Source organism: Maniola hyperantus, chromosome 4 (genome assembly GCF_902806685.2).
Source record: "Maniola hyperantus chromosome 4, iAphHyp1.2, whole genome shotgun sequence".
NCBI lineage: Eukaryota > Metazoa > Arthropoda > Insecta > Lepidoptera > Nymphalidae > Maniola > Maniola hyperantus.
The window spans coordinates 13,906,251-14,151,760 of NC_048539.1; the positions used below are offsets into that span (position 1 = coordinate 13,906,251).

Below are 245,510 nucleotides of genomic sequence, written 5' to 3' on the forward strand. Positions count from 1 at the left end.
ACTTGCTTGATATCAGCCAAAACCACGATGATCCAAACTTCATAGTCGCTGATCGTTCCTCCCCGAGTTGGGGACAATGTGCAGATAAACTTTTGGCTTTTATAAAATAACGAAGGTCTGACCCTCACGGGCTCTTGATTGGATTCTTTCATCGGTGACCGAATTAATTAGCTACTCATAATTTTCCCGGTACTCCGAGGTAAATAGGGAAAACATATTTTTTTGCGACACGTGTCAATGACATCCCAAAAGAAGAGAATGTTTCGCCTGAATGTTGATTTAGGCTAAAACAAGGAAAGGTCTTTGTAACTAACGACAACAGTTAATTCATCATTCATTTATTCTATGAGGGATGTTTGTTTATTCCAAAAGCCTGGCACAATTAATCCTGTTAACCGACTGCTATTCATTCATTCGATAGAGGAATCTCCCAGGAATGAACCACTCCAGAGCGCTAGTTAGAGCCTTCAACAAGAAGGCTGCCTCTATTTCTCTAATTATGCACTCTAGTTGAACAGATCTGTAGTTCTTTTTTGTGAAAACAATTTTGGCATAGTCAATTTCTTGGTCAAGTGTGAGTTGTCCATAAAAATCAACGAAATTGACAATTTTTTTTTTAAATGCCGATCGACTCAGTTTCATGTAAGAATCATTTCATTGTACTTACCGAATAAAATAATCAGGACAGCAGAAGTTGGTCAAATTTAAGTAAATGTATTTTCATACAATAGCAATGTACTAAAATGTCAGAGTCGAACTACCTATACTTACTCGAGCACAAATCATTCAAAAACACCTTCCGACAGTATTTTTCTTAAATGCTCGCCGTATATTATACACAATTATTACTTAGGGCATCATGATCTTTTCCCGTTGACCTCAGAGAAGTGTCAGGCACTTCCGGTGTTTGTAGGCATTATGAATAAAGTAAAATATACCCACGACGATACAAGGATGCTGCAATATTGAACCTTGAACTCTTATGAATGTTGGGCATAAATTCTTGTTTTCTAAATGGTGACTTAATAGGTATAATTAATCGTAAGTATAAGTTTAATAAGCTGTGATAGCCTAGTGGTTAGGACGTCCGCCTTCTAATCGGAGGTCGGGGGTTCGATCCCGGGCACGCACCTCTAACTTTTCGGAGTTATGTGCGTTTTAATTAATTAAATATCACTTGCTTTAATGGTGAAGGAAAACATCGTGAGGAAACCTGATGCATGCCTGAGAATTCTCCATAATGTTCTCAAAGGTGTGTGAAGTTTAGGTACCAATCCGCACTTGGCCAGCGTGGCAGACTATGGCTTAGACTCTTCTCATTCTGAGAGGAGACCCGTGTTCAGTAGTGGGCATTAGGTTAAATAGGGTTCCGTTGGCACTCTTCGGGTAGGTACGGAACCGTAAAAACCCTAAAAACTGTGTCATGGAGATCCGATAGAAATATTTGTTACTACTTGTTTATACTGTAAATAAGTTTAATAAGCTGTTAATCTAACCTTTTATAGCCTCTTGACTGAACTATAAATCCTCTATTGTAAATGTCAAATGATTAAATTCAGGATCTCCGTGGATGTTCCACGCGTATACATACGAACTATCACTAGCAATTTTATAAATGCGAAAGTGTGTTTGTTTGTTGGTTTGTCCTTCAATCACGTCGCAGCATTGATTGATCTGAATTTTTTACATAGATATAGTTGAAGATAGAGGTATAGATAAAGCCGTCTGGTCCGTGCTTTAATATTCCTTATATTCATGTACCTACGGAGTAGAAACATGCACTATCAAGGCGAGAGAAAGACTGAGATAGAATGCGTTTGGGATGTGGTGCTGGAGGCGCATTTTGAGGACTCAAAAGTGTCTACTGTCTATCCTGTCATAGCTACGAGTAAAAACGCAACTTTCCCCCGTGTGTTAGTTACCAACGCCTGCTCTCCTATTTGTGGCACATCATGCGACTGGGGAGTGATAGTTTGGAAAAACTTATTGTGAGGGACAACACAGAGGGCAAAAGATCGAGAGGCCGCTCACCAATCGGATGGGCTGGGAGACTTGAAAACATACAACTGCAAGACTGATCTCTGATAGAAGCTGATGGAAGCAATTAATTCGCACGAGGTTGCAACGATATTTAGAAATGAAGGGACGACTGGAGTGAAAGAGTTGAAGACCTGGAGAGCGACCTGGGCGCGTTTGGAACCCTCGTAGCTTTAATTTTAAGTTCGCATAAAAATATCACCACTATAAATATCATCTTACAAAATGCAACATGCACATCAAAAAGTGTAATTTATTACCATTTTTGAATAAACCATATTTTGATTTGATTTGATTGTTTTGACATATTCTACTTTTTGGTTAGGAAAATCAAAGAGTTCCCACGGGATTTTTGAAAATCTAAATCCACGCGAGAGGAGTTGGAGGCATCAGCTAGTCGTTAATAAATAACATGCAAATAGGAAGTACTTTGACTTTGATAAAAATATTATAATGCAAGGTGCGCACGCGCATTCTCTGGGGACATCTCTGAGCTCGACGCCGGATGAATACCGAAGCGCTTACTTACCTTGCTTATGACATTGTTTATCACTTTTAATGTGTCATTAAGAGACATTATATACCACATTATACTCTATTCAACTATTGCAATTATTTATGCTTGCTGGAGTCCATCTTGGTCTAATGATCACGGAACATTTTGCTAGTTTAAAAAATATGCGACATAAAAACAATCTTTAAAAAAAAAAATAGAGATAGCGACGAGCCGGTGGGTCACATGATGTTAAGTGATTACCGCCGCCCATGAACATTTGCAGCACCAGAGGAACTGCTGATACGTTGCCGGCCTTTTAGGAATTTGTTGATCCGCCCCTTGAATGTTGTAATCTAGTGGGAACACCGCCGATGGGAGTTGGTTCCACAATTTGCATGTGCGCCGAAAGAAGGATCTGGCGCAGCGGACGGTCGAAGTGCGCCCGACACCCAGGTGGTGAGGTGGTGGGAATCTATGAGAGTGTCATCTACAAATAGATCTTAACTCTTATTATGGCCTTCTTATTAAACCCTTCTCATTCTAAGAGTAGACTCGTGCTCAGTAGTGGACTGGAGATGAATTGAGATGATGATGATGATGATTATGATGAATTCATAACAATAATGTGTTTGTAAAAATCATGGAAAAATTATATGGGTGACAAACACCCATTTAGATAACCCCATGATAACCCCAATTTTATTAACTTCAATTTTTCAATAACATGTCTCAAATAAAAACCCGTGTATAGGCATACCTATATTACAAGACAGGTCAAGATGGCAATCGGGGTGGGGACGGCCTGCACACCCGCACAGCCCCCGCGCTAACCCGGTGCGGGATAGCGCGGGTGACGTGCGGGTGTGCGAGGCGTCCCTCCGCCTCATACCCCGATTGCCATCTCGACCTATCGCGTGCTATACTTAGTGACAAGAATGTTATCTCACGAAACGGTACAGTAGTTACAGCTCATTGTTGATTGTTTACCGAACACGAGCCAAATTAAAGCTGTTCAAGCATCCAGTAAGTGATTAGATCTTAGATTATTGTGTTCAATTACTGTTTATTGGAATGTTTAACTGCCTCGTCAAGTCCGGTGACAATTTATTCGGGCTAAAAAGTTTCTTAATTTCTGGCAACAAATTCTCTCCAGCAGTCCGGCGTTGGGCAGTTAGCGGTATTATCCCCTGTCACAGTTCACTACAGTTAGGGAACTTTAGGCGTCTAATGTTTACATTTGACGCTAGGTAGTCAATGAATCGCCTATTTTTCTTTGATTTCACGTCACCCATGGCATACTTGACATATCGCCGATTCAGGATCAAACCCAGAGTTCTCTTGCTCTGGTTCCCTCTGCCCTTGAGCTTCGCAAAGCCATTAGTTCTGTGCCTGATCTTTCTAAGGATGTCGGATTGCCGTCCTGTCTATGAGAGTGAGGGAATAGAGGGTGGACCTGGATTTGCACACTCACTTGTGCACTATAATATCTCTATCGCAAATGCACGACTGCTCGGAGCAGTTGCGACCCTTGGATCGGTTGCAACTGCTCGAGTGGTCTCTTAATATGAGAGGAAGATTGTAGTTCGATATGCAGTCGCAGTTCGTAAAACCGATGAGAGTTGGGGTCTCAAGGTGCTGGAATGGCGACCTCGCATCGGTAGACAGAGCGTTGGAAGACCCCCCACTAGGTGGACGGACGACATCAGACGAGTCGCCTGTATGGCTGCGCAAGACCGTGGCGTGTGGAAGTCTCTACAAGAGGCCTATGTCCAGCAGTAGGCGTCTATCGGTTGATGATGCAGTCGCAGCTTGAAGCGGCCAGTTATGAGTTCATGACTGCTTTAAACTGTCCTGTATGACCGCTCTTAAGTATGTTATCCTATCTCTCGCGGAACAGAAAGAGTGTCTGATTCCAGTACAAATTGAAATAATTAGAATACAATGTCACACACATGTCATGCATGTATTTTGTGTAATTGATAAGTTTACAATGAGCTCCAGTGTTGTAACTACGATATTTCATTAAAAAAATAGTTTTGTGAATATCTATAGAGATTATGATAATTAGAGATTAGGATTGTCAGGATTATATGAGCTTCGATTATTGCGTTAATATAATACAAAATATTGTGATAGTAAATTCAACAAATTAACTTAAGCTACGGTAATTAAATAGTCAACATTTCACTGCGATTAATTGCTTCATCTGGTGACAGAAGGGCTGGCTCATTTTTTGCGCAACGGATCAGTCTAGCTGTCCAGCGCGGAAATGCAGCCAGTATTCTACCATACCTCGCGGTACCATTCCTCGCGGGCATGATTTGTACAGTAAATAGAAAAGGCTAGCTTTAAGTTTTATTATAATATTTTCATATAAAAAATATTTAACTAATTCACTAAGTTAAAGTCAAGTGAGACTACGCTCGGATGACGTCACTTCGTTTTAATTGCAAAAATAAATAAAAATAGTGTTTGTCGAATATTATTGAATATAGATTCATTTATTGACTGGTTAATAGTTAAACTTTAAAAAAGCAAATTATTAATTAATTACAGAAGGCGTATTCCGCTCGGGTCTCAAGTTTACCTTGAAGGGATATAGAAATCTATTATTTTCCTGTATTCTAATGTCCTGATTTATTCCAGCATGAATCGCCTTACTTCCTCATTCCTGTATACAACCTAGGTCCTAGACTATCGCGATAGCCTAAGGTATATCTATCAATTATCAAGGAGCTAGTGTTTATTAAATTTATCTTCTTCTTCCTATATTTTGGGCTAGTAATCTAACTATCATGTGCCAATGATTTTAGTCTAGCCCAGTTGAATTCCATTTACGACTACGTAGCTGTAAATAGATTATTAGGTATCATCTCTTTATAACAGCAGTCTTAACAGATAGTCCAGTCTCAACTCTTTTTGATATTCCAGTGACGAGTACCTACCTAGTCTTAAATATATAAAAGAAATATGTGACTGACTGACTGATTGACTGACTGACTGATCTATCAACGCGTAGCTGAAACTACTGGACGGATCGGGCTGAAATTTGGCACGCAGATAGCTATTATGGCGTAGGCATCCGCTAAGAAAGTATTTTTGAAAATTCAACCCCTAAGGGGATGAAATAGGGGCTCGCAATTTGTGTAGTCCACGCGGACGAAGTCGCTAGCATAAGCTAGTAATATATAAAACTAGATGATGCCCACGACTTTGTCCGCGTGGATTTAGGATTTTAAAAATCCCATGGCAACTCTTTGATTTTCCGAATAAACATCAGTAGCCTTTGGTCCTTTCCCGAATTGCAACTATCTCTGTACTAAATTTCGTCAAAATCGGTTAAAAGGTTGGGCCCTGAAAGGCTAGCAGACAGACAGACAGGCAGACAGACACACTTTCGCGCTTATAATATTAGTATGGATATCCTAATCAACCACAATTTCTAGCCGCGCAGAGACAAATCAGAATCTGCATCGACGTACCCTACCTATCAATAATTGAGATCACAATAATTAAGTTCTAATTCTTATCAACGACAGCTAATAGATGGGTCAATCAAATTATTCTGGAAGTTGGCCCTCCATAGGGTCAATATACCATTTGACATTAGGGACAATTTGGGAATTCATAATTTCTAAATTGTCTAGAGTCTAGTCTGGTGGGAGGGCTAATGGCCGTGGCTAGTTACACCCTACCGGCAAAGTCATGCCGCCAAGCGATTTAGCGTTCCGGTACTTGCCATGAAATCGGTAAGATGTAGAGGGTGACACAAAAACTGTCACCCCCCCCCCCCCCCCCCCCCCCCCCCCCCCCCGACCCCCCCCCCCCCCCCCCCCCCCTAAGTTAGCCCCCTACTATCTTAGACTGCATCATCACTTTCTACCAGGAATGATCGCAGTCATGGGCATTCTCGTAATGGAATAAAAACCCTTCGTGTATGAGTTCGACTCGCATTTTTTTTCACCAAATACAAGACTTTCGTAACGTAAAAATTACTTAGGAATCCCGGACACATGCGCTCACCTGGTGGTTTACCGCTCGCTCACTATTAGCTACAATGCATTGCTGCTACAAGAATAGCACAAATTCAGTCAATCACAACAATTGAGACTGTAATAATGATTGATGTAGGTTTTACGAAATCGACCTACTGATCTTCGGTTATCTCACACAGGAAACAAAAATTTAGATCTATATTTACTAATACCTACGATCCTCTGCAAACCGTAGGCAGATAAATATTTAGTAATGCGGATGTTGCATTATGTCCATAGAACGCCTACATTGAAATAGTTTTCAAATTGAGTTACATTGGATACTAGACTTATAATTCGTCCAGTGGCCTAGTTTGTACGAATATAAGTATAGGACCTCTAAAAATCTCACAAAAATGGAATAAAAAAGACACAGAAAATGATTTAGACCTAGATGATGATTTAGGTTTTCAAAAATCTCGTGGGAACTCTTTGATTTTCCGGGACAAAAAGTTAGGTATGGCCGTCTTCTGATGACTTCTTCAGATGTACCTTTACTCAAATTTGGCTTAGCGGAAAATGTAACAGATAGACAAACGGACAGACAGACACACCCTTTCCCATTTATTATATACTAGCTTATGCTCGCGACTTCGTCCGCGTGGACTACACAAATTACAAACCCTTATTTCACCCCCTTAGAGGTTGAATTTTCAAAAATCCTTTCTTAGCGGATGCCTACGTCATAATAGCTATCTGCATGTCAAATTTCAGCCTTACCCGTCCAGTAGTTTAACCTGTGCGTTGCTGGTCAGTCAGTCAACTTTTCCTTTTATATATTTGAGATTTTGATGATAGTATGGATATCCTTTGAAAGTCAAATATAATATTTTTCGTGGAAGTGAGTTGATGTTGATATTATCATTTTAGTCAATTTAACAAGGCTTGAACGAACTCAGCCGGGTAGGTATTATTTTTGCAATCCTCATTCTATGCAATGTCACAAGCTAATTAACAAGCTAAATTATGTCCTTCGTTGTACCTGTGTTGTATAACTAATTGTCAGATATCATAATTCACAGGTCATCATTTATTTTATTATCGATTTGTTATCAAAACATTCTGTAATTATGATAAAACATAATATACAATGAACATAAGATTTTATAGTGGAACTGGCGACCGCTCTCGGCTTCAATCGGTGAATATTTAAATCCTTTTTATTCTCTATCCCGTGGGAATTTCGAATAGTTTAGTCTTATTCCTCAAAATTTCAGCTTTCTAGGTCCAAGAGTAGGTTGTACGTTGTTGAGTCAGTCAGTGAGCCAGGACTTTCTTTTTATACCATACTAGTTGATCCACCCCGGTTTCATTCGAGTGGAATTTTTGAAAAACAGTGAGGGGTGGAATTCCCAAAAATCCTGAAACACGTACCTACTTACTTCTTGATTTTGGGCCAAAAGTCAAAATAAGAATTTTATAGGTATATGTAGCTAGAAAAATTACGGACTTATATACAAACTTTCATCCCATATTTAACCCCCTTAGGAGTGAAGTTTCAAAAAATTCTTTTTTGGGTGCTTACTACGCAATAAAGGGTACCTGCCGTCAATATTCCAAGTTTCTAACCCCAGCGGCTTAGGCTATGCGTTCATAGAGCAGTCAGTGTGTCAGTGCTATAGCTAATTACAATTTCCGCCCTTTATTTTCCTTCTCAACTCGCGCACATTGACCGAGCAAAAAATTACCTGCATAATCACCCAGACGAAAATACCCAAACGTCTGGCTGTCATTTATGCTTTGTTTTATTGCTATTTTGAGAGGTTCACCAAGTTATTAATTTTTTACTGCATTGTATCTTTAGGTAATATTTTTCGAAAAGTTATATTGTTATAACATCCATCAAACATAGTATCAACCTATAAAAGTTGAAAAAAATAGTCTTAAAAAACGCTGAATGAGTTTTATTTTCATCATCATCAACAACCCTTCGTCAGCTCACTACTGAGAACGGGTCTCCTCTGAGAAAGACAAGGGTTTGACCATAGTCCATGACGCTGGCCAAGTGCGGATTGGCAGATTTCACATACATTTGAGAACAATATGGAGAACTCTCTTGTTTTATTTTTATTTTAGTTTTCATCAATGAATAATAATATGTCTCGAAATATGCAAAGTATCTGTAGAGTAAAAATTAAGCATTGCAAGCAAAGAAACGACGTTTATATCTATACTAGTTTAAGCTCGCGACTTCGTGCGCGTGGACCACTCAAGTTTCAAACCCCGATTTTAACCCTTTAGGGATTAAATTTTCAAAAATCCTGTCTTAGCGGATGTCTATGTCATAATTGCTATATACATGCCAAATTTCAGCCCGATATGTCCAGTAGTTTAAGCTGTGCGTTCAGCGTTACTAGATCAGTCAGTCAGTCAATCCGTCAGTAAGTCAGCTTTTTCTTTTATATATGTACTATATAGAAATAAATAGAGGAGTAACAACGTAGGAGATCCGTCTACGAAATTTCACCGTAGACCAAATGTTTCTTTAAAACTTTTACGTTTGATTTAGGTAAATCATTCCTATACTTATCTTACAGTAATTAGGACTTACTTAGTTTATTAAAAAATATTACTTACATAATATTATAAAATATGCAAGAAGAGCTGTCTGTCTGCACATTTTCACGGCTCATATTATGTTTAACCGATTCTGACAAAAGGTACAGAGTTAGCTTATATCCCGGGCACGGACATAGTGACATACGCTATTTTTTGTCCCGGAAAATCAAATAATTCACACGTAACCATGTGGACAAAGTTGCGGATGGATCTTTTCGGTACACAGATAGCTTGCATCCTAGAGATAGGCGTAAGCTAGTTTTTGACGCGAAAGTTAAAGAGTTATTCATCTTTCAGTTATATCCTCTTATTACTGATGTCAGTTATTTATCTGAACATACAGTCATCTGAATGAGCGGCCACTTAAACCGGTAAGACCGCAAACCGGCTTCCTATGCAGAGTTACACTACAAATACAACAAACAAACAAAAGTAAGACTACAACTGGATTTCTAATAAACAAATGAAGTCACGGCATCATCTAGTTTAAAAAATGACACAGTAAAAAAGTGTTTTTTTTTTAAATTAACATTATAATTATCCAACAGAATATACTTAATAAATTATATATCAGATATAATATCGTATCAAAGTTGCACTAAAGATTATTTTATCAATAAATGCTACTGTGGTTACGACGAATCTGATTTTTTCGATCGCGCGTAGTAGGTACTATCACGGATATAGTGTAGACTAGTACTAGGTCGTAGTACGAACGCAACCTGTGGCTGGATTAGCGTTATTCCAGGCAGTGAACTAAGCGATTTAGATCAACCGAACGACCGATCGCGTCGTTATTTTGTTCCACAATTTACCACTTTATCAAGCCCAACGAAAACAGGGCGGGATGTCATTCTCAGTTTGATCATTGCGCGGTCCGGACGCGTTTTAAAAATAATATTATTATTTCGATTACATTATAACAGTGTAATTACGATACAAGAATATCGGTTATTAATAGTCCCGTAGCAAAACACGTAGCGCTCGTCTACGAGTTGCAAAGTTGCGTGCGCGTACGCAGTGTTATCCGTTAGTGCTCGAAATTCGAAACAAATTCTGAAAAATGACCACCAAAGACGTACAAAGTAAGTGTACTTTCATTTTTTTTCCCCTAAATAATACGAGTACTTTATAGGATTCTTTTTTATTCGGTGATGTACAATATACGAATAAATGGCGGATTAATTCACAACTTCAAGTACCTTTACCAAAAGTTTCTAATAAGTTCTAGAAGAGATCCATACAAATTATAATAATTCAAACTGGTTTTTTTAAACCTCGATTCAAACAGAGGGGTTTTATGTTAGGGGCGGTCTGATGCTTTGTGCGTGTTGCCTGTGTTTTCGTAGCACTCAAACGGATGAACCGATTTGAATGCGTTTTTTTATTCGCAAGCCTGTTTAATAGAGATGGTTTTTAGTTTGATGGAAATCTTTTGAGTCGTTTGAGGATTATCAACTCTTTTTTCAGTCGGTGTAAGAATCTGTTTTATAGTACAAATTACTTGTACTTGTTACACTTGTCTTATCGACTCGATCCCGACCACAAGTCCAACAATATGGTAACTTTGATGTCTGATGTTGCAATTAGGGTCGAGGAACAGTCTGCAAACTCTTTGAAAATTTACGGCAGATGTTATGTTGGAGCAAAAAGGTGGTCACTGCAGTCCCGTCCAAAAAGGCGAACTATAAGCAACCGAAGACACACACGAAGAGTTCCGTACAATCGCACAAAATATGAAATATGTTTTTTTTTCTAAAAATTTGCATGACAGCCATTTTGAAATTTTTATTATTTGTTGTTATAGGGGAAATAAAAATACACACTCTCTGACAACTTACCTATTAGGATTCATGAGATACAGCCCCCTGACAGTCTGACTTAGTAATAGGGTCCCACCTTTAATATAATACCTGTAATAGGGGCACCTTTCGGGCACGGATGACGGAACCCTAAAAACTTGTATGGGTTTTAACAACGTCTTAATTGAATTATATCTGCCGCGCTGAGTACCTAACAATCGTTTCTGTACTTAGGATGACCTAAATACGAGAGGCCCGGGCATGGAATTAGGAAGTTCCTACTTTGTAGGTACAATATCCATAGGCCCGGGAGGCTGCGTAGGGCAACGGTGCGTCGAATCGATGGAATTAGGAAGTACTTACTGCGTAGTACAACATCCATGGGGCCGGGAGGCTGCGTAGGGCAAGGATGCGGCGAATCGATGTGTTGCCATGGCGACTGCGACTTCTGCCGAGGAGCCTGCGCTTTACTAGCCCTTTATTATGACGCCATGGATTTAGGAAGTAATAATTCTTACGCCTCGATATCATAATCACGCGGCCCTTGCAAGAAAAGCTACTGAAAATATTACCGTAACATCATGAAAACCAACTTTAACAAGTAAGCTTTAAAGTTGATATTGAAATGATGAGGAAAACTATAACGGTCTTAATGGATATACAATAATCGTCCTTGCTCAAGACCTTATTCAGTATCTGGATCTGATTTTCTGTCCGCTTTCTTTAGAAGTAAACATTAATTTTCTCTATCTACGTGAGTACGCATCGTTTCTGTAAAATTCATGAAAAATTTCACGCGTGCTTCGAAAACTACAAAAATACAAATGCCATCAAAATCGACGTAACCAAAACGCGTAAACAAAACTAAGTAAGTATTTCTTGTAATAAAAATTACCTCAACTCATAAGAACTGACTTAATTCCTTACTAGCTGAGGCCCGCAGCTTCGCCGGCGTGGATTTAGCCTTTTAAAAATCCCGTAGGTACTTTGATTTTCCAGGACAAAAGTAGCCTATCCGTATAACCCGTCCGTCCGTCCGTTAATCTGTAAGATGATATAGGGGTGATAATTAATTACACACACTTAAAACTGAAGCTTCGAACATTTTTAAATTATTTGAAAGATCATTTTCATTGCGAATTTTTTATCTCTAGGTAACTCCAGTAAATAATGGAGAAGTTCCATGATTTTGTTAATATCATACGCAATGGAATTAACATATAGATCACAGCCACATAAACTAAGCTGATTCATATTTCATAGCTCCATGATCAAAACTAAAAATCAGTGAAAGATTGTTTGAACTCCATCAATTTATGACTCAAAAATGAACTACATATTTAAGTTTTTTTACTTACTTTTTTTTTTTTCTTTTTAATACAATAAAACTTAAAGCTAGCCTTATCTAATTACTATATAAATCATGACCGCGTTATATTTAAGTTGAAGTATGAAGTATTATACGATTGCGGGAGTGTGACTTCATTTTAGCCGCGATCGCGCACTACAAATCTCTCAATCGCTCAACATGAGCTCTCCGGCTGTTCCTAGTTATTTTTTACGAACAACAGCTTGTTTTTTGTTTACCTATTGGTATGTTATTTTTAATTCACCATGGTAGAGCCGCGTCGCTCGTGACGTCATACTGGAGCGCCGCGCGTATAAACGAAATTATTAGCAAGCGCGACTTTAAAGTTTCATAACTTTATCATGTGTAGATACATTTTGATGATTCTTTTATATTTTTGGCCGGTATATTTTACTTAAATTTTACAATTAATTCGTTAAAAAAGTGGAAACATCTCCATTCGCCTAGAGCGCCGAGTTAGCTTGGGCGGGCGCTGAACGTGTTCAACCGTAGACCTACAATTTACTGGTGATCTAAATTTTTCATTTAAGTACACGTGTTATTTTATCTACGTATACTTATATAAATGTAAGAAAAAGGTGACTGACTGACTGACTGACTGATCTATTAACGCACAGCTTAAACTACTGGACGAATCGGGCTGCAATTGGACATGTAGATAGCTTATATGACGTAGACATCAGCTAAGGAAGGATTTTTGGAAATTCAACCCCTAAAGGGGTACAATAGGGATTTGAAATTTGTGTAGTCCACGATACGAAGTCGCGAGCTTAAGCTAGTGTAAAAATAGACATTAATCGAATGCCTAAAAATTTGTTACCTTCATGGATAAATGACTCCAGTTCATTAGTTACTTATGCACGATAATATGGTAATAATGCTCCAGATAATACCTAATTACTAATTACAACGCAATTGTACCTACCTGTGTAAGCAACCCGAAGCAAAGATTATAAAACTCGTTTGTAAAGTAGGTAGGTAAATTTCCACTGCTTTCTTCAAACCAAATTTTAAAATAGTATCGATGAAACATACCTTACTTGTTGAAAGAGCCTATCGAGACTCTGTGAATCAGTCTGCCAAAATAGAACCCAGGAGGAAATTAACAATTTAAGAGTTTAGGTATTCGTAGTTCGCTCTCAACAAATGTAGTTTGGCTCTCATTTGAATATAATTAACCAATCAAACTCAATGATTAAAAAAAAATACGTAACTAATACCTATAATATGCTAGCTTATGCCCGCGACTTCATCCGCGTGGACTACACAAATTTCAAATCCCTGTTTTAGGGATTGAATTTTCAAAGATCCTTTCTCAGTGGAAGTGTAAGTCATAATAGCTATCTGCATGCCAAATATCAGCCCGATCCGTCTAGTAGTTTGAGCTGTGCGTTGATAGATCAGTCAATCAGTAAAAAACAAAAATCACACATAAATAATAATACTAACGAAACAAAGAAGATTAATCGAAGATTTAATACTGATGGCATAGAATCACATGAGTAGATAGAATTACCAAATTGTTTAATTATATTTTTCCTCATTTAAGTAGGTACCTAATATGTAGATAAATTACTTAAGCGATAAACTTTAATACTCCTAAATTGATACTACATATAGGATATCCTATTTAGCTATAATACCTTATATAATACCTAATGCGGACAAAAATTTGATGACAGTACCTATTAAGCACGTGAAACGTTTTTGATAGATAAACCTATATCGTAACACCTAATTCACATCTGTTATAGTTTATCAGACATATCCATGACATTATCTATTACGATGACCGTCGAAACAATTTTCGATAATCATCGCAAGGGACAATATTTTAGTAAGTAATTATTCAAAGTCAAAGTCAAATCATTTATTCAAATTATTATTCACCATTGTACACATTTTGATGGTCAATTGTTGAATTTGTAAGTTCTTATTAATTATGTAAACTTAAAACTAAAACTATGAGGGTTCCAAACGCGCCCAGGTCTGAGAAGAGCCCACAACAAACTCAGCCGGGTATTCTTTTTACTATCACCACTTTACAAAATAACTTAAACTTATCAACGATCAAAGTATATTGTAATTGGAGATATGTTTTCCGGTAGGTTTCGAGTCGGAGTCGCACTTGGCCGGTTTTTATTTTTCGTTATTTATTACAATTATTGCAATCGCCATTAATACTACTGTAACCTACCTACCTACTTTTCACACACACAATTTTGTAAGGCGTACTGCCAACGAAGATAAAAATAGATGGATTTTGAAAACTCAATCAACAATCAACGTTTAATTTTAATTTCTTCATATCAGTAACAATATTCTGTTGAATTTCTATACGATGAGCCTTGTGTATATAGTGGTGTATAGGCATTTATATAAACGTAAACTCACACTAAGAAGAGATTTTGAGAAATTTCGACGGAATCTTTAAAAACCTAAATTCACGCGGATGAAGTCGTGGGAAAAAGCTTGTTTATATAGTAATAAATACATGCTAACCAGTTTCAGTGTTAATTAAACCATAAACCATAATAATTATATTTCCCAAACTTTCTCAGAAGTGACGCCAAAAGTCGTTTCAATTTTGCCTCTGGCAACGCTATATTATTTCTCAGAAGTTTAAATCTCAATCCTTAGCATTTATACTGTGCCAGGTTTCGAATAGGAGCAAGAGGGCCTGATTTTCCATTGAAATCATAAACATGCACGAAATACTACGTCTGGTCATATCTAATAACGACCTTGTGTTATCAAATATGTAATAAGTAAATAATTATATTGTAATGGATTAAAAATGTATATATATACGATCTAAAGAATTCTGCTCCAAATTACCTAAGATAAGAGGTAAGTAGGTGTGTTCTCTGATAAGGTAATTGATTCAAAACGATGTGTGTATGAATGCAGTTTTTCACTGCCTATATAGGTTCTATGTAGGTTATATTTTTATTATGTTTTTTTTAGTAAATTGCAGATTCTCACACAGTAGAAAGAAAAGTCCTGACTCACTCAATGACCGACTCATCAACGTCTAGCTCTTGGACCTAGAACACTCAAAATTTGCACAGATGTTCCCTTTATAATGTCGAATAAGGAATTAGGCCGGATTTTCGATATTATATTTATTTAAGGTAAATACATACTCGTAGCGACAGGCCATGTCGCTACGAGTATGTATTTACATACTACGCTGGAGAGAACAATATTAACCAAACCTCAGAAGGCGTAATTTAATTTGGACACAATATCGTTTTCCTTTTGTACGAATGTGTTAATTTAAAAAGTGTCTTTGAAAGATTTGTGGTCAGACAGCAAATATTTTCAAAATTCCTAGAAATAATATTATAAATGTGAAATGTGTCTTGTTGTGCTTGTGAGGTTTGATGGTTTGTCCTGCAATCACACCGATTTAATATAATAGCTAAAGTCCTGGATAACGAAAATATAGGCTACTTTTTATCCCGGAAAATCATCATAATCAAACCCCAAGTTCACACAAGAATTTTATATCTAAATCCATGCGGATAGTGTCACTATTCTCCTATTCTCACTTATCTATATATATAAAAGGAGAAGGTGACTGACTGACTGACTGACTGACTGATCTATCAACGCACAGCTCAAACTACTTGACGGATCGGGCTGAAATTTGGCATGCAGATAGCTATTATGACGAAGGCATCCGCTAAGAAAGGGTTTTTGAAAATTCAACTCCTAAGGGGGTTAAATAGGGGTTTGAAATTTTGTAGTCCACGCGGACGAAGTCACGAGCATAAGCTAGTTTGCCTATATAGAAAACTTGCTCACTTTTTAATATAATTACTTTTACTTTACTTTTATTCTTGTTGCATATGTAATAAATGCAGGCATCTGCTGATTGCGCCAATCGGACATCTTATGTTATTTAATCACTGTGGCTAAAATTATCTCTATGTATATGCGCTCTTGAACCGTAATGGTTCGTTGACCACATCATGCTAAGTCTACACTCTCGTACAGCCCGCTCTTTTACCTCTTACCCGCTTCATTCGCACGCGAATCGTAGCCGAGAATTTTTCCGTTGCGCCTTAGCTCGCTAGTTAAACTCTGCGTAGGTTCTTGCAGCCAGTTCCTTTGTCGAGGCGCGAATGAGAAACCGCGAAATCATCTACACTATTGTTTCGAGGCGCAGGCTGTAAAGAAATAAATGTAAATAAATATTAAAATGTTTTCTAACAAAAAACTATCTAATCGTAATTTTATAGTCTTAAACGGCAAATAAAAAAGTGATTTTATAATTTCTGAACAAACAAACATTAACTAAATAAAACAATAAAACTATTTAGTATATTGCAGAATTGGACCTGTTACAGTTTTATTATAAGTATAGATTACAACAATCAACGCACGTCTGTCCCGCACCGAGTCAATGCCAGTTCCAGGCTCCATGCTCCTGCCATACTGCTGAAATGTAAAGTTAGCTTAGTTAGGGTTGGGACCCGCTCCTTTCTCTTACCTGTGTCTACTCCGCTTTATGTCAAATTGACGATCGAGCGTTGCACCAATTATTTGTTATTTTGGCTGCGGTTTTACATTCCACTGTCGTTTTAGCACTATTACGTGCTAACGAAACGTGATCGCGTAGACTGGGTTGCGTTTAGTAAATATATTTAAGTTTTTTATTTATTTATTTTATTTATTAGGAACACACAAAATACATTAATTTAACACAAACTACGACACTTATAAACAAACACAGGCTGATAAATGTATCTATAAAATGTGTACACAGCATTTGCAAAATATCTTGACAAATAAAAAGAACTTAACTAACTACTTAACTAAACAAAATATAACTAAGTTACTCAGGAGATGAACCCACCGTAAAAATATAAGAGCTTTTTTTTTGAATGCAGTAGCTGAGTCATGAAATATGTCGTAAATAAGTTTTGACTGGATTAAGCCCGCGTCCGCGTGGATTCTGGTTTTTTAAAATTCCGGAGGAACTATTTGATTTTCCGGGATAAAAAGTACCTAGCTTACGTCCGTCTCCTGGATGCAAGCTATCTCTGTACCGAAAAGATGATGTCTGCAACTTCATCTCAAAATATCTGTGGAAGCTCTTTGATTTTCCGGGACAAAAAGCCTATGTCCGTCCCTGGGATACAATCTATCTCTGTGATTTCGTCAAACTCAGTTAAATGAATAGAACCTGAAAATGTAGCAGACAGATGGACAGACACACTTTTACATTTATAGTATTAAATAGGAATTAATATGATATTATGTGAATTTTATTATTACAATAGATACTTACGTTTTCCTTTATTAACAAGAACTTAATATCTGGTGGAAAGTCAAAAGTGAGAGCGCTAATCTGGGACTAGCGCGAAAGTTATAATCATCACATTACGATCATTGCAATAGTTGTAATTGGCTGTACCTATTTACACTTGAACAGAATAAACTCGGGTAAAAAAACTGCGTAACTAACGCAGTTTTTTTTGAAAATTATTTTCAAAAACCTGCATTTTGTTGCTTGCGATACGATTAAAGTAAAATTAAAAAAAATACGAAGTTCGTATCGTACATCTCAATCGAATATTATTTAGATAGTTACTTCCAAAAATCTGTGTTTACTTTAAAGTAACTTAAAAGACAGTAAAAATATTATGTTATTCTTGTAAAATCCGTATTTACTACGAACGTTACTCGAATACACAAATACTAGAAGAAGGATTAAGCGATCACGAAGCTACAGAAAACATATAATTAAAATGTAAATATATTGAGTGCATTAGTAAATAATGCATGATATGAGCAACACGCAAATTGTATCTTATCTGTATGCCGTTCGGATACGGGTGATTTGTCCAAACTACGTGTACATAGTCAAAGTCAAAGTCAAATGATTTATTCAAAATAGGTAATAAATTACTCTTATTGAGTGTCTGGTATAGTGTTAGATTTGTAAGATAATATAGTGGTGATAATTATAACGCAAACTTAAAACTAAAGCTACGAGGGTTCCAAACGCGCCCAGGTCTGAGAAGAGCCCACAACAAACTCAGCCGGGTATTCTTTTTATTATCACCACTTTACAAATTTATTGAAACTTATTAGAACTATCACAAAGTCGTTAAGCAACTCATTCCCAAGCTTGCTTATCATTTAAATAATCCTTTACATTGTAATAGGATTTTTCAATTAGTTTACGTTTTATGAAAACTTTGAACTTGTTGAGAGACATCTCCAATATGTCTTCTGGAAGCTTATTATAGAAACGTATGGAATTACGAGCAAATGAATTGCTAACTTTACTGAGCCTAGAGGCGGGAATTACAAGTTTATTTTTATTTCTAGTATTTATATTATGACAGTCACTTTTTTTTTTAAATTTATTTATGTTTTTATGTACGTACAGTAAATTTTCAAAAATATATTGATTATGCACTGTCATAATTTTAACTTCCCTAAATTTAGTTCTCAGCGACTCTCGTGGCCCCATACTGTATATGGCTCGAACAGCCCTTTTCTGCAGCACAAAAATAGAATTAATATCAGCAGCATTACCCCATAATAATATACCATATGACATAATGCTGTGAAAGTAACTAAAATATACTAGTCTCGCAGTTTCTATGTCTGTCAACTGGCGAATCTTTTTTACCGCATATGCGGCAGAACTAAGTCTGTTCGATAAGTTATATATTATGTTTATAAACTATACGTGTATATTCATAGTTAAAGGATGAAACAAACAGTACAACGTTTACTAAATAAACATATGGGGCATGCGGACAGCAGCGCGGCGCGATAGCAACTTTTCCAACGTTCAGGCGCAATACAGGTACACCGACTTCAAAAAAGGAGGAGGTTCTCAATTCTTCGGAATCTTTTTTTTTGATAACAACTCAAATTACGCTTTATTTATTTTGGCACAGCCCTAGCCCTAGCAATAGGTCGCTATTTTTAGAAACACGCATGAAGGTGTCAAAGGGTGCGTAAACCCCTCGCAAACATATTATGTACACTTAGTCTATGTCGTCTATATAACGACCAACTTTCCAGGGTGTGTTGCTGTTCATGCCCTTCTAAGGCGGTAGGGAAAGGATGTTTATTTTTATTCCTAAAATTAAACAGTTCCCACGGGATTTTTAAAAGCCTTAATAGCCAAACATTTTTAAAGCCCTCCGTTTTGGGGTCGCTCATCGCAGCCGTAGACAAGCATATTCCGCATATTTGACTTCACCTACTTCATACGTTAATAATATGACAATCACTATTTCTTATAACTTTTTTATATAAAGAAAATTTAGAGAAGAGATATTATATAACCGTCAACAATTATCATTATTCAATATCGTATCGTTATAGCGTTGATAACAATATTCGTAGTGGTCGTAATTTGTTTTTTATTTGACAGTTGACGTACTACTTACTATTAATTAACTTTATGACTTTGTGCTAGTTTAAGATCAATTGGAAGACAGCTTTTTCATTTAAAGTTTCCACTGTTATTGGAGTCCAATGAGTGGTTACTCAATTTGTGTAATTGCAAAAATCTATGAGGAATAACATTTATAAGTAGAACAAAACGATAAAGAAATGATTGATGCTTGATTGATGCTTGAGTTTACTAAAGTGGCATTTTGAGTTTTTTAGACGTACCTATATATAGCGGGTTTTGCTTGTCTATCTGTGGCATCGTAGCGGCAGCGATCGAAAGGATGCACAAATATCACATGGCTTGTTTTGTTCTAAAATAATATTTATTATACTTTTCGTATCTAATCAATTCAAAATTCGCTACATTATGTAAACCTAATGACATACCTATTGTATATATGCAATGGGTGAGAGAGTTTGTTTGTCGTGGAGTGCAAAAAAATATTTACGAAACATTTCACCGCGATTAATAGCCTCATCTGGTGACAGAAGGGAGCAACGGATTAGCCTGGTTGCCCAGCGCAGAAATGCAGCCAGTATTCTTGGCACCATTCCACGCGGGCATGATTTGTATAGTAATTATATAAGGCTAGCTTTAAGATTAATAAATAATTTATTGTAATATTTTCATGGAAAAATATATATATATATGCAAAAACGTGGCAACCTTAACCAAATGCTGCAGCTTGCACCTGTCTATATAGACTCCTAACTCATAGACAACTAAAATTAGATTACAGTCTTGTAAATATTTTCTTATGCTGATAAAAAAAAAAGAACTGGAACGCATGGACGACACAAGAGCCTCGAAAAAGTTGTTGGACAGCAAACCAGAGGGCCTTAGAGGCCGAGGAAGACCTAGACGTCGATGGATAGATAGAGTGGATACGGAGATGAGGCCAAAACCCTCATGTCCTTATTAGGTTCGGAGCTGGAAGGAAGCTGTCCTTGGGAATTCATCCTTGGGCTCAGTCTCAATAAGTATAGGTATTATAGTTGGCTTACAGAAAGTTAACAGGTTCTAAAAGAGAAAAAGAAAGTCGGGTAGAGCAGAAAGTTGGTGATTACAGGATCTCAAGTGTATCTAACGTGGATCCAAACCTTGCTCATTTTTAAAGTGTATTAACTTGTAAGTTTACCTTGTTATCAGGATTAAATGACTCAGTAGTGAATGTGGTTGCAGATCTAGAGACGGGCAATTCGAACTCCGCGCCAGAGCCCGTGGCGCAAGGCGGCGTAGTTTCACGCCTGTTCGGTAAGGATGCATGGGGTACAGCATTACTGGCATGCAACGTTGCTCAACTATATAGCTACATATGGCACCATGGTACTGATTCTGATGGCGACTAAATTTTAGAGTATTGGCATCCTTCTCTTACCAATGTAATAAATAAGAAAAGGACAGACAAACTTATTTTAATTTAAAACTGTCAAACCTCGTGATTTTAGGCACCAGTCTAGTTTATATTTGTAGAGTATCACTATTAAGACTCTTTAATTAAAAATTCATTTACTCCTTTTTTAACAATATTAAAAATAAAAAGACGCAAATACTCTAAAATTAGTTTAGAGAAAGATATCAGAATTGACACCAATACGTATGCTCTTTATATTACTGGGTATGCTTACAGTAATGCTAATTCTGTTGTACACAAATCTAAGCTTTTTTAAATTCGATGTCAAATCTATACCTAGATCGTAGTTCGACTTGGTTCAAACTTAAGAGTTGAATTAAAACGAGACCGATTCATGTAGAGATATATAAGTCTCAAAAATCTAATTTTGTACTCTATAGATTTCAGCCTCAGATAGACGTGGGTTTATTTGGAAGGGTAGCTTAATGAACCTAAAATATTATTTTGAATCTTGGCTTCGACTTGGCTCTAGTCGATAATTTAGTAATAACTAGTCGATGCCCGCGACTTCGTTAGCGTGTATTTATGTTTTTAAAATTCCGAACTCTTTAATTCTCCGGGATAAAAAGTAGCCTATGTCCTTCCCCGCGATGCAAACTACATATATCTAACGAAGTTTTATTAAAATCGGTTCAACGCATGGGCCGTGAAAAGCTAGCAGACAAACTTTCGCATTTATAATATTAGTATGGACAAGTAATAGGTAAGTATATATATAGGTATGAATGGATAGAGATTTTGTGTACATCCGAATTAGCACGAAATATTTCGTTTGCTTGGGTTTAGTTCTTTTAATTTTTTTTATGAATATTATTATGCACATCACCTAGAATTCCATGCTCATGAAGAGTGGCTTTGTCGAGCACTTTGATATCGTAGACTGGTACACTTGTTTTTTTGTATTTTGTATTGTTTTTTTGTATGGCACATTTGTTTTTATGTGTTTGTTTCTTTGAGCACCGATTTTGATGTAAATCTACCTATAGGTATTCGTTTGGATTGAAGTCATAGACTTGTGTGTTTTATAATAAGATGTTTTGTATTAGCACCAAATATTTATTGCTTGAGTTTTGTTTGCTTCTGACGTTCCAGCTTCGTATTAGATTTGGTCGCGCAGGTTTGGATGATTACTTACTATGTATTTAGATACCTATTCGTGTAAATATATGAATACACCGCATATGAAACCGAACCGAACCGAACCGAATATATGAATGCAGTAAGCACTGAAAGCAGTGCATTTTTCAGTTGGTGAAAATGTCACGCTTGTGGGCTTACTTGTCAGTACATGTGAGTATGTTTATACTGACTGATGCATTGTTCTTTGGCACTGTAGGTAGCTTTTTTTTTTTTTTTAATTCTTTATAGGCAAACGCTTGACCACAATCACACCTGATAGAAAGTTATGATGTGGCCTTAGATGGGACGCGTTTACCTAGAAGATGCCTATTCACTCTTGATTTAAAGACACCCGGGTAGTGATTGGTAGGAAACACATATCGTGGAAGAGTATTTCAAAGCTTTACCATGCGTATGAGGAATGATGATTCAACTAGTTGTACTAAAACTGACTGCATTTATTCTTCCGCACTGTAGTCATACGCCTGTGTAAGTCACTTTTAGTAGTGAAAAATGCGTTGTTCGCAGTACGTGATGTAATGCTCATAGCAGACGGGCTACGTACCACAACTAAATGTAGGATGAGGTGATGCAGGGTGCTCTTACTTGCATTATCGTATAATTTAGGTGCGATGGGAGAGATGAGGTAAGGCAATAATAAGGGTGTAGCGTGTCACCATTTATTCGGTGCGGCAGCACCATACAAAGTTTATCAAAAATGTAGTTCGCGGTAATTGTTGCTCATTGTAGGTAGCTTTGTGACCAGTGGCACGTTTGCGAAGGCTCTAATAAGCGCTTCTTGTATATCATGAAGTAGAACTTCGTGCATTAAACCTATCTTTTACTTCAATACAATTAAACATTAGCATTATCAAATAAATCTTCAGCTGATCGACAGTTTGACGTGTGAAATATATATTGCACAGACACTTTATCATTCCAAAATCATGTCTAAAAGCTTCCAGCAATAAATCTTGTGGGTACATAATATTTCCATACATAATCATCTCTAAATGTTTATGCACGCCGTTTATGTGAATCGGCCGAGTAAGGGCCTCTGCACAGTGCACATACAATTCTTCGAACATCGGACTGCCGATCGCTATATGCGAACTCGAAGCTCTTTGCACAAAAAGCTACCTACTACCTACTAACTAAACGAACTACTTACCAATGTATTTCAATGTTTGTAAATATAAATAAACCATTAAAAAGTTTAGATTTGACATCTATCGACGCTCCAAACACTTCTAACCTTAGATTAAGGATCACATTAGTAGAACTACTGATTCTAAGCACACCCTATTTTTAGAGTGTTCGCATCCACTTCTTACTATTGTAATATGAAAAGGACAGACGCAGTTTGACTGTTTTAAATGTAATTTTAAGATGGTAAAACCCGTGATTTTAGCGCACAGTCGCGAGCCTTCTGTTTAAATTTGTAGCGTGCACTAAAATTTAGAGTCTTTAAATGTAAAGTTTATGTTCTGTCCCCTTTTTAGTATTGTTAAAAAGAAAAGGATGCAGATACTCTAAATTTAGTTTAGAGAAAGACAATGGAATCGGTGCCATTATCACATCAGAAGTTTTTCCCATCCCAAAATCGCCCAAAGCGCCTAAAGAAATTTTCACTTCAAATGTCCTCGCTTCAAGACTCTGGCTTTCTTCTAAAATTGGAACCCCTTAATTTGAATTGGATTTCGTTTAATCTACATCCTCCATTCCTTGTAAACTGCAATGGGAACTTGGCAGTGGTGCGACGGGTATCGACTATAGATCATGACGGGGGACGTGCCGCAGATTCACTGATAGCAAGCACACTTTCAATGCGTAAGCGCATTTACATTTCTATTTACACGTAGATACATTCCATAAAACATCTGTATCCGACATTGCAAGTGATATGCATGTAGACACAGGGAAAAATAGGTTTTTAAAATATAAATAGCAAGCAAAGTCCCAAAGTACCTACTTATTGTACAACAGGGTTCCAGAGAAATGAACTGTACTGAGTTATTAAATAAATAATTATCATTATCATTATCATTATCATTGGTCCTCAATCCCAATAATTTACTAACCGGCTCGTTGGAAAGCCTAGAGCACCGCAGAGACGTAAGCTCTCTTTGCGTGTTCAATCGCCTTTATAATGGGGAGTGCTCTGAAGAGGTTCTTGACCTCATTGCACCCTCCTTTTTCTACAACCGCACCACGCGCCACCGTGAGCAATTTCACCCTCACTACCTGGGTGCCTGGTGCACTTCGACCGTCCATTGTGCCAGATCCTTCTTTCCACGCCCATGCAAACTCTGGAATCAACTCCCATCGGCGGTGTTCCCACTAGATAACAACATGGGGTTATTCTAGGGGCGGACCAACAAATTCCTGAAAGGCCAGCAACGCATCGGCAGTTCTTCTGGTGCTGCAAATGTTCATGGGCGGTGGTAATCACTTGTCACTTGATCAGGTGACCCCCCCTGCTCGTTTGCCAGCTATCTCTATTAAAAGCACCTGTCCTTTGAAATTTAGGTAGACACTTCAGTTTTATTATTTTTATGTCTAGACTCTAGGTAGTTATATCAGAACAAACACACACAAAACAACAAATTCCTAAAAGGCCGGCAACGCATCGGCGGCTCCTCTGGTGCTGCAAATGTTCATGGGCGGCGGTAATCACTTAACATCAGGTGACCCGCCTGCTCGCTTGCTCGCTATATCTATTAAAAAAAAAAAAAAAAAAAACAACAAAATGACATTGCATTTTGCACAATAATTATTATAACATAATTACACAACGGCCCCAAGTCCCACGATACAATAAAAGGAAACAATGTGACTAATTGTAGCTAAGAATCCTGCTGTCCACGTGTTTGTAACTACCTAGTACCTTCCAATCTATTTGATAATTGCACCTATAACTACTCTTTGAGTGAGCAATTAAATTGGCATGAATTGAATGTAACATTGCTCATAAATCAAAAATACAATAAAATAACTTAATTAAGTTGTTAACAAGAAAAACAATATTATTTGAATTCCTACCAATACAAAGGCTGGATGCACTGACTCTTATAGACTAACAGTCTTATTCATAAAAGTTTAAATTAAGAAGATCAGCCATGAAATCCTCTAAAAGCTTTCGAATGCCCGAACCGAACTACCGGCTTCCAGCCTAATAATCAGCCGCTTTAATTCTGAAAATCATCATCATGGCTCATTAGGCGATAATATCCACCGTACAGTCTAAGAAAATATCCTTCCATACCTTGGATCAGTCTGTGATCCACAATAGGTACTTACTTGATATGGTATGGTGAATTAAACTAGTTGACGATTCAAAAGCACTTGTAAAAGTTTACTTGAATAAAAATATGTTCTGTGTTATATCAAATGAGTGACATGTTTTAACAACAGCACAACAATCTTTAGGAAATTCAACACAGAGATAGATAGAGACACAGATAAGAGAAGGGCCACTACGGAGCAACGGATCGTGTGGTTTTTTTCGTGTGGTGGTCTCATTTTATTTCGGAAATCATAGAGAATCATAGGGTTTAGGTTTCAAAAAACCTTTATGAACTAGATTAAAAACCCTTCATTTTCTTAGTAAGCAGTAGACACGGTATGTATCCTAATAATATCTGCCCTCAGAATGCGGTGTGATTGAAGGACAACCATTAATCTCGCATTTTTAGGGTTCTGTACCCAAAGAGTTTTACCCTTTGGGTACAGAACCGTATTACTAAGACTCCGCTGTCCGTCCGTTTGTCTGTCCGTCTGTCACCAGGCTGTATCTCATGAACCGTGATAGTTAGACAGTTGAAATTTTCACAGATTATGTTATTTATGTTCTGTTGCCGCTATAACAACAAACACTAAAAAACAGAATAAAATAAACATTTAACGGGGCTCCCATACAACAAACGTGATTTTTTTACTCGTTTTTATAGATAGATAATGGTACGGAAAACTTCATGCACGAGTCCGACTCGCACTTGGCTGGTATTTATAATGTTAATAGTGATTCCACCCAAACGTCGGCCTATCCCATCCTATTCTATCGGCCACATAATTGCGGACACCTTATATTCGAATAAAATTATTTTTCTAAAGTTTTTTACATGAATGTCTCCGTACTAAAAAAAGAGGAGTTATTATTCTAATACCAATCGACATGTCAACACTCGACACCCATTGTATTCTAATAAGCTTCTATTTGAACAAAAGATCGTTATAAATAATATACTACCGCTATTAGTCGGTACAGCCAATTCATCCGTCACCATAATGAAACAGGCTAGTGTATTGGAAATGGTCGGATAAGTAGTGAAAGGATTTAAAAGCGTGAATGCAATTCCCTTTACTTTCCCTTGATGTATGTGAGAGCTGCCTGTTATTATGCCCGCAACACACCATCACTACTTACCCATAATATAATTAAAATGCGAAAGTATGTTTGTTGGTTTGTCCTTCAGTCACGCCGCAACGGAGCATCGGATCGACGTGATTTTTTGCATGGGTATAGTTCAAGAACTGAAAAATGACATAGGTCACTTTTAGTCCCGGGAAATCAAAGTTTTCTCACAGGATTTTGAAACCTAAAAACGGATTAAGTCGCGAGCAATTATCTAGTTTAGCTATATTATTTTGTCCCTACTCATTTTATGATCGTGGTCATCTCTTGCAATCAAAGAGTTACCACGTTCTTCAAAATTCAAGAAACCTAGAAGTCGCGGGCATCTTTAGTTTTATCATAGCTTACTAGCTGATGCTCGCTACTTTATGCGCGTAAGTAGGTACTTAGATTTAAGTTTCTAAAAATCCCGTGAGAACTCTTTGTTTTCTCGAAATCAAAAGTATCCTATGTTAGTCTCCAGGATTTAAATTATTTCAGTGGCTGTCAAGACTTGTTCAGCGTTTGAATAGTAAAACGATACGAAATTAGACAGGCAAAGTTTCGCATTTATAATATTAGTTTGGATGGATATTTACCCACCTACGGATAATATAATTAATATGTTGCATGTTTCGATGGTTAACTGCCAAATGTTTTGACGGCTAACTCAACGTCGAACACAGCGATGTTTAGAATAACAAGGCTGCACTCCATTACGCTAATGAGAGAACACGAAAGGCAAACGAGATTCAATTAAAATGATTAATTAATGCAGAAGCTCCTTTTATCGTATTTATTTACTGCACTTATCCTTGCGTTAATTAATGAGAGTAAGCATCATCCATCCCATATGATTAATTTGTTGATGTCATTAATTTTAATTTGATTTCTTAAAAGGTTACGCCAAATTCTCATGACCGTGGTAAAGCTATCTGGCATAGATAACATTATAATAGTTTTTAGATCCACTCATAAAGTTCCATTTACGACAGAACATGACTTCCCGGGCAGTTGGCACCGACTTATGGTGTTATAAGTGGGAGGTCCCCGGTTCGATACCCGGCAGGGGCAATTTTTCTAATAATTTCTAATAATGATTTCTTATAATTTGTCTTAGTCTTGTCTTTTGGGACGCTTTAGTACCTAACAGTGATCTAATTCTTATAACTTTTACTAGATCATTATGAAACCTCTAAATAAAATTGATGGTCAGACTGATTATTTTTATTTTCTCATTAGATAGGTAGGTACTTACCAACTTACCTGTATTGACCTACATCATACTTTTTTCTCATAACGAAATAAAACAAACCACCTGTAATTTTGTTCACATAACTTTACTGCTAAGTCGTAAATTCTATACACTATACTCTATACTCGCCATGTGAAAGTTCTATTAAAATAAGATAGAATGTTTTTTCGTTCCTATAAAAGCTGGGCCCACATAAAACGCGGCATCCTCGCTAGTTTGATTTGATGAGAGCGATGTGCATTTGCCTCGGGCGAGGCACGATCCTGTCTGTGGCCTGCACTGCCGCGCAGAGCTAACTGCCGATTGCTGAACTTGTTTAACTTTTAATACGTCATTAATATTAAGGCGCACTTGCACAAGGACAGTTAAATAAAATCAGTAAAATTTTATGATGCTGTCACTTTTTGGCAAGAGCTAAATCCGGTTGCCAATATGTGACACCATTAACAAATGTAACAGTTAAGTCGACGTTAGCCCGACTAGTTTCGAACCCTACCGGGGTCCTTTTTCACAGGGATTCGGGGAAGGTGCCGCGCTTGGTTTAGGCTATTAAAAACAAAAGGTTGAATAACTTTACATAATTTCAACATGAATAGCTCATAGCTCACTCTGACCATGGGCAATTTGGATCGTGATCAGTTATTTAGATTAAATAACACCTCAATGTGATATTTACTTTCTATCGTCCGAGAATTTGATATTTAAGGTTCCTCTCTTCGCATTGAACTCCTTATTAAAACACTAATAAAATGTGTCTGTCTTTGAAACCGCTGAAACAATTTCGACGGGACTTTCACAGTCATATATCTAGAGCAACGTTCAAGCAGTGAACTGGGAACTTTTGATCCCAAAAAAGATCTCATAAGGCTTCCTATGAGATTTTCAACAATCTGAATCCACGCGAACGCATATGCTCAAGAAAGAGTTAGCAAATAATAGGTAGATATAATAAAATAGATAATGTCCACGATTTCGGTCGCGTAGATTTAGGTTTTGAAAAATCTTTGATTTTCCGTGTCCAACTCCAAAAGTAGCCTATGTCCTTCCTCGGGATGCAAGCTATCTCTGTACCTACCTCTTATTCAAATCGGTTAAACGGATATCTCGTGAAGAGTTAGCAAACAGACAAACACATTTTCGCATTTATCTAAATATATATAATAGGAAAAGGTGACTGACTGACTGAGTGACTGATCTATCAACGCACAGCTCAAACTACTGGACGGATCGGGCCGAAATCATGCAGATAGCTATTATGACGTAGCAATCCGCTAAGAGAGGATTTTTGAAACTTCAACCGTTAAGAGAGTGAAATAGGGGTTTGAAATTTATCTAGTCCACGCGGAAGAAGTAGCGAGCATTTAGCTAGTAATATTAATATGGATATACCTATCTGATCTCCCACTAAATAAAGTATGCCTCCCTACATCAGAGGACCTCCCAACTCAATTTTCATATCCATCACAATAATTTACAAATCACATACGATTATTCTGTCACAAGATTGCTTTTGTAGGATCACTTCAGTAAATTTCCGTTTAGTTGTTATGAATATAGCCGTCTATTTTGGTCTGCTGCAATCAGTCAAATTGTCCAGGTCATGAGACTCTCGAAGCGAAGGAAGCTGCGGGCGAGGCCCACGCATTGCTGACAATTCCAACCAATTGTAGTATAGTTAACATTTTATATGGACGCCTACAAGTCAATAGTCTAATATGTCTGTGTAGGTATATGACATTGATAAATAATCTACATAATAGGTATATAGAAGGAAAAGGTGACAGACTGAACGCAGAAACTACTGGACGGATTGGGCTGAAATTAGGCATGCAGATAGCTATTTTAACGTCAGGCATCCGCTAGGAAGGGATTTTTGAAAATTCAAAGACGTAGTCGCAGGAATTAGCTAGTGGTATTATAGGCTTATCACTTGATTAAGACAACTTTACCATAGTGTAGGGTGCTTGTTGCATCGGGTGCGGGCTTCGGCCGTGGCTACATACCACCCTACTGGCAAAGCCGTGCCATCAAGTGATTTAACGTTCCGGTACGATGCCGTGTAGGTATAAACCAAAGTGGTATGGGTTTAATAAAAACTGTCAGACCCCTTCAAGGTTAGCCCGCTTCCATCTTAGACAGCATCATCACTTCTCATCAGATGAGGTTGCAGTCAAGGGCTAAATTGTATCGGAATAATTATAAAAAAAATTGCCAACTGCCACCCTTCTGCAATCTGCACACTGCCTGCCTCGGTAGCCGTCTTGGGAAAAAATTATTAAATTCTTCTTCACTTCGGTATAAAAATTAAACTAGAAACGTGATTTTTACAGCAGTATAGATAAATAAACAGTTTGTCATGCTACTAGCAGCTTTCGAGAAAAAGAGCCATGACATGACACACAGACGGATAGACTAAAACGCTTTCGTTAGCTAAAGCTATCTATATATAGTAATTTAACTTATTAAAACGTAATAACCCACGTAAACATATTATATATCCACTCCAAAATAAACAATTTAATTTAAAAGTTATGATATTTCTAAATAGCGATTAGTTTATCTATGACAAATAGTCCATACTAAGATTTCATCATAACTTTTTAGAATCCGTTCAGTAGATCTTCCTACATCATTACGTAAATCTATTGAAGCAAGTCAATGACCCCTAAAACGCAATTTGTTTCAATAACTGATATAATATGTAGGTATAATGATAGGCTACTTAGGTGTAGAATTAGGGTAACCAAATGTAATGTGAACAGTTAAGATATGTCCGGATTTAAATTTAGGTCTTGAGGGATATGCTAGACGCTAGAACTAGACATAGACTGCAATTACATCAAGTAGTAGGTGACAGCCGACAGGCAGATGTACCGCTGCGAAACGTTACATGAAAAGATGTCTACATAAAATAAATGATTTGTTTTCCATAATATGATCACACTGATATTAAAAAGGCGAAAGTTTGTGTGTATGTGTGTGTGTGTGTGGGAGAGTGTGTGTATGTTTGTTACTCTTTTACACAAAAACTACTGGATGGATTTGGCTGAAATTTGGAATGTAGATAGATTTTACCCTGCATTAACACTAATATTATAAAGGTGAAAGTTTGTGTGTATATGTATGTGTGTATGTTTGTTACTCTTTCACGCAAAAACTACTGGATGGATTTGACTGAGAATGTAGATAGATTATACCCTGCATTAACTTATAGGCTACTTTCTATCCCGAAAAATCAAAGAGTCGCCGAGAGATTTTGAAATATGAAAATCCACGCGGACAAAGTCCGGGCATCAGCTAGTAATATTATAAATGTGAAAGTAGCTGTCTGTTCGTCACCTTTTCAAGTCTAAACAGCTGAAACGATTTCGACATTTGACAAGGAATTACTTGAGTCCTGGGGAAGGACACAGAATACTTTTAATCACAGAGAATCTAAGAGTTTCCACGAGATTTTAAGAAGTCCTTATTCCGCGCGGACGATGTCTCAGGCATTAGCTAGTTATCTATGTATAGCTGCCTGAATTTAATGAGTTGATATGGTAACCCTATGGCAGAGTTCGAAACTGTGCCGATGCCCTCTAGTGGGTGTTCTCCATACTTACCCATCGAAACGCTATTTTAGCAATCGTTCAACGTTTCTGCCAACTATCGTATCTGGAGATAATAATTTTACTATTGTATGGTGGGTAGGTTAAAAGCTTTCTTCGAGCCATGTACTTGTAGTGCTTGCAGCTCTGTATGTTATTTAATTTTCGCCGGTATAAAAGTAAGACAGAACGTGTTTTTTAAAATTTATACTAGTAAGTAATTTCATTTAGATTATGTGGGTAGGCACAAGGGTTGTTGCGGATGCCAATATTTTGACATCCGCGGATGCGTATGCGGATTATTAGAAGTTCACAAACGTGGATGCGGATGTATGAATTAATGTGAGCAAACAAGCAGCCGCATCCGCATAAGCATCAATTAATGTGGAGCTTTTACGGATGCGGATTCATATTTGCAACAAGAAACGGCTTACAAAAAAAGTGGACGAGGCCTGAGTGGCGCGTGACTCGCACTTGTTTGCTAGCTGATATCTTTGTTCGCAAACTGACAAAAAAGAGTACAATGGTACCCAACAGGGATGTTACTGATATTTGCATCCGCATCCGCAATTGCGGATCATTCGCATTAATTCAGACATCCGCGTGCGAATCCGTGGATGTGAACTTCTAATAATTCGCATCTGCATCCGCATTCGCGGATGTCAAAATATTGGCAACCGCAACAAATCTGTTATGGATATCTACGATCCCATGTACATATTTCTTAAATACTTAGAATATATAAAGCTATTATGTGGAAGTACAATCAATCACTACCCAATACCTATATTATAAATGCAAAAGTATGTTTGTTTGTTGGTTTCAATCACACCACAGTGGAGCAACGGATTGACCTGATGTTTTACATGGATTAAGTTGAAGACCGAGAGTGGACCAGGTAACTTTATATCCCGGTAAAAAGAAGAGTTCCTATAGAACTTTCGAAAATCTTAATCCAAGCGGATGAAGTCGCGGGCATCAGCTAGAAAAGTAATATAGGTAAATCCGAAAGTCCGATTGAAATCTTTAAAAAAAAGGAGTGAGCAATTGCTTACACGCATTACTACGAGATTTCGCGGTCGATTTACATTCTTTTTTAATCGAGAGAAAATACTCTCGCATTGATTGACGGATGGTTTTGTTTTTGTTCGATCTTTTATAAAAAATTATTACATTTCCAAAAGATTTGTATAACGTAACAAGTTACGGAGTGTTATTGAAAGGAGTTAGATCACGTCCGATATACGTAATATTGATGGATTGAACATCAAGATGTTTAGAGTTTATCTTAACTGCCCATTGTTTTGTGTTGCAATATAATGGTGTGTCCACACTCCACAGTAAACCATTGCTGCTAGCACGCTAGTGAAAGGGTACCTAATTGGAAAGTGTTTTGTAACTATTTAATTGCTGCGTCTAGTATGTAAGTATAGGGTTCAATTTCTTTTTTTAATTCATTAAAAAGTTCTCACGAGCGATTTTACCTGATTATAAACAGTGTAAACCATTCTGATTCTGAGAGGAGACCCGTGCTTAGTATAGTCAGCAACGGGTTGCTCATGATGATGATGAAACATTGTAATCTTAACAGCTCAACAGTGAAAAGGAGGGTTGAAATCCGAATGTTCGAAGATTCAAATTCATGGTGAATTTAAACTCGACCCGTTGTACAGTAATCGACAATCTTTATAATATATGGCATGTATGTACTATAAACCATATGGCTAGTTCAATTGACCTATAAAAGAGCTCTTTGCGCATAGTACTACTACCTACCCAAGCGCCAGGTGTGTCTAAATCTAATAGCGCCCTATGCAGTATGCATCCAAGCGCGACTTTGATCGGAGGGGCCATAGAGATTGTCGATCGTAGATAGAATATGATTTTACTACTACAGGACAAATACTAAAGGGACTACGGCACCCTACCTGTTTGTACCTATTTGTAAATTTGGCTGAATAAAAGGTTTTTATTATTATTATCATATATTATTTGCTCTCACGCCCGTGTACAAAATAGATACATATAAAAGCCAAAAGAGTTATAATATACTTACATACATAAAAATAAATAAACCTACATAAACATTACATATTTGTACCGGGCGGAGGATTACACCCCGGCAGGGGAAACCAAACGGCCGAGGGTCAGGGCGACAGGTGAAGAAATCGGCGGACTATCCTAGCCGAGTCCAGCAAGACCGCTTTTTGCATCCTGGCTGCGAGCGAACTGCCACGGAACCCCAGTCGACTCAGATGGTGAGCGAGGCTGACTGGGATCAACCCATTCGCAGATATGACGATTGGGTTGATTTCAGTGGACTCCACATGCCACATGTCGGAAACCTCGTGAGCCAGATCGAGATACTTGCGCTTTTTCTCCGTCTCAGCTCCCACGAGGTTCTCGTCATACGGAATAGTGATGTCCACCAAAAACACCCTCGACTGTGCCCAGTCCACCACCACCGGTTATTATTATTATTTTCTGACTACGGTGCAGATACACGCTAATGTGACCTTTGCATACGTCATCAGTATCAATTCTTTGGCGACTCTAGCGCATTCTTATAGGTCTTGTGGATCGATTCTTCTTATACGATCACGCATTTAAATACACATAGGTACGTCAGACACCCCACACAATTGTGCCAAAGAGATCGTCAATATTTTTATGTTGTTTATTTGGCTAAGTAGATACAGAAATACCTACTTAGAGCCATTGCAAAACACTTTGCCTATGCCTTATTGGAAACTTTAAAAGCAAACAAAAACCTCTTTAAAATGTTTACTTTGCGTAATACCATTCATAAAATCTTGACTAAAATAATTACGATTTAGCTGTAACATTATAGTTAGCAGCACATGTTTCCAGTACTAAATACGGTTTGTTTACGGCTGTGTGCAATCTCCTTAAAGCTAGGCGTACATTAACTACACTGAGTTAATTAATATAATATTGGCTACTATTACCTGAGTGTATAGCCTAACTATCAAAGGCCCAAATTGGCAACAAATGAAATCTTCATATTCCTATTGTCTTAAAATAAGTGTTGCCTTGCCCCCGAGTGTTTCGATGAATGAATGCTTTCAGCTTCTAAAAATCTGATGGTTTTTTCCTAAGAAGTTCAAATCGCTCAGGCAGTAGTAGCTAAATGGTAGCTAATGTGTATTTAGCCTTAGAAAGCTTTTTTTCGTAGAGGCGATTACCGTCGGTGCTGAAGTCTTGGTGTGGTCACGGCGTACTAGTAAGCTAAGCATGTATCCAGTAGGAAAGACTGACGATATTTAAAGAGGACGACTGTGGAAAGCTGAGGACATGGTGTAGTGGACCTCACTAAGGAAGGCCTACGTTCAGCAGTGAACATCCGTACGATGAACAGGCTGATGTGATGATGTTGATGATGAGTTTTTTCTTCAAAATAGTAATGAGTAGTAGCTTTACGATAAAGTCACATTTGTATTTTCTTCTGGCTCACAAAAACATTATTATGTGTCTAACAGGAACCGCCAATAGTTCGTGCCAACTTTTTGTATCATTAAAATCACTAGAAAGTAATTTAATAATACGTCAACAAATTTATTTAAAAATGAATCTTAAAACGTTTAGAAATAACGTACTAAATGCATGTAGATAAGTAATATAAGAATTCATAAAATAGTAGCCCTGGAAACCTACAAAAACTGTTGGTCATGGGCAAGGTTAAAGGAAGAGGCCAAGAGAACGTAGGTCATGCGCAGCTCAGATCAACAGCACCACTCTTGGTACATCTGTCTATGAGAGCAATGGCTATCCAAAACACTGAGGATCAGGGTTGGAGTAATTTGAAACGAATGTTTAAAACAAGTTAAACATTAAAAAATAGATACAAACATGTTTTTAATCCTACTTAAAACATAATGTTTAAAAATAAAAGATTTTTTTTTCAACCCTGCCGAGGAGCCCAGATGGAACGCTCTTCAAAATTCAAATGGATGAGAATATTGATTTGCGGCAAGGATCACGATCCTTAGCGATGAGGAAAACGATGCAGAGAGAGATATACCTAAGAATATTATGTTGCAAAACGTGGTTTTCCAAAAAGTGTCAATAAGAAAGGTTCTGAGAAGTTGTGTAGAAGCGCGCGCCGAACGCAAGGCATTTTTCCAGTAGGTACTGAAAACGTGGACCAAAAAAATATTATGTACAAACGTACTTAGGTACTTAAGTACCAACCGATGTACATTACTTTCTGCCGTGTACTGTACTAATTCCTCAAAGATAAGAACCATAGTCACCGCACATCAAACACTTCGTACCTATATCAATGCATAATTTTGACTCAACAGTGGCTTTGGCTGTAATCTGCAATCGGTTTTTTAAAGGTTCTGAGAAGTGCACTTTGACGACTTAATATTTAGACGACATGCGAAACCTTAGCTATGTAGGTACTATGACACTAACGTTTCGCAGAACTAATTTTTTTGCCAATCTTTATATCAAATCGCCCTGAGTAACTAGAGTCTAAAATGAGTACTGGGAATCGGGTAGAGGCCTTGTTGTTTTATTTTCGGCAAATGTAATATTAAACGTGACTCGAATCGAAATATGTACGTAAAACATATTATTATTGTCAACGAGGTAGATAGTTATTCTGATATTATCTACTGCTACAATAAGGGCAATGAATCATCAAAAGCTTTTAAATAGCCGACATTTTTTAAGTTTCATAATAAAAGATTTATCTGCCCACGATGTAGGTACCTACTTATGATATCTGTACTGTAGGTAGGTAGATATTGGTTAGATAAGTAAGAGGGGCAAAATCTCCTCGATGAGTTGTTCGAAACAAATTCATTTTAAGTGAGGATAACTAATTTAATCACCAGAATTTTATGGAGTCTCGTAATTAAATTAGTTTAATCTCCACTTAATTTTTTTAATTTGTTTCGGACCACTCATAGGGGGATATTGTTAAGGCGTTCCCAATGCTCCTATTTCATACCCATTCAAACGTGTTGTAAGGAATGCGCCCCTGCTCCCAGCTCCCTTGATAAATAATAATATTATTATGTTCTTTTCAAATGACATGCCAAGGACAAGTTTCTTTTCAATTTTTTATTAGTTATGAATAAAATTTGTGTCGTTGTATGCTGGTTTCGAACTTGGCCGGTCTTCGGGGTCCTATAATAATATTCATGACTCATGAGCTCGTCGGTGCGGATTCGGAACAAACCGTCGCATTGGGTCTATAGGAACTTAAGTTTTGTGTTTAGTTTTTCTTTATAGATGTAGGTGATAGCCAAACTATTTTGATTTCGCAAAAGGGAGCCATTTAATTGTTTTATTATTTATCAATTTATTCACGCTACCTTCGTGAATAATTTATAGAGATTGGTATTGCAACTTCTAGTTTTGCGATCACTATTATGAATGAGATAAACGATATCAAACTAGAGCGAGCCACTGAACTTGAAACAATAAAGTTGTGATGAGAGATATCTAACGATTCACGGTACTTATTTATCAGGTAGTAAGGATAATATTTTTATGAATATTTACACAGATGAATATTTTTCTCTGTTGGATGTTTTTAAACTTGATTCATCTAAAAACCATTCATACCAACCGCAATGTCATTGTTTAGTGCTGTCGTAGCTTGTGTCGTAGAAGATGTTCCATTGTTTGTTAGTACACAACCGAGAATAGCAATCATATGTAAATGCGCTCGCGTCTTCGGTAATTTAATAAGATGTCTGTATTGTTTCTAAACTGCCAGTGTTATATAAAAAATTGCTAGTTAACATAATAACGTCTTGTTTTCGTATACAATTTTGATGTTTTGATGCAATATGGTTATATCTACTATTCAGCACGCGGTAATAAAAAATTAATAGGTACCTACTTTTTGTTTCTGGGTTAGTATTAAACTTTGTACGGAATTAACGATTTCTCTAGTAACGCAATAGTGTAAATCATCTGGCATACAAGAGCTTCCGGGTTTATTCTGCTGATAGGTCAAATGATCTTTCCAAACCTGGTTTCTAATGACAAGTTTTGGACTCGACCGCTCTATATATGATTCCGTGTAGCTTAAATTAATTACTTTTTTGTGTATTATTAGTATTTGTCAGCGGCTTTGTCATTTGTAAAGCACAAAGACTGGCACCAAAAACCTGACAGCCAGAATGTGAAGGTCAAAACCACTTCTGATTGGCTGACTTGTACCACAACTTTGGTGCTAGGCTTACCTACTAATTTGCTAAGCATATTCGTAGGTGATAGACTCCAGTAACAGTTTTATTCAATCGAGGTTCACCTGGGGTTCGATTATAGTAAAATGATGGCTACATCTACACTGTCACGATTGCAGTCATCTCTGATCGACCGACGCGTGACGCCGACGCTCACTCACTATTGGCTACAATGCATTGTTGCAACATGCATACCATAAATTCAGCCAATCAATTTAACGATTGCGAATTGTAATAAGATTGATGCAGGTTTTCCGGAATATCTTTCTCAAAAACAATGTCACATGTCTCGTGCGGTTATCTATCCGTTTTTAAGTCTGCAAAAGTTTTGTCGATGGAAAAATCGCTAGAAAAGATTGTAGTACTAGAAAACTGGACGGAGTCGTGTTTGTAGGCTTGTTTCACATAATTTCAGTAAAAATAACATATGATTGTAGGAAATGCGAGAGGGAATCATACTCACGTCACGTTCGCCTCGCACATGACTTGACGTGAGTATGATTCTCTACGCATATTGTGTCGTTGTCGCTAATGTGATGCTCCGGCAATCATAGTACTGTAATAACGGGCGTAATGTAAAATCTAAATAATAAAAAAAAACACGACTGCCTGCTATATTGCTTTTTTCTCTATCAAAAATGTAAGATTATGTAAGGATTTTAACATTCTAACGATCCAAGTCTGCTCAGGCATTTTTAGAAGCTATGGTGAAATAGAGAAACTCCTCACATACATAGTTACATATTATATGAACCCTGAAAAAATTACACTTCTTTTTTTGGCAGTTGTGTAATAAAATCGGATCCATGAAAAAATAATTGTTCAATAATTTACAAAAAAAACGCTCTTCTTTTCCACTATCATTTTTTTATCGGGGCCTCCAACTCAAAACTTGCTCTTTACTGAAAATATTTGACATTTTACTAAAGGACTTAAAGTTTGGAGGTCCCTCAGATCCGAGGTTGGGAGCAAATTGCCCTACGCCTCATTCTTTACGTGCCTAGCTGTTATGAAGTGCTTGCCCCAAAAAGCACTTCATAACAGCTAGGCACGTAAAGATTAAAACCCGTGCACGTTCAGCAGGGGTTTTAATCTTTAGCAAAGACAAGGAGTATATTTTCAATAATAATTTCAAATCGCGAGCGCAAAGCCGGAGAAGCCAATCGCCTCAGCTCATGGCTTGGCCGGATATGACACGATTCAAGGTTGTGCATTGTACATTTCACACGCACAGACACCTCCTTCTGAAGGTTTAGGTTACGTCTTAGTTCTTGGCATACTTAGGCATATCCATATTGTGGTTGAAAAATATAATATTAAAGAAAAAGCGCATTTAAATCGGTCCATCAATCACGTCGTTGCAGCAGTCACAGGAACAGGACATGTATTCGGCGACGGTTTGTCATCTATGTAGGTAGGTATATAGGTATAGGCTTTGAAGCGTCCATGCTCTGTGAAGATTTGTGCTTTGAGATTTTGTAACCTAAGTCTTTAAGGTCTCTAAGGTCTTGTTGGCTTGCCTCGCCTTGGGAAAAAAATTCTTGTGGTGGCTCTGGTGATCGGGGCTGAGTTCGGTCCTACCATTTGGCTAGTGTGCTCCTGCTGAGCTGCTGAGGTGTTTGGCGAGGGACAGAGGGAATCGGTCGTAAAATTTGAATAACTGGGTCGAGGGATAAAAATACGCACATGTTATTTACGCTTCGCAGTGCGTGCGCGCTTTTTTACGATTCTTTGTATTAACTTGTATGAGCTGCGTGCGACACGTTTGGCTGTCGCAGCGCGCTGTGGTTCCACGTTGTCGTCGTCATCTCAACTCATCGCCAGCCTACTGCTGAGCACGAGTCTCCTCTCAGAATTTCAACCTCACCACCTGGGTGCCTGGTGCACTTCGACCGTCCGTTGTGCCAGATCCTTTTTCTCACGCACATGCAAACTGTGGAATCAACTCCTATTGCAGTGTTCCCTCTAGATTACAACATGGGGTTATTTAAAGGGCGGACCAACAAATTCCTGAAAGGCCGGTAACGCATCGGTGGTTCCTCTGCTGGCAGATTCATGGGCGGCCGCCTGCTCGTTTGCTCGCTATTTTTATTTATAAAAAAGAGAATGCGTTCATGTTATAGTTCACCACGCTGGCGAAGAGCGGATAGGCAGAGTTCGCATACCTTTGAGAGCATTATTGAGAACAAGATGGAATTTCTCCGAAATCCTTCTTAAGGGATACGTACCTACTCAGTAATCTCTCTATCAACAGATTTGGTAGATCCACTGGTTTCGGCTGTGTATTATTCTGTCAGTCAATCACTGTTTAGGGTTCCGTACCGGGTTTTCAATAGGAAAAACGGAACCCTTATAGGATCACTTTGTTGTCTGTTTGTCTGTCTGTCTGTATGTAGCAACATAGCCTATATAAATTCTGGATAAAGAAGTGAATAGAGTATGGTGAAAGAATTGATAAATACGATTTAGTAGTTTTAAAAGTTCATGAATTACAAACAAACAGACAAACAAAGTATAAATAAAATATTTACATATGATTTATTTTTTGTAGCCTTGTGTGTCCAAGCCATAAAAAGTTCTTGTTTGTAATTAAAATCTCTGGAATAAATTATTATCTTTTTTGTGATTATAAATGAAAAACTCGACTTTTTATTGCACACCGTGTTTATGAATTCTATTCTAGAAATATTAGCTTGACTCGACTATCGTGAACTCCATATTTTAATAATAGAACAAAGATAAAAACAGGAAAACATCTTATAAATCATACGTATGATCTAGATTGTATCACGTAACTCTACTAGCTAGTTTGTTCTCTTTATTTTGCTGTTTAAACTCGTTATAGCAATCAATCAGTAGGTATAGTACCTACGCGGCAGAAAATAATGTATATCGACCTTTAGAAAGAGGTATCGGCTTTGTAGAGTGTAGTCTCTGTCACTCATACCTATGTGACGTTTTGTCGGTCTCAACGACAGAGACAATGCTCTACATAACCGATACCTCTTTCTAAAGGTCGATGTACATTATTTTTTGCCGCGTACTGTATACCTGTTTTTAAAATATGTTTTCGGCAATCAATCTACCGGGTGGCCTAAAGAACAACTGCGTCGTGTCGCGTCGGCCTGTATGGTCCTCCCCACTGAGTAGAAATTTCTGTTATAGGCATATGGTCCTCCATCTGGGTCTAACTGGTAGGTAATGAGAGGCGAAGCGATGTATTAGGTAGGTACTATGTACATCAAATTAGCAGTGTCGCGACGGCATGGTCACGGCCGGTGATAATTTCCACGGCTTATTTGCTTAACTCCTTTACGCTTCGCATTTTTCAGCTGAAACAGTCTACATAATTGATTACTTTATACATTTTCTTAAGAAAAACGAGGACAAAATAACTATTTATAAATGTTACATCTGCTTACTTACGGTCAAATTTTAATCATCAGTCTGTCGGCAAGTTACAGACCGTAAATCGTAATACCCCGTTGCCACTAATTGTCGTCTGTCGGCCTGGATTTTAATCGGATGTTCCAGTGGCAGAACATTTTGGTTTCCGACAAGTGTGTGGTTTCCGACAAGTGTGAATAGCTTCATATAAAATGTTCTGCCACTGGAACATCCGATTAAAATCTGGGCCCGACAAGCGGGAAGGGGGGGTAAAACTGTGGTAGTACTTACTGCCAAAACGGTAGGTACTTTACCGCGGTGAAGAGACTATAGAGACTTACTTCTGTCGAAGCCTTTTTTGACCGACTTTCAAAAAGTAGGTGGTTCTCAATTCGGCTCGTTTTTTTTTTACTTTATTTTTTATTCAGATTCAAGTAGCCCTTGACTGCAATCTCACCTGGTGCTGAGTAACCAAGATAACAGAAGTAAGTGACGATGAAGTCTAAGATAAAAGCGGGCTAACCTGGAAGGGGTAGGTACCTATGGCAGTTTAATTTAATAAACCCATGCCCCTTTGGTTTCTACACGGCATCGCACCAAACACAACATAAAATTATAATGTTAAGTATTTAGTGGAATACTTTTGGAATATAATAATGTAACATTCTCAAGGGACTTTAGTAGTAGTAAGTTGGTTCCTGGATTCATTTTCTACAGAACTCGATTTATGTAAAAAAATACGAACTACTTAATTATACTGAACGTATTTCCACAAATTACGTGAGAATTATTTATTGCCATCTATTTGTTTGCTAAACTAGCGGCACGCTATGATGGCCGGTTTGACGTTTGTCCGCTCATGAAGTTCCGTATTAATTGATAACGACTTTGAAGGAAATAATTGTATTACTTTATTGACGATAGTGATGTGCAGAGATTCATAAATTTTATCGAATGTAGTTTTAGGTTTAGGACTCAAAATTTATTTATTAAATTGATTTCTTAAATGTATACAAGTGTAGAAAAATCAGTTTGCACCATTTAAGGGGTGAATGTACTTGTGAATATGAAACAATTTTCACTATGTGGACAAACCTCTGAAATCGCAAAAAAATATCAATAAATTTTTAAAAATGGAATCTAATACGATCGTCACATAGGATCGCTGGCTAGCACAACTACTACCTCCGGCAAACTCGCGTCAATGCTCAATGCAAAACAAAGCAGTTTCGAATTGACGTTGCTTCGAAAAGTATAAACTGTCAGTGCAATGCGATTGTGATATAGTTTTGACCTGGCTTTGGATTTCAAATATTGATACTGCATTACTGTTGACCCTTGCTCGTTAATTTGGACTCTGTTCAAGCCCTTTGTTGTGGATTTCGTCGATATGACCGAACGTACGCAGAGAACTGTTCTAAATAGTCAGACACGTGAGTTCCTAATACGCCTTCGTAACTATTTCGATCGTGAAGCTCAAAATGGAGGGCCAATTTTACCTATAACGTCAGTGGTTGAACGCGTAGCTGATGCGCTTAATATTGGACAACGAACTGTTAGACGGATAACTAAAAAAAAATATGGCGAGACTGGCACAGAAGAAAATAAACTTCACACACCAAAAAAGAGGAAAACGAGCAAAACCAGTCGTAGGCATCGATAGCTTTGATGCCGATGCTATCCGAAGACATGTTTACGGCTACTATTTACAGAAGGAGTATCCAACAAGAAAAAAGTTGGTGCATTCACTGAAGGAAGCTGGATTATTCTTCGGTGGGGAAAGTTCTTTAACGAAGATTTTGAAGACCATTGGATTTCGATACAAAAAATGTAACAAACGCAAAATATTGATGGAAAGATTTGATATAGCGATGGCAAGGTATACTTTTTTACGGCAAGTGAAAGAAATCAAAAATTGGCAAAATGTTGTGTTCTTGGATGAAACATGGCTTAATGCTAACCATACTGTAGGCCGTTCTTGGAACGATGACACAGCAGCATCTACTTCCAAAGTTCCTGTAGGAAAAGGATCGCGACTTATAATTTGTCACGCCGGAACCATCAACGGGTTTGTCGAAGGTTCTCTCATGGCTTTTGCGTCAAAAACCACTGGAGACTATCATGAAGACATGAATGGAGAAAAGTTTACTGAATGGTTTACCTCAATGTTGTGTAGCCTCCCTGAACCATCTATTATAATTATGGACAACGCCCCATACCACTCGATGCAAATTGACAAGCCACCTGCCCAATCCCAAAAGAAAGCTGATATCGTCGCATGGCTTCGTAAAAATGGCGTAGATGCAAACATGAATATGTTAAAAGCGGAATTAGTACGTCTTTTAAAAGAAAACAAACCAACCAAGATCCGATACGTCATTGACGAAATAGCATTAGAACATGGGCACAGAGTTATACGGTTACCGCCTTACCATTGTGAGTATAATGCGATTGAGTTGGTGTGGGCTCAAATTAAGGGATATGCTGCAAGACACAATACAGAACCCCCATTTACCACAAAAAAAATGCTAAAATTATTAGAAGAAGCTTGTGAACATGTGACTAAAGGAGACTGGGAAAGGTTGTGAATAGAACTGTTAAATTAATAAGGGAAGATTATGAAAGAGATGTGAAAATAGATAATATTATAGAAAACGAACATATAATTATTAATGTATGTGATGATAGCAGTGACGACAGTGAAAATAGTAGTATGGACGAATCTGATTAATTATGGCCTTTTGTGGCACCTTTTTCGGTATCTTTTGTATTCATATGTTTCTTGTGTGCATATAAAGTATGTATATTCATTTTCGTTCAAATATTCAGTTCGTTCAAATAAATTAAATAAACATATACATTTTTGTTTTATTAAACCTATTTAATCAGGTACAAAAACAAAACTTAATTGTTTTTTGTTCGAGAATAAATTGACATTCCACATCACTATTGTAATGTGTCAAACCGGCCATCATAGCGTGCCGCTAGTGTAGATATGGGCAGGACAATGGTAAATATATGCAATTTAAATAATTTATAACGCGTTAACTGAGACATGGGTAAGCGCCCGGTTTAGTTTAGCACGTAAACAATAAAATGACGCATCTAAATAAATAGATAAGGTAGCAATTTGCTCCATCATGTTCTGAACTTGGCATTGCCAAGGTGCAATGTCAGGGTGCCCTCAGACATGCAGCACGATAGTCTAATGGCCATTGCAAACTGACGAAATGTAGTATTAGATAGAGTAGAGTCGAATCTTTTTGATAAGTGTAAAATTTTACCAATTCTGAATAAATAATTTGAGTTTGAGTTTGAGTTTGAGTAACAAATTTACGGTTTTATCCATTTTGATATAGTTTTTGAATTTCACGAAGACACGAAGACGAGTGGCTCATGATTGTGTTTAAGTCGTATCGGTATAAGTAGGGTACATTAAATGACAGAGTTTGCAGCGCTTGCTCGCGACTGATTGGTCCAACATGCACGTACACTTACGCAATGTCCATGTAAACGACATAACCACAAGTAAAGTTCATTCTCGTCTTCGTGAATTGCAAGAACTGTACCGTTAAAAGTATTGGTAAGCATACTGAAAATAAAAATACAAAAGTTGCGCGCCTGGATTTGTTTCGCGCCACCGCGCGTCCTGTTAGTTAGATATAGGCACTAGGCAGCGTATTTGTTATATCATATAAACATGTCATTAATGAGGTATGAAGTACCAAATAGTTCAAACGATCCTTCGCGATGACAAAATTAATACGAGTTCATTTCCGTGACCAGTTTGCAAAACTCCAATGTGACAAACATAATCAACAAAAAGTAAAAAAATCCTTTATGTCCTCATGTCTTCCACGGGCCTAGAATAAGATAATAAACCTCTTCCAATATCAATGGTGCCAAGAATAGTGGCTACATTTCCGCACTAGACAGCCATGCTGATCCTTTGCGCAAAAAAGAGCCAGCCCTTCTGTCACCAAGTTATCAATTTAGTGTCTGTTTTTGTGTCAAAAACACGTGTAGGCTATCTCTAAGCTGATTATTACACTATACCTACACCTTCTTCCCTATATTTCTATTTTCTAAGACAATTTTGTCTACAATCTGCGTACTTAGACATTATTTTATTATTAACTTGAGAGGATGTGTAATACAATATCTAACTTGATTCTAAGATACTTAAATGATGTAAGGCCATATTATGGAAAATAATTAACCGCTTAGTTCTTGGTAATGAATCTAGAAATTATTTCCATTTACTGAACTTGAAAGCGCCTCATTCATGTATTTTCCATAAGTCATACAAATTATAATGGTTGGTGCAAGTTTCCTCACGATGTTTTTCTTCTATTAATTGCTTAAAGACCCCCCCAAATAGGTGGACGGACGACATCAGACGAGTCGCAGGGAGCCGCTGGATTCAGGCAGCGCAAGAGCGTGGTGTGCGGGAGTCCGACCTGTGTCCAGCAGTGGACGTCTATCGGTTATGATGATGATGATGATGAATTGCTTAAAACGCAAACAAATCCTATAAGTTAGTGGTGCGTGCCCGGGTTCGAACCCCTGATCTCCTGAATAGGAAGCTGACGTGTTAACCACTAAGCTATCACCGCTCTTACCTTTCTCTTTCTGAGAGAGAGAGTAATGAACCTGCTTGGGTTGACTTGATGATGATGATGATTAATTTACTTCGATTTTTGTAGAACCATTTCTTATGAACATGCTGCGCGATTGCGGTAGAATGACAGCTACAAAGTCACGATTGCAATCACCTTTGATTGGTTGACGCTCGCTCACTAATGGCTACAATGCATTGTTGCAACAAGAATAGCACATATTCAGCCTATCATAACAATTGAGATTGTAATAATGATTGATGCAGGCTTTACGAAATCGACCTACAGGTTGTTTTGTGTCTGCAATGTGGGACTCAAAGTCAAAGACTACAGACAAAGCCGGGGTTTTTAGTTACCTGAGTAGTTATTTACCACAAAGGTTAACCGCCTAAATTAATTTATTCCATCCCGCATATTAGGGTCTCATAAACTTGACATACTTCAATCCATCAGACTGCTGTTAATGATTATGGTAGCAAATTGCTGTTATCACAACCTTTTACAGCTTGTAGATAACGGTTACATGTTTTCGGTAAGTAGATAGGTAGGTAGGTATAGTTAATGTCATGTGGAGAGACATATTTAGATAAGAAAGACATTTTTTTGGAAATGACCCGTCATTAGGGATTTGTAAGGAAGTGTCTAGACATCCAAAAATGGTCGTCTGATTAAAAGAAAACCGATCAAGTGCGAGTCAGGCTCGCGCACCAAGGGTTCCGTGCTACAGTCGTATTTTATCGACATTTTGGACGATAATTTAAAAACTGTGAGGCATAAAAATCTGTTTAAGAATGCACAGGTAAAGCCCTTTCATATGATACCCTACTTGATATAGTTATCTTACTTCGAAAATTGAAAATACTAATTATTGATTAATGACCACAATTTTTTTGTGTCATGTAACCCTAAATTCACAGTTTTCAGATTTTTTCCCCTAATGTCTGCTATAGGACCTACCTACCTGCCACATGATTCTAAAGCAACGGGAAGTACTCTGTAGGTTTCTTGACAGACCGACAGATGACAGACAGTCAAACAACAAAGTGATCCTATAAGGGTTCCGTTTTGCCTTTTGAGGTATGGAACCCTAAAAAATATACACCACAAGTGAATTTATTCCATGAAAAATTCGTTATTAAAGTTCGATCCCGACCTATGACTTTTCGGAGTTATGAGCGTTTTAAATATCATTTGCTTTAAGGGTGAAGGAAAACATCGGATAGGTGTTTTTATGTAAACGGGAAAATTCTTATGAAAATTCATGAAACTACAGCAAGGAAATCAGATACAAATCCCATACCGATTTGATTCAATTATAATGTGAGAAAAATAAACAATGGCTAAATTACTTATGAATGGACTGAAAAAAACTTGGTCAATTAAAAGTGAATTAAAACATAATAACTACCTAATTTAAGACTTCATAATATCCTGATGATTAACGGAATGTGGTGTGAAGGTCTTAAATCTTTAAGGCTTCCCTCATTAGTATTTTGTGGTATTTATAATGCATTTATTTAGTTATGGTCAGTTATAAGTAAATGATTCGTGGATAATTTAATGCGAATCATTAGGTAAGTATTAAGGACTAGTTTGAAGGCTTTCCTGGCACAGTGGCAATCGGTGTGAGGCGGAGGGACGCCCCGCACACCCGCACGTCTACCGCGCTCGCCCGCATCGGGCTAGTCATCCTCCCCGATTGCCATCTCGACCTGTCGGGATACATACGTCATTTTGATTGACAATGCAAATGATGAGGCTAATAAACTTGTATTACAAGAAAGAAATTGAGGCTGATTACTCGCTACGGTCGGCGCTTACAACAATTTAAAAACCTGTTTTCATTATTCGAGCTACGCACTTGCTTGCGTCTTACATTTTTTCATTTTCATGACTACTTAAGTACTAGCTGATGTCCGCGACTTCGTCAGCATGGATTTAGTTTTTTTTTAAATTGCGTGGAAGCTCTTTGATATTCCGGGTTAAGAAGTAGCCTATGCCACCAGGTCCAGCCCCCCAATTGTGAAAGAAAAACGTATTCATCGTTATCGTAATCGTCAATAAATTTTGCCCTTTGATTGGCTGTGAAAAAATGTAAACAGCGAATTAACCAATCAAAGGTTCGAATTTTTTGACGATTACGATAACGATGAATATGTTTTTCTTACATAAGGGGGGGGGGGGGGCAGGTCTGTAACTAAGCAGGCATTATTATATCCATGAAAATATCACACCAATCCGTTGCTTGCTCCGGCTTAATGCCAGAGCTTTACATAATCAGGCCAAGACCTCGAAATGAAAACTACTTACATTTAAATGAATTTACTACATATATCAAAATTCATATATTTATACTTCAAATGTGTGTAAAAGTGTGTGAAGTCTACCAATTCACATTTGGTTGGTGTGGTGAACTTATGGCCTTGTCCTTCTCATTCTGAGAAGAGACTCGTGCTCGTTAGTGACGCGGAGATGGGTTGAGATGATGATGATCGTTTAGGAGTTCTTAATGTAAGAATGCATTTGAGTTTTGCTGGGTTTGTTCTTTTTTTCATGTCACGCCGAAAATCAGCGGGAAGGTTGTACTTAATTATCACATTCTGCTCGCGACTTTGTCCGCGTGGACTACAAAAATTTCAAACCCCTATTTCACCCTAAGAGGTTGAATTTTCAAAAATCATTTCTTAGCGGATGCCTACGTCATAATAGCTATCTGCATGCCAAATTCCAGCCCGATCAGTCCAGTAGTTTGAGCTGTGCGTTGATATATCAGTCAGTCAGTCACCTTTTCCTTTTATATATTTAGATTGGGCTACTCTCACTCTCTCACTTTTAGCTAAAATAAACATGATTTTAGCTAAACATTAGAGTTTCGGTCAGTCAGAAGTGATTAGGATCATATCAGAATTTAGCTTGCAAACTACGGCGCTAGGCCTGATGATATAAAAAAATTATTTGAGAGCTCTTGTTGACCCTTTACATTGTGAAATAAAAAAGGTAGATATTACACCCGATATTCTGTATATTCTAACCAAACATTTGGCAAACAGTTAACGATAAAGTGTGTCAGACAAACACAGTCTCCAAACACGAGGTTGAAACAATGCCTGGAGGCTTATCTTGTGTTACAACTACTGTATTTTTACAACCGATAAGAGCAGAATAAATTATTCAGTCACTTTACGGCGCGTTCGTAAATATGCACGAACCTTCACGCCTTAATAATTTATAAGCTTGCTTTTGTTAGTCATTTAATTGTATTTTAACAGGTGTCCGTTATTTCTTTCACCTTTTGACCAACTTCGTAACAGGAGGTTTTATTTTGCGATGTACCTACCTCAATGGCGCTACAGCCACATGAGTAGATATGCAGCCATTTGTGGACCTGGGTCTGCTCCATGGTACTCTTATTATGTGTTTATGTCCTATGTATATTTATGCTCCTATATTCATTAATCTGATTGCTTTTCCATAACGGTTAACGTATGTATGACCAGCACAGTTTTATTACACATATACCTACCTACCTCTGCATCATATTATCGCATAAACGCACATTGAAATCAAAACTGCAGACCAAAAAAAACTCATGTTTTCAATGAAAAATTCAAATTTAACATAAGTCATCGGAACAAGAAACTTTGTGTTTTTTCTCGCAGAATTTACATTGATGGAGTTGTAACTCAGAATTGCCAATTTCTGGATAGTGCATTTTTGTTTTCGATGTGCGATATTTTAAACCGAAAGGGGCTATTAAATATTATAACAAATAAAAAAATTAAGAGAGCCACTAACATGCTTATTTATTTCATCGTCAAGATTAAAAGTAGTAAACTTAACGAAGGTAAAAGTAACATCAAAAGAAATAAATTAATGCCCTTCATAATGCAACACAGACATTTTTTATTTTTATTTTATTTTTATTGAACCACTAACAGAATCTTGAAAAAAAATAACATTATTCAAATCATAGGTGCTAAGTTATTGTATAATTCAAATTATAGGCGGCAAATTTAGATGGATAAGTCGTGCTAAAGAATTTCAAACTAACAGCTTTTCTCACCCATGTAAGAAAAAAAAAACAAAAAAAAGATTATGTGTAAAAAAACATAAATTCAAACATAAATAATTATTGCGTGACATACATACATCTCCCATTTGAGAGTTATTTTTTTCATCATTTTTCATCAGACATCATTTTAATTGGCATTCAAGTCTTTTGCTGTTACAAAACGTATAGAAACATTTTCTTTCAGTTCTTGATTGATGTTTGTTAAACGGTATTAATTTTTTATTTGAATCAGTAAATGTTTATTATCAAATCAAATAACAGATAATAGACATGATTGCGATATGAATCGCGCTAATATTTAGCAATCGTAAAAAATGGGACAATGTTACAAATCAAACAGATAGGATAAGATACGCTCATTAAACATGTTTTATATTTAGATAAATATTATTCTGCGGAAGCAATTGCTTATGGCTCTTTGAGTTCACTTTTTTAGTCTTTTTTAGGGATCCGTACCTCAAAAGGAAAAAAGGAACCCTTATTGGATCACTTCGTTATCTCTGTCGTGTCTGTCAAGAAAACCTATAGGGTTTTTCCCGTTGACCTAGAATCACAATAGCACTGCAATATAGCACAAGTAAAGGAATAAATCCGTAAACTGTGGATTTGTGGTAACATCACACAAAAAAAAAATTAAATGCGAAAGTGTGTCTGTCGGTCTGCTAGCCTTGACGGCCAATCACTTAAATTTTTGACGAAATTTGGTACGAAATTGAAATTTGGTTAGTGGTTGGTTAGAGATAGCATCCCGGGGAAGGACAGGCAATTTTTATCCCGGAAAATCAAAGAGTTCCCACGGGATCCTTAAAAACCTAAATCCACGCGTACGAAGTCGCGGGCATCAGCTAGTAGAGAATATTTTACAATTTAATACCTACCTTAACTCTTCAAAAGTTAGGTACTTACATTAAAGCTTTCAAACAATAACTTTTTGTCTTCAATATAGTGCTTGCGGAAAACGTATAGAAGATGCGTTCGTTTGAATATTTACATAATTTCCTAATTTATTATTCTCTCCGCAAAAGTCTCATTTCAACTTCAAGAGATACATCGAGATTTAAGGCCCAGAGAAATCGTTTGGCACTGCATGCTACAGACGGTTGACCGTATGCCAATGGGGTTAGTCAGACAATTTGCACAGGTTTTACCCAGGTCCTACTTTACCTAGATCTACGTTACTTATTTTCTTGTTATTTTTAAAATAAAGGCAACCGATCGAGCTGTTTGACGTCATTATTGGCGCAACGGTGCATAAAAGTTTGATTTCCTTCCGGGTCAACTTAGAACAAATTCTCTATTTTTAACCGACTTCCAAAAAGGATGTGGTTCTCAATTCGGCCCGTTTTTTTAATGTATGTACACAGTGTTTTTCGTGGTTTCTGGACCGATTTGCAATTTTTAACAGTTAACAGAGAAAGTTTCCGTGGTCGTGCCATACATTTTTTGGATCCAACTCCTTAATACTTTAAGCTTTTTATCTAATAAAAAATTTAAGTACTTATATCAAGTTTATTCCAGTAATAGATCGTGCTTGAATTACATATTTCGGTTTTCCCAACAATGCAAAGTTCCTTATAAAACGTGATTCAGGCTTTATATAAAGTTTAGGTAGGTACCTATATTAAATTCTAAAGCAGAACGTTTCCACTATTCTTAGTAGGTAGTATGTTTATTTTCATTCATAACATTATAATGCCAATTCCTTTCTCTGCATCAGTGTTTATAACAGTTACGCATATTTCTCGGAATTACTCATTCATAGTTAGATGTATACTATATAAGATGTGTACTATACAAATTAAATATACGTCGAACGTCTACAAAAAATAGTCTACAAATTAGTTATGCGCCAATTTTTTCGTCTCATGTACAAGGAAAAAAATTGGCTCAAAATTCAAATAATTAGTAGGTACCTATTTCTGTTTCATCAAGAAAGTGATCGGTTTTGCCCTACTTTAATTATTTACGATTAATATAGATATATATTATACTACTCTATTAGGTATACAACTACTAACAACTCTATCCATACCCATGGTCTATTTTCACCGGTGATTCTCACTTATTATCATCGTCGTTGATGGATTTTTATCCCGATCTTAGTTACAAGGCTTTCGACTTGTGATGTCGTCTATAGAATCTCCAAGTCCAAAATACCTCCCCTGGTAAATGCTTCCGCTTAAGTTCTGTTAACGTTGGCCACTAGGCTAGTAACTGAAGTCAGTAGATAGGTATTTATTTCTCTGGCCATCCTTTGCCAATTATATAAACACCATCGTCAACCGATAGACATCCACTGCTGGCCTGAATCCAGCGGCTCCCTACGGCTCGTTTGATGTCGTCTGTCCACCTAGTGAGTGGTCTGCGAACGCTGCGAGTTCTGGTGCGAGGTCGCTATTCTAACACCTTAGGACCCCAACGTCTAACAGTTTTTCGAACTATGGATTCGCTCATTGCCACTTCAGCTTCGCAACCCGTTGAGCTATGACGATTACTCTGATTCTCCTAAAACTCCTCATTCCTGATTTGATCACGTAGAGAAACTCCAAGCATAGCTCTCTTTACTGCTCGCTGACTCTGAGATTTCTTATGACGTCCCTAGTTAGCGACCATGTCGCGGTGGTACATGCCATCACAATATGCAGCATCGCCACGTATAGGTACTGTTCGAAATTTTTGGTCCAGCAATGAGGAATTTTGGACGAGAAGACATCTCGAAGCTTCCGGAACGCTCATTTACCTACGTCAATTTAGACAATAACATTTTTTACACTACGTGGTATAAAAACAGATAGATGTGCTTAAATTAGCCTAAAGATGCGCTATACTTGGATAGACAACTTCGCCCATAAACCAGTAATAGAAACCTGTTTCAAAAAGCGAACACTATTGATAGGAAAGTTTTATTCCTGTATTCTATATTCAGGTTTAAGCAGGGTTGTTATTCTTATACTTAGAATAGGTAAGTGTATTTCTTTGTTAGTCATATTTCTTAGATATGCCTGCTTCCTAGAATTAAGATAGGGAATGCTCTTTGTGTAACGTCTTTTTCTCCTCATCTTTAGAGGGTCAAGGCTCTACGCACGATAATACTTTATTTATCAGTAACGTGATAGTAATCGTGGTGAAATATAAATTTATCATTAAAATTTTGTAGTAATTACCTAGGCACGTCACTAATATTGTGGATTTGTTACTAAATAGGCGATTTAGTATTTCTCGAATCATCATCATAGCCAATCCATCACCGGCCTACTTCTGAGCTCGGGTCTCCTCTCAGAATGAGAAGGGTAAGCCATAGTCTGCCACGCTGGTTCAGAGCGGATTGGCTGACTTTACATACTTTTGAGAACATTATGAAGAACTATCAGGCATGCAGGTTTCCTCACGATGTTTTTAAAGATACGTGCCCGGGATCGAACGTTCGACCTCCTGAATAGAAAGAGGACGTCTTTGCCACTAGGCTACTACCGCTCCTTAGTAAACTATAACATTATCAATAACGTGATGGTAATCGCTGTCAAATGCAAATCTGTCGTTAAAAAGTCATTAATTTGTAGTAGGTATAGATTAATAATTATCGGTCTCGCTACGCTGTAGTATAGGTTAATAAAATTGTGGATGTGTAACTAAATAGGCGATTTAGTATTTCCGTATAGTCGCAGGTATTCACTCGCGAATTCCGCAGATTTTCGGAGACATCGACGCCGGATGAATATCAAAACAAGAACAGCATTCAGAATAAAAAGTAAACTGCACCGAGTGGTCCGCTGTCATCCCCGACTGGCGCACACAACACTCAGGTGTACGAAGCGTAACAGAAAGGTAGTGCGTTACACAGTTCATACGACGATACTCGATAATTTCCTCTGAAGTACGACCGAGGAATTTTTCAATTAAAATTAAATAACTTGCGGTGATATCGCAACGGTGCGGTGCGGGTATTGTGATAGCGGACTGTACGCAGTGTAAACAAAATGAAGACGGATTACCCGATGGATGAAATGCATAAGAGTAAGTATTAATTGGAAATTACTGAAAAAGATATTATGACCGTCAAAGGAAAATATCTACGATTTATTTACGCTTCGTTCCGTCTATGGAATATTGTGATATGCTGATAAATAGCTGCGAGAAAAAAGTAATTTATGCAATTAAAACTAGTTCTAGTACCTACCATTTAAAAAAAATACAAAATCTTATAATAGTGATATCTTGTAAAATATTGTAAAAATGTTAATTGGAAATTACTGATAAGAGAACCATAAAAGTTTATAATTGAAAGCAAGATTTTCAAATGATAGTTTTCAGGTTTGAATCATTGAAGTAGGAGAAATATATTATCTCTGATTTGATTGATTTACTATGTTTTATACTTAATATACCATTTAAAATCTGTCGCGCGTACTTACATACGACTTTGGCAAAGTAAACTGTGCTTCACTGGCACAATACAAACCACTAATCAAACGAATGAGAAGTATTTAATAGCATTTTTTATGATACGGGCATGCATATGAGTTTAGAGCTAATAACAACAATAATAATTTATATCAAGTATCAATTAGTAAGTAAAGGTTACCTTAAGTATAACTCGAACTTTATCTAAGTTACTAAGTCAATAATCATGTAGAATGAGCAGATCAGTTTTCGTAGAAAGCAATGATTTCTAAATTCTAATGCAGTAAAATGCGCATTAATACCGCTTAAGATGCGAGTGAGAAGTAATTTTACTGATAATAGTTAATTTTACTGTTATATTCTATTAATTATTTTAACTGTATAAACGAATTGTTTATGTATTAACTTTTCTATATTTACATAATATTATAGTTATTTTATGTACATAACTTACCCATTGAAACAACTTTATATTACTTTATATTAATTTCCTTCAAGTGTAGGTAAAACACTATAAAAATTATAAAACTTTATATTACATTTTCAACTTAGGTACTTACCTAATTATATACAATTAATATGTTTTTACTATGTCTCTAATAAATATGTTTAATTTATAAATAAAAAACTACTTAGTTTTTAGAGTATACTTAGAGCGCAATTACGTAGTTATTAAATTAATATTAACTAAGTGCTGTAATTTATTGTGTAATAAAACTTTAATTGCTCGCTGTAACTTGAGATCGTTTTCTTATAAGTAAATAACGCCTTCTTGTTAATAATTACTCGGTCAGTAGGGTCATCTTTTTGTACCGGTTGTACAGTATAGATTAATATTATAATATCAACTTATAACTTTTATGTAGGTATATATTTGCATATTGCAAAACAACAATGTAGAATCTCTAGTAGGCACTGCATTTCTACGAATCACCATAATTGACCCTAGGACAACTCTACTTATTCTATTAATTAGGTATATATCATCGTTACTCATCTTACAAATTCGACAATTGACTATCAAAAAGTGTACAATGGTAGGTAGGTACCCATTTTAATTAATGCTTTGAGTTTGGATTTTGATATTTTGTGATTTTGTTTTCACAGTTGTCCTTACAGTATACCTATATTTTAATAAAATCGAGTAATCTACACGACAGCATCTTTTAAAATATAAATTATCGTACTAAGTATTTACCTAGGTACCCATAGTAGCTAAGTATATTTTAATTAATAAAATATTTAAAAGTATTAAAAATGCACATAAATATTCATATCTTTAAATTTCTTGAGGTAGAGTTCGGTAGTTAAACTATGTATTATAAGATGCTTTATATGCAGAAATCTGCTTGTGATTATAGTAACAATATAAAGTGTTATGTAATGTTTTTTTTTAAATTGAGGAAATGATAATTATAAAACAATTCCCTTGACGGATGGATACAAAACATAATAATAAAGAAGCGTTCATAGAGTTGTACGATTTTTTCAAATACTTTTTATGAAAATCATCATCATCATCATGTGCCATTTTCGAAGCGAAGTTTGGCCGTCAGAGTATAAAGTAACTTTTTCGATTTTGGGAAATTTATATTTATATTTTATTTTTATATTCATATAGGTACCAATACATATTCACTATTGGTTTGTTTGTTATCTATTAACACTTCATAATATAAATAAAGATATTCACCGAATTTTAAGGAAATTTGGCACAAAGCTTTATACAATTACGTGGGGAAGGACAATAAAATTTTTCCCCGACAAAAGAAAAGGATTTTGGTGCGTTTTTAAAAATCTAAATTCACGCGACGAAGTCGTGGACGTAAACTAGCAACGAATCCATTCGAATTTCGATTACTTAGTCATTTTTGTATACTTAAACAAAAACGGACAACATTTTTTTATCGTTTGTATCTGTGTCTTATAACAGTAGTTCTTTTTTTTGCACAATAATTACTTAGTCACTATTCGGTCAAGAATAATTATTTATTTATAGGCTATTTGTTTGACTAACAGTTTACCTACTCTAGATTAAATTCAGTGCAATAGGTCGGGACAATGCTCTAGGTACATCATTTTTTATATATAGAAAATACTTTAATTAGATTGTAAAATTATTTAAAAATTATATAGGTACATTTACGAGGATGTTATTTTCATTCAATACTCAAGAAATCTGTAAACAAATTAAGGCTTGTTCTAACAAAATACCGCATCATCAATACAATTCTTTACGATATAGGTAGTATCTGAAATGGTGATAGCCGAAGTAGTTAAGACGTTGGCCTCCTATTCGGGAGGTTGGGGGTTCGATCCTTGGCAACCTTTAACTTATCTCTCTACTCTAACTCGGAGCTATGTGCGTTTAACAATTTAAATCGTTATGCTTTAACGGTGAAGGAAAATATCGTAAGGAAACCTGCATGCCTGAGAGTGCCTTTTCTATAATGTTTTCAAAATATGTGTGAAGTCTGCCAATCCACACTGGGCCAGCGTGGCGGACTATGGCCTAAACCCTTCTCATTCTGAGAGAAGGTCCGGGCTCAGGTAGTGAGCCGGCGATGGGTTAATCATGATGATGCTGATGAGTAGGAATTCACCATAATCTTAAGGGATTGCGGTCAAGCGTGGGCAACAATATCATCTGATTTCTGTTTTCATACCTACTTTAGATTGTTTGATCTCAACGATCATCTATGCAAATATAAAACTCAATAACAATGTCAAGAATCGAATGTTTTGATAATAGAGACGATCTTCTGTGCCACTTTGATAACAAAATAACGTTGATGTGTATTCTTAGTATCTATATAATTGAATAGCACACTTTATAGGGTTCCGTACCTCAAAAGAAAAAAAGAAACCTTTGATCCTAGATCAAACCTATGATCACTTATTTGTCTGTCTGTCGTGTCTGTCAAAAAACCTATAGGGTAGTTCCCGTTAACCTAGAATCATGAAATTTGGCAGTTAGGTAAGTAGGTACGTCTTATAACACACGAGGGGATAATCCAAAAACCGTGAATTTGTGGTTATTGATTGAACACATTCAAAGTTATGACAATCAACATTTGATTTGATTGAACACATTCAAAGTAAGATAACTATGACAAGTGGGGTGTAATATGAAAGGGCTTTACCTGTACATTCTAATTTATTTTTATGCAGTTCTTGATTTATCGTGCAAAATATCGAAATAATACCCGAGTACGGGACCCCAGGTGCGCGAGTCTGACTCTCATTTGGCCGGTTTTTTTTAATTAGATATCACTAATATTTTCTCCATTTTTTCACAGGAACAAGCTCCATAATCGGGCTGTCCGATGTGACGGATAACAAGCTGCTCTGGAGGCAGCTGGTCGCGGAACTGCTCGGAACCTTTTTGCTGACGTCGATCGGTGTGGCCGCCTGCATTGCCATCGAGAATGCTGATGCACCCGTAGTCACCAGTATTGCTCTGTGTTTCGGTCTACTCGTCGGCTCTATCGTACAGGTATGTACCTAATCTAATATATAATATTATAAAAAAACGTCGCTTCCAAAAAGCTTCTCAAGTGCATGGGTAAAGCTACCTTAACGTAAATACCAACACTAGCACGAAGTCTATTGAAAGGAGTAGACGTCCACTGTTGGGCATATGTCTCTTGAAGGTCTTCGACACGCCACGGTCTTGCGCCGCTCAAATCCAGCGGCTCCCCCTCCCCATAATATTATTTACTATTTTATTTTTAGGACATAAATAATGGACAGATAAAGACCATTACGGATGTGTGATGGCTGATGATATTACCACGTGAAGGGCCTTTCTAGTCGTTAACTCACGAGATCACTGTCAATTATTGGTCTTGCAGTTTATTTATAATCTTTTGTTAGATTGCTCGTCTCGCAATTACCTCCTCAAGTGAAGGTTGCGGTTTTAGATTAGTCAATGTAATATGAACTTGTTTTAACGAAGCAAATACTTTCTTTATAAAGTACTAGATGATGTACGTAGGCCGCGTGGATTTAACTTTTTAAAATCCCTTGGGAATTCCTTGATTTTCCGGGATAGGCTTATATCAATATTCGGGATGCCAAATTTTTAAAAACGGATGGGCTTTTAAGAATCCCGCAGGAACGCTTTGATTTTCCGGTATAAAAAGTAGCCTATGTCACTTTCCAGGTCTTTATCTACACCCTTGCAAAAAATCACGTAAATCCGTTGCACCGTTGCGACGTGATTGAAGGCCAAACCAACAAACCAACACACCAAAAAACCAACAAACCAACAAACCAATAAACCAACCATCAAACAAACAAACCAATAAACAAACAAACAAACACACTTTCACATTTATAATAAGGGTAGGTACTGATAGAAGCTCAGTGGTTGTCGAACTTGCAGCGGCCTGTTATCACGTCTCTGTAACTAATGTACACTATGTTTATATGCAATCAATAAGTGCCAGTCGGATATTACTTGTGTATTTTGACAAACTCGCATCTAGCTTACCCTTGATACATGCAGAGGTCAATCGACAAATTAAAACTTGTGATTGTAATTAAGGTTAGATTTAAAAGCTAAGGAGAGGTCTACTTAATATGACGTAAATAAGTACAGCTATTATACATATCACGCGCGCACGCACGCACACACACACACGTCACACACACACACACACACACACACACACACACACACACACACACACACACACAAACACACATACATACACTTACTAACTCACACACGTTTGCTTGATATCGCTGATGATAAGACACAGTAGCAGTTCGCCTACTCCTTAAAGAAGGCTCCAACCTCCTACAGCTACTATAAACTTAAGTTATTTGAAATAAACTATTAATTAATAATTAATATTTCACACCCGGCTTTACCGTTGTTTAGTCGACGTTAGCCCGACTAGTGCGTAGACGCGTGCGCGAACATATTCCCTTTGAAAAAGGACCCCGGATGGGTTCGAGACTAGTCGGGCTAGCGTCGACTAAACACGTGAGTAAAGCTGGGTGTGAGATATGTGTAATGGAAATTACTTCCGATAGTTTAAACGCTAAAATAAGTACAGCTACCTGCGTAAATGAAAAATAATGGTGACCTATTGAGATATTTCTTTAAATCTAAGTTAACAACTTATTAAGTGTATAGCCTAGTATCCCCGCACACGACTTTTTGCAGATCTACGTTTTAAACAATAAAATATCACTTGCTTTAACGGTGAAGGAAAATATCGTGAGGAAGCCTGCATGCCTGAGAGTTTAACATAATGTAATGTTGTCAAAGGTGTGTGAAGTCTGCCAATCTGCACTTAGCCAGGCGTAGTGGACTATGACCAAACTCTTCTCTCTGAGAGGAGTCATTTTAGTTTAGTTTAGAGATTGTGTACAACAGAATTAGCCACAATGTATGGCTAAAAATAAAAAGCTAATGGCTAAAAGCTAATGTGTAGCTCTATCAAATTCCCAGTCAGGTTAACAAATTGATAAAATTATTAATATCATTGCAATAAAAATACTTAATCTTGTTCTTAATAAAATACGGTAACGTAAGTACGCGGCCTACATTTTTCCAATCGCAAAAGTGAATTCGCATCTACAATACGCAGCTTCCAATTCCACAGAATAGGACAATTTAATCAATGTCCGGCCTTTCCCACGAAGTCGCAGACCCGTAATCGCTCATGTGTTAAATGTATTACACATGTTCCGTTCAATATCATTAAGGTGACGCAGGACGCTCGACCGAAATTGGCAGCGCACGTGGGTAACATGTTTGCTTTTCACTTGACATTGTATGAGAAAGTTGAGAGGCACGATGATTTTCACTGAAATCAAGCGCGCGAAAAGGGTTTAGGAAAAGTATTTTTGAGAAAAAACTGCTGAATTTATGTTTGCAAAGTAAAGTTATTTCAAGTAATGAATAAATAAACCACGTCTAATGATAAATTGATTTAGAATTTTCATATCCCTAATCTTATTTATTTACATCCAAAGTTGTCATTAATTTAGTGTTAAAATAGGAATCTTTTGAGCCTCGTAACTTTTAAATCAATATTTTTTTCAATATTTTATATATCAATAAACCTAGATAATCACGAGATAAAGCGATATAATTCTTAGTTTTGTGCGTACAATATCGAATATTGTTGTAATTTCCCTCCTACGTTTGTATAAAGAAAGCACTGAACTGAGTCCCCTTAAAAGGCCAATATGAATTAGTGAACCTTGGCATACGATAATAGTAAGTACGATACCACTTTCCACTAATGGAGGTGAATATAATCGACTGGTATGGTTACAGTTTACTGACATTGTAATTATTACGTTTGTCAGAATAGTGTCATATGATAAAGTGTTTATTTTAATCTTATTATTTAAGTCGAACAAGAGGAACCAATAATTATAAGTACTATAGATACCTAGTTACGTGCTGACGCGTAATATTAGTATATAGGCACTATAGATTCGTGTATATAGGTCAGTAGTGTATAAAATTTTCCTTAGTCAATAAGTCATAATTTATATAATGAAAATAACTGCGAGCTATCGATATGTTATTGTTTTTTTTTGATATAGTAAATATGTAATTTTTTAATGTTTAATCTTAAAAATAAATAAAATAAATTAATTAAAAATTTTAAAACAATAAAATTATTATTTATTTATTTTTATTTCTCATGTACCGAAATTGTAGTTACATAGTAGTAATAAATTAAGTTACATTAGAATGTCTGGTATTAAGTAACTACAGGATTTTCCTCTTCACTGAAGACAGGACAATCATTGAATATCTCAATAAACTATTGTAACTTTTACAGGAGACTAGCTTGTCATCCATGTTGCTGTTCTTAATCATTATGTTGATACAGCATCTGTAACACAGATTTATTAACTAATCTTAAAAATATATAGGTACCTATAACATGAATAGTAGGCATAAAATATTTATAAGTGGTAAATGTAGCTGAATATTGAAAATTTCATATTTTTTATATCCAGAATATTACAATAACACTTAATATAGCTAGCCTATTCTAACTATTGTCTTAATCATACCTGTATAAGAGGTAGTTCACGTGTATTTTACATTTATAGTTATTCGTACTGAGTATTTGATCAAAACCAAATAAAAGCGAAACAATATTATTACAGTAAGACCCTTTAAATAATACAGTTGTCGAAAAATGATTTAGAGATAAGTGGTCACGAATAAAGCATCTGTATGTCACGCGTGCTTAGCCCTGGACGTTATGCAAATTGATCGAATGTAGATATAACTGCTACTCATAACATGCTTTTAAGTGTTATGTGTTATTATTATAGGGACATAAATAAAATAATATTCAATATTTATGTAACGCTACAATGCATTTCTTGAATTTCAAGATGCTAATAAATGTACCTACACCTACTTACTTTGAAGTTTAACTTTGACAAACTCATAAGCAAATGTTGCTCACGAATGTGGTATTTTTTTGATAAATATTTTGAAAAATTTCTACCATTTGTTCGGGCAATTACAGAACTAGAGTCAATAGAATTCCCGTTGGTCGATTGGCCACGAATACGTAGTTACCTATTTCATTCTTTTCCGTTGACTCCGGCGCGTTAGTTATATTATTGCAATTTGTAAAGGTTATTGTTGGCCCCTACCTAACTAAATAATTTCTATCCCGATCTCTGATCTTGCTTTCTGGGGGCCATTAAAAGTAAGCACAATAATATGCGGGGTCATTGTAACGGGGGAAGTTATGCGGGAGCCAACGGGAATAATCTGTTTTTTGGCTGTCCGGTCAACCGGTCAAGTGCGAGTCGCGCTAGCACACGGAGGGTTCCGTACCATCGTACAAGATATCTCAAACCAGTATTATCATAAAAATTCGCCAGCTAATGACGGACACATATCGGACAGTATCTTGATGTGATTTAGTAAAGTAAAATAATTATTTCGGGAACACAATTTTTTTTGTGATGGAGCCATAAATTCACGGGTTTCGGATTTTTTCTTTACTTGTGCTAAAGATATTGCTACCTGGTCAAATTTTATGATTCGTCAACGGGAAGTACCTACCCTTTAGGTTTCTTGACAGACACGACACACAGACAACCAGACAACGAGGTGATTCTGACAAGGGTTCCTTTTTCCTTTTGAGGTACGGAATCCTAAAAGAGATCGAAATAAGTGTAACAATTTATCGGTTCATAATATGGACGTACGTAAAATAAAGCATAACCGACAACCAGTTTTTCCTTATATTATATAAATGAATCGCTAAATGTGTTGCTGACCGCAAATCTCGAGAACAGCTGAACCGATTTCGCCAATTCTTTTTTTATAATTTTCCTTGAAGGACGAGGAAGGCTGGTTCTTACGGAGAGAAAATTTAAAAAATTTGAATCGACTGTTAGTTGGTACGAAGTTCGCCGGGGCAGCTAGTTAAGAATAAAAGCATGTAAAAATGACGTAACTTGTGTAGATATGTAAATAACTTAATTTTATTCATGTCCGACTTGCACTGGATATTGAGTAGGTAGCGATGATAAGGTCAAATAGGCCGGAATAAAAATAAAAAGCTCAACCGAGCTTTGATAAGAGAACACAAAGTTAGTGTTTTTCTGTCACATTGAAAAACAAGGATAAGAAATTTTTAAAGGGCTTATCTAATCTATACTAACCTACTAGGTATTGCTTATAAAGAAAGAGTGCGAATTTTGTAAGTTTGGGTTGGTATATGTGGCGGGTAATCTCCGGAACTAATCTATTTGGAAAATTCTTTCACCATAAATTACTTAATTCAAATTAAACAAACCAAAAAAAACATTACTCGTCCCAGATGTACCTACATAGGCAAGATATTATGCATTAACTTAAGACAGATAGGTACAACAAAACAACCCGGGCTAAGTCGGTATTAAATAATAAAAAACAAAAATTTTGTGACCTTGAAAATTGGTAGGTATAACTTAACAGTACGACACCACTAATTTTGGCCTCAATTTCTGAGGAAAAATTGAATTCACCGCCATAAATTAAATCTTACTAATAGATTCTAAGATAAACACATTCGCTTTTGTTTTTTTAAAGCGAAGAGGCAATGTTTATTTTAAAATACTGTTATTTGATTGGTATTTGACCCTGGGTGTAAAAGCTCGAGACATCACGGATCACCAACGACACGATGGTCTATGCAAATTGTTTTAGTACTTCATCGCCGTTTGTACTTCGATTTAGCAACTATGGGCGTCTTCGTGTTCCACTTTTTATCTTGTTAGTGTTTTTTTCTATTTAAAAGTCAAGGGAAGTACCTAAATGCATACAACACACATACAACATGAACACTCCTCGGGACGAGCTTTGTTGCGAAATAAGCGAACAAAATATTGATAAATATTAAGGACGTATTTGCAAATTACAAACGCTTGTCATACGGTGTGAAATTCTCTGCTGCAAATGTTATGTGCACGGATAGAATAGGCCACATGTACCTATATGAGTAGGTATTAAAAACTTTGTTTGGTGGATATTCCAATATTTAGCTTTGGCGATATCGATTCGTCTGTTTTATCACAACGTCGGATGACGACACTAAACCGTTGTCAAGCTCTACAAGAGACATAGTTTATTAGAAAACTTTTTGATGTCGTAATGTCAGTAAAAAAATATGGTCATGCCATCACAATGCTATGGGTGATTCTTTACCAACCTATAGGAACCCAAATCTATAGATTTTCGACTTCGAGACATCGTAGAACCATAACATTGTATTGAAATGTAGAGAATATTAATATTATTTGCTAAAAACGAGAAGGATACAGTCGCGTGATCTCCAACAATTATAATAAGGTTCATGTTAAATCCACAGAACACACGTTAACAAGTTGATTAGACCATTCACGACTTCTCATTAATCATATTCGGTGCAGGCAATCGACGTTTGGCATCTCGACGTTTTAATAATGTGCATTGAACCATCTTGTTCTCGGAAATCCCTTGATATCCTTCAAGTTTCTGTGTGCATTTTCGTGTTCTGATGATATTGACATTTTCCTTATTCACTTCTAACGTTCATAAATCTATTTCAAATATTGTGTGACATGTTGCACGCTTCTTATTAGGTTGCACAAGTCAGCAATTGTTAACTTTGGTTTTTTTTTTAACTTTAACCTTAATCATGGAGGCAGGTATCAGCGGTGGACTGTACGCCCGTCGGAACCTCCATGGCCCGTGGCGGCATTTATCTAAGTAGTAAAAGGAAAAGCTGATTGATTGACTGACTGACTAACTGACTGACTAATCTATCAACGCACAGCTCAAATTACTGGACGGATCGGGCTGAAATTAGGCATGCGGGTAGCCATTATGTTTTTAACATCTCAAAAGGTTCTCTAGATTTAGAGGCTACTTTGACCCAAGGCCCAGGACTGACAGCCTTGCCCTCCACCCTACCCTTAGTCCGCCGCTGGTATGAATGAACTCGTACAACCCACTTTGCTTTTTAATTTTTATTGACTGTCAAATTTTAACAGCAATCGTAACCAACTTTTACTGCGTGTCATGCAACTAGACCTCCTAAGCTATATATTACACCGGCTTCCCACGTTGCGTGATATTGCGGACGGACGCGGACCAGCCCACACCGACACACCATGGGAAGAATATCATCCTTGGAATCGCAGACACGTCGTCGTCGTCGTCCGAGCCTGGTGCGCGGTGCGTGGTTGTCCGTAGTCGTCGGCCGTTCGTTATAATCCGCAGAATCACACACCGTGGGAAGTCAGAATTTCGTTGAGTCAAGTTTGCACGTTCTTCGATACTAAACTTTCTTGTCATAGATAACACTATTATTCCTGGTTATTATCATTAACGTCTGTAGTCTGTACACTGTTGTACCTGACATTAAAAATACATAAAAGGTCACACGATTTTACATAAAACAGTCTGCAAACTTGAGATTCCGTTTTAAATGTTGAATCGTCAATAACCAATCATAATTTTTAGTTAGGCCTGTCAACATTTTAGATATTACCAATTTGACATTATTAGTTGCCGTCAAATTAATGGCTAAAACATTTATTAAAGGCGGATCAATCAAATGTTTGGCAGACTTTTAGCTAGTATTTTAATACGAGACATTCTATAATTGGTCATCTATTCATTTTGTAAAGACTAAAATGCTGCAGTTATTAGAAACGAAAAGGTTATGCTTATGTTAATTTATATTTTAACCATCAGCATACCTAATAGTCAATAACTCATAGGGCACATAGACAAAAATAAGTTTCGTTTTGATTTGGGCAGAAGATTTCAAATTCAATAAATTCAATTCATTTTTAAATATTTCTTGTTCAAATGGTTGGTAGGTACCTAGAGTACCTAGGTAGATATATCGATCCTATAAATAGATCATACTTAGTAACATATCTTATACAAATTAAGAAAAATAATATTTTACGTTCGAACAGTTGATGTAAATCTGTAGGGCGATTGTCTAAAACCTGCATCAATCATTATTACAATCTCAATTGTTCTGATTGGCTGAATTTGTGTGATTCTTGTTGCAACAATGCATTGTAGCCAATAGTGAGCGAGTGTTAACCAATCAGAGATGATTGCGATCGGACATTGTCGCTGTCATTCTCCCGCAATCGCGCTGCTGGCGTCGAGAGTCAGAGATGAGTCTCATCTATAATACCAATATTTTACATCTATAGTTTACGGGTAAAACCAACAGTTATTTAATCTTCAATATCTAAAGTGCAGGATCAGGAACATAAAAGAGATTGGAACACGTTGAAGACAATATGAATGAAGGATGGTATTTTGTTTGGAGAGGCTGTCCCTACACCAGAATGCTTTACAGTAAAATGTAACTTATTTCTCAACACGGTTGTAGTAGTCAATCAAGCCGTGAAAATACCGCAATGAAGCAATCAGTGTTATTAATGAACAAACAAATGCGACGTGACAATCAATATCTCACTATTAAGCTGAATACGCATGCCTAAGATACTATCAAATTAACGTTACACAGATACGAGATAGATACTAGAAAATACTTGCGACTTTGTTCATGTAGACAACTTATTATTAAAAGGTACGTTTCTTATCTACAACTTGCAGCTTTAAGGCAAAATTTAACCTATAGATACATATTTTATAACACTGAAGATTTGATAGTAGTTTTGTAGAAATATCCCGACAGCTATTTTTGCGTACGTTTGTTTTCCGCAAAATCTGTGAATTATAGAACTACATAGACGTGCGTGCACTGCGGATTTATTTCCGCAGCGGATTTTGATCGCCACGGTGCGGCGAGTTGCGGTGCGTTTTAAAATCCGTACACTAGCCCGCACAGCGAATAAAAATTTTTTTTTCGCAATTCTGTAACACTTGCAATCATATAGAGATGCCGGCACTTGCGATTTAAAATTCGCGCGAGAAAAAAATCTGCGATTTGCTACAAATTTCACGCGGTGCGGTGCGAATTAAGTTCGCGCGAATATTTTGTGCAGTATGGAGTTGTATGGCGCTCCCCGCATTGCGATTTGCGAAAAAAAAATCGCCAAGTTGTATCTTGATAAGTTATTTCAGGACCAACTACACGTAGCAAATTCTCAAATGATTCTTTCTCGTCGACCGGGGCCCGTCGACGGATCGGAGGAGGGGCTCCTTTTTTCTGGGTGGAAAGAGACCCCCCATTATAGTAAGCGGTCTCTTCCGTCGTCCGCGTCGGCCCGGTCGACATATAAAAGATTTGGTGAATTCTTAAAGTATTTATCAAACAGTTCATTTTATCAAACAATTCATTTTATCAAAAAAAAAGTGCGATATGTTGTTTTACTAATTAACACGATTAAAGAAATCAATTGTTTGTCAAATGATATTTTATGAAATAACAATTTGTCTGGTAATTTGTTTTATCAAATGAATTATTTGTAGAAACATAAGTTTTATAACGATCATAAAACGATTCATAATTTTGCCAAAATTTGTTTGGGAAATGAAACTTTGTCATTTGTTTTTTGTCAATTGATCGGTCACCAGAAAAATCCTTTCATAGGTCTCAAGGCCTCCAGTTTTCATGACATCTTTTGACATATCTCTTACGTCGTAGTAATAGATAGGTATATAAACTTTATTCTGTTGTCCATTTTAGACGTGCGTCTGCACCGAGAACTCCATAAAAACTGTCGGAAAACGCGAGGAAATTTATTCGCTGTGCTTAGCATACATAATATAGAAACAAAATTTTCACGTGAATAAAGTTACTGGCAATTGCAAGTTTTTATATGACATTCATAAATAATAACATTTATTATGTGCATATTTAAAATAGAAGTCGGTTCTTTTTAATTCGATTATTTAATCAGTGAACTTTACACAACAAACATCCTAACTAACCGTATATTTGGATATGAGTTTATGTAGATATCTTGTGTCATGTCGGAGCGATGCTATCTTGGTCGCGACGCAGCCGCTGGACCGTATCCCGATTAATCGCTTCAATCTCGTCGCTATCTCTATCAGATACGCTGACTCATTGGCAGGCCTTAGCTAGTTAATTTGACTGTTGTTTTATTTGCTCTAAAGCTTTGAATAGTTGTTTGATAGCTAGGTGTATAGTAATTTAAAAGAGAATAGCCAAATTTTCAAAACAGCTTAAAACCTCTCCAATTTAGGGTAAAACTTATGCTACGAATAAGTAACTAGGTCCATCGCGTGGGATTAAAACTTATTAACTATTGGATTTAATTTTCATCCCCAAAAAGATTGAGCTTTTAAGTTTTGAAGGTTCAAAACAAATGTTTATACAGTTTAATATCTTTGATTAAACACAACGCGCAGGGTTTGTCGGACGCGCTACGAAACGCGCTACGCGATTCAGGTTGCTTGGTTGGTAAACTAAGTATTGGACATTTTTATTTACTAAAATATAAATACTTAAGTTTTCAAACAGTAGATATTTAATATCTAAATAGTTGCTTTAACGGTGAATGAAAACGTCGTGATAAAACTGGCAGTTCTGAGTATTCTCAATAATGTTCTTAAAAGAGTGTGAAATCTGCTAATCCGCACTTAGCTAGCGTGGTAGACTGTTGCCTACATCCTTCTTATTTTATTCTTATTTTTATGTACTTACTAGCTGATGCCCGCGACTTCGTACGCGTGGATTTAGGTTTTTAAAAATCCCGAGGGAATTCTTTGATTTTCCGGGATAAAATGTAGCCTGTGTCCCTCTCCAGGTCTTAAACTATACCCATGCGAAAAACACGTGGATCCGTTGCTCCGTTACGATGTGATTGAAGGACAAACCAACAAATCAACAAACTAACAAACCAATAAACCAACAAACAAACACACTTTCACATTTATAATAGGGGTAGGGATTATATTTATTTACTTCCAACATGTTTTTATTTACACTTAGGTACATTTTGTCATTTAAAATCTCAAAAAAGAAAAGCGAGTCATCTTTTATTCATTCACTTATTTGATAAATGTTACACATCTCTAGTCTCTACTCGCTCCAATAGTAAAAGTTTTAATTCTCAGAACATAAATAAATATAATAACCAATTAAATCCATTTTGTAAGACGACCTTAAAAATAATGAAATAAAGGTACATCGTCGATATTAGTATGGAAATCAGTTTCGAGATATGGTTGCAAAACGAGACCAAAATTATCAAATGCATATAAATTGTAAGCGAACCCTTCATTATGAAAAGCTCTTGGCCCAAATAAGTACCTACTCGTGTTGGTTAGGAAAGTAATAATCGACGTCAAGGTTACTAGTTAGTTTAAGTTCAAAGACCATACTCGTGAAGATGGTCGAAAAAATTTTTAGGTTTCCGTACCTCAATAGGAAAAACGGAACCCTTATAGGATCACTTTGTTGTCTGTCTGTCTGTCTGTCGGTCTGTCAAGAAACCTACAGGGTACTTCCTACTACTTGCATGGATACAGTTAAAGACCTAGCAAGTGACATAGGATACTTTTTATACCTGAAAAATCAAAGAGTTTCCACGGGATTTTCGGAGTCCACACGAATGAAGTCGCGGACATCAACTAGTAAGTAAATATAAGCTATGAAGTCGTCAAAAAACATTTAAAAACATTAGATAACAATACAATTTACATGAACTAGAAACATAATAATTACAATGCTATGTTATTACAGCGCTACATCATCAAACAAAAAGCGGCCATCACGCGATTTCAAGCGTTTTATTCACTTTATTCTAGTTCAGTATATGTTTCCGAGACAAATCAAATTGCGTCAGTTATACTCTGTAAACTTGCGCAACAGAATAAGCTGTCAGTCAGGGATTAACATGACAATGGTACGATCCGAATAAATGGCATTTGTCGTGCGTGCTGCTCGCCCACGGTAGGGTTAGCGACTCCCACCTGAAGAATGCATATTATTATCCTGCTGCTCGGTTGCGGTAGAATGACAGCTACAATGTCACGATCGCAATCATCTCTCATTGGTCGACTTCAATGTATTGTTGCAACAAGAATGTCATAAATTCAGCCAATCACAACGATTGCGATTGTAATAATGTAATTTTTCCGCAATCGAGCAACTGACTACATCTTAAAAGTGTCGCAAGACAGCATGTTGGCAAAAATGAACTAATTTTATTACATATATAAATGTTTGGCGGTGGACCGCCCAGCTGGCGCTACCGAGCACTACCAACCGCTCGGTGGGAGATCTCTCTTTGGTACGGTCGAGCCTGCATCCCGCTCCCGTACATTGGTGACCCCGACGTGATCAAGAGTGGTCGCACACTACAACACCCGACGTAATTCAGAAATGGACGCAGTCCCCACAAATGATTGAATCACTGACTGAAAGACTGGCTTTCCGTTGCACAGGAGATCTTAGTTTGGAGGCCAAGAGGTTAGCTCAGAAATCCCACAGTATATACAAAAACTAGTATTTCAAAGTATTTTTTAAAATTAATGAAAAACCGGATTTTTTTTAAATTGACCAGTTATTGATTGTAATGGTATATTATTTTCTTCCGGAAAAATCAAAGTGTAGGAATTAAAGATACTTTCTTTATCCAAATTAAATTATATGTGTTGTCTGATTGAAAATGGCTATAACATTTGTTTAATATTTTTTAACAAGATAAATGGATATGAGTATGAAGCTGACAACCCTAGTCTTCGCAACCAATGTCACCGACTCCGACGAGTTTATTGTGTCACGCAGTACCTAATGCTAGGCATAGGTTTTAATTTAAATATCACAACACCTAAGATGAATTGGGTACCTTAGTTAATCGTGCCAAGACATCTAATCAGATGCTTTTATGCCTATAATATAAATAATAATATTATGTAGGTACTATATATATATTATGATGTTTGGAAGTTTCGTACTTACCAAAATTTTTAATTATTTGATGAAACTAAAAATAAAGTAATAAATAAAGCTAAGGTAAATTACTGTTAAAACAATATATAACTACCACATTTGATTTTCTGTTTACTAGGTGTTGCGAATTGATTGTCGATTGTACACAACAAGTGGAAAATTTTAATAGCCATTGCTAAATTTAAAACATGTTTAGGTATTCAAATTAATAAATCAATTTGGCTCATCTATATAATTATATAAAAGGAAAAGCTGACTGACTAACCGATCTATTAACGCACAGCTCAAACTACTGGACGGAACGGGCTGAAATTTGGCATGCAGATAGCTATTACGTAGACCGCTAAAAAGATTTTTTTTGGAAATACAACCCGAAACCCCCGTTCCCACTTGTCGTTTCTCGTTTGTCGCTTGATATTCCAGTGGCAGTACAATACATGTTGACACAAAATCGGTTTCCGACAAGTGTTAATAGCTTCATATAAAATGTTCTGCCACTGGAACATCCGATTTAAATCCGGGCCCGACAAACGACAAGTGGGAACGGGGGTTAGAGGGTAAAATAGGGGCTTAAAATTTGTTTAGTCAACGCGGACGAAGTTGCGGACATAATGTAGTCTTTAATATACTTAATTATTGATACAAAAGTTTTTAATTCCATGCCAATTTTTGCAACAGGAGTTTTACAACAAATAAACATACCTAAGTATAACTATCACTTATGCTTATGGCAAAAGTAGTCATTATTTAGGTCAATTAATTCGTTAAGAATAATTGTATAACATCAGACGTCTTACTTTCCATGTTTATGTAATTTATTCAAATTTATTTACGGAAGTCTAGTCCATCGCTACTTAAGATGAATACTTTGGCTTTAAGCTGTTGTTATTATACTCGCTTATGATAATAAAAAATATAATATGTACATAGATGTGGTCCCAAAATATTAAAAATTCGAGATCAAGTTGATCCGATGAACACAAAAATTCATAGCCAAAATCAAAATAATTTATTTTCAATGTAAGTAGGTATATATTAATATATTATGTACCTAACAAGGTTTGGAAAGTCTTTAGGGGAAATTAATGTAGGTGAGCGATAATTGGGTGATAATTGGGCTCCAAACGCGCCCTAGTCTGAGAAGAATCCTAAACCAAACTCTGCCGGGATTTGATTTTCAGCACATCTATTTTGTAATATCTAAATGGAAAACTTATGTTAAAAGGCGATTAAAATTGTTTTGAAATAATTGATTAATTAATATAACTTAATTCTCTTTTCCTATAAAAAGTTCGTGTAGATACAGATCATATTACTTAAGTATATGATTTAACGTCGAATTGGACACAATGCAATCGTTTCATTCATGTTTTCCTGTTCATTAATTTAAGTGTTTGCACTTTTTATTACGCCTACGTCGCATCGCCGTGACACCGAGCTGTCGTGTAACGGTGCCTTAAACAAATGAATGTGGGAAAAAAGCCAGAGGTCGTGTACCCGCGGACCGGGCAAATGCAAAGTCTAAACCTACTTAATGTAATATGTTTGAGTAACTAACTGTATCTATTTGTAAGCTCTTAATGAATACTATTTGCGTATGGCTACGAGCTTAGATGATGACTTCTACCGTCTACGCAGCATCGTGCCGTAACCTCTACATAGTTGTATACCTAGTATAATGAAGCTGTGATAGCCTAGTGGTTAGGACGTCCGCCTTCGAATCAGAGGTCGGGGGTTCGATCCCGAGCACGCACCTCTAACTTTTCGGAGTTATGTGCGTTTTAATTAATTATATATCACTTGCTTTATCGGTGAAAGAAAACATCGTGAGGAAACCTGCATGTCTGAGAGTTCTCCATAATGTTCTCAAAGGTGTGTGAAGTCTACCAATCCGCACATGGCCAGCGTGGTAGACTATGGCCAAAACCCTTTTCACTCTGAGAGGAGACCCGTGCTCTGTAGTGAGCCGGCGATGGGTTGATCATTATGATGATGACACCTAATGTTACACTTACTTATGTTAAACTAGCTGATGCCCGCGACTTCGTACGCGTGCATTTAGGTTTTCAAAAATCCCGTGGGAACTGGGAACTCTTTGATTTCCCTGGATAAAGGGTAGCCTATGTTACTCTCCAGGTCTTTAACAATACCCATGCAAAAAAATCACGTCGATCCGTTGCGTCGTGATTGAAAGACAAACACATTTCACATTTATAATATGGGCACTGATTTATAATATGGGTAGTGATAATCTGATGGATATACATAATAATAATATATATAAATAATAATTCTAAACAAGTTGGATCTATTTGTATATTATTTAGGTACGTACGTTAGGACAATAATACCTATAAATATGTTATGAATAAATCTAGTACAACTTGAGCAGTTTTCTATTATAAGACGCTACAATAATTATCGGTAACTCAACAACACATTCCTCGGGATTCTAAACATATACCTATTTGTACAATTAAATGTAATATATAGCTAGCTGATTAAATATATTTAATCAGCTTGCAATAAAACGTACGTGGAAACCCACGTATTATTTTAAAGATAAATTCTGTGAAAATGTTTGGGGTCATCTTATTTTTTTGTCTTATCGATGCGCAACAAGTGCCAACTAGGAGTATGTCAACGAAAGTCGGCTGCCTACTTTCCGACTATGCACGCAACCTACACCCGTCGCGCGTCGGAAGCTTTCGGGTTTTCCATGCAAAATCCGCGAGATGAGTTGAGTCATTCAGCGGGCGATGGAGAGAGCTATGCTTGGAGTTTATCAAATCAGAAATGAGGAGATCGATAGAAGAATCAAAGTAACCAACATAGATCAACTGATTGTAAAGCTAAACTGGCCATGGGCGGGCACATAGAAGAACCGGTAGACATTGGGGTCCCGAGATGCTGTAATTGCAATCAGGCTCCGGAAAGCATTGACAGACTTAAACTCCTCACTAAACGATATCAAACAAGTTGCAGGACCTGTGCATTCAAGCGGCACAACGCAAGACCGTGCCGTGTGGTAGTCCATACAAGAGACTTATGTCCAGCAGTGGATATATATCGTTTGACCACTATACAATATTTTTCATATAGTTACTTAGAGGTTAGTTACTGAAGAAATTCTTCACATCTGTTCGGTGCGATTGTTCTACATACGCATGAATAGATCGCTGTCGATAAGGTCTCAGATCATGGCGACCTTGACTCTGATTGCCTTCAGTCAGCCGTAACCCGTTCGACATAGTGTCGTGACTTTAAACGTGTGAATTATTTCGAAAATAAAAATTACCTTCCAAGATAATATATTGACGACCTTTGTCTTTCAGCTTGTATCGTTTTAATATCTAGCTAATTTTTATTTTTATTCAAAGTTACAAGTTTTCGCGACCCTAATAGCGTTTCGGTGCGGTGCCGCATAGAAACTGATTATGATGCTGATGATGCAATCATGAATTGGTTTCTAGTGTTTATAGTTTTAGTGGGACGCTTCGGCCGTGGCTAGTTACCACCCTGCCGGCAAAGCCGTGCCTCCAAGCGATTTTCAGCTTGTCACCATCCCGGCGAGTCACTCAGACATGTGCTTTCGGGATGCTCAGCGCTTGCCAACATTGAGTATCTGCACAGACACAACCAAGCAGCCAAAATCCTTCACCAAGAGCTTGCTCTGAAGTACGGTCTCCTGGATGAGAGGCTGCCGTATTACAAGTACACACCGGTGCCGGTACTCGAGCGCGACGGAGTCCGGCTCTATTGGGACCGGTCCATCATCACGGACAGGACTATTCTAGCGAATAAGCCTGACATCGTGGTGGTGGACCGGGCACAGTCGAGGGTGTTTTTGGTGGACATCACCATTCCGTATGACGAGAACCTCGTGAGAGCTGAGACGGAGAAAAAGCGCAAGTATCTCGATCTGGCTCACGAGGTTTCCGACATGTGGCATGTGGAGTCCACTGAAATCATCCCAATCGTCATATCTGCGAATGGGTTGATCCCAGTCAGCCTCGCTCACCATCTGAGGCGACTGGGGTTCCGTGGCAGTTCGCTCGCAGCCAGGATGCAAAAAGCGGTCTTGCTGGACTCGGCTAGGATAGTCCGCCGATTTCTTCACCTGTCGCCCTGACCCCCGGCCGTTTGGTCTCCCCTGCCGGGGTGTAATCCTCCGCCCGGTACAAATATGTATGTATGTAATGTTTATGTAGGTTTATTTATTTTTATGTATGTAAGTATATTATAAACTTTTTTGGCTTTTATATGTATCTATTTTGTACACGGGCGTGAGAGCAAATAATATATGATAATAATAATAATATGCAACAGTAGTTTTCTGGCTTGATATGGTTCCATGAGAGTCCTCTCAATGGACCTCCTAGGACTAGGGGTTGGTTTTTCGACTAGTTCTCTTCGAAACTTCAACCGAGAGGCTGCTATTGGAACGCCACTTGAACAGCGTTCAGTGGAAGATGGAAGATGGAAGTGGATTAAACGCTAATCCACAAAGCTAGGGTTTCCTACATAAATGTCTCAGTAATCCGAAAAAGATCTGAGTTACTCTGAGGCTCCAACTAAAGATGATTTACTTACCTAAATATTAACAACTTTTATTATCTGATGAAAGAGCGTGGATTTGATCTGCAGCTCGTTCCAGCAACGCACAAGACTGCAAATACTATTTTATACATGGCATAATCTTGTACCTATATCAAATATTTGAAAAGAGCAACCGCCGAGTTTCTTGCTGGTTCAGGGTTCTTCTCGGTAGGAAAGGCATTCCGAACCAGTGGTAGATGCATCCGACTATTTGAAAGTACTTGTAAAAGTCTATTTGAATAAAAAACATTTTTATTCTTATTTTATTAAACTGCTCGGTCACAATAAGTAGCAAACTAAATAGTTTATACTTATTTTGAATCGCTTACAGACCAGTTAATGGAATATGAAGTGGTTCATAAAGTTGCGCCACGGCGCATGTGCGGTGCGCACTCGAACGTGGAGGCTCCACGCCGTCTGTTAAAATAACAAACTTCATTCATAGAGAAGATATCAATCATATTAATTAACGATTCAGATATCTTAAAGATCTACGAGCGCCTTGAGTTTATTAGCTTAGAGATCGTGACACATAAATACCTCATTATGAATAGACATTTAAAAGATCCATAGGTATACATTATACATGCGAAAGTATATATGTCTGTCTGTTATCTTTTCACTCCAATTTTGACGTTTGGTAAAGAGATGGCTTGGATCCCGGAGACGGCCATAGTCTACTTTTATTGCGGAGAAACTGACTTCCTACGGGATTTTAAAAACCTAAATCCACGAGGGCGAAGTCGCGGATATCATCGAATATAATAATGTTGTCATATAATTTAGCCTAATAGAATTTAGACTTTATTTACTTACATAGATGCTAAGACGCTTACTTTGATCACTTTTTAATTATTTAGATATTTTATTTATTTATTTAGATAATTAATTTAATATTTCAAGTTCCCTTACCTACAGGCTAGAAATTGGCAACTTCTGTTTTCGATTTATGTTATTACTAGCTGATCCCCGCGGCTTCGCCCGCGTAGATTTAGGTTTTTAATGATCCCGTATAGCCTATGTCACTCAGGAATAATGTAGCTTTCTACTGGTGAAAGAATTTTTAAAATCGGTTCAGTAGTTCTAAAGATTACCCCCTACAAACAAACTTAACGACATTACCTCTTTATATAATATAATACAACGGGCCGTGCAGCAGAAATCGTAATATTTTAATTTCGCCATAACTTCAAAACCAAACGTCCAATTTTAATCATTCAAAGACCAAATATTATCTCCATAAACTGTTCTTAGTGATGAAATCATTTATTTTGATAAGGATTAATAGCATGAGTAAAATAAACGCGTTTAAATGTAGTCCAAAAAAAATTCAAGATTTTTAAATAAAAAAATGGTTGCTGTGCCTCACTCGACATAGATGGGTATAGTGTGTCGCGGACTTTTTTGTAGATATTTATAAGATCTACAATTAATTAGAACATTTTATGGTTCTATCTTTTATAGTTTAGGCAGCGTACGCAAATAAGTAACTTTTCTGGTTGATTTTTTACACCTTGTGTCCGAAAACCCAAATATCTTACGGAACCCTATTTTTTTCCAAAATAAAATATAGCCTATGTTACTCGTGGATAATGTAGCTTTCGAATGGTGAAAGAATTTTTAAAATCGGTCCAGTAGTTTTTGAGCCTATTCAGTACAAACAAACAAACAAACAAACAAACAAACAAACAAAGTTTTCCTCTTTATAATATTAGTGTAGACAACGGGCCGTGCAGCAGAAATCGTAATATTTTAATTTCGCCATAACTTCAAAACCAAACGTCCAATTTTAATCATTCAAAGACCAAATATTATCTCCATAAACTGTTCTTAGTGATGAAATCATTTATTTTGATAAGGATTAATAGCATGAGTAAAATAAACGCGTTTAAATGTAGTCCAAAAAAAATTCAAGATTTTTAAATAAAAAAATGGTTGCTGTGCCTCACTCGACATAGATGGGTATAGTGTGTCGCGGACTTTTTTGTAGATATTTATAAGATCTACAATTAATTAGAACATTTTATGGTTCTATCTTTTATAGTTTAGGCAGCGTACGCAAAATAAGTAACTTTTCTGGTTGATTTTTTACACCTTGTGTCCGAAAAACCCAAATATCTTACGGAACCCTATTTTTTCCAAAATAAAATATAGCCTATGTTACTCGTGGATAATGTAGCTTTCGAATGGTGAAAGAATTTTTAAAATCGGTCCAGTAGTTTTTGAGCCTATTCAGTACAAACAAACAAACAAACAAACAAACAAACAAACAAACAAACAAAGTTTTCCTCTTTATAATATTATATATATATATATATATATATATATATATATATATATATATATAATATATAATATATATATATATAGTGTAGAATAGTGTAGATAACACGTAACTAGGTCATGTAACATTCTCGAATGATCATAAAACTGCAGAAAAATCAAAAGGTAGATATTATCATAATTGCTTTCTAATATCGAGATATTATATCCTTTAATCATTATCGTTTTGTATTTTGTGTCTTGTTTCTTGTACCTTTATTTGTATTTAAATTTATTATTAATCATCTAGTTAGTGTAAGTGGCACTGCCGTTCTAATAAGATATAAAAATAAATAAAATAACCAATCTAAACTTAGGTAAGTAGGTAGGTATATCTAAACGTACTGTAGAGAGAGTTAAGTAATGCAGTTAATGGACAAAGCCAGAATCAGGAGTTAGTCATGCATGTGTATTGTGTATTCAAAATGCCCTTTAGTATGTGCCTGCCTACCGAATAATTTTGATAACTGGCCGTGACATTTTTCCACCTTTCGCAAGATTCCTTCGTAAACTTGAAGTTTAAAATTCGCATATTATTATTAAACCCTATAGCGCTCCGGTTTCGTCACTATCTTAATGATTGCTTGCAAATCAGGCCCTCTTTTATTCAGCGGCGTACCTATATCTTTAAATTAATAAGCCTTTGGACGTGTAAGATAAATAAATCGAAGCTTGCAAGTTGCAACACCAATGCACATGTACCTACCGTTGCGGATAAATATATTATTTATCTGTGTCGATTAGTAATTGCGGTTGACCAGAATCAAATAAAATAAATCTGCATCGTTTTAATTGAAACCCATATAAAAGTCTATGCTGACTAACTTTAGTCTGAGCAAAGTCTACGTTCTATAAATTTCAATCCTCAATCTAAGATACCTACATAACATTGGGCATAAACACCTCATACAATGAAAGTTCCGAAGGGTCTCCAATAATAGGTGCGCCATGGTGATCTGGGCAAAAAAACTACTGCTGAGATTTTTTCAATGTCATTACCTCAGAATACAACTTAAAACTACGTCGTCAAAACTATAAATCTCGTCTTAAAACTACAATAATAAACCTGACAGTGAATGAGTAGTTTCGAGTACATTGCATTTTACCATAAATATCTTTAGTTACGACCGTGGTACAACGTAAACATCGTCTTTGTCAACCGCGGTAATGTCTTGATTTGTCAACTTGCGGCGAGGTATGCGCTTGCGCACGTGTTTATTAAAGCTCCACTGACTGACTGGCGACCGGTTTATGTCCTGTGGGGTCGAGCTTTAAAATAAAATAAATAACCGACTCGCGTACGATTTTCTTTCATGTTGTTATTAATGTGACTATTGTAAACAGAAGCTTCCTATTTGAGAGTTCATAAAATGGTACCAAAGTATGTCTAAGCAAATGTACAGTTAATTAATCTTTTAATTTTGTCGGATTTTTCAGTCTGTAAATCCAAAAGATTAAGAATTCAAGTTCTACCAAATGGGCTAACTGTTCTTCTTAAGTAGCTGACCTAAAGGGGACGATTTCAGAAAAAATTGCTAAACTGGCGTTTATATGCATATTTATAGCAAATAGGGATGGTTTAAAGGTAGTATTAGAATGAAAACCACTTTGATCTACTTTAGAAGGCTTTTATTCACTGTTCACATAATAATTATTATTTATAAGAGCACAAGAGCAAACACCTCTTTCTACGCGCCATTTTAGATTGACGTTTTTCATAGATTCGCTACTTCGCAGTGCAACGCCACAGACTAATACAATCACCTAGTTTTTGCCGTCTAACAGTAGGTATATATTTTTTTGTCAATAGAACATTTGAAATAAACAATGATTACGTTATTAGATTAGATTAGCTATAAGTAAGTTTTATTATAACATTTTCATTACCTACCGACGTAATATCGTGCAACGATGCCAACCAAGGCCAAGATCAAAATGACCACATTTAACAATAGTTTACGCTGCACAATGCTACCAGCAAAAAATTTAACTTTAAAATGTCGACTAAAATGCAGGAAATAGGAAATAGCTATCAAATACCTACTTAACTATATCTCTAAATTAAAAGGATAAATTCTGAGTTAATGAAAAAAGGTTTCAATAGAACATTGGTTCAATGATCTCCAAACGTTTCCTGCTCGTCGTGAAACATTTATTTTTTTAACTGAGAATCTAAAGAACTTCTGAATAGGTAACCATGGTAAAAAATAATGCGAATTTCAAAATTTTTGAGCAACAATCAAGTCAAAATGTTAACGAGGCGATGAAATTAGTTGCACGTAACGAATGCACCAGACAGGCAGACAAATCGATTAGTGATAAAGTCTGCACCCGACAACTATTATGCAACACGATATTTCCGTGTGTGATCTAGGCTATACTAAAAATCGTATTTATCGTGAACATTTTATAGTGCGATCAACTGTGCAATCATAATAATATTATTTTAAAGCATAAAAAATAAGTGATTATGTACTAATTCGCAACAAGTCATCAATTATTTTTTATTCAAATATCATGAACCCCTAAAGTGTAAAATATACTTTCTAAACATTTGGGATCCTCCTGAAAAAAATTCTTAACGTTGGGAAACGGCCTGTTACGTTAAGCTGCGTCTACGCCAATAAAAAAATTGGGTTGTGTCATATTGTGTCGTGTTTAATAAAAATTGACTTTTCGAACCGCACATATTCGTCACTGTGAACGTTTACGTGGAAAATAAAATTCGAACTTGCACCGAAAATGTTTACGTACGCCTCCTGCAGTGTTTTAAGTTTTAGTAATAGGTACCTACACGATGCAATTATTTATACGAGTATGTGTGGACACGGTTTAACATGTAATTTTTGTACAAGAATGATTGTGACTCTATAGGTCGCGAGTTGCGACCCACAAGTTGAGAAACATTACAAATCAAACAAAAGATACCTACTTGCTATCTTTTAGAAGCAATGACAAGTTTAATTTTAAAATATCTCAAATTATTTGCGAACAAATAAGGCATTTGACGATAAATTTTGCAAACGGGGTCATACGGAGTTCATATAAATAGCCGCTCATTTAACGAATGACTTCTAAAAAAGGCAATGCCCACCTTTTGACTCTAGTAATAGAAGTAAATTGAAAGTCAGGGTTGTCCTATTCGCACTCAAAATCACGCAGCACGTAGGTACATAGAGCATGTCAGTAATTAGTTGTAGACATCCAGCCATGCGTGAAACGTTGATTGATAGATTTTTTTTACACATCTCTCAATAACTATTATTGCATCGTAACTAGCAGAAACATATTGGTGACTTTACTCGTATTTTTAAATGACTTCCAAAAAAGACGCAGGTTCTCAATTCTGTGGGTTTTTTCGTATGCACTTAAGACCGATTTCTGTGAGATTTCTGAACCTATTTGCAATTTTTTTTTTAATAAATATAATCAGTTCTAGACAGCAATTCTAATATTATGCAACCTTTCTTTTCTATGACGATATAAGCCTGGAAAAACTCTGGTTGGTTAAAAACACCTAAGACAAAAAATAGGAACCAGTGAATGCCAAAATTACTTACCTGCACTTATACGAATATTACCTTCACATGTAACGTGTACCATGGAATGGAACCTTAAAGAAGAGGATTTATTTGTCGGTAGGAAATTATGTAAAAAATACTTGTGACACCTTCCGGAGTTCTTACTCACTTACCTGTATAATCGATATAAAATCCCATAACAGTTAATAGGCAATAAGATTGATGTAGGCAATCAATTTAAAATATCATTACCTGCCATCATTACGGCACTTTTTCTATATAAGTTTCCGTCGCGATAGATCTAAGGCTAGGCCTGAGTTAGGTTCTGCGAAGCGTTTGGTCAGACCAGCACAGTAGAGAGTATAATGTTCTGTGGCCCAGCAAGAGAATATTATACATTCTCTGGACGCCACTGCCACTAAGGAGTGGGACGCTTACTTGAACTATATTATTGAGACGTTCATAGACGAACACTGGACACTTGGACGAGTTAACTTTTATTATTATCTATGTGCTTAGGTATATAGGTCACGACCCTCGCAATGAGGAGTATTATGCAGAGTAGAGACCTCAGCCCGGAGTGTCGAGCAGACGAAGACATTCGGGCTGCCTCAGGTTGCCTCAAGTCGAGGCTCTGTCTGAGGCCGCTCGAATGGGTACCATAGTCCATACCTATTATACGCGACAGGACAGAGATCGCAATCGGGGTGGGGACGCCCCGCATACCCGCACAGCCCCCGCGCTAACCCGGCGTAGGATAGCGCGGGTGACGTGCGGGTGTGCGGGGCGTTCCCGCGTCTCATACCACGATTGCCAACTCGACCTGTCGCGTACTATACTTAAGGCCACACCGCCGCATTCAATCACTTGTGAATTGTGATTACGATCAAGCATCGGTCTATCAAAGACGTTTAAAATTCAGTAACAGGTCACTTGCAATGCGTGTTTGTTTGTAAACATCAGTTGTGATCACAGAATCCAAAATACTTAAGAATAGAAGTGGTAAAGGATAGTGGGTTTTCCACTACGCAGATGACTAGAGAAACATCATTGCGCGTTATAGTAAGAGTAAAGCAGACATATCAGCGTAGCGTTACTCACTACATTTCAATTTTCCTCACTTTGGTTATGAGATACATGGATATGTGTAGTCTTAAAAAACAATTGCTGTATGAAATTGGTTTCCAAGAAACGGCTCTTACTATTTGGATGAGATTTTGTATTTAAATAATATTTTCCTTCCAAGTTTATCTAGATAGTTTTAAAGATCGTTTTCACACAAACAAATTTCGAAAGAAGCGGAGCGAAGATCGCTCGCCCGGGTACCTACTTATTTAGTTCTGTAAATAGCTAAAAATCACCATCATGGTTTTTAAAAAAAAAACCGTTCCGTACCATCGTACAAGATATTTTAACAATTTTATGTGCAACACTGCAAGTTAATGATAATTTGTGAACATATTTTTTTTGAGGTGTAACCACAAACCTACCTAGGTCTGCCAAATTTAATGATTCTAGGTCAACGAGTACCTTATACGGGACGGACAACGAAGTGATCCTGTAAGGGTTCGATCCTTTTTTCTTTTTGAGGTACGAAGCCCTAAAAACGGGATATCATTTCTATTACCTAATTTACAATTCTGTGGTCGTGATATAGGTGAAGGTTCGACGTTCACATCGATCAAACATATCAAAGGCCCAATTTTGGACCTCATTAACATTTGCAGTTATAAAGTTCGGTTCTACTCATCTCTCGAAATGTCCAATTCAATTAATATTGAATTAAATACATTCGCCAATTAGACAATTTCAGCCTTGATTAAGAGTATTCATTTTAATAAATATCGCTATCTGAAAAGATACGCTTGCAATGCAATCGGTAGCCTCGGGCGATTTACAATAGGCTCAAAGAGCTTAAAAGCTAAATATTGTAAGTTGCTAAATATTGAGAGCCTATACTTCTATTAGCTTATACCCGCGACTTCGTCCACGTGGACTACACTAATTTCAAACCCCTATTTTACCCCATTAGGGTTTGAATTTTCAAAATTCCTTTCTTAGTAGTAAAAGCCTCCGTCATAATAGCTATCTGCATACCAAATTTCAGCCCGATCCGTCTTGTAGATTGAGCTGTGCGTTGATAGATCAGTCAGTCAGTCAGTCAGTCATTTTTTTCTTTTATATATTTAGATTATGAGAGTTGCGTGCACTCCAAAAAAGCATTAGGTACTCATTAGAAATGTAATTTTTCAATAAGTAGTAGGTAACTAAAGCAAGCGTCAATCGCACTTCTGAACTCTACTACTATACTACAACACCCCTGCTACTGTTGCAACTAATAAGAACACATAACCCTCCTTTGGGCTTCGCCGCAGTCTGATAAAAATAGAATAAAATAAACATATTTTATTTCAAATAACTTAGAGGAGATTGGAGCCTTCTTTTAGGACTATAACCCCTGTGTCAGAAGGCTCCTTAGCAAAATCAGCGCGAGTGTGTGTATGTGTGTGTGTGTTTGTATCTTTTTCTGCTCGTGCCTCTCCACTATTGAAGGTTACCCGTCATTTAGTTTCCTTTCGACAACCAGAAAACTTGTGTTACATTGGCTATCCCGATTCCCGGTACGTTAAATGTACCATAATTACTTTTAATTAAAATGTTAGGAAGCAATCATTGTCAATGAATTAAATCATTCTATTTTTAAAAAGTAAAGCTCGAAGCGCATGACGTAATTCAAGACCCACCGGCGAGTTGTACCTACACTTGACCCAAATGCGACCGGTCTACACAGCTAGCCGAAGCCGCAGTCTTCCTATTTGCCGTCAAATGACCCGGCTTTTTATTAGCCACGGACAAGATACAGATAAAAACAACAGACATATTATTTTAACTCTAACTGTAGTGAAAGTATTAATTATACACTTTCTCTGTCTCAATCAAACTGTTGTAGGTATAGTAGTAGATCTTTTATAAACATGTTTACATCCGACTGCATCAGAAATTATGGGATACTGCGAGGTCTTAGTTCGCGGCGAACTCAACCACTAGTTAATCAAGTTTAGTGGTTAATGTATACAATCAATGTGTACAATCAATTTTAGTCATTTTAGACAGCTCCTAATATCAAAAATACTGTAACATGTGACATAATCTCTTCCTGGTTAGCTGTACGTTACAATCTTATGCAGATTACGAGATATCCGCATCTCTTTGGCGCGTTCGATGCGTTCCATGCGTGTTCGTGAAATTTATCCGTGTACTGAATGTTGCATGCCGCGCGTGCGGCTCGTCTCGTAATCTGCAATCAATTTTAGTCATTTTAGACAGATCACAGCATCACAATTTGTAATGCAATATATCACCATAAGGTTAACCGCACTTTGGGTTTCACGAATTTGTGTCGTACATAAACGTTTGAATACGTACTGGTCGTACAAATTGAGTGCGCTCACTGAATACGCTTTTCTCTGTCAAATAGGCAGTGTCCCGGTAGTGCCGGAAGGCAGCTTTCGTAAAGTCCTCTTTGATGCGTGATGACTCTTTTTTGTTCTTAATTCTTAATTCTCTTTTTTATCCCATCTGTATCCCACTCTGATCCCACTAACTTTTGTCCGTAAAACAAGTATTTACATCGTACATGTACACACTACACTTTCGTGCGTTTAACATAACAAATGTGTTAGGTATGTTAAACGCACGAAAGTGTATTTAAAACTCTCAACAAATTCGGATGGTTTTCGGACGTTGGAACTACATGTACCTACAGTGTACTTATATTAAATGCGACTGTCTCACGCCCAGTCTGATAGGTCTCCTGTACTTGAAAGGTCTGCGTGATGCACAGACATATATTGTACCTACGACAATATATGTCTGTGGCGTGATGGTACGCACGAGTCAAATTCGTACGAAAACGCATTCATTGTGCGGCCGGCCTAATAAGTCAGCTAGTAATAAGAAGTTGAAGCTGTGTCAATAGTTACAAAGACCTTGACGCACAAAAAACAACAACACTGCCAAATTAAAAGAACAATCGATACAGAGCCACAATTAATAGAAGTCGTCACACCTGCATCCAGAGAGTTATCAGACTTATTAAGTTATTACTAATCCCTGATTTCCAGTAAAATCACTTCAACCTTTTGCACAAGGGGACTAGTCATAGCTCTACAAGAGCTACAAATAGGATTAAAGATAGATTTATAAATAAGCTGACTGATCTATCAACGCACAGCTCAAACTACTAGACGGATCGGGCTGAAAGGTTGCTACATGCACAGCTATTATGACGTAGACATCCGCTAAGAAAGGATTTTTGAAAATTCAACTCCTAAGGGGGTGAAATAGAGTTTTGAAATTTTGTAGTCCACGCGGACGAAGTCGCGAGCATAAGCTAGTTTATAAATAAGCTGACTGATCTATCAACGCACAGCTCAAACTACTAGACGGATCGGGCTGAAAGGGTGCTACATGCACAGCTATTATGACGTAGACATCCGCTAAGAAAGGATTTTTGAAAATTCAATCCCTAAAGGGGTAAAACAGGGGGTTGAAAGTTGTGTAGTCCACGCCGACGAAGTCGTGGCCATAAGATAGTCATGTAAGTATTTAAAAATAATATGTTTTATTTCTTTTCGTAAATAATTCGTTTAAAATGCCTATTTCCAATAGGTAAAATTCGTTTAAATGAATACCTGGTTCTAAGCTTTGTCTTTGTGTTTTTGGGGCCCAATGTGTGAAGGTTGCTCCTTCGTGGTCTATTGAACTCAATGCCTGCACCGCCCAATTGGGCCGCAACAATCAGCAGATTAATATGTAAATTATATCTATCAGCGATCGCTTCACGCGAAACCAATTGTTCTACGATTCCTAATAGATTCTCCGCTCCCAGACAGTATTGTCTCTATTAGACTATCATGTACCTAAAATAAGCTACCCTGTTATTGTACATACACACACAGAGCGAAATATATTACTACGACATTACATATAATATGTACATTACATACACTTACTACCACATACCTACACGCTTACGCTGATATTATATTGTTATGGATTATGGAAGAGCAGAGCTTTCTGACATAGGAGTAGTGTTCTACTCCTAAAAGAAGGCTCCAACCTATTTTTGTTAATTTCAACCTGAGTAATTTGAAATAAACTATTTTTTTGGCTGGCACAATCACTCAAAAACGATCTTGGTCTCCGATAAACTCTACCATTCATTCCTATTTTGGCTGAAACAGCCTCATGTGTGACCCGTGTCACTTCGCACCAATCGTCTCTTCTTTTGTAGGCTTCTTCGATCGTCTATCCAGGGATACCTATACCTAGGACTTTTAACCAGGAATTTTCTATTGTTGACACAATTATGGTCTTCTAACATACATCACTTATGTTAGTTAGTAGTTTAATTAGTGTAATATGGGCTTTATGCCCGTTCTAATTAAATAATAGTAATAAATAATAAATAATAATAATCACTTCTTATTCTATATTTTCTAGGTGTCGCCTGCGGAGTCGCTCCGATTTTAGTCCCATTGATTTGGATGAAATAGGATCAATGACAATTTAAGTGCAATAACTTATACATGCCAAAGTTCACACGCTCTTGAACAAATACATAATGAAGCAATTAACATTCAATGATATCATCAACGCTAAATTTTCAAAACTGTAATTTAATTTATTTGTAAATATCTATTAAAATATAATTCATTAGATACTCATGAGTGTTGAGATCATAGCATGAATCAACGCTGAATTTTATGATCACGACAAATCGCAAATTTTGGAATGTTGTCATCTTTGCTATGTACGGATATTGTTCTATGGTATTGTCTTCCTAATGGCATAGTTGATATTTCTTGTAACTTCCGTTACATTTTTCATAGTAGAAGTTTGGCTTTCTTCTTCTTTTCGTGTCGGTCCCTTAATTTTGAGGAACGTGGCTCCCTCGAGATATCGCTTTCTTCACGATGTTGCGCCATTTTTTCCTGTTGGAGGCCGTACGGCAGGCATTGCAGAAAGGTACGTCGACCACTTCTCGTATCTGGTTGGACCAACGTCTCGGGCTTCGTCCGCTGGCTCTCTTTTCTCCGATCTTGCCACTTGCCAGTGATCAACAGTCTCTCTATGCTACTCGCGTTTTCCTAGCAATGTGACCGAAGTAGTCGAGCATCCACCGCAGACAGATGTTGGACAGCCGCATTTTGATTTTCAATATATTTAAAATTGAGACGTTCGCGTTGGTCTTATGCTCCGTCCAGGAAATGTTGAGCATCCGTCTTGATCCTGCTTGCGGTCTAGATATACCATAATATTATGATAGCTCTATAATATATAAGTAGATGGTCTTCACACGCGTTTTAAATATTATCTATGACCAGTCTATGTTACATCCTTACCTTACTATTTTCAAAATGTCAAACTTAAATCGAACTTTTGGTACCTAGCTACGTACTGCAATAAAAACCATACAACGGAACGGATTTCAAGTTATTTATACTCAATACTTTAGCTACAATTCGTAAATACCTACACTATAGTGCATTTAGTTATAATATGTTAGTGTTTTTTAGCATTATGATTATAAATAAAATAAAATAGAAATATCACGACCAAAGCGAGGCAACATGTACGTAATTATATTATCCCTCTTCTATTAGCTAGGCCTATAAACAACCATTAACCGCTGTTCATGTAGATATTTATAACTAATGTCAGATGATAACTTCTCGGGCACTTAAAATATTAATGGCATGTAATAATTAAGTTAAATGTAATAATATAGTGCTTCGTATTTTAGTTCTCGAATGAACTCAATTTTGGTTTCGAGTTGACGGTTTCCGATACAGATTTCAGTGTGGGTTCCGGTTTCAGTTTTTTAACTAGCAAAATAAAACTAACAATGAAAACTATCCATACTAATATTATAAAAGCAAAAGTGTGTCTGTCTGTCTGTCTGGTAGCTTTTCACGGTCCAATAGTTTAACCGATTTTGATAAAATTTAGTACAGAGTTAGCTTACATCCCGGGGAAGGACATTATTCCGGAAAATCAAAGAGTTCCCACGGGATTCTTAAAGGCCCATAAGTTTAACCGGTTTGTATGTAATTTGGTACTGTCAACTTTTTATCGCGAAAAATCAAAGAGTTCCCACGGGATTTACAAAAACCAGAATCCACACGGACGAAGTCACGGGCATCATCTAGTTTACTATATTATCTAAAAAAACTAATTAGCTAACATAGTCTATTCCACCTTACAGATTCAATTACAGACTACAATAATTATTAAGTAGTTTGTTTTTCTGTTAACTATTTGAAATTTAAATCCGTTTTCAATTTCTCCTGAACTCTCCTGAATTGCTCCTTTCACCGTTGAGCTCTCAATGCTTATATATACTTAATTTGTCTTTCTATCTATTTTTGTCGTTTTTTGATCGGACCGACTATCGGTAGTCTTAAATAGGTGTTAAGAGTGTCGTATCACACTCGGCGACTTCGCCACTGCGACGACCGTGACCTTCCGTCATTTAAGCCAGCTGTTGTTTGTTACGACCTGTGGCTTTGTAGTCGTAACGGTATTGAAGCGCTTTCAATGCGATTTCATTTTCAATTATTTCTTTAACGTGATGAATGATAATAATTATGTTCACAAAAGGTTTTTATTAACAGCATGTCCAGATCATTAATAACGATAAGTATAGTAGCCTACTATTAGTAGCTGTATGATTGTGTCAGGGACAAACGGAAAATCGCGAACCGAAAAATGCGTCCGGTTTCGTCTCTCCTAACGTTCCACATCTACCTACATGATACAACATATTCGAGCGACCTCACGCGGGCGTTTTTCCGCTATATATTTATTGGCCCTAGACTACGGTGCAGGAGGCATAAAGGGCGTACGCTTTTAAGCCTTTTTAGGTTTCTGTAATAAAACTAGGAACTTTTATAGTTTCGTCCAATCCGTTCGTCTATCTATCTGTCTGTAACGCTACGCGTATGCACCCCAAGGCTAGCTTAGCTATTAGCTAAGGTGCCTTGGGGTGCATAAGCGTACCTACTTTGACTGCTCAAACTTGGAAGACTGCAGATAGAGTTAAACGACGGATTTATATTTACTTTACTAACTCCTGCCTTTACTAGAACTTATAAACTCTTAACAACTGTCATTTATAAGTTCATTGGCTTATTTAATAAACCTTACGATAAACGGTAACATTAAACTAACATAAAATTAAGAATGAGTTTTATGGTAATCGTAAGTTCAGATCAGAATAATTTTAATGCCTTTTCAACCATTAATCTACCGTCTTTATTACCAAATTGAAACCCAGTAGGGAAAGTTGACACAAGAATGCACGAGAAGTGTTCTATACTTTACAATAAATTCTCAAAATTTACATAAAGTAAATGTTTGAAATAACTTAATGCTACGTGACTTGAAAATTATTTTTTTATGGAGATATCTCTCAAAGACTATTGTGAAGTTGTAGCTAAGTAAAATATTAATAGATTTTATAAGTCATTATTTAGATAGGTAAATAAATTAGACCTAAGTATAACAGATAGGTAAGCTGTGATAGATATAGTGGTTAGGACGTCCGCCTCCTAATCGGAGGTTGGGGGTTCGATCCCGGGCACGCACCTCTAACTTTTCGGAGTTATGTGCGTTTTTAAGTAATTAAAATATCACTTGGTGTAACAGTGAAGGAAAACATCGTAAAGAAACCTGCATGCCTAGGAATTCTCGATAATGGTCTCAAAGATGAGAGAAGTCTGCCAATCCGCACTTGGCCAGCACGCAGCGTGGTAGACTATGGCCAAAATGTAAACTTATAAAGTTAAGATGGCGCGTGAGGAGTTAAATTTTACGCGTTATAACAGCTCTATTAAGATAACAGCAGGTATAGCTATATTATGGGCTGTCGGACGTAAAGCCATTGCTTCCATGCAACTTCGTGATTAAGAAATTCAACAGTTTTATACTGGAAGCAAAGCAGACAGTATCAAATCACATTATTTAACTCTTTATCTTTAATCATTTATAATATTGAAATACGAGACCGTAGCGTACGAATAGTCCATTAAGTCCACAGTTTACATCGATATGTAAATACACTGAACAGCTCGCAGCCGTAGGTGTAGCATACTGGCGGGATTTACGAGCTATCAGCTAATAGCGATAACCTTACACCATTAGTTACGATCTGACACTGAAATAATCATACTAATATGTAAATAGTACTTAACAGTTTGTTTATGGGTATTTTGAGAAAAGATGAGATTTGAAAAAGTTGTTGTCCAAACACGCACATGGAAGGGTTCCGTACCCATGCTAGTAGAAAAAAACTTTCGCACTCATTATTTCCGTATATTGTGCTTGAGCGTTTGATTTGATAGGGATTGCGAGATAAGTTTTTATTAACTTTCCATACTACCTACTAGTAATATTATAAATGCGAAAGTGTGTCTATCTGTCTGTATGCTACCTTTTCATGACTCGATCGTCTGAACCGCTTGACATTTACCTGCGAAATAATTTGTATCTGGAGACCGGAGACGGGCATAAAATATTTCTATTCCGGATACGTGTGTTTAGCGTGAGGTCAATATGTCGAGTATTTAAACTAACTATGCCCATAAAATACGAATAACTGTAACGAAAACAAACATTTACCTTCTCACGCACGTATGCATCTAAAACTACCAATCTGGTTTTTCTACAGCAATGCGAATTATATTAGAAACAGTTACCTATCTGGTCAATGTAACGGATGCTAATTAACTGGGCGACACTGTGACATGTATGTGGATCTGTTTTTACATACATAATAATTAGAAAGATCTAGAGCAGTGTTACCCACTTATAGGTACCTACCTATTACCTACTCCAAACTTACTAAGATAATGCACTGAGCTTTTGGCAAACTTTTGCGACTTTGAATTTCAGTCGATATTTTTGTTCATGAGTCTATATTATCTGTTTTCCTTTTTGTTTCCTATCTTTTACGTGATAACTGACTGAATATCTACGTATTAAACTACTGGGTATACACTGGCGTAGACTCAAGATTTTTCATGGAGCTTTTTTCTTTACCTAACTACTCTATTTGATTTGGGAAAATCGGGATTGGACGTCTTCCACCCCAGTCTCAGATAGTTAATTGTATAATTACCTATTGTAATATTTTTGTTTTGATAATATTTTTTCAAATCTAAGTGAGATTTTTTAAATAATTATATTAATAAAGGTATTTTTTTAACGTTATAGCCTCCCAGTAAGAAAGTATTTCCAGAAACATTCGAGCGAAGCGTCGGGTATTTATCGAGTTCTCGAACACTTCTGCTGAAACACTTGAGTGGATAGCGATTAGCGCGTCAAGTATACACGAATATATTATGAAGCCGGGGCGGGTCTGCTAGTACATCAGTACCCTTATTATAAATGCGAAAGTGTGTTTGCTTGTTGGTTTGTTGGTTTATTGATTTGTTGGTTTGTTGGCTTGTCCTTCAATCACTTCGAAACAGTGCAACGGATTGACGAAATGTGATTTTTTGCATGGGTATAGATAAAGACCTGGTGAGTGACATGGGCTTCTTTTTATCCCGGAAAATCAAAGAGCTCCCACGGGATTTTTAAGAAACCTAATTCCACGCGGACAAAGTCGCGGGCATCAGCTAGTAATTCAATAAAGGGTTTATAGAATTAATTGCATAATAAAGCAAAACCGAAGTGAATTGGAGCAATGAATGATTGTTGTGTACGTATTGGTATTCGGTAAGAACTGATAAATACATCCGGCGCGAGTCGGATACACGGCGACCGACACGGGCGTGTAATGTGTGTTACCGTTTTGTTGTGTCGTAAGTTATAAGCTTATGCGTTTTATACTTTTACTAGCTTATGCTCGCGACTTCGTCCGCGTGGACTACACAAATTTCAAATCCCTATTTCAGCCCCTTAGGGGTTGAATTTCCAAAAATCCTTTCTTAGCGGATGCCTACGTCTTAATAGCTATCTGCATGCCAAATTTCAGCCCGATCCGTCCAGTGGTTTGAGTTGTGCGTTGATAGATCAGTCAGTCAGTCACCTTTTCATTTTATATATTTAGATAATCACACACTTCACATTAACATTATAAAGGTGAAAGTTGGTATGTGGAAAGATTAACAAACATACACACACACAGTGTTATTACTCTTTCACGTAAAAACTACTAATCTACTAAATTACATACTTAAATAAAAATAAGTGCGAGTCAGGCTCGCGCAACGCGGGTTCCGTACTACAGTCGATTAAGATAAGTACTATAGATAAAGATAGGAGTGTGACATAGGCTATTTTTCATCCCGGAAAATTTAAGAGTTCCCACGGGATTTTTAAAACCTAATTCCACGCGGACGAAGTCGCAGTCATCAGCTAGTAGTATATAATATAACCTATTTTTCCTTACCTGACTTAAAAGGAGAACAAGTAGCTTGGATCTGAAATGTGTAAGTTTCGTATCGCTATGTCGACCCATACCTTGTTACCGCGAACTGACAATGAAATCATAATTCGAGTGAAAAATCTGACGCCAGAAGGTCTAACGATGCATCCACACCGCAGTTATCTTTTGTGGAGCAACATTGTGCAACACGGTAACATTAGGTAACAATCTGTAACTTTTGTGGCAACATATTTGCAAACGTTGCTCCACAAATGTTAACTGCGGTGTGGATTCACCGTTAAGCTAAACCACTACACCGGGGAAATCACGTCATTTACTCATTTCCCCGACAAAGTTTCTTGCTGGTTCTTCTCAGTAGAAAAGGCTTCCGAACCAGTGGTAGATGCATTTGAAGGTTTCTGCGATTTGTTTATCTTTTAAGTCAGGTAAGGAAAACTAAAGCATACGATGTCTCACGCTATCCGCCTGTAACTTGATCCGCGTCATGTTAGGGATTGTAGACGCCCTTGATCGTACGGTGACCGCGGGCATATGAGCACGCATGTGGCATGGCATGGTAGGTAAGGTACTATGGTACTATACGAGAAACCCGTTACGAGACCACGCAATTTATTACATATGAGATTTGATAATGATTCGCTGGCGAACCTTATACCTCTTACAGTAAAATTACTGTTATACGGTTTATCTAGTATAAATATTACTTACATCCAGTGACTTCGTCCGTGATTTTATTGAAGCACTTTTTATACAATATTTATTTATTGAATAGACCTGTACGTTGAGGAGCTAAAATGATAAATATTATTATAAATGTCTGTCTTTCAATCACGTCGCAACGGTGCAACGGATTGACCTGATTTTTTGCATGGGTATAGATAAAGACCTGGAGTGTGACATAGGCTACTTTTTATCCCGGAAAATCAAAGAGTACCCACGGGATTTTTTAAATACCTAATTCCACGCGGACGAAGTCGCGGGCATCACCTAGTGCATCAGCGGGCATAAGGAAGAGGAGAAAGGAAATAAAACAATTTGAACTACACAGCTTTGCTACGATGTAAAGCCGACGGCCTCTTTGGATGGCTTTGTTCTATTGTCTCCTGATATTTGAAGCTTTTGCTACGCTAATTGTTTCGAACTTGCGTCTAGTTTTAGACAACCCTATTATTTTCATCTCTTAGAACGCAACTTGAACTTAGATACTCAACGCATACCTAATATACAAATTATTAGGAATTCCCTCTGTGAGACGTTTTTAAATCAACACACAGATTTATTCGGGTAATTTTTTATTCATACGTATGGGCTTGGTAAAGTGTTGACCTACTTAATCAACTCTGACAATTTTATGGTTTATATTTTAATGTAAGTAAGATTTGCTCATAAAAATTAAACTTTGAATAGCAAATTAACTTTATTGAAGGCTCACGTCTACCTTTTAATTACTATGTTAATTCGTTTAATGTCTAATTTATTCAACAAATATTATATAATCCGTATTTCCAGTGTCACGGCTAGATTTACTGTTCACCTCCGAGATGTCATTGATCTTTAGTGTATTATCGTGAAGTAGCATAAATAGTTGAAGAGCCCACATCGTAGAAACAATGTGATAATGAACAAAGTAAAGAAAACTATTACGCAGTGCTTCAATAAGTAGAAAGTACAGTCTTTAAAAGTTTCAACTGTGCAGCAACGGCAAAATTTAAATAATCTTACCTACCTTACCAGCCTGCAGTCCGCTTTGATGGTTTAGCATTGCCATTCAGCAATAAAGTCAAGAACCTTGGCCTAATCTTGGACAATTATCTCTCGTGGGGACCACAAGTAGGGGAGGTGGGGTGGAGAATCTTCGCCACTATTGAATACCTAAGACGGTTGAAAAATCTTCTGCCAATAAAAACTAAGATTACGTTAGCTAACACGCTTTTGTTGCCAATATTAGACTACGGTGACTCTTGTTATCATCAATAATCAAATCATTTATTAAAATTGGGTACCATTGCACACTTTTTGATTGTCAATTGTTGAGTTTGTAAGTAATGGTGATAAATAAATACGTAAACTTAAAACTAAAGGCCCAGTCTGCCTACAACAAACTCAGTCGGGTATTCTTGATGAATGATGATGCACAATCATATTCCTCGTGTTCAGACTTCAGATTGGACTATTTGTTTTGCGCGCACTGTTACACGGCTTAATTTAAACATTTTTGGAGTGGTGAATTGGATATGGGCTCTTGAACTAATTAACAAATATTGCTTTGGTTGTAAATTACGTGTCTGTCTGTCGTGTCTCATTTGAATGTACCTGTATCATTCATATTGCATTGCAGTGCTCCTGACAGGTCAATGCTTGTTATCGATATTAAGTGCTCCAAATATGTTTATTATTTCCGAATCCCATTAAATATACGGAACGATTGAAATCGTTAAATGTTAATAATTAATTAATGCTGTTATTAATTGAATTATATCTAGAATTTATATCAACGTGATATTTTAATTACCTAAATATAAAGAACCATGGCAGTTTACTGGCATTATAATAGCATATTATGCATAAATGTTTAAATTTATTGGAGTGCATTGAATTCAATTAATTTTTATTAAAATATAATCTGCCATTTGCCTAGAGGCTGCATATAAGTCAAATTTCAATTTAAACCCTGAAAAGGCTCTTGGCCTTGCGGTTTTAGGTACTGCCGAGCGGTTGTTTAGGTAGATATCTACCTACCTAATTCTGCACTAGCGAGGCTGTCACCTGAACAAATAAGTAAAAAAAAATAGAAATGGCGAACAAAGGAGCAGGCGGGTCACCTGATGTTAAGTAATTACCGCCGCCCATGAACATTTGCAGTACCAGAGGAACCACCAATGCGTTGCCGACCTTTCAGGAATTTCTTGGTCCACCCCTTGAATAACCCCATGTTGTAATCTAATGGGAACACCGCCGAAGGGAGATGATTCCACAGTTTGCATGTACGAGGAAAAAAGGATCTGGCACAACGGGTGGTCGAAGTTGGTGGCACTGTAGGCATAACATTATATTTTGTACAAATTATCTAAAGGCTCTTCTAACATCCTGCATAACATTGTCCTTATTTTAATGATACAATCAATAATCATTCATCGAACCGACCTATGACATAACATTATAAAGCAAGTCAGAGGTGCGGTGTCGCTCATCGTACGTTTTTCAGTCACGATCACAAAAGTTCTGTTATGCGAACATAATATTTATCTTTAAGGATGATTCTCCGTACACATAAAATTAAATTAAATCAGCCTAAAGTTTATTTTATTTTATCACATACATCAACACAAGCAAATACTACATGAGTAGGTAAGATTTTTTTATTACTATACTCAGGTATAGGTACTAATCACGCTTTATGGAAAATTTCTGAATATTTTTTTAATAATAGGAGCCTAGTAGTCAAATACGCTTGGGGCGTGATACAATAGGTTCTCCTACGGATCCTCCTTATTTTACCCCCTACAAACAAGCTTACAAAATTTACCTCTTTATAATTTTTGTATAGAAAAATGCTTTAAAAAGATAAGATGCTCAGCTAGTGCTTTATATTTTGTAATCGCGAATACTTAGGAAACAAACCGTCTACCAATATGTCTCTGATTTCAATAGGACATAAGCCAGATCCATTAATGGATTTATATAAGGGGAGCCGTCGTGGGTAGATAATAAGATAACCTGACACGGTTTTACACTAAGCTAGATACCTGCCTGTATTTGACGGTACCTTACCTTTAAGCCCTAGGCATACACAACACGCGACGTCATCAAATGATTAATTTCAAAGAGATTCCTAGAATTTGTTTTACAAGAAATTGTGTGAAGCCTTGAAGGACAATGCGGAGCCGCGATGCTGCCGTCACGGTTTACAATGTGACTTGTCTATAGTTAATCGTATTAGAGCTTTCTAAGACCTGCTCCTGTGTAGCGTCGTAGGCCGTAGCACTTAGCAGTCATGACTCGCTCATCCAATGGAACAAAGACATAATTGCAAAAAACTCGAACTTGACTTTTTGATGTCATAAGTATCTGAAGTGGATGTTGTATCCGAGAAAAGAATTGCACAATTGTAGGTCTACTCGTTTTCGCTAGAGGGAGTGAATGTATTTAGTGAATTCGCACTTCTTACGTCAATTCAAAGAAGTACACTGACGTATTTGACAGTTGCGCGGATATCCTATGGGTAGCCCCGTCAAGTGAGAATATGTCGGGACCTAGACTGACGAAATTGTCAGTTATGACAAGAACATTTTGCTTTCTTGGTGCAACATTGACGGAATTCGTGTGTTATTTTTGTCACAATTGCTATTTTAGTTGATGGAATAAAAAATTATATCATAAGTGTTTGCCAAGTTTATAAAATCAGTGTTTTAGTAATCATTTTTCAAAATTATATAAAACATTAAGTGGATTTATTGTTTGCAATAAAACAACTCATGCAAATAATATAAAATGAAATAATAAGAATTGATTAACTATTAATATTTTGGACATCAAACTTTCAAATTGCTCTCCTTTGCGCTACTCTGCATCCCGCGACCCGTACACATTTCTCTCGCAGCTTTTACAAAGCTTTGTCGATTAAAGTCAGCGAAAAATAATTGATACAGTGATTGAGCTTTGACTTCTGCTTACGTCACGCATCGCTACCGTTGCGCGTTTTGTTTGCCCATCCTTTATATATTTGAGTACTGACGGCACATTTAATTGCTTCTGAAGTTCTGAGAGCCGTGCTAAATGTCCGAGAATGATTTATCCGTCTTGTAAGATTAGGAATGACGAGATTGATTTATATTCGTCTTTGTTTGTCCGAGCCGACTGCGTCTATTTACTCGATTTGGGCATATTGTTAACAGATTCTTAAGATAAATATTGAGCGTTGAGACTATTGAGAGACGATGCACTTGTTTACTTACAATGAGAATACATTAATTAATATTTATTTATTGATATATAAATGTTAAGTACCAGTATTTAGACTCAAGGCAAATTAATAACAGGGACTATGCAAAACATATGCCCTATTTAAAAAAAAATACCTAGGTACAATATATTGACCGTTCTTCACTACGGAGCTATGTTCGTGTATGTTTCTCGAAGCTAAGCTCTTGACTTTTGAGACATTTGTGTCTTCTGCATCATTTCCGCTGTTTAAAACATAACTCTACTACGATATCTATAGTACGCAACAGGTCGAGATCGCAATCGGGGTGGGGACGCCCAGCACACCCGCACATTCCCCGCATTAACCCGGTGCGGGATAGCGCGAGTTAGTGCGCCTCATACCCCGATTGACACTCAACCTGTCGCATACTACATATAGGTATATAAATACCTAATATGTATAAGCTTTTACAAAATTATACAATCGATAAAATATAACAAAAAGCTTACGGCTTAATGGGAATGCGACAGACATCGAGACCGCTGATAAACGGTTGCAAAGAATCAAGATGTTGTCCATACAATTTTTTGAAAACATAGCCTAATTTTTCCATTTCGTTTGTTACAGGGTATCGGTCATGTATCAGGCGGTCACATCAACCCGGCGGTGACGTGCGGACTGTTCGCGGCGGGTGACGTCAAACTGCTGAAAGCTATCTTCTACATCGTGGTGCAGGCTCTGGGAGCCACAGCTGGTGCTGCTTTTATTAGGGTAAGGCCTTGCTAAATTCTTATAAATTATGGTATTATAAATATGAAGAACATCAAACTCACGGAGCGATGCTCGCTCTCATATTATCTTGTTATAAGTTTAGGTACCTATAGGTACGTTCATGACGCTGGCATAGGTCAATCGCGTGTACGAATAATGCTATTGTGTGTATAATTATTTTAAACTAGCTGACCCGGCGAACTTCGTACCGCCTAACAGTCGATGCTTTTTTTAAATAGGTACTTACAATTTTTTAAATTTTTCTCTCCGCAAGAACCATCCTCAAGGAATATTATTAAAAAAGAATTAGCGAAATCGGTTCAGCTGTCCTCGAGATTTGCGATCAGCAACACATTTAGTGATTCATTTTTATATATAGAGAAGATGTGCAATCAGATATTTTGCAGCGGTGCGCTCACATTTCACACAATGTTTAAGTCCAATTTATATAAATTCAGAAAACAATACTGGGACACGAAATAAAACAAGTTCAGGAACCCTCAGAGGAACCAACTACTAAGTGCCTATTCTAAATGTTTTTAAAAATATTCGTTCTTAAAACCGCTCCAGATTAGGTAGGTTTAGGTAGGTCTACCGCTCGTCAATTAGACAATATATTATCAGCTATTACATAAAGCACCGCAATTTTAAACTGCTCTTCACATAACCGCAAAACATTATAATTAACCATTTCCAATCTAAATACGGCAAAAGAAAAAGACGTCGACATTCTAATCGCCATATAAAGTGGTCGGTAATCAAGCTCGCTTGTGATGACATGAAAAATTATTGTCGTTCACCCTGACACTGATGATCTTAGAATAAAGGAATACTGGAGCAACCTTCGCTTACGAGAGAGTCTCACGCTTTTGCACTATCACTATACGCCATCGACTTCGCTTGCCTTTTCCGCCCTAGCAAAACTGAAGAAAAAAGGGTTTTTAGCTTCCCTATATTATGTCTATGTGAGCTTGATTAAGTAGATATATCTATATATATATTCATTGGAAAAATAGATAGATACCTACGTATTTATACGTAAGACGATATTTGGCCTGCAATCTGCATTAAATTTCTATTTATATGGTTACCATGCAGCACTATCATATTTTCATAGATATTTAAGATAAAGGTACCTTCAAGTCAAGTGTGGATAGGCATCTTCTAGGCAACTGCGCATCTTAGGCTGCATTTCACTTGCCACTTACCAGCAGATCTGATTGCAGCAACGCGATAGTCTATAAATTGATAAAGGTGGTAGTGAGAAACTGAATGCATAAAAACATAAGTATATTTCTTTGAAGAAGATCCACACAATATGTTTTAAGAGTCAACTATAATAATTAAGGCTGTGACTGACTAGGGCTAAGTACACATCCAAAGTTTAATATGACCTTACATAATAGTTTTATTGTGATAGTAAAAATATAATTTATGAATGACTTATGCCCGCGACCTCGTCCGCGTGGATGACAACAAACAAACATACATATTTTCGCATTTATAATAATATGGATAGTGAATGTGATAATCTATAGAGGTGTGATTGCGCATCTTATTTAGCACACGACTTGATCACGCGATGCGTCAGACTTTAATAATAACGGCCAAATAAATAACACTTGGTTATTATTTTTTGCATCCAAACAAACTTAACTTGATATTACGTAGGTAGGTAAAATTCGCTTGAATCCTAAAATTTTGGTAGGGTATATGCCTACTTGAATTGCAATTTTTTTTTTAATTCACATCTTAATACTTTAGGAAATGGCGAATGGCGAAGAAAGCAGTTTAATTGCACGAAATAAAAATTATCAGCAGGAGCGAAAAACAGAATGAAAGCAGTTGAAAGTAGAATAAGTACTGCGGAATTGTACCGTTTTGATCAAAATCACGAACTTCGGTCTCAATTTAGCATAGTTTTAGGCCGTTTTGCTTAAAAATAATTCAACTTTATATCATGAACTTTGGACTCAATTTCAGTTTTAGGCTGCTTTGCTTGTAAATGAGTTCAGATATGACTCGTAAGGAAAACATGTGTTTTTAATATAATATGATGGACTAAAAGCAAAATTAACTTGGTACCGAGATGATATTTTCGATCAGTAAGTCACCAGCTCAATCATAATATCGTTGGTTGAATTTTATAATTACTTTTGCAAGGATCATTAAAAGTTTAAGCACGCCATTCAATGTGAGTATGAGCATTAACGGCAATCAACGGTGGTTAATTAAACATTTAAACTTAATTACTAATTACATATTAACGTAATATCGAGTTGATATTAATTATTACCTACCTACATTATTATCTACCTATAGTGTAATTCGTATTAAAATCCTTATCGAATCTTAGTCGGCCTCAACCTGATCGAGACCTAAGAAAATTTCAGAAAGTTTAGATTCTTGCTTGATCGGGATATAAATTCAGCAGCTCGATTGCGGTAGATTGACAGCTACAATGTCACGATCGCAATCACCTCTGATATTGTTGCCGTTGTTGAACAAGAAAACCATAAATTCAGCCAATCACAAGAATTGCGATTATTATAATGATTGATGCAGGGTTTTTGGAATAGATCCATTTCGTTTTTTACTTAATCTAGTGAGCAATAAGAAATTACGCTCGCTTTGCTCTCCATATTATTCAGTGCCATCTTCCTGCTAGCATTAGGTATTGTCCCGGGTCACGTCCACTTTCCTGCTAAGTCATTTCCACTTACCTAACACGGTTTATAGCTGATATCTTCATCATCATCATACCTCCGAAGACTGTTGGCACGATTTTTCAGTGTCTGGTTGCTAATAGTTCGCATCTTTTCCACAAAATTGAGAAAATAAATTGCGCTTGTTTCGCTCGCGCTTACATTTTGTAATACTTAATACCTATACCGAATCATTTATATGTTTTCGAAAAACTCCCGACTGCGGTTTGAAATGCATCTTTTCCAGCCCTCTCATAAATTCGCTATTTTAATTTTTTAATTTTTTAAGAATTTTATACCAACCCTAGTGACACCCAGTGACACTCGCGCCACCAAGACGAATCTAATGAAGTATAATTTATCAAAATCGGTTGAGCCGTTGAGTAATTACGAGCGGATTTAGGAACAGACATACATATGTACCTACACACAGGCCAACCACATAAATATCATTTTGGACATCACAGCAGCCGGGGGGCCTCAATTAGTGATGCCGCCTCGGGCCTCCGATGAGCATAGTCCGTCACTAGTTTATTTAAAAAGATTTCAGCTGATGAAGTTTGAAATACGAGATAGTTTAGGTACCTATTAGTAATTTGCGTGGCGACCTCACATCTAGATGTTCTAGATGCGACATTATACCCGCAAAGAGCATCGATTTAACACATCACGATTTGTATGACTAATGTTTATAGTTAATTAAGCCTGTAAATGTGTTCACAATTACTGCATTAGTCCTTACCACAGATTTCTCATTAAGGTTATCTACATATTTTGAGGTCCTTGCTAATTATATGAAACTAGCTGACAGTCGATTCTTTTTCAGGATTTTTTTTAAATTCTTCTCTCCGTTAGAACCATCCCCGTACTTCAAAGAATATTATAAAAAAGAATTAGCGAAACCGGTTCAGCTGTTCTCGAGATTTGCGATCAGCAACACATTCAGCGATTCATTTTTATATATAGAGACTAGCTGACGCCCGCAACGAGAAAATCAAAGAGTCCCCACGGGAATTTTAAAACTTAAATCCACGCGTACGAAGTCGCGAGCATCATCTAGTAGGTATAAAAATGTCAAAATATCAGCCACTAGCCGTTAGTAAACAAAATAATAAGGTTCCCCTAAATGCTATTCGTACGGCTTTTAGAGTGGGTTAAACCAAATTCCCATATATGGTTTAAACGATTTCGCCATTACAGTCTCTTATCATGACCTAAACCTGTCCAACCAATGCTAGAATATATAAAATTCCAAACACCACATATCGCACATATACCTAGTTCACAAGTGACCAGTGTTGTTTCAAATTCTACGAGTAAAATATAAACTAACTAGCTGAGGCCCGCGTCTTCGTTTGCGTGGAATTAGGTTTTTAAAAATCTCGTGGGAACTTTTTGGTTTTCCGGGATAAAAAGTAGCCTATGTCACTCTCCCAGGTCTTAAACTATACCCATGCAAAAAATCACGTCAACCCGTTGCTCCGTTGCGACGTGATTGAAGGCCAAACCAATAAACAAACAAACTAACACACTTTCGCATTTATAATAATGGGTAGTAATAGATTAATATCTATATCCGTATATAAAAGGAAAAGGTGATTGACTGACTGACTGACTGATCTATCAACACACAGCTCTAACTACTGGACGGATCATCTACTACATCACTAGGCATCCGCATTTTTGGAAATTCAACCCCTTTAGGGAATGAAATAGGGGTTTGAAATTTGTGTAGTCCATGCGGACGAAGTCGCGGGCATAAGCTAGTTGTACTAGAAGAGCCGATTTCACCAACGTAAAATAAGTCTTATCCGAGCGTAAATTTTATATTTTGGCAGGTTTTCAATAGGTGCAAAAACTGTCATTACGCCCAATTTATTCCTCGGTTAAACGTCACTCGACGTTGGTGAAATCGGCACTAAACTTTACTTATAACTTCATTCATATTTATTATATTTTACAGTTTACTTAAAATTTTACTAATTGTCTTTTTTGTTACAGTTAGCAGTGCCCGGAGAAAGAGTAAAGACATTTGGAATGACCCTTCCAGGAACTGGAGTAACCGATGGACAGGTATGGTCAAGATGATTTCTATCTACAATTTTAAAATAAGGTAATTTATCGTTATGTTAAGAATGGGGACCAAGGAGCACCGGTACTTACCACGGCATTCAGCTGCAGTGAACCATGGACAACCCTCCACCTCCCATGGCCCCACCAACCCATGGGCCCCACCAACCTCTCGGCCGAATCGCGGGAGGGCGTCCGTTCCGTACTTGCTCTTGGCGTTTTCCCGGGGCGCCTTCTTGACTCCCTACAAATTATTTTGTCTCCTCCGTGTCCCATATGCTCACTCTCCCCCCTTGGGGGCTGCAGTGAACCATCATTATCATAATCAACCCTTCGCCAGCCCTGACTGAGCACGGATCTCCGCTCAGAATGAGAAGGTTTCGCCATAGTCCACCACGCTGGTCATGTGTATTTACAGACTTCACACACCTTTGAGAAAATTATAGAATTATAGCATTATAGGTACTCTCAGGTATGCAGATTTCCTCGCGATGTTTTGAAAAAAGAAAGGGATTGGAAAGGGATCCGGGATAAAAAAGTAGCCTATGTCACTCTCCAGGTCTTTAACTATACCCATGCAAAAAGTCGCGTCAATCGGTTGCTCCGTTATGACGTGTTTGAAGGACAAACCAACAAACAAACACTTTCGCATTTAGAATAATTAATAAGGGTACTGATTCTGAGTGAACTGCTCAAGATGAGCGACAGACACCGAACAATACCATTTCTACTGTCTTGTAAGTTGTTGTGTAATTCGGTTGCAGGCGGTGCTAGTGGAGGCGCTGATCACGTTCGTGCTGGTGCTGGTGGTGCAGGGCGTGTGCGACGCGCGCCGCAACGACCTCAAGGGCTCCGCACCGCTCGCCATCGGCCTCAGCATCACCGCCTGCCACGCTGCTTGCGTGAGTCGCTCTTCATAGCCCTTTATTTTACCTACCACCAAAGTCACCACCAATCACAAACGAAACCGAATGTTTTTTTGAAAACATGTTTGTATTTGCTTGGCTTCTCGAAATGGTAGACAGTAGACACCCGCACTGTCTTTTTAGGGTTCTGTACCTCAAATGGAAAAAATGAACCCTTATAGGATCACTTTGTTGTCTGTCTGTCTGTCTGTCAAGAAACCTACAGGGTACTTCACGTTGACCTAGAATCATAAAATTTGGCAGGTAGGTAGGTCTTATAGCACACATATAAGGGGATAAATCTGAAAACCGTGAATTTGTAATTAAATCATTAAAATGTGTTCATGAACAAATAATTAGTATTTTCAACTTTCAACGTAAGATAACAAGTGGGGTATCATATATTATGAAAGGACTTTAGCTGTACATTCATATTATTCTTATTTATTTTTATGCATAATGGGTTTTCATGTATCGTTCAAAATGTCGAAAAAATACGATTGTAGCGCGGAACCCTCAGTGTGACTCGCACTTGGCTGTTTTTTGTATTGTATGGGAGTACGTAACAAAGAGAGCCCTGTACTAACTTCTCTCCGTGGACAGAGCCCTAAGCCTTAAGGCCTACATAGATGAGGTACTAGAGGTACTTTTTTGTCCATCAAAATAGATCGCTCACAACTAAGTAGGTACATAGAATAATACTTATCTTCGCATAGTAATATGATACGGATTTTAAATTATTGTGTTTGTGTAAGGAATTGAATTGTCAATTGAATTTCGTCGGAATTGGTCCAGCAATTTTTAACAAATTGCTCACTTCCTGTTATTTTGTCATCGTGACAGAAGAGACATCTCACCCTCTTTTTATTATATACTAGCTTATGCTCGCGACTTCGTCCGCGTGGACTACACAAGTTTCTAACCCCTATTTCACCCCCTTAGGAGTTGAATTTTCAAAAATCCTACTAATCCGGATGCCTACGTCATAATAGCTATCTGCATGCCAAATTTCAGCCCGATCCGTCCAGTAGTTTGAGCTGTGTGTTGATAGATCAGTCATTCAGTCAGTCAGTCACCTTTTCCTTTTATATATTTAGGTGTTGTTTCTTATAGATACGTACTATATACTTACGAGTAAAATATAATAAATAATATCTACTATTGTTTAACAGATACCTTTCACCGGTTCAAGCATGAACCCCGCACGATCATTCGGCCCCGCTCTCGTCATGGGAATCTGGACTTCGCATTGGGTATGTATTTGAGACATCGTCATCATCATGATGATGATGGAGCACGGGTCTCCTCTCAGTATGAGAACAGTTTGGCCATAGTCCACCACGCTGGCCAAGTGCAGATTGGCAGACTTCAGACGCCTTTGAGAACATTATGGAGAATCTTCAGGTATGCAGATTTCCTCACGATGTTTTCCTTCACTGTTAAAGTACGTGATATATTTTAATTGCTTAAAAGGCATTTAACTCCAAAAAGTTAGAGGATCGAACCCCCGACATCCCGAATAGGAGGCGAACGTCTTAACTACTCGGCTACCATGGCTATTTGAGACATGGTAGGTACAGCCTAAACCTGAGATCTTGATCTTCCATCATAGTCAAAGTTCCATCTTTTCAAAATATACACCGTCCAGTTATTTGATCTGCTTTACTATTTTGTTAATCAAAACAGAAAGACAGCTAGCATTTAAAAAAAAAACATAATTCATCTTAACTAACATAGGTCAAATCTAACATAAATTAATTATATCAACCAATACGTTACATATGCAATAAAAAGAATATGTTGTATCATCAATACGTAACTTGCGAGTGATCTAGAAAACTGCATATATTCACAGAGTCATGTGAGAAGCGACTGGGAAGCAATAAACGCAGGTACCTATGCGTCCAGTTAACCTAATCTTTAACCCGTTACCGGCCATCACTTTCACTGCATCACGTGCCAGTGATCATGTTGTAGAAAATCGTGTACATACTTAGGTAGTAGGTATGTTATAGTCCGTAAAAAATGAGAATTCACTTGCCATTTTAACTCTATTATGTCAACTGTCATGTCAAAAGTACGGTTCAACTAAGGACTAAAATCGAACTATTGACATGATAAAACTTGACAGTTTGAGTTAAAATGGCGCGTGATATCTCTTTTTGTATACGCATTATCAAAGAAGTTGGAAGTACTACCGTTAGAATATTATATACCCACGCTTTCGTCTACTTAAATAATCTTTAAGTTACCAGCAGCGCGATTGTCGTAAACTGACATGTCACATCGCAATAGATATATCCTTGTTCGATACTTTAAAGAGCGTTGTCGCCAAGTAGCATATTTTTGAACTTTATCTAGTTACTAACTTCTACCCGCGACTTCGTTTGCGTGAACACCACAAATTTGAAACCCCTGTTTAACCCCCAATTATCAAAAATCCTTTCTTAGCGGATGCCTATGTCGTAATATCTAGGTATCTACCTGCAATCTGCATGCCGAATTTCAGTCCGATCGGTCCAGTAGTTTGAGCTGTGCGTTGATACTTAGATCAGTCAGTCAGTCACCTTTTCCTTTTATATACCTATACAAGCTTATACTTTTTTTTTGAGCTGTGTGTGTTGATAGATCAGTCAGTCATCAGTCAGCTTTTCGTTTTATACATGTATATAGATTTAGAGTCTTCACCTTCACGGTTTACCCGACCGTTTAATCTCAGAAGACCTGTTTAGGACGTAGATCTATTTATATGGTTACGTAAAAAGAAAGTAGTATACCTACTTACCTACCTAAGTACTTTATAGACACCCTCATGCGTTAAGGGATTGAAGTTTATTTAATGGGCTACGCCAGAAGACTCGCTTCGTCGCCTCTTACCTACTCGTTGACTTTCATTTCGCTACGGATGTCTGGCTCAAATGAAAAATGAAAAAAATGAAAAAATATTTATTTACCATAGATCAATCAATTATAACATTGTGTTATGGTACCCACACTAGGTAGTCCTGTGTCGTGGGTACCTATATAAATAAAACGTAAGATGTCCAGTTAACCTAATCTTTAACCCGTTACTGAATATCACTTTCACTGCATCACGTGTCAGTGAGAAGATTATATGTTGTAGACTTGTAGAGAATCGTGTTCAAGCCGCGTAGGTATTATTTTGATGCGCCGACACATGATTTTATGCTTACATAAAGTTAGTTTTGCCATATTAGTTAGTTGGTAGCTCTATATTAGATAAGTACTTAGTAATTTGTCTTTTGCTAATAAGTAGATACGTAGGCAGTCTAGTAGAGTATTTTTTTTAAATTCAAGTTTATGCTCTACAATACTCTAGATGCCTTCGTTTTGTTTATCAGGGGGCACGGCAGTGCCCGCTTATAAAAAAATTAACAGAATCCAATATGAAACAAACGACTTTTTTATTTATACGACAATACTCACTAACAGTACGCGGCCAAAAGTGATGAACATCGATCTTTGGAAGGAGACAGCAGATTTGTAGAGCACTGTCTCGGTCGTTGAGACCGACAAAGCGTCATATGGGTATGAGTGACAGAGACAACGCTCTACAAAGATGAAATGTCATTCTAAAGGCCGATGTTCATCACTTTCGGCCGCGTACTGTACTATTTCTGATGTAACAGACCTGTATCTATCGCGAGTATGTAGGTACTTATCTATGCAATTCGTGCTAGACCGTGACAGTGAGAACTGGTGCGAGGCCAGTTTTCCACTAAATAAATATTATACAATTTGTTAAATAACAATGTGTGTTAGTTCATCCCATTACGTTCGGTTTGTTCGCAAATAACTAATTTGGAAGGTCAAATACGTTAGCGTTGACTAATATAGCCATGTGTGTTACGATTTTTTGTAAACCGTATTCTGTGTACCAATCTATGTTGTTCGTGCGTATATCCTACAGTACGCGGTTAAGAAAGAGATAGCGGTTTTGTAGAGCATTGTCTCTGTCATTGAGATCGCCAAAACATCACATACCTATGATCACATACGTATGAGTGACAGAGACAACGCTCTACAAAGCTGAAATGTCATTCTAAAGGTCGATGTACATTATTATCTGCCGCGTACCTACCTACTGTAATGTAAGTTTTTAGTAAACAAAACTTGTAAAAGTTTGCTTGATGCGAGTGTCTAGTTACACGCAGTGCAAAACTACTTTACTTGATTTCAAGCACAACACTGTGTCCTTGACAGCGTACCTAATTAAATAGAATAGTTGGTTTCATTCAAAATCTTCTTTCCAGGTATACTGGGTTGGCCCGATAGCGGGCGGCGTGGTCGCAGGGCTGGTCTACAGGTTCATCCTGCGCATCGGCAAGGCCGGCGACACCGGCTCCTACGATCTATAAGCATTTGATTCTCAAAAAAAACACCATATATTATATATTTTATGCTGTTTCTCGTGATAGATGTTCTAAACTAAACCCTGTGTATTTGGATTGTTAGTAACTCAGATTAGAGTCGTTATAGTCCGAGTTATATGTCTGTTTCGCTCGCACTTACAGGTCGTAGGTAAGTAAGTGCAAGCGAAACAGACAGATAACTCGACGACTCAGTTTTTAATGCGTCGACTATAGTAAGAAAAAATGTTTTGGATTAAGGCGCAGTCACATAAAGCTGTGTTGTGAGTTGTGTCGCGACAGAAGGCATTTTAAATGAATGTCGTGGCGCGGGCTCTGGCGTGCTGAATTGATGCTTGAGATGCACTTACAAGTCACGACACAGTAATGTGCTTGCAGATTAGCTTTTGTAAAAAGGGTATTATAGGGGGCACCTGTTTTAAAAATACAGGGTGTAACCAGAACGCTGGCAAAAACGAAGACAGGTGATAGTACCTACTGATGATTACTTTTTTTTTTTTTTTTTAAAGAACATTAGTCAAGTTAATTGCTGACTAATATTCCCCTTGCCCTCCAATTAAGCGTAAAGCTTGTGTTAGGAGTAGGTACGACAATAGTGCAACGGGTGGGGTTTGAACCGTCGACCTTTCGGTTTTCAGTCCACACCTTTACCCGTTGAGCTATTGAGGCTCTTAATTACTGATATGATACCACAAAAATAAACGCAAAAAAAATATACATATGAAAAAATCCTATACTTAATTTTGTAAAAGTTTACGATATATTGAAAGTAAAACATTTGACTAACGCTAAGAGGTAAACGAACGTTGCGAAAGTGGCCACTCGGAGTCAATACCGCGTTGTAGGCGGGGGATTGACCCGAGTTTTGCACGCTATACATTGCAGGTTTCAAAGATACTAAATCACTAAAACTACAAAATGAGGCAAATGGTTATTGGTATTGGACTGTGTTTAGATAGTATAACAGTAACGCTAAGTTTTTGCTAGCTTTCTGGTTACACCATGTATAAATAATTCTGGATGATTTTCGTACCTAGTAGAAATATCTAGATAAGTAGGTATGATTGTCACCGTTGTTTCTTGGGACCTTTAATAACTATTAATCTATGTCTACACGAGGGACAGTCTTATATAAGCTCATTGATACAAACTTTATGAGTTGTTATACCTATATAATGATAGTTTCATTTTATAAGGTTTATTAATGGGCTTATTTTTTATAGACACTAAGTAGGTATATTCTGCTTTGGAATTCCAAAGTCGATGTCTAAATTTCTGTACAAATGGAGGCTGATGATGAGAACAAGTAAAAAAAGTGCACATTTATCCATTTCATATCGCGTTTATATCGTATCTCTTATGAGTGACATGCGATATAGTTAATAATAATTGATGTTAGATTAATGTAAGGTTCGCGAAACGAGGTATTAGGCTACGTTTACACGGCGGCTATTCGATACGACTTTTTGACAAGTTTGTTCGTGTGAACCTAAACATAAGTGCCAATGCGTGTCGTATTCGATAACATCGTTTCGAGACGCAGCCTCCTCGGTGATATTTTTCAATCACGGGATTTTTCTGCATAGACTGAATATATTTTCTGCTGTCACTGCTCTATTCAATAAAATCTCGTGTATACGGGAAAAATATTGCCGTTTGAACGTAGCCTTATGGTCCTAATTTCCTACTGTTAAGGTTATACAAGATTTGTAATGGCGTACACACATCAAAGCGCGCCATCGTCGCCGCGCGCTGCCGAATGATATTATTCATACTTCAATTAAAAATGAAACACACGTACTCGCGCATCGAGAGTATCTGTGGTATCGCTGTGCCGTGCAGTTTCCGATCCGTCGCGTTCTGTTTGTTTCAGCTTTTAATCTTTAAGTTCTAGAACTACATCGCTGCCTGATTTTTATCTCAATCTTCTAACAAGTAATAAACATGTAACGTCTTTATGCCTCATTAATTTACATCATACAAAGACTCCGATGATTGATTGTAAGATAAGTTATATTATTAAGTTAAATAAGATAGGGTTTCCAAAAGTATTAAGTCTATTTATGCAGATATCGTGAATAAATTAAGTATGAGCTAAGTTAAAGGAATTAAGTAAATATTTCTGTAGGATTCGAACGGCTGGTTCGGCGTGAGCTGGTATTTGTTTGTATGTAAAAACATATCTCTCACGATTATTGTTTGTGGCGAAATAAATAATACAACTTCAATTGTTTTATATTTTTGTGTATCCTTTATCTAACTGCATATAGATGATAAGCATAGTGGCATAGATAGACACAACGGAATAGAGAAAGAAGCCTTAAGAAAAAGTAAAAGGACAGGAATTGAAGTTTATTTTGTTTCCCTATAAATGTTAGGTACTATGTATGTTTTAAAGTTACAGGGGTTTACAAATGTTTAAACCCGTGTACTTAACTTTAAAACTACTACAGACACAGGTATTACTTTATAAAATACTAGAGGATGCCCGCGACTTCGTCCGTGTCATTTAGGTTTTTTTAAAATCCCGTGGGAACTCTTTAATTTTTCGGGATAAAAGGTAGCCTATGTTCTTCCCCGGGAAGAAGCTAACAGACAGACAGACAGACACACTTTCGCATTTATAATATTAGTATGGATGCCTATAAAATTTCATTAAGTTTGATTGTTTAGTATTCAAACGAGAACTAAACTACTTTTGTATGGAGAGCGCGCTAGAGAGACTTCTCTTAATAATTAGTACAGTACGCGGCGGAAAATAGTGTACGTACATCGACCTTTAGAAGGAGATAGCGAATTTGTAGAGCATTGTCTCTGTTGTTGAGATCGACAAAATGTCATATGGGTAGGTATGAGTGACAGAGACAACGCTCTACAAAGCCTAAATGTCATTCTAAAGGTCGATGTACCTACAATAATTCCTGCCGCGTACTGTATCTATCGTTAAGGCTTATGCGCGAGGAGTCCTTAAGTTGAGGAGCTCCACCACACGAGTAGATATATAGACCAGAGGGGAAGCTTCATACTAGCGGCTGACTGTAGGTTCACTCACTCTAGCACAGCTCACGCACACCACGACGTGTCACGGACGCTCCGTTTGCCGCCAAACTGGGCGCACGGAGCGTCCGTGGCACGTCGTGGTGTGCGTGAGCTAGTGTGAAGCTTCCCCTCTGGTCTATAATATCTACCCGTGTGGCTCCACCGTCCATCTCCTTTTAATATTCTTACCGATATACGATATATCTTATACGATAGCTACCTAATGATTATGTTAGCAGACAAAACGATTATTTAATAGCTCCCACCCACACAGCCTGGCTATTTGCGAAGTCTGTAATTGCGAATGTCTCATTTACAAGTGTAATGTTACATTACGAGCGTTCAACGAATTGTCTCAAATTAATACCAAACCAGATTACATACATACAATTGCCATTGTATTTGAATCAATAATTATTTCGCAAAATATTTCTACCTACTGTGTCATTTAAAGGTTATGTTATTAATGATCTATCATACATTATAACTGGCGCAGCAGTGCTGTGGCCCATAAAGTAAGAGAAATGATCCGGTTTCGACTTCCACCTGAGACAGTTTGCTGGGACGCTTTCGATAGCTAAGTAGGTAGTACATCTACAGTACGGCCGAAAGAAATGTATATCGGCTTTTAGAATGACATTTCGGTTTTGTAGAGCGTTGTCTCTGTCACTCATACCTATATGACGTTTTGTCGGTCTCAACGACAGAGAGCTCTACGAATCTGCTATTTCCTTCTAAATGTTTATACATTACTTTCGGCCGCGTACTGTACGTCTTTAAGCGTCTGGTAATACATCGCGTAGATGATTATGGGTAAGTATATATGTATATGGGTCTCCGTAATAATTCTACCAGGTTATACTTATTATGTTAGACTGAATCATCGCCAATTAGATACCTATACGTATTTATAGGAATCATTTCGTCGTAGTCAGGTCATAAAGAATCACCATATTAATCCATAATTTTAATATGGGTACCTTAAAGTCAAATGAGCATCTTCTAGGCAAGTGCGGAGGTTCCGTCTTAGGCTGCATGGTCATTTGTCAGCAGGTCTGATTGCAGCCAAGCGCTAGTCTATAAATTTAAAAAAAAACTAGCAAATTAAATATGTAGGTAGGTACCTATGTGCTAACTAGCTGATGCCCGCGACTTCGTTCGCATGGAAACAGGTTTGTAAAAATCCCGTGGGAACTCTTTGATTAGTGACTAGATGAAAAGTAGCCTATGTCACTCTCCAGGTCTTCAACTATATATCCATTCAAATCACGTCAATCCATTGTTCCGTTGCGACGTGATTGAAGGACAAACCAACAAACAAACACTTTCGCATTTTTTATAATATGGGTAGTGATATATCAATATCATTGCTGAAATAAGGGTAGGCCCTTGGATAGGGTTTTCGCATAAACTGAGCAATGGGTGTTTACGATGCGATGTTTGCATCAACCTATGAAGCACCTATTACCTAGACCCAATTCGACAGCTATCTGACAATATCTCATCACGACGCGTCACAATCTGTGCGGATACCTACCTTGCGCCAGTCGTGACTCCCGCGCTCTAATCACAAGCGACATATCGCCTGCGCAACTCCGATCCTGTTAAAAACCGGCCAAGTGCGTGGCGGACCACGCGCAGTGTAGGGTTCCGTAGTCACAACTTAGCCATGATAGTTTTCCTTTAAAATTGATTATACTACAGCTGTGTGATATATATACTACAGACTAGACTCTACAAAAATTAGCACTTTAAAACATCATCAAACATTACAAACGGATCTAGAAATTGAAAAATGATGTTCCCACACCCACAGTATTTTTAAAAGACCTATTCAACGATACTCCACACTATGGGGTAGACGAGAAAAAACATTCATCCCCACTTTACATCTAGGGGAGCTACTCTTAAAAAAATATTTATCACAATTTTATTTCACCACTTTGTCGCCGTGATTAATGTTTATACCCATGCCAAATTAGATTTTTAGCACTAATAGTCTGTGAGATTAATCGAGGACGGACGGACGGACATGGCGAAGGGTTCCGTGTTTACTACGGAATCCTAAAAATGTGTCGCTCATGTCAAGGGCGTTTGATCCAGTATTGTCTCAGTGAGTGATTGATAGTAAGTACGCCTCTTTACACGTGCTGAGACAGAAGCAGATCAGTCATATACTTAGAGCAAGATACCAGGAATTTCATGGATTTCTAACTGGACTCTTTGATTTCATGGATTTCTAACTGGAGTCTTTCGTTAGACTGATGTCTAACGAAAACTTTCAAAGATACAGAATAGCCCGGCCGCCAGACGTTATATAAGTAAGGCGGCCCAGCGGGGTGATTCGTTAACTCAGTGTCTAACACGAAATGATAGCCACCGAATTCATTTGACATTGGTTGGTTTCACATTGCTGCTTGACTGAGTAATATTAAAATGATTTTTAGTAGAAAACCTTCAAGGGATTAATAATAAATGTCAAATGAGCTCGGTGGCTATCATTCAGCGTTAGACACTGAGTTAGCAAATCGGTAGGATGGCCTATTCCACACATTTTGTTTTGTTTGAAATAAAATATGTGTCATAAAAATATGAAGTCTAGACGATTCGCGAAGCTAATTGGCACCGGCACAAGCTAGCAAATATGCGTCCGTTTAAAATACACACTAACGGCGGTTACTCTTCTGATCCTAGTCCGTGAAAATACGTTCCTTTTTGTTTTGTATGAGAGGCGGGAGCTTATGACATAATATGTCGTAGATAATCGATGGTATTCTCACGGATGACGGAAGAGCAGTGCGTAATCGCCGTAACACTATACCACACATATTGTTTCTCAGAAATTATAGTACGTCTGGCGATCTCGGGATCTTGGACCAATACAAAAATCTCATTTTCTCTCATTCTCATGGCGGTACGCACTCCGATCCGAGTCCGTGAAAGTACGTTCCTCTTTGTTTTGTATGTTAGCTTATGACATATGTCGTAGATATTTTTATATCCGTATTTTCACGGATTCGGATCGGATGAATGCGTGATCGCTGTTATCAATGCTCACTACTGTGCCATGGAGGTTGTTTAATTAAAAAATGGTAAATGTTTCTGGTTCTGGTATCAATGCATTTTGCACAGCAAATTTTTGATTGATTTGAGCAGTAAGTAAATATGTAAATAAAAAAGAATATAGAAGGAAATACTATTTATTGAAGCAACACAAAGCGGGATACAATTTAAGCGCCATAAGATATTTTAACTTTTTAATAGGATTATACGGATTAACTAGAGAAATAAATATTAAACACGTTAAGTGATAATAGGGTACACTACACACTGTGGGTATACACTAGCGTTCTATGGGGTTCACAAATATTATTTTTTTATTACTGGCGCCATAAGTCAACAGGCTATGCACCCGTTGTAGCTGAGGCAATAGGGCGCGAATGGCCGTTCTCAAGGTAGCTCTTGGAAAATGTTCTGCAGGAAGGCGTCCGGCTCACGGATCTCGTCGAAGCCGGCGGCGTCACAGAATTCCGCGAACGAAGTGCACGGGAGCAGCTCCTCGACCAAAGTGACGACGATACGCTCGGCTGCTTTGGCGTTCGCTTCGTCGTTGTAGCGGATGTAGCCGGCCAGCTTGATCGGCCATTGTTCTACTGTTATTTGTGCCGTTTGCGTTGTGACTACGTTCTGTTGAAAGATCAGCTTTGTTAAAAACTTGAAAACCAAAACCAAGAGTTCAATAATGGAAAATCGATATCGAAATAATCTTCAAAGGTGTGTGTCAATTTGCTAATAAACAAATTAATCAATATGTAAGATCCCCTACGATTTATACTCTAATCGTAACGATTTATATACAGTCTTTATTGAAACGTATCGCCCGACTTTCACGAATTCCCCTATCTATTATGAATTCACCACCGACCAATACGAAATATCCCGTTACAAATTCAAAGTATCCCCTGCCCATTACTAAACCAACCTGGACCAAAACGAAATATCCCCTGGCCAACACGAAATAACCCCTTGCCTATTACCAATTATCCCCTGCCCATTGCGAATTATCCCCGAACAAATACAGGAACTAACCTTGAACGTGTACAGCAGAACTGGTCTATAAGAGCCACAAACACCGCGTAAGGCTTGTAGTAACCGGAAAGACGAAATACCCCTGCCCATTACGAATTAAATCATGACGAATACAAAATAACCTCGCCCATTACGGATTATCCCCTGCCCATTACGAATTGTCTCCTTACAAATATCTATAGGAAATTATACACTAACCTTGAACATGACAGAGTACAACTGGTCTATAAGGGCCACGAACACCGCATAGGGCTTGTAGTCGGCCCAAGGGCGCGGCGCGCGGTGCTCGTCGGGCAGCGCGCGGATGGCGGGCCCCGCGGGCGCCACAGCACGCACGTGCGCGATTACGAGCATACGTTCCAACGCGTCCTTACGAACAGTACGCCATCTATGAAACACAAAAACATCATCAACAAACAAGTCAGCAATTGAATCCCTCTGCAGTCATTTAACTAATATACTGGAACAAATCCCACCCAACCCCCGACCTTCATCCAGCGTTTGTTCACAACAAAGGACGGAGGAGAAACAAGTATGCACTTTCACCCATCATACTATATCGTAGGTTGGCAACCATTAGGGCTACCTGTACCTTGGACGCTGCTGCGCGGAATATACATCGGGTACTCTTCACATATACTTGAGCTACCAAGGCCTTCTTCGGCCAGGTGGTATTTTTCTGTAGCCTATTTATCTCTGTTATGCTGCATCGATACCTTACTGTAGGTTATAAGTTATGATACAAAATTATGATAGAAAGAACACTGACTTGGCCGGCGGATAGAGCAGCAGCATCAGCGTGAGGAAGTACAGCGGCCCCTCAGCGTCGTGCGCAGACTCCAGCACACGCGGCGCCAACCACGCCAGGCTGGCTTCCAGCGCGGTCACTTCGCGGGCCGCCACGCGCGTCCTGCGTACAATCATAACATGGATGTAGAAAAGCACATTTTACAAACTTTTACTCAACTATAGTGGGTATGGGCTTACGCATAATAATTCTCCGGTGCGAATCAGTAACAAGGAAGCGAATCACTTTTTATTTGCCTATGGGGATGCCGACGTGTGTCAACCCTTTATGACTCCTCGCGTGTTATAAGTCAAATGGGAAAAACACCTCACGAAAATAAAATATAAAAGCCGAACACTCTGTCATATTATATCATTAGAGAGTTTCTGTCCAGTCTTACTTATCCTAATTCTTACCGTGGTGTTTTTGTAAAACGCGAAGCCAGAAGCTCACGAAGGAAATCCTAAATAAACAGGTAACAATAAGGTCGAGTAAATCAAGTTGAATGAAGGGACGACGGGGCGGGCATTCTGGGGCCCATGATACAACTTACGTGTTGATAACGTATAAGGCCATGTGCGCGAGCGCGGGAACCAGCTGCATGTTGGAGAGCGGGCCACCGCCGCCGGTGTCGTCGTGGAAGGTGCGCTCGCGCGCGAACCGCAGCAGCAGCAGCTTCAAGTCATGCACCGTGCACGAGTGGCCGATGTCGCGGTGCCCAGTACACTCCTGAATAAAAGAAACCTTATGTCAATTCATTTGCTCCTGTTATTCAAAAAGATTTCCTGCCACAGTTGTCAACGCTTTAAGGCTGAAATCTATAGAGCGTGCTTTAACTTTGGTTATATAATAAGTCACAGTTAAAACGAGACAGATTTATACCAGTGCATAGCGCTGTCTCGTTTTAACAGTGTCTTAAGTCTGAGCAAAGTCAGAGTGCGGATGGTGAAATGAATTCTAAACCTGACAATCGACTTACAACAGCTGTTATTAGAATTTGATGAGGACGATATTTTAATTTTATTTGTGAAAAAAAAAAAACAGATCTCGGCTTAATCTGTACCGATCTAAAAGTGTACTTTTTTACTAATGTTTTCATAAATATCTAGTAAAATATAACTAAGAGTTGTCTTCTACAAAAAACGGCAAATGCCGATCACGCAAACAATGATCAAAGTATAAAACAAGTGATAAACATTTTGCTATCGTATTCCGTGCGATGCTTTAAAAATTAAGGGGGGTCGCTGGGAATTTTTAACTTGTAAAAGCGTCGCGTTTCCAAAGAGGTTGAAAAACACTGCTTTAATGGGGAACGTGTGGTGGTTTCTTACCTGTAAATACGTAGTATGTCGTGCGAGACACGACGCGAACGCGGATTCCGGTACGTGCGGGCCCCACAACGGCAGCAATCCATTGCAGCGGGTCGATGCGTTTTGGAGGGCTGCACTCTCCCATTCGTCTCTGCAAATTAATTTTCAATAGGTCAAAACGTAGAAGAAAACAGTCTTAAGGTCTGTTCAGTTAGTTACAAGTCAAACAGCTTATCAAGATATCTAGCTGTCGACAGGACAAATTTATCAAATGATGTCAAAAAATTCTGCTGCACTTTGTGAACATCGAAAGCGTACACCCGTTTTAACAGTCTGCTGCATGACTGCGAGGTATAGTTTAAAATTGTGTAAGCGTCTTTTAGGAAAAAATTCTGGAAGCGCGTGTCAAAATTTTTCTGATGTTATAGAGGCAGAAATAAATCTAGAACTCTGATTACTAATTATACTGATGGAGTACAGTCCGCATGCAAGTCCACACCACGCGCACATACCTCAGACATGTTTGAGGTGTGTGGTGACGGGGGACTGACTATAGTTCTCATTCCGCACCGAGGGTTTAGGATGTTTGCAGTTCAAAAGTCCATACAGAGCTTCGGTGATGACGACTCACCTCGCCCTGGCGAGCCTGACGGCGGCCATGTGGCACTCGACGTGCACGATGTTGTAGTGCGAGACGGTGGTGTAGCCGAGCGTCTTGCGCGCGCGCACCTCGAACTCCTCCACCGGGCAGCGCTTCGTGAACGTGTAGATGCCGAGAACCTAACGAACATTACACACAATCAGTTCAATTGGTACCTTATAAAAACGTTTAACGTATAAACTTATAATATGGCCTCCGGTTACTTATTATAAGCAAATAATTATAACTAGCATATACTCGCGACTTCGTCCGCGTGGACTACATAAATTTCAACCTCCCATTTGACCCACTTACAGAAAGGATTCCGAAAAATCCTTTCTTAGTGGATACCTACTTACTATCTTTACAAAAACACACTCCAAATTTCACGTCTCTAGGACCAGCGGTTTAGGGTGTGCGTTGATATATAAATAAGTAAGTAAGTAAGTTAGTCAGTCAGTCAGTCAGTCAGTCAGTCAGTCAGTCAGTCAGTCAGTCAGTCAGTCAGTCAGTAAGGACTTTGAATTTTATATATACAGATTACCCATAGTAAGACTACAGTAGGAAGACAGACACACTAGTCCGACATTTTGATGTGGTAAATGTGACCACGACGACCCTTCAACATAGGTCCCTAATTACGAAGGCCTCCTTCGTCCCGCTTTTACCGCACGATTGCTCTGTTTATACGGCTTCGTCGAACCTCTTGTACATAATATCATATTTTTACTGTGGTAAGGACAGGATACACTTTAGTGTGGACATCAGTACAAGGATAGAAAAAAGAATATTAGTAATTAGATGATGCTAGCGACTTCGTCCGCGTGGATTTAGGTTATTAAAAATCCCGTGGGAACTCTTTGATTTTCCGTGAAAAAAAGGAGCCTATGTCCTTCCCCGGGATGCAAGCTATCTCTGTGCCAAATTTATTAAAATCGGTTGATCGGATGGGCCGTGAAAAACTAGCAGACAGACTCACTTTCGCATTTATAATATTAGTATGGATTAAAGTTTACCTTTGTAGGCTGGTACTTGTACCCCTCACGGCAGATGCAGCACACGGCGCCGGCCTCCTCCGCCAGGTCCGCGACCTGCTGCGTGAGCGAGCACTGCGCCGTCACCTGGCCGCGCTCGTTGCTGCGCATGCCCAAGGCGCCCAGCTGCCGCTCGCGCACCGCCATGGCTAACCGTTTCTTTTCCTATTGGCGAAGATAAAACTTGTAATGCCTATGAGAAGGTGCCTATTCACTCTTGACTTAAAGATACCCATATTAGAATTATAGGGGAAAACTAGTGCTGGAAGGGCGTTATGCATCATAGTGAACAGCGATTCGAATTAGGAATAAGGAGGCAAATCGCTTCGTACGTATCCGTGGAATTTCGACTACGTACGGGTGCAGACCTTGGTGATGCCTTGCGGTACGATAGTAGAGATGAAGGACGAACCAGATCAAAAAGTTCTTGGGCAAACTCTTCGAAATATATCCTGTAGAATACCGATAGACAGGCAAAATTTCGCCGGTGTTCCAAACTTTTACGTAGTCGCATAACGCAGTGTGGTTCCGCCACTATGAGTAGCTGCACTGACCTGTCTGGTGAAGTCCCGCACTTGCTGCACTTTGGCGGCGCACTGCGGCTGAGACCTCAACGCTTCCAACAAGTTCTCCGCCAACGAGCCGACGTGCTCGCCCGACGACACTTGCTCCAAACGGTGCACGATCGGAATCACCTTTTCGCAGACTAGCATCTGCAAAAAATCTCTCCTTATAAGAATATTAATCTAGCTAGGATAGCCAGTTCTTGATCTTGTACCATTTTTAATATTGTATATGCTTATGTCAACAAGCACGCAATTTGTTCAAGATCAAATCCATGTATGTGTGTAACTAGATGATGGAAAAATAAACGTTTTATTTTATTTATTTATTTATATTTTTTACACCACTCGCTTGATTACAAGCCCTGTTACATACTAGTCTTGCGATTCACGAAGACGAGTGAATTTTACTTGTGGTTACGTCGTTTACATGGGCATTGCGTATGTCGGACCAATCAGTCGCGAGCAAGCGATACGACTTAAACACAACCATGAGCCACTCGTCTTTGTGAAATGCAAAAACTATATCTAAAAGTAGTACGTCATTACATTCATAGGCTTAGCGAGGTTGTAATGATGTAATGTTGTCATAGGGGTAATGGACTTCACATTTCAGTACATTTTGGTCGGTTGTAATGTGATTTGAATTTAGAAATATCTCGCATCCAAAGAAAATTCTGTTCATTCCAAAGAGGTAGGATGTATTGTGATTAATTATAGTAGCCTTTCGACTTGCGAGGTGTATTCAACGCAGGAGTAATGCTGTATTGGGTGCCCCTAAACCCCGCCTTCACTCAGGATTCTAGATGCTACATCCTCGCTAGGCTCGGGAGTTACTATAAAATCCCCCATTATACTTGAGATTTATCCCGACGCCTGTAATGTAAGCTATTGCATTCCCCCCATGTTGAATAATCTACTATTATTGAGTGCCTGGTCGATCTAGAGGCTATTTAGCAGCGAGCAAGGTCAATGGTTTTATGTCATGCAACAAATTCTCCAACTCCGGGCGAGTTGTAGTGTTGTATCAGATGATTATATTAAGACCACCTCTTGTACAGCTAGTTAGAGATTTGACAAGACAATGGGCAACCTTTAACTATGGGACAGTTTATATTATTATCACTATAGAAGATAAAAGGAATGAATGACGATTTGATGAATACCTGAGTAGGCTCGTGGTCTGCAGCCAAGCCAGTGAGGAAGCGAAGAATGTATTTGAGAGCAGGACGGCTGATGAACTCCTTGAGCTCGTCCGAATCGGTACACACTAACGTCGGTTTGACGCACGGTGCGTGTTTCTGGCAAAGATAAATAACTTCATAACTACAGACAGTTTAGGCAGAGATGTGGTACTGCCCATAACAGCTCAAACTTCACCTCTCGCAGCACTGCAGTCCCGACGTGACCACGACTCATGCAACTGAGTCGAAATATCGACAAATCAAAAACCCGTAACCTACAATATAATTCCTACACATAATACGTTACAGTACTACCGTACTAAGTACGTAGTAAGTCGCATTGACAAAAGCGTAACCTAACGCCGAGAAAAACCGAATGCACACCAGTGAAATACAGACCTTATTGCTTGACGTTAAGATTTTAAACACAAGAACAGAGACTCGTGCTATCTCCGTAGGCAACAACCAATAGCTAGCGGATGCGTGCTATGATTACTAGCGCGCTACTTATAAAACTGGTAGCACCTACTGTACAAATATTACAGGAAAATCTTAATCAGTACACAGAGGGCATTCAAGGTTCACTATGAAAAACTAACCACAATATACTCCAAAGCGTCCCGAACCACTCCAAGAGAGATCAGATAGTCTTTCAGCGTGCCTCCAATAGAGTTCCTCTCGATGTTAGCACAAAGCACGCAGAACAGTTCCATGCGGAACTCCTCCTCGGTCCACTGTTCCGAGTCCAGGCGGTCGAAGTCCAGCACCGGCTTGAAGTGGTCTACCAGCATCGCCATTTTGAGATCATTGCCGTATACTAAAGCAGCTAATACGCGGGTGAGATGTCCGAGAGCAACCGAGTTGTTGCGGATACCTGAATCAGGAGATGAACCATCATCTAAATATATATAAAATGAAAAGGTGACTGACTGACCTGATCTATCAACGCACAGCTCAACCTACTGGACAGATCGGGCTGAGATTTGGCATGCAGATAGCTATTATGACGTTGGCATCCGCTAAGAAGGGATTTCTGAAAATTCAACCACTAAGGAGTGGAAATAAGTGCTTGAAATTTGTGTAGTCTACGCGGACGAAGTCACGAGCATAAGCTAGTACTTAATATTTTAAATGCGAAAGTGTATTTGTTTGTCGGTTTGTCCTTCAATTACGTCGCAACAGACCTACGGATCGACATTTTTTTTTGTATGGGTATGATTGACATAGGTTACTTTTTATCCCGGAAAAGGAAAGAACTGGGATTTTTAAAAACTATATTCACGCGAACGAAGTTGCGGGCATCAGTTAGTAAGGTATAAGTGGAAATCATACTAAAAGAATAAGTGACGATATACGGGACGACGATGTACGTACCTGGACACTCAGTGCAATTAAGAAGTGCTTGAACATGTTCTGGGCCGCCAAATGTAAGCGAAAATTGAAGGAACGACTCGAGGCTTTCGCTCGAAGCGACAGAGAGGATGCGTTCCATTATCTGCAATAGAGTTTTGGCTATTTTATAAAGGTTAGGGCGAGGCCACAACACTGCGGTGCGACATCGCATCGCAAAAACGATGCCGCATCGCAATCCGATGCGTTGACGCAACGCAAAAATTTCATCGCTTACGGCATCGTATGAGAAAACTCTGACCATCAATTTCTAGTGAGCCATGACCGTACCAATCGTATCCTACTTCTACTTGCGTTAAGACGCATCAAGAAAAACACACACAGCACAGAATGGCACACAGAGAGGTGTGGACACCGACTGAACGGGAGTACGACGTCGCATCGCAAGTTTGTACGGTGCGGCACCGCATCGTAAATTTGCACAGTGCATTGTGCGACGTCGTAGATTTTTACGACCCGACGTCGCATCGCAGTGCTGTGGTCTCAGCCTTACGTTTATTATGCTCCATTTTCTGTAAATCGTATTTAAGCAAATTATAACTATTAAAAAATGTTTAGAGAATACAAACCCAATAATAATTATTAGTTTTGTTAAGATGTACTGAATACATTCGCACAATAAGCGAGACGCGGTGCGAGATGTTTGTTCACACAATATCGTCTTCGGTCTCTTCTCACACTGGCGCTGTGACGAAATTATGCACGAATTATGACGAAGAGCGATAATATTTAGGGAGGATGCATGTGTGAATGCACAATTCAGGCTGAAATCTTAACAGCGTACTTTAACTTTGCTCCGACTTAAGTTTCAGTTAAAACAATATAGTTTTATGCCAGCGATACAACGCTGTCCCTTTTCAACAATGCCTGAAATCTGAGCAAAGTCAAAGTGCGCTCTATAGATCTCACCTTTAGATTGAACCATTAGACAGCAGAAACAACATTAATAACTCAATGTTATGATATAAAAAATGGCAAAATCACTACCCCTATTATAAATGCAAAAGTGTGTTTGTTTGTTGTTTGTCCTTTAATCACGTCGCAACGGAGTAACGGATCGACGTGATTTTTTGGGTATAGTTAAAGAACTTCAGAGTGACATAGGCTACTTTTTCCCGAAAAAATCAAAAAGTTTCCTCGGGACTTTTCCCAAATCCACGTGGGCGAAGCCGCGGGCATTAGCTAGTAAGTAAATAATGCGCAAAAATCTATGCAGACAAACGTTATAACTCACCTCAAGCAGTTGGTAAACGAGTGGAGCGCGCTGCATTTCCTTCTCGTCTGCGGCGGCTAAGCTTAACGCGTGTAAGAGCACGGGCAGAGCACGCGCAGATGGTTGGGTCAGCACGCGTACGCAGCGACGCACGCGTGCGCAGAGCGACAGTAACCGTAGTAACGTGCCCGCTAGCGCACGCGCGCATCCCACTCTGCCAATCGCTGCTAGGCGTTGCAACATTACTTCTAAGCCACCTGTACAAAATAATATCGAGACTTGTAACATTTTTAAAGAGAATTCGTTTTGTTATAAAATAAGTTTTGAACGAGCGTCTTTCAAATGTTTTCAGTGTAATTTTGATCAATGCATCCAGTAGTGCACAGGCAAAAGTAGCAGGAATTTAGTGATTTGTATAATTACAAAACTCCATTACATATAGTCCAGCTTGTTCCAGCGACTTCATTCCTTGAAATCCTTTCTGTGTGTGTGTGTGTGTGTGTGTGTGTGTGTGTGTGTGTGTGTGTGTGTGTGTGTGTGTGTGTGTGTGTGTGTGTGTGTGTGTGTGTGTGTGTGTGTGTGTGTGTGTAAACGTTGTATAAAGAATCTACACGAGAAATTTCAAGTTTCTAAAGGTTTGAGCTGTACATTGATCTGTCAGTCAGTCAGTTTCATCTCTTACATGTATCAATTCCCATATTATAAAATGAGAAAGTGTTTGTTGGTTTGTCCTTCAATCACGTTGCAACGGAGCAACGGATCGACGTGATTTTTTGCATAGGTATAGTTAAAGACCTGGAGAGTGACATAGGCTGCTTTTTATCCCGGAAAATCAAAGAGTACGCAAGGGATTTTTTAAAACCAAAATCCACGCAGACAAAGTCGCGCGTATTAGCTACTAGATTATAATGCACACTTACCGCAATCAGCAAGCACATTGGCCATACGATAGACTTGCTCGTCATCGACAGCCTCCGCGTTGGTCTGGCTGAGCGTCTCCACAAACTCTTCGGTGGCGTCTCCCAACAGACCGCGCATGCGATACACCACACGCATAGCGTCGACGCCCTCTCCGGATGTGCACCACACCTGAACAGTATTTAAGAGACCCATGAGCTAAAGCCCAAGTGTGCAAATATAAAATGTGACAATTGGAATGATGACTATGTCAAAAATAAATTATTCCTTAGGAATTTCTGAATAGCGGATCTTCCAAAATTTGTAAAATCTACGTCCGCTTTGTTAATTATTTAAAATTATCGATTTAGCAAAAAAAGTACGTCAAATTATGTCAAACGTGTATGACGTCACAACTCTGTGAGTTTCATACAAGCTCCCTTACTAAGTGAGCGTTTTGACATTTGATAAAAAGTCGCCGATTTGAATAGTAGTCACCATCCCTATTCAGTCAGCTATTGGTCTGTTGGCAGCTAAATTTTACAGAATTCGCATCTTTTTCTTACCAATGTAATGAGAAAAGGACAAACTTATTTTAATTGAGCAATGGTACAGCCTCTTCTTACTAATGTAATATGAAAAGGACGTAAAACCCGTGATTTTAGCGCACAGTCGCGCGTAAAATTTAGAGTCTTTAAATGTAAAGTTCATGTTCTGTCCCTTTTTAGCATTGTTAAAAAGAAAAGGATGCAGATACTCTAAATTTAGTTCAGAGAAAGACATCAGAATCTACACTAAAGTCATTTTGCTAATCTATATATTGAACTGTAAATTTTCTATTGTATGCAATGATTATACTTAAATTATGTTTTAATATTGTACGCCATTGCATGGCAGATTGTGACATGTATCTACTTAATAATCTATGTAACATCTCTCTTATACTTACAATCATGCAATAAATGAATAAATCCAAATCTAAAATCTAAAAGACGATAATAAATAAATAGATAGTAAGAAAGTACGAGACAAGCGCGTTCTTCAATTTTATACTTGCTTTTTGCCCTTTATGTATCGAGTTCTTACTCCATATTTGGTATGAACATGCAAGCCCTAAATGATAAAAGAATTGAGTAAAGCGTATGTACCTTCTTGTAAACGTCCTTGACGGGCAGATCGAGGGACATGATCTTATTGCAGACCAGCAGTTCCATGCCGTTGTCGTCCTCAAGCAAGGCCACCAGCTCACAGTCCGTGCAGATCTTGTTCTTCACGTCGCGCATCAACGGGCCCATGCCCGGTTCCAGTGACGAGTACGGGTTGCCCAACATACGACCCTGACAATTTGTTAATATCAGCTGAGTCTGCCTATATGACACTTTTTAGAAAACCAATTTGATGCCATAGATTCCCAATGAATTTGATGTCATAGTGATTGCGTAATCTAGACATCAAAATAATTAATTGATATAGAATAATAGGTATAGATAACAGATCACAAACAAAATGAAATAGCTTAAGTGGCCAGGTTTTTGATATAAAATCTATAAAGGAGGACTTATTTTTCCTTTTTTTTTTCCTTCCTATCCATCCCTTTAGGTGTGCTTTCGTTAGATAGTAAAAAAAAGGACAATCCATACCGCCCAATAGCCCCATCATCCTTGCGATTATTTTAATCTATAGAGGTTTAAGTTACCTGTAAGAAGTCCTCTTGCTGCGGATCCTTCTCGAGCGTGAGGAAGAACTCGCCAACGTCGTTTTCCTCGGGATAGATGATGGAACAGAGCCGCTCGAAGATAAACACGGGCGTGCGGTAGTCGTGCAGTGGATACTTCTGGACAGTCTCGATGCATACCGCCATGAACTCGGCAGTCTCTGTTTCCGTGCCTGAATTAATACGACAAATTATAAGACCACGATAATACTGTCCCAGAAGAAAATATTTTTACAGGTCTGTATCATGTGACATATTCGCGAGTGAGTGGTAATGTTGGAGACTGGAGTCCAATACTTTGTGACTGACACTGAGCCATAGAAGCAAGCTTTACCGGTAGTAATTTCCTCGAATGGCTTCAACCGCTTCTCCTGCATGTCATCAGTAAGGCGCGTGTCCTACCACGGCGCCCACTTTGTATGTCTTCTAACAAGCCAAATCTTACCAGTAGTCATTTCTTCGAGCAGCTCCAACAGCTTCTCTTGCGTGTCGTCAGTGAGGCGCGTGCGTTGCACGACGAGTCTCCTCAGCGACAAGTAGCCCCCCAGCACAGCACCTACAAGCCGTCCCTTGTATGCGCGACGTGCACCCGGCACGTCTTCGAGGAACATCGCCAGTAGCTCTGTGAGACGTTTCATGGCGTAACCTGACAATAAGACAAATCCTAATGAAGTAGTAAGTACCAATATTGATACCTACAATATGAATTGACCATCAACAGTTCCTGAATCCTCATGGCTTAGAGTGCTATCAGGATTGAGAAGTTGGAATCAAAAAATTTATTTGAGATAACCTCACGAACTTTTATCAAGTAAATATATCATGAAAATTTGTTCAGAAATCTCCAAGATTTCTTCGCTATTTCTGAATCGATTAGTACATACATTCATCATTAAAAAATCGTTAAAAAAATACGCGGCGAATTGAGAACCTCCCCTTTTTGAAATTCAGTTAAAAATAAGATCATTTACTTGATGCAGAAATGGCACTAATCCTGTCAGTCTAGTCTAGCACGGCCACTGACTGTTGCAATAAGTGTACATTTTTTTTTCGGTAGATTTTATCTAAAACTACTCTCGCTTATCTAAGTTTGATTTCATCGAATACAGAGTCATTTCTTGATGGTAACATAATATTATGTGGATGTTATATTTTAAACAGTATATTTATATCTACCTTGAGCCAAGTCCGATGTAAGGGTGGTCTCCTCGAGATGGTGTAGTTGATCGATTTCCTTGGTCATCAGATCGGCTATTTGTTGGAGAACTCCACGCAACGCTAGGAATTGCTTCCACGGTGCTTTTGACGCTAGCTCTGCGAACAAAACAATATGGAATGCCATGTCAAATAGTTCATCTAAGTGTGTTTGCACATGGAGACATTTTCACCCACTGGTGGAAGAAGCCGGTGGGTGCACGGGTATCTCCTCGTTTTTGTGACCTAGTTGAGTGAATTTGGACATCAAATGAAAAGACCAATAAAATACTTACGTTCGTATAATTCGAGGAACTGCTCGCTTGCTTCTCCCGCGGCTCCTACTTCTGGTAAAAAGCTCGTCAATAGTATCAGGACCTGTAGAAATGTAACATGTATTGTCTGTTCTTAACACTTACAATGGAATTCATAGTCAACACAGGGGATTCTTTACAGGACGATTCAAACGAATGTGGCATTTTCAACTATTATGAAATGCATTAAGTTTGTGTATGACACATGTGCCATCGTGGCGTGTGGAAGTCCCTACAAGAGACCTATGTCCAGCAGTGGACGTCTATTGGTTGATGATGATGATGATGACACATGTCATCTGAATCGTCCTCTATAGAAGCCCCTGTCTTGACTATGTATTCCGGTGTTATTGTAATGCCAATTATTGAAGCTTTACTTGAGAAAGAACATACCGCCTTAGTTCTCTCGTAGGAGTCACACAGCGACTTGACCATCTGGCAAGCAGTGTGACGCGCAATACGCGAGCTTGGATCAAACATAACAGGTCGAAGCCATCCGCCTTCATCCAACCCTAGAAGACGCATGCCGTTCGACAGAAGCATCTGCAAAAAAACATTTAAATACGAATGAATATTTAATGAATAGTGAATATTAATGAATATTAATGAATATTGATCACAAAATATTGCTTACATATGACTTACATGGGGTCCTGCGGGGCGATTGTCTAAAACCTGCATCAATCATTATTACAATCTCAATTGTTCTGATTGGCTGAATTTGTGCGATTCTTGTTGCAACAATGCATTGTGGCCAATAGTGAGCGAGCATTAACCAATCAGAGATGATTGCGATCGTGACATTGTAGCTGTCAAACAACCGCGGTAGGGCCACTGGTCCCTAAACTAGGAGATCCCATTTTTCACGGCCCAAGAGTTTAACCGATTTTGATAAAATTTGACACAGAGTTAGCCATAAACCATAAAATGAAACCAAAGAGTTCCTACGGGATTCTTAAAGGCTCATCTGTTTTACCGAAATCTAAATATATAAAAGGAAAAGGTGACTGACTGACTGATCTATCAACGCACAGCTCAAACTAACGCATGTTATCCCGGAAAATCAAAGAGTTCCCACGGGATTTATAAAATCCTAAATCCAAGGCGATGAAGTCGCGGGCATCATTTAGTAATATTGTAAATAGAAAGTTTACCTTTTCCTTCCATTTCCCGAGGTATTTATGTGCGAGGTGTAAGTCGCGCGGTGGTAGAGTGGTGTCGGCTGGTGGTATCACACTCTTGGAGGCGAGCTTCTTCCACTGCTTGTGCGGCACCTTGCTGGCGAGCCAGGCGGACAAGTCCACCACCATGTTGCCCGTGGTTGACTGCAGAACTGTCGGTGCGGGTGGGGTTGGCGGTGGGGTTTCCTGCTATAGATTAAAAAAAAACGTGCAAAAAAAGAAAAGAATTGAAACGAACTGGGGCTAATAATTCCATCTCACACACTCACTATACACAAGGTATAATATGTAAGCGAGGGGAATTAATCTACGCCGCCATTTCCGATTCGTATCTCGTATTTTTATGCACCGTAAAACTAAACACGCGCAAGGTAAATGATGCGTCAATCGGTTTTTTTTTCATATTATTTTGTAGAAGTTAAAGATTAGAAGAAGACTACCCGGTACTTTAGAATTACTTAATGTTTTATCGAGACTCAAGACAGCTGTTCTGTTGGGTGGTCATTTTAAATGTTGGTGTAAGTAACGTTCCGTTGAATTGGCAGTGGACCATGGACATTGGGGTCGAAAGGTGCTCGAATGTAGCTTGTATCAGCTGGGACGGAGGTTACGGAGCTCCTCAGCAAAGAAGAGCGACGATACACGAAATTATAAACATCTGGGCTCGTTTGAATCGCCTCAGTAAAGACAGTATAGACAGACATAAAAAGACTACGCCAGCCACATTAAAAGCATACCTTAGCGTCCTTGGGCTGTTCCTCAGCAGCGGGATAGGGCACGGGATCGGGCGCGGGCGCCTCGGGCTCTTCGGCCGCGTCAGGCGCCATCAGCTCCTGCATGTAGCGCAGACACGGCAGCGCCACTTGTTGCAGCGCGAACTGGTGCGCTAAACATACCATACCATTAAACTCTACTAAATTACATATCCAAGATAAGGGCCGTATTCGGTATAGGCATTTTATAATACAGAATCTTAGGAATGCCGTTGCATTCCGAACCAGTGGTAAATTAAACAAGTTGACGATTCAAAAGCACTTGTAAAAGTTTACTTGAATAAAAATATATTCTATTCTATTCTTAATGGTGCTGCCACATCATAGTTATGTTGTTGTATTCACAGCGTCCCGTCCGCCTGGTACAAAGAAACAGCAAATATTTATTATTTATACTTACAATTCGGTGAAGAAGTATTGATGCCAGGTATGCCGGCCAAAGCTTCCGGTTTAAGGATGGTTTGAGCTGCGGGTGGTATGCCCACCACTTCCGTCAGTTGCGGGCAACACCTACACAAAAGTACAATTAGTTTCATACCAATACTTTAACATTTAAAACTCAAATAGTTTGTCTGTTACCTTTTCACGGGCCATAAAGGCTCAAACACATTTGCGCTGCGCGATGCGACGCGGTGCGGCAAATATAGTTTACTAGCTGATGCCCGCGATTCGTTCGCGTGGAATTACGTTTTTTTTTAAATCCCGTGGGAACTCTTTGATTTTCCGGGATAAAAAGCCAGTCTATGTAGCCTATGTCACTCTCCAGGTATTATCTATACCCATGCAAAGAATCACGTCAATCCGTTGCACCGTTGCCCGTGATGAAAGGATAAACCAACAAACAAACACACTTTCGCATTTATAATAAGGGTACTGATAAGAGTGTGTATAGAGCAAGGCGCACTTAAGCGGCAACTATGCGCCGCGTTGCGTCGCGCAGCGCATCGCAAATTTATGAGCTAGCCCTTTATCCGATTTTAACAAAGATACAAATATAGCTTACATACGTAAGATGAGCATAAGCTATTTTTTATCATTGAAAATCAAAAAATATTCATAAAGTCTCAGGCATCGTCTAGTACCAAATAAGGGCAAACAGTCAACTAAAAAGACTAAGGGCATATAAAAAAAATAAACTTACCACACCCATAACTTCACAGTACAACGCAGACGAACTTCCCAACACTCGACAGAATCTTGAACTTTAACGAGCGAACCTAGCAGCAGTACTAGGGGTCGTACCTGAAATGCCAATAGTTTTCGTAGATCTCGATACTGAGTTACTGTTGGTTTCAAGTAAAGTTTAAAGTCCCGCTAATTGCTATTGCACTGGAACCATGTCTCATTAACATCGAAATGACATTTCGATGTTACGTCATTACGATGTTCGTCACGCCACTTCGTCCGCGTGGAAGTAGGTTTTAAAAAATCCCGTGGGAACTATTTTATTTTCCGGGATAAAAAGTAGCCTATGTCACTCTCCAGGTCTTTATCTATCTATTATACACATGCAAAAAATCACGTCAATCCGTTGCGACGTGATTGAAGGACAAACCAACAAAACAAACACTTTCACATCTAGATATATAAAATTCAAAGTCCTGACTGACTGACTGACATATATATCAACGCACAGCCTAAACCGCTGATCCTAGAGACATGAAATTTTGAGGGTGTATTCTTTGTAAGAGTAGGTATCCACTAAGAAAGGATTTTTCGAAATTTCAACCCTAAGTGGGTTAAATAGGAGATGACAGTTTGTATGAAAGTCCGTCATTTTTCAAGTTATGTATTTGCATGATAATTGGTATTTGGGTTTTCGGTCACAAATGAACAAATACGTGTTCCAGGATTTTTGGAAATTCAACCCCTATCTCGATTTTCTATATTCCACCCGAGCGAAGTCGGGGCGGGTCAGCTAGTTTATAATAAGGGTCTGATTTTGTACACGGGCGTGAGAGTATAAAGTATACGGCTAGTAATAAAATGAATGTAACGATCACTCACGGAATTGTTATGGTCCTGCGACGCCGCGTGGCCCATAAGCGACAGAGTAATTCTCTGCGACAGCAGGTTGCATAAGTGTTCAGTCTCTGGCAGGTTGTCACTCGTCACCAAGCAGATGAGAGAGCGGACTTCTTCTTGGCACTGAAAGAAATAGTTCAAATTACAAATACAATCACTACCCCTATTATAAATGCGAAAGCTTCAATAGGTCAAGGGTTGAGGAGCGGACTGAATTCCGAAACTTCGCCGGTTTAAACACCCACCCGAAGCACTCCTACCTACCTACTCCTAGCACAAGCTTTACATTTAGTTGAGAGGGGAAAGGAGAATATTAGTCATGATTAGCTTGGTTAATATTCTTATTAAAAAAAGTGTGTCTGGCTGTCTATCTGCTAGCCTTTAACGGCCAATCCGTTCAACCCATTTTAACGAAATTTAGTACAGCGATAGCTTGCATCCGGGGGAAGGACATAGGCTACTATTTATCCCGGAAAATCAAAGAGTTCCCACGGGATTTTTAAAAACCTAAATCCAGGCGGACAAAGTCGCGGGCATCATCTAGTTGAAAATAAATAAAGAGCAACAACAAAATTTTCGTAAGAATAGTGCTAACTATCTGATGCCCGCGTGTCATAAGAATATTCTTCTTCTTTATAATATTAGTGTGATTAATTAGATACCTGCGGGGTGCCGCGATGCAGATTGTGATGCACCAGTTCGTGCACGAGGCCGAAGCGGCACAGGCGCGCGCGGTGCTCGCGCTGCGACGCCAGCGCCCGCAGCAGCGTGAGGCACTGCTCCGCGCACGCCAGCGAGCAACCGTAGCACGCCCCGCCACTCTCTACACATACCATGCGACCATTAGTATTTAGTACCAGCAAGAATACCTGTTAGATCAGGATTGATGCAAATGCGTACAGTACGACAAGGCTCTTTTGGCGCGTGGCGAAAATCGGAACTTGCGTTGCCGTCAAGTGTCTTTTGCCTTTGTTCTTATTTGAATAGTCGAAGCCAATTTGTTTTAGCTATAGTCGACGCATTTTAAACTGAGTCGTCGAGTTATCTGTCTGTTTCGCTCGCACTTACAGGTCGTAGGTAAGTGTGAGCGAAACAGACAGACAACTCGACGACTCAGTTTAAAATGCGTCGACTATAGCTTGCTTGCTGCAAGCTAGCTTGTTCTCCAACAGCGCCTCCCTGTCAATGTCATTCAAGTGCCAAAAGAGCCTCGTCGCACTGTACAGCAGGCCGATTGCCGTAAACTGACATGTGACATCGCAATAGAAATATCCTTAAGAATCGTGATCGTTACAGTTGATAAATTTGCTATCGCGGACGACTAATGCACTATATCGCATTTGGTCATTATCGACATTTTGATGACGTATTGGTAGCACGGACCTATTTATAACCCGACTAAATCGAATATCTATGGTAATCACTTGGTAATCTAGCAATTTACATGGACATAACAGTCTTCTAAATTTGGCTACGTTACTTATTACAAATAAGTAGTTAGTCTGTGGTAACTATTTAGAACCCCAGACCACAAAGTACAATTTTTTGTTGTTTTTCCTTAGTTTACGCGTTTGTTTTTTGTGATTAATTCTGCAACTTTGCTTGCTCCTCGGACTCCGGAGACTTAGTTTTTCTCATTGAACTTATACGCAAATGCCTGGGCACTGATTTGCCTAAGTATTGGGACCCTTATTGACGGACTGTGGCTGCTTGGAAGTTAGAACTCGTAAGTTAACAAACGTTATCATTCAATACAAGTACAGGCTCTCATGCGGGTTTCCTCACGATCTTCCTTTTCCTTCACAGCTAAGCAAGTGATATTTAGTTGTTACAATGGTATTAAACTCCGAAAAGTTAGAGGAGTTTTAACAGCGTTTCATAAAGTACCTATTATACAAATTGAGTCCATTGCTACTGGTGGTTATGACTTCATAGTACCTAAGTACCTCCACACTACAAGTGCTTTCTCGAGTATGTTTCGTTATGTATCTAGAGCTGCCTAAAACGTTGCTCTTCATATGAAAGTTTGGATGTTTCTTACTCCTTCGCACCACAAATATTTAAAGAAACAATTTGGATTAGCTAAATTAGTAACAAAGATACCATATACACTGATTCTAAAGTCTTCGCAGACAACGTCATACCTAAACAGAAGCTGGTAGTGCCTAGTGGTATAGATTAAGCAACACAGTCAGTGGTCACTTACTCAGTTATCATAATTTTTTTTCAGGCAAAGGTAATACAGTGCTGCATTCATTTCTTCATCCTGACAAAGATATGGATTGGGATATGTTGTGAACTCGAGCTCTTGGACCCCGTGCAGAGACAAATAAAATAATGAACGGTGCCAGATTAGATTTATAAGAAGCAGATGGTGATATAATTAAAATGTCAGAATCTAATCTACTTTAATAAAAGAATACATAAAAAATCATCAAACTGTTGTTTTATTTGCCTAAATAATTTAAATTCCAAAGTAATTTCTAAAGCTAAATCAATTAAATCAGAAAATGATTTGACTTTTGGACAAGTTCCCCGAAGAGCCTAGTGGTTAGGATGTCCACCTCTGAATAATTGAAGGTTGGGGGTTCAATTCTAGGTACGCATCTCTAAGAGTTATGTGCGTTTTAAACAATTAATTATACTTAACTTGATTTAGCGGTGAAGGAAATATCATGAGGAAATCTGCATGCCTGAGAGTTCTCCATATTGTTCTCAAAGGAGTCAAAGGTATACTATTATGTTCAGCTTGTCGCTGGCTCACTATAGAGTACGGTTCTCTTGAGTGTGAGAAGAGTTTTGGCCATAGTCTACCATGCTGGCCAAATGCGGATTGGTAGACTTCACTTCACACACCTTCGATAACATTTTGGAGAACTCTCAGGCATGCAGGTTTCCACACGATGTTTTCCATCACCGTTAAAGCAATGATATTTAATTATTTAGTTAAAATGCACATAACTGTTCTCCAAGAAGTTATAGGTGCGTGTAAAAAGTACTCTGTGATTCTCATTTCTCAGTGCTAGTATACCTCTATATTTAATGTACTCTGTGCATCAAACCTACTAATGAAAGAGTCATCACATATTCTTTTAAAAGTACTTATGAGACTTACATTAATCTAAAAATACTTTTATACTATTATACTAGCTTCTAAAATTAATAATTGATTTCTTATCTAGCAGAAAAATTACTATAGCCTTTTTTAATCCCTTTCATAACTTTATTTTAATTAATATAAGTAGTAAAACGATTTGCGGATAGCTTATGTCACTGATAAAAACACCTCTCGAGTTGTTTCAATGAAAACCTCATTTGACGTAACATTTGTCGAGGTTCTTATATGACATCAAACTTCAAAACGCGTCCGCAATAGCATTTTTCATACAATAAATTTTATCGATAGTGTAAATGAACTGTCAAAACATTTTTTTGTCCACATCTATCCTTTATGGACTGTCTCACCGAACCGTGATAGGAAAACCATATTTTGACATTGATGCTGTCATTAAATGATAGATGCAGTCGATTCGCAATCGGCCTGCTGGTGTCTTGAAGTACAACACAGTGTCACACGCCTTTAGTGACCCACTAATGGAATGAAACAACCAGAGAGAAACTTGTAAAGTAGACGACCTCCCTGGCGCAGTGGTGAGCGCTGTATCTTATCAGGCCGGGTTCGATATCCAGCTGGGGAAATTGGGAATTTTATAATTTATAAGTTTCGTCAGGTCTGGTGGGAAAATTTAGCCGTGGCCAGTTACCACCCTACCGGCAAAGCCGTGCCGCCAAGCGATTTAGCGTTCCGATACGATGCAGTGTAAAACAGAAACCAAAGGGGGGTATGGGTTTAATACTGCCACACCCCTTCCAGATTAGCCCGCTTCCATCTTAGATTATCATCACCTACCACCAGGGTCCAGGTGAGATTGCAGTCAAGGGCTAAATTGTATCTGAATAACTAAAAAAGAACTTTAAATTATTGTGAGTTTACCTTTAGTAACGTCGCCATCATAGTTCTGCAGGAGTCCCGCATACACAGGTAAAGTATCTCCTTTAAGCTGCTCACTCTGTGACCTGTCGTAGGCGACTAATTCTTTCCTGCAGAAAATATTACCATTTTATAACCTAACATATCAAAAGTCTAAGGAATAATAATATAAATAAATTACCATCGAAACAATAAAGAAGTTTGGAGCTTTTTTTTAACTCAACTCGTTGTAAATTCTTCATGATAAATTAATTTAAGATAATAGGCATACAGACAAATTACCAAGGGTCAAAGGTCACTGGTAGAGATAAGTACTTTCCTGTCCACTTCGTATCTTTTTCTTTTAAAGCGCCATCTCCACGGACGAGAGAATCGCAGCGATAATCTCGCCGTGTACCAAATTCCAATACACGAACTCTATGGGCCAATCTCCACAGGACCTATCGCGCCGATAATCGAATTTTGTCACACGGCGATCGCCGGGATTCTCTCGTCCGCAAGTTTTTGGTACGAATAAATAAATAAAAATTAGGAAACAAGACACGAGTCTCCTCAACACGAAAACAACGTTGTTTAAAATAATTTAAAAGGATATGTGACCGCACGAAAGCTCAAGATTTCGTGGAATCAAAGCAAAGCTGAACCAGAACTCGTTTATCATATTTACCTGCAAGCCAAAACCTTCTGTATGATCTTGGACAAGTCCTCGAAGTGGCCTTTGCTCTCCACGCAGTACTTGTGAGCGAGCGTCTGTATGACGCGGTTGATCTGCGCGCCGCCGAACGCTCCGCCCGCTCCGTTGCTGTTCTCATCGGGACGACCTTCCACACGATGCTCACTGATCTTGTGCACTAACGACTGTGAAAGGGTTGACAATGAAAATAAGATAGAAAGAAGAAGAGTAACAGTCATAGTTCGGCAGGTTACGAAGCTGAAGTGGCAATGGGCAGAGCACATAGTTCGAAAAACCGATAGACATTTGGGCCCCAAGGTAAGAAGAAGAGTAACAGTCATAATTCAGCAGGTTGCGAAGCTGAAGTGGCAATGTCTACCCATTGCCAATTCAGCTTATCTTATTAGCTTCAGCACATAATTCGAAAAACCGATATATACGTTTGGGTCCCAAGGTGTACAATGGCGACCTCGCACCGAAAAGCGTTGCACTGGAAGAACCCCCACTAGATGGATAGACGACATCAACGAGTCGTAGCGCTGGTGGCGCGTGGAAGTCCCTACAAAAGACCTATGTCCAGCAGTGGCCGTCTATCAGTTAATAATGATGTTAGAGTACATACCTCCAATACAGGCTTGTTAGCAATAAGCTGCCGGTAGACTCGATCGGCCTTATCGAGCAGCGCGCCGATAGTTTGCACCATCTTCTTGCGCTCTTCATCGTTTTCGATGGTGTCGACCGCGCAACACGGCCGAGCCGTTAGCGTGTAGTCGAATTTGGCGTACTTGCAGAAACCACACGCGTGGCATAGGAAGGGATCTTTTTCGTCGTAGTTTATAGCCCTAAGAAAAGGAAACTTATCGTTAACGAAACTGGGATATCCATATATTTCTATTTATTAATTTAATTATAGATTTTATGCAAAGAATGTCTTAGTTTAAGTATTACTATTTAGAAGCTTTAGATTAAGCATGTTGAATTATCTTGTAAGTGAGTATGCATTGATAGTCTTAAGTTTATATAAGTCGTCATATATTAGTTATTTCTTAGTATACCGTTGGCTTCCTATAAAATTTTAAAAAAATTCTGAGATAGCACTCATTTTATTTATTTTCAAATTTTATAAGCACACATAAATATAGGTGCACAGAAGAATAAAACAAAAAAATTGTGATATTTTAAAAATGACGCGAAAAGACCTAAAAGCAAAAAATATTTGTGTAATTTTTTTATGTTGAAAATCTGCTGTTTATACGCCGCAACAATTAGAAGGCATCTGTACTACTTATATTACTATAATAATTGCAAGAGTATATACAACGTATAATAGAACTTACCGGCATTTGTGGCATTGGAACACGTTTTCACCACAGTTGGCGCAAACGCCGGGATTCGCCGGTACTGACTGAGAGCAACGCGGGCATTGCAGAGATTCTCCTAAAAATAGAGCAATACAGCATTGTATAAGTTTTTTTAAAGACAATGTGGCTAATACTATTATGCACAAAATTCACAGGTACAAATCTAATGCTCTCCTTTTTCACAGTGAGCTTTATGAAAGGGATAGCAATAGGTTTAGACCTGTCATTTTAGTTTGTTTTAAAGAATATTAGCCATGTTTATCATGACTGATATTCCCCTTTCCCCTCCAAGCATAAAGCTTGTGCTAAGAATAGCTACGACAATAGTGCAACGGGTGGGGTTTGAACCACCGACCTTTCGGATTTTAGTTTTTTAAAAGAATATTAGCCATGTTAAATGACTAATATTCCCTTTTCCTCTTTAACTAAGCGTCAAGCTTGTGCTAGGAGTAGGTACGACAATAGTGCAACGGGCAGGGTTTGAACCGTCGACCTTTCGGTTTTCAGTCCACTCCTTTAACGGTTGAGCTATTGAGCCTCTGTTCGCACCTTTAACCGTCGAGCTCTTGAGGCTAAGGAATTTTAAGATTGTGTACAACAGAAGTAGCCACAATAAAATAGGTATGTTAGAGCAAAGAACTTTTTCTTACCTGTAGCTTGTTGATTTTCATAGAAGTCGGCATACTCCATCATGAGGTTACAGGCGACGATGGGTAGCGGGAAGTCAACTCGCACTTCAGACTGTCCCGATTGTAGTTGGACGCGCTTAGCTTTGTGCCACATGCCTGTTAATCACAATATTCAGTTGCTGTACAAATTCTTAAGTGTGGGCAAAAGATGAGTAGAGATAATTGCAGTTTTATTTCTTACAAATCAAACTTGAATTCATTGAATAACACTTTCAAATTCGGCCGTTCTAATATAGTGTTAAATACAAACGTGCGCGGCCAAAATTAATGTACATCGACCTTTAGAAGGAGATAGCAGATTTGTAGAGCACTGTCTCGGTCGTTGAGACCGACAAAATGTCATATAGGTATGAGTGACAAGACAACGCTCTACAAAGCCGAAATGTCATTCTCAAGGTCGATGTACATTACTTTTTGCCGCGTACTGTACATTAATTATTAAAGAGTTATTTTCCGTAAGCGTCAACCACAGAACAAATTGAATTATGGCTTCAACATACGATAAGATTAAATTTTATTCAGATGTAAAATTATGACCCTTCAAAATGGTGGATCTCTTTCAAGTAATTTTTGAAGGCAAACACATCTATACGGTGGTACTAGGCAACTTGGAAAGTATACATTAACTAACAGAATCTATTCAAATAGAAACTTACCCGGTTTATTCTTAAGCTCTTGAACAGCTTGCACAGTTCTATTATTGTAGTAGAAGTTGATGGTGCGCACCATCTTGCTTCGCTTGATGTCTCCGATGCGCAGACTGATGCGGCTGATCATGTGGCTGTTGACCAGCTTGACGATCTGAGTCGTCGTCGTGAACTTCGAGTCGATCTGCGGCGGTTATATGCGATTAGCTCTTATTTGGTCGGGCCAAGGACTTGAGTGACTACGGTTTTAAAGACTAGTTATATTATCTACTCTTGAGTATTGTTAAAATAAAAGTGGACACCCCTATTTATAATATAGTGCATACATTTTGAGAAACGACTCGCCGTCATGTCTAACGTATGTTTTACCGAACCAAATCGTACTTTCGACATGACAGAGCAAATATGGCACGATATTTCTCAAAATATATGCATTCCACAGCTAAGCGATGACATACCTTGATAGTGGGCAGCTTGATGGTTGCCATGGGCACCTCGGGGTTGTTGCACACGAGACACGGGTCGGACTCCAGGTAGTAGCCGTCCAGCTCCACGTACGCGCCCAGGGCGGCGTACAGAGCGGCGTTCCCGTGGGAGGACAGCAGCTTGTTCTGATTGCGTAGCAGTTCCACCGCGCTGCCGATGTAGTTCTATACAAAAAGAGGATTGTGAGTTTCAGATATAAGTTAAATTTAGCCATTGACTGCAATCTCACCTGGTGGTAAGTGATGATGCTGTCTAAGATGGAAGCGGGCTAACCTAGAAGGGGTATGGCAGTTTTTATTAAACCCATGCCCATTTGGTTTCTACACGGCATTGTACCGAAACGCTAAGTCACTTAGCGGCACGGCTTTGCCGGTAGGGTGGTAACTAGCCACGGCCGAAGCGTCCCACCTAGCTAGTTTTATTGGCAGCATGGAATGGTGCCAATAATACTAGCTGTATTTTCGAGATATATACACATAATGTACTTTGACTTTACTCAGACTTATAATAAAACGAGACAGATTTAAGTCGGAGATAGATGAAAGAATGAATGAATTAATGAAAATTCTTTATTGCATACTAAAAAGAAGTTTTATGGAATAGAGAGACATAACTGTAACCCGTACATGTTTTAGTCAAATCATGTTCTATAGATTTCAGCCTATGATTACGATTGTGATGGGAAAGTTTGGGAATCTAATCTGAGAAGTTTGTCGAGTTTACCTCTGTATCGATGTTAGGTGTCTTCAGCGTGAAGTACCCCAGCAGGTCTACGAACTGTGCAGCCTTGCGTCCGTACTGCGGCAATGTGGGCCACAGTCCCCACAACAGCGACACCAGGGAAGCTTGCTCAGCTTGCGAACAGTTGCTACAAACAAATATAAACAACTAGATGATGCCCGCGACTTCGTACGCGTGGATTTAGGTAGTAAAAATCCCGTGCCAACTCTTTGATTTTCCGGGATAAAAAGTAGCCTATGTCCTTCCCCGGGATGCAAGCTATATCTGTACCAAATTTTGTCAAAATCAGTTGAACGGATGGGCCGTGAAAGGCTAGCTGACAGACAGACAGACACACTTTCGCATTTATAAGTAATATTAGTATGGATAAACATTTTGTTAGCAGATAAGCAGGTATTTGCTGAGGACCGGCGGGGTGATTAGGTACGTAAAACCTAGCGACAGCAACGCGACACCAGTAGCAATGCGACAGTTCAGTGGTCTCTCTTCTTATTTTGCTTTGTGGCTATTGCCGTCTCTCTCAAGCCGGACGTTTGACAGCAATGATCGCGAGATTTACGCCTGTCGCGAGATACGTAATCACCCCGCCGGTGTGGTGGCACTCTTTAGGGAAGGTCTATGTCCAAAAGTGGAAATCCACAGGCTGATGATGATGAAGCAGATATTTAGATGAAATTTTAGGTTATCTTTGTTTACAAAATATAAAAATATCAAGCTTAGATTCCTGGTAAGTTTTTGCGTTATTCCAGATCCAGCCATGCACAACCTGCAAATTGTAGAAACAGCTTTCACCTGCCGTATTCTCTCTAAAATACGTATTAAATTTAAAAAATAATAATCCTGGTGCTTAGATTTTCATAGACGGTGATAATCACTTGGTACCAGGTGACCTCGTTAGCTCATTACTCATATATTTAAAAAAAACTGTTGTTATAAATGTACTTACTTGTAGATAGCGAGCAACAAAGCGTGTGCCTGCCAACGAACTGCCGTCGAATTGGTTTCAAGCAAGAACGCTTTCACGAACAAATTCAATTCTTCCTGGGAGACCTGACAGTAAACAAAATGAATTAATCTAAATATATAAATGAAAAAGTGACTGACTAACTGACTGACTGACTGATCTATCAACGCACAGCTCAAACTGCTGGACGGATCGTGCTGAAATTTTGCATGCAGATAGCTATTATAACGTAGACATCCTCTAAGAAAGGATTTTTAAAAATAGGGGTTTTAATTTGTGTAGGCCATGTGGACGAAGACACGGGAATAAGCTAGTACAACATACTTTGGCTTATAGATATTAATTTTCGTATAGTTGTGGGTTTACATATATTTTACCTGCTTAAGTATTTGCTGCACAAGTTGCGGCACTCTCTGTTCCTGGAACTTGGAGCCGTCTGACACGAAGGCGTCGCTTTCGGCGCTGCGCTCACGTTCCGGCCACTCCGAAGAAGTCTACAGGAATAACGAATATTGAAGGAACGTAAATTATGCATTTTTATACATGCAACAAAAAAGTTGAAAAAAAAACTGTTTAAATTTTCTTATTCTCCAACATTATCAGGCGACCAGCGGCCTCTTTTGCGGTACAATGACAGCTACAATGTCACGATCGCCTCCGATTGGTTGATGCTTGCTTACTATTGGCTACAATGCATTGTTGCAACAAGAATACCATAAATTCACCCAATCACAACATTGCGATTGTAATAATTATTGATGCTGGTTTTGCGGAATCGAGCTACAGGATTTCAGTTCATATTAAAGCGAAGACGCGGATAAATCACTGCTAAAATCAGCTTCAAACTTTGGGTCAACTAGCTATTGTCCTGTACAACTGCCCGTTACGCGACGGGAGTTGCGGGGGCGCAGACGCAGGAGCGGACGCGGGAGGGGTGCACACAACGCAGCCTGCAGCTGTTGCAGCACAGTGGGCACCACGTGCGGGTGCAGACGGCGCGCAGACTTCACCTGCCTGCCGAGGGTTTCGCGCCGCTCCAAGCAACTCGTGTGACTTCATATACCAATTTTCTAGTTCTCTGGAATTATGAGGCGTCCAGGATGCCAGTTTGTGTCCATTACAGCGAAGACACGAATAAATCAGTACTAAAATCACGTTCAAACTGTGGGGATCACTTACCTTGTCCTGTACAGCTGGTCGTTGCGCGGCGGGCGCTGCGGGGGCGGCAGACGCAGGCGCGGGCGCGGGAGGGGTCGGCGAGGGCGCGCACAACGCAGCCTGCAGCAGTTGCAGCACAGTGGGCGCCACGTGCGGGTGCAAGCGGCGCGCAGACTTCACCAGCCAGCCGAGAGTTTCGCGCCGCTCCGAGCAACACGTGTGCTGCCAGTTGCCTGTACGCGCAGATACGATTTCCGCACACGCCTATGACAAAATGACGTTTTGGGATTAAGTAACTAAATTAACCTCTAACCCAATATTCAAACTCTAACTTTTCAGAGTTATGAGCGTTTTAACTTAAGTTATTAAAATATCACTTGCTTTAACGTCGAAGGAAAACACCGTGAGGCAACCTGCATGCCTAAAAGTTCTCCATTATTACAATGTTCTCAAAGGTGTATGAAGTCTGCCAATCCGCACTGGGCAGACAATAGCCTAAACCTTTCTCATTCTGAAAGAAGACCCTGTAGATACTCAGTGTTGCCAGCGATGGGATGATCATGACGATGATGATAACGCGGACGAAGTCGCAGGCAACTGCTAGTGCAAGAGTACTCAGATAAGTATTTATTTCTCTATTTATCAAGGTTTCGGCAAATATTTCACAACTTGCCTTCAAATGGTCCATAAGCCGCACGAGCTTGTCGTAAGCGGGATCCGTGCCGAGCAGCGCGCGTGCGGCGTTCAGATGCGTGTCCAGTGCGTGCACGTCGCGCAGCTGGCGGTAACGTTCACGCGTGCCGCACAGCAGCAACAGCAGCTTGCGCACTTGTTTCCTACGAGTGATAAAAAACCGGTTAAGTGCGAGTCGGACTCGCACACGAAGAGTTCTGCACTATCGTAAAGAAATCTCAAACCAGTATCAGTCCCAGTTACATCCTGGGATATCTAGTTCTTATTGGACGCCCAGATATTAGCGCCAACAAAATAATTACCATGGAATTTTTAAAATCCACACGGACGAAGTCGCGGGCATCATCTATCGTCTGAATAGCTTTCCAAAACTCCACATAAGTACTTTCAATTATTTATTTTCATTTGGTAAACAAAGGGGTGAAAATTGAATCTATTCGAGATGTTGTACTATATGCTGAACAAACTTAGAGAAAAAATTACCGAGCAAAGCGAGGCGTTCGAAATTGATGAATTTGTGTGTTCCTACTGCAAATGTTCATGGGTGGCGGTTTAATAAATGTCAAATGAGCTTGATGGCTATTATTCACCGTTAGACAATGAATTAGTGAATCAGTAGGCAGGACAGAAGGCCGAACTAATAGAAGGCGAGGTCTTAGTTTGGGGTGAACCACTAGTTTGATGCATGATAGCGTTTTACCTGAGCGGAGTCTGCTGGTTCATCATATACTCGCAGAGCAAGGTCCGCCAGCGGCCGTCGAAGTGCTTGGGGTCGCAGTGTTTGTGGATCTGGCAGGGCAGGCGGAGCGCCATCTCCATCACCAATTGAGGGTAGTTGTCGAACACGTCCAGAGCATGACCTGTCACAATAGATAAAAAAAACTATTCGCGCAATCTAGTTAGACACTAGATATTGGAAGGTTTCACAAACATCTTTTGCCACATATCCTGTCACATCTGTAGGAAAGAGGCTGAATATTTTGATATTCCGCCCAATCTAGCTGTAAGACTTAGCATGTTCTAGGATTTTTTGACAGTTCAAATTCGTTTGACTTGCATGAATACAGTAGGTACGTATGTTACAGTATGCTAAGTCTAAGTCACTTTGTTCTTTTGAATTGTTTGATATTTGCTCAGGAATGAGTGTTTTGTTGCGCATAGGTAGGTGACTGGTGAACCCTCTATAAATAGTACTTTTAGTGAATATCTTTTAATGATGTATTCGAAAGCTCGTTGGAAAGCCTGGAGCACCGCAGAGACGTAAGCTCTCTATGCGTGTTCTATCGCCTTTATAATGGGGAGTGCCCTGAAGAGCTTTTTGACTTCATTCCACCCTCATTTTTCTACAACCGCACCGCGCGCCACCGTAAGGAATTTCACCCTCACCATCTGGGTGTCTGGTGCACTTCGACCGTCCGCTGCGCCAGAACCCTCTTTCCACGCACGTGCAAACTGTGGTACCAACTCCCATCGGCGGTGTTCCCACTAGATTATAACATGGGGTTATTCAAGGGGCGGACCAACAAATTCCTAAAAGGCCGGCAACGCATCGGCGGTTCCTCTGGTGCTGCAAATGTTCATGGGCGGCGGTAACGTTAGGTGACCCGCCTGCTCGTTTGCTCGCTATTTCTATTTAAAAAAAAAACTTACTTTTAACATATTCTTTAACAAAGAACGGTTGCATGTCTGGCAGAGGTTGAGGCGGCTGCGGTTTCAGCAGTTGCTGTCCAGTTGTAGTGGTGCCAGTACCTTTAAATAGAAACTATGGTGTCAGACAAGGATAGACTATTAATTGATGAATAGTGAGACACTAGAAAGTATTGCAAGAAACATTAACAATTTACGTTTTCAAAAAATAAAATTAAACAAATATTATTGGCTGGGCAGCTCGTATTGTTGCCTACAGTTGAACAAGACAATACAGAGAGAAAATATTGGCTGGGCTGGTTGTAAAGAGCGAGTACAGCTTCGCTTCTGTCAAAGGTCCCACGTCGCCTCATGGTTTAATATATTTGTATCAAAAAGTAAAAAGACAAAAAGTGGACAGGGAAGCACTTCTCTTTATAAGTGACTTTTTACTTGTACTCACTGGCGGTCTTCTCCTTCCAATAGGGCAGTAGGGCAGCCAGCACGTTGTAGCAATGCTTGGGCGCGCCGGCACGCACGAGCGCGGCGGCGGCCAGGCGCGACACGTGCGCGGCGCACGCGGCGCCCGTCGCCTCGCCGCGCGCCACCGAGTTGCCCGAGCTGCCCGCGCCTGATCCGCAGGTCTTCCACCGGGCCATTAGTACACCTGTAGATAAAATAACAATTCTTAAGGCCTATTCACGTACGTATCGGGTCTACGTACAATCCAATTTTATTTGTGGATAATACAACAATTATTAAGGCCTATTCACATCACACATTCATCAATCTGAGTGCTCAGTTCTACTACTAGCACTTAGAGGTGAACTCGTACTATAACGGTTCACACAAAAATAATACTCACTGAGAAGACGCATGATGACAAGCTGCAATTCTCTCCTATTAGTCCTTTCATAAACATCTAGTTCAGAGGCCAAATGTTCCAGCCTCATGATCGCTAGTTGCAACTGTCGCTCCGCACTCTCGCCACTCGTGCCCTCTTCGGGCTGAATATCCAATTCTGCTACAAGCACTTCAAGGAGACGCTCGAGGACCGCTCGGTCACCTTCAACACTCGAGTCCAAGTCACCGGCAAGCATTAGCACAACCTGGCAGGTAAAAAACATTTTCAAGAATTAAAAAAAAAACTTTATTAGCTAACATAGCGTTGCTTAGAAATTAGTTAACCGGTGATTAAGTAACCAACGACGTTTGCCGAGACACATCAAAGTTTCGCCTTTCACAAGTTATAAAAACTAAACAACAAAAGGAGAATCCAATTCAATCTGTGATATATTCAATGGAAAATTTTCTTGACTAACAAGAAAGTGCAAAATCAAAATTACTCAAAAAATAAAGCGAAGGAAATATTACTCACCTGTCCCCCGCGATAAAAGAAAGGCGCCCTAAGTACGTCCTTAACGACCCCGACGGTCAAATCATGACCGAAAATGCAACCATTGTAGGGCAATACAAGACACACAATCTACACAGCATTTAGAGAGATGAGGTCCCCGCTTTCGTGGACTCACGCCATGGTCTCGGGAGCATACGACTAATCAAGTTCATCCATCCCAACGTCATCCTAAGCGTGGTCCGCACCTCACCCTTAGGAAGAGATTGCCCCTCGATCCCTCCAATTATTTCTTCGAGCCCCAGGGCTTACTCCTAGGCGGATCATCGTACTCGCCGACCCCTCTCCTCCATTGAGGCTGCAGCGCCCAGTAGGGCAACATACTCAATCCGAAACTAATTAAAAATTACTCACCTGTACAAACGGTATAGCGCGTACACCAGGTAAAGTCCTTAGGGAAGGCAATGCGTCGAGAGCTGCCGACAGCAAGGTCAGACGTAGTGCGTGCAGTTTGCGTGCCTCATTTTCTACTTCAACTGTGCGAGATGTCGATGCCACTGGCTGGGACGAGCCTGACGGACCTGCTATTACAAAAACAGACCTGTTGATCTTATGCACATAGTAGTCAGCTATGGTAAGTCACTTACATTGTAAACACTCGCAACGAGTCAACTTCTGTAAATTTTTGTTGCAGAAATTAATATTGATGCAGAACTCAGCTCTGGCAAATCACTTGCACTGTATAAATACTCGCAGCAAGTCAATATCTGCAAGTTTTAGTTACCTAAACTTGTAGAAATTGAGCTTGACAAGACAGTGAAAACTGATTTCGGCAAGTTTTATTGCTAGTGAACATTAAGCATTGTGTACTTCGAAATGATGGGATGATACAACACATTTTGTTATTCAGACACCTGAACCTCACGAGATTCAGGTATGATACAGGTTGACACATGCTAGATAGAATGTATTGATATTAAGGTTGTGCAGCCAGAGTTATGTATGGAGAGGCGTTAGCCCATCCGACACTTCATGCAAAATAGACTTGAACAGATTATATTTAGGGTTTGAAATTACGAGGCATGAAAATGTTACGTTAATGGAAAACAACAAGGAACGTGCAGGACGTCGAAATGCTAGTGGTGAGCATAAATGGATACCAAACTATCTGAGATACATGGATGAATGGATGGATCGAACACATTAATAGCTTTGTACTTTAAAGTAACCTAAAAGATAAGCACATGGCTTCGTAGAACGCATGGGCGCGCGGTATTCATCCATAATATCCATACTAATATTATAAATGCGAAAGTGTGTCTGGCTGTCTGTCTGCTAGCCTTTCACGGGCCACGGCTCATCCGTTCAATAAATTTTGCCGAAATTTGGTGCAGCGATAGCTTGCATCCCGGGGAAGGAGATAGGCTTCTTTTTATCCCGGAAAATCAAAGAGTTCCCACGGGATTTTCAAAAACATAAATCCATGTGGACGAAGACGCAGGCATCAACTAGTTATTTATAAACAAAAGCGACCAACTGCAATTTTTTTTCATTAAAAATGATCCATCTAGTGTGTAGTAAATTAAGACGTCGTATGAGCTAATAAATAAACCTGTAGGGCAATTGTCTAAAACCTGCATCAATCATTATTACAATCTCAATTGTTCTGATTGGCTGAATTTGTGCGATTCTTGTTGCAACAATGCATTGTGGCCAATAGTGAGCGCAATCAGAGATGATTGCGATCGTGACATTGTAACTGTCAAACAACCGCGGTAGGGCCACTGGAGATGTATTATGAAGCCGCTGAACGCATCGCTCGTGCGTTCTTGTAATGGTACCTGCGATACGCATACATTAATTAAGCTAAGGGAAAATGGATTATATTTAGATAATACTAGCCTGCGACAGCAGATGTTACTTCCATGGCTGTGGTGCAGGAAGTGCCGGTTGGCGCTGACATCTCGCCTACAACACACACTTTTCTCACTCACACAAACAAGCGTAAGCAAACACTTGATTACTAACTCAGCAAATACTTAATAGTCATTTTCCTAATGAAGTAACTGATGCTCATAAACAACAGCTGGCTTCGTTTTGTTGTAATGTAAATTCGCCATTTTGGATTTTTAAAGGGATGCCATCGGCAACACCCCGAGAATCCTTAAAAATACCACCTACATAATATCGATTTTCCAACTGACTTTTTTTCGACTATGTAAACTTGCTTTGTTTCACCTACTTACAAATTTCATATACATCTATATTCTATATGTTTTTAAGGGTTCCGTACCTCAAAAGGAAAAAGAAACCCTTAGGGCGTTTGAGCACTCATCCGTATTCGGTTCATATTCGTGTTTTTATGTAAACAAAAATACGGCGATACGTTTTTTGTTAACATAAAAAACAATAATACGAACCGAATACAGATTAGTGCACAAACGCCCTTATAGGATCACTTTGTTGCTTGTCTTTTTATCTGTCGTGTCTGTCGAGACCCGTCAAGGGAATCAAAATTGTGACCCCAAATAAAAACCGTTTCATCCCGTTGACCTAGAATCACAGGTAGCAATGTCTTATAGCACAAGTAAAGGAAATATTAACCCGAAAACCGTGAGTTTGTGGTTACATTACAAAAAGAAATTAAAAGTGTTATTTTCCTTACGACGGTACTGAACCCTTCGTGAGCTAGGCTGGTTGACTTGACTAGTTTTTTAATTTATTGAATCGAAGTACAAATTAAACGCTGGTCCACATGAACTTACCGTAAGCACTGCTTCGTCCAGAAACTCCTCCAATGCTTTCCGCGGCTGATCCGCCGCTGTCGGACGCGGCGGAACCTCCCGCCTCGGCAGGCGATGTGCGCAGAGTGCTCCCGTCTGTAGCCGCAGTGCTGCCTTCGTCGTCAGATCTAAATATACAACTGACTATGTAGGGGCTAGACATGTGTCCGCTATAGCATAACGTAACTGAAAACGGTTGCCGTGACTCTAGCGTACCGTATCGGTATTGTCGTAGCTAGCAACGGTTATCAGTTATCTATGACGAACCACCAGACGATGTTGCAAAGCTGCCAACTGACAATGCATTATTTGGTTTTTTGGTAACTTAAAAGTTAAAACGCAAAAGAATTATGCCTTCTCCTTTTTTCCCACACTCAAAGCTGAGAAAGAGCGAATATTGGCTATCGGCAACTAAGTACAGGCAGAAAGAACTCTGAGCTTTCTTATGAGGCCCATATACTCTTGTCTGAAAAGCTTATGCTACTTACCCGTTGGGAGAAGCAGTAGCATCGCTATACGCGGGCGCGGAGTGTGACGAGTGTGCGGGCGCTTGTGCGGGCGCTTGTGCAGGCTGAGCGGCTTGCGCGGGCGGGGCAGGCGCGGGCGCGTGCGGCGCGCGTCTTCCTTGCTCTTGCAGAGATAATGCTATTGCTAACTCAACCATCGTTTCGTCGTCTGCGTCTGCTGGTATATCAAGGAGTGCATCGAAGCCTGTATTAGGAGGTAAACAAAATAATTTATGAATTACCACTGAAGAAAAAACTTTCACGGTCGCTGAGGATTCTGCGAAAGAAAACTTTTCTGTCATTTTTAGGAGTTTACGCGCTTCAATGCAATATGCTATTATGAGTATAGTTTGGATTTTATAATTTAACATTTGTAGCCGATAATCGACAGTCCACATTAGAATTCGATACACAATCGTCTTCTATATTAAATGCTAACTATGCTAACAAGTGTGGCAATAAAGGTCGTATGGTACGAAAGCGTGTTTAACTTTGAGCCGAAGTCAAACTAAAACGAGGATATCCAGCTTTTAACTTATAAGTATAAAGTTGAAAGCACTTACCTCCATCAGGTGCCAACAACACCATAGGCTCAAGAGACTCATCAACATCCATGTATTGGTTATCTTGTTGCTCATCGCGATTAGCGCTTAGGTCAGATTCCGAAACCGCGGTCTCTGTGACTGAGCTCGCCGGCTGTGCAGTCGTTACTGACGATCCAGCACCTGTGAACAATTAAATATTACCAAATTGTCTATCGATTTTCTATACGTTATTTTAAATACATAATTTCAAAAATTGCAGAACGACGCGGCATTGACCCCCGAGTGATCCATCTACGCAACGTTCATTGACCTATAGCGTCAGTCAGATGTTTTATTTGCAATTATTGTTAACTTTATTGTGGTCTATCAGTAATCATCAGTACTATCACCTGTCTTCATGTTTGCTAGTGTTCTGCTGCTCGATTGCGGGAAAACTGCATGAACCTTTATTACAATCGCAATCGTTGTGATTGGCTGAATTTCTGGTATTCTTATTGCAACAATACATTGTGAGCCAGCAACAACAACTCAGAGATGATTGCGATCGTGACATTGTAGCTGTCATTCTACCGCAATCGAGCCACTGGTACTATAAAAGCGGAAATCTGATTAAACCCATTACCTGGAGTGTTGGGGGGTGAAGGAATGTAAACACGTCGCCTTTTGACTCTCGGACGCAAGACTCTCATCAAAGCTGTCTTGGCGCCAAAGCTTATACTCTGATCTTCGGCTAACAGTAGCGATAGGTAGATTTGATTACCAAATTCGATCTAAAACAATAATTTAAGATTTGCAATGAAAATTTGTTTTTGTCAATTACCAGGGATACAATTATTCCATACTAGATGATGCCCGCGACTTCGTCCGTGTGGATTTAGGTTTTTGAAAATCCCGTGGGAACTCTAATTTTCCGGGATAAAAAGTAGCCTATGTCCTTCCCCGGGATGCAAGTGCTCTGTACCAAATTTCGTCAAAATCGATTGAACGGTTGAGACGTGAAAAGCTAGCAGACAGACAGACACACTTTCGCATTTATAATATTACTATGGATTTTATTGCCTCTCCAATGATTAAGTAAATTGGACGTCATCAAAGCCCTACATATAGTACGGGACAGGTTGAGATGGCAATTGGGGTGGGGACGCCACGCTGACGTGCGGGTGTACAGGACGCTCATACCCCGATTGCCACCTCGATCTGTCGCGAAGTAGGTAGGCTAAAATCATCAAACAAACCCGTTTATAACTTACGCAGTCAGAGTCAGAATTCAGTTGGAACGCATGTATGGTGTCAGCTAATGCGTGTAAAGTGTGTTCCACATGGCGGAGTCCGTATGACAAGATTCCAGGGGGCCCAGCCGTCTGGTTGCGGCAGCCTGCCAGCTTCCATAGAACGCTGACCAGTAGCGCACACAAGTGAGGCTCCTTGTCGGGCTCGTCTTGATTGTCTCCCTTCCATAGTACAGACCAGTCACCTGTTAAGAAATTATGATTTTCATGTATTTACAAACAAAGCAATGAGACGTCATACTCATGGGACAACCGACAAAAGCGAAGCTTACTCGCGAAATCGCTTATCTCGCTCATTCAGATCATCATCATCATGATCGACCCATCGTCGGCTCACTACTGAGAACGGGTCTCCTCTCGGAATTACAAGGATTTAGCCATACTCATAGTTTAGCAAGTTGACTAAGTGGGAACTCACAGGCATGCTCACTGTGATGGGATCATATGGGAAATTATATGTATGATAGTGATAGAGGGACTGGGAGTGTTACCATTGGCTGGTTTGGAGGGCGTGGTAGCGCTGAACTTGACGAGATGCTGCGGACGCGCCACGGCGACGCCGCGCGCTAACAACACCAGACGGAAGTACGCTTCAGGGTCGATGTTGCGGGCATCTGCCGTATCGCGCAGCTCCCGGAGCGATGTGCATACGTATTTTAGAATTGCTTGATCCTATGAACAAAAAATATCCATTTCTCTATCTGTACCATATTATTATTCAGTTTTTTCAATAAATATTATATTTTATACAAGTCATTCTGTATACAAATGAATCCTTGTTTACTGACCTTGAACTGATGGTACTGAGTCTGGTACACCGCGCGCAGTAGACACTGCGCGCGTGCGTGCAAGTGCGCAGAAGCGGGAGCGCACAGTAATTTGCGTGCGGCCTCAGTCCCTGCCTCAGCGCCCGCGGCCGCGCCCGTGTTCGACGGTGCGTTGGCACCGAGCTCTAGAGCTTCTAAGGCGGAACACGCTAGCCGTTCCAGGGAGCTTGGTTTCCAAGCACCACTACTACTGTCCGACTCCTTAAGATTAGAGAACACCGTATTAATCAGATTCAAGCCACTAAAAACCAAAAAAATATATATCTAAAAAGTCTAAAGTAGTGCTATAATATATAAAATAATCTTTTAGGCCTGTCAATTTAGTTCAAGATTTAGTTTGATTAAGACATTCGTATGAAATGTATTCTGCTATACAAAAAAACCGGTAAAGTTCAATTATGCTTTTTTTTCAAAATCACGAATTGACCGGTAAAGTTCAATATTATGCTTTTTTTTCAAAATCACGAATTGTTTATTTATGAAAATCATACATCTATTTTAATACAAATATTTGCCGAGTATAGTATGCGACAGGTCGAGATAGTTACGGGGTGGGGACGCCCCGCACACCCCACACAGCACCGCGCTAGCCCGGCGAGGGATAGCGGCAGTGACGTAAGGGTATGCGGAGCGTCCCCCGCCTCATACCTAGATTGCCATCTCGACTGTCGCTGTACTTCGCTTTATACAAATATATCAGATACAAACAAATGCAGTTTATTTTCACCTGTGCTACTTTGCTAGAAGATGCGCAAGCTGATGGATCTTCATTTTCTTCCGGCCATCCAAACTGTTCTTTGTTCTTGCCATAAACCTAAAACAAACATCGATTTCATTCTATAGCTACATTCACTTAAAGCTTGAACTCCTTTACAAGCACCTTTCAATAAACGGAAACGCGTGAATTTGATAAAAATTGGATACCGAAACTAACGGAAGTTAACGAAATCTGACCTTTATAAAGCAAAAGATAAGGTCGAAATTGGTAAGAAACTAAAAATGTATTTTACCTAATAACACTTTTACCCTAAAAGTTTAAGCTAACATAGCTCCTAAATTTCATCTATATGAATTCAAAACTTACTTTTACAGAATCAACCATGGTAACTCCATCGGGGTCTTGGGAAGGCCCAAAATTAATGACGAGCTTCTTATCCGATTGCAGCGATTCTTCTCGAGTGAGCGGTATGTCGAACCAACGATTTCGGACCACTATCGTTTGAATTGTTCTTCCATAAATCTAGACAAAAATAGATAGAATTATTGAAGTGAATACTTCTTTAGACGCGTTGGGCGATTTTAGGATGGGGAAAAATTTCAATGTAGCACAGCGTCGTGCTAATTTAATCGCTTTTAAAATTTATTTTTTAACAATTTTAAAATTTGTTCCTTAACGCAACCTATTAAGGTTCAGTTTTGAATAGCCAAGTAAGCTTTCGGTAGTCGCAGTACCTCCAAACAGCTCGAAATTTTTCTCATAGTTGTAAGTTTTTCCTTCTGTCGGCTGCAGTCCCCACTGCACCCCAATTTACAATTCTTTCGTTTTTTATATCAATCAACACAACCTTAGACTAATCTGATTTGGTCTGATTGATCATGTAATGTGGCTAATTCCGTTGTACACAATCTCTAAACTAAACTAAAATGACACGTCTAAATCTATTGCTATTCATAATGTTGCTTGCGGAAAAGGATAGCACTAGATTGAGACCTGTTAATTTAGTTTAGTTTAGAAATTGTGTACTAGAGAATCGGCCCCAATATTTATTTTAGCTAACATCAGATTGATATTTTACCTATTCTGAATAAATAATTTGAGTTCGAGTTTTTTGACTTTGATAAATAGGTTTTCACAGACAATTTCTTTGCACATTATAGTTTATTTTCTTCTGCAAATAAATTTGTGTCTTATGATCTAGTTTATGGCTTAAGATGCCCATAAGATCTTAGAAGAAAAATATTACATACCTCTACGTAAGCAGGTGTCCTAGCAATGTCCTGACTGCCGAGCAATAACCGTATGCCGCATATCACCATATTCGGATCAGAATTTGAGATCTCCATTGAAAATCCGCTCATCTTTGTTGATACTACGTATAATCCTAGAAAAAAAAGTATTTAGTTAATCCACTAAAGTGGACATACATATACTACGCTGGAAGAGGTGTGTCGTACAAAGTGATAGTTATTTATTGTGTCCAAGCGCCCCACTGAGCTTACCTGTAATTAAAATTGACACTTCGTGTCAAATGGTCTTCATGTTGACACTATGCTGACAGATGTTTCATTACCAACATTTAGTTCTGAGTACGCTTACTGTCACTGCCATGAGTGTCAAAATGGCAAGAGTCAAGTTGCTTCCAAAACAGATCGGCAATTGCAAGTCCAGCGTCCTTTTATTAGTAGAGTCAGACAGTTAGTCCCTATGTGAAAGCAAAAGATGTACTATGCTGTCTCGAGCTGTACGGCGCGACAGGGAGAGCTTGAGTGTCTCGCCCAGCACAATTTAGACGCCCTAAATATCAGTGACTCGATTGCGGTCATATATCAGCTACAGTGTGACGATCGTAATAACCTCTGATTGGCCGACACTCGCTCACTATTGGCTACAATGCATTGTTGCAACACGGCATAAATAAATTCAACCGATCACAGCAATTACGATTGAAATAATGGTTGATGCAGTTTTTCCGCAATCGACCAGCAGAATAGATCATAATATCAAACAAAGAGAGAAGCCAAATCAAATGGTAAAAGCAGTGATAGTTTAGTGGTTGGGACGTCCGATTCATAATCAGAGGTCAGGGGTCCTCACTCTGAGAGGAGACCTGTGCTCTGTATTGAGCCGGCCATGGGTTGATCTTGATATTATGCAACTCGTGCACAAGTCAGGTTGAGTCCATTTTCAGAGAGTAAAATTACTATAGTTATATGGCAACTCTCCAGCTAGATAAAGCTAAATAAATAAAATTGTATTGAATTGAATTGAGCTGAGCTATATTGTTACAAAATTAAGGCTCACCAGTTGTATTGAGTCTGTGTTTAATCTGCGCCGTGTTGTAGACTTGAAGGAGATCGTTGCCGCCGAATTCTATATCACTCATGGCAACACAGTGCTCGAAAAAGTCGATGGCGAACTGTGGCGTTCCGTTCGATGATTTTATTACGGCCTGCAAAACAATTGTCACCAGTCAGGTCATTTCAGTGTTGTAGTCGACGCATTTTAAACTGAGTCGTCGAGTTATCTGTCTGTTTCGCTCGCACTTACATACAACCTGTTTGTGCGAGCGAAACAGACATAACTCGACGACTCAGCTTAAAATGCGTCGACTTTAGGTCGGAGATAGCTTAAGCCGGTGATACACAAGTTTGTTACTCGCACAAATGCATGCCAGTTACAAGCAAAAACGAGCTACTCGCATGTGTATTGAGATTCTGCCAGTAGCTCACGTGCCAGTACAAGGCATACCAGTAAATCGCAAAACGCGTTTGATTTTTTCCCCTTGAGGGGAAGTGAACACTATTAATTTCTACACAATTAGTATTCTCTAGCTTATGCTCGCGACTTCGTCCGCGTGGACTACCCAAATTTCAAACCCCTATTTCACCCCCTTAGGGGTTGAATTTTCAAAAATCCTTTCTTAGCAGATGCCTACATCATAATAGCTAAGCATGCCAAATTTCAGCCCGATGCGTTTAGTAGTTTGAGCTGTGCGTTGATAGATCAGTCAGTCAGTTAGTCAGTCACCTTTTCCTTTTATATATTTAGATTTTGTGCAACTCGTACGTCACTGGCACGGTACGCAGCCTCCCTAGAAACTGGCATACCAGACACAGGCATGTGTAACACGCGCGGACATTCTGCTAGTATCTGGCGTGCTAGCTTACCAGTACCTAGCGTACCATTCTCTGGCAAGTGGCATTCACGGGCTTATAAACAAAGTGTAACGCACCACCTGTTGCGCTTTTCCTTTGGAGTGATGGGTCAGAAGTCTCGGTCTGCGTCTAGGCGCGTGCACAGGTTGTATGGCCGGAGAGAGCCAATAGCCGGTCTGTTCAGGGCTGGCAGCGTACATCCTCAAGCTTCCGTCCTCGCAGAGCAGGATGAGCGTGCTCTTCTGTTCGCCGCCGCCCCCGCACCAGTGCCGAACTGCTACCATGTCTGTTATCTTCGCTTTAGCTGGCACCACCTACGAACAAGTTTATTTATTTATAGCTGCTGTTTATTACTGACTAGCTGATGCCCGCGACTTCGTACGCGGGACATTCGATTTTTTTAAATCCCGTGGGAACTCTTTGATTTTCCGGGATAAAAAGCCTATGTCACTCTCCAGGTCTTCATCTATACCCATGCAAAAAATCACGTCAATCCGTTGCACCGTTGCGACGTGATTGAAGGACAAACCAACAAACAAACACACTTTCGCTTATATAAGGGTACGGATTGAGCCATGAAAAAAAAAATCTGACTTATTCACTTGCACGATCATCAATCATCCAGACATCGATTTATTTTGTGATGTCTGTTTAGGCAACCAATTGAACCTAATGCTTTGTTCTTTCGTGTTACCTTGATCTCCTGCACGTGAATGTTGTTGGGCGTGAGCATGAGCACGACCGGGTTGTTGGAGGCCTGCATGACGGCGGTCACGAGGCCGGGGTGGCCGGGCACCTCGGCCCACTGGCACAGCGACTGCACGCCTTGCTTGCCGCGTCCGCCTTCCTTCTGCGCCGCGGTCGATGATAGAGTTATCATCGCTGTGCCTGAACACCACCATAATAATATAAATAACTTAGTTTCATATAGTAGTTTTTTTTAAATAGAGATAGCGAGCAAACGAGCAGGCGGGTCACCTGATGTTAAGTGATTACCGCCGCCCATGAACATTTGCAGCACCAGAGGAACCGCCGATGCGTTGCCGACCCTTTAGGAATTTTGTACTCACGTTGAAACCCCATGTTGTAATCTAAAGGGAACACCGCCGAAGGGAGTTGATTCCACAGTTTGCATGTGCGTGGAAAAAAGGACCTGGCCCCACGTTAAAGTTAGTTGCTAGTATTTTTATTTTCTCATTCTTATGTCCACAAAACATTTATAATCCCACTTCTTTTAACTAACGTGTTATAGCTTAGTTTTATGATAATTAAGAAAAATCTTAAGTCTTGCCTCGAGATCCGCTGCTCTATTGCGGTAGAATGACAGCTACAATGTCACGATCGCCATCATCTCTGATTGGTTGACGCTCAGTCACTGTTGGCTACAATGCATCATTGCAACAAGAACAGCACAAATTCAGCCAATCATAACAATTCAGATTGTAAGAATGATTGATGCAGGTTTTACGAACTCGACCTACTGTTTCACCGCACCGTTCAAGGTATTTTTCTTGGAATTATACCGTTTCTTTAAACAAGTTGATAAATAAGGTTATAAGTTCTTTATTTATTTATTTATAGATTTATTTATTTTATTTGGAACACATACAATACATAATTTTTACATATACTACGACACTTATATACAAACACAGACTGTGTATCTATAAAATGTGTACACAGCATTTGCAAATTATCTTGACAAATAAAAAGAACTAATATTATTATTATAAGCATTAGCAATAATTAAGACTATATAAATATAGTTCTTACCTTTCACACTATCTTCTACGGTGCTGAGCGGTGCGAGGAAGCTCTTCCCTTGAGCGTACGAAAAGAACAGCATCTTCAGCGTGTGCGAGTAGTAGATTGACACGCCACCACTGCCGACTAAACCAGCAACATCCTATAAAATAATAACAATACATCACTTGTATTGTATACTAGCTGTTGCTCGCTATTTCGTACGCGTGGATGTAGCCAATGTAGCAATCAGGTTATTAATGTGGTAATTTTATGACAATATCTTTCAATGAAATGAAATGAAATGATTTATTTGTTCTACAAAGAGCTTTTTAAAAATTGTGCCAGGGACCCTGCAGTAAGTTTGCAAAACTTGTATCTCAGGGTCCCCGCTCACCCTCCTCCGTCATTAACATTTTTTTTTTAAAGAATATTAGCCATGTTAAATGACTAATATTCCCCTTTCCTCTTCAACTAAGCGTCAGGCTTGTGCTAGGAGTAGGTACGACAATAGCGGGGCGGGGTTTGAACCGTCGACCTTTGTAAGGGTGGTAAATTGGGCGGAATAGAAATATACCCGGATACGGAATAATCTACCACCTTACAAAGATTAGAGGAAAAAAAAAATAATTTTACTTTACTTGATCTATCTACCTAGTAAAGAATAGAAGCTAGCCGTCGACTCCCTTGTAATGTATATGAGGTGTTATAAATGAAATTTGCTAGATGTTAGGCAAAATTGTTTTTTAATGTAACTTTTACCGGGGTCGCTTAATACATAGTGATGGCTAATAATGCTTAGTTATTCTAGCTTAATGCCAAGACTTAATTTAGATACATTAGAATGCCTTAGGTAGATAGTACATAAAATCTATGTTTTAAATTTAAGATGCCATTGGCATGGAATAGACAATGACACAGTAAAATTCATAAAATTGTTTCAAAATAAAAGCTCAGTAGTAAAGACAGGGTTCTTACTGTACACATACACTAAGAAGGTTCACTAAACTGTTCCAGGATACAAACATTTGCTTACTTGTAGGTGCGAAGACTGCAAGGTAGCTGGACGGCATCGGCCAAGATCCAAAACTCAATTTATTTGATTCTTCACAACCGAAATGTTTCATTACAAAGATTTTCACCAAGTCTTATCCATAGAAATTAAGTTGCCAACGTGAATGTGCAAAAGAAATAAATACGAAAACCGAAAACTAAAAACGGAAACGCAAACGGAAAACGGAAACGGAAAACCCTGTAACAAAGAAAAACAAGATTATAATTTGTGCTGTGTGAAAATTTCGACACGTGGAATTTTCCCGATCAAACACAACTCACCTATTGAACTCCTGGCCACCAATGGTTTTCAGGAGTCCACCCACAACCCATTATCCTCATTTATTTGGGAAGGTAAAATAAACTGGAACTGAAAGGGAAATCATGAAATTAGGATTTTCTCTAACCAAACCGCCATTTTGTCGAATCCACATTACTTGATTTTTCACTCACCATAATTGATGAAACATTGAAATACGTTAGGATGACTAAATTTATAACAATTGTATTTTTCCAGGCGAAGCCATGGGCGAAAAAGAGTGAGATTTTCCTGGAACGAAAAAATTCGTCTTCACATGTTGACTCCAGAAAAATTCTAAATCTCACCAATCGGTGTTGCCAGACGCAACCCGAGTGTGGCCGCTCTCATTTAGTTTGATCATGAAGCCAATTCATTTTTGAATATTTGCGGAACCTAAGGATATATTATAAGAACCGTTTTGTTAATGACTTAACAATAAACAAATGATATTATGGTTTTATTTAATTATTTTGTTTTATTTTTACGACAATTGACAACGAAGCAGACGCCATCTATTGTGGCTCGAATGAACTCTGAACATCGACCCACGCGTAGTTCTGCACCTTGATGCTAGGTGGCACCAACATACTTTGAACAAAATAGATTTTAATTAAAAGCGAAACGCTAGTTAATAGTTCAAAATTTACAACGTCACAATACTTCCCCTCCTACGAAAAGGTTCAACAGGTTGAACCACGCTGCCCTCAGCGTCATCCAACAACTACTAACAATTTGCCTGAAACAAACAAACAAAAAAAAACACAGAAGTTACGCGTGAACGCACATCTACTACTAACAAGGAAAATTGTCTAACAAAATAAATATACTGAAAACAGTGTAAGGTTTTATACATTATACTTAACTACACAACCCTAACTTCTAAAAAGAATATATACAAAAAAACTTCATGGTGTCTAAGACACTTGAGTGGAAACATCTTGGCATCATTCTTCAGCTGACTGATAGAATGCGTCTAGGCCTACGGTGGTTCACTCTTTTAACTACCATCGTAATATTTGTTACTCAACAAATACGGAAAATCTGGTTGTGAACGGGTCCATCTGATATGGTAACCGTTCTCTATCCCATTCGGAAAAATAAAACCGAATCAAAATCGGAATATGAGAAAAAAAAACGAAATAACTCTCCTAGAAAATAGATCTCGGAACAGAATCGGAAAAAATAACAGAAATGATCCATTATCTAGAAGGAAAACGAAAACAAAACACAAAACCCCCCCTTTTCGTTATCCCCAAAGTACGATATTTGCATTTTTACTTTCTCAACCGGTTGGTCTACCACAAGCATTCCAATCATCACATATTCATCCCTACATACATCCACTACATTCCTCCTCAACTGAACCATGGTAATGTAACTGTTAACTCAGAACATCACTACACTCATACAAATTCCTAATTGAATATTGATAACTTAAATATTCAAACAGTTTAGACCAAACTAAGTAATGGCAAATATCTACTTCTTAATATCCTTAATATGCCAAGTGCCTATTGGGTGGTTGTCAGCTACTCTAACTAGTTCGTAAACCAAAGGTGACAAAACCTTGACAACCCTGCACTTTTCATACTTAGGTGCCAGCTTAGCTGCGAAAAAATTTGTAGCGTCGCTTTGTGGATAGGTCTTTTTCCACACTATATCCCCAACAGAATAGCTTGCAGACCTACGCCTTAAGTTGTAATGCGTTGCATACTCTGCATGAGCCTGAAACAAATTTCTCCTCACCTGACCAAATATGTCCTCCAAAGTTCCAAACTTTCCTGCGTATTCCTCCCTTGGAATTCCGGCCTCGTACTCCTTATCCGTGTCCTTATAGAAGGAACCATTTAAAACCGGTTCTCTAGCGTGGACAAGGAAGAACGGGGAGAATCCAGTGGATTCATTAACCGCACTGTTTATGGCGAACTGGACCTTGTACAGGTTTTCGTCCCCGGACCTGTGGTTATCTTTCACAAAAGCGGCTACAGCAGTCATAACAACCTTATTGTACCTCTCAACAAGGTTAACTTGCGGAGTGTACAGTGGTGTGTAGTGTAATTTCGGAATATTATAACGCTTAATGAGATTACGGAATTCAGATCCTGTAAATTGGGACCCATTGTCCACAATCACAGTCTCTGGAACACTATGGTTCAAAAATACAAAATTCTCTAGCGCTTTAACAACAGCGGCACCTGTGGCACGCCGTAACGGAAACAACATTGTATATTTCGAAAAACAACACGTCACCACAAAAAGAAATGTAAATCCTGATTTAGACCTAGGCAAAGGTCCGACTAAATCAGCCGAAATGACCTGAAAAGGTCTCTCGCAGACTTTAGGCTTCCCTAGCAGACCTGGAGTGGCTGATGTCGTGTGTTTATACGCAGAGCAAGTATCACAATTCTTAACGTACTCAACCACGTCCTTATACATACCACGCCAAAAATATCTGAGGGATAATCTGCGATGAGTTTTGAACACACCAAAATGACCTGCAGTTGCATCTGCATGGTTTTGTTGCATAATTCTAAGGATGTCGTTCTTGTGGACTACCTCTTTCCAGTCGAACTCACTGAGAAGCTGGTATTTACATTTACTGTAACGATATAGTTTATCGTTCAAAATACAAAAATTCGGAAAATTTGCTGGATTGATTTTACAGCCATTAAATGTTTTGTCATACCAGTCATCTACCAAAACTTGTTGACTAGAGTTATCATTACGATCACCAACTACATCTACGTGTATGAGTCTCGACAAGGTATCCGGAACTACATTATCACAACCCTTCCTATGTTCGATAACAAAATTATACTGTGATAATCTACAACCCCATCTGGCGAGTCGTCCTGAGGGATTTTCTAAATTTAAGAACCACTTTAGGGATGCATGGTCTGTGATAATTGTGACTGGCTTGGAACCAAAATAAGCCTGAAATTTCTCCACTGCAAAAATCACAGCTAGAGCCTCGCGTTCCGTCGCGCTGTAATTCCTTTCGTTTTTATTTAGGCTCCTACTGACATACGCAATGGGATGATCGCAACCATCGGTTTCTTGCGTCAGCATACCGCCAACACCATATGCAGAAGCATCACAATGTATTTTGAATGGTTTTTCAAAATTCGGTACCGCAAGAACAGGTGCGGTTACCAACGCATTCTTCAATGTATTAAATGCTACCTCTGCCTGTTCGCTCCACTCAAATTTAGGTGCGTTCTTTCCTTTACTCGTTAGTCTATTGAGTGGTGCAGCGATGGTTGAAAAATTCCTAATAAAGCGCCTGTACCAAGAACAAGTGCCTAGGAAAATCTTTACCTCCTGTGCAGTTTTTGGGGTCGGAAAGTTCAAAACTGCGGCAACTTTTCCAGGATCTGTGCGTAAACCAAATTCATCCACTATATACCCTAAATATTTCAAAGAGTTTCTAAAAAAAATTACATTTATCAAAATTTATGGATAGTTGAGCCATTTTTAGTTTATCCAGAACTCTGTTTAATAAAATTAAATGGGTTTCAAAATCAGCAGAACAAATAACAATATCATCTATATAACAAAATACTATTCCATTTTCAATATCACTACAAAAATTTTGATTAAATAACTGGTCCATTAACCTCTGCTGTCGTGCTGGTGCACCGCATAGGCCAAACGGCATGACTTTAAATTTGAATAACCCTCTACCAGGAACTGTAAAACTGGTTTTTTCCTGAGAGTCGTTAGCTAATGGAATTTGCCAGAAACTTGAACTTAAATCAATCGATGATAAAAACCTTGCCTCTTTCAAGCTATCTAGAATTTGTGGAATGTACGGTATTGAGTATGAATCCCCCTTTGTCACTGAATTTAATTTCCTGCAATCTAGGCAAAATCTCCAGTCTCCATTTGCCTTTTTCACTAAAATTGCTGGGTTATTCCAAGGGCTTTCACTCGGAGTAACTACGTCCATTTCCAGCATCCTATCTAACTCTTTACTTAAAGCTTCCTTCTTTTCGGGAGAAAGTGGATATTGTTTTATTTTTATTGGCAAGGCATCACCGGTGTCAATAACATGTTCAATTAATTTTGTTCTACCCAATCCTATTTTCTCTGAAGAAATATCTAAAAATTTATTTACTACAGACTGGGCTAATTCTTTCTGTTGAGATGATAAGTTTTCAAAAGAAGTGATATCCGTCTCTAAAATTGATTCAGAAGGAATTTCCTGAATTAATTGTTTTAACTGTTTCTTTAAACCTAGCACTGTAGGTGCTGGAGTTTCGGAACGAATGGATACCTCATAACACAATTCGTCCTTCAAAAGTGAATGAAACTGGGCAAAAGTCTGTTCCATTGTGTTAAGTCAAAACACATTTAACAAAATATCGAGCTTGTGTAACTGTCTATGTTTAGCCTTATACAAATTGGTTAAACACAAACACAAAAGAAGTTATTTAAACTATTAAATATACACAAGCAAAATACACAACAAAAACAATATTCTTAAGTCTATCCTAACTATTTCATCAATTATGTTCCTATTCCAAAATATTGTTAATAATACAAGCACATATTATTACTATAGTAAACAAAATATAACAAAATAAACTTCCCAAAATTGAATAAATGATTGTAAGGTGCAGTATCACCTTTATGAGTACACAGTGTGTTACAACCTTTACAATTACAAAAGTAAACAGGCAGCAAAGTTGCAATGAACTCTGACTAGCATATTATCTTTCAAAAAAAAAAAACAAAGAGATTGTGCAATGGTTTGATGACTGTTACTTTACACTTTTAACACATAACCTAAAATACAACAAAATCTGTTTGTGAATGTCACTACCAGCATTCAATTAAACTTAACATGTTTTGTGTGTGAAGTAGCTTTTATCATAACCTTAACACAGCTCTAAACAAAATTTCAACAAAATAATGAAGTATCAAGTCACTGACAAAAAATTGTTCATAACTTCATACTTGAACTTAATGTAATCTCTGAATATAGTTTATATATTTAGTTTCACAAGTTGTAACTCTTAGTATTTATAAATGTATGTGTGTAACTAGTTAACAGGACATAGCGTTTCAAACCCCTGTTCGGGCGCCATTTGTAAGGGTGGTAAATTGGGCGGAATAGAAATATACCCGGATACGGAATAATCTACCACCTTACAAAGATTAGAGGAAAAAAAAAATAATTTTACTTTACTTGATCTATCTACCTAGTAAAGAATAGAAGCTAGCCGTCGACTCCCTTGTAATGTATATGAGGTGTTATAAATGAAATTTGCTAGATGTTAGGCAAAATTGTTTTTTAATGTAACTTTTACCGGGGTCGCTTAATACATAGTGATGGCTAATAATGCTTAGTTATTCTAGCTTAATGCCAAGACTTAATTTAGATACATTAGAATGCCTTAGGTAGATAGTACATAAAATCTATGTTTTAAATTTAAGATGCCATTGGCATGGAATAGACAATGACACAGTAAAATTCATAAAATTGTTTCAAAATAAAAGCTCAGTAGTAAAGACAGGGTTCTTACTGTACACATACACTAAGAAGGTTCACTAAACTGTTCCAGGATACAAACATTTGCTTACTTGTAGGTGCGAAGACTGCAAGGTAGCTGGACGGCATCGGCCAAGATCCAAAACTCAATTTATTTGATTCTTCACAACCGAAATGTTTCATTACAAAGATTTTCACCAAGTCTTATCCATAGAAATTAAGTTGCCAACGTGAATGTGCAAAAGAAATAAATACGAAAACCGAAAACTAAAAACGGAAACGCAAACGGAAAACGGAAACGGAAAACGGAAACGGAAAACCCTGTAACAAAGAAAAACAAGATTATAATTTGTGCTGTGTGAAAATTTCGACACGTGGAATTTTCCCGATCAAACACAACTCACCTATTGAACTCCTGGCCACCAATGGTTTTCAGGAGTCCACCCACAACCCATTATCCTCATTTATTTGGGAAGGTAAAATAAACTGGAACTGAAAGGGAAATCATGAAATTAGGATTTTCTCTAACCAAACCGCCATTTTGTCGAATCCACATTACTTGATTTTTCACTCACCATAATTGATGAAACATTGAAATACGTTAGGATGACTAAATTTATAACAATTGTATTTTTCCAGGCGAAGCCATGGGCGAAAAAGAGTGAGATTTTCCTGGAACGAAAAAATTCGTCTTCACATGTTGACTCCAGAAAAATTCTAAATCTCACCAATCGGTGTTGCCAGACGCAACCCGAGTGTGGCCGCTCTCATTTAGTTTGATCATGAAGCCAATTCATTTTTGAATATTTGCGGAACCTAAGGATATATTATAAGAACCGTTTTGTTAATGACTTAACAATAAACAAATGATATTATGGTTTTATTTAATTATTTTGTTTTATTTTTACGACAATTGACAACGAAGCAGACGCCATCTATTGTGGCTCGAATGAACTCTGAACATCGACCCACGCGTAGTTCTGCACCTTGATGCTAGGTGGCACCAACATACTTTGAACAAAATAGATTTTAATTAAAAGCGAAACGCTAGTTAATAGTTCAAAATTTACAACGTCACACCTTTCGGTTTTCAGTCCACTCCTTTACCGGTTGAGCTAACCCTCCACCTCCCATGGCGCCACCAACCTCTCAGTTATATGGGCCGAATCGCGGGAGGGCGCCCGTTCGGTACTTGCTCTTGGCATTTTACCGGTTGACTATTGAGGCTCAATTCAATAGACTGATTGATATGATAGTTTTATCACATCATCTTTTAATCTGATTGTACGAAGCACACACGCCTCGCCAAGTTCAGCACAAGATACATTTAAATAGTACATACCTGTATTTCAGGGTGTAAGACCTCAAGCGTGTTCGTCACATAGAAGGTGCCCAAAGTAGCTCGGGACTCTTCGGTCATCGGCTGCCAGTATATGTGGCCCGCGGAGCTCATGCATAACATGTGCATTACGTCTTCTTGATTTACGAATGTCACATCTCGGACCTGAACATAAGTGTCGCAATTTAGTTAATTCACTAGAACAACTAAATTAAAATTGTGTATTTTTAATCATACAAAGCTAGTTTACATTTTGACGACCTCCCTGGCGCAGTGGTAAGCGCTGTTGTTTTATTAGGGGGAGGTTCCAGGTTCGATTTCCGGCAGGAGTTTGGAATTATATAATTTCTAAATTTCTGGTCTGGTCTGGTGGGAGACTTCGGCCGTGGCTAGTTAGCACCCTTCCGTCAAAGCCGTGCCGCTAAGCGATTTAGAGTTCCGGTACGACGCCGTGTAGAAACCAAAGGGGTGTGGGTTTCATAAAAAAGTGTCCCTTCCAGGTTAGCCGGTTTCTATCTTAGACTGCATCATTACCACCAGGTGAGATTGCAGTCAAGGGCTAACTTGTATCTCAATAAATAAATTACAGATATTATATCACTTTGTGTGGGAAATCGAATAAAGACTATTATCTAAACACAGCGTTGAGAGACAACCCCAAATAGTGACACAAGAGTGTTCTGTGGAGATCCTTGCAAGATACCTGTGTCCAGCTGTTGAAGTCTATCTATTCTTTTTTTCCTTATTATTGAGTGTCAATTAGCTACTCTACTAGTATTACGATCTAGCCTAATTTATGACTAATAAGTAATTTTATTTTAACCTAAACTTATAAATTATCTTATATACTAAGAAATTGTCCATTGACGCATCTTAGTCTTTCTTGATTTGAGATTACACTTTGTTCATTACACTGTGTTCTTTCAAGTCACTATTGAATCTATGAGAATTCAGTCTATCTATTGAAATGACGACGAAGCCATACATATAATAATCGCAACATTTTCTTTCAGCTTACTTGCACCATTAACATTTCAAGCAAGAGTATCAAAAATTGAAACCTAACTACTTGCGATAGTAAAAACCTCAACAGATAGGGTGTTGACTGAAAACCGAAAGATTGTAGTATCCAATCGTGGCTATATAGGAAAATTTTTGTCAGTCAGAAGAACAAAAAATAGTCAAAAAAAATTAGAATATTTATTGCATACCTTTCCGCTGGGCACGAGGAAGTAGTGCATGGGATTGTTGAGGTCCTTGCTGAGGTCGAATATCTTGACGAAGTCTGACGTCACGAGCGCGAGCTGTGTCTGTGATCCCGGCAGCCATATAGCTTTGATAACGTAGTTGTTTGCTTCTAAAGCCGCGTTTAGTACTAGGTGGTCGGCTACGGCACCTGGTGTAGACATATAATCCGGAATCAAAATTAATGATAAAATAGTCAAACATAAAGGCAAATAATGGGTACACCTAAAACTTACAAGAGGATACTTACTGCTTATACCCTTATAAAAGCGGTGTATAAGTCCCGCAAATTGCTATTGCGCTGGAACCATGTCTCATTAACATGGAAATGACGTCATTTTGTATTTAGTAAAAATATATTTGTAACATTGTATTAAGTAAAAATATACCATCAGCTCGAAACTTCAGTCTAGTGCTGACGTCACTAAAATGGTGGCCACGCGCATTAGCAATATGCGGAACTTTTATTCTTTTAGTTCGTACTGGTTACTGATTAGTATGGATACTCACCACCACTGTTGAATGTAAGCACATGGCATTCTTTCAAGCCGCATACGGCTAGCAGATCCTCGTTCCAAGGGTTCCCGCTGAGACTCAACACAGTGAATGGAATGGGGGCAGAGGACAGTCGCGTTAGAGTCAACTTGTGTTTAGAGGAGTCTGCTTGCTTGAGTAACGCCGATAGCTGTAGTACTGTGATTTTTCCTATAAACAAATCAAATTAATCATATGGCTGTTCTTGAAAATAGTTTGAAAGTATACGTATACTGTATACAGTATATAAGTATACTGGATACTTAGAATGGTGACTAAGCAGCTCCTGATTAAAAACCTGTAGGTCGATTTCGTAAAACCTGCATCAATCATTATTACAATCTCAATTGTTGTGATTGGCTGAATTTGTGCGATTCCTGTTGCAACAATGCATTGTAGCCAATAATGAACGAGTGTTAACCAATCAGAGGTGATGGCGATCGTGACAATTGTAGCTGTCGTTCTACCGCAATCGAGCCGCTTATAAAATAGTAGGTATGTTATTTTTTCAGCTTGTCAAATAGTTTCTGAATACAAAGCAGCCTAATTAATCAGAAAGAAGGAAGATTTGTCAACCGGGACCTTTGAGACAAATAAAGAAAATTCATTCCATTTATTAAAACTGGTTCTGTTATTAAAAAAATCTTTAAGCTAGTTGGCATACAATATTTTTGAAGTTTTCGAAGAAGAAGACGATATTCTCCGAACAGAACTTCGAAATGTTTTTGAAAACATGTTTGTGATTGGTTGGTGCCTCAAAATGGTTAAAGCGCACTGGCATTTTTGTCTCTATCATATTATGTATGAGATTACGTAACGGAGAGTGCTATACTAATTTCATTCCACGGGTAAGGTATAGACGATTCATTCCCGACAAAAATTCTTGCTCGTTTTTGCTTATAACTTGTTATAAGTAAAAAAGTTACATTAGTTTGACAGCTTCATAGAACACGATCTTCCTTCAGAACAAATTTTCACAGTATCTAATTTAATATTGGTCAATAGTGAAAAAGCCTTTCTTCAATCATTGTTACATACCTAATTATTGTGATTGGCTGAATCTATGGTATTTTTGCTGCAATAGTGTATTTCAACCAATAGTGAGAGGGAATCGGCCCATCAGAGGTGATAGCGATTGCACTGTATGGGATTACGTAACAGAGAATGCTATACTAACTTCTTTCCGCTGATAGAGTATAGCTAGTGTAAAGTACATAGAGATCATTGGTGAAAACACAATATACAAACCTTTTTCATGTGATACAGCGAGGTGTTGTCTCCGTCCTTGCGGCGAGGCGAGACAGCACATGGCGACACGTCGCAGCTTGTGCGCGGACATCAGCTGTCGGATCGTCTGTCCGTTCTCGCCCGTGTACGACATGCGCACGTTCTCGAATGCGCCTTCTTGTGAACCTGTATGATATGATAAATGTGTCTGTTGTGGCATCACTGAGTAAGAACTGGAACTGGAACTGGGAATGAACTGGAAAAATCTGGTTCGAAGGACCAATATTTTAGATTTTTGTACTTGTAGTAAACCTTGCCGGGGAAACAAAACCCTATTTGTCAGCATCTTATTTTATAATTTTCTTATGTTACCGTGAGTAAGCATCATAAGCAAGCCTGTAAAATAATATGCAGCACTAACACACACTTCTGCTCGACAGATCATAAGACGCTGCAAGCGCCTATAACCACCTTATGCGGCTAATAGGCTTTCCTACACGGTATCACGGAGTCATACACGGACTCCAAATAAATAGAAGACAAGTGATACAATTTACCGAGAGTAGGCAACTTTAGAGAGTGTGAAGCGCTTCTCACTGAGATTTAATCCAACAGCCGGACCGCACACGCACGCCGCACGCACATAAAAGTGGCTAGTAGACGTCTGACGCGCTCAAGGCATGGACCCCAGTTGTTGTAGGATTGTGTTATAACTTACCAAGAGTAGGCAACATGAGCGAGTCAGTGTGTGTAAAGCGCTTCTCGCCGAGATGTAACTGCGCGAGCGCTCGTTGAGCTCGCCCGTGAGCCCCCACGGCCGCGCCGCGCTCGCACGCCGCACGCACTGGGCCCGCTAAAGCGGCTAGCAAGCGTCTGACGCGCTCAAGGCATGGACCCCAGTTGTTGTATGACAGTAGGAATGAACGGCACCCTGTATGCAATAATAATACGTTTGGATAAAATGGAGTCAACTTGGTGTTTAAAGAAAATTACGGATTATAAAAACATAAATAACAATGCTGCAATCAGATAGTTACCTAGTTCATTATTTTCGCAGATACAAAAAAATACTTCGTCAATCCTTGGTTGGTTTTGACCAAATAGTATGCTGCCATATTTTCATCGGCAGATCAGCCAAATCTGTCGTCGCAAACTAGAGAAGCTGGTTGAGTACGTCAATCCAAACATCATAAACCCGATAACGTCCCTTATCGATACTAATATTATAAGTGTTAAAGTATGTAGGTCTGTAAATATGACTGTTACCTTTTCACGGCTCAACCACTAAGCTAATTTTGATGAAATTAGGCACAGAGATAGCTTGCATGTTAGAGACAGATATAAAATAGTTTTGCTTAAGATTAAAGCGTTTTCACGGGATTTAAATTTTTTCAAAGCTGTAAGCCACACAGTCGAATTTGCGGGCAGCAGCTAGTGCATACACGCATAACGCACGCATCTTTCATATAACCATATTTCCACCTTGGGGTGGAGAAAAGTCCTCATGGATATCTCAAGTGTTTCGAGCATGCCCGACTCCATCGCAGCACTCCTACAACTCTATATTTCAGGTCTCTCTCATAAAACCTACCTTGAATATTATGCGCCAGTACAGGTCGGCGCGGGGGTGCGAGTAGGGCAGGTGGGGTGGGACTCGACGGTCGGCGGCGGATGGAGGGCGCGGGAGGAGTTTCCTCCGACCCGCCCGTAGCACGCGCGCCGCCCAGTGTTACTGAGCGCTTCACTAGCGCTTGACAACTGGAAATAACATACTTCTTTCATACAAATGAAAAATTACGTTTAATTTTCTAAAGATATACCCGGTTAAAGAGTTTGTTACAAATATTATGGCCGGTCGAAATGCGCGCGACATATCGGAAGACAGATCTAAATAACATATTCTGCGTTCTGTATTTATGTACCATGGCATAACTCGGCATAATCATGGCAAAATCGGGCTTGGCGCCACAGTCGCAGAAGTAATTGCCGAACTTGGAGTAGGAGACGTCGTGTCCGCGGTAACGCACGCGCGCGCACACCGTGCACACGCCCATGCTGTCCGCCATCTTGCACGTGTGGCAGTGGTACCAGTGCTGGTCCATGAACTCAAGCAGTCGCCTTGAGGTATACAGCTTACCTGGAATCGGGCTTGGCGCCACAGTCGCAGAAGAAATTGCCGAACTTGGCGTAGGAGACGTCGTGTCCGCGGTGGCACACGCGCGCACACACCGTGCACACGCCCACGCCGTCCACCATCTTGCACGTGTGGCAGTGGTACCAGTGCTGGTTCATGAATTCACGTTGTGTCACCGTGAATGTGCATAGTCTGTATTGGAGCATCGCGTCCTCATCCTGTATAAACATGGGTTTTTGTAATTGATGAGATATTTAGACTAAAAAAAATTATACCAAAATTTCCAAACCTTGGACAAAAGTTGAAAAGGAGTTGTTAAGATTTCTCTCTGCCCCCCTCGTATGTTTTCTTTTGATTTGATGACACTTGTCATCAAATAAAAAGAAAACAGCGCTTGATTACGACCAAGCAATTTTTAAATTAATTGGCAAATAACGATAGACATATAATATATCCACGTGTACAGACTGCGCCACTTATATTCCAACAAAACTTTTAATGGCATTAAATTTAAAATACAAATGATAAAAATTGTTCGTTGTACAAGCTCTAACGTGTAAACACATCTATTGTAGCAACTAACGCTTATTTAACGCGGTTTATAAAAGCGTAAACTTTCATGAAGTTTTCTTTAATTAAATCTGAAAACAAACGGTTCAACAGTATTTTTAATAAGATTTAGGCATCTTCTAGGCAAACGCTTCCCGTCTTATGCCACACCATTACTTTCCAACAGGTGTGATTGTGGTCAAGCGTGCCCAAATATTTAATGCCGTAATACTTACAGAATCATCAGCGCTTGTATCGTCATCGTCTTGTTGTTCATCTGTATATTCAAAATCGAATCCTAGATCCGACGGCGACTCCCAAGTTGGGCTCACCGACCGCCAAGCTATAAAAAATATTCCAATTCAAATTATTATTTTACCAAATTGTAGGTAACTAACAAAATAGTACATTACAATTTTAGACCCATGCATAATCTACAAAATCCACAGATGCAAAATATTTCCTCAATTCTCTCTTTCAAATCAATTCTTTCTTTAATTCTTAAAAAATGCCCACCTGCTATCTAATTAGATGATTTGATTTATTTATTTATATATTTATTTATCCGCGAAATGTAGTTAATATAGTGCTATCCTACCTAATCCTATACAAAAAGAGAGCTATACTAAATTCATCCCGTGGATAAGTTAGTATAGCACTCTCTCTGTTACGTACCCATACAAATGATAGAGCCAAACAGAACGAGCATTGCATTTACTTCATTCCGCGGATAGGGTATAGAAGATTCGCTGATGCATCTGTTTACGAAGTAGAAATAAGTATCATCATGATCAACCCATCGCCGGCTCACTACAGGGTCTCCTCTCAGAGTGAGAAGGGTTTTGGCCATAGTCTACCACGCTGGCCATGTGCGGATTGGTTAAAGAAATAAGTATGTGAACACTAAATACTGAAAATTATGCTGCCAATTATAATCCAAATCTTGAAAACAAGAGTGAATAGGCACCTTCTAGCAAACGCGTCCCATCTTAGCCCACATCATCACTTCCCATTAGATGTGATAGTGGGCAAGCGTGCGCCTATAATTAATAATAATAGAAAATATACTAACTGTGTGGCTGCGCAGTGCCGATAGCATGCAAGGCATCAGCTAAATAGGAGAGCAGGACGCATGCCGACTCGATTTGTGATGTGAGGTTGCTATCCAACTGTCCTTCTTCTAGCTTTTCCAAAACGTCTGCACTGCTTAAGTTCTCCACGCTATTGAGAAACAAAACAAATAAAATACAAGTCTTACAGTCAGTCTTAAACGCGACGCGTGCGCGAACCGACCCCCCTTGATCCCGGATGGGTTCGAAACTAGTCGGGCTAACGTCGACTGGATTATAGCCGTATCGTGAGTATAGCCGTAGAAATATATTATATACCAGCAGCCCCGGCAAACTTCGTACCGCCTAACAGTCGATTCTTTTTCAGGATTTTTTTTAAATTTCTCTCCGTAAGAACCATCCAAGATCAGATTTGCGATCAGCAACACTGTGACAGCATTGAGAGGCATGTGTTTATCGTGACGATTCTCTTATACGATTTAGGACCACATCCCAAGCATATGTTAAGAAGCTCTGCTTTTCAAAAAACGTTATTTGGAAATTTTTTACTATAAAATAAATGGTTAATTCTTTTGAGCATTTCAAAGCACTTGTCAAAGTTTATGTGAATAAAAAATATTTTTATTGTTCTTTGTACTTACCATGTGGATAGCCAGGTTAAAGCGGCAGGGAAGAGATGGCGGTGATCCGAGCCCGCATTGGCGTCGGCCAGGCGACACAGCTCGCGCAGCAGCAGCGGCGTGCAAGTGTCTCCGCTCACACTGATCAGTGCGCCCACCATACGCTCGCACACCTTTTCTCCTCTGTAGACAAATATATCCTTTTGTTATATGTGTAGGGACACATATGCACATGTAACACGACGCTTGCACCTGACTCGGCGTATTGTCGCCGTACCTAGGAATATGTTTTATATTTTGTATCTAGTCCATACTCAGTTCACTTATTGGGAACACGTCATGTGAATAAATGTGATATTAAGGGAAGTTGGTATTTCCTTCCTCTTGTTCTTAGGAGAGGCCCCATATAAGTGGTGACCCCGAAATCTCAATAGGAAGCAGGACAAGGACTCAGAAACATGTACGGACAGCAGCAGACCCCAGCCCAGCCAAGCCCGGCCGACCACAAAGTAGGGGCGGAACCAGCACGTGTTGCCCCGGAAAGACAAGATGGTTTAGCGGCCGTGACGATATCTTCACGGATCCCCGAGTTTTGGCTGGATAAACCAAAACTGTGGTATATCCATATCCCCTAAATATGTCCTTACTAGTTTGTTACTTAAAATTGGACCTAAACTTCAACGTTTTAAGGTTTGAGTTCATTTATACATCATCGCGCCTAGCAGAAAATATCGATGGCACTTAAAGAACGACTGCTTTTAAGCATATTTTACTCGGACGGTTTTTCATATCAAGGTTACATCAAATACCTATTATTTTTAAAATTTTAATAATGTTAAGTACACTTTTTAATATACTATTTTAATAAGTAACAGCACGTTCCGCCTTAAGAGGACAAGTTTGGCCAGTATAATATAGCATAATAATTCATATTGAAGAAGGGATGTCACATCGCTGGATGTGCAAAGCCTAAACTGTGAACATTTACGAACCTCCAATCTGTTTATAGTCCAGGGACTGATCGCAGATAGAAGAGAAAGAGAGAACAAAAAAAAAAACTTTTTAATATAGGTACTCGAAACTCGGTTTTGTTGGTTATTATAATAACTTACCCGTGCTGCACAATATGCTTGCAGAGCAAAGTAAGCAAGTTTGCATTGTCGTTGCTAGCGCTGGCCGCTGTGTTAACGTTGTCGACCGCAGCGGGCGGAGCGGCACCGCTCTCTTTGCTGACATCAGACCAGCTGCATGTTTCTGCATATAAATAGGATATTTTTAGAGTTCCGTATTCGAAGAGTGCTACTAGGTCAACGGGAAGTACCCTCTAGGTTTCTTGACAGACCGACAGACAGTCAGACAAACATCTACCTACCTGCCAAATTTCATGAGTCTAGGTCAACGGGAAGTACCCTGTAGGTTTCTTGACAGACAGAAGGACAGACTGACGGACAGACAGACAGACAGACAGACAACAAAGTGATCCTATTTAAGGGTTCTGTTTTTCCTTTTGAGGTACGGAAACCTAAAAACCAAAATGAAAAATTCAAAAATTATATCTTGTATGATGGTAAGGAACCTAGCTATGTGCGAGTCTGATTCGCACTTGACTGGTTTTTGTAGGATTTCGTACGTATTATTTCTACTCAATTATTTTATTTTTGCATAGATTTTACTTTAGCTTTACTACAGCTTCTACATATTACCTCTACTTGAATTCGCTGATTGTTGCGCATTTTCGGACTGAGCTCTGGGTGCTGGTAATCTGCAGAAGAAAATAATACTTTAGTGACGAGGAGCAAATTTTTAAATTTTTGCCAAGTGGAAATTTTCAAAAAATATATAAAAGGAAAAGGTGACTGATCTATCAACGCACAGCTCAAACCACTGGACGGATCGGGCTGGAATTTTGCATGCAGATAGCTATCTTGACGTAGGTTTCCGCTAAGGATTTTTAAAAAATTTGCCCCTGAGAGGGTAAAATAGAGGTTCAAAATTTGTGCAGTCCACGTGGACGAAGTCACGGGAATAAACTAGTCCCATATGTGTCGGTAGCTAAATAAATACTTACGGAGTACTAAACACGGGTATGTCCTGTTCGCTGCGGTTCGCGTTGTCGTTCCGCGCCTCCTGGTCAGCACGGAAGACGGACTGCATTGCACTCCTTAGCAGCGCAAGAGTCGCAGCTTTGCCTCCCGCCTCTGGGGCGGACGACGTTGGTGTCGGTAGCTCGGCTTCGGTCGGTGAAGCGTTAGCCGTCGCCACGTTGCCGTTTATAGATGTGGCTATTGTTAATATTAAAGTTACAACTATTGTTTTTATTACTGCATAGTTACAAACATAACAATCACTATAATTATCCGGTTATAAAGTCAAATAGATAGGTAATGGGCACTTATCGACCGTAAAAACTAGCTTAAAAAGGTAAAAGTTAAAACCAAAAAGTTGTATGTATTGATAAAATCAAATGAACAAACCTAAAAAAGGAGATTTGTGTTTCAATATTTACAACTTTTCACTGAATTTAGATACTTTGTGACTGACAATCACTAAAATCAAAGAGATTCCACGGGATTTTTAAAATCTGAATCCACGCGAACGAAGTCGCTGGTATCAGCTAGTAATAATTATAATATTCGTATTCGTAACTATTTTTAAATATTTTATTCTATTGACAGAGACTTAATCGGACCATGACAGCAATTATTTAATACTACTATACTTTGACCTTATTTTTATTTTGTACTAATCTTGCTTTATAATAAATTCTAGTCAACATTCTCATAATATAATAATATATAACCATGCAAATGAATAATATTTAATATCTATAGTAATGATAATTTTAATAATTTTATTGTATCTTTAATATTTACCATTTTAATGTACCTAAAATTGTATTTGCAATACCCTGACAGGGCCTCATGTATTTAACTTTTAGCTTTAAGCACCCACCATCAATTGATGTAAATGTACATGAAAGCAATAAATAAATCTGAATCTGAATCTGAATGGATACACTAGAAATGACCAAGTGGAGCCTTACCTGGAGTAACCAAGCAAATGTGAGCAAGCAGATTGCGCAGCTTCTGTTGATCCGCCACGCCGATGAACTTGCAAACGGACACGCACAGAGCGCTGTTCAGCTCCGAGTTTTCGCAACCAGTGAAAATCTTGATGAAGAGCCTATTAACAAATATTTGGTATTACAATCTAATACTCTATCTTTTTATATTAGCAAGTGTCTACCTTTGTAATGTGATCCTACCATGTTAAAACAAAAGCAGTTATGTATGTAAACTACAGACAATGATGTTGAATCATGAAATACAATTTATTAGAAAAAAAAAAGCATCACTTAAAAATAAGAATGAAGAGTGTATGGGAATATCTAACTTTTTACAGTGTTTTACTCATTATCATCATGATCAACCCATCGCCGACTTACTGCAAAGCACGGGTCTCCTCTTAGAGTGAGAATCGTTTTGACCATGGTATACGTAATATTATATTATTTTAATAAATAAAAAATAAAAATAAATTTGATAAATTATTTTTTACATTTTAGTGTTTGTTGTTATTGAAGTAAGTTTTTTTTATTTTTTTTAATATGACAATGAAACTCAAAGCTAGCCTTATCTATTACTTTACTAGACATGCCCGCGTGGAATGGTGGTAAGTCTTACTTGATAACTCTCTCCGCATAAGGACTCCTCGAGTTGGGGGCAGAGAGTAGTATCTTTCCGAGTGTATATCCAGAGTTGTCAGCGAACACAGTTTCATATGCAAGTCGTCCCGCTGGCCGATCCAATATTTTCTCCCAGTATTTCACCTGTCAAGAATATAAATAATAGAAACACACATTCGCATTTTATAATAGGGGTATATTATAAAATGTGAATGTGTGTTTGTTGGTTTGTCCTTCAAGCACGTCGCAACGGATCGACGTGATTTTTTGCATGGGTATAGTGAATAGTCAAAGACCTGGAGAATGACATAGGCTGTTTATCCCGGAAAATAAAAGAGTTCCCACGGGATTTTCACAAACTTAAATCCACGCGGACGAAGTCGCGGGTATAAGCTAGTAGAATATATTTTTACCTTTAAGAGCTTTTGTACCCTCAAAATAATTTACCATTGGTTCGGAATGCCGTTCTTACCGAGAAAAACCAGCAAGAAACTCGGCGGTTGTTCTTTTAAAGTGTTCAATTTACAATATAATTGACTTTGGTTTATCATAAAATAAAGGATTTTTACCAATAATTTTTTTTCTGTAAAAAGACTGCCTAATACTGGGCTCAAAACTGGTCGGTCTCCTTTCAAACCCCTATTTTACCCCTTAAGGAGTTGTATTTTCAAAAATCCTTTCTTAGCGGATGTCTGCGTCACAATAGCTATCTACATGCAAATTTCAGCCTGATAGGCTCAGTAGTTTGACCTGTGCATTGATAAATCAGTCAGTCAGCTTTTGCTTTTATATAAATACTAGATGATGCCCGCGACTTCGTACGCGTGGATTTCGGTTTTTAAAAATCCCGTGGGAACTCATCAATTTTCCGGGATGAAAAGTAGCCTACGTCGGGATATAAGGTAACTCTGTACCAAATTTTATCAATATCGGTTGAACGGTTGGGCCGTGAAAAGCTAGCAGACAGGCAGACAGACAGACAGACTTTCGCATTTATAATATTAGTATGGATAGATTTTTCATTTAGCTAGAACCCTATCTAATGCTTACCATGGGCATTCCAATTAATCTTACCATTTGCCGTAGAGTCCTCTGCGTCGACGGCTGCAGATGGTCAATGAGAACGGTGTACGTAGTCTTCAATATGTGCTCGTGTATGAGCTGCTCCGCTTTGTTGGACTGCGGCACTAGCGCGGCTATCGTGTCGCTCAGTGGGTCGACGAGGAATTCCAGACGACCATCCGTCTGTACAAAAAATGAAAATAAATGAGTGCATCTGAAGTTCTACTTTCTTTAAAAAAAAAACTTTTACAAAGATTCTTGTGAAATATTAGAGTAGCCCGAAAAAAAATGCCAGTCAATATACCATTGACTGGCATGGCTAGGTGCTGATAAGCTGGCACGCCAGCTACTAGCAGGATGTCAGCACGTAATCACATGCTTGTGGCCAGCAAAACACCGGGCTAATTTCCACCCCTATGTCGTCAACATTCCATCTACGCGTACGAAACGCTTGCGTCATCATTCCTTATACGCATGGCTAGGGTCTGGAATACTCTTCCGAGATCAGTGTTTCCTGCCAATTATAATCTGGGTATCTTTAAGACAAGAGTGAATAGGCACCTCCTAGGCAAACGCGTCCCATCTTAGGCCACATCATCACTTCCCATCAGGTGTGATCGTGGTCAAGCGTGCGCCTATAATGAATAAAAAAAACAGTGGTATGGCACTTACCAAAGCTGGTACGATTAGATCCAAGGTTCTTTTTGTAAGAGTCGGGCTGTCCGCCAGTTTGCTGGAACCAACTTCCAGAAGTTTCGACGCAGAGTAGGCGAGCATCATGAGGGATGGTCCGATGCAGTATCGACGCATGGTGCTTATGAGATCGCTATGAGAGTTTATGAGGCTCAGGACTACACTCTCCGATGGTATGATGTGGTTGGCGCATAACGACTGCAAAGAGAGTTCTAAAGTGTAGTTCAAACATCCAATCACACTATTAAAATAGTGTGAAACCCCAAATTTCTGGCATATATTTGAATTAAATCATGTTCAAATAAGAGTGTTATAGACGAGTCATGGATAACTAACAAGAAAAGGGAATTCACACGAAATTAAAAAATTTGTACCTGACCGAAGCTAAGAAAAATGATAAAATCTAAATTAAATGGTCTTGGTCCTAGTGGAATATTTGTACTTATTTTTATAACTTTGTTTCCTTTTGGCAGTTCCTTCAGAATGCAAGTTAAAAAGGAAAAAAAAAACCCCGTAAAAAATCCCATTCGCTCACAGCCGCTCGTTTGGGGTGACCATGTTTTGCGAGGACGACTCCAACACAACAAGCTTATTACTTCGTAAATTTTCATTAAATATTTTTGAAATTTCGTATATATTCTTTACTAGATGATGCCCGCGACTTCGTCCGCGTGGATTTAGGTTTCGAATAATCTCGTGGGACCTCTTTGATTTTCTGGTATGAAAAGTAGCCTTTTCTTCCCGGAGATAAAAGCTATCGCTATCCCAATCCCAAATTTAGTCAAAATCTGTTTAACGGATGGGCTGTGAAAGGTTAGTAGACAGACAGATACACTTTCGCATTTATAATATTAATATGGATGTAAAAATTAACACGTTTTTACTAACTTTCGGTTTTTACTAAAACTAACGTTGTATTGTATATACCCAACATTAAGATCGGTTGAGCAGTTGCACTGTAAAAATTTGACAGGTCAACAGAAACGCGTTCACTTATACTATTTGTAGGGTGATGTAGATTACCTGGTCAATACACGCGAGCGGTGGTGGAGAAAACACAGAGATGACTGTGGCTACGTTGTCGGGCAGCTCCGCCTTGAGCCAAGTGCCCAGCACGGGAGGCGCGTCCTCGGAACTCACGGCCAGCACCGGCCCCATAGTGGAGCACACTTGCAACTGTACCGTCGCGACGACGCCGTCCGACGTGCTTGGTGAACCCTCCATATCTAGCTCCATACTGGCGCTTAGGCTATAAACAACAAAAATCGATCAAGTGTGAGTCGGACACGCACACCAAGGGTTCCGTACCATCTAACAAGAAAGAAAACTTATTTTAATTTTCATGGCGGTCATTTTGAAATTTTTATTATTTGTTTTTGAAGCGGCAATAGAAATACTTAATTCTGTGAAAATTTCAACTCTCTACCTATTACGGTTCACGAGATACAGCCCGCTGATAGACAAATGGACGGATTTTTTATTACCAAGTATAACTTGAATACCTTCAAGGCATGAGTACATAGGCATCTTCAAGGCAAGCGCGATCGAACCTAGACATTATCATTACTGTTTCTCAGGCATGATTATCGTCAAGCGCAAACCCATCTCACAATTCAAAAAAGACAGTTTGTCATTTCAGGTTAGTTCATACATTGTATACAACACTAGCAGTTGCCCGCGACTGACGGAACCCAGGATACCTAAATGCCAATTTTCATATCTCTAACTTCAAAAACATAGGATTTTCATACAACTTTTCAACCCTAATTTCCCCCCCTTAGGGGGAGAATTTAGTTAGATCCTTTGTTATTTGATACCTACCCCCTAGAAAGAACCTACGTTACCAATTTCAAGAGAAAATAACAATAGTAAAAACTTTTCTACAAAAACTTTTCCCCCCTATTTTAGAATTTCCCAAATAATTGAACTATACAGATTTTTATTATTTAAAGCTAAATGTAGATTTTCACGTCTCTAACTTCAAAAACATAGGACTTTCATACAACCTTCGACCCCCCTTTCACTCCATTAGGGGGGGTTTCTGAGATTTCGTGATTGGTCAGTCAGTCAGTCAGTCAGTCAGTCAGTCAGTGAGTGAGTGGTATTTCTCTTTTACATATTTAGATAATTGGCCACAACGTCTCGTAACTTACCGGCAACAGTCCAGAATAGTCTCAAGCAATTCCAGTAAATCGGGCATAAACTGATGCGCCTCGGACGCAGACGAAGAGTCGCTGAGACACAGTTTCAATCTCACCAAAGCAGAGTCACACGATATCACGTCAATGAGTGAGGGCAGTCTGTTCGCTGCAAAGAACAAATATGATGTGATTACTGGGCCACTTTGTACGCGGCCGAAAGTAATGTACATCGGCCTTTAGAATGACATTTCGGCTTTGTAGAGCGTTGTCTCTGTCACTCATACCTGTATGACGTTTTGTCGGTTTTAACGACAGGGACAACGCTCTACGAACCTGCCACCTTCTAAAGATCGATGTACATTAATTTCGGCCGCATACTATAATTACTAGGCCACTATTGGTAGGTAGATACTTTATCTTCACTCGAGTTAGCTGACCTAGCATGATCACTAAGTTAAATGTAAAAATCGGTCAAGTGCGAGTCGGAATCGCACGCAAAGGGTTCCGTAGGTACTATAGTACAAGAAATAACGCTTTTAAATTTTTATTTTTATTTTCATGGCGGCCTTTTTGAATTTTTTATTTGTTTTACAGCGACAAAAGAAATACACAAACTTCTGTAATCATAGTCTACTGTCATTCAAACCACACGTGATTGTAAAATTTTAATTCAATCGGACAATGGTAAGTAGGTAGCTGAAAAATTATTTACTAACTAGCTGATGCTCGCGACTTCGTCCGCGTGGAATAAGATTTTTAAAAATCCCGTAGGAACTCTTTGATTTTCCGGGATAAAAGTAGCCTATGTCACTCTCCAAGTCTTTATCTATACTCATGCAAAAAATCACGTCAATCCGTTGCACCGTTGCGACGTGATTGAAGGACAAACCAACAAACAAACACACTTTCGCATTTATAATAAGGGTATTGATTTCGACAGAATAAAGGTAAATTAAACCTGACTATTCATAAGCACTTTTAAAAAGTTTACATGAATAAAAAAAACATTCTAAAAAAAAAAAAAAAAAGAATGACGACATACGAACAAGTCAACCTAATAAATAGCTTTTAAAACGTGTTACTAAAGGCACAAGTGGATAGGAGTCTTCTAGGCAAGCGTGATACTCGCGGTGATCATGCTAGGTCTGCTCACAAAATTGCACATACGGTTGATGTTTTGTTTCAGATGCTTGATAGTCTCGGAGGCGAGCCACGCTGTGTACTTGATATTGTCGCACGACGCGCTCACGCCGGCTAGGAGGGTTTCTGCATACTGAAATAAAATTATTTACATTAGAAATTAGAATCAGTAAACTTATTATAAAAATATATAAAGGCTTAAAAAATTAAAAAAATTAATATATTTGTAACAATCTAATAAATAAAATTAATATTTTAGTTGCAATCTGCGTTTGTGTGCCTTTTCAATAATATAATAAAATGTAAAAATGTCCTCTTTTGTTAAGCTGGTATCATTATTTTTAAGTTTGACATTTCGAGCAGTCATTTCAGTCTCCGGGATGAAAAAAATAGACTATACCTGCGTATACATGCCCTGCTTGACCAGCGCATCCTTGAGCCACGGGTTGAACACTTTCTTGTTGTCGGCACGCGGCGCCCATATGAGCGCGTGCAGCGGCAAAGGCGACGGCAGCTCGGCGGCTATGCCCGCCTGCAATTTGTCCATGTGCGGAGTTGCGGGAGGCATGCTTATCACCAACCTGAGGAAAATACATACTTAATAAGATTTTATTTTTTTATTTTTTATTTAATAGGAAGCCAACGAAAACCAAAAGAAAACTAATTATGACGACTTATATAAACTTAGGACTATCAATGTATACTCACTTACAGGCTAACTCAACATGCTTAACTAGAACTTCTAAATAGTAAAACTTAAACTAAGACATTCTTTGCGTACCTAAAATCTATAACAATTAAATTAATTACTAAATAAGTTAAAACTACGATGATTCTTACAACTAACAATAAAAATTACAATTAAGACTAACAATAGTACCTACCCAACAATTTAAAATTAGGTAGTTTTTAATTTTGCTTTTAAATAATGAAGCGGAGTGTTGAAAAATATCTAGGTTAGCTTTTCTGAACACATTGTTATAGGATATGACAATAGGCTACTTGACACTTTTTTAAAGTTGGTCTTAAATGGTTAATATTTGTGCTATTATATCAAAAAAATTAACACTATATTTTTTTGCGCCCTAAAAACCGTAAAACTTTCATTTAAAAATATATTTTTCTTAGACAGGTGAAAACACTGTCGGCCATGTTTGGCCGATAGATTATCTGTGCTCTGACGTCATGCATTTGTAAACAACAGCATAACCTCCCAAAGTTTAATAAACATGACTTCTATACTAGTGTACATGAAAAATATAGTAATTTTCGTTGTTGTATCATCCGAGAATGTAAAAAACGCATCGATAAAGACCACAGGAAAGTTGTGGATTAGAGTGCCCAGTGAAATAAATATACGTAACACGCGAAGACTTGCTTAAAGGGATCCTATATGACTAACGACTTCAACCCAAATTTATTTTTGCAAAGATCACTTTGTTGTAATAACTTATTCAATTTATAAAGAGAAAGCGATATTTTTTTACGTTTACTATGAGTTTTTAGAAATATATAAAAACTAGCTTATGCTCGTGACTTCGCCCGCGTGGACTTCATAAATTTCAAACCTCCATTTAACCCACTCAGGGGTGGAATTTCAAAAAATTCTTTCCTAGTGGATACCTTCTCTTTACCTACAAAGAACACACCTACCAAATTTCATGTATCTAGGACCAGCTGTTTAGATGTTTATGCTGTGCGTTGATATATAAGTTAGTCAGGACTCTAAATTTTATATATATGGATACTACATTAGTCCCCGCGTGACATAGGGATGACATTTCTTTGTTTACATATTTAATGACGTCACATCATGGCTGACAGCGTTTTCTGCGTTTCAAATAAAAATAAAAACTGTATTTTTTAAAATTGGATTTATATATCCATCCTGCGTTTTTAATAATTGTTATTGATATATTTCGTTGTCTTAAGCAAAATACTATAATAAATAATGATTTATTGGACGAAATTAGATATGAGTCAAGTAGCCCATTCTATTAAGAGGAGCAGCACTACCAAGGTTACTTTTACATATTCTGGCCCTAAATGTTTGCTTGCTCTTTATAAGCGATCTTGCGTTTTGCTTTGGTATTGACAGTCGTATTCTATTTAATAAATTTGGACAATCAATATCCCCATTTATAATCTTGTGTAAAAAACAAAGATCCATCATTTCTCTGCGAATTATTATTATTATAATTGTGATAGTGTTGGGCAATGGTCAATTGTGTCACAGTTGTCAGTTCCATCGAATATGCACTCACCGCCAAGCAGTCTGGAGGCAGTAGTGCGCAGCCGAGAGTGCGGCAGCGGACGAGGAGTACTGAGGGTTGTCGCACACACACGCGGAGTTGAGCAGCGAGAGCAGTGCGTCCAGTAGTAACGGGTACTTCAGCTTGTGAGGCGTGCCCAGTACGAAGTTACACGCCAGACCGTCGAGTTTTGGATTCTCCTACGAAACACGATGTCAATGTAAATAGGTATTGGTGATGATGACAATAATGATGATATTGATACGGTGAATTCAATGTTTAATCTCATTGGAAAGACATAAATCATGCTGTTTTTTTACAGGGAATCGAAGAATCCGGTAAATAATAACAAAATTAAATGTCAAGTTATTTTTAGGGTTCCGTACCTCAAAATGTAAAACGGAACCCTTATAGGATCACTTTGTTGTCTGTATGTCTGTCTGTCAAGAAAGTAAGATAACTATATCAAGTGGGGGTATCATATGAAAGGGCGTCACTTGTGCATTCTAAAACAGATTTTTATTCATTTTTATTTTAGTGTTAGTGGTTATTGAAGGCATTTTTTTTTAATTTTTTGAATTGTTCTCTAGCACTTTGCTATAAATAAACTTCAATATAAAGCATTTGGAAAATGTAGAACTTCAGCTTCGTACCTGATTGTTAACCTCGGCGTTAGTTAGCGCGTAGAACTTGGGTCGCATGGAGGTCTCGTCTTGTGACAGTCGCCTGTACGCCGCTTCTATTGTCGGCACCTCGCAATAGATGCGCGACTTGAGCTGCCCGTTGTCTGTGGTAGTTTTCACACCCGTGCTACTTGGATCGGGTGAAGGCTGCGCCAAGCCTGGGGCTATCACTAAATTCCATTCAATCTGTGGACAAAAATTACTACTACTTTAACTTTCTCACTACTTTAATAGTGCTATATGGTTACTTTAATTAATATACAGTACGCGGGAGAAAGTAATGTAAATCAACCTTTAGAAGGAGATAGCAGATTTGTAGAGCACAGTGCTCTTTCGTTGAGACAGACAAAACGTCATATAGGTATGAGTGAAAGAGACAACGCTCTACAAAGCCGAAATGTCATTCTAAAGGCTGATGTACATTACTTTCGGTCGCGTACTGTACGAATTATTTGAAGCTGCCTGACATAGAGCACGGAAAAGTTTTAACATTTAACACCAAAGCTAGAGGTGAAAATCTGATTAATATGCTTTTACTGGTTTTCAACCCATCTAAAATTTGAATACCTAAATTATAGTAATGAGGCATCACAATTCGGTAATTGACAACTAGTCAAATCAGTATCTTTTTATTAAACGTCAAAACACGCGCTTAGTATAGCTAGGTATGACACAAGGTACACAATGATTTGATGTGCTTTTTTAGTTTAATCGATAATTTAAAATGGTTATTACACTTAATAACAAAGGACGTGGATTATTCGTATTTTGGAAGTGCCTCTATTTAACAATCACTGCGAAATAATTTATTTTTGACATAGTCAAATACCGTATTAGTCGAATCAATGATTTGTATTTTAGATAAAGCTGGCTAAGCTTAGGAATTATTATTAGTAACTTCTCAGAATACGGCGTAGCAGTGCTCTTGATTTTTTTTTGTATTACGGTTTCATTGTTACTTCGCAGTGAAAACGCCGGAAGTGCAGTAAATAACGCGTCGAGAGAAAATCAGACAAAATATTTTATATTCTGTGAGAAATAAGTTCAGGAAAAAATATTTTATAAAAAAAAGTGTGTACCTGTTGCAACAAAGTTTGCGGGGCGTCGTAGAGGTGCTTCATGAGATACTCCAGTAGGAGCATCAGTCGAGTGGTCAGCATCAGCTGGTGCGGCAGCAGGTTCGTCGCGCGCTTCCTGTCAGTCATTCCGAGAGAGTCCACTACCTACAATACAATATTATGAAATACAGGGTGTAACTAGAACACTAGCCAAAACAAAGACTGGTGATAGTACTCAACGCGAAAATAAAATTAAAAACCCTGTATTTTCTAAAAGCACAAGGCAAAGGCAAGGCACAAGAGTTCAAAGAACGTCGCGTAGATAAGTGCCGCGGGGTCAATGCCACGTTACAGGCGGGATATATTATTAAAAATCATTATTTAATAAAAATCGCCTTGAGTCCGGTAGTTTTACAAATTCTTTGTTTATTTACGCACGAAGTCGCCTTAAAAGGTCCAAAAATTTCAAAATTAACCTAATTTAATTATATTTATTGTTGACAGGCATAAATAATGAAGAGATAAATCGATTTGTTTACTTTTGAGATCTAGAACAACAAAATAATAGACTAATGTAATCGGCATTATGCATGGAGAAGTGTGTATGAAGGGAATACCTTAAAGGACTCGAACTATTTATTGTCTTTGTTTTTTACTTACTTTAATTATAGCATTGGCAGTCAGGAGCAATACAGACTTCTTCTGCATCAAAGTCAAAGAATGGAACAAATACACTAGGAGTTGCGCATGTTCAACATTCAAATCTGCAATAAATATTTAAACTTCAACTAAATTGTTAAGAAGTTGGGACTTCCTAGTTTCGAAGATCGACTTATACCATATAAATGCGACTATGTATAGTGATTTAGGAACTGCAGATGATGCAATATTATTTTCGGTGCCAAGATAGTCTACACCATTGAATTTTGGATCCAAACTTCTTAATCCTGATGCTGCAAGGTACTGAACTCATAAGCCGTGGGTATTCGGGAATTTCAGACGGTGAATTGATATGTTAGGTATCAAGCAACGGCTTCATGATTACACTCCAAGTCCAAACTCTTCAAACCTGATGATGCATGGTACAGCACTCCTAAACCATAGAGATTCACGAACTGTTCCTGGTTATGTATGAAGTCGGGCGAGCATAACAACAGAAACTAGAAATCAAAAAGCGTAAAGCTCGCCCGACCTCAACATACATACACGTGTAGATACAAAAGCTATTTTTAACCGACTTCAAAAAAAGGAGGAGGTTCTCAATTCGTCGGAATCTTTTTTTATTTTTTATGTATGTTCCCAGATTACTCGAAGACGCCTGGACCGGACTTTTATTGTTTGAAAGGGTATACTTCAAAGTTGGTCCCATTTAAATTTGGTGAAGATCTGATGAACATCTTCGAAGATAGATACTGGAACTCCTCAACGGATAAGAGTAAATTGCTCGCGATCAGTGTAATAGCTTAGTAAACAGTAGATTTTTAACCAGTCATAGCATAATTCCATGGGACCACTAAAAATTGTGAAATAAAATTTTTTTTACAAAAAAAGTATTATTATGGAACTATATTAATTCTTGTATACATAATATATTCGGTAATAAATTAAATTATTTTTCAATTTTTAGTGTTTGTGTATCGAAGTCGGTTTTTATTTTTTTTGTAATTTACTTTGTAATGGTTTTGGAAGTCGTTTTTACTGCTTTTTTTATTCGTACCTTCATAATCATGATCTTGGCTGGGTACACTCTGCAGTGCACACTCTTGCAGCGTGTTGACGATTTTATGCCACATCACTAGTATACTATTCTCACGGTCCGCTGGGGCCTTGCTCAGAACCATGCCGCCGAGAAGTTTGACGACGCGGGGACCAACCTAGATCACAAGATAACATTTTATGCCATATTGCTAGTATCTTCTTTTTTTATTTATTTATAGACTAGCGCTTGGCTGCAATCAGACCTGGTGGCAAGTGATGATGGAGTCTAAGATGGAGCGCGCTTGTTGGTTTGGCGGCTTTGCCAAGTCGACAACAACAAGAAGATCATCACTATATACTGTATACCCATCCGGCTTTTTATATACACAGCTCACGACGCAAGACTCGCGGAGTCCCTGTGAAAAAGGACCTCAGAGGGGTTCGAAACTAGTCGGGCTTACGTCAACTAGCCAAGGCACTATAGATCATGCTTATTTATAACTAATCAGTAAACAGGTACCTAGATAAAACTAACCTGTAACGGTGAAGAGTAACTCGAGGTATTGTTCCTCTCGGAGCCGCTAGCGAGCAGCTGCTGCTGTAAGGCAGGCTGTAGAGATGCAAAGGCGGGCGCGCCGCTCAGGTTGTGCAAGTACCGCACCAGGGCTGAACTGAACGACGCGTACAGAGCGCCCAGCCGAGCTCCGAAGCATGAGGAGATTGTACCTGGTAAAAAACCGGTTAGGAGCGAGTCGGGCACAGACACGAAGGGTTCCGTACGGAGTCTGTACCTTCATACAAGAAATAACACTTTTTGTGGTGTAATCACAAATTCACGGTTTTCGGATTTTTTCTTTACTTGTGCTACCTGCCATTTTAGGTCAATGGGAAGTACTTCAATAGGTTTTGATTCCCATGACGGGTTTTGACTCTTCACAGACACAACACAGACAGGCAGAAAATGAAGTGATCCTATAAGGATTAGGTACTTTTTTCCTTTTGAGCTTAAAAATATGATTTCTTACCAGTGTCCGTCCTAGCAGTCTCTCTATCCAAGTCCTTGGCGAGTGCGGCGAGCAACGCCGTGTGTGCTTCGTGCAGTAGCAGCGCGGAGGGCCCGAGCCTCTCCGAGTCCTCATTGATTATTTCCTCCGTCAACAGGTTGAACACCTCCGTTGCTAATGTTATGTACTGGAAAGAATAGTGGTTGTTTAATTGCAAGTAACTTTAAATTTTTTTTTAGTAAAGGAAACATTACTCAAGTTGCTGATTAATATATTTCAATTTGTATGGAGAACCAGAACTTTTCGAATGATTTTTCTTCATTGTTTTATTCATTGTTTGTACAAAATATTATTTATAGTTAGCTTTAGCAAGCGAGCTTTCGCGGAAAAAAACAAACTTTTCGATAACTTTTCCTAAGAGCATCGAGTGTGACCAGCGTTGATTCAAAACAATACTTTGAGCCTTATCACTTACAGAATACGGTTCAGCTTTGTCCGGCACGATGGCTTGATGCGGTCGTGCGTTGGCGTCATTCGCGTCATTGTTGTCGTTAATTCCCGGCCGCGTCAAGCCGCTGTCAAGAGCGTCGGGGGCGACTAGCGTTGATTCGAACCACAAGCCAAACAGAGGCTCGCTGTCTTCTAAACAAAATTTGATAATTAAGTCATATATTTTTGTGGGTGATCAAATCAGGAATAAGGAAGCTATGTTTGGAGTTTCTCTCCATGATCAAATCAGGAATGAGGGCATCTGTAGAAGCCAGAGTAACTGACACAGATAAAGGGTTGCGAAGTTGCTGAAGTGGCAATGTGCACGGCACATAGTTCGAAAAACCGATAGGTGGTAGAAAGGCGACCTCGCACCGAAAAGCGCAGTGTAGAAAGATTCCCTATTAGACAGACAGATAACATCAAACAACTCGCTCGCCACTGGATTCAGGATGGGCCACATATTTTGAAGCATGCTTGTAGGTATCATCTGGTTTGGCCTTTCTCAGTAGTGAGCCAGGATGAGTTGATGATGATGATGTGGGTGGTTGATGGGGCACTCGGCTAGTATAGTTACCGTCATCAGTCTCGGAGTCCTCGGAGCAGAGGATCATGTCCTGGAAGTAGACAGTATTGTCGGAGCGGTCGGGGTCGGCGTCCGGGTGCTGCTTCTGCACCGCGCGCTTCAGGTGCGTCGCCTTGCGGTAGCACACCACGCCCAGCGCCACCAGCAACTGAGGGTAAAGGAAATTTTAGCATTTCTTCGGTCAGCAAACAATCGCGTCGATTCTGTTGTCTTTCTCTACATGAAATTTATAGTACCTACATCTTTTTCTTTTTAATATTGTTAAAAAGGACGGAAAATAAATTTTAAATTTAAAGACTAAATTTTAGTGCACTCTACGAATTTAACCAATATGCTCACGACTGGCGCCTAAGGTCGCGAGGTTTGACAGTTTTACATTAAATTTAAAACTGTCATATGCTTTTGGATATTACATTAGTAAGAAAAAGATTTGAATACTCTAAAACTTTGTTGTGATCAGAATCAGTGCCAATGGCATCGATTCTGTTATCTTTCTCTGAACTAAATTTAGAGTAGGTATCTGCAGCTTTTTCTTTTTGATGCTGTTAAAAAAAGGACAGAAAATGAATTCTTAGGTAATGAATAAGTCTTTACTATGGCAAAGATGCTAGTGAAACCGCTACTTTGGCGTCAGCTGCACGTGCAAAATAAACACACACGAACATGCCACACCATCAAAGCTTATTGTAAAATTATTACCTGATGCAAAGGCGCAGCGGAGGCGAGTCGCAGCTCCCTCTGGTGTGCGGTATGGTGCGCTAGGATCTGCAGAGGCGCGGGGATAGCAGACGATGGTGTTGTTATGTTCGACGTGCTCATCGCTTCCATACGAGCGTCCGAAAGTAAGGCGCCCGTCCAGGCGAGGCAGCGGCCACCGAGAGCCACCCATACCACACTTAGGCCTTGTTGCCTGTGGAATTAATCTGTGTCAAAACAGTTGTTGGAAGTAGAACTAGACTGTAGGAGGAGGGGAGGGGGGGGGGAGGGGGGGGGGGGGGGGGGGGGGGGTGTTGGTTCGCTTAATGATAGATCATAGAACTAGGGTGGGGCGAGTCAATGCGTGTGTTCTACATGATGTGGGGCATTGGCCTAGTGATTGGGCATTGTTTGTTTGTCAATACAAAACTCACATCTTTGTGGGGTTGTAGGGTGGGGAAGATGCCCTTGGTGATAGAACTGGGATTCGTGTAGTGGCAGGTGTTGGTTGTTTGTTATCAAATCAACGTGTGATTTCTATATGGCGTTGACCATTGGCCTAATGATTAGCCGTTGTAGGGGCAGAAGGGGTCTTTAGCGATAGAACTGGGGTGGATCTGTGTGCTGTCAACTGTCAGGTATTAGATGTTCGTTATCCAGTCAACGTGTGATTTCTATGTGGCGTTGAGCATTGGCCTAATGATTAGCCGTTGTAGGGGCAGAAGGGGTCTTTAGCGATAGTACTGGGGTGGATCTGTGTGCTGTCAACTGTCAGGTATTAGATGTTCGATATCCAGTCAACGTGTGATTTCTATGTAGCGTTGAGCATTGGCCTAATGATTAGCCGTTGTAGGGGCAGAAGGGGTCTTTAGCGATAGAACTGGGGTGGATCTGTGTGCTGTCAACTGTCAGGTATTAGATGTTCGTTATCCAGTCAACGTGTGATTTCTATGTGGCGTTGAGCATTGGCCTAATGATTAGCCGTTGTAGGGGCAGAAGGGGTCTTTAGCGATAGTACTGGGGTGGATCTGTGTGCTGTCAACTGTCAGGTGTTAGATGTTCGTTATCCAGTCAACGTGTGATTTCTATGTGGCGTTGAGCATTGGCCTAATGATTAGCCGTTGTAGGGGCAGAAGGGGTCTTTAGCGATAGTACTGGGGTGGATCTGTGTGCTGTCAACTGTCAGGTGCTAGTTGTTCGTTATGAAGTCAATGTATGGGGCGTCAGCCAAGTGATTGGGCGATTGGTCTATTGGACAGTACTTACATCTTGGTGAGGTTGTAAGGTCGAGAGGGCGGCTTGGCGGGGCTGTGTGGAGCGGCAGCGCCGGGCGCGCCTGCTAGCGCGTGGTGCAAGCCGCATAGCAGCACCCAGGCGCCGATCATCAGGTGGTTTTGATACACCTTAACAAAAATAATACATTACTATATAGCTTGAAGCATTGCAAATGAAAAACAGCTTTATTTCAACTTTGGTTTCCACTTAAAAATATAGAGCTAAATAACGAGCAGGCGGATCACCTGATGTTAAGTAATACCTCCAGCTCAGTGTGGGAAAGCTGTGCATGATCTTTAGGCCCCGTTTCCACCTAAGCGGAGCACAGAGATGTGTTCAGTCAACCAATCAGTTTTTTAAAAGATGACGTGATAATTTTTTAACATCATCTAATAAGAATCTGATTGGTCGACTAAACACATCTCTCCACTCTGCTTAGGTAGAAACCGGCCTAGAGGTCGTCACCTCTTATTAGAAATAATATAATTTCTCATAGAGGTTACGCCTTTTTTGTTAGAGGCACCAGTCCCTTCGGAGGCGTGGGTTCGTATCCCACCGCTGCCACCATGTAATAAAACGAGGTTGGTTGTCCAACAACTAACTTTATTTTCTGAATACCCTCTTCTTGTATAATACACTACAGAAAATATACCTGTTGAATAGTTATAATATTAAACTTAACAATAATATATTATGGTAAAATATTGTAACGTGTACCTAGACGGTCTCGTTACATCCTTTATTATGATTGTTTTCCTTTTTATTTTGCAATAGAATTTTGACACTGACATGCATTTGTTTACATCGGAAACATAACCTCTACCCATTATTATCTTCAAGGAGACCATAGATCAGTGTTTTGACAGTTGTCTTTTTAATAACTTTAACTTTAACTTTTTAAACGAAATTTATAATAATTGAAGGAAGACATTTGACATGACTAATGACTTGTCACTTTTCTTCCAATATTCGTACGCGATATTCGGCTCGCGCCGGATTTTTATGAAATATGAGATGTTTTGTGGCGAAATGCCTAGAAAGCAGTAATTTCGGCCTTGAAGGCTTCACCTTAATATGGATTTTATGAAATAACAGCGCTAATGCGGTAAGTATCAAAATTTTATAACCTCATTGCGCCATACAATTTTCAACAAGAAAATTATAAACTAACTAGAATTTTCTTGTTGCAGCTGTTCCCCCTGTGTTCCCCTTGTGTTTCCCCACTTATCGTTTACGTTCGCCTAATTATTTATCGCACTATGAGGTGATTTGCTTCAAAAATATGTGTTTGTGGAACCTGATTAGAACATGGTGTTGAAATGTCCTTTCACACAAATCGGCCTGCATCCGAAGATCTAGTGCGTCGGTTTATAAATCTTAATCAGTGAACTCTTTAAAATATCCTACTGGGGAACGATATATTTTATTAATTTTAGTACAAATTTTTCATAACCCTAGGTCTAATATTTAATAATGTAAAGGCCTATATTTCGTAGAATTAAGATAAGGCAAGGAACGTAGGGACGCTATTCATAGTAATTTATTTTAAATAGAAAATTACATTATAATTCAAAAACTTTTACAATTTTTCATTGTTTTGATCCTCCAACATATTTATCTGACATTTGTCGTCTCGTGAGAGAGTCCACGACGGAGTAGGCCCGAAATCCCTGCCTTGAGATTAAAGGTTCAGGCCTCTGTTCGGCTATCCGTGCGTCGTTCCTCCGGCTGGCTGGCGCCCGAATCTTATCTTATACTGTAGGGGAAGGCCATCCTTCTCCTACCCCTTATTTGCCCGCTGGGAGGAAAAGGTAAGTATTCTCCACCTTACATCACCAATAAATATAAAATAATTCAAATCTTTTTTTTATATGACAATATTTTACTCACATAACCACCTGCGCGCGTAGATTGTTTGAATGTCTCTCCAACAGTGTTGTACAGGCTCAGTGCACTTTCCACTAATGTCGCCGTCTGTTGCTCACTCTCCTCGTCCTTCGGGTGGAGTGAGGCCTAACACAAAAATATATTATTCCAGCTTTTTTTTCATTTTCAGGGTTCCATACCCAAAGAATTGCACAGGACCCTATTACTAACACTCCGCTATCCATCCGTATGTCACCAGGCTGTATCTTATAAACCACGATAGTTAGACAGTTGAAATTTTCACAAATGATGTATTTCGGTTGCCGCTATAACAACAAATACTAAAAAACAGAATAAAATAAATATTTAAGGGGGCTCCCATACAACAAATGTGATTTTTTTGCTCGTTTTTATAGATAATGGTACAGAATCCTTCGTGCGCGAGCCCGACTCGCACTCGGCCGGTTTTTTTAATGTGCACTTAGATAAGTATGAATATACAATGAAAGTCATTTCTTTCATTTCTTTATTTTATTTTATTTTTTATTTCATGGTAGTAAAATGTTAAGTATAAGAAATGTCTCTAAGCAATATAATAAAGTGAAAATGCAGTTTTGAACTGATAGAAAAACAAGTTAAGAACCCACTAAGAGACCCCGAGCGAAGCCAGAGCGGTCAGCTAGTGTTTCGTAATTACCTGAGCCGTAGCACAGCACAGAAGCCAAGCGGTGGCGACGTCGCTGAGCGCGGCGATACGCTCCGGCGTGAAGGGCTCGAGGCAGGGCAGCGACAGCGCGAGCCGACATACGTGCACTTCGTTCACCAGGAAATGAAGGCTGGAACAATAATGTCATCAACATCCCCTCAACCCATTACAGGCTCGTGCCCTGAACATGGATGAAGGATGGTGTAGACCAGCCAAAACCTTTGAGAGCATTATGTAGACTCTCAGGCATGTAAGTTTCCTCACGATGTTTTCCTGCACCTTTAAAGCAAGTGATATTTAATTGCTCGGATATATTCTACAAAGTAAGCTGTGATAGCTTACCGGTTAGGACGTCCGCGACCGACGGACGATGTGCGTTTTAATTAATTAAATATCACTTGCTTTAACGGTGACGTGGTGTGTGAAGTCTACCAATCCGCACATAGCCAAACTCTGGAAGGAGACCCCTGCTCTGTAGCGAGCCGGCGAGCGATGGGTTGAGCGATGATGATGATGATTCTATATGACTTAACATTGCAGAATATATCCAGGTTTACTAATTTTGCACCATCATCCATACTTACAGTGTGACATCAGAGTTGAACTGTGGCGCGATGGCGCTCTCCTTCACGTTCTGCCAGCGGCTGAGGTATCTCTGCAGGCAGGGCAGGGACGAGCACACTTTGAGCACCACGGAGCCTGCTCTTAGCTCCATCAGTAATGACTCATACTTACAGTGTGACATCAGAGTTGAACTGTGGCGCGATGGCGCTCTCCTTGGCGTTCTGCCAGCGGCTGAGGTATCTCTGCAGGCAGGGCAGGGACGAGCACACTTTGAGCACCACGGAGCCTGCTCTTAGCTCCATCAGTAGTGAGGCACACGTAGATGCCACCCACTTCTGTAGAAATACGATTAGGTGTGAGACTATAGTCTACAAATTTATACTAATCCATATCCATACTGTTATTATAAATGCAAAAGTGTGTCTCTCTGTCATATCTTTTCACAGCTTATCTGATTAACTGATTTTCATGTTTGGTATAGACATAGCTTGCATCCTAGAGACAAGGGTTATTTTTTCAAAAAAATCCCTCAAATTCCACAGGATTTTCAAAAAACCCAAACCCCTGACAAAGTCATGAGCATCGTCTAGCCGATATTTTTTTTACTAGACGATTCAATCCAATGTACACCAACACAACTTATTTATTTACCTTCATGTCTACGGAAGCCTGTTGTGAGCCATTTCCTTCCTTAGCGCTTTCCATACTATCTTTGCTTCCGGGACTCATGAGCCCTGGTACAGGCTGAGCCTGAGCCGTTGAGGACGCAGGATTCCTCAGAGGCATCGTCAATTGTTCAAGTAACGCGTCAGACCTACGCTGCGCATTAGACGGTGCTTGTTTCTCGGTGCTGGTTGTTTGAGATGCCAGCGATGTTATAGGGCTTGCTATGACTGATGATTTTGATGCCTGGGTTTCTAAAAGTATTTTATAATATAATTTTTATACTGGTATTCTGTATAAACAGATTTTTTTAACGTGTTGATTCCCAACAATAAAACAAGTCGTATTAAAAAAAATTAAGAAACACAACTGCCCTGCCAAAAACGACCTAAAAAAACTCATATTTTGAAATGGCGCCATATAGATATTTTTTTTCAAATAAATTATGGCCAGTGTCATTTGTGATGATGTGTGAATTCCCATACATCCAAATCTGTTCAGGTATTTACGAGTGCAATAAAGAAACTCTCATACATGAACCCTGAAAACATTACACTCAGTTTTTTGGCAGTTGTGTAACAAAGTTTGAATGAAAAATAATATCACAATTTCAAATGTATTATATGTATAGTGAGATTTCTAGAACAATTTTAATGTCTTGATCTCTATATATAAAAATGAATAGCTGAATGTGTTGCTGATCGCAAATCTCGAGAACAGCTGAACTGATATCGCTACTTCTTTTTTATAATATTCCTTGAATTACGAGGATGGTTCTTACGGAGAGAAAAATTTAAAGTATTAAAAAAAATTAAAGAATCGACTGTTAGGCGGTACGAAGTTCGCCAGGTCAGCTAGTATCCAAATAAAATTAAAATTACCAGATGCATTAACATGTGCAGGCAACTTTGCACTTTTAAGTAGTGACGTCAATATAACTAGGTCAGATTGTGGAAGGCCTCCACCGTCAATGCCGCATAAGCCCACTATTGGGAGGAGAAGCTGAAACAAATTAGCACAAACTATTATCTTCTTCTTCTTCTTCTTCTTCCATACATACAGATTACAGACTGTGTTTTCATAAAGTGCATTTTATTGCAACAGCCAATTTTACCGACCGAAAACAATAGTGATTTTTTTAAATTATTCTCTTTTATAATGAATTCAAACAAGTAAAGCCCTTTCATATGATATCCCACTTGGTATAGTAATCTTACTTTGAAAGTTGAAAATAGCTATATTTGTTCATGACCACAATTTAATTTTTTTTTGTGTGATGTAACCACAAATTCACGGTTTTCAGATTTTTCCCCGAATGTCTGCTAGACCTACCTACCTGCCAAATTTCATGATTCTAGGTGTTGAGGTGTTGGGAAGTACCCTGTAGGTTTCTTGACAGACAGACAGACGGACAGACGGGACAGACAGACAGACAGACAACAAAGTGATCCTATAAGTGTTCCGTTTTTTCTTTTGAGATACGGAACCCTAAAAATAGTAAGCACTTACCTGCTTAACAGAAACATTAGGAGCAGTAGTGTTTGTTGAGTCATCATAGCTCAATCCAGCTTCTGAGAGCTTCTTAAGAATTTGTCCGAGTATAATTCTGAATGCATCGCGAGCTGTGCTGAGCTGGTCAGCTGGCACTGTTTAAATCAGAGAAATATTTTAGCTTAGAACTTCGGAAGTGTTATGTTTGATCTGACAACAATTTTGGACCCTGTGTTATGTAGCTTGTTATTTATTTATTTTTTATTTTTCATGTGTAAGTTACATTGGAAATGCTTATTTCTAAACAGAGATTTCTTCCAGCTTCCCATTCAAGGTAGTGAGTAAGGCGAATCAAGAAGTGGAATAGGTCTTTCGATACTAGAATAATTTTATAAAATGAAAACAAGAATCCTTAGTTAATAAAATATGTATGTACAAAAAGATATATATATGTCTATGGTATCTAATAAACTACATAAATATCTTGTTAGAGGAGAAAGCAAATCGATGTCCACATGTCCAACAGTGGACATTCACGAGCTGACTTGATGATGATGAGAAAATTTTACTGTAGTTGCAAGATTCATTGCACTTTTAATGCTACAATTCACCTCAAATGGTACAATATGCCACTGCATTCTACTGTTTAAAATTTAAAATTACAAATATTGTAACTTTCCAAACAAATAGATTCTTATTTTCATAACATTGTGCAATAAAAAAGCAAAGTCCTTGACCTAGAAAACTGAACTGAAGCTGGAATGAAAAGAAAATAAGTCCAATAGCAAATATAGGGGCTGATTCTCTTGTAACACAATCTCTAAACTAAACTAAATTAACAGGTCTAAATCTAGTGCTATCCTTTTCCGCAAGCAACACTATGAAATGGTTAGCAATAGATTTAGATGTGCCATTTTAGTTCAGTTCAGAGATTGTGTATATTAGATCGATTTACAAGAGTACCTATGTCTTTTAAATATAGATTAATAGAACCTAAATCTAGTGGCATGGTATAATTTGTATACTCCTTCACTCAGTTTGCACTATATTCAGATAATACAACAGTTAGAAATACTAATCATTTGATCAATCAACATAGTCTGAACATTAAAAGTTTAAACATAATATGGCACACATTTGCTAGTCAAGTATAAGACTATATTTTAAAGTAGATATACTTACAATTATTTGCATTGATGCTGATAAAGTGTGCTGATAGACATGCAAAGCATGTGTAGAACAAGTCATTGGCATCATCATGAGTCTGAAACTCGCTTTCACTGTTGATCAAAAAAATATAAAGTAAAAGTATGTAGTAAAAGATCACCTTTTTTTTTGTATTTTGTATTTTCAGTTTTTATGTTTATAATGTGCAATCTATTTTAAATTTACTAAAAGAGGGTAGACTAGAATACCTTCAGATAATGCAGGTACCTACCAGTGATATTGCTTATTGGACAACTTAATTATAGAGGAGAGTATGTTATGTTAAAATAGGCATTTTGACTAATATTTTGAAGACAAAGAGGTTACCGTAGACTACTAAATACTTGTGATCTAAATAAATAAATAAATGATAAATTTGGAAGGATGACTAACTGCATCTAAATGATCTAAATCTTCAAAGTAGTAGTTAATATTTTACCTACCTTTTGATGATGGCTTGTATTATTTCCACAGCGTCATTTTTGTCAAAAAATGGGCCGTAAAGCGCCGTTAATATTGGTTTAACTGTTGTAGACCATTCTATATTTCCTCCCGAAGCGGCCATTTTCCAGAATGACCTATCGTGAAATGAAATCACGGACCAATAACATATAGAAATGAAATGATGAATGAAATGAAATGCAAATTGTCAAAATGTCAAGCCTTTAATTTGACATTTGACTGACGGTACAGTCGCTTAAGTCTTAGGAATTCACTACACTGTGCTTAGTGGTAAGTTCATGGCCTGACTTATGTTAAGGCGTAAGTACGGTATTGTGTCAGTATTATATTGATGCAACTCACCAGTGCAATGTCAGTGTAAAAGTTTTCAAATATTGTGGAGTTTGTAGCAGTTAGATAGTTTACACAAGGTATGATAGATACAATTTTCTATTACGATTTAGGCTTCTCCAGCGTTTTTAATAATTAAAAGAAATATTAAATAAGTACGGTATAGTACCCAGCAAACAACTTGAGTATTGATGTGACTGGCTGGCGAATGGCGGTTGCACGCGATTGGTTGATCAGTCGGCGCGAGTGCACGCGATCGGTTGATACGTCCACTTTCGCTTCCCGGATTCGCCAACTTTCTCCCACTACGCTGCTGCATGCAAAAGTTGTTTGCCGGAACCTATACCAATATTGTTTCAGTTGAAGTACATGATGTACAAAGAACGAAAGTGGCGCCCTCGTTTAATTTAACTCTTTTCGGTCGCACCATACTTAGCTATCACTTACCGTTAACTTACAAGCGTGTATAGCCTACATTACTAAATTAAGAGAATGCAAACGTTTATTCTCTGTGGATAACTTGATAGTGATGAGCCACGTCCGTTTACGTTAAAACATCGTTAAAATGAAAAATGTTATATCGAATATGGATCGAATATCGAGATCGTTACCAGACTACAAAATATTGAAAGACCCTTAATTCGACACATTTCATTTTTCTAAAAATTTTACTGAATGATTTCATCAATAATTACTTCGTCAAACGTTTGTTTCAATGTAGGTATGTATACCCTTGAAACTTGTAAATACTAACGGCACGTAGAAAAAGTAATGACGTATGTGTAATCTAAAGTCTAAACTAAAGAAACTAAGTAAGATTGTAAGTACATTTAATTCACGTTATATTTTTGTCTTCTTGTAGTTTTTATTTCTAAGAAAATATCTACAAAAAAATCAGTTCAGTGAGTTTACAGTCACACGGCTTCTCTTTATTGTCGATGCTTGATTATCGATATGTAAGACTAAAGACATCAATGATAAATAATTAAAAACATGAACATTGAACATCCCTAACTATTGAATCTTGAGACCACTTGAGACACAGAATACATTTACTCCTGACTTGAGACCATTAAAAGTACTCCACAGAGTATGAAGTACTCTGTGCTTGGTGCTTGAGACTGAGATTTCAACTGTGTTTCAATTTTTCTTTATTTACTTGCAATAGAAAAGAATTTAAACAGTTATTAAATAAAAATACTTTTGAACTGAATAAAAATGAATGACAAAGGGCGCAAAAAAAGAAAAATAAGTGAACTAAATGGTAGCGAATCCTCTGGTAAATAAGTTTATAACCTCTTCGATGTGGAGTGTTGACCAATTTCTTTTAACTTTTGCTTTTGAATCTCATTAATTTATATAAAAATTGGTCTAGTTTGATCTAGCAAGACTAAAGCAGGCTTTGACCGGAAAACATGCGCCGCCAAGTGATTAAGACTAACTCATAGAGTAAAGTAACTAACTTTTGTTTACAGAGCCAGTGTTGAAAAATGCTAAAACTCCTCAAATACAATGTCCTTATCTGGATACGATCAATCGACATGTATTGGATTTTGATTTTGAAAAGTTATGTTCAGTTTCTCTAACCAGAATAAATGTTTATGCTTGCTTGGTGTGTGGAAAATACTTTCAGGTAACAAAAACAATAATTTATGTCCCGTTTTCAATCTGAATTTTTAGTTAAGCTATATACATTTTTTTATAAAAAGAAAAACCTATCACTTTATTTCATTTGCTCCAGCAATGCTACACAATTACTTATATTATTAATGGCATAACAATATTTCAATAACAACCAATATTCCCCTTTCCAGCGCAATTAAGTGTAAAGCTTGTGCCAGGAGTAGGTATGACAATAGTGCAACAGGTTTTAACTGCCAAATGTTTCATAATTCAGTTTACTCATGTAACCATTGAGCTATTGAGGCTATAGCCCTATACATATTGGAATGTTACACTGAACAATTAATAATTATTTTCAGGGCCGAGGAACAAATACCCATGCATATACACATTCAGTGTCTGAGAGCCACCATGTCTTCCTAAACCTGCTTACGTTGAAATTCTACTGTTTGCCAGATAATTATGAAGTTATTGGTAATGTATTACTTATGTAATTTAAGTTAGAAACTTGCACAAGGTTCATAATATTACTGTGAGTTTTCATTAAAAAACATGAAACATGTGAATATTTGTCCGAATCTCATAACTTGTTTCGTTGAATTTTTTGCACTGCAGATAAAAGTGTAAAATTCTTGGACAGATTTCAAGATTTATATGTCAAAGAAATTCCTCTTCAACAAATGAACACACAATGCAAATACAGTTTGATACATTAACAGAAAACAGAGGTTTGAACATGTTTTAATGTATAAGTCCCGCAAATTGCTAATGTGTGTGGCCACCATTTTAGTGACGTCAGCACTAGACTGAAGTTTCGAACTAATGGTATATTTTTATTTCGGCTGACGTTTTGACGTCATTTTGATGTTAATGAGATGTTGGTTTCAGCGCAATAGCAATATGCGGGATTTATAAATGTTTCATCAATGCATACTCACAGATTATGATCATGATTTTTTAACATACCCTGGACATCTTTATCAATACTACACTTAATATTAAGTACACTTATTTTAGATTCTTCACTAAATGACATCAAGTATGTGCTCAATCCAATCTTCACGCCTGAACAAATAAAGCAGCTGGATGAAAACACTAAGATGTCCAGAGCCATTGATGGTACTATGTATATGCCGGGTATAGTTGGCCTTAATAACATCAAGGCTAATGATTATTGCAATGTCATTTTACAGGTAAGAAATCCATACTTATACATCCTCTCGACCGAATTTCGTGTGGGAGATAATGTACAATTTGTGTGTGCGCTATACTATACCTATGCTCGTGTAGCTTTTTACAATTTTCATTGGGATATCTATTTTTTTCGAAAACAAAATATAGCCTTTGTTAATCAGGTATAACGTAGCTTTCTACTGGTGAAAGAGTTTTCAAAATCTTGCAATAAAAATAACCAATTTTAATGAAATTTCAGTCTGACCCGTCCAGAAGTGTGAGCTGTGCATTGCTGGATGAGTCAGTCAGTCACCTTGTCATTTTATATATTTAGATAATACCATGCAAATACTCAAGTGTTCTTTTAGGATGAAGGAGACCATTTTTCCCCCACAAAATCATCATAGTAATTTGTGTTCTAGTGTTTATCACAAGTAAGACCACTTCGCAACTATTTCCTGCGTGAAGAGAATTACGCCAATGTGAAGAGACCCCCAGGGGATTCTTCATTCCTGCTAGTCCAGAGATTTGGGGAGCTGATCCGCAAGCTGTGGAACCCTCGAGCGTTCAAAGCTCATGTGTCACCGCATGAGATGCTGCAAGCTGTTGTGCTGTGGTCCAAGAAACGGTTTCAGTTTATAAAACAAAGTATGTATAGTCTAAGTATTAGCTTCTGCAACAGACTATAGAAAAAGGATAGACTGTATTGTTAACTAATAATTTATGGGGCATTCTGAACCAGTGGTAAATTAAATATTTTTTTATTTTTATTTTTTAAATTCTTTATTATCAATAAATATTTTACAAAACATATATAACGTTATATTATAATGTTTAACTTAAATTATTAATACTTACAGGCTAAGTCGCGCCTCTTAAAGTTTATAAAGGAATATTATCTTACACGTTTAATCATAGATAGTTACATTTATATCACAAAACGAATTAATTGAATGCAATATACTTAAATGGTATATTCGCTTACAAAAAAAAAAAAAAAGTTATTATTTGTTTGAAAAAACGCGGGTACAACTAGGTAAGTTATGCCTACTCGTATTAGTAAACTGTCTCAGCTTGCATTACGAAACCGGTACACTGGCCAGTGTACGGTCCGCGTGCAGCGCTACCCTGCCCCTCGCACATGTACGGTAGGCAGGCGAGAACGGGGAATTCAAGATGATGCACACGTGTCGTAGGTATTAGTTACGCTATGCATTCACACCAGCCCGCGGAAACAATAAGCAGTGATGGGGCAATTTGTACGTTCCGTATTTATCGATATACGGCAAATCTGTGGTCTTAGTTTTACAAATATTATTTATGAGAGGATTTTTATGGTTTTTATTCATATTGTAGAATTTTAATGTCAATTTTAATATAAAATCAAGTAAAGTAGGAAATTTTATCTCGTGGTGTAAGTGGTTTAAGTTACTCTTAAAAGGAGTATTATAAGATATTTTTAATGCTTTGTTTTGTATAACTTGTAGAAGCTTGTAATTAGTAACACAAGTGCTGCTCCAAATAGGGCATGCATAAGTTATGGATGGTCTGACAAGTACACTGTAAATTTTAAGTTTAGTTTTAGGGCTAAGATTACTCTTACGATTTAAAACTGGGCTCAGAGCACCGAGTGCTTGCGCGCCCTTGACACGAAGATTTGCAATGTGTTTAGTCCAATTTAATTTAATATCCATAGTTACACCAAGATAACGCACGGAATGTCTCCATTCCACTCTATGCCCGGCAATCTCCAGTGTTCTAAAAGGAGGTTGGCGATGTCGTGTAAATAAGATGGCTTCAGTCTTATTCTCATTTAGCTTCAACTTCCATTTAGTGAAGAAAGTGTGAAGTAGATCAATCGATAATTGCAAACGACAAATTATTAAATCAATGTCATCAGATGATGTGTAAGAAGCGGTATCATCTGCAAAACAGGCTAGACTGGTTCTAGGTTGTATTGGTATGTCGTTCAGATATAACAAAAACAAATAAGGACCCAATATAGATCCTTGAGGGACGCCAGCAGGTACCATCTGACACATTGACTTGGTTTCACCAATTTGAACCATGAATTTACGATTACAAAGATAAGACTTAATTAGTTTTACTAGTGACAATGGAATACCCAAAGCTGCTAATTTGTGGAGTAGGCCTTCGTGCCAGACGCTGTCAAAGGCTTTTTCTAAGTCTAATAGGAACATACCAGTAGATTGGTGAAGATTAAGATTGTTGGAGACATGTTCACAGACTCTAGCCAGTTGGTGAGCTGTAGAATGTGCTTTACGAAAACCAAATTGCTCGTTAATAAGCAAATGTTCGGAAGCCGCATGGAGACGAGAATAAATAATCTTCTCAAACAATTTCCCCAATGAAGGCAGTAAACTAATGGGTCTGTAATTAGACGGTACAGAATCGTCCTTGCCTGGTTTCTTTAAAGCAATTACTTTGGCAACTTTCCAGGCGGAAGGGAAGTAGCCCAAGAATAGACAACCATTGAAGATTTTTGTTATTAGAACGACAGCCTTTTGAGACAAGTTTTTTAGAAGTGTATTTACAATGTCGTCGGCACCAGGAGCCTTACGGGGTTTTAGTGATTTTAGTACTGTACGTATTTCTGCTGGTCGAACAGGATGTGTTAGATTAGAAATGGTATAGTTATGAATAATATCTACAGAGTTTTGAACTGCAACATCCAGGTCTGTGCTTGGCCAATTGTAGGTAAGTCTCATATTGCCAAGAAATGCAGTAGCAAGAGCATTGCACTGCTGGGTAGTATTGGTGGTTAAGGTGCCATCAGTAAGTTTAAGGGGAGGTATCGTGATGCACTTTGGCTTCAAGGATCTGGATACCCGCCAAACATCGGCCCGAGGGTTGTCAATTTTGGATAGTTTTTTGTTCCAACTGTCATCTGTGTACATTTGGGCAGTAAGATTAATCAGGCTACAAAGGCGATTTATTAAACTACGAACAAACCTCTTCAATGCTCCTTTAGGTAGCCCATTGTCACAACGACGCAAGTAATTCTTGTATCTGATCATTCGTTTTATATGCTGGGGCAATTTAATGACAGTATCTTTGTTAAATGTGCCCATGGGCACAGATGCGTCTCTAGCACTTAGGATAGTTCTGTGCAGATGGTCAACAGCATAGTCAATTTCTTCTACTGAAGAAAATGTATTAGAGGAAAGATGAATATTTTCATCTAGCTGAGCCCGATAATTTCTCCAATCAGCATTGTGGTAACGATAATAACGAGTTTTCAAGTTTCTATGCAGATTACCTCCAATGGTAAAGTATATTGGATAGTGGTTAGATGATAAAGCCACTAATGCATGGACATCACTGATGTTTAAGATATTATTATGTGCCAAAACCAAGTCAGGTTTAGTGGCTTTATAATCAGAAGAATAATTAACTTGTGTTGGAATATCAGGAGCAAGAATGTTATAGTCATGGTGCAACATGTGACCAAATAGAACTCTACCACGTGTATTAGTGTAACTACTTTGCCAAAAGGTGTGGTTGGCATTCAAGTCGCCGGCAATAAGTACACGGGTACCAAGGTTCAACAAAAGGTCCAAATCACACTGCACAAGAGGCAAGTTGGGAGATTGATAAACAGACACTAAAACATGTTCATGACCCGATATTTTAACACTAATACCAATTGCCTCAATATTTTTAGTTTTAGGTATGGTAATTAGAGAGTGATTTATGTTATTTTTAATTAAGATAGCTAAGTGGTAAATTAAATATTAATATTTACTAAATATACTTGATGATTTGTAAAACTTTATTTCACTATACAAAAATTTCTATTTTTTTTATTTATTAATAAAACAACCGGTCAAGTCTAGGTAGGTAATAATCCTTACTATATCCTTACTATTTACTATTTTACTATATATATTATTATAAATGCGAAAGTGTGTCTGTCTATCTGCTAGCTTTTCATGGCCCATCCGTTTAACCGATTTTGGTGAAATTTGGTACATTGATAGCTTGCATCCCGGGGAAGGACATAGGCTACTCTCTACCCGGAAAATCAAAGAGTTCCCACGGGATTTTCAAAAACCGAAATCCACGCGGACGAGGTCGCGGGCATCATCTAGTTTACTATATGTTTAACCTCTTACTTACCTAGGTGTCTATTCTAAGTACCTCCTACTTCAAAATATTAATGTTTGGTTTATTTGTTTCTTTTCTTTTCAGATGACCCAATAGACTTTATGTCATGGTTCCTGAACTCACTTCACTTAGCTCTGAATGGTACGAAGAAGCCTAATAGTTCCATAATATACAAATCCTTTCTTGGACATATGAGGATATATACAAGGTCAGTGTATTCCAAACCTTTTAAAGACGAGATGATGCTTCAACTTTGACTTCTGTGTTTATGTTTTTAAAAATCCTGTGGGAATTCTTTGAATTTCTGAAAGGTTTTTCGATATGCAAGCTATCTCTGTACTTCATCAAAGTCTGTGAATAGGTAGCAGACAACAGACACACACTTTCGCATTTAGAATATTCATCATCATCATCAACAGATAGATGTCCACTGCTGGACATAGGTCTCTTGTAGGGACTCTAAATTTATTAGCGATTAGCAAGATATTTACTAAGATAAATAAATTTAGACAGGCGCTTGAATGTGAAGAGTTTAATAAGTACATTCTTCGTACATTGCTACGATAGTCATTTCACATTCAAATAGATCTGAATCACTATATCTTACAAATCCAACATCTGACTAGCAAAAAGTGTAATTTATTACCTATTTTGAATAAATCATTTGACTTTGACTTTGATAGTTAGTCAGTTTCTCAGATTTAGAATACACCCGCCATTCTGATATCAGGCTGGCGGCTGACTTACTTTTTATAATAACTGTGGTTTTAAAATAGTACATTGTATCAAATTTTACGTACATTTGGTATATTGCTCGTACATTGCTCTCATGTATGAAGCATGCCCATTTGTACACATACACCCGCCATCCTGATGCACACAATAATTTTAGTGTAAGTAACATTAATTCTTGGTAGAAGTCGCTGTTGGGCGTAGGTCATTCGAAGGACTTTTCATATTATTAATGACTAGCTTATGCTCGCGACTTCGTCCGCGTGGACTATACAAATTTCAAACCCCTAGTTCACCCCTTTAGGAGTTGTATTTTCGAAAATCCTTTCTTAGTGGATGCCTACGTCATAATAGCTATCTGCATGCCAAATTTCAGCCTGGATCCGTCCAGTAGTTTAAGCTGTACGTTGATAGATCAGTCAGTCAGTCAGTCAGTCACCTTTTCCTTTTATAAATTTAGAAGATAGAAGATGACTATGGTAAAAATTATGATTGTCTAAAATATACTATTATAAATCGATAAGAATGTTGCATGCAATAAATTGTAAAAAAAGTAATTTAATGGTAGTAGAATAAATGGCTATTTTATTTTATTTATTTAATATTAAGTCTTCATAATTTTTTTCAGAAAGTTACCGCCCCCTGAAGCAGAGGACGCGGCGAAAGTAGATCTTAGCAGTGAAGAGTACAGTGAAATGATAACCGAGTCGCCGTTCCTCTATTTGACTTGCGACTTACCACCAACCCCACTATTTACAGATGAATTTAGGGAAAATATCATTCCTCAGGTAAGGATTTCAAGTACCTATATTATAAGAACTTACTACCTACCTCTTTACCTATAGGTACATATAAAAGGATAAACCATGACACAATATTAATAGGACGGCCTTCCTGGCGCAGTTGTGAGCACTGTGGTCTTATAAGTGGGAGGTCCCAGGTTCGGTTCCCGTCAGGGGCAATTTATGATTTCTAAAGCGCCTCGGGTCTGGTCTGGTTGGAGACTACGGCCGTAGCTAGTTACCACCCTAGCGGCAAATCCGTGCCGCCGCCAAGCGATTTAGCCTTCCGGCACGATGCAGTGTAGTAAGTGGAAACCAATAAGGGGTATGGGTTTAATATAACTGCTATAGTGCTATACTATACCCCTTCCCAGTTAGCCCACTTCCATCTTAAACTGCATCATCTTATGTAATGGAATAAAAAGAAGGATTTAGCTTATTTAAAATATAGTATCTAAGAACTTGAGACTTGATTCTTGAGACTTGTGATGTTCAGAAATACCACCTGAGTGAAGCTGGGTTGAGTCATATTTTTGATGCTATTTTGTTGTAGGACAAAATTACAGTAAGACCGTTTTAATACGTCATTTGTCAGTTGTCTAGAATGTAAACATTTATAAATAATATCTGTCCCGGCTGTACTCACGTGTATAGTCGACGTTAGCCCGACTAGTTTCGAACCCATCCGGGGTCCTTTTTCAAGGGAGTCACTCTCAGTCACAGCCGCGGCGCGTGCGCGAACGCGCTAAAATGTAAACATTTATTCATGAAAAACTTTCAATTTATTCTTCAGGTAAATCTGTACCAACTTCTATCAAAATTCAATGGTCAAACGTCGAAAGAATATAAAACCTACAAGGAGAACTTTTTGAAGCGGTTCGAAATAACACAATTGCCGCCATATTTAATACTGTACATCAAGCGGTTTACCAAGAACACGTTCTTCGTGGAGAAAAATCCCACAGTAGTCAATTTTCCAGTCAAGTGAGTACACAATTTGTACATAATACCTACTCGTATATCAGGGAGACAGCATCAAGACCTAAGCCGCAGCAGAAATGGCAGATATATCGAGAGTTACATTTTTGTTCCGTTTGCCGTGGAGACCCTTGGGCCATGGAGTCTCAGGGTGAGATCTATAGAGCGCTCTGTCTTTGCTTAGACTTAAGACAGAGTTAAAACGAGACGGAGCTATATCTCTCACATAAATCTGTCTCGTTTTAACTCAATCTTAAGTCTGAGCTAAGTCAGAGTGCGCTCTATAAATCTTACCCTTAGTGCTAAAAAAAAATTACGAGACATTTCACCGCGATTTATAGCCTCATCTGGTGACAGAAGGGCAGGCTCATCTTTTGCGCAACGGATCAGCCTGACTGTCCAGGCCGGAAATGCAGCCAGTATTCTTGGCACCATTCCACGCGGCTATGATTTGTATAGTAATTAGATAAGGTCAGCTTTAAGTTTTATTGTAAACTAGCTATAGCTATGCTCGCGACTTCGTGCGCATGGACTACACACTTTTCAAACATCTATTTTACCCCCTTAGGGTTAAATTTTCAAAAATCCTTTCTTTGCGGATGCCTACGTCATAAAAGCTATCTGCATGCCAAATTTCAGCCCGATCCGTTCAGTAGTTTGAGCTGTGCGTTGATAGATCAGTCAGTAAGTCGGTCACCTTTTCCTTTTATATATTTAGATATGTAAATAATCTTAATTAAGTCTAAATTTGTACTACAAATTAATAATGCTTGTGACGTCATCACAAATTCAAAATGGCGCATCTGCCAAGATCATCCGTACATCAACTCACATCGTACTTCCATGAGCCTAAGACAATCGGGGCGCTAAGATACCGCAACATTACCTTATTATCTAAATTACTTAATTATTTTGAGAATATCACATAGTAAATAATATTTTGGATGGTTTTACAGAAACGTGGATTTTGGCGACATCCTCACCCCAGAAATTAAAGCCAAGCACAACGGAAAGACAATATACGAATTAGTTGGCAACATTATTCATGATGGAACCCCAGAAAAGGGCACATACAGAGCCCATGTGCTGCACACACCTACACAACAATGGTAAATTATATTAATTTTACTATACTATATTAATTACGTAAGTTTGTGTCTTTGATTTGCTGGTATAAAAAGTATCCTATACCTATTTCCAGGATAAAAGCTATGTGCCAAATTTCGTCAAAATCGCTTCAACGATTGAGCGTGAAAATTAAAATTGCGTGCATAATTAGTAATTAGTCAAGGTGCGTAGCAAACGCGTGATTCAAACTCCAAACGCTTTCGCTGTTACGGCTTTAATCCATACTTCCATACTAATATTATAAATGCGAAAGTGTGTCTGTCTGTCTGCTAGCTTTTCACGGCCCAACCGTTCAACCGATTTTGATGAAATTTGGTACAGAGTTAGCTTATATTCCGGGGAAGGACATAGGCTACTTTTCATTCCGGAAAATTGGTGAGTTCCCACGGGAGTTTTAAAAACCTAAATCCACGCGTACGAAAGTCGCGGGCATCAGCTAGTTATACATAATTTTACTTATTGCAAATCTGAAAGTTGGATGTTTGTTACTACGTAAAGGACGCCACAATAGACTAAACCGATTAAATTTGCATAGGCTACTTTTTATTCTAATAAGGTTCCATTTTAAAAAATCCTTTTTCCATGTGGACAAGTAAAATGACTTATACTTGCAGCTTTGCCAGCTAAGAATTTGCTTGTCAGAAATTCGAGTAAACTGTATTTCAGATGCTACTTAACCGATTTTGATAAAACTTAGCACAGTACATAAGTCTGACTAATTGAAGATGCTTTAAATTGCAAATTTCTAGACCAGTTTTTGTTTGAGCGTGCCCAAGCAAACTAAGTCCATACTAATATTATAAATGGCAAGTGTGTCTGTCTGTCTGCTAGCTTTTTACGGCCCACCAGTTTAACCGATTTTAGGCAACTTTTTATCCCTAAAAATCAATGAGTTTTTTAACCACGGGAATTTCCCGTAGTTAAAAACCACCACCCTAAATTCATGCAGACGGACGATGTCGTGGGCATCATCTAGATTCTAGTATTTAATATCACTGTATATTTTTTCAGGTATGAAATGCAAGATCTTCACGTGACAAGTATTTTACCACAGATGATCACTCTCACGGAAGCTTACATACAAATATATGAATTAAAGCAGGACTGATCTTAGTTTATGTTTTATGTAAATGTAAATAAAACAAATTTTACGCATTACATGTTTTATTTATAACATACAAATCGAATGTTCAGGATTTTCTCCATTTTATGAGATATAGTTGTGGAGGAGCTGGCGAATGGAACTGTACTACTCCATGATTTTTATTTTTTATTTTATTCAGATACAAGTTAGCCCTTGACTGCAATCTCACCTGGTGGTAAGTGATGACTTAATACAGGACGGCGAAAAAACTCGACTTCGATTGCATTTTTAAGATCTAGATTACATTTTTCAGATCTAGGATTGGACTAATCCGGTTTTTTGAGTTCCGTACCTCAAAAGTAAAAACGAAACCCTTATAGGATCACTTTGTTGTCTGTCTGTCTGTTGGTCGGTCTGTCAAGAAACCTACAGGGTACTTCCCGTTGACCTAGAATCATGCAATTTGGCAGGTAGGTAGGTCTTATAGCAGACATTAGGAGAAAAATCTGAAAACCGTGAATTTGTGGTTACATCACAAAAAAAAATTAAATTGTGGTTATGAACAAAAATTAGTATGTATTTTCAATTTTCGAAGTAAGATAACTATATGAAGTAGGGTATCTATCATATGAAATTGCTTCACCTGTGCATTCTAAAAAAGATTTTTATTTATTTTTATGCATCAAAGTTTTTGAATTATCGTGCAAAATGTCGGAAAAATACGACTAGTACGGAACCCTCGTTGCGCGAGACTGACTCGCACTTGGCCGGTTTTTTTGAAAATGATAACAGGGATCGACGTTACTGGATCAAGATACTGCAATTCGAAATAATATATCCACGATAATAATGTATTTTGGGCTAAAGAAGACTAGTGCAGTTCTGTTTGCCAGCTGCTTCGTTATTTTCTATAACCTATAACACCCATTTAATTTAGAATGAATCGTTATAAACTTGATAAGGAATATATTAAACAAAATACTTTGTATTTGACAGTGAATAATAATTGTTTTATATTACAGACAGTATATAGTAACATACATTATATATAAACACATAATAATTAATATTCACTTTGACATAAAGATTAGGTATCCTACTACACTTTTTGTAGTAGTCTTTCACTTTATATTTGCAACGTTGTCATAGTTCTTTGAACAGTGAAGCAGTGGTAAAAGCAATTTTTTATACAAAAGAAACAATAATGATTTTTAAAGGTATGATCAATTTTTCCTTAGATGATAAATAATTAAAACTTAAACATGATAACTTCTCAGAGTAACACGTAAGCGACGCGATTGCCCGGCGCTTAAGATGTTCTAAAGTTTGATTTTCACTTGTACAACATTTAATAAATAAGAATTAATTTACAAGACGTGCCGTCAAAAAGTGATTGAAAATATCCCCTACCTTGGGGGTATACAGACGATTTATACTTTAACTTTATCTGCTTAAGGTAATATTTTCACAAATGTGGCATACTTATCATTATGATTTTATTGTAAATTCGCGGTACAGTACGCGGCAGAAAATATAGTACATCGACCTTTAGAAAGAGATAGCGGTTTCGTAGAGCGTTGTCTCTGTTGTTGAGACCGACAAAACGTTACATAGGTATGAGTATATAATATATATAGACACCGCTCTACAAAGCCGAAATCTCATTCTAAAGGTTGATGGACAATATTTCTTGCCACCTACTGTACCTATCATGTGCCTTGCATGGCACGTCGTTTACGCGTTTAGCGGGAAACGATTTGTTTATTTTAAAGTGTGCTAAGAGAAAAATAAACAGTAAAAAAAGTAAAAGTTTAAAATAACACTTCACTTTGAAACCAAATTGAACTAACGACAACACTGCAACAGTCTGGGCTAGTGACTTTCACCCCTTTTGCCTGCCACTCGCTTGAATTCACCCATGTTTGTGGTGGAGATGGGCGACCCGTACAACACCAGCTGGTCTATTTGCGTCACGTCACAACCAGACTGGTTGTCCTTAATGAATAACTGAATGTTTTGGACACTCTGGAATTTCACAAACTTGACAGGAACTGGGTTACCATTTTCCAGATCATTTGGAGAAAACCTGTAAAGGATGGATTTAAAATTGAAAATTGCTAAGTAAATCTGGATTTTTGTTAATCGAAAACAGGTCTAGCTTAAAGAAAAGTTCATGCCACTAAGATTTCTATTTTTTAGTATTCAGGTCTATTCATTCTTGCCTTGAAGATAGTATGAACTAGCTGATGCCCACGACTTCATAAGCGTGGATTTACATTTTTTAAAATCCCGCGGCAACTCTTTGATTTTCCGGGATGAAAAGTAGCTTATGTGTTAATCCAGGGTATAATCTATCTCTATTACTTCATCCAAATCCGTTCAGCCGTTTTTGCGTGATTGTGTAACAAACATCCAAACATCCACACTTTCACATTTAGAATATTAGTAGGATTAATAAACATTGGACTCATAAAGTACATGCTTATGTAATACTAATATTAATCCATACTAGTATTATAAATGCGAGAGTCTGTCTGCTAGCTTTTCACAGCCCAACAGTTTAACTGATTTTGATGAAATTTGGTACAGAGAAATTTGGTAGTTCACGTTTTGGGGAAGGACATAGGCTACTTTTATGCCGGAAAATTAAAGAGTTCCCACGGGATTAAAAAAAACCGAAATCCACGCGGACGAAGTCGTGGGTATTATCTAGTTTTGTTATGAAAGGATACCATTATACCAATTTTGCATTTAATAGCTGTACAAATGTGTAAACTCAGTTTACTTACTCCAAATCTTGTACTGATGCATTCCCAGATGCCTGATCAAAATCTAGCGTTCGTGGTTGATTAATGAATAGCTTCACAAACTTGGGGCCCTTGTCACTGGGTGCCTTTATCTTCACAGAGTGTAGTTTTACCAGCTAAAAGGAACGAAAATGTAGAAAATTTCAAGGTTGATAAACAAACATGATAATATGAAAAAAATTACATGATGCAAAAGTACCAATATACATTTAGATTTTAGATAAGTGAAGTTATTGATGTATGTTTTATAAATTAATAAAAGATACATAAGGTTTCAAAACCAACATTTCTTGTAAATGACATCACCGGATAACACCACTGGGGTGTTGTTTACAAATACTTTTTGCAACACCACTGCCAACTGTAATTGTTTTTTTAACGTAGAACCATAGTCAACCCTGACTAGGGAGGTTCTAGGTTAAAAAAACAATTATAGGGGAGTTGTTGTCAAAAAAGAATTGTACACAAGAATTGTTTGGTCTGGTGGGAGGCCTCGGCCGTGGCTAGTTACCACCCTACCGGCAAAGCCGTGCCGCCAAGCGATTTACCATTCCGGTACGATGACGTGTAGAAACCAAAGGTGGGTTTAATAAAAACTGCCATACTCCTTCCAGGTTAGCCCGCTCCCAACTTAGACTGCATCGTCACTTACCATCAGATGAGATTGCAGTCAAGGGCTAACTTGTATCTGAATAAATAATTTTTTTTTTACATAGGTAAATTTCAGCCCAATCCGTCCAGTAATTTGAGCTGTGCATTGATTGATGACACAGTCACCTTGTACTTTTAAATATTATTTTGATATGGAGGTATGGATTACCTGATTGAAAGAAATATTAATTATAAGTTGCTCATCACAGTCGCTGGCCAGGTAGCCTGCCCCACTGGTCAATGCGTGAGCTAGGGGGTGATCATCTGCCTCGTTCAGACATTCACATTCACTCTTTGTGATGAAAGTTGTTAGGTCCATCTAGAAACAACACCTGTCATTTTAGTTTAGAAATTGATGCTAATTCTGTTGTACACATTCAAAACTAAGTTGATACATTTAAAAGTGCTATTCCTTAGCTTATTAGTTTAGAAATTGATGCTAATTCTGTTGTACACATCCTAAACTAAATTTATAGGTTTAAAAGTGCTTTCCCTTAGCAAAAAGGGAAAAGGGGTAGCAATATATTTTGACTTGTCATTTTAATGTAATTTAAAGACAACAGAAATAACCACAATTGGGTATTTGACCCCAATTCTTTCATTACTTTATTATAAATTAGAATAAAAATAATGACGTAAACTGAAAAAACTAATTAAATGGATAAAATAACAAAAAAGTTATAAGCATTTAAATATTTCTGATTAGACAGAGATACCGATACAGCAGTTTGACACACCTACTAATGCCATAGTAGCTTCGTGAGGTTTCATACAAATTTTCGTTTTGCGAGAAAGGGAAAGAAGACCCTCCCACTCCAAAATTAAAATGCCTGTAACTTTGTAAATCTTTGTTGGATTTTAATATTTTTTTTAGTGTACGTCATTATTTTTATCCTAGTTTATAATGAAGTAATAATATTTATCAAATTCAAAAGTAGGAAAATACCCAATTGTGTACAACAGAACACAATACAACATGCAGGTTTTATGCAGAGTAAATTAAAAATGGCACATCCTGTTTGCACAGTTTTCTATACATGTCTGCATTCAGACTACAAGGCAACTGCAATTTGGATGTAGATTTATTTCAATTCACATAACTAACATAACTACAGTGTCAATATCTTACGCTGAGTGGACAGTAATAGGCTAGTTTTAAGGCCTGACTATAAATAAAACTTACATGCCCTGCAACAGTATTGTCATCATCACCAGATTCCTCAGTACCATAATACTGTCTCACTTTACTCTCCAGAGATGCTGCATCTGCACCTTGTAGGCGATCGATCCTCGTCTACACATTATAAATGAAAATACTTGATATGTTATAGAGTTAAAATTACAGCAATAAATAAATAAAACGGCTAAGGAAATGCTCTTTGGTGTTTTGCTTGTGTAGGTATTGCAGTACCTAATAATCTTAATGTTACATTGTAGCTTTAGGTATTTATCCTTAATAGAATTTCACTAGATGTTTCTAAGATGGACAAAATATTTCGAGCAACTCTATTTCTCTAGTTGAGAACCATACTCCAATGAGTCTAAGGATTCTCCCACACCATACGGTCCAATCCACTTCACACTTTTGTACGACAGACTGGACTATGTGACCAAGTATACAACAGAATTACTTCAGTTTTAGAATACTAGCTGATTTACGTTTTTAAAGATCCCGTATAGCCTATGTCACTCAGGAATAATGTAGCTTTCTACTGGTGAAAGAGTTTTTAAAATCGGTTCAGTAGTTCCAAAGATTACCCCCTACAAACAAACTTAACGACATTACCTCTTTATAATATTAGTATAGATATGGCCAGTAGACTTTGACTAAGAGTGTGCGAGATTTCTTATGCAGTACTATGTACTTACACAACTTTAAAGTCATACGTAAAATTGTAACTTACTCTATTTCTGAAGAATAAGAACGTGGGCATAGCACTTATTCCCTGAGCACTGGCTGTTTCGGCGCACCTATCTACGTCAACTTTCAGGAATACTGCTCGTGGAAACTTAGCCGGTAGCTGCTCGAAAATAGGCGCAATGCGCTGACATGGTGGACACCTTGAACAATAATTAAGGAAAATCTTTGCAAATTGTTCTTACTGCGATGACTCGAAAACTTGAGCAGTCAGGTTATACTTACCATGTCGCTGTAAAGTCCACGACAACAAGCTTCGTTCCGGCGTTAGCCATCTCAGATTGGAAATGGGCTTCATTTTCGATCACCGTAGCACCCATTGTAATTACAAATTACAATAAAAGTTAAATACAAAACAGGAACGACAACAATGATGATACTTCAAATTTCAAAATGGTTGACACAGACACACAATTGACATTTGTGATTTGATTGACCATAGACAATGAAAGAAACGACTTTTCAGGAAGCGCGAAAGTGCAGAGGGGGTACCTATTACAGTCGTCACGGGTAACATTGTAAACGTGTCAAACATTGTAAGTCGACGACGCGGCTCAGTGGAAATAATGGCGTTCTTCGTTTACGCATTCAACAAAAGAAATATTAATATTACAATAAAGCTATTTTCTAAGGCTGTTTTATTATTGTTATTTTATGTAATGTGAGTTTTTTCAGATTGACGGACTTTGGTGGGGCGAGGTCGCATTAAATTACTTACCTATCTTAATTTTCAAGTAGGTACCTAACGGCCAACGGCCACCTTTCATGTTTTGCACTTTGGAGCATACTTTTAACTTAGGTACTCTGTACTCGGTGGGTAGGTAGATATCTAGATAAGTATAATACTAATCTTTAGCAAATTGTTTTGGTCACGAATAAATTACCAAGATTATCTCGAGGGAATAGCAAAATCGCCTGCAGCGTGACTTATCCTGGCAATTATTTACGCTGAGCCTTGTAAATCACCACCCATTTCTCTGAATAAAGCTATAAAAGGTATATAGGTACCTAATGTATTTTTTCCTCAACATCAATACACCTACTACCAGCTAAAAATCCTTGTGATTTAAGTATTTGTTGCATAGTTGCATGTGGAAACTTTGTGCTATCCGTGATAATTACATGTATCCGAGCGAAGCCGGGGCGGGTCGGTATAGTAAGTAAAGCGTCAAGCAATTAAAATAAACAAATCCGTAATCATAATAACTTCTACACTCTGCTAACATGTTAAAGTAATTTTCCGCATTTTTTTGATTTTCCACGATTAGTTTACACAGGCGCTAATTATTCATAGGTAATAATATAATTAAGAAATACCTACAGCGATAGCCAAGTGGTTAAGACGTTAACCTTCTATTTAAGGGGTCTGGGATTCTATCCCGGGCACGACCCTTTACTTTTCGGAGTTATGTGCATTAAGAAATTAAAATATAAGTAGGTACCTACCTATCACTTGACCGAGAGTTCTCCATAATGTTCTCAAAGGCGTGTAACGTCTGCCAATACGCACAGTCCCGGCTGCCCAAGTGACCAGCAGCAGCTGGCCAAGAGGGGAGAATATGCGTCGCTGACATAATCCTTTCTCATCTCTGAGAGGAGACCCGTCTCAGTAGTGGCCAGTGAGCCAGCAGTGGGTTGATGATGATGATGATGAATACCTACAGACAGCTTATAGGTACGTACCTACTCAGATGCAGGGTGAATATTAGGTACCTATACCTACTTCACAAAGAATTAGCGAAAAAACGCACGGTGCTCGTAAATTGTAAGAACTTGGTATGATAATTTTAAATTCCCGCATTTAAAGTTGCCGATTAATTTACACAGGCGTTAATTTAAAAGATAGCTAGTACTACCCACAGCGATTAGGTACCTATACCTACCTACCTACATGTAGGGTGCATATTACTACAAAATAGGAAGGTAATTATTAATAGGAATAAGTTTATTTTAAGGAATGTTAGATTGCAATAATTTCTGATAATCAGTTTTAATTGGCGAAAGAATGCTTGCTCTTACGTGATAAGGAGGAAAACCATAGAATAACCAGATTAACCGACAATAGCTTTTCGAGTCGCAAAGCAATCAATGGACATAGCTATGACATTAATCGCGTTGGGCCGGAATAGCACCTCCACACCGCAAAGCCTGCTTCCTAGATGGACAGACAATATCAAACGAGTTGCGAAATGAGATATACTTATACTTAGGTGCAGACACTACTAACCTCATTCGCATAATATCTTTGGAGGTAGCACACGAGTAGATGTAGTAGGAGAGGTTAGTGGCTTAGTTGTGACAGCATAGGTATATCAAACGATCACGCTGGTTAAGTCATGTTGACTCAGATCGGTTAAGTGGGTAGGTAGGTAACAGTACTGCCTTTGGGCACTATCTACTCGTGTGCTGGTGTCCGTATTTGGCCTTTTGGTTTAATAACCTAATAATAACCGTAACTCTGTTCTGTATGTTTACGGCATAAGGTACTGCGTGATGTAATGTATGAGTAGCTCACAAGATAGATGTGCAAGTGTTCTTGAAAATGTGAAAGACTGTTCCAAAAGGAGGACGCGTGCCCCAGAATGTACAGAGATGATAATATATGTGCCATTTAAAAAATGTACAGGGATGCTTTTTAAGTGCCATTTAATAGTAAAATCTTCTATTTCAAGAAAAAAAAAGTCGCATGTTGTTTTGCAGTTCAGCCTGGGGCAAATTTTGTCCATCTCGTTTAATTTGCTGTCTACTTTAAGAGAAATCTCTAAGTAATCCTCAGCTTTTCCACAAAGTTGGTCGCAGTAGCGTATTTGTTTTTCATCGCAGCAAATAAAAACGGATCCAGTTTGAGAAAAACGGCCAGTCGAGACTTGTTTTCCGATGAAGACGTCTATTTCGTTCGTCATTCCTACAGAACTTAAGATGTTGCGTTTAAACTATTGTTTTTTTATTATAATTCAATTATATGGTTTTTCTTTTTGTTTGACAACAGAAGTAATTAAGTCTGAGTGGGATTTGCCGACAGACAACGAACTGTACAAGTATTTAAGTACTGTTAAAACTGTTGTCGATTTTTGTGCCGAGTATAAAGACCAAGTAGATATTAATTTAGCATTTGGTTTATTCCTGACAAATAGTAAGTATTTTTGAATTTTCAGTTCAAATTAATTAACTAAAGCATACTTTGTACACCAGTATAATATGGAAACGCAGCCCATAAAGGTACCTTTCTTGTTAACGAGGGGGAAATCTTCTCAAGATAGGTACTCTACATCCTGGGGAAGACATCAGGTTACTTAAGTATTTATTTGTTAATGATCGAGTAGGTACTTAAGTATTTATTTGTTAATGATCGAGGAGGGAGAGCGGGGACCCTGAGATACAGGTTTTGCAAATTTACTTCAGGGTCCCTGACACAATTTTTAAAAAGACCTTTTAAAACAAATAAATCATTTCATTTCATTTCATACTTATAGGGGGTTTACCCCTTTGGCGGCCACCCTTAGCGAATATTGGAAAACTTTGAGATCTCTTAAGAGCATATCTACACTAATAGGTACGAATCGTAAATAAACTGATTTAATTTTTTTCAGTAAACTTGGGTAATGCTCTTCTTAATAAAAAGAGAACGATACCAGAAAATGTGAAGAACAAAATAAAATATATCATAAACGAAAACAATGAAATCTTGGATGATTACATATACCAGGAATCTTTGATTGAGAGTAAGACGGGCGAGGATCGTAAAACTAAGAACCTAAGTAAGTAAAACCTTATTTATCGATTGGATTTTCCATATAATATAATGAATTAGTTATACTCACTTTTATTGAACTACACCCTCGCTTCTCGTTGCTTGCCAACTCATTTCTAGATTAAAAGAAAAAAAATCTGTCAATTAGTGTTAGTCAGACTCGCACACGATGCCGGTTGGGCAGACGGACACACGGACAAACGGACGGACAGCGCAGGCTTAGTAATAGATTCCCGTAGGCACTCTCCGGGTCCCTAATCATCGGCGATCGGACATATAATATAGTTAACGCATTTGAAGATAGGTATATACATATAGGCAGTGGCGTGCAGGTCATAGAGGCATAAATGCACTGCTTACCCCAGTTAAAATAGCTTAATGCATATTTTCTATTATGACCTGCAGTGAACAGGCTCCTACTTAACTAGTGCCTACCCTGGCTTCAAACCCTGTGCACGCCACTGCATATAGGTATACTATATATCAACTCTTGCTAGCAAATTGAGCTCTGCTGCTTACGCTGTTAGAAAGATTCGGCAGTTAACTGACGTGGAAACCGCAAAGATAGTATATTTTGCTTACTTCCATAGTATTATGTCTTATGGAATCTTAATATGAGGTAAAGCGGCAGATATTGGGAGAATTTTTGTATTACAGAAAAGGGCAATACGCGCAATTTATAACTTAAGACCACGCGATTCCCTTCGAGAGAAATTTATGGAAATAGATATCCTTACTGTAGCCTCTCAATATATTTATAATAACATAATTTTTGTAAGACAAAATATTCTTAGTTACAAGAAAATTGGTGATCTACACAATAGGCTAACTAGAAACAGAGACTAGCTTGCAACTCCTACCTTCCGCCTCAGGAAAGTCCAAATGTCTTTTGTGGGTATGGGTATTACCTTTTATAATAAAATCCCGCAAACTATTTTGGACTTACCTTTGCACAAGTTTAAAAAATCTATTAAAAATAATATGCTCCTGAAAAAAGCATAATTATTACACAATTGAAGATTATCTAAATGATAAAAGAGCGTGGATTTGACCTGCAGCTCGTTCCAGCAACGCACAAGGCTGCAAATACTATTTTATACATGGCATAATCTTGTACCAATATCAAATATTTGAAAAGAGCAACCGCCGAGTTTCTTGCTGGTTCTTCTCGGTAGGAAAGGCATTCCGAACCAGTGGTAGATGCATCCGACTATTCGTAAGTACCTACTTGTAAAAGTTTATTCGAATAAAAAAGATTTTTATTTTATTTATTTATTTATTTACTTACGAGATTCCTATATAGAGATCTTACTTAATAGATAGGCGATCATAGCCTTAGTGTTTAAAGTAAAGACTTCGGCTTCCTATTCGAGGGGTCCGGGTTCGATCCCGGACACGCACTTCTAACTTAAAAAAAGAATATTAATTAATATTCTTGCCAAGTTAATTGCTGACTAATATTCCCCTTTCCTCTACAATTTTTAAAATGAGTAGCTATTCTATTTCAGAGAGTATTTTGTCTCTATTTAACAATGCAACACACTGGGTCGAAAGTTTGGAGAAATTTGTCTACACCGTGGAAAAGCGATTTACACCAGATCAATCCAGAGAAATATATTCCCCTTTTAGTTTTTATATGAAAAAAGTGAACAATCTTTATAAAGGGTTCCCGACTCCCACAGATTCTGGTGAGTATAATGCATAAATTTTAAGTTCTCATATGCCATTTTAACTTTAGGGTGCCAACTGCCATGTCGAAAGTACAATTTTGGTGAACCGTTCTTTTCCTAGGTAATTGACACAATATAGAGTTAAAATGGCGAGTGAGTTCTGATTTTATACGGACTATTTATGTACTTAGGTACCTACCTAAATTTTTGCTTTTGATGCCATTTACCTCCCTCTTTTATTTTTTATTTGTTTTGTTTTTAGTTTTTGGTCAATTTTGGTAACCATTTTTAAATTCAATAGGTCGCAACCTTAGTAATAGCCCTTGACTGCGATCTTATCTGATGGTACCTAAGTGATGATGCAGTTTTAACCCGGGAGGTCATAGCAAACGGGTTGCCAGGTCATCTTATGTCCGGTAAAAACCGTCACTCATGAACGTTTTGCTATAGAACCAATAAAAACTGCCGATGAGATTTTGGCTCCTAAAAAGAATTTGTTTATGCGCTCCTTGTAAATTTTACAAAAAAAATAAAAACCGACTTCGATACACAAACACTAAAAATTATTGAAAAATAATTTAATTTATTACCGAATATATTATGTATACAAGAGTTAATATAGTTTCATAATAATACTTTTTGGTGCCGGTGCCAATGAGGTGCCATTGTGGAGTCTCATAAAAATATGAAGTCTAGACGATTCGCGCAGCTAAAGCTAATTGGCACCGGCACCAAAAAGTATTATTATGGAACTATATTAACTCTTGTATTTTTCAATTTTTAGTGTTTGTGTATCGAAGTCGGTTTTTATTTTTTTTGTAATTTTTTTTTATTTCACAATTTTTAGTGGCCCCATGGAATTATGCTATGACTGGTTAAAAATCTACTGTTTACTAAGCTATTACACTGATCGCGAGCAATTTACTCTTATCCGTTGAGGAGTTCCAGTATCTATCTTCGAAGATGTTCATCAGATCTTCACCAAATTTAAATGGGACTAACTTTGAAGTATACCCTTTCAAACAAAAAAAGAATTTTCAAAATCGGTCCAGGCGTCATCGAGTAATCGGGGAACATACATTAAAAAAAAAAAAAAAGATTCCGACGAATTGAGAACCTCCTCCTTTTTTTGAAGTCGGTTAAAAATAGTCCCCTACCAGTTTGACGGAATACAACAGGTGGAAGCTAGTTCCACAGTTTGTAGCAGAAACACTTATCTTGGAATTATGGATGGTGGAAGCGTATAGGTACCAGGCATCCAGGTGGTGAAGCTGGTTTCTGCGACGTACTTAGGATGGTGTAGTCATGGAACAGGAAAGGTGCTATCGGTTCAAACAACTTTCAGAACAGTCCTGGCTATGTCACTTCGGTGTTTCTACTAATGGCTCATTGGACATTTTGGAGTTGTCGAACATTGTGAACAGCCTTTTGTATCTGATCAAATGGAAAGAGTTGATTTTAGGGTACACACTACTCAGGCACATAAATATGCGGAATACTCCATACTGTCGAGACTTTTGTACCTATAACTATAGGAGCCTAAATGCTTGTGTTAATTGGAAGTCTCGTTATTGTTTGGATGAGCACTTAAAATATAACTACGATTTTTTATAAATTCTAGATGAGTGCCTGATCTCTCTGTCTAGAAACCCAACAAATAAAAAGCTATCGTCACCACGATGTTCCGTCGATGATTTCTGTCACGATATGCTGAAACGAGGGACGAATTTTGGATATGCTTTAACACACAGGTAAGATTTATTGATAACTAGATGATGCCTGTGACTCCATCCACTTGGATATAGGCTCTTAAAATCCCACAGTCTCTCTCTTTTTATCCCGGAAAATCAAAGAGTTGATTTTCCGGGATAAAACGTTATTTTCAGCCAAATCGGTTCTGTCACTGTGGCGTGAAGAAGTAAGTAACGAAAATCCTAACTTACGAATTTTCATATTATACTAGCTTATGCTCGCGACTTCGTCCGCGTGGACTACACAAAACCCCTATTTCACCCCATTAGTAGTTGAATTTTCAAAAATCCTTTCTTAGCGGATGCCTACGTCATAATATCTATCTGAATGACTCTGAATGGGAATCTATAGTAGAGTAAAAGTAAAATAATTATACTTACAGACTTTACTGTAATTTGTACACCATAAAAATACACGTTTATACTGAAATGGACATAATACAACATGCGGCCTGTCACTAAAATAGCGATCTCTTCCAGACAACCTTAGTTATAGTTAAGTATCTAGTAAGCTGAATTACTTAATTTAAATTAGATAAGTAAAATGTTTAGTAACTTAATCTAAAGATATTTTTTACTATTATAGGATTGTTTTCTTACTGATGGCTCGTTTTGGACGCGGCTGCAGTATTTTCTCCGAGCAGACCGATAGAGGATTGGTACAGCAGTTCTGTTCAACGGCCCATGCTGAAGCTGTGTATATTGCGGAAAACGGCTACGGACTAGCCGATCTGTTCATGGAATTGAGTTAGTATAGTTTCAAAACCTATATTAAATGCTAAAATCGAGATACTTATATAAAAATCAAGCTTTGCAATAAATGAACATTTGACTAAATGAAAGCCTGAAGGAATTTTTGAGGAGGTGCTTCTAGTTAGTATACTTAAGTTGAAAATGTATTTCCAATAGTCATTACCTAACCTAAAACCTAAGTAGGAGACTAGAAGAGTCAGGAACTGTGTTTACTGTTTGTGCACGGTAGAGACAGCTAGGGCATGTTCCATGCTAGCTGGACACTTTTGGGTTCGTTAGTTTTGATTATCTACAGCGTGTCATGAATCATAGTTTAGTTTAGTTTAATATACTTTATTGTACACCAAAAAATAAAATAAAAAAGACACAAAAAGAAACATGTAAAAGAAGAACATACAATCAGCGGCCTTATCGCTGTGAAGCGATCTCTACCAGGCAACTAGGTTGAAGAGGATTTAAGGGCTAGTGAAAACTGGGTTTAAGGTTAATAGATTAAGACATTATTTTCTTTGTATTACAATAATTAATCATATTCATATCACAGTGCCTATAAAGTAGAGACACGTAGTATGTAGTCCGACGCCTTCGATCTCTTGGTACCTAATTAATGAGTAATGACGAACACAACGATCAATAAATTAACATCTGGGCTCTGGCTCAGTAGGTACGTGCGCCAGTTCGGGGTTCGATCAAATGTGTTTTGTTTCAGTTACTCTATGCACCGTTGACGGACACTCTCAGTTCCTACACCGCATCTGGATGGACAATATTCTGAAATTCCAATCGCCAGACGGCTGCTTCGGAGTCATACCTGTGAAGAAGATCCACCCCATTGGCAGATCCTTCTTTGCAACGAATTTGGGCAAATATAACAATCTTCTGCAAGACGGATGCAACGCTCACACGACCGGAATAGCCGCGGCGACATTCTCGGCCGCTGTTAGATTTATTATAGAAAAATATTACTAAACACAGAAATATAATAGCATACCTATCAAATTACTAACTCTCAAATGCTTTTTATTTAATTGCTTTAATCAAATTACAAAATAGTAGAGTACTTAGGTTCTTTAATCAATGTAAGACTTTGCAACATGTTTTGAACCTACTTAGTATACCTAACTATAAAGTAAGTTCTAAAAAGTATTTAATATTTTATAAAACATAGGATAGGATATTTTATATACCTAGTTAGGTACCACTATATAGTCTTTGCTACAAGATTCGATAAAAAATTTGCGTACGCGTAAATGGAATGTTGACGACATAGGGGTGAAAACTCGCCCGGTGTCTTGCGGTACGGTACGGTGCTGGTACAAAGGTGATGGGGGTACAAAACAAGATCGAACAGCTCCTGAGCACACTCTCCGAAATATTATATCCAGTTGGTAAAACACCGATAGGCCGGCAACCTTACGGCGGTGATCTACGTTTCTTATGATAAAAGTACTAAATAGGTATGTTATAAAATACAACTGAAAAATATGGTTAATTTTAGGTACTTACCGAAGGCTGAAGAGGCTAAATTAAATTGCTATAGGCTAGGTATGGCTCTGAAAGATAAAGCTAGAAGCGCCTTAATTTTTTAAAGAGCATTTTCATATATTTGTCAAATTGTAAACTAACAAGTGAACTCGTTACTTCTTCTTCTTCTTCCCCACCCCTTTTTGTGTCTCTCCACTATTAGAGGTTGGCCGTCATCTCGTCATATAATTTCCTGTCTTTCGCCAAACCAAACGAAAAAGTTTGCTGCGTGTGCTATCCCAATTCTCAGTCCATTCTCCGATAATTCTATCATAGGTATTCTTGTAGTATTCTTTAGAAGCCATAATATTATCTATCCTATTTTTGGTTTAGGGTTTATTGTGGTAGAATTGAAGTAAAACACAAGAGTTTAGAATTATGTAATTAAAAAAGACAAAACAGTATAATTATTGTTGGTTCGTAAACCTAGGCGTTATCCAAAAACTAGTTAGAGAGCTAATCTAGACGGAGAAAGTCATTCGCGAAACTGGGAATATTACAGAAACACTTATCCGTAGGTAGATTGTAATTTGTAACATAACGTAGTGATAGTGAAACTTGCTAAAGCAAGATTATTGAACTTCAAAGTCTCCTTTGTAATATACTTACCTACTTATAGTCCGCGACAGGTTGAGATGGCGATCGGGGTATGAGGCGCGGGGGGGGGGCCCTGCACGCCTGTCCTTCACCCGCGCTCACCCGCACTGTGTTAGCGCGTTGTGCAGAGTGTTCCCTCCCCGATTGCCATCTCGACCTGTGGCGTACTATAACTGGGTTTTCACTCTTCAGTCTTCACTATGAAATAATATAATACTGTGAACAATCTCGCACATATTCATGCTTGACAAGTAAACATTATATAGCTAGAGATACAGAGATTGTGTTGGGTAAGCAACGTTTACCCAATTTGGATGGGTGTCCGAATTTAAGCTTTACCTTCCTTCCTTCCTTCCTTCCTACACCTTTACATTCCTTCGTGCATCGGAGAGCATAATATTCAGCCATTTAGCACCAGCTATTATCATTCATCATTATCAACTGCTAGACGGCCACGGCTGGAAATATGTCTCTTGTAGGAACTTCCACACGCCACGGTCTTGCGCGGCCGCTCTTGCTTTGCACTGGTAGAATTTCTGAAGATAGTTTCTTAGTGTAATAAATTATTAATGGATGGCTTGTATGGATTTTACCATCTTGCCACCGAACCACAAGACGTCGCGTCGGGCGAGTTTTCATCTTTATGTCGTCGACATTCCATCTACACGCACGAAACGTTTTGCGTCATCTTTCCTAAGGTTTGAAATACTCCTCCACGATCTGTGTTTCCTACCAATTACAATCCGGGTATCTTTACAACAAGAATGAATAGGCATCTTCTAGATACCTAAACGCGTCCCATCTTAGGCCTCATCATCACTTTCCATCAGGTGTGATTGTGGTCAAGCGTTTGCCTATAATTAATAAAAAAGGCAATTAGAAAAGAAGAAAACTCTAAATAAAATGTATTTGGTATATACCTACCTATTTCCCATTTAGATCGCCACTAATGACTAGTGCGGAAACTAGGCACATAATATACGAATGTATTCCATTGAGAAATACATAATGGAGACCTTGGGTTCCAAATTCATCCAAATACATAAATCCAAAAAAAACTAGACCTTGATTAAATGTTATTCATGTTACAAATCTTTTATGACCAGTAATTAATGAGTAATCGATCATTAATGGCGATTATTATTATAGTACCAGGCCGTTACGGATACGCTATTTAATGTGCTTAATCCTAATCAAAAGCTCTAATGGTCATTATTCATATTTGTTTTGGTGATTGTGATGATTCATGGCAGAGAGTACTTAGTCAGTATAGACAGATTCAATCTAGATGTAATCAATTTTCAATTTTCAATCTTACTTCCTTGTTATAGTAATAATATTATGAGCGGAGACGTCCAAAGCTGGACCTATGTAGGTAGTAGGTACCTCATGAGAGTAGCTATACTCTTGTATTCTATACAACTGCCTCGTTGGTCTAGTGGTTAGTATGTTTGAGTGCGGATGACAAGGTGCTGGGTTTGAATCCGGTCGGAACAAAAATAGGCGTTGGATTTTTCTGTTAAGAAATTCTCAGTAGGTACTAGCATGGAGTTAGAAAGTCAGATTAAATATTAGTCTGACGATTCAAAGGCATTTTCAATATTTATTTGAATAACAAAAATTTATTCTTTAAGTACCGCCTATTGGCAATAATTAAGCTTCGCAATTCATTGAGCGGTGTCGGTTTTTGATTTGATCATGAAGAGGAACTCTGGGCATAGCTCTCCTCTATATCTATATAAATTTTGGTTTTAATAATTAATAAGTAAGTATATTAGTACTTGCAGTTCTGTCAGACATAATAAATTATTATTACCGACATAAACTGCACTCTTTTCATTAACATTCAAGGCAGCAAGGGATGCAACTGTATTGATGCCACTTACATATTATTATATTATACACAAGCCCATTTCCTCGTCTTAAATGCAGTATCCTGTCCGGCACGCCACTGAAATTCGAAAGGTTTATTTGGTACCCTGCCCCAGTCACCAAATCGTTATTTTTAGGGTTCCGTACCGGAAGGGTGCCTACTCATACTATTACTAACAGTAAGTATTTCTATTCATGGCAACCATTGATGTTAGAATCCCCTGGCAACAAATACAACAAAATTGCTGTCATGAAAATTAAGAAAAATTAAAAATTGTTATTTCTTTCTTAGCGCCTTTATCAGTGTCTATATTATATCAATATCCATATTATAAATGCGAAAGTGTGTTTGTTTGTTGGTCTATTAATTCTTTGGTTTGTCCTTCAATCACGTTGCAACGGAGAAACAGATTGACGTGATTGTTTGCATGGATATAGTTAAAGACCTGGAAAGTGACATAGGCTACTTTTTATCCCGGAAAATCAAAGAGTTCCCACGGGATTTTTTAAACTATCAGCTTTTATAAAATAACGAAGATGTGGTCCTCACGGGCTCTTACTCTGCTATCTATCGTTGGATTTTTTGTTATGACTACTTATGACTTTTGCTATGGCTAACCTTTAAATCTGTAATAGATTTTTATAATATTACTTTTTTGCCAAGATTAACAAATCGTAAATTAATACCTAACTACTTTATCTCGAGCACCTAGATAATGAATAATGCGTAGCGAGATCAATAATAAACTATGGAATAATATTATTATGAAGAATGGTCTAAAAAAAAACAAAAATAAAATCGGTCAAGTGCGAGTCGGACTCACACACGAAGGGTTCCGTACCATCATACAAGAAATAACACTTATTTGACATAGAAATGACAATAGAAATACACATATTGTGAAAATTTTAGCTTTCTACCTATTACACGACATACAGCCCGCTGACAAACTGACGGATAGACGGACGTACGAACGCACGGGGAGCGGAGACTTATAAGTAATAGGGTCCTATTGGCACTCTTTGGGTACGGATACTACGGAACCCTAAAAAGTAGTTTTATGTGGCTGACTTTGTCAAGGCTATTACATTATATTTTGTTCCTAATTGATGTTATGGAAGTCTCTCATTACCTATACCTAATATTAGCATACAGGTATGCTAATTGGTAGGTCTACCAATTACCAACCTATCTAATAATATAATTCAAGGTAATACCTATATTGTGTTAAAAATATATCAGGGCATTCATGCTTATAATTTTAATGAATTGCTAATATTGGTTGACTAAGCTTGTAACTACGGAAATTAAATGAATATCAATACAATTAATCTCACCTAATCTATTCGTCTTCCGCAGAGGAAAATTTATATTTAAAAAGTTTTCCTAGCGCGCCCCTATACCCCTTCTATACAAACGTAGTTTGATTCTCATATTGTTATGAATCTCAAAAAATAAAATCCAATAATTAACCGACTTCATTAACTCGTACCTATTGTGTCTGTGATTTTCCAGATTTCTGGTGTTAAAATTACTCGAGCTCAAAGATTTACATGCAAATCTTTGAACACGTGTAACTCTGAAACTATTAGATACAGTGCGCGACAGGTCGATATAGCAACCGGGGTATGAGGGGCGGGGAACGCCCCGCACGGCACCCACGCTCGCTCGCACCGGGTTAGCGCGGGGGCTGTGCGGGTGTGTGATGCATCCGCGTCCCCAACCCGGATGCCATCTTAAACTGTCGCGTACTATACTTCACCTACCACTTACTGCGTTTGTTTGGTGAGCGCTACGAATAAACTTCTCTTATGTAAGCAGACTAGAACACAAACTAGAAAATTTAAATAATTTCCTTACTAAATCGACTTTAATAATATAACAAATGTTTTATTAATAACTTGACCTATAGAGTTGATTGATTTGCCCATTTCTTGTGAATGTCATTTCCATGGTAAACTCCAACATAAAACATGACGAAAACCTTGATCGGTATAAAATAGCTAAATTAATGGTCCTCTAATTTAAATTAAGGGTCAATACCTAGACAGTAACAGGGCCGGTCTAAGCCTATAGGTAGCAGGTTCAAACTTTTGTACTACTTATATCAACTACCATTGTTGCTGTTGGGCACTGATAGGTAAGTCGAAGGCACTAAAAACGTTGCAACCCAAAAAAAAAACTTTGATCTGTCTTTAATTTCATATTCTTTGCTAGCATTGCTTTCACTAATCCGTAATGAATGCTTTTGAAGTGAGTACATAGAGATCCATTAATTAAAGACAAATTCATATTTTGAACTTAACAGTTCCTAGCGATCAACAATTTTGAGTACAGTTCTAAGCCATCGCATAGATTACAGAGATCACGAAATGAAGAAATCGGAGACTGAACTCTCTCAGTGAGGCCAATGCCATGCCAGAGTTCTCGAGTTGTTCGCAACGGCCTTGAAAGTTAGACATTTTGATTTCGATTGGCCAGATTCGACAACGGAACGCACTCGCTAGCAGACTGATCGAAGCTAAAGAAGAAATATTTACAACTATGAATAAACGTTAATTTTTCTTCCTAGTGTTTAAGGTCTATATGATGGTGAACGTCGAAAGTGACAACTCGTCTGGGCGACCTCGCTACAAATGAAGCTTGAAGTCAATGCCGGGCGGAAACGGCGAGATTGCATCACACACTTCCGGTGGCCGAGGGTCTTTTTGTCCTGATGCAGTGATACTAGAATGCACTAGACCAAATCAAATCAAATCAAATCAAACTAATTCATCCGCGTGAATTTAGATTTTTTATAATTCCGTGGGAACTGTTTGGTTTTCAGAGGAAAAACTGAAAAGTAGCCTATATCACTCTCCAGATTTTTCGCTAAGTATATCCTTGTAAAAATCACGTCAATCGTAGCTTCGTTGCGGCATGATCGAAGGACAAACCAACAATCAAACACTCTTTCGCATTATTAGTAGGATAAGTACCTAGTACATAATAATGAGACAAGATTTATGTATATTGAAAGATTGAAAGATTGTTGAACTCTGTACCTATTAGTATCTATTGATATCGGACTATTCAGTCTGTTAAGATTTTCTACGGTATTTATTATTTTAATTGAATAGGCCATCTTCATAAATTATTACTTTACTAGCTGATGCCCGCGACTTCATCCGCGTGGATTTACATTTTTCAAAATCTCGTGGGAACTCTTTGATTTTTCGGGATAAAAAGTAGCCTATGTGTTAACTCCAGGGTATAATCTATCTCCATTCCGAATTACATCCAAATCCGTTTAGCCGTTTTTGTGTAACAAACACACACTTTCACATTTATATTAGTAGGATTAAACGTGTAATTTATTGTAATAGATATATCATGATCGGATAGAGTGCATTTTATGGTTGAATTGAATGATGGGCTTCCTTTGTAAGCGGGAAAGGATCTCCATACTTTACTGCTAATGCTTACACTTTGCGAAAGTTTGGTTGTGAGAAGAATCATAAAATCGATTTCAAGTAACATGTGCTTATGGTAGATAATTTGTATTATGATAGGTGCTATAATACTAAGTACCTATTGGTTTATTTTATACCTTTTGTAATTTGTATTATGCTAGATGCTATATTTTGCTAAGTATTGCATTATCTTGTACTACTTTTTACCCTACAAAAAGTGATGATAGCCTAGTGTTTAAAAACTTCTTACTGTTCTGAGTTGCGTTGCGGAGGATGTGTGTTTTCAGCTATTAAACATCACTGTTTATGGGTGAAGGAACACATCGTGAGGAAACCTACATGCCTGAGAGTTCTCTTGAAGTATTTTGAAAAGTTGCATGGAATTTGCATGCGTAAAAATGGGTTTGAGCTGAATTTCGGGTTCCAATATCTAAACCGATTTTCGCGCAAAAACGGCTGAACGGATTTGGATGAAATTTGGAATGGAGATAGATTATATCCTGGATTAACACATACGGTACTTTTTATCCAGAAAAATCAAAGAGTTTCCGCGGGATTTTGAAAAATATAAATCCACGCAGACGAAGTCGCGGGCATCAGCTAGTGATTTTATAAACAAAAATCATCTTTGGTCAACTATGAAATATATAAATATTTAGTTACCTACCTAAAGTGTAGTTTTATTGTATTTGTACAAGTGTACCTAGACTATTCAATAGACAATTATTTATTTAACTTACTGATCGTAATCTCATTACGTGCCATGGTGATTCGGTGATTAATACGATATTCACGCAATCACACCATTCGTATGTGTGAACGTGATTATTTTGAGTTCAACAACATTTTTATTGTGGAACAATTACCAATTATAAGAGCTTTGTGATTGGAATCAGCTATTTCTTTCTCCACTTCTCACACGCTTCCTTATAATTAGATATTACCCACAAAATGTACTTTACTTATTACTCAAACTAATGTTTTTTTGCAATTGAATTAATAAGTAGAAGTTTTGACTCTTCTCATATCCTAACTCTTTGGTGATCCAAACATTTTTAGATGTGTTTTAAAGCAAGAATACACTACATTATTATATTTACACAATTACAGGGCGTAAACAGATCGGTACCTAACAAAAACTCAGCGTTATTGTTACACTATCTAAACACAATGCAATACCAATAACCATTTGCCTCATTATGTAGTTTTAGTGATTTAATATTTTTCAAACCCGCAATGTATAGCGTGCAAAACTGGGGGCATTGAACAAGGGAGAATTGTCAGTCAGATGTTTTATTTGCAATACAACGTGAACTTTGACAAAATGTAGGATATTTTTGTTATTTTTTTTTGCATTTTTTGTGTCATATCAGTAATCATCAGTACTATATCACCTGTCTTCGTTTTTGCTAACGTTCTGGATACATCTTGTATATATAAAGAGCTTAAGTTCATAAGTTTGGATGTAGGAGGGTAATCTCCGAAACAAAAAATAACCGAAAATAATCCGATTATGAAAATTCTTTCACTGATAGATTAGCTATCGTCATCCGCGAGTGCTAGTCTATAAATTACGCGAACAAAGTCGCAGGAAAAAGCTAGCCTGAAAAAAATATACTGTCCTGATACCAATTTATTACATTCCCAAATGGCAGCATTTATTCAACATACATAGGTTCATCGCCTAATTAGCATTTACCATCACCGAAATTGGGATTGTTCGGGTCATTTAAGTCGGCAGTGGTAATGGGAATGCAAGACCGGCCGCAATTGGTTGTAGCGGCATACCGTTACTTGGACAATGAGGATCCTAGGGGACTCAGCCCGAATTTTAATTTGACGAATAAATTGGACTAAACGTAGCTACTTACTTGAAATCACTTCACGTCAGTTCTAGCGCCAACTTACTTAATTAATAATAGGTGTTCAATCAAAAGTTTGTAATATTTCTTCATAGGTCACCGTCGCATAAAGAGCTCATTTAAATTCAGCTATGTTAGCTAAACACAGCTGATTTTGTCTAATGTTGATGCCTGTATACCTGATTGCTGAGACCAAATTATTTAAGCTAGGTATATTATATTTTTATAATTTTTTGATTTTTAAAAAGTATCAAAAATATAATATCACCTTGTATAGAAAAATTGTTTCATTTTACAGCTCAGAAATAAAGAGCTTTTAAGAAGGAAGCAATCTTAATTTTTTTACACTTTTCAGTAATTTTGGAAGATTTAAAAATACATGGAATTAAACGAGGTAATAACATTCAAAACTACATGGAGTCTCAGACCAGTTGACCTTTTTATCGATATTCAATACGATGTGTAGTGTTTCATGTTGATAATTTCATTGACTATTTTGGGGTCCTTTATGTTTTATTATTTGAATAACTATTTGCCCATGTATGTATAGAGATAATTAAAAAGCACTTTTGGAGTTTAAAGGCTGTATTGTTCTCAGTGTGAGCTCGGCGAAATATTTCTGCTTTTCTACTTAGTACTTAATGAGAATTAGAATAATAAATTAATTACTTGCCTGCCAGTAGCTTAAGTTGGTAAATTTTAACTGGCGAAGTCGCGAGCATAAGCTAGTGTAAGGTATAATGTGTAGGTATGTTTAAAATCTTCAGTTGAGATACAAAGGTTTATTTGGGGAAAAAATTAACAGAGCTTCTTTAAAGTAAAATTGTAGCCCTATTTATATTTTTATATACATACGTCCTACATCCGGGATAGTTGTAGTTTTTTTTTCATGTCATATTTTCCAGGCAATGATAATACGCTATAAGAAATCTTTAATACTATTTGTCGTTTTAAATGCTTCCTTATTTTGGTACTGTTATGGAAAAAATAGATTAAAATATGGCTGTTCCTTTTTTCTTGTTCTACATAGTATTATTACAACTTATTTACTTTTCGTAGGTAACATTTTTGAACATTAAGAAGCTCCCAAGTCTGTCTGTCTGTTAGCCGATTATACATTTGAACTTTGAAGTAGCTACAGGCATTTTATGACAGAACTTATAGCTATGCCTAAGTTAGTTAAAAATTAATTTACATTTGCGTTTTTATCCTTACTAATCCATATTATAATTTTATATAGGTATGCGTAAAAGTGTCTGTCGTTAATCTGTGTATTTGGCACAAAAAACCGGCCAAGTGCGAGTCAGGCTCGCGCAACGAGGGTTCCGTACCATAGTCGTATTTTATCGTTATTTGCACGATAATTCAAAATTTATGATGCATAAAAATAAATAAAAACCTGTTTTAGAATGCACAGGTGAAGACCTTTCATATGATACCCCACTTGATATAGTTATCTTACTTCGAAAATTGAAAATACTAATTATTAGTTCATGACCACAATTTAATTTTTGTTGTATGATATAACCACAAATTCACAGTTTTCAGATTTTTCTCCGAATTTCTGCTATAAGACCTACCTACCTGACAAATTTCATGATTCTAGGTCTACGGGAAGTACCCTGTAGGTTTCTTGACAGACCGACAGACAGACAGACAACAAAGTGATCCTATAAGGATTCCGTTTTTTCCTTTTGAGGTACGAAACCGTAAAAACTTGCGCCCTGAAAACGGATGGAATATTTTGTTAGGAAAAGCAAAAGGTTTTCACGAGATTTTGGAAAATCCACGCAAAGTTGCAGGCATGAGCTAGTAGGTAATTTATTTCAAATGTAATGTACAACAACTGGTCAAGTGCGATTCGGGCCTCGCTCTTTTAAGGTTCGTTTTGGTCACATCTTACAAATTACTTTTTAAATCGATGTTTTCAGTATTTGTTGTTTAAATACAGTAGATACAATATGGTACATAATGTAATATATATTTTTCTTTTTTATTTAAGTTCTGTTAAAATGTATGTGTATTCCTGAACCAGTTTAGTTTTTGAGATAGACCTCCAATGAGTATGATCTAAAACCGACAACTTTGATTTTTTTGAGCCCCATTTTATAATTTTTTTTAAGATATGGAAGCTTCGTGCCTTCTCCATAAACGTGACACTGGCGAAACACTGTGCCCAGCTGGCACACCTAAAAGCCAATAATTGGGAATTGAATTGAAGATATGGAAGCCCACCTGAAAAATAATTCAATTGAACTTCTATTTCATTATTCCGTTTTGGGTTAATGTTCTACACCAAATAATAAACTGCCAAATTTACAGCAGAGTCCATTGTACCCTTTGGGTACGGAACCCCAAAAATGACCCAGTATAAAGCGTAGGCGCTCGCACAAACAGCCTTGTCAATATTCTAGCTGCGTTCAGGCACACAGGTGCATTGACTCCACATTGACACAGATTTCAGCTCGGAGTCTAGACGTGCTCGACTCAAATTATTTACGACTATCCTCACCAATAAAACACACAGAGTAAATGCTAATTGAGAACAGTTCGTCCTTTTCAGATCTTTCAAAATACTTATCCATACTAATTTGTAACGGCATAATGTTAACACACGCAACAAAAATAAATTGGAAACCCAGAGGTTTAGACGAAAGAAAGTTAGCGCATCATTTTTGGGCAATAGTGTCCGTTATTATAATAAAATTCCGTCCAAAGTTCAAAGTTTACCAGAAAGGACGTTTAAAGGGTACATCAAAAAGCTTTTGTAAGAAAGGCTACTTACTACACTCTAGACGATTATATGTCGGATAAGGACGCTTGGACAGCTCCTCTATCACAACGAAGTAATATTTGATTCTGATTCTGATTTATATAATTGACGCCAACGTATTTTGCCCCAGATAAAATAAAGATTGCTGCTAGGTACTTAAAAAATGCTTGGAAATTTTAAATTCTTGGAATGAATCATAAATTTATCTCATCAATAGATCAGAGAAATTATAATCCTACAGAACTAAATTTATAGAATATAATACTTTTTAGCTTATTTTGACGGGTAATCAAGGCTTAAAAATTTCTCCTTTTGTATAGGGATATATTTGTACTAATCCGTAAGAATCCGATACGTAATCCATAAGGATTGTATTTTAACAAAATTGACACGTGAAAGAAGTATTCAGTGTGTTGATTTGTTAAGGTTAATTATTACTGATGTAGGTACGGCACCTGTAATCATTTATGATTATGACCATTGATAAACTTATTTACCTTTTCCGTGTCGCATTTAACTGATTTAATTAACTCAGGAATGTTACTATAACATACCTACTAAAGACCAAGTAAAAAGATAAGATTAGTCATGTTATGGAGTAGAGGAGTTCACAAGGGCAAAGCAATCGCTTAGCTTACACACAGCGTCCGTGGGTGTCCAAATGCATTGTTCAATTCAACAATGGTGGCATCTATGCAATATCACTCTTAAACGAAATGCTACGACTAAAAATTGCATATTATAAGCACACGAAACTTAACTCTGTCACGTGTGAATAGAAGAGTAAATCGGATGTATTATTTTAGGTTTGTGGCAACCTTTTGGCTGTGTTGATGCGTAACAAAACATAATGTATGCGAGACTTGCATCCGATTCAAGGATTCTTTAGTCATCTGTTTAGGCGGTGACAGTATAGCTATTGGATTAGAGTAGAGATTATCCCTTGTAGCCTACATGAACCTATAGGAAACCTACATGACTGAATATTTTAAAAGGTAAGTTGGCCAGCGTAGACTATCGCCTAAACACTTACTTTGAAAGGAGACTCGTGTTCAGGAGTGGCGATGACTTGAGAAGAATAACTGAAATGTTAAGGTAACCCACACGTTTTGTCGGTCTCAACGACAGAGACAATGCTCTACAAATCCGCTATGTACTACTAAAGGACGATGTACATTATTTTCTGCCGCGTACTGTAAGTTAGTAAGTTACTTACCAAGTGTAAGTGTACTTTTTATGCACACGACTATTATAGTCGAATAATTTGTATGAAATAATATTATGCAACAGTTTAATAGAGGTTTAAATTACCATCCGCAGTTATTATAGAGACAACGACATTCGCTGGGTGACAAAGATTAAGCGATTGACGAAACTCGGCGTGCGGGCGTCGCGTCGGAGCTAGAATTAGTGAAGCCACCACTGCATTACAGATGTCATGATGAACCTAAATACCAGGAAGCAGTATCAATTGTTGCCAACCGAGGTAAGACTGTTGCAAAAGCGAGCGATGCCTTAACGCAAACTAGAAGAAGAAATTAGCACTTTTACAAAAAATATTAGACTTATTTCTTTGTAGACGATATTTCTATTTTACAATGCCCATAGTGTATAAAATAATATATTTATGTGGAACCTACGTTCTGCACTATAATACGCCTCCATGTGTTACCACTCCACGTCGAATAAAGATTTTTGGATGAATGAATAACACAAAAAATTGTAGACAGGATACCCAGATTTTTCTTTGTTTCTTTCTGCTTGCTTCTTAATGCTTTCTGACATCAGTTTTCCGCTCCACTTTTAATATGGGTACCTTCAACGCAACTATAGTGAATAGGCATCTTCTAGGCAAGCACGCTCCACCGTATACTGCGTCATCACTTGCCAGCAGGTGTGATTGCAGCGAAGCGCTTCCGTAAATAAAAAAAGTGAATAAGTGTAACCTCTTCACCTCTAACTTTTCGGAGCTATGTGCGTTTTAAGTGATTAAATATATCACATGTTTTAACTGTAAAGGAAAACATCGTGTGGAAATCTGCATGGCTGAGAATTCTCCATAATATTCTCAAAGGTGTGTGAAGTCTGCACATCCGCACTTCGCCAGAGTGGTAGATTATGGCCATAACTTTTATCATTCTGAGAGGAGACCCATGCTCTGAAGGGTCATGAGTTGATCATGATGATGATGATGAAGTAAGAAAAACCTGTCAAATGTGTTTCGGATTCGCATATACCAAGGGTTCCGTACCCTCGTACAATTTTTTTTAAAGAATATTTGCCTATATTCTCCAACTAAGCGTCAAGCTTATGCTAGGAGTAGGTAGGACAATAATACAACGGGCGAGATTTGAACGGTCGACCTTTCGGTTTTCAGTCCACTCCTTTACCCGTTGAGCTATTGAGGCTCTTGAAATACATATTCTGTGACAATTTCAACTCTCTACCAGTCTACCTATTACGGTTTACAAGATACAGCCCACTGATAGACAGATGGATGGACGGACGGACGGACGGATGGACGGATAGCGGAGGCTTAGTCTAGTTGGCACCCTTCGGGTACGGACCCCGAAAAAAGCAAGTAAATGTAAATTCAGTGTGCTATATAAAAAAGTAAAGAGGTATCGCCAAAACATATTCTGTGTTGCTCTCGTAGTGATGCAATGAGCTCAGATGAGTTGCGTAAAGCCATTTTAGCATGCTGTAGCTTTCTCGCACAACGTATTCGGAGAAGCACCCGTACGCATTTGTTTCACGAGCGAGAAGAGGGGCGTGAAATCAGGCCTCTGTTTGTCACACCACACCAGCGCGGCGTAACGTGGATGACGAATCGGGAAAGACGTAACCGAGTCTTGATACCGTTCGAACAGCCTTTGGTCTTGGTAACGGTTGAGAGCTTCTTTGATTGTTTAACTACTCGTTAACACTGAGTAACTAATCTAAATATATAAAATGAAAAGGTGACTGACTATCAACGCACAGCTCAAACTACGGGATGGATCGGGCTGAAATTTGGCATGCAGATCGCTATTATGACGTAGGCATCCGCTAAGAAAGGATTTTTGAAAATTCAACCCCTAAGGGTGTGAAATAGGGGTTTGAAATTTGTGAAGTCCACGGGAAACGCTGGTATAGTCGTCAGTGTACCGATACCCGTCAGATTGTAAAAAATGGTCAGTTATTAATTTCTAGCAAAAACTAAATGAAAACTTTTTATGGCAACATAATTGTGATAGTATTTTCCATAAATTAGTATAAAAACATTTAATCCAAACTATAATAGCGTTGGAGAAAAACGCATTCAAAGTTAGCATTTTCAAAATTTGTGTTTTTAGCCAGGTTTAGTCACTCAATCGTAGTCCTACATGCTAGTATTCGAAGAAAGTTTTGAAACATCTATTGGCCACTCTGGTAAATCTGATTATTTTATACAACAGTCAAGATAATTTTCTAACGAAATGAGCTATAAAACTGTGTTTATTTTATTATTATTTATGATGTAACGCATGTGACATCTATTGGTACTTTGAAATCCCTACTTGACCCAATACTCGTCAAAATTCATACTATTTTGACGGTTACTGGGACACACTAGAAAAATGAACGTAATACCGACACTGTTCAATTTTAAACCTTATTGCAACGTGATAAGAGTTTCAGTTGCGGTACACAGACAGTGACTGTTTTGGACAGTTAATTTGTACTTAAATTGACCTTTAAATTGAAGATGCAATGTTTTTATTTTTTAACCTGACTACGACGAAGTTAAAGTTTTATAATTTTAGCATGCTGTGTAATGTTTATCTGTTCACGTATATATTTGACCGAGCGAAGTGAGGTCTCTGAGTCTACTTGAGTGAAATGGCACTTGTCCGTCTGTCCGTCAGAGCCTTATAACTTCTGAATTACTGACCGCAATTACTTCATATTTAAACATAATATGAAAACTGACGGCCTTCAGCCGAATAGTACAAAAATACATACAAAAATATAAAAGCTTTATTTCAGCGGGGCTCTCATATGAAATAGGGAGTTTTAAAGTGGCGATTGAATTCGACGCTATATGTGAAAAACGGTGACATATTGGAAATTGAAACGTGTGTATAATTTCAGTTATATCGTGCATCGAGATCAATAATTAATCCATGATATCGTGTACTTGAACAACAAAAATTAAAATCAGATATATGTTATAAAGAAACGAAATTATTTTATTTTTAATGGGCATCAGTATTTTAAACATAACTTTACAATAATCTTAATATTAGGTTGGGGAAAAAGTTTCTTCGCATTTTTAAGAAAATTCAGAAAAAAAAATTTGTATAGTTTATTTACATTTAACTAAAGTATGTAGGTACCATTTTATTCGATAACTTTTTGCCATCTTGTATAGAATATAGATCCCATTGCTATAGAAATTTTGGGACTTCTGATCAAAATACCGCGACAAGTGGTTTTGGCAGTCCTCTAGTGATGTTGTAACCTGACACTGCCTAAAGAATTCTGAAGAGACCGAAACAGCTGGAAATCTGAAGGTGCAAGGTCAGGACTATACGGCGGATGCATTAACATCTCCCAGCCAAATTTTCTTAACTTTTGCTGAGTGGCTAAAGATGTGTGAGGTCTATGATGAAAAACCACACCCCTTCTGTTGATTAATTCCAGCCGCTTTCTCTCAACTTCTTTCTTTAATCAGTTGTTCGCAGTAGAGTTCAGAATCGATGGTCCTGCCTGGTGATAACAGCTCATAATGAATAATGCCCTTCCAATCCCACCACACACACAGCATCACCTTGTTGCGAGTTAACCCGGGTTTCGCCACAGTCTGTGAAGCCTGACCGGCCTTTGACCACGACTTTCATCGTTGAAGCAAGTGATTTAATGATTTCAAGCTTATTTCGTGGTTTAACGACATATTATTATGTAGATAACGGCTACATTCCACGATTAGTTTATAATTTGATTTGTCGATATCTCGACCCAATTGCACGATCGTTGCAATTGGGTCTGGGCGATGGAGAGACTCTGAGCTTTTTTATGAAGTTCATAGTTAGCAATCATGTCTCAAAACCATATGTCAACAGGTATACATACCTACTCGTCTACAATATCGAGTGCAGAGCTCTTAATGATTACTGGGTGGGGCAGGCCATGAGCCTTAGTCATGATTTTTGTCTTACTCATGTCCATTTCTAGGCCCACCTGTTCTGAAGCTCTGCTGTCATTGAGCATTGCATTAAGGTCTTCCTCTGGTGCTGCAAATGTTCATGGGCGGCGGTATTCACTTAACATCAGGTGACCCGCCTGCTCGCTTGCTCGCTATATCTATTAAAAAAAAAAAAAAAAGAGTCTCTGCAATAACGACTATACATTGTCATCGGCAAATCAAAGGTGAGTGATGTACACGCCATTAGTGTTAATGCCAAGACCGTTCCAATCCTGAAGCTTAAAACAGTCTTCTAAAGCAGCGGTAAATGGCTTCGGGGGGGTTACGACTCCTTGCCTGGTCCTCAATGCGGACTGACATCGTGGCGGTTTTCGTACAAGCACTTCAGCACTTGAATATGCCAGTAGTCGATTTGGCACCTCTATGGCGATCTCAATACAGCCTATGTTTCCAAGGAATCTAAGGCTTTTTCACAAAAACATTAAACAAAGTGGCCGATTATATTCTTCAGTCTTCTGTATAACCTGCCGCAGCGTGTGGAAGTGATCCAGGTCCTGAAGCCCTTTCGGTATTTTTTGCTATCGAATTGAGTGGAGTTTCAAATGAGAGAGCGAGAAAATTTGGGGTTCATAAATATAAATATTAAAATATAACAAGCAACAGAAAAACAATTTTAAAAAGAGGCCTATTTGACTAGTAGTCATCATTCCTATTTGAACAATATCTAAAAACAACTTGAACAATATAGTAGGTAATGCTACCTAATACTCGTAGGTGGACCCCCCACTACGTGGACGGACGATATCAAACGAGTCGCAAAGAGCCGCTGGATTCAAGTGGCGCAAGACCGTGGCGTGTGGAAGTCCCTACAAAAGACTTACGTCCAGCAGTGGACGTCTATCGGTTGATGATGATGATATATCTTAGACAACGTAAACGGCCAAGGACGAGGCGCGGATTTCCTGCCATGGCTTGAAATCCCAGAATCCAATAGTTTTTCATTTAAAACGACTAGTTAAATTTATATTTTACACATTTTCTCAGCTCGAGTGGCCATGTAAAAAAAAACACAACTTGAAAATGAAATTAAAATAAACCTTATGTCTACGGTAATAGAGTTTAAATTATTGTTAAAAATTGACGAGTTCTGGGACACATTGACGATAATTAGGACAAATCTGACGGATACTGGTACAAATCACTCATTTTTGTATTTTTAATTATTTAATAACATTAATGAAACTTATTAATTCCAAAATTACATTTAATAAATACATTATAATATCTGCTTTCTTGTCATGTAATTTGTTTTGTTCTAAATTCACTAACAGCAACGTGGCAAAGCTGCAAAGTCAGCTAAATTGAGAAACCGACGAGTATTGGGACATTTCCCTTATATAAAAGGAAAAGGTGACTGACTGACTGACTGATCTATCAACGCACAGCTCAAACTACTGAACGGATCAGGCTGAAATTTGGCATGCAGACAGCTATTATGACTTAGACATCCGCTAAGAAAGGATTTTTGAAAATTCAACCCTAAGGGTGTGAAATAGGGGTTTGAAATTTGTATAGTCCACGCGGATGAAGTCGCGGGAATAAGCTACATAGATTCGATATAAATTTGGGAGTTCTCATGTATATATTTTTAAATTATGCCCACCCATATTACGCAAGTACGAAACACGCGTGTAATTAATCAGAATAATGTTAATTTTACTAATAACGGAAATTAGATCGAAACATTACGTCGTGTTGCGTTCTCAGTTTAATATTATGTATGTAAATAGGTCATGTTTATGTTATTTAACATGGGTGTGTAAAATTAATTTGATCTTTTGCTCCGGATGTTATTAATGAAGCTGTAATAAAATCATTGTCATCACGATCAACCCAATGCCGGTCCACTACTGAACACAGGTCTTTTCATTCAGGTACAAAATTGGCCAAACTTCAGCTTTGAGAACATCATGGAGAACTCTCAGGCATGCAGGTTTCCTAACGATGTTTTCCTTCACCTTTAAAGCAAGTGATATTTAAGTGTGGTTGAGTAAAAAAATATTAGATACCTAATTAAAACCTAGAAAATATATATTAGATACGTACCAATTTTTTTTCTTGTAAAACATCAACCACATTTTCATTTTAATAACTAAAGAAAGAACTGTAATTCCTTTTTTTATAGTCACCTGATGTTAAGTGATAACCGCCGCTCATGAACATTTGCAGCACCAGAGGAACTGCCGATGCGTTGCCGGCCTTTTAGGAATTTGTTGGTCCACCCCTTGAATAACCCCATGTTATTATCAAGTGGGAACACCGCCGATGGGAGTTGATTCCACAGTTTGCATGTGCGTGGTAAGAAGGATCTGGCACAACGAAATTCTTCTGACTGTAATACACCATGGTCAACCTCACCAGCCCGCAGCACCCCCTGCTTACCAACCATCGAGGTTCTGGCCTCTGGCAAATGCCAAGCAAAGGCTGTTATGACCATTTGTATCATCATCTCTATTTCTGTATTATCATCTGTATTTCGTATCTACACTGGCTAGATAGAAATTACCATACCATGTATTCAATCTAATTCTGCAATGGCCAACTGACAACTCGTTTGCCAAGCGTGACTATTGTTTGTCAAAAATCTTACGAAATGGAGGAAAACCATGGCCACAAAAATATCCTACAAGAGAACTAATTACATATTTATATCTGTATGTTTAGCAATGAAGAACAAACGTTGATTTGTTGAGAGAACGAAGTAACTCAGGTGTTAATATATAATGCATGAGGCACAACTAACAACTAGCATTTTTTTGTGCACCACACGACAAAGAATCAGAACCCATATTATAAATACGAAAGTGTGTTTGTTTGTTGGTTTATTGGTTTGTTGGTTTGTCCTTCAATCACGTCGCAACGGTGCAACGGGTTGACGTAATTTTTTGCATAAGCATAGTTGAAGACCTGGTAAGTGATATAGGCTACTTTTTATCCTGAAAAGTAAAAGAGTCTCCACGGGATTTTTAAAAACCTAAATCCACGCGAACGAAGAAAAAAGTAAGTAACTTGGCCTTGTGGCAGCAATAATAATTATTGACAGTTAACAAATATTATAATAATTCGTAAGATTCGTGCTCTCAATTCTATCATGTTCACTGAGGCCCAGTCGCATGACAAATCATTAAAATTATGTTACAGTTACGGTTTGACTTTGGCCGCCCATAAAGCAAAATGGATTATACAAGTCAGGGTTTGTTAACTTTGGACCAAAGTTTACTTTAATCTTATTCCCATGATTAAGGCTAAAAGTAAAATTTTGGTAAATGTGACTTGTACTAACCACTTATTAGGGGTTAAAGTAACCGTAATGTGACTTTAACCGCCTATCATGCAACTGGACTTTGCAGCATAATATTACATAAGGTAAGTTATATGCTAAGTTGCGGGGTCGCTGCACAAATACCGCCCGATCGGTCGGCGACCCCTCACATTTTGGCGTTTTGTATGTACAACTCCTGTTTACTGTGTACGACTTTTTCGTTATTGACTGACTGATGCACATATTTTATTGACTGACATGATATCACTGTATAATTTTAGGGGGTAAATATGAGTAGGTACCTACCTTATGGAATCACCTGATTCCAGCTTTACGCCTTACGAACCAAATAGAAATTTAGCTCGATCTCTTACTCCAAATACTGATACCTACGTCTCTTTTATAACCGGATCGCAAAACAAGTAAGTAGTCAAATCTAAAATAATTAAACATGGCGGCATAATATATTAATTATTGGTTTCGCTACGCTCTACCATGGCGGTTTGCACGAGTCATAGACGAAGATTTGTTTTGTGCGCGCTATATACTTAAGAGCTTCTTAAATATTACTGTTTTATTACTTTTTTCTGTAACGATACAATCCATAAATAAAACCGTAATTAATATAATAATATACAGTCGAATACTGGCATAGATGTTAGTAGGTACAAGCATGATAAATATTAAAACATACAAGTTAGATTACTACTGGAATTGTCCACTAGAAACCGAAGTTTTGATACTAAGATCGTATCCTCAACGTATCGTACGTCCTAAATACGCCCTACTCTAATACTTTCGTAGAGTTTCCGTGGGCGAGATGCTATCGCCTCCTTACATTGGTTATGTTCGATACCGAGCCAATTCGCATGTCTTCAGAATCCCAATGATGGCCCAACGTTGCGTAACGACACGTTCCGAACATTGTGGAATCCGAAACAGGTAAATGATTATACAATTTTGCAAATGTGCCAATATGACCAGTTTTTGTAAGAGATTTATAATTTGCACCTAATATATATTATTATTTTGTTAAAATACTAAATGAATATAAGTAGGAATGACATGAATGTGGCTATAAAGTTTAAAGTTCAAATTAATATCTTGAAT

The 245,510-nt window shown here is 38.2% G+C and overlaps 5 protein-coding genes across 20 annotated transcripts; 3 read left to right on the forward strand and 2 right to left on the reverse strand.

Annotated features, from left to right (window-relative positions):
• The first annotated feature begins 9,839 nt into the window (after positions 1-9,839).
• Drip (aquaporin homolog protein drip) lies at positions 9,840-110,494 on the forward strand. Of its 3 annotated transcripts, XM_034985405.2 has the most exons (8): positions 9,840-10,211; positions 20,912-20,983; positions 57,509-57,705; positions 98,052-98,195; positions 102,902-102,973; positions 103,735-103,872; positions 105,048-105,128; positions 108,150-110,494. In XM_034985405.2, the coding sequence occupies exons 1-8, from the start codon at positions 10,190-10,192 to the stop codon at positions 108,252-108,254; spliced, it is 831 nt and encodes a 276-aa protein (XP_034841296.1). In that variant the 5' UTR covers positions 9,840-10,189; the 3' UTR covers positions 108,255-110,494. The 3 variants fall into 3 exon arrangements, with proteins under 3 accessions (XP_034841296.1, XP_034841298.1, XP_034841297.1); XM_034985407.2 differs by lacking the exon at positions 20,912-20,983; XM_034985406.2 differs by lacking the exons at positions 9,840-10,211; positions 20,912-20,983 and adding an exon at positions 53,593-53,822.
• A 3,995-nt stretch (positions 110,495-114,489) lies between these two features.
• On the reverse strand, positions 114,490-198,697 carry poe (E3 ubiquitin-protein ligase-like protein poe). 14 transcript variants are annotated; one of them, XM_069509848.1, is made up of 97 exons: positions 198,553-198,697; positions 198,086-198,183; positions 196,922-197,058; positions 196,294-196,414; positions 195,401-195,666; positions 194,921-195,084; positions 194,177-194,315; positions 193,504-193,626; positions 191,605-191,741; positions 190,342-190,552; positions 189,634-189,790; positions 189,043-189,206; positions 188,589-188,754; positions 188,099-188,289; positions 187,583-187,739; positions 186,526-186,629; positions 185,887-186,030; positions 184,778-184,993; positions 184,137-184,324; positions 182,273-182,453; positions 181,900-182,005; positions 180,745-180,898; positions 179,615-179,840; positions 178,571-178,789; positions 177,911-178,081; positions 176,835-176,980; positions 176,195-176,334; positions 175,220-175,433; positions 174,855-174,913; positions 174,264-174,405; positions 173,173-173,334; positions 172,534-172,682; positions 171,698-171,804; positions 170,916-171,130; positions 170,370-170,536; positions 169,497-169,709; positions 168,800-168,964; positions 167,528-167,722; positions 166,984-167,168; positions 165,776-165,937; positions 157,616-157,748; positions 156,537-156,730; positions 155,923-156,156; positions 154,989-155,136; positions 153,935-154,068; positions 153,051-153,206; positions 152,694-152,780; positions 151,928-152,167; positions 151,631-151,811; positions 151,101-151,324; positions 150,473-150,620; positions 149,869-150,030; positions 149,288-149,510; positions 148,782-148,927; positions 147,919-147,984; positions 146,431-146,600; positions 145,528-145,771; positions 145,126-145,329; positions 144,687-144,785; positions 143,737-143,896; positions 143,017-143,179; positions 142,365-142,607; positions 141,563-141,679; positions 141,168-141,271; positions 140,204-140,348; positions 139,453-139,644; positions 139,004-139,178; positions 138,309-138,443; positions 137,635-137,734; positions 136,920-137,139; positions 136,292-136,482; positions 135,628-135,734; positions 132,296-132,456; positions 131,616-131,756; positions 130,750-130,850; positions 130,009-130,118; positions 129,573-129,721; positions 128,809-129,024; positions 128,048-128,197; positions 127,637-127,718; positions 127,323-127,460; positions 126,592-126,792; positions 126,129-126,319; positions 125,581-125,769; positions 124,456-124,624; positions 123,557-123,792; positions 122,287-122,407; positions 121,512-121,786; positions 120,895-121,029; positions 119,720-119,878; positions 119,148-119,330; positions 118,123-118,271; positions 117,513-117,642; positions 116,735-116,910; positions 116,164-116,304; positions 115,593-115,782; positions 114,490-114,992 (listed from the first exon to the last, which is right to left on the reverse strand). In XM_069509848.1, the coding sequence occupies exons 1-97, from the start codon at positions 198,672-198,674 to the stop codon at positions 114,756-114,758; spliced, it is 15,858 nt and encodes a 5,285-aa protein (XP_069365949.1). In that variant the 5' UTR covers positions 198,675-198,697; the 3' UTR covers positions 114,490-114,755. The 14 variants fall into 14 exon arrangements, with proteins under 14 accessions (XP_069365949.1, XP_069365939.1, XP_069365942.1 ...); XM_069509838.1 differs by having other exon boundaries at positions 155,920-156,156; XM_069509841.1 differs by having other exon boundaries at positions 146,431-146,597; positions 189,043-189,209.
• Positions 169,375-210,600, forward strand: Usp39 (ubiquitin specific protease 39). Its single transcript, XM_034985265.2, has 11 exons — positions 169,375-169,384; positions 200,044-200,180; positions 200,377-200,534; positions 200,884-200,998; positions 201,542-201,717; positions 202,120-202,345; positions 205,910-206,033; positions 207,186-207,345; positions 208,133-208,323; positions 209,274-209,426; positions 210,457-210,600. The coding sequence occupies exons 2-11, from the start codon at positions 200,120-200,122 to the stop codon at positions 210,551-210,553; spliced, it is 1,461 nt and encodes a 486-aa protein (XP_034841156.1). The 5' UTR covers positions 169,375-169,384; positions 200,044-200,119; the 3' UTR covers positions 210,554-210,600.
• A 337-nt stretch (positions 210,601-210,937) lies between these two features.
• Positions 210,938-216,315, reverse strand: Txl (Thioredoxin-like). Its single transcript, XM_034985288.2, has 6 exons — positions 216,131-216,315; positions 215,892-216,048; positions 215,171-215,281; positions 214,157-214,306; positions 213,319-213,452; positions 210,938-212,615 (listed from the first exon to the last, which is right to left on the reverse strand). The coding sequence occupies exons 1-6, from the start codon at positions 216,223-216,225 to the stop codon at positions 212,402-212,404; spliced, it is 861 nt and encodes a 286-aa protein (XP_034841179.1). The 5' UTR covers positions 216,226-216,315; the 3' UTR covers positions 210,938-212,401.
• A 2,437-nt stretch (positions 216,316-218,752) lies between these two features.
• Positions 218,753-224,836, forward strand: LOC117997167 (uncharacterized). The gene is made up of 6 exons (XM_034985348.2): positions 218,753-219,038; positions 219,496-219,663; positions 221,165-221,344; positions 222,948-223,077; positions 223,664-223,824; positions 224,540-224,836. The coding sequence occupies exons 1-6, from the start codon at positions 218,783-218,785 to the stop codon at positions 224,797-224,799; spliced, it is 1,155 nt and encodes a 384-aa protein (XP_034841239.1). The 5' UTR covers positions 218,753-218,782; the 3' UTR covers positions 224,800-224,836.
• Positions 224,837-245,510: the final 20,674 nt, after the last annotated feature.

Bases quoted from the DNA above. Each gene is read 5' to 3' on its own strand.
- Drip (XM_034985405.2), top strand. From the start codon at position 10,190: ATGACCACCAAAGACGTACAAA. The intron at 98,196-102,901 runs GTAAGGCCTTGC...TTTTTGTTACAG, and splicing joins CTGGTGCTGCTTTTATTAGG to TTAGCAGTGCCCGGAGAAAG. The intron at 105,129-108,149 runs GTATGTATTTGA...TCTTCTTTCCAG, and splicing joins GAATCTGGACTTCGCATTGG to GTATACTGGGTTGGCCCGAT.
- poe (XM_069509836.1), bottom strand. From the start codon at position 198,674: ATGGCCGCTTCGGGAGGAAATATAGAATGGTCTACAACAGTTAAACCA. The intron at 184,325-184,777 runs GTACGAAGCTGA...CGTGTTTCGTAG, and splicing joins ACGCCGAGGTTAACAATCAG to GAGAATCCAAAACTCGACGG. The intron at 135,735-136,291 runs GTAAATATGATA...TATTTTCTGCAG, and splicing joins CAGAAGGTTTTGGCTTGCAG to GAAAGAATTAGTCGCCTACG.
- Usp39 (XM_034985265.2), top strand. From the start codon at position 200,120: ATGAATGACAAAGGGCGCAAAAAAAGAAAAATAAGTGAACTAAATGGT. The intron at 201,718-202,119 runs GTAAGAAATCCA...TTTGTGTTCTAG, and splicing joins ATTGCAATGTCATTTTACAG to TGTTTATCACAAGTAAGACC. The intron at 202,346-205,909 runs GTATGTATAGTC...TTTTCTTTTCAG, and splicing joins GTTTCAGTTTATAAAACAAA to ATGACCCAATAGACTTTATG.
- Txl (XM_034985288.2), bottom strand. From the start codon at position 216,225: ATGGGTGCTACGGTGATCGAAAATGAAGCCCATTTCCAATCTGAGATG. The intron at 216,049-216,130 runs GTAAGTATAACC...TTATTGTTCAAG, and splicing joins GTGGACTTTACAGCGACATG to GTGTCCACCATGTCAGCGCA. The intron at 212,616-213,318 runs GTAAGTAAACTG...CATCCTTTACAG, and splicing joins GCATCAGTACAAGATTTGGA to GTTTTCTCCAAATGATCTGG.
- LOC117997167 (XM_034985348.2), top strand. From the start codon at position 218,783: ATGAAGACGTCTATTTCGTTCGTCATTCCTACAGAACTTAAGATGTTG. The intron at 219,039-219,495 runs GTAAGTATTTTT...AATTTTTTTCAG, and splicing joins TGGTTTATTCCTGACAAATA to TAAACTTGGGTAATGCTCTT. The intron at 223,825-224,539 runs GTTAGTATAGTT...GTTTTGTTTCAG, and splicing joins CGATCTGTTCATGGAATTGA to TTACTCTATGCACCGTTGAC.